Source organism: Ciconia boyciana, chromosome 6 (assembly GCF_034638445.1).
Source record: "Ciconia boyciana chromosome 6, ASM3463844v1, whole genome shotgun sequence".
Lineage (NCBI taxonomy): Eukaryota > Metazoa > Chordata > Aves > Ciconiiformes > Ciconiidae > Ciconia > Ciconia boyciana.
The window spans coordinates 17,090,846-17,297,451 of record NC_132939.1 but is presented as its reverse complement, the minus strand read 5'-3'; the positions used below and the strand labels follow the sequence as shown (position 1 = coordinate 17,297,451).

Genomic DNA, 206,606 nt, shown 5'->3' with positions numbered 1-206,606 from the left:
ATATGCATAGCATTATGGAAGCAACTATTCCACAGGAGTTCATGGGAACACTCACCAGAATAAGGGCATGCGCATACCTTACTGTTTGGGAGGCTGAGACTTACAGCTGGAGCTAGATAAACAGTGTGGGGGCATCCCTTCATATCAATAAGATTTGTGGGAAATAGGTAATTACTTCAGAAAAGTACTTTAAAATTGTTAGGGTGCCTTCAAACAAGGAAATAAACACTATACAAAAACCATTAATAAAACCACCTTTCCTACACCTTCCATTCAGAGCAAAGCACCTGAGAATTTTCTCCAGCTGAAGACTCTTCCTGGTAAACCACACACCTGCCAGAAGTCTCACCAGCTGCAGGGAAGTTATTATGCTGAGATAACTTCTGCAGATCAAACCCTACCATTTGGAAATTATGGCTCTGACTCTCAAAAGAAATTCCTTGTTGCAGCTCCCCATGCCTGGGCAGAGCCCCAGTGGGTCTAAGTTGCCAAACTGCAGATTCTGGCCAGGCCGTGTTTCACTTGCATCTAAAACGCAACCAACTACCTTCATAGTGGCAGATCAGGGTTACACTGCATAGCTGCACTTGAGCAATCATACTTGGTCATCCTTGGCTCCAACTCAGTGAGAACAACATGGCTTTTTTAATTGCATGCCTTTCCAGTACAACAGCCTAGTAACTAATCCAGTTACCCCTGAAATTTAGTGGGAATCTCTCCACTGATTTAAGCAGTAATGGCAGCCAGCCCTGAAGGAGGAAATTAAAAAATGCACTGAGACAACAAGAAGTGGGATTCTGACCTGTTCAAATTTATAAGTATCTTCAAGCTGATGTTGCCATCCCCAGACTCTACATGTCCCTGGACTCTTAAGTTCACTCATTCTTCTTTCCTTAATAGGCCACATAACCCTACTTAGAAGCAAGGGGCACTGTATTTCTTAGCCTATGTTAATTCCTTGCTCCAGAGAGCAACTGGGCTGCTACATCATTATTACAGGAAGCTAAACTTCTTTCACCACACCATGTCTGTCTGGATCTGGTATAGCTGGTGGGGCTTTCACATACAAGCTACATGGAATCTGTGATTAATTACTTTCTCATGTAACACTTGTGGCTGAGTCCTCACAACTACTCATATGTCAAGTACCTGTACCAGGAGGCCTGTGAAGTTCTGGGAGGCAGTTTCATTTCTGGAGCACCTAAAATAGTAGAGGACTGCATTAAATTTGCTTGTAGAGGTATCTAAGCAGAGTATTTCTAGGGCTGTAGAATAAAGTTACCTTAATGCATGTCTTTAATTATAACCATAACTAGTGCCAGTCATCAGTAGGATTTATACATAGTAGGTTAAACGGGCAAAAAGAGAACATAGGAGGTTTGTTACTGTTTTAGGGTGCATCTCTGACTGACTGTTATCAGACTTCAAGGAAGGGACTAACTTCTTTCCAGAGACATTTATTGGGTGTGAGAAGTACGCAATCAGGGACATAGCTCTGTCTGCACTGAAGGAGTGAGCTACCAAGATTCATAGACATTTGAATAGGCTCAGATATGCTGAAGAAGATGGCCACAGAAAGAAAAAAAAACGTGCCAAGAAACACAGGGCACTAAAAAGCATAATTATTTTGTAACATAAAACAGAAGTACAATTTCCATTTGATTAATTAAAAAAACCCAACTGGTAGCAATCCAACTTTTTGTATGTAGATTCTGATGAAATGTTTGTCTCCTCCAGATTGTTTAAAATTCTGGGAGGAATGTTCCAAAAAAGCTTTTCTGATTAGATTTTGAGAGCTCTGTGGAGAAAGAATCACACGTGTACCTGATTGCTTCCTTGGATCAATGCCTCTGCTCTTTATAGCATGCTCTGGTTGACTACTAGCCATGCAGACCTCAGGGAAGAGCTGGATGGCAAAGAGCTGTGATTCATGCCAGAATCAGAGACTTCACATGCTGAAAATGGAAAAGAGAAATTAAAAGTCAAATTTTTTGAAGTCTTACAGGTGTTAATTGTTCAGCAGCAATAACCATCACAACACAATTTCCTAGGAATTAGAAGTTCAAGGTTGCATTTCAGGCCACAGGCTCTTCACAGCTTGTTACTAACCTGCTGGAAATTCCCTGAATTACAACTGCTGTTGCCTAATTGTTTCTATAGGTAAGTTTTGTTTATTCTACAGGCTTTTATTAAAGCTATATGTGTGACAGGATTATAAAACTGGGTAGGTGTTGCTCCTGGGCTAAAGCTTCTACTACACTTTCATCTGAAAGTTAATTTGTGCATCTGAGTCATAAAACCTCTTCAAAAGGAAGCATCAGAAAGACGTGTTTCCACATCCTTATAATCAAGTTTTTGAACAAGAGACCCAAGTTTAAAAGTTGCCTTGGGCTCTTGCACACAAATCCAGGAAGAATGTGCAGGCATATTACTTATGGGTGCTCTAGTTCACACAGTATGGTATACTACTAATGCTCTGGGCAGAGAGAAAGGGGAGACTGCAAAAATATAGTGACCCAAAGCTGTCCAATTTGGAGCAGTTCCCCTGGCTGATAATATTTGTCTTTCACTGAGACTGGCAATTAAATATGGTTTCTAAAAAAAAAAAATAAAATCAGTATGGCTATATTTAACTGCATACCACAGACAGCCTTGATCACAATAGTATATTCTCATTAGTTATTCACAGTTTCATTCATCAGCTCAATGTGCAGTGTCAGCCAAAGAGGCATCAAATTGTTGAGCATCATCAGGAAGGGTGTTGAGAACAATACAGAGAGCATCATTTTTATGCATTTGCCAATGCATAAAACCCAGGTGCACCCACATCCTGACTAATGCATGCCACTGCTCTCAGCATTGCAACAAGGACATAACAGAGTGAGGGAAGGTAGCAAGAAGGGCAGTTAAAATGATGTGGATGATGGTGCAGCTGTCTTACCAGGGGAGACTTAAAAAGCTGTGACTTGTCAATTAAGAGAGGAGAAGGCTACCTGGAAGTAAGATGAATGAAAAATTTGTTCACTAAATCCCACCTAGAACTAGGGATCACTAACACTAATAAGAGATTGAACAGATACAATAAAGTGCTTTCTTACATAGCAGGCAATGAACTTGTGGAATATGTAGTCACAGCAGGTTTTAAAGGCAAACAGTATGAGCAGTTCCAAAAAGGGGGCAGACAAATTCATGGACAACACGTCCATAAACAGGGAAAAGGCAGAGATGAGTCTGTAACATCCCTAATCGATGACTGTGGATGCTGGGAATGGACCTCAGATAGCTGTCAGGTTTGTTTGCTGTTCGTAAACAGAATCTCCTAATGCCACTGCTGGAGACAGAATACTGGGCTGGATGGGTTCATCACTGGTCTGACCAAGTAGGGCATTTCTTAGCTGCTTGCAGTAGCAATGTCCAAAACAGAGCCTCACTGTACAAAGGACTGTATAAGCATATAGCAAGAAACAAGCCTGCTACCATCAGCTTGCTATTTCAGTAAGCAAGACAGGTAATATGGCAAAGAAAGTATATGTTACTATTGTCATTCATTACAGAGGAAGCACTCTGTGTTATGATTTCAGACTGAAGTCCAAAAAGTGCTGTGCTTGCCATTGCAATTCAGACAAGACGGGACCTGTGTGACTCACACAAAATGACGAATGGACATCTGTCCTGTCCATCATTGCTCTGTGCCCTGAAGCTATGTAAGCCCAAAGTGCTCCTTCTGGTTGACACTGCTCTGGATCTTATTTATACCACTTCTTCTGACCCCAAAAGGGTCCTTCAGGCTTCCATGTACCACTGAATTCAGAAATGAGGCTCTTGGGAACAACTCACAAAGCAGGACTACAATTCCCTTGTACATTGCAACAGAGGAATAAAGGGAGAATAAACTAAATTGTACATGAACACAATGTACAGTGTTGTCCCAGGAACAAATGCAGTTCTACTACTTTTAAAATAACCCTGAAATTAAAAAGATTGACTAAAGGTCTTGATAGTAGAAGGCTTTTTTTTTTTTTTTTTTTTTTTTTAACATAGACACAAAAGTAGTAACAAAAGAGAACATAAATTGGTACAAATATATTTTGGTTCATATGTTCTTAGTTCAAATGGAAGATCACAGCATGCAGTTCAGTCTCTTTGCCTGCGCTCATCAAGGACATGATACATACTGGACATTAAATTAGAAATCCTACTTGAGAGCAGAGCAGTCCATGGGAAAGATGTTACACTCATGGAAAGGTTATTGAGATTAATGTCTTCATGAGTGCCGAGGACCTTCCTGGGGTGTCAGTCTGCAGGCAGAAATTGAAGAATTTACAGCAAACACTACACCAGCTTCAGCAGCAGCTTTGGTGAAAAAGCAGAAACTGGCTAAATACTGCATCTGGGGATGGTCCTACCATTAGAAGTGATGCAGAAAGGTCTCAGATATCAGATGTGGCTCTAACCTGGTTTCCACTGGTACAAGCTCTCCACAGCCTGTAGCTGCAGGAGGTACTGGCTGGGGACTGCTGTATAGTATTTTAACTCCTAAACAATACTTTGGTTTTTTATTTTTCTCATGTTCCTCACAAGGAGTTAAAGGTGTGTTGAGCTGCTGGCAAAGCCATCCTTCAGAGCAGACAGGATATTCAAAGACAACATGTCACTTTTTACAACAAGAGGAAAGTTAACTTGAGTTCTGGTTAGGCCAGGTTTGGGATGGTTTTATTTTGACTGAGGGAGAGGAGAAAGACAGTTTTTGTTGTTGTGGTGGGGGCTAGCAAAGAGAACAAACTGAAAACAAGCTTTTGCAGGTTTTTTTACCCAACTTTCAACAAGACTTCAAAGTGCAGTAACTGAAAACAACTTTTGGAGGTGGGTAACACATTCAATCTATTACACCCATTCAGTGGCCAGTTTCCTCTGTGTGGGAAGGCAGGTGGGCGGGAGGATATCTTTTACATAGTAATTGAAGGGAAAATATGCATTAAAACACCACAGGCTAGGACACTCCAAAGCATCTGCAGCACCTGAGCTACTTCCAACACAAAAGAACATTTTTGTAAGTGGCTCAAGTTCAAACAGATACCAGCCTTTTAAACAGGTCATCTTCTACACAGCAACAAATGGACTCCATTTCAGTGGGAGAAGGGAAGAGGTCATGGTCCTATAGCTTGTCTCACAAATGCAAGGTCCCATGTAATCACTAGGCTTCAGCCAGGAGTAATGTCATGGGTTGCAGAGGGCTCTTGCACAATAATACAGAGTTTATTGACACCTGTAGAAAGGGCAGGAGGAAAGCGATGTTCATCATAGGCAGTCTCTGTAGGGGTTACCAAAGGGCACAGCCATAGCACAGCTGCCCCACACAGGAGAGAGAGGTCTGAGGTGGCATATAGAGCAAGAGGAAACAGTGACTGGCAGGATTCTGGGAAATACCAGAAGAAGCTGGCAGCCTGTGTAGCTGGCAGAAAGATTTCCCCTTCTCCACCTGCCAATTTTGTTGTTCTTGTCTCCCTGCTCACTAAAGAAATGCATAGATGTTTTTTAGCATACAAAACTTCAGTGGAATCACTTTCAATTACTATTTAAGTCCCCAAAATGAAACCATATAATCCAAATGGAATAACATCAAGTTAATTTCTAAACTTGTACTACAAAACATTACAATAGCTGAGTCAGCTCTAGTGAATGAGTGAAACCACCTGTCTAGTGTAAACTAGCAGGTGTGTATATGACTGGGGACCTCTGTCAAGGGCAGTAGAAAAGGGAGTGGCTGGACAGCTTATGCTGTCCAGCAGTCCCATCTGCCATGATCTCCTACAACACATCCTGCCACCTCTAAGAACTGAAACCTCAAGAAACTTGTCAGCAAAACCATGGTTCTGTGACACCACTTGCAAAACCACTGATACTTTAACAGCACCAAGATTTCCACACCAGAGGACTGTCATCTCTAGAGTCACAGATGAGTCACAAATCCCAGAGTCACAAATCCCAAAGTGACAGATACCCATTAAAGAAGGAACAAATTAAAAGGTTAAAAATTAAACATGTTGAAATCTTTGACAAAATGACTGAGCCTCCTTTTCCCTGTCTTCTAACATTACAAATTGGGGGGTGGCACAGTTCTAATGCTGGGCTTTTGTAATGTCTTTCGCTTATCCCCCCAAGAAATATAAATAATAATGTGGAGAAATGATGCAAAATTTCAGGTGTCTTCCAAGCATGGTGCATATCAACTATATCAGGAAATGACCATTTATGGACATCCTAGGAGGGTAATTAGAGTCTTCAGGGTAATTTAACTCTTGCTCCATTGCAGAGATTGCCCTTAAAAGTGATGTAGACACATCTTCTTGTACTCATTTCACACATGGTACTGAAGCATGGACTATTTTCATAGCAATCTACATTTGGCAATACTGTAATAAAGTGGGAGAAGCACTTATTTGAGCAATAAAACTACTGGCTGGAGCACAACCGGCCTGTTTCATGTATAACCAGTATTCTCCTGCACAAATACCTGCTTTAAGCTAAACTCCTCTTGCTTTTTACAAAGGTATGCAAAAAATGTCAGGAAGCAAAAGGGCAAAAAGCAAGGAAGAGGTGAGACTGAATCCCTGGAGTGTTGGTATCCAGCACTGAGAGACCGAGATCAGCAAGGTATCCTAAGACTCCTCTTGGTGGATATCAGGTCCTATTTACTGTGCTCAAACCACTGTGGTTGAATTGGGATGGTTTCAAGCATCTTGTCAGTAACACCTAGCAATTGAGCTTGAAAAGCAAGATGGCAAGAAGGCTAGGAAGACATCTGTCTGGGAAGAAAACAAAAGCTGACATCAAAAAATTATCAGTTCTCATCCCAGCTAGCATGGCTGAACTCCCTGGCTCTGAACTTGCATCCCTGCACTTGAAATTCTAATGCCTGATGATGCGCTCTGATCTTTGTTCATTTACTTGTCCTGTCTGACTAGAAATGATGTTTTGGCAACAACCTGCTATTTACTGTGGCACCACAGTCCTAAACATCCTTTAAGACATGCTGAGGCTTAGCTGGCCAAATCCTTATGCTGGCCTTTCAGCTCTCAGTGAGAGCTGAGTGCCTAGGTTGCTTACAGGCTTTTAAAAAATCCCAGGTTCTGTCTTTTGATAACATTTTTTTAAATATCTATTTTTAAAAAGCTCCCTGCTATCTATCACTTGAACAGTCAGTGCTATACAGCTTCCTGATGCTACTGGGAAAAGCTCTTACACTCACTAAACTCTAGTAAGTGAAATAATAAGCTACAAATCAAATAATGCTATTGTTGTTCCCCCATGTTCTAATACTGTGCACTCGCATACAAACAAAAATTATACACCAGCAGATTGCTGTTTGTATTAATAGTTTCCGTGTGTGATGCTTCCACTTGCAATTCCTCAGTTAAACAGGCTGTTCTGAACAGCACTTCTGCTCTCCAAGAAAACAAGGGTCCAAAAGGCAAGGAAGCCACATCAACAACTAACAATAAACCCTGTGGGAGGTATAGATCCTTTTAAAAACTGATGGATTAGATTCAACCTGCTTCTACAGGTACTCACCAGCAATAGTCCAAGTTAATTTTACAGCTGACAGCTTAAAAACGGGTGAATAATCTGTTCTCTTAAAATGGAAAACTTCCATTTTCCTAAAAATCCTGAACTTCCCAAAGTGCATCTACACAGATATATGCTGTTGCAGCAGCTTTGCAGCATATGAAAACAAGCAATCATTTGTTATTTTCTATACTTGTCCTCCTTGCTAATTGCTGCAGAGCAGGGTAACTCCAAAGCAAGGTAGTACAGAAGGGCAATAGCTCTAGTCTATATTCTCTGCCAGAGGGGATGTGGGTTTATTCTCTTTTAGCCCCCGTGAGTGATGGGCTAAGGAGCTGTACCTGTCACCTCTGTAGCTACTTGAGAGATTAAGCACATAACTCCTTTCAAGTATATACTATACATGGTTCTACAGCAGTACAGTTACTCAAATTAACTGTGTCACTGTAAAAACACTCCTTTTTGGCAAGAAATAACTTATCAAACAGATATCAAGGCCATGGCAGAAAATTACTGGCTTACTTCTCCACAAAACTCATACCTCCAGGTGATACCAAAGCAAGGAAATAAAGAAAGATTTGAAGCAGCTGATCAGGAACAAATCAAACTGTCTAGAACCTCAACATGAAAGTAGCAAGTCAAAAGCAGGGAAACACTGAAACTAGTTGCTTTCTTGTTGAAGGAGCATTGCTGCTCCTGCACCATCAGTCTAAGTAGAGGTAGGACTCAATCTGGGGCTGCAAGCACTGCGGAAGTGTCCATAAACACATTGCATGGGTTTTCTGTCAGACTATGCTGTCATCTTGCACAAACCAGACGATGCTGGGGCTTTCTGCTAGGACTAAGCTCTTCACTCTCGCTGGCTTCTTTGCTCTAATGCACTCTAAGAGGGACACTTAACAACAGATACAGGGGAAGAATCATTGTCATGAGAATACTCACCATGCCTATCTACCACAACGATTTGACCAGCCTTGCATGGGTCCCGGGCAGGTGGGTGTCTTGCAGTTTCAAGGTGCTATCTCCTTTTGAGAGATTTTTAATCCCTGCAGCTCAGGAAAGCAGGAGATAATGGAGGATGTGCTTGTGCTTCTTAGTGATTATCAGAGGGAATCATAATGGAGCATTTGCACAATTAATTCATTTCCTATATGCAGCATACTTAATTAATCTAGGGAATAAAACTGATTATGTTTCTCTTCTAGAAAGCATATTCTTTCTGCACCAGAACTCAATCTTGCCTTTACTATTAATATATGGTTTGGTGAGATAAAAACGATCCAATTTTTTTTTATTATTATTTGTCACAGCATCAATCTTACCTAGTCTATTAGCCAGTTCTGATTCTACAGGAAGTACGTATCTCCAAGATGCAGCAATTCTTTGTCTAAAGGTAGAAGACTCAAAATTAAAGTTAAAACCATAAATATGTTAATCTCAGTAACCAAGAGATTCTGATTAACTATCAAAACTTCTATTTGCTGCTCTCCTTCTGAAGAGGTCCTCAGGCTTTGGCTTGTCCAGGTCTTAAGAGACACAAGGATTAATCTTGATTGCTGTCTACATGCTCATTAAAGTTTTGATTTCCTAAACAAGCCTTATAGTTAAGAGAGATCATTTAGATTTTTCTTTACAGGATTTAAGATAGGAAGGTAAATAATCTACTTAGTTTGGTACAGTAATTCCTCCCTTTCTTGTAGGAACAGACCTTTCTGGTGTGTCTTAATGGAGTTTGGGACACTGTGTACAAGTATGGGCTAAGGTAGAAGTTAAGGCATGCATAGGCAAAAGAAAAGCAATAGCTATAGAGAAAGACAGAAGAGGTGGGAAATTTATTTAGCAGTCAGTGGTGGTGCTATTCCTTTCTAGAGGGTAGTTGCCAAGTAGCTTCCCTAATTTCTCTCCCCTTGATCCTCAGCCCTCCTTTTCTGGACAGAGAAGACTGCTGTACATGGCCTATTACTTCTATAACTCATTTATCCACAAATGTGGGCCATATTCCTTCCTGGTATCCCACCAGCTACAGAACATGCTTTAGCCATGCGAGCTTTACTGCCTCATCTAGGCTCTGGCAGAATAAGCTGGAAGACAGCTGTTAGCCAACAGATAACCTTTCTCTCAGGATGCCTTGCCAGTCCCCATTCCCTCCCCAGACAATATCAGGTAGACACAGTGTATTTTCTAAGAGACAGCTATTGACTAGTAAAGCCAGTAAGGAAGTAGAAGCTGCCTAAATGCAATACGAAGTCTGATCTTGCCTCCATCCAACTACAAATAATTGCAGTCATCTCAGTTTCTCTGATTTAATTTCACTTTAACTACAGCACTATCACCTTTAGCAGTTTGACTGCCAGCCTAGTGACAGTGGGTTTTTTTCCTTGCAGAAGGACCTGCATTTGCATCACAAGCAGAAAAGACTCCCAGCTTTTCTTTAAAATGAAATATGACTGAATCTCTCCTGATTGCAGGAGTAAACGTGGAAACATGATCCAAGTTGTCCCTAAAGGATTATAACCCAGAAGACAGTGGGGGGGGGGGGGGGGGGGGCAGAGAATGGGGTCAAGAACACATGATTTTTAAATTCATCTCATGATTTCTGAACATCTGGCAGAGCCAGAATGAAAGTCTGGCTTTTGAGGAGCTTTTGACACTTTAGAGGTCACACACATTCATTCAGTCCTTTGTCATCTTTACCTTGGATTGCAAATGGACATTCAAGATGCATAAGGTAAAGAAGGAGCACCTTGAATTCCTATGTTCCTGCCACTGCTAAAGCCATTCAGCATCTGAATCTCTGACTCTAAAGGCCTGGCTAGACAGTGCTGTTTGGACGAGGAAAGTCTGCCCAGGTGCTTTTAATTATTAGGAAAATAGTTTTCCAGAAATAGCTTGCTGGCTGTTTGCCAGATCTATTTCTTCCAACAGGAAAAGCTAAATGTAAACATCCAGCACTTCATAACAGACCACAGAAGTCTCCCTCCAACTGGAGAAGGACTCTGGAAAGACTGTGCTATCCTCTTGTCTCTTTTACAAAACCCTGGGCTAGCTCATAAGCAGAATTATCCCACGTACCTTAGCAGATTGCTATAGGAAGATTCTGAGAGCTACTTTGTGCTGCAGGAGACATTGCAGTGCTGAAGAATCTCCTGAGTTTTGATACAGAAATGTTCCTTGTTGGCCTGTGAGAGCAGAGCAAACAGGGAGCTGCTGCGCTGCAAACACTTATAAAGCCCTTGGGTACTGCCGAAAGAGACCGGTCCCACCCAGTTGCCTAAGAGTGGCAAAACTGGGCCCATCTGAAAATGATTGAGAAGGAAGCTTGGTGGATATATATATGTCTGCTCTCTTTTATTCCCTTCTTCAGCATTTGTTTCTTCTCAAAACCTACTAATATGGCTACTGTCAGATTTGCCAACTTCAGAACTACTTTTTAGTTACATGGCACTGTGCTTACTGATGACACAAGTATAGAGGTATCTCATGTGTTGTAACCTCTCCTAAGCTCCAAAGACAACTCTTCAGGGAGTATTTCACCTTCCCCTTCCTTGACCTGTACCTGGGGATGTTTTACAGGAGGCAGAACCTCAGGTGCAAATCCAATAGGAAAAAAAGTGTCCCCCTAACAACTCTAAGCATGACACACATGGGGAGGCAAGAAAGTGTGTTTTCTGGGTTCTGCCACCTATGCACGATACTCTGTGAGGAAGAAAAAGAGACAGAGAACATTACAGTGGATAAATAGAATTTCACTCTTTGCAGTAACTGCCAGGCAGCTCATGGCTCCAATTCTCCCTTTGCAGCCTTGTTCCCCACTGGCACGGCATCTGTGCTCAATCTTTCAGCATTGAAGTTTCCCTATTTCTGGAACCTGTAGCCAAACTACATGACAGGAGATACATTCTTATTAGTGCTTTAGTTTCTAGTTTGGCAATTTTTGGAAGACATCCAGAGGACATGTTAAAGGACTGTATGTTGAAATAAGGAAATGTCATGGTTTGATTGTTCAGATATTACTACTTTACTCTTAATTCCATTAATGCCTAGGGATTACCAGAAGCAAAGTTCCTTTGTTGGTAAGTGCTATACAAATCTGTAGGATAACATTTGCAATAAAGAGGTGATGGATAAAATAGGAAACACAGAGAAGGGAAGTTTTTTTACAGATGGCACAGTAAGCGATTAAGTAGCTTGCCCAAGGCTGCAGAAAGAAATTGGGTAAGAGCCAGAAAATGAGACTATGTCTGCTGAGTCATAAAACATGAGTTTACTCATCTGAATTTTTTCCCATTGCATAAATGCCAAGGAGCTCGGCTGTGATATAATACACATAAGTTGCTTAAATGTAACTGAACTCAGTAAACAGAGAGTGGTTTCATTAGTTTAAAGAAAAGAAGACCTTCATCTTACAGAGGGTGGAAAATAAATTACCTGTTTGCAAGAAAGGCAGTGGCCTAGTCTTCTGGGTCACTGCTGGGCAGTGTCACCATTGTGCTTAGTTCCGACAGGGAGATGACTCACTAGCGTTGACACTGTGGCACTGCTGTTGGTCTCTCTTGCACATCTGACTTCCTTGCTTTGGGCAATTTTTACAACTGTACCCATCCTCCACATTTCTTCAGCTCATTCAAAGTTTCCATAGCCAAACTCACAGGTCTGGAGGGAGCTATGTGAAAATATTGCCTATCTGCTATAGGTACAGGTAGATGCCAAGGGAGACTTGCAGCTAAGTGGTGAACTCTTTGCAATTAACAGCAAAGAGAGGAGGGAAGAGGGTGTCAGGAGGGAATTGCATTGCAGAGCACTGCTAATTGAATCGGGAATTTCTCCTCTGGAGACCGGCTGTGAAAAAATAAAGGATCATCTTGCTTCCTCTTCACAGGAGGTCAGGCAAGGCAGAGAGTTGGCGTCAGCCCCAGCCAGCTGAAATTAGCAAGAATTAGCAAGAAATCCAGTGTCCAAAAGTAACCTTTATAAAAAGTAAGACCCTTATATGGCACCAAAATAATGCAAAGGAAAGCTTCCTAGGAGGACTGTGGAAACATCAGCACTGTCCCATTACACAGTCCCATTTCACGTCTGCCTGCAAGGCAAACAAATAGCTAATTCAGTCACTAAAGAGATTTGATGCTTTCCGTGGGGGCTCTGGGAATTGAAGGGGTGCTATGACACAGGATGGTAAAGAAAGAAACAAAGCTGGGGCAGAGGGTCCCACTGTGTAAGAAAAAGGCTCCAGTTGGCAGGTGTTTGACTGTTTGCCCTGACTGTCAGCCTCTAATCTGGCAGAGCACTCACAGCTATTTAACTTGCAGCATTTAAGCAGTTTGTTGAAGGCAATGTGGCTGCATCTGGGCTTGGAGTGTAACACACAAACTAAATGCACTACTACACTGCTGTCTTGAAGTACTTCCCAAAAATGCAAGAATGAGCCTCTCTGGCATTGCCTAGGCTAGATTTTTGCTAAACATTTCCCACCAGTCCACTTCAGCTCTGATGGGGAGATAGCAGCAATGTGGACTCTTGAGCAAAACAGACTTTGAACCTGAATGTTAAAGGTCTGAGTCCATGAGGAAGGATTTTTAGAAGGCCTAAAGGCATTAGGAGCTCAGATAGCATTGATTTTGCACATTCTAGAAAGAAAATCTGTACCTCAGAATCCATATATAAGTTTCTAGAAAAGTTATTTGACTTTCAAATTGGCACCTGTTCTCAGCTCCAATGGGATTTGCACATGTCCAGAACTTATGAAAAAGCAATATATTCCTCCGTAGGAGGCTAAACCTAAACATTTATTAACATAACTTTAGACATTCACATTTTTAAAATGTTGACCTTCCTCTCAAATATTGTTTTACTAACTGATTTTTTCATTATCTAAAAGTTGTACATATAGTGCTGTCTAACTACACCAATAAGTTGGGTGTGAAAATGAAGACTACGTTAAAACAAACCTACAAAAAAAAAATCTTGAAAATTTGGGTCTGTTTGGGTGGTTCCTGCAATTTTTCTTTTCATAAAATGGCCTCTTTTGCCTGGGGAAAAATTTAAATGCTCTTAGTTTTTGAATGTTGTCCAATGAAAATTTCTGAAGGTTATTTTTTTCCATTTGAGAACAGAAACATGTCCACTCCATGCTCCCCTGCCCACAGCTGTTAAAAGATATGTAAAAGCACAGAAAAAAGCCCAACCCAAAACATTTGTTATTAAACTTCCCCCTTCCTCTTATTTTGCAAAACAGTTCAGAAGCATGCACAGTTAACTTTTCATCATGAAAACTATTCTCATCTAAGTTGCTAATACACCCATAGAACTGATAAGCTAAGAATATTTCCTGAACCTTTTTTTTTTAAATTTTCACTTAGTATGTATTTCCATGCCAAGCAGAAGTGTGTTCTCTACCCACTCTGAAATTCATACCCAAAGACACATTGCCTGCAGAAAGGCAGCCTTTGGGAGGCTTTTTTTCTTGTCTATTTTCTCCTATCTAATGCTTTTGCTGTTTATGGAAAGTTGTTCAAGACTGTGATCACTGAGTGCTCTGAAAGAATTTTTATTAGTAACAACCACAGCTAATACGCCAAGGCAGCACATAAACAAGAGGTTTCTTCTTTTAACATTAGGATCCCTAAACAAAGGGATCTATTGATCTTCCAAACTATAATGCAGAGCACTCAGCTTTCTATATTTTGCCTACAAAAGCTGCTCTAACTTCCCGCCAGGAAAATGATGCCAGGCTGACTTCATAAAGCACCCTGAAAAAGGTTTGAGCTCTTATGAAAACTGGAAATTCCATGGCAATTCTTAATACTCTTATAAATATTATTAATATTCTCTGATTAATATTCTGTTAAGAATATTCTGTATTATCTTCCTCTCTGAGTTTTTACTGAAGTAGCATTATACAGATCCTTACTACATAAGCACACTTTGGTAGTGGCAGGAAGAGAATTTTGAGCACCTGAGCACAGACACCCACACCACTTGTCACAGGACCCCCAGAGGACCTCAGCGAGTGGGAGCTCTGTTTCTGCCCAAGGGGCAACTCTGCTGCTCTTCAGTCTCACGAGCATTGCTAGCGTTGGCCTTGCTTGAGTAAACTGTCCACCAGTTGACTCCCTGCATCTAAGCATCAAGGCAGCTAGCCTTGCTAGCCCAGGCACCATGCTGTGCCACCTTGGTGCTGTGTTGCTTGGGATTTGAGAAGTTCAACAGGACTGGCCACGCTGGAACTCAGCCAGGCGAATAGTGACAGCTCTGCTACCATGGCAGGTGCTTGTGTTATGCAGGAAGTGAGACCTGACAGATAATATCAAATCTCCTGTTAGCCCACTATGCTGTAAATGACAGTGGCCAATAGCAGAAGCCTAGGGAATAAAAGGAGAAGAGAATAACAGCATGCTAAGCACATAGTAATGCTTTCCCAGGGTCTCTCTGGCAGGTTTTCTCCAGCATCTAACAATCTGCAGCTCAGGGCTCTGGGATGTAAAGATATAGGAATCTGTAGCACATCTACGTGGTTAGACCCTAACATTGATGCTTTTTGTGGGAAAGGACACAATTCATCAAGAATCAAAATACAGATGTTTCTTTCTTCAGAAGTTAATTCAGACTTACAAATACCTGAACCATTTGATGAAAGCCTGGAGAATTTTATGGAAAAATAAATTAAAAAGCAAGAAAGAGGGAACTTCTCTGCCTGCCCTGGTCTCATATTCCCTTGTCTGCACCCCATCCATTTGACCCTGTTGAGCCAAACTGGTATCGGTGATAATGGTAAACTGCATAACCAGATGAGGTTATGCAGTCAGTCATCCTGTCTTAGCTAAATCATTTTCAGAGGAGCAAGAGGAAGGACGAGGAAGACGTTTGTAATGTGCACAAGTATATCAGTGCTTTTATGGCCTGGTGACTGGAAGCCCTACACATGTTTCAGTTGATAAGGCAATCACAGGGCTTTCATTCTCATCTGAATAAGAACATTTAATCTTTGCAGCATTAAGTCCCATGTGCTAAATTAAATTTCCTGCCAGCTCAGCAAACAGTTTTGATACTTTGAACTGCATTGTACATGCTTTCCTTTCATCACAGGATGCATTTTGTCTCAGCATCAACAGCCAAGAGGAGAAACATCACTTACACCAGGGAGCTACATCTGCTTCAGCACAAGTATCAATATACTGCCGTCAGTGAGCTGTGGTCTTCAGAACTGCCATCAAACAGCAGGCAGCCAGGGTGGGATTCAGATGACCAAGCAGAGGTACCTGCAGTGGGGGCAACTATGTCTGAACTAGTCACTGCAGGCTCCTTTAACTGTCCATGGAGATAAAAGGCTACTTGGTTGGCACAGTGCAGCTCATCTGATGCAAGCAGCTGGGCAGACAGCATCCTAAAAGTGCCTCTTGCTCTGCATTGATTTTTAAGGCTGTGCAGAGAATTAGCTCAGGTGTAGACAGCCACATTGCAAATCTCCGTGGTCAGGAAGGAAGAATCTGACTTTCAGTTCCCTCCCAGTTCTAGGCTAATAAAAGTCTTTGCCACAGTAGGTTTGGGGAGGCTTCTCTATTCGCCCTGCTGCAACTTACTCACCTATGACTGTGTTTCAAAATGCTTCATATTTATAGGCTAAATTTTGCATCTTCATTCAGGAGTCACCTAAAAACTTAAAGCAGAGAAAGCTGTTTATATTTGTCTTTCAAGGGAAGAGAAGGAAGAGGGGGAACAACTGATGGTATTATTGAAAAAGCAGAGGTTTTTTCACATCATAAATTCTCAACCAGTTTGAAACACTGCATCTTGGTAAAGTTCACCAAATACTTGTGCTGATTTTGTAAACAAAGTTTTAACTGTTTTAAATCTTTGTTAAACTTTCCTTATTTACATTTTTACTAAGTAAGAGTGGGTGACAGTTGTGATTAAGAAGATTTTAAAGAAACAAAAGTTCTATGGATGCTACAGTACAAAGCAAAAGGTAGATTGGGGGAACAATAGACAGTGAAAAAAAAAATTGTCAGGGGACAGAAATTCAGTTGTCTTTTGGTCAGCTCTATTCACAGCTCAGTCCCTAGCTTTTCTTGCATCATCTGGAGTTCATAGCATTTTAGAGATTTGCTGGCACAGGTTCAGAAGTATAGGGGGTTTAGCTATTAAAATCAACTCAAAAATACACTTTTCTTTGTTATGCCAGTGAAACATCACAGGAAGATGAGTTTGACCTACAAACCTCAATTTCTCAGTATCCCAAACTCTAGCCTTACTTGATCAGAGTAACTGAACATGCCTGAAGAAGAAAAACTTAATTTGCTATAAGAAGGAATTAAATGTGTATAAACAGAAACTAGGTTTTGGCAAGCTATCCTCTTTCCTAATCCCTCAGTATTTCCCCAATTACTACACAGCCCAATCATTCTACATAAGTTGTTTTTATTAACACTACAAGAGGCCATCTGTCTACAAATACCCAGTCAAATAATAGAAACCAACACAAGAATAATCAAATTCAGCTACTGACAGATATAAAAGATTTGTGTGCAGAATAAATATTTACTTTAAGGCACTTCAATAACATTTTGGGAGTTTTCCAAGCATTTATCATTTCAGGGTGGCAGGGAACTGTAACAATTCTTTCTCCACCCATTTCAAGAATTTTTACTTTCAGTCACCAAAGATGATGTAACATGAGGCCTTTCCAATCTGCATCACCCTGTTATCACACCCCCAAAATACCGTGCATGCTGTGAATGTTACAAGCTTATAGAAAACATAACAGCACATTCTGATCCCAAAAATTCTGCCTCTCTTAGAGGTGTCTCATCTGAAAGATCAGAGTTCCTCTACAGAACTATGGCTGTAGCAATGGGCAGGTCCTCTGGATGGGTCCCCTGAATCAGTTTAGATGGATTTGGTTTAGTAATCTAAACTAAAATACTTGGATTAGTTGAACAGTTTATGTTGAGAACTATTTTAGATTTGTTTTTAAACACACCAATTTGCATAGAAGCTTCCTTTAAAAGCTTCAGTTTGAAATCAGCATTGTTTGTCATATTCAATATTGTTGTTGAAACAGAGGGAGAAGAGGAAGAAAAATGGGGAGGCTGCATAGAACTAACCTGCTGACCAGCACTAGCAAATATAGCAACTTGTATCATATTGTGCCGTTATTTTCTGCTATCCAAAGTTTCCATGGGGACAGAAGAGATTGAAAAGATTAACTATGAGTTGCAATACATCTCTGAGCAATGAACATAACAAAATGCGTGCAAGTGTGGAAGAGGGTGGTTTCCCTTCCTGTTCAACAGTCTAAGAAATTATAGTGATCCGGTAGGGTGTACCTATTTTTCAGCTACTCCTCAGCTTCTACGTTTCACCACTGCTCATCCAGATGCCTGAGAGAGAGGAATACCCACTTACCCTATGAAAGAAATACCCTGGTAGTCACAGTGCCTCCCAGGGGAGGCTGTTGCTGCACTGTACACAGAGAGCAGTACAGCCGTGCACTTCCTGCTTTGCCATATGTAGGCTAGAGCCCCCAGCCTGTTAGTAGAGCAGTTACTTGTGTCTGGCCCTGATGCTGGGAGGTAAAAATTCAGAAATGTTGCAGGCACATATGATCGCTCTGTTACATTGATTTTCACCAACTTGCCTCAGAACTGAATTTGCCTCAGTGGCCATAATGATTCTAACCCCTAATTGTAGGTTTTAAATTAAGCGTCAAAATATATTAAAAGCAGCTGATCACAATGAAAACAAATTTAAATATGATGAAGAAAGATCAAAAGAGTTTTATGGAAATGGACTAATCTTGAATGATTACCTCTGCTTGAATATACAGATACTTTAAATAAAAGCCTGTCTTAGAAAATCTTGCCTTCAAAATATATCCTGGGATTTCTGGTTCTTAAGAGAATGAAATATACAGGAGGGGTACCTTTTCATAACCACCTTATGCTGTAGTTATGATATACTGAGAACAAGGACCACAGTAACTAAAAAGGTACACATACAGCAGATTTGTATAAAAAAATTACATAGATGTTTGCAATATGGTCCGAAGTATTATTACTGCTTAGGGAACTAAAACATTGCACCAGGGATAACTACAACAGTCAAAAATCAACTATTATGTAATAGCTGGGGGGGAAAAAAGAGGGAAAGAGGGAGAGGAAAAAAAAAAACCACTCTGCATCTCCTCATGGTCCCTGGGGTATCTATCCAGACCAGATGTTAGGAGGGAAGGATGTGCTTGTACAGCGTGCTGCACAACAAATGACACAAGGACTATACTTCTTGCAATAGAGTAAGTAAAGAGGTGTCAGAAATGCTGAGGAACTTATGCGCATGGAAGGCAACGGGGAGGAAGAAACTCCTGTGCTTAGTTGTAGGTCTTACATTCAGAAGATAACAGGCCAATTCCTGGCTGTGATGTTTGGTAAATCAACTCATCTCTTTTTGTGCCTCGGCCACCTGTATGATGGCTTAAGCCAAATAGCAATTTTGTATCACTCAGAGCCATGTTAAAAAAAAGGAATCATTAATTTTAAAATCAAATAGTCGTACTAATAGATATTAGTTATTACATGTTGCTATACAATTATATAGTTGTTATAAACTATATTTGTATCTGCTTTGCAGATAAAACAGTGCGTTTGGAAAACAGTTCTTCAACTACGAAAATTACACTAATAAAATGTATCCCCCTTCCTGCATAAGCTACACTGTTATAAGGCACTTACCATCCACGTAACTGTGGCCACGTTCAGTACGAGTTGTTTCTTTTTTTACTAGCTCAGGAGAGTGAACGCAGTATGACTTCAGAGCACAGAGAGAGACCAGCAATAAAAAATGCTCTTTGGCTGTTAAACCCACACACCATTTTGCTGGGCCTGGAAAAGGATGGACAAGTAGCAGGAGAGTTAATGTCAGGAAATAATAATAACACCAATACTTCACTAATTACTCTTTTCCTCTGCACTCGATCAAAAGTGAGATTAGGACTGCAGCTAACCAAAAAATAAACCTCCAAAATTTATGTTAAGAATAAGAGGATACATCTGTTTCCTGCCTTAGCCAGATCTGCTCACTCTTGTCATCAGAATAGCCGCACTGAGACACAAAGTTCTGAAGATTAAAGCTGAGGGTCACTATTTTTACCCAGAAGAGCTCAAGAATATGCGTAAGAGTAGTTCATTATGTCATCTCTGCCTGTGACAATGCAGAAGTATTGCCAAACTCCTAATTGTAAATAGCTCATCTGAGTGAATGCAAGTGAGAGATTAAGGAAATATCTGGCCCAAAAGAGTTCTTAACTCCATTTCTGGAAGTCTAAAAGACAAGCTTACCATGGATTTAACTAAGCACAGCACTGACATTTGGCTTTAGCAGGATTTTGCCCATATGTCCAACGTGTCTCAGTTCCTACAGTGGAAAGTCCTTTCTGTATTTTAGAGCTGGGAAAGAGATATTTTGAAAATGGACTCCTTCATTTAATTGTTCTTTTACATACCTCCAGTTTTGGCCTGTTGGCAGGATTTTTTAAAAGATGAAATTTGCTACAAAAACTATCAGAGTGGGAATACCTAGTCACACTGACAACTTAGTACCATCTGTTCACTGGTTACTCATGAGTGGTTGGAGTCCCCTTTGTGTTAAGCACTGCATGTATGCATAGCAAATGAGAAAGTGCCTGCCCCAAATAGCTCAGAATAGACAGAGCTAAGATTTGCCCAAGACTGCAAGATGTACATGGCAGAGCTGGGAAATGAGCCCAGGTTCTCTCATTTCCAATCCAATTCTGATTCATCTTTCTTTGTGAAATGGATTGGAAACTGTCCGAAGTCTGTAGGGAAAAAAGGTCCATATCACTGACTAATGTGCACAGGGTTTTAGTAGTCTGTGGCTAAACACAGGAGGATATACAGATGCTGTGAATGGAAAGGCTAAATTATTATTTAAGCTGAATGAAGGTGGAGGCTCTGCTACAGCCTGCACTGTTCAGAGTGATAGTAGCAGAAGTAATCACTTTGCTTCACACAGACTTCTCTCCCTGTGAAGCCTCCTGTCCTAGAGGAAATAATGGTTTGGTTTTTGCCATCCTTTTTCCCCCTTCCTTAATATAAACCCCAACTTACTGTCATTCTAGCAACCTTCTATCTTCAACATGCCTGAACCAGGTTTCTACAAATCCAAGATTTACAGAAGAAAAATACCTTTGGAACCCTTTATAGTTGTCTTGTTTGTCTTTTTTTGTCCAATATCTCAGGACCTCGTTGGGCAGTGGGGAGATCTGAGCAGGGAGGGAGAAAGGGAGAAAAGATCTCTGCTGAAATAAACAGCCTGTTCCTGCTCCTCACTGGTCCCTTGCCCAAAAGATCTGCTAATATCACAGAATCTATGTTGTACAAGATTTTCATGACATCTTGAACCATTAACCTACAGAGCCTGGTTTACTGCACTCCTAATTCAGGCATTCAGTTAGATGGAACAAATCCCAGTCCAAGTATATGCCTGGATTACTGGTATATTGGAGCCTCAGAACCAGGGAGGTGCAGAAGGTCCAGAGAAGCAATAGGCAGGAATTGCACATATTGGTGCAGTGATTCCTTCTGTAGCAGGCAAACAGCAAGAGCTGTTGTGTGCCCAAGGAGACAGGTCTGTGTTTGTCCTACTGATCTGCAATCAGGTCTGTTTCTCAAAGTCCCTCCATACAGGAACATAGAGGAGGTCAAAGCTACTACTGCAGGCCAGGAGCTGTGGTGATGACCATGCAGCTGCTCTATGCTATGTCTGCAATAATGTTGTATCACCACCAATTCCTGAGCCCAGGATGTCCTCACACAAAGCTCTTTTACCCTAACTTTGCAAGGAATTAGTTTTTGTACCAAAAGGCACTTAATTTATAATGTAAATGAAGAACTATGGAAGGTGGTGCCTAGGTTTTTGACAGCATGATTCACAGTGGTTACTTTTGTCCTTTCAATGAAAGCAATGTAATTAAGGAAAGAACAGTCAGATTGAGTTTGCCTTGCAGAAGGGGACAGAACTACAGTGACTGAAGCACTTAACAAGAGCGATGGAAAATCAGCACTCCTCTACAGTTCATGCAATGAAGCACTCACAGTGTCAGCTTTGAACTATTCTGCAGTGTATTTTGAATAACACATTACTTACATGCCTGGAATAAAACATAGGAATCTTAACACTACATTGATTTGAGTGGTTAACTTATAAATCCTCTTAGTCAAACAAATGCATCCAGGCTGAAGATTAAGGCTGTTTTTAGGAATTTTTTTAAAAGTCATCACTGCCAAATTTCAACTGTAAGGGAAGGTGTTATATGTGCAGTTTCTAATGTTACTGCTCAGCCTGCAATGAGATTATGGTATTGTTAAACTGAAGGAATTCCTGTTCTGTGGTGTTGTTTTTGGCTGATCCAGTATTGTGGGTTAACTTTATGTGATGTATTTTCTTTAGAACAAATTTCCTTCAATTCATCAGCAGAGGTTCAAGCTGCTCTGCTAAGAGTTTGTGACATTTTTTTGGAAGTGGTTATGAACACGCCAATGAAAAGTTAACAGATTGTCAGGAACACTCCCTTGGGAATGACGTTTCTAATTTTTCTTTATTCTTTATCTTTTGTTTATCTTCTTTTCCCTTTCAAGACTATATCTTTCCAGCCTGGCAAAACTGTTGTGTGGAGCTATCTACTTATGACACAATCCTAGAGAGCTGCAGAAGAACCCAGACCAGGCAAGAACAATCTAATTATCTGCTAGAAAGGAGGCCTTGAGCAACAGAGATTCAAGAGCAAACCCGCAGTTAGTGGTTACTGTAGACTCTATTCCTGGCTTTCTCACAGACTCATTGGATAACCATTGCCGATTGATTACAATCAAGTATTTCAGACCCAGCCATAAAGATAAACATCAACAAATTACCAGCGGTGCAACTGGTGCAGAACAACCAGCAGGTCACCTGTGAAATTGTCTCTAAACAAAAATAGTTGTGTTCCTAGGCTTCACAAAGGACAGAAGCAGCCAACACACACAGTAAAACTGGAATCAGCTCTCTGACAGAGTCATCTGGATCACGACAAGAGTATGCCATTAAGTATTTAATCAGTAGGAAGAGGCATGTGATTGTAGGTAACATAGCTAAGTCATCAGTCTTGGTAATTACAGATAAGAAAACAGTATACTCAGCCAAGCAGTGGAGAAAGATGGATTAAAATAATATGGTGTCAGTCAGAACAGGTAGGGACAAATTCTTTTGCTTTCAAGCAAAAGACTGCTTGCTATTTATTTTCCTCTTAAGTTCTTTATATTCTATAGAAACAGACCATTTTGAAAAATTCTAATTGGCTCACTTAATACAAATGCCTGTATTTGTATCCAATCCATCGAGAGAGGCAGAGAGGACTATTAAGAAGAAAAAACAATGGAAACAGTCAATGAATTACCCTTGTCATATAGCCCTGTTCAAACACACATTTTCCTTAACAAGTGCAGTAAACTGCAGCTTTGAATTGGATTCGGAAAGAAATATCTCCCCAGAAAAGTCAGATTTAGCTCAGCCATGAAAGCTGCTCTCTTTAATGTGGCAACAACAGGAATACAAGAGCTTCACATTCCCCTTTTATATGTTTAACCTTTGACAAAAAGGTTAAACACTTTCCTCACAACTGACTCACATCAGGAAACGCAAGAACCATACTCTCCAGATGAAGCCTGGCTAGCTGCAAAATGCAATGTCAGCACCTGAAGTGCAGTAAAACAAGGATTCCTTGTGCAGTTCCTAGTACTGCTACAGGGGCAGGAAGCGGGTCAGCAAGAGGGTCTTTTCCAGACGGGAGAGAGCTGAAATGGTGACAGGAACAATAAGGAGGTTCAGGGCGGGGGGAGAATTGGCTCCAATTTCAAACATCTCACTGAGATCTATTTTAAATGCATTGATGTATTAAAATCCCCCTAGCAACGTAGCAGGAAAGTTTACAAAATATTAAATGGAATAACTATGAAAGCTTTCCGTGTTTTCCGTTCTTTATCTTACAGATATTTTAGGGCCAGATTCTCATCTGGTGTCAATATGCCTAATTCCCTTTACTTGGCTCATGAATGTAAGCTCAGGTTTGGCTGGATATGCTGGTTTATTCATCGGAAGACTGGTGGCCAAACTCCTGAACTGTAGCAGCTCCAAACAAAGTCAATCAAATCTGCAAGTACTTAGTACCTCTGAAATTCAGGTCTGGGGACCAGATAGTGCCACTGATTCTTACTTAGTGCCCTAACTGGCTAGAGATGTACTCCAGGTTAAACAGAGGCCCTGTGAGGTGGGACAGAGTTGCTGGCAGAGTGCTGAGGAACAAAGGATGCAGGAAATGAGGAAGTGCTGAGCACTGACCTCTACCCAGGATAAAGCATAAAGAAATGATCAGAGGTGAGTCCAAGGGTGACTCCCCTCCTCAGCTTAGTATTTGGAGAGTCCACCTATGCAGGTAAGAACACACCTGCAGGACCCAGCATAGGAAGACCCAGGAGTGCAGTTCCTCTACCTGGAGTATGTTGGGGAATGAGAAGAGAAGAGAAATCACTATGAACATGGCAATCAGCATCTGAAAGTAAGGTCTGCCTGCATCCGTTGATACACCATGGCTGGTACGACAGCCAGGCAACAGAGATCCTGAAAAGGTCTTGGTGGGGGTAGATGGTGCTACTCCCCTTCCCCATGGTATACTCTGGGAGGGAAAGGGGAATGTAGGATGTGAAGAACTAAGCACTGTTTTCAGGAGCAGATCCTCTCTGAGGTGACCCCTGAGCACTGAACTTACTATCTGCCCCAAATTAATCCCTCTGCTCCAGCCCCCACTGCTCTGATCAGTCTTCTTCCTTCTACATTTTGATTTGACTCATTCTTCTCTGGCAGGAGAAAGCCCACTAGAAAAAGTCATAGGGCTCTAGGACTTCTTGCTCTTCCAGGCTTCCCAGTTGCCCCACCTTTCCCTGCTGCTAGCAACCAACCCACCCCATTGCCCTGCTCATCCCTCACATGACATCATATGGCCTCAATGCTACCCATGCTTTTGATGGTGGCAGCAGGAAGCAAGACACAGGGGAACGCTTCTCTTGCCTGAAGCATGCATTTTAGGGTAGAAGGGTGAGCTGGTACCTCTGCTTGGCCCAGGACCCAAAAGCTCTTGAAAACCACAGCACAGTGTAAGGAGCTTAGGCAATGGTTGTGGCCAACTTCCTGGTTCCCTTCTGCACAGTAAGGCAATTGTGAAACTCTCTGTAGCACAGCACAGCATGGGATGGTGTCCGGGTGTTGTCCAAAAGTATTCCCTTCAAGACAATGTGCAGAGAGGATGTTAGGAAGAGGCCGTTCCAGTACTCTCTTGACTCAGAGGGAACAGAGCTGCTTGTCACAGCAGCACAGACCCCTTCAGCCAAGTTGGTGTGGATGCAGGCTTCACAGCATATTAGGGCATGGAAATGGAGTCTTCTCTGTATTGAGCCTACAAGGAGGTGATCCTAAACCATGAAATAAAATTACAGAATAAAATCAGATCTGTAGGTGTGATCTGTCCAGCATATCTAGAGAGTAACAATGCTCTACTACCTGCTGTCCTGAAGGTCTACCTCCTGCTTCCTTCATTATATATGCAGTATAGAAAAGGGTAAATCCTAGCTCTGGAACTTTGTGGGACTTCTCCCACGATCAGGAACAAATTAACTTTAAGGTAAGCCAAAACTGGCTCTTAATTAGTGATTCAATTTCCCTCCAACACCAAAGCAAAATAAACAAAAAGGGACTCTTCTGCATTTGAAGAGTATTCAAAAATCAGGAGTTTTCTTGGACACTGCGATGAAGAGGGTAAAGAGGTACTGCCAATGCCCTGATCTGCAGCACATATTGTACTGCACAGTGCTAACAGGGGATGCAGCCACCACCTCAGTGTCCCCCAGGAGACCCACCACTGCAGTAAACTACAGGGTTATACTGGGTTTACAGATGGCAATGAGGACTGTGGCAACTAGCACATTCCAAAATCATTAGACACCCTGGCTCCAACATTTTGGTATCAACCGTGCCCATCCTGCCCCTCTCACAAGAAACCTTTCAAGCCCAATATTTTACATCAAACCCACAGCATTTGCTACAGAAATTGTCATAGAAACACTGCATTTTCTGCAGCTTGGTATATGATGCTAGCAGGCACCAGGTGGCGATGTAATTACAAGATTAGCAGTGATATCACAAAATCATGTTGTAGCAGAAGTGTTAAAATTATTATCTAGACACTTTCATATATCATTATTGATCCAAAATGAAAATTTTATCAGTCTCTAGCAACTGCCTGATCTGACATGCACTGACTTTCTGATCCTCTGTAACAGGATAGATTTGACCTTTAAAAGACTAAAAGGAAGGTTACCTCAGTGTGGGATAATTGCCAGCTTTCAGCAGGAGTTTTTGAGACAGATTCTGAGTGGGTGTGGTCATGGTTTTGTGTGCGCATGTGCATGTATGTTTCAAAGAGTAGGAATAACTTGTGAATGGGCAGAATGAACTCCTGCCCTGGTCATGGGAATGGCAGACACTGTGCATCACTGTACTTTGCAATGATTCTCCACTGGGGGAGAAGGGGAAAAAAGGAGTGGGTAGAACAGGCATGTAAGGGCTGACTCAGTGAACAAATGTTCACTTAGTGGAACAAACAGAACAAAGTAATAAGACAGTAACGAACATCCCAGCCTGCTGACTGGAAGAGCTGGCACCAAGTGCTCAGACCTGTAGCATTAACTGGCTCTCCAATTCAGGATCAGGAGCAAACAGACCTCAGACCTGTTTCTGCTTTCATCAGGAGTAGCACATTAAAGTCAGCAGAGCTATTCTGACATACATTCCCATATCTGGATGCCAGATGGGAAATAAGTAACACATTTTTAAGAGTGAGAGTGACTAACCATTGGAACAGACTAGGAGGGGAAGCAGCAGATTCTCCGTTTTCTGAGCCCAGACTGGATGCCTGCTTTGTGCAGGCTGTGTTTTTGTGAGACACACAAAGCTCACTGCAAGGACAGCAGTCTGGTCTATGATTAGAGAACATACTATTCAATCTGGCTCTTCATTTTATTAATCTGTAACAGTCAGAGCAAATGAAGGGAGAATTGGGCCCTGCATTATTGTTTCTCAAGTGGGTGCATGAACCAAGCTTCTGGTGTAAATACTTGCAATGCAGGATTCAAAGTTCATTTTTTTCATAGCTCATCTGCTGGTATAATCACATCATTTGAAATTCACATTAGCTCATCTAAACTGGTTATAATACAAGTGAATTAATTTCCTTTTTGGAATTAGTACCTTCACTCTGCATTGTGATTTTGGATAACCAAATCAAGCCTAATTTACAGGCAAAATCTGTGACCTCAACATTTTGGTTTTATTATTGCATTTCTGCTGGTTAATCTCACTTAAGATTCCAGCCAATTTCCAGGAGATGGACACAAATCATTCAGGTAGAATCTGCCTCTCTCTGCAATAAGGTATGACCTTGGAAGTTCAAAATAAATAACAGTCATATCGAAGATTCATTTGAACATAATCTCTTCCAGACGGCAAAGCCTGTGAGCTAGTTTAAAATTATTTTTCATCAAAAAGACATATATTTCTCTCCAAACAACTAATACAGTTTGTAAATCACAGAATCATACAGGTTGGAAAAGACCTTTAAGATCATTGAGTCCAACCGTAAACCTAACACTACCAAGACCACCACTACACCATGTCCATAAGCACCTCATCCAAACGTCTTTGAAATACTTCCAGGGATGGTGACTCAACCACTTCCTCGGGCAGCCTGTTCCAATGCTTGATAACCCTTTCAGTGAAGTAAAATTTCCTAATATCCAGTCTAAACCTCCCCTGGCGCAACTTGAGGCCATTTCCTCTTGTCCTATCACTCGTTACTTGGGAGAAGAGACTGACCCCCACCTCTCTACAACCTCCTTTCAGGTAGTTGTAGAGAGTGATAAGGTCTCCCCTCAGACTCCTTTTCTCCAGGCTAAACAACCCCAGTTCCCTCAGCCGCTCCTCATCAGACTTGTGCTCTAGACCCTTCACCAGCTTCGTTGCCCTTCTCTGGACACGCTCCAGCAACAAAATGTCTCTCTTGTAGTGAGGGGCCCAAAACTGAACACAGTATTCGAGGTGCGGCCTCACCAGTGCTGAGTACAGGGGCACGATCACTTCCCTACTCCTGCTGGCCACACTATTTCTGATACACGCCAGGATGCCATTGGCTTTCTTGGCCACCTGGGCACACTGCTGGCTCATATTCAGGTGGCTGTCAGCCAACACCCCCAGGTCCTTCTCTGCTGGGCAGCTTTCCAGCCACTCTTCCCCAAGCCTGTAGCATTGCATGGGGTTGCTGTGGCCCAAGTGCAGGACCTTGCACTTGGCCTTGTTGAACCCCATACAATTGGCCCCAGCCCATCGATCCAGCCTGTCCAGGTCCCTCTGTAGAGCCTTCCTACCCTCAAGCAGATCAACACTCCCGCACAACTTGGTGTTGTCTGCAAACTTACTGAGGGTGCACTCGATCCCTTTGTCCAGATCATTGATAAAGAAATTAAGCAGGACCTGCCTTTCCTAAACCCATGCTGGCTGGGCTTGATCCCTTGGTTATCCTCTACATGCCGTGTGATGGCACTCAGGATGATCTGCTCCATCCGCTTCCCTGGTACCGAGGTCAGGCTGACAGGCCTGTAGTTCCCCAGGTCCTCCTTCTGGCCCTTCTTGTAGATAGGTGTCACATTTGCTAATCTCCAGTCAGCAGGGACCTCCCCAGTTAGCCAGGACTGCTGGTAAATGATGGAAAGGAGCTTGGTGAGCATTTGTGCCAGTTCCTTCAGTGCTCTCAGGTGGGTCTCATCAGGCCCCACAGACTTGTGAATGTCTAAGTGGTGCAGCAGGTCACTAACCATTTCCCCCTGGATTATGGGGGCTCCATTCTAGTCCCTGTCCCTATCTTCCAAGTCGGGGCGCTGGGTACCCAGGGAACAATTGGCCCTACTATTAAAGACTGAGGCAAAGAAGGCATTAAGTAGCTCAGCCTTTTCCTCATCCTTTGTCACTGTGTTCCCTCCCGTGTCTACTAGGGGCTGAAGATTCTCCTCAGCTCTCCTTTTGCTGCTAATGTATTTAAAGAAGTATTTTTTGTTGTCTTTTATGGCAGTAGCCAGATTGAGCTCTAGCTCAGCTTTCGCCCTTCTAATTTTCTCCCTGCACCACCTCGCTACACCTTTGTAGTCCTCTTGACTTGCCTGCCCCTTCTTCCAGAGGTCATAGACTCTCCTCTTTTTCCTGAGTTCTAGCCAGAGCTCTCTATTCAGCCAGGCCAGTCTTCTTCCCCACCGGCTCGTCTCTCGGCACCTGGGGACAGCCCGGTCTTGTGCCTTTAGGACTTCCTCCTTAAAGAATGTCCAGCCTTCCTGGACTCCTTTGCCCTTTAGGGCTGCCTCCCAGGGGACTCTGTGGACCAGTCTCACAAATGCTTGTCTATGTGTCCTCAGACACATACATTTACCCCTCATGAACTGTGGTACAAGAGTATCCAATGAAGATGGATCTGTGCTGCTGTAACTGGAGATTGGCAAAACTAATTCGGAAAACTTCATCAGCTGAGTTTTGTAACAAGTTCTAGATGAACCAGCTTTTGATGAATGGGCTAGATTGTGCCTATGCTTTCATTCCTTTTAAGCAACAAGGAACATGCCACCAGCCATAAAGTTTTGTACTGGTTCAATTAATTTTGATAGTCTATTACATGGAAGAGCTAAGATACAATATCTCTAAATAGTGACATTTTATTCTTGGTGTTTCATTATTATTCATTCAGTATTCATTGCAATGCATCTCATCTTGATTAATACAGTGGATATTCATGTCGATCTCCCTTTACTTCAATTAAAACTGTGTTATAATTCACGATTGGCATAACTAATTGAAATAATGCTTCCTTTTTCAATCACATAATGTACACGTTATGAAAGTATAACAGTCTTTTTGTCTGCTCATTAGTAAGTTGCATAAAAAGAATAGACCAGAACTCTGTTTCTTGAGATAAAGGAGGTGAAAAGCTTATTTTCTTCTGCCATTTAAATATGTAGATGGCTATGAATAATTTGTGAATTTCCTGTACACATATGGGCCCATCTCCAAGCATCACTGCACATAGAAAAGGAACTATCCTGTTCAGAAAACAGTGGTCCAGAATAGTCCCAAGATACCTCACTGGACTCTATGCAAGAGAACACAGCGAACTAGCTCTTTGTGGCTGTCCATCAACAAACTCCATTTTCAGTCACTGTGCCATTCTGCTCTCTGTGTAAAACCACTGAAACTATTTGGGATCTCTGCTGCCTTCCACCTTCAGAGTTCAGCACAGTTCTTTGCTGCTCCCAGGCAGAATAGCCTGAATCCCAAAAGGACTGACTGCAGCGGAGAAGGCCAAAAAGCTTCCCCCTGCCACCACAGGGCCCGGCCTGTCAGTTCTGGTGTTCAGATGAAGCTGATTCCTTCTAAAACCTCAGCTTTGGGTCCCAAGGTATTAGTGCTTTTCCAAATTTTGAGATCAGACATAAATCTACATAATAGATGTCTTCCAGGGATTAAGTCATATGTCATGGTCAATATGGTGAATGAGCCTATTTTTTTGGTCCCTATTTTACATAATGCTGCAGAAAATGGACTCTTCTTCTGTTCTCGTAATTTCTAATCCTGCCTGCACATTTGCAGTCTCTTGGGTCATTGCCCATTTTCTTGAACAGTGTTTTGTTCTGTATCAAATAATAAACCAAACTAAGCACTTCCTCACAGTACTCTTCTCGTTTTTAATCTCCTTTCCATTGTACAGGATTTTAAAACATCGTTTCAAACCCATTTTTGACACACTCTTGCACCGCACCAAAGTTAAATGGTACATTCCCTGTGGTAGGCAGATGCTTGTTCTCTCTTCAGTTAGCAGTGCACTTTGTAAAGCACAAACAACAGACAGCTATTTCAATAGAGCCAAGCTTAAGCTGTGTTTTCCTGGAAAAATATATTATCAAGCAGTAAGAAACACAGCTGTCTGTTTTTTGTTTAGGGTCAGGCGGTAGGAGATCTGAAATTAATTCAACCTCCAAGATTCAAATCCTGAATGAACATAGATAATATCAAAATCTACCACTTGGGGAATTACAGTATATGTTCATTTTTCACTGCCTCTCTTTTAGGGACAAATTCTACTACCTGTTACATCAACATAAATTCATAGCAATAGCACTGATGTTGGTGGTCTCACACTGAAATATACCCTTGTATATCAAATTAGGGTATGGCCCTCCATCCAAAGGTGAAAGGCATGGTATGAAAAATGCCAATTACTTATTAACAGTGGAGTGCCTGCAGTGTCATTACCAGCTGAGCTAATATATATTTTCAAATTTTTGAGGATCATTTACTAACAAAGCTTATAAATATATTTTAAGATGTGAGTTTAAAAAATGGAAATACTGAAGAAAGCATCCATTGGTTTTTAGTATTTCTCCTCACTACTCTGAGAAATTTGCTCATATTCCAAGAGAAAAGCACTGCCCTGCTCTGTATCCCCCCAGATGCACTACTATGGGCGAGCCAACTGCGTGATCTCATGGACAAACCACTGGCTTGAGGATCCCAGCAGCCAGAACCTTCTGCCCCCCCTGCCATGACCTGCCCCTCTCCTAACCTCAGTCTCTGATCTCTCCATCCTGCTCCCTGTGCCTTATTTAAACTTCAAGCTGGGAAAGTACCACTGTTTGGGGCAGTCTCAAAAAAAAGTCTTGAGTAGGGATCAAACAAAGCCTGTGTCAAAACACTTTCCTGGGACTGATGAATGTACATTTTCTGAGCACAGCCTGTTTAGCCACGGCTTGCCTCCAGGAGCCATGGCCAAGCTCTAGCTATGCTGGCAAAGCCCCTTGCAGATACTTGTCATACAATGACTCAAGGAGTTTCTCTGAAAGCATTGCTACATCGGGGTGCCTTGCTCCCCCCCTCCTCCTCCTCCTCCTCCTCCTCCCCCTGCCTCCAGCTAGCAACTACTCCAGCCAAATACTGTAGTGCAAACCTGACCTCAATCTATCTGCTTCTCCCCATGAACACAACAGCAATCAGTTACAGCTTTTCCCCATTGATGTAACAGAGACCAGCTGTGCTCAGAGCCCTAAGCAGGGGTCTGATTACAGGAGGCAATAGACCCCCAGTACCACAAAGTTGAAGTATGTGTGGTGGGACAGTGGCATAGCCAATGCACAGCCACCCTCTCCAGTGCAGCTGCTCCTCTCAGGACTCAAACATGAAATCTCTGGGGCGTTGCTGTAGAACATCCAAATTGAGTTGTTAATTAAAGAGGCTGCGTTATGCTCCAGAAACCTCACCTCAAAAAGCAAACCCACCTCCTTGTTCTCTGTTCCCCTCCCACCTTGCCCTATCTTCACGCCTTTGGCTTTTTATGTGAAGCACCTAAGTCACGCTCTGTGAGGATGTAAGGGGCTCATTTTCCTTCTGTACTGGCTTTTTTTTTTTCCCCTTTTTGGAACTGCCCTTGCCATTTTGCAGACAAGTTCCTAGCTCCAAGAGAACAGTGCATGCCTGCTGTGGGTGTTATGTGAACGGAAATTATGTGGTTTGGATTTTTACGTGAGAATTCCAGTAGAAGGAGAAATGTTGCAAATAACCTCCATAAATCATTTTAAACAAAGCTCAGGAAATGCCATAATGATTTAGCTGGCAATATCTAAGAAGAAGTTCGCGCTGTTCTCTGACTCCTGGTAAGTAAGTATGTTTGCTTAAGATGTAATTGAAAAAGTACTGTGTTACCACTTACATTTTCCATTTTGTATCTCCTGTCCAGGCACCGCTCACTGCTGGCAGCTCTTAATTTGTACTATGCAGTATTTCATCATCCAAACAACAGTCCCTCTGAGGCTACAAAATAAATGGCTAGAGGGAGATAGGTACCAACCAGAAAACGGCTGGGGAAGGCTGGAGTGAAAGGCTGGTGACATCTATAGAGCAGCAAAGTTACTGCAGTTTCCTTTGCCCTTCACTTTCCTCAGTCATTCAGGCTGAGAAACGACAACCCTTTACTCAGTGTGGGATTCCACACTTAAAACACCAGTCTGGTTACTTGTTGTCCTGTATTGCCTCACACATTTATTTATGTCACTGCAAAATCCTAACCAGATTACTGTTTTTTAAGAAATGCGTTTTGCAGGTGGATAGCCAGACAGGGAAGAACCAGGCTTGTTTAGTCCAAATCAGTGATGAGTATTGGTTGGGAAAGAGATATATTCTCTACTGTAAAATACCAGTTTTAGTAAACAAGTTTAAGGAAACAAAGTTAATATTACCAACCAGAGACGTAGTTTCAGGACAGCAGCAGATGTCTTGTTGCCATCAACCTTGACATCCAAAGTCATGCTAGAATGAGCGATGGAAAGAAAAAGAACAAAATTTGGAGCACAACAGTAAAATCTGGGAGTTTGTGATCATTCCCCTTACTGACCTTCCACTAGGCTTAAAGATAGGATAGTGGATGAGCTGTTTTGAGAGCATAAGCAGTTATAAAATTCTCTCTTGCCTCATTGGTTTTATATGAAGAAACTAGTTGTATACAGTCAAATCTATGTACTTGCTTGTCTCACAGGTAAGTTTTATACTGTTCAATAAAAGCTCACCTGTCTTCATAAACAGATCAGTCTTACTTATTTAATATATAAAATCAATACCAGGACATCCCACATTAATTCCAAGGTGTTAGAAATCACTTATTTACCTACTTACTACTATTTTTACTTCTATTTTTATTGCTTAGCTGCCCCAGGAGGGCTGGGGTTCAAAATACATCTATTTAGTGAGAAATGGCCTCTGATACAAGACAGAGAGAAGGAATATTATCATCCTTTTTTTTTTTTTTACCAGTAGGAACTGAGGCACATAGTGATTTGCTTATACACTCCAAAAGTCTGTGTCAGAGCTAGAATTTTAATTTAGATCTCTTGAGTCTCTGCAGTGCCATTTCTAATGTCTCAGTGAAAGCAGACTTGAATTTCTGTCACATTTCTGAAGACAGCACGCCTCAGACAGGCCTCCTTCAGCTTCCATACATGACTGCAATGCCTCAGAGAGTTGCTGTGAGTGACAGGAAGCACTTTCTTTCCCTGCTGGCAAGATAAGTGTGTTTATTATTTTCTCAACCTGCGTTTTCAAAGGTTACTTATGCAGGCTTAGAAGTTCACGTGTGACTCTTCCGTGCCAGTCCTCCGAGTCATGGTCCCTGCTGCTGAATATTTGCAATGCTCTTTTGATCCACAGCTTTGAAGAGATCTATCAGAGAAGAGGGGGAACTGCCACAGCTGTCTTTTCTATAAGTATTTATTTATGCTTATAAAACCAGATGGGAAAGGTGCCCATCCTGTGCCCTAAGCAGTCTTGATGATTATTTAAAAGCGCAGCATAACAGAAAGACAAAACCAGTAGACACGCACAGCAGCAACCTTTGCTTAGAGCCTACATCAAAAGTGAGAGAGTAATATGAAAGAGGAATAATATCCAGACTTCCGGGGCGGGGGGGGGGGGGAGACACCAAAAACAAAACACCTCACACTAAGAAAGAGCCATGTTTCCAAAAGCCCTAGAATTTGCCTACTCCTAATTTAGGACTGAATCGCAACAGATTGGGGAATTCTGCACAGAGATGGGGTAGAAGTACCCAGGTCAAGCAGTATGACCATCACAGAGCAGGTCCCTGGAACATCCAGAATGTGGTTTATCTATGCAAATAAAAAAAAGTTAACAGTAATTTTTCTTGACTACTGAAGAGCTCCTCAGAAATTCTGACCTGGAAAGCTCAAGCAATTTGCACATGATTGGTCATGAGTATCAACAACTCCATTTAAAAATCCCTCTGTTTCCTCTCTCTTGCTCACGCTCCTAAAGGTATCAAGAATAAAATATAGTAACTTCACAGTCTCTGTTCTGATCCAGTACAACAGCATTCAAACACAGGATGCAACCATTTACTTTAATGACACTCGGGGGGGAAAAAAAAACCCCACAAAAAACTGGACAAGTGTCTTTCGCCCCTCCCTCTCCTCCTGAGGCTTTTCTAATCATTCAGTGCCATTCACCAGAGGCTGTTGTTTTCTCCCAGGAGGTGACAGCTGCCTTGAGAGAGTATTCCTGAAGTACCTTAAGTGGCTTTCAGAGGAAGCTGTGACATTTAGATGCAGGCAGAACAAACCAGGAAGTATAGAACACCCCACTGGTGGGGTAGCTGAGAGCTGGGCATGCACAGAGTGCCTCAGGACACAGATTTACAGCCCTCCTCAGCTAGGAGGCAGGAATTGAGAACCCATTTTCAAATACATCCCAGTGAAATCACCGCCACTCCAGTTGCAGTTCTTTTCCTTCCTGCAGCTGAGTTGGCAGCCAAAGACTACACCTTGTACTGCAAGAAAATACGCTATTATTTTCTTGAAGAATCATATCCTAGTTCATATCCTCCTTAGATGTTCATTTTCTAGGAGGTCCAGATTGGTTTCTGTATGTTCTGTGTATTCTAAGCAAGCTTTTTAAAATGTCTCTGTATTTGACATGTTGGAAAATATTGGGATAGCATAAAGGTTCACGGAATTTACTCTTATTGGACATATATAAACATTTCTCAACTGATGACCAACTTCCCCTTAGGAGGATGGGGACAGTGTGCTAAAGCCATGGATTCAGGTTTTGAACGGCATTCTCCTGGTAAGAATATAGACTAGCTTCAGGCATCATGAACCACTTACGCCATAGGTCTGTACCAGAGCCTGTGACAGAATTGTAGGCTTCTGGAATTTTATGTTAACCATTCTTTCCCTCACAAGGCAAAACCATTTCACCCCATCCAGGTTTCCAAACTCATATTAGCACTGTTCTTTCATAATTTGTGTTCTTACACTTGTTCTGCCACGTGTTCTATTGGATTCCACCCTGACATTGCTAGTGTTTACATGAACATGGTGGACAAAGGGATTGCTTCAGTCTTTTGATGCCACAAGCCCCGGCCTTTGCTCCTTCTCACCAATAAACTTCAGGTTGTTGAGCCAAACTGGAATGGTTCCAAGTCACATCAATGTTAATTTGCACATGTGCCTGCTGCTGTGGTGCCTCATGTGAACTACAGTACAGCTGCCTTGTGCTTCTTTTGCCTTCAGTCCCAGGTATCTGAGATCTCCTGTTGATAATGAATGGGCACAAGGTAGAGCAACTAACACAGTATGCCCTGGGATTCACCTGACCCTTGGCAATTTAGAGAAATCCAGTGGGTTGGCATGACAATCCCAAATTATTTAGGTGACACAGAGAAAAGTCAAACTGAATTCAAATCAAAATGTTCCTTTTCCAATCAGGAAACATAATACAACTAATTCACTTTGGGACTACAGAAATACCTGAGGCCTCTATTTCCTAACCAGCATTTATTGGAACTTTTCAACCCACAGAAAGGAAAACATATCAATATTATCATGTTTGGCCCAATTCCTGATAAAAACAAATTTTCAAATGCCAGAATTTCACATGGGACAAAATGCTTACATTAATTTGCTCTTTTACTGCAGAGAGTGGGAAAGAATCCTAAACATATCAACCTCCAGATTATTTCTGCTTTCAGATGGAAAGATGGAGGCATGAAGAGACTGAACTCTGACTGATCCAAGGACAAAAAAAAACCCAAAACAACCAGTAAATCACCCAAATTACTCTCAGGAGCCAGGAATTCTGACTTTGTCCACTGCTGTAATGATTAAATGATTATGCCAGTCATGATAAAAACCATATAACAGGAGAAGGTGGGCGTTAGAACACCTGAAACTGGCAACAGCTAGGCTAATCATATCTAGTCTGTGTAATCCAAATACTTAAAAAAATACTTTCTCCAACCCACACAGGAAAACTGTATCACTCCATACTCCTACGATGCATTGTACTATATTTCTTCTTGTTAAAACTGTATCAACAGTTTGTGTAACACTCTTACTAACACATTCTTAAGTTAGAAATAGGAAGTGAGTAATAATGCAAGCAAGAGCATCTCTTGTGTTACTTTTGTGTGTGCATGCAATATATTAGTGATATGTGCCACTACTCTGAATCAACAAGAGAGATATTAGATTGCTGGATCCTGCGTGGCATTAAATTGAAACTGAAGGTCACCCTTTTGTTGCTCTCCTGCTCTCAGGGACATTGTGTCAATAAATACAAACAGGACTTCCATGTTGTAAAAGAGTTAGCGTCCAGAGAATTGACATTTAAATGAATGGATTAAAATGCTGTAAATTTAACAAGCAAAATGGATCTCAGATAGAATTTACTTTGAAATATGGATCTAGTCATGTCTCAGTACTGATTTAGGCGAGTCTCTCACCATTACATTGCAATGAAAACTGGGAAGGGAGCTTTCAGTTGATATTGTAGCAAATAAACAAAAACTTGTTCTTAACTCTTGTTTCCCAGTTGTTGAACTCTTCCAACAGCTACCTGAATTCAAACAGCTCTCTTCCAGTCACACGAAGAACATGGAAAGAGAAAAATCAAGCTTTAGGTCTTTTAAGACTTAGACAGAACTTGCATCAGCTTCAGAAAGAATTGCCCTGGCTTATGCCATGGACGAGTGTGACCTTAGAGCATATTTGCTTTATATACTAAGTTAAATATATGCAGGTATGAGCTCAGAATAGCACCTTTGAAGTTAGGGCCTGGGGGCAAGAGGTTAAGGAGGCTGTAAGGCAGGCTTTGTCCACAGCCATACCACCTTAATAAATTACAAAAGTTCAAAGTAAAGTAAGCTCTGAAGAATTAAAGAAAGAAACTCCAGTACTTAATAGTTTTGACCCATCATTTAGGTTTAGAAGGGATTTTCCTATTACTTCAGCTAGGATTGCTGATACATTTGAATCGTCAATTACACTAATGCACAAAATAGTATGGCACTCTCATCACGCAACACCCTATCTTGACCCTCCAGATCAGGAATGAGACAGTGTCCAAGCTGTGAGGACTTTTTCCTCCCTCATATACCATCCACTCCACAGAGAATCGATCTTGCTGGAAGCTAAAATCTCCCCATCCAGGACTTCAGCACAACAATCACATTGGAGCTCCTGCTTCCTTAAACCTTGTGCTTCACCACAGCCCTCCACTCTTCCTTCATTTGTGACACTCTGGCATCCAGAGGTAGCCACTGCCCCAATAGGTATGGAAGCTCTGGAACTTCACTGAGAAGATGGAGGGACATTCCAAGAAAAAGAGCCATTTCCAGTTCCTTCACCACCTTGTTGCTAGAGCTGAGAGTCCAAATGGCTCTCTCGAATAGTCCAGAGCATGACCTAAGCTCTGGGGAGAAGGAATTGTGGAGAGGTGAAAACAAGAGAATACGTAGAGGTTCAGTCAGAGTAGGATCAATCTGGGTCATGCAGAACACAATACAAGGATACTGCAATACTTAAGAAGTACTGTCACCTTGTCCTTTTGGTACTGTTTTAAATCACATACATTTAGATTCAGGATACTGAATTCCCACCATTCACTGTTGATCATGTCATATACCTCCTCCTGCTTCTGCTATTACATCTTACCCAGACTAGAGGATCCATGGGTGAATGCTGCTGTTTGTTACAGCTGTGGAACCCTACTGAAGTTAGCAGGATTGAAAGCATTCAATTCGAAGAAGAGTTAGCCCAACTTATGCTAATATGATGAGAGTTGCATCTGATGATACATTTTTCTGTCCTACTTCAGTTTTTATCTCATATTTCACTGCAGCCAAGCAGTCCAAAACCATGATTATGGCAGAAAAAACCCCACTAAACATTTAAAACCATGAACTGTGGTTCTTTTTGTTCTCCTTCTGGGTTTTGGTCCCTGAAGACTCAGATCAGGAGAAAAATGTGTTTTTACTTTAAAAGTTAAGATTCCCATAATATAGCTATGGTTTAGCCATAACAGCATCAAACGCTGCCAGACCAGCAATAAAATGTTGCAGTTTCTTGACGCTGCCTTTGAACTCTGTCATATGACAAGTATTGACTCGTGGAAATGCCTCTCTCCCAGTCAGTTCCTGTAGGGCAACAACCTCCGCACAAAGATTCCTCTCACATAAACAGTTAATCAATGCAACACTTTTCTGAGGTAAAGCTTCATCACTATTCCATAGATAAAAGAATGATATGCTGATTGATTAAGATTCAAGATCATTCCCCTTCTCCACGCTCCAGATGCAAACTTCGGCAATCTCCCAGCTCCAGGCTGAGTTCTTATCTGGCCAGGTGCTATTTTCACACTGTCTTCTTTACCTGACAACCTGATTTATGTGGAGGAAAAAAATAGGCAGTCAAGCTTGAAGAATGACAGAGGGGTTTCCAGTCAGGTCCCCTGTCTGCTGTCCTCTCTGGTAAAGCTTGAGAGCACACTGAGTCATTAAGCACCCTTTGCTATTTGTCGAAGTCTTCATAGGGATTTGGTGGCACTACGGGGAAGTCAAGCTACATCTCCAGAGACAGAGTCTGCTAGATCTGCAGCTTGTCCCTTTGACAACTCCAGTCAGACAGAGACTTTTCTCAACAAGTAATAGCTAAGAGGGACAGTGCTGAAATGAATCCCTCCCTTTTCTCCTGCAGTACCAAGCTATGAGGTGGGCATTAACAACCCAGGTAAAACCAAAACAGTTTTCAACAGCCCACTTTCAATTAGCTAGGCTCCATTTCTTTGACAAAGTAGCACTTTGCAATAGGCCCTAATGACCACTACTCACAGTTCTCAAGCTTGTTCATTGCTTTGTTCTGATGACATTATTTTATATAGGAAATAGATGGAAAGATTAAATGTAACTATTGCCATTCAGGAACAGAGCAATAGCCCAGTTTGCTCTGAACCCTGCCTCTGTATCTGGCTTACACAGAATGCTTAAAAAGAGGACATGAAATAAAGGAGGGGGGAAAAAAATCCACCTTCTTACCCTCTTCAGTGCCATGGCCTTGGCCACTTTTCTTAGAGAACTCTTTACCTGACTCCACCTGGTAATGAGCTGGTATCATGAAATGTGAAGACCAGTGTCATGGTTTAACCCCAGCTGGCAACTAAGCACCACACAGCTGCTCGCTCACTCCCCCCTGGTGGGATGGGGGAGAGAATTGGAAGACTAAAAGTGAGAAAACTCGTGGGTTGAGATAAAGACAGTTTAATAGGTAAAGCAAAAGCTGTGCACGCAAGCAAAGCAAAACAAGGAATTCATTCACTACTTCCCATCAGCAGGCAGGTGTTCAGCCATCTCCAGGAAAGCAGGGCTCCATCACACGTAATGGTAGCTTGGGAAGACAAAATGCCATCACTCCAAATGTCCCCTACTTCCTTCTTCCCCCCCCAGGTTTATATGCTGAGCATGATGTCATATGGTGTGGAATATCCCTTTGGCCAGTTAGGGTCAGCTGTCCCAGCTGTGTCCCCTCCCAGCTTCTTGTGCACCCCCAGCCTACTCGCTGGTGGGGTGGTGTGAGAAGCAGAAAAGGCCTTGACTCTGTGTAAGCACTGCTCAGCAATAACGAAAACATCCCTGTATTATCAACACCGTTTCCAGCACAAATCCAAAACGTAGCCCCACACTAGCTACTGTGAAGAAAGTTAACTCTATCCCAGCCAAAACCAGCACGACCAGTAACTGTCAGAGCTGTATAGCTTGGAGTAAGTGCACTTGCTTTCTTTAATATTACCTGTTTACTTCTTACCTCCTCCTCTGAAGGCCTGTGACAGTCCATCCCTGCTTCATTTTAAGAAGATACATCAACAGGTAGGGATATAGATATTATATCACTATATATAGTGATATAACAGTTGGCCACAGGTAAGTAATTTTTTTTTCTTAAGATGAAGCTCACCCTCCAGTTTAAGTTTGGATGACCTTTCAGTTTCTCTTGCAGAATTCTATGCTCCAGTGCCATAGGGATTCTACGTCAGTTACTCCTACTGTGAGTATCATACATATCAACTGGTGTGCATCCAAGCACTAAATAATGGAAATTGTTTATTACTTTCTCAAATGGTTATTACAGAAAATTAAAAGTCTACATTTCTTGCAGTATATAAACTTTAACAGTGTTCATATTTTGCACGTAGAGAGGTACTAAATTACATGGCAGATAGTACTGTTAAGCAATAGCAATAAGGCTTTTCAAAGACAGTTACTCCCAACTGGTTAGTTTTAGTAAAGGAGGCTCAAATCAAGTATTCTTGAAATAGTATATTTATACTCTATATATTTTTTTCCAACCAAAAGTAAGCCAGACTATATTATGATTATTTGTGCAGAAACAGTTTGTGTAACAATAAAAACAGGCTAAGAATTAAAGATACATGTATGCATTAAGAAGACTAATGACATTAACAATGGGTTCCTGTGCATACTCTGTAAGTAACATTCTAGAAAAACGATTAGTTTAATCTACTGCAAAAGCAGTATCTACGGAAGAAAAATGCCAAAGTTGCACTAGAAAACTTTCACCGGACAGAGGCTATTGCTATTCAGGTTTTTTTACTGTCATTCTTCATTATTAAAATTTTTCAAATGGGGAAAACTTAATTCATAAGCTCCCGTATATCAGAATTTGGAGTAACTTTTGAGCGCTGCCTGATGAACCAGGCTTTGTCACAACAGGCAGAAAGAAAGGGCGCTGCTGCTGCTGGCAGTTCAGTAATGCTAAGTGACAACGAGACTGGGAACGAATACCAACTAGAAGAATTCAAAGAAAAAGCTTGAAAACAGCTTCAGGTGCCAGACAAAGCAGTCTTGCAGAGCATATGTCAACTTCTGATGACTACATACAATATGCAGGTCCTTGGTTTCTTAATCAAGTTATTTTCAGCAAAGGGATATATATCTTGTCTTTATGTTACCTGCCGTGACATATAAGTTAAAATTCTTAGCTGATTATATGCCCTGAAACCTAATTAAACCAGAGACAAATCTCATCTTTTTCCAATATATTGAAGGCATTTTTTAAGACATGAAGATACTATTAAAACCAAAAAAGTTATTTTCTATGGTGGCGATCTCTTAGAAATACGATACTGAACTTAACTCTGCTCAAGGTATTGATCCTAAGGCCCTAATCAGTTTGACTCCCCTAGTTTAGTATTTTCACTTGCGATATGGTGATCCCTTGAGGCCACCATTATTCATATACATCATATATGTATTCATATACATGTCTCTGTACAGCCATAGTTGCTGGTATATACAGGCAATGAATGAACTTCAGTAGCAAAGATATTTATTTATCCCAGACACATGGAAAGCTCAGGAAGTATGACTGAAATGATTATTTTCTGAATGAGTTATCTGAAATCCCGTGTTTTCAAGTATTTCTGACTTTGATAGGACTATTCCAAGTCAGAAGATACTTCCTAGGAAACATTTTTCTACGGAACTCTTGGACCAAATGTACATGCGGTCTCTTGCTACCGGTGCTTGTATTTCTGTTCCCAAGGATGATTTTTGACATTAATTTTCTTCAATCTGAAGCAAGAAGACTATTAAATCAGACAGATAAACAGGTAAAAATCTTTAGCCATACCCAGCTATATAGACTTCAGCTATCTCAAGTGTCTATCAATTCTGCTTAGCAGCAACACTTGCTGTGAAAAGCTTGTTTACTAATATTTGCAAGACTACAACAGATGCACAAAATCAGCTAGGCTACAGTGAACATTAAGAAAGGGCAGCTGATTGCTTAATCTAGAGAGAAAGAATTTGTTAGAGACGCCACTAGCTGTTTGCTGGCATGGAAATTTTTATAGTCAAGAGGCAATATTCTCTACAATGACAGCCTTTCCTTTCAGATTTGTGCTTTTGCCCCTCTTCATTGCCCCTGAAATCATGGCAGCTGAAGCTAGACTATGGATTTTTACATATAGGGAGATCTGGCTGGTGATTGCCGTTGTTTTTGCCAAAACTTTTGTGATTTGACTATTTGTATGCAAAATATGCAACAGCAAGAATGCAAAAAGCATGCAGAGCCAATGTTTTGAATGCTAGATGTGGACAGAAGGGATCCTGCAGAGGTCAAATTAATCTAGGGATAACTGGGGTACCTTAAAGCTTTGGGAAGCTTGACATGTATTACAGGGCAACATTTTAGAGTCAACAGCATACATCTCATTGATTTCTTTATGGTTAGGTTTCCACAGCAGCCATTAGTCCTTTTTCTTGTTGGCTAATACATCAAATTTTCACGGGCTGTGAGTATATACACGTGACATACTGTACTTCTCAATGGACTGCATTTCTGTTTTCAAAAAAATAAGTCTTTTAGCACCTAAAATCCAGCCTGTGTAGCTTCATGCTTTTGTAAGAGTCTCGCCTGCTTTGTTAGGATTGAGCCCTGTTGAGTTGGTGTAGAAAACTACAATCCCGGCCTCAGGAATTTACTATCCAATTTAGAAAAAGATAATCAATGATAACAAATATCAGGGGGAAATGGAGGAATAACAATACAGATTATAAGATCAAGCAATTACACAGCCTAACGAAATTATTTTGATTTTAGAATTTCCCCATCAAATCTTAATACCTAATATTTCATTAATCTTTTTTTCTACTGTTTCAAAATCAGCCCTGCACCAACTGAGCAATCCTGAACTCACAAGAGTTCCAAAAGTGAATTTGAAATTTTAAATGCGTTGCATTTGTGGATTCTGTCTTGAACCTGATACTGACAATCCAGGATCTGATACTGACAACGCGCAGAATGCCCACCAGTTTCCTTAAGCAGTCTTAAGCTGAGCAGTTGCTAATACCAAAGCTCCCACAAACATGAGCTGCTTTGGAAAATATATGCACTATTTTGTTTTTGTTCCTTCTCATAGTCATACATAAAATGGTCTAAATCTCTTCCACTTCTTATTATCAGACCATTTTCAAAATTGTACATTCTCACAGTATCAGAGCATGTGTTCCCTCCTTCAGCAAAGGTATCTTTCATGCTGTAGCCATAGAGGTCTGCAGGCATGATCCCCTGAAAGCACACTGCCATCAGCACACTTTTTGTCCTCAAACAAGGAATAGCAAGCTGCCATTCTGATTTTCTCTAAGCCATATGCTTTGGCATCTTGAAAGCATCCAAGCCAAGACTTCTCTTCCTTTTCTTGAACATCTAAAGTGAGATAACCTCACAGTCCCAATCTTAAACTTTTGGATTTTTTATTTCTGACTTTTGTGCAAATTGATGTTTTTACCTCAAGCAGAAATTATGCTTCCAAAGTTTTGAATACGACCATGTTAGCCTTCTGCAGTGTGTGTTGATCAAAATAGCTGCTGGTGACAGAAGCTGAGAGAGGGGAAACCCCAAGACATGCACCATATGGTGACAGGGACAGCAGCAGAAACAGCAATTACTAATTAAAACAGTTCTTCATGGTTTCAAAATGGCTTTTCCATGAAGTATTAACAACTTCTGGTTAATCCTTCCTTATGGCTACTTAATTCTGAATAAACACATCTCTTTCTCAACTTCGGGAAAAGTTTTTTTTTCCTCCTTCTGCCTTTTTCAACATTTGAAATAAGGAGTATTACAGTAACCATGGTATCCTGATGACATAATGGTTACCATGAGAACAAAGCTGAAATAGTGTCATCAGAGCCCCTTCTCTCTGCTGTGTGTTGAGTTTTATATTTACTAGAGATGGCCAAACTGCTGCCACCCAGCCTGGCCATTTCTATCCTGCTTCAGTTGCATTTCAAAGCTTGTAAAAGCAAAGCTGCCCTGAGCTGCTGCCTTCCACCTTAGCACAGTTAGTTTTGCTTCAGGGCAGCAGCGCCACCAGCTTATAAGATAAGTCTGCCTAGCAGACAGGTAAGAGGATAACTGTGTTGTAGCAGATTCCCCCAAGACAGTGGCATTTGTCATGTCCCTAGGACATACTGCAGTATAGCCTTTGGCCATGTGTAAAATGGCAGTTCTTGGTCTTTGCTTGCCAGACAAACCAGATTTTAAATCATGTTTATCTAACTGTGCTAAAAGATTTCTTTGCTAGCCTATGCAGGGTCTCTCAATGCATGATTGTCTGTGGTCTAGCCCTGCAATAACCCAGCCCTGCCCAGAGAGTGCTTTGTACCCACAAAGGGATCCACTGGCTTCAGGGAGTACTAGCTAAGTGCAGAGATGCATCACACCCAGCCTGTTATAGGACAAGAGTGCTGAAGCAGGCACCAAGACTCAAGACAACACTGTGACTCAAGCTGCACACGGTTTGTCTTTATGAGTGCTCCTGAGTGCTGGCAATTCAGAAATTAGTTCAGATTCTCTGCTACCATCAGTCTGACTGCTGTGAACACCAAGTGCTACCCTCCCCTGGGGCCAGCACACCCCATTGCTACAGGGCAAACCGGCACTGCCAAAACGCTGTATCCAAAGGGTAGCTCCAGCTTCAGATAAGCAGAAGCTATTCCCAGTTAGTTTCCTCAGAGAAGCTCCTTCCTTTTATTGCAAGAACTGCTGGACATGACTCACTGCATATTGTTTGTTCATTTGGCTATATATATTTCCCAAATGCTATTTTAAGTCACATTTCTCCCTTATGGTCCTACCAAGTTTACTGCACAAAAACAACCCTCTAATTTTAATTTCATATTTAACTAAACAAATGTGGTGTGGCTCTGTTCACTTCAATAAAGCTGTCTTGATTTATATCATGCATACATATATAAGAAAAGTAGTCAGAGGGGAAGACATTGAGGGTACTACAAAACAAAGGGGCCACCTAAGCAGGCAGCATTTTATACAAAGCTCTCTGCATTCTGCCTGTTTAATAAAATGTTTCCACACCAACCCAAGCCAGTTCCTGCAGATGGTTCACATACATTTCCTTCTTCCTCTAACCTGAAACCACTGCATAGGCTCTTCCTAAAGCTTTTGGCCATAAAGTTTTTATTGTAGCCCCTTTTTAGTACCTACTACCTGACTTTTTACCCCACTATTTCACACAGTTCTTCCTGTTTCCTTGCCTTAACCTTACATTCCCTTCTTGGAAAATCAGGATACAGAGTCATTGTCAAAGGCTAACTGCAAGGATTCCTTCTAAAACCATTCAAGTCTCCACATGATCTCTGGAGGTCATCTGGTCCAATTCCTACTAAAAGCAGGACCAACTCAGAAGTTAAATGAGGTTGCTCAGGGCGTTGTCCAGCCAAGTTCTGAGTACTGCCAAGTATGGAGATACCACAATCTCCTTGGGCAGCCTGTGCCAGTTTTTAATCACGCTCACTGTGAAAGAAGTCATCATTTCCTTGTATCTGGTCAGAACGTAGCTTGTGCTACAACTTAAGAGTGCTTGCCTCCTGTTCTTTTGCTATGCAGAATTTGATTCTGTCTTTATTACTTGCTGTTAGGTACGTGAAGACAGCACTATGATCCTCCCTTTGCCTTCTCTTATCCAGGTTTCAGCGCTCTCAACCCTTCTTTCCAGCAGCACACTCCAGCTCCTAACCATCTTAGGGACTCCTCCACTAGACTCCCTCCAGTTTGCTAATCTCTCTCTTGTATAGGGAGACTCAGAACTCCAGATGCAGCCTCACAAGTACCTCACAGAGGGGAGAAATCACTTCCCTCAACTGCTGCCTACCCTTTGGCTAATATAACCTGGTATGCAGTTGGCCTTCATTGCTGCAATGGCACACTGCTGATTCAGGTTCCACTTGTCATACACTGGGGCTCCCACATCCTTTCCTGCAAAGCTGCTCTCTGGCCAGATGGTCCCCAGCTTGTACTGTCACATGGGATTACTCCATCAGTACAAAAAATACAGTACAAAAATACAAGACTTCGCACAAAAGCACAAAACTTTACATCTGCCTCAGAACACCATGAAGTTTCTGTCGGCCCATTCCGCAGCTTCTTGACATCCCTCTGAACAGCAGCCCCAATTTGGTTTCATTTGTGAAACGAGGGTATAGTCTGTCCCCTCATGTAGGTCATTGATGTTAAACAGCCACAGCCCCGGAGGAACATCACTAATCACCAGTCACTATATACATTTTGAATTGTTGACCACTACCCTTCAAGCCCTGGGGCTCAGACAATTTTTCACCCACCTTGCAGCTCACCTATCATTCCATACCTCCCCAATTGTCTACAAGGATGCTATAGGAGACTAAGTCAAAAGCCTTGCTAATGTCAAGGTAAACAACATCTACTGCTTTCGTCTTGTTCCCTGAACTAAACTTTTCATCATACAAGACAATCAGACTGGTCAGGTATGGTTTGCCTTTGGTAAGCGCATTCTTGATGTTCTCAATCACCACCTTCTCCTTCACATGCCTAGAAATTGCTTCCAGGCAAATCTCCTTCTTAACCTCCCCAGAAATGGAGGTGGGACTGACCAGCCTGCAGTAACACAAATCTTCCTCCTTGCCCTTTTTGAAGACGGGCATTGCATTTGCGTCTCTCTAGTCACCAGGGACCTCCCCCAGTTGCCACAACCTTTCAAAGATAGAGAAAGCAGTTTTGTACTGACATAAGCCACTTCCTTAGCACCCTTAGATGCATCTTGTCTGGTCCCATGGGCATTTATTTATAGATATTTTTTATATGAAAGGTAAACTTGTAAAAAATACAACAGACACAGTAGGGCATAGCTCAAAGTCAGAATAAACATAACTGTATATGCAATAGTTCAGGATTTTTGGAATAACCTTTTGTAGAAAAAAAGAACAACTAACCCTCCGTTACTGAAGGACCTGCTCTTGGTAGTCTGAAGATACTTGGACAGAGTAAGCCCATCTCTATCACTTCTTCCTTGCCTTACCTTGGGACAGGAAAGAGATAGGGAGATATGAGCTGACTTTGAGGCCAAATGTAAGCTGGCACTAATACGGTTTGGAGAAGCCTTAAGGAAATGTGGATATGTTCATTTTGTATGACTTCACATACCTGATGCGGAACTACTGACCTGGGCTGGAAACGTTTCTCCCATCAGTGTACAACGGACTTCATCAGATCTCTCTGCCGTCTTCTGGCTCTTTTATTTCACCATCTCTGCATGAGATCTGTCCTGTTTAAAAGAAGACATAGGCTGAAGCAACCAAAAGAGGGACAAGAAATGTAAAAGCCTGACAGGTTCCACTGGACTCTTCCCACTGGAAGCAGGATTAATCCTTTCCTTACACTGCAAAGTGAGGGGGGGGAAGGATGTGGCCCATATGTATCAACGTGGCCAGATAAATGCAGCAGGTTTGGCTAATTTGAAAGAACTGAGCCATTCAGGAGTGAGGCCCAGAGTTGTTGCATTATTTATTAACTGCTACTCTGCTACTTTCCCCCAAGACAATACAAGTCCACTAGGGACAGTGTTATTTTATCTGCTATGTTGCCAATGGGACCCTCCTCTTTTTAAAAGGAACAACTGAGCGGCAACAAGAAGCATGAGAGCTACAGCCGAACAGCTCATTGTTCTTCTGGGGGCATCACCTTGGTGTTTAGAGCATGCTTTCACTGCAAAAAGCTGCTCCTACTCTCTCAGCCACAGATCCTCAAAAAAACCCCACAAAGATTATTCACAATGGTGCCTGTGATTTGACAAGGCTTGCTCTTACGTCTAAGGAGAACTGGGCTGGTGTTAAGTCATGGTTGCTAGTGCAGGTCAGCTGTTTTGCTGCAGATGAAATGCAGGGAAAGGAAGCAACCTCACCAGCACACCCCAGGTACCATTTTGACCTCAGTGTGTTTATCTTGTCATAAAACTAAAACCTTCACTGACTTTTTACCTCCAGAAGGCTGATTTGCATTTATGAACCTGAGGTTTAAATCTCTCCCTCTCTCCCCCCGCTTCCTGTCCCCCCCCGCCCCGCCACCCCCCCCTCCAACAGCCCCAGAGAGCAGTCTCAACCCACATCCCTTGTCCACTAACAGGAATTTCACCAAAAGAAGCATGTTGTAAGGGCCTGACCACACTTTGCTGCAAGCAGTTGGAAGGTCAAAAGGGAAATAAAAAACAAAGTCATTTAGAAACCAGTTGGACTCGATTTTTTAATGACTTCCTGAGCCATGAAATCAAACAGACATATAGCATTAACAAGGACACAAATACAGCAGTGTACCAACTTCAAATGTTACAAATTCTCAGCTACTCCCACCTTAAGGCTTACACAGGATCCTTTACCTGCTCCAACAGCCGCCTCAGACCCAGCTTAGTGTAAGTGCTTCACTCTCAGCAAGATCAAACTTTAATCCAAATTTCAGCTATAGCTTCTGCTCCACAACCATATCAGTGGATGCCCCAAAATTATTTAGGTAGCACCTTCTGAACACTACTTCAAACCTAGCTCATCAGCTGTGCTTCACCCAGAGTTGAACCCTGATCCCAGCTGTAACCCTAAGTCAGCAACCTCTGCCTGCCTAACAGAAAGCTGCTGCCAGAGTCAACACTGAAGTCCCTAGCATAGCTGGCAATAAACCCAGCTGAGTGGTCACTGAATCTCTAACCTTCACCCTCATGTCTTATGTTAACCTCACCCCAATCTCACACTTAAACCCTTCCTAATTGTGGCAGACTAGTGATTTCTGCCTTCCCCAGCAATGATTCCCTCTCACTGCCCTCCACAGACTCAAGCCAAGCCCTAACCCTGCTAGACCCTGCCTGGCAGGGTGACAAACACCAGAACAAACCCTAATGCCAGACTGCAACCAGCCTGAAGTCAAGCTCATCATGCCCTCACAGCTCAGCCATATACCCCACCTTAAATGTTGGCCCCTTTTCTTCTGCCATAATTTTAACAGAGAGTAGCTGGTTGACCGATTCCAGCACGTTCTCTACAGCGAGCAGTTGGCAGAGTACAGGGTACACAAATTTTGCTATTCAAAATCAGCTGGGGTGGATTTGGGCTGTTTTTCAGGAAAAAAAATGCAGAGAACCACATGCAGCAGCACATGTGGTTTTAATGTCACACCTCCTGCACTTTGGCAAGCCCAAGAAGCAAAATGATTTCTCAGACTAAAGCAGAGAAGCCCTGCTGCCTCTCAACTATTTACTGCTGCTGGCCCCATCCCCCCGCAAAGCTACTGTGCACCCCACAGCAATGAGCGGCAGATGGCTGGTACAGCAGCTAGGAGCATTTGGGACCCAGGAGAGCTAACTTCCTGGTCCACTGCAGTATTTCTGAACTCTAAGAGGAGTTCCCATCACAGGCTCATTCCAGGTTTCCATGCCACTGACTTTTGGAAGGGAAGAGGATACTGAGCTAGTCCAGTAGTTACTGATGAGTCCAGTTTTGCCTCTTACATCAAACTCTGACTCACCCTGAGCTGATACCAGCTCACAATTCTGTCTTAATTGGGAAAATCACTAGGATAGTACTCACTGCCAGAATTCTGGGTCATAAAGTCATTCTCTGACTCAGAAGAAGGTTTACAACAGCTGTGGCAGTGATATGTACTGTAGGTGAGTCACGTTGAACTATTAGCACAAACATAAGAACCTTATAAAACAAATACATAAAGAATTGCACCGACCAATCTAAATTATAATCTTACATTTGTTATTCTATAGCAAAGGACTTGACGATGTTTTACTGTACACTCAGTTTTCAGGAATGCAAAATTTAAAAAATAAAGTTACTAAGACACTTCTCATCATATGAATCTCAAGCAGCTTTTTAAATTCAGAGACTAAAATTTTAGCTGATATAAATTTTCTGGCAGGCATTGAATTTGTGGAGGCATACTGATTTAAAACAGCTCAGAACCTGATTCTAGATTCATGGGATGAAACCCCATGTTTATTGATTATGTAACTGCAAATGCAGTTATGTCTCAAGTGCAGCATGAGATGTATCTAACAGGATATAACAAAATATTCCATGCATATTCAGCAGTAGAAAATGCCCTGTTCCATTTAAATGGTAGGAGAGATTTAGACAGATAAATACTATTGGGTTTTCCAATCAAGGATTCCAATAAATAAAATATATAAAATATTACGCAACTTAGAGGAATTACTGACCTTCAGTGAATGGATACTGAGGTAATTTCACTGACTTAGTAGGCACTCATTACCTGAACATTTAATCCTTTGACTCTCCAGTAAGTTAGGCTAGTAAAACTAACATCACAAATCAAACTCAACCATATTCATGCCAAAGCACTGGAAAAACCTCTGGTCTCCAGCCAGAGGTTGTGAAGTATGTGTTTAAGATGTTACAAGCTTTTCAGGGACAACTGATCTGAGGAACAAAAGGATTACAAGGCTACTCCACAATACCAAGTAATCACTAGAAAAACCAAGTGGGCTTAGAGCAATCTTTGAGATCCTTTCCTCCCTCCTATTACTTCTGGACAACAGTCCTAGTTTAGGTATTAGGTGCTGGGTTTTTATCATAAAATGGGTTGCCTTTGGGGGAGCAAAGTAGGTTTATAGAAGATGAGGAATCAGCCATGTTGCCTACATAGAAGGCCACGATCATGGCTCTGGTTTAAGAAGGCATCAACCTTCCACCTTCTGCCCCAAGTTTTTTCACCCAAACTTGAGATGACAAGAGGCACGCTCTTCATCCACTTCAGCACAAAGTCAACCACACTCGCTAAAGCATTTGCACTAAGCCATAGAGATGCACGTGCTCTAGCCACCATTCACATACGGCCCCGGGAATTTGGGGGCTGAATAGCAAGAACAAACCCCTGAGGAGAGGTAGCTGTGCTTAAAATGGCCTCTCGGCCCCCTCTGAAAAGAGAGCCTGGGGGGGAGCCGGCGGCCGCAGACTGCCGGCGGCACCCCCCACCGAGGAACCAGCAGCCCACAGAAGAGGCTGGGGGCACGGACGCCCCACCGCAGAGCTGTCCACGGCACGCCGTCCTACCCACCTGGGCCTACTGGCGGAGCCCCACCGCCCCCTGGGGCCTCACTGCGGCAGCGGCGGCAGCGGCTCTCCCGGGGGCTGGGGCCGGCTTCTCTCCGGCCGCCGCCGGGCGCTCCCGCTCGCTACCTTACTGTTTCATTCATGCTTTCTTCTTCGCCATCTCCCTCTCCGACTGAGGGGAAACGGGAGCGAGCGTGGGCGGCCGCTGGAAGGCTCCCTGTCAGTCAAGCGGCCGAGCTGAAAAGGCGGCGAGCGAGAGAGAAGGAGGGAGAACAGCTTTCCCGGGGGCGGGGATGGCTGTTGTCGCTGCCAGCCTCGCAGCCCTTCCCGGGGGCATCTGCAGAGCCGGGGTGGGGGGAAGGCGGGAGCGGTTTTGCACCATAGACCTTCCCGCCTCGGGGAGAAGCGGCTCCTCTCCTGCCTGCTCATCACCTGTCCGCCCTCCACACACACCCACTCAGCGGCCGCGGGGGGGGCCGGCGGCTGCTCTATCTGGCCAGAGCGCCGAGCGGAGGGGTCCGTGCCTCCAGCGGATTGGAGGCAGGGCGCTGTGGCGGTCTGCGTGTACGTGTCTGCTGGGGGCTGCGGGGGAGGCGCGCCGGCGGAGAGGGACCGCCTGCCCCCGCCGCTCGCCGGAGGGCGAGCCCGGTGTGTGTCAGTGGTGGGGGGGTATGTGGAGTCGCGGGTGCCCCTTAGCTGTCCCCGGGGCTGGGGAACTTCCTGAGGCTGAGGGGCGCTTCGTAGTCCCAGCACCAACCGCACCACTGGGGCGGGGGGGGTGCGAGGGGGTTTTGAGGCGAGGCGTGGGCCAAGTTGTAACGGTCATAACGGTTTTAGGCGGGGGGGGGGGGGGGGGCGGCCGGCGCGCGCGCCCCGCAGCGGGCTGAGGCGGGCAGGGCGCTCGGTAGCGGGGTGGGGAGAGGTGCGGGCGGCTGCCGGCGGCGGGAGCGGGGGCGCCGGTGCAGCGCGCAGCAGGGCTGGGGGCTCGGCGGGGGAGAGGCGCGGCGTGTGAGGGCCCGCTGCCCCGCTTCGCCGCGCCGCAGCGGGCAGCTCTGCCTTTGTGCTCCCTCCGCACCTGAGTGCGAGGCTGGGAGGGACGGCGCAGGTGGGGGCGGGCACGATAGGCAGCGGCGGCGGATCCCCGGAGCCAGGGAGGGGAGGTAAGGCTGTGCCGTGCTGCGGCGGCCGCTCCCGGGGCTGCGGGGGGCGGCTGCACGCCGGGGGCTGCGCCTTCGGCCGGCGGCGGGTAGGGTAGGTCTGTTGCTTGGCTTTTCCTGCAGCCGCTTCCCATCTCGTCCTGCTGCACAGAGGGAGATGCAACAGCAGCAGCGCGGTCCCCCGGGAAGGGACGGTGCTCGGAGGTGGGCAAGCCGCATAAGCCCGGCTGATGCACGTAGGGGCTGCCTGGGGAGGGGGGGAGCAGCCGGCGGTGCGTGCCCGCTCCCGCGGTCTCCACGCAGCTGCCCGTGAAGCTGCGAGGAGTGCTGAGGGCGGCCGGCAGCCCGTCTCCTCCGGCGCCGCTTACAGCCCTGAGGCGCCCGCTCCCTTCCCTGCCCTCCGCCAGCCGGTCGCAGGGTCCGGGGCGTGGTGGCGGCGTGCATAAGGTTGGGAGCTTGCAATATGAATTTTCACTGTTTTCCCCCGCCAGAGAACACGCCACGATAGGCGAAGCAGATGCTGATGTATGGGCTTAGCGGATCTCGCCTGGGAAGGGCTGGGGGCTTTGGGGGAGGCTGCTTTCAAACCGGTATAGTCGGTAGTTAACTACTGGCTGCAGTTAAAATTTTAGCAGCAGCAACAGCTTTGCGATGCTTTCCGGGAATATTGCTGCCTTAGAGCTGATGTGACAGGCAGCCCGTGGTACACTGCCACTTTCTACTAGGTGGCAGTGCTGAGAGCAGGATAGTTGGCGTTGTAGGTAATAAAGTGTTGGGAAGCTGGAGACTTACGTGCAGCTGGATTTTGGTGGAGTTATGGGTGGAACAGAAGAGACGCTTCACATGTGCCCTGTGAGCTTAGTTGCAATTAAGAGGATTTTTTCAAACTTTACATATGGTTATCTTGTTATGCAATTACGTTTTAGTGAGACTGTGATTCTTACATTATATTTGGAAAGGAAAAACAAATTTAGTAGGTTAAGCTTTTGCATTACAGCGTTATTTACAAAGTTTCTGAGGTTTGGATCCAGCTCCACTGGCTGCCACCTGATTGGTGAAGATTTACAGCTGAGGATCAGATTCTGTGCTTGTGTTAGAGCAATAAATTACTGATTCAAAAGAAACGTGGCTGCATTGCCCTCTTTTTATTTTATGAGTGTTGTATATATTGAGGAAGCATTTTTTTTGTTTGATCACAGTGTTTTGTTAGGCAGTTTGAGAACTTCTTTTTTGTATAAATTATACAGTTAAGGGATCAAGTTCAAATCTTGGATAGATCTGGAGCCCACACTGATTTCAGCAGAAGTTGTGTGGTACGTGACAGTGCTCAGTTTTACTGTGTAGAATATCTGAAGTAAAAATTTTCTCTGTGCTTGCCCTACACTTGTTTTCCAATTTGTTCCTTTGGAGTAGCAGAATGTAGAGCTTTTGCCAGTGTTTTCATTGATATATTTGAATTAGGGTTGTATATCTGAAGCCAAGGATTGTTCAGGGGCTCAATATGTGCCCACTGAGAGAAAATTTAGCCTGTTGACTTCAATGTGAATAAAATGGACACCAGAACTCTTAATTTACATTTGCGTATAATGAGTCCCAACTTTTTCAGTAGGTATGTGCAAGAAGGTAAGCACATTGTGTTCACTTGTATAATTCATTTTGTTATAATTGAATAGGCATTATTCTTTCTTGTATTTTGTTATTGTTTGTTTGGGTTGGTTTGTTGGGGTTTGTTTTTGTTGGTTTTTTTTTTTTACTTCTCATTTAGCATTATCGTTGTGGTTTAAGGGCTAAGCTTTAAAATGTTTGCCACTCCACTGCAGAGAGTGTTGCTGACTGGATGTCATGCATGTAAAACTAGAACAAGAGTCTTTAAATAGCAAGACCATCAACTTAGTAACAATTTACTGTGATAAATGATAGAATACACAAGAATGCAAATCTGAATGATTATAACATGCATCTTTTGATATTAATATAGATAAGGTACAAAGCAGAAAAGCAAATAAACACATTCAGCTTTTAAGTACCAGTTTAGGTATGGAATGTAAGAGTACCAGTACTGGTTTGAAATGGAAGAGCTGTTTTCTGTTATGCAGTTTATGCTTAAAAAAAAAAGGGGAGGGGGGAGGGGAGAAAAGTTATTTACAAGCATTTATTTTGATTTCTGGATCTCAAAATTCCATTATGTAGCAGGATGCTTTCCAGTATCTGCTTTCTCAGTATCTGGAAAGGCAGATGTTGCTGCAGCAGGAGCAATTACACTGATTTGCAGCACAGGAGGAAAAAAAAAAAAAATTCTGTTCTGACTTTCTGCCTCTGCCTAAAAAGATCAGCCATTTAGCTCTGGTTTGGGCTTGTCAACAGAAGAGATAAGATAGGGAAATTAAGTTTGTTCAACAAAGGGAGTGAAGTTAATGTACAAATTAGGACATTTTTGTTTCCAGAATAAAATTAGTAAATTTGTCTAAGACTACATTAAAGAATTCCACTTGCTTGGCTTTACCTCACAATTGTCCACAAACAAACCCTAACCAAAAGTCAGGGAGTTTTCCTACGTTTTGTTGGTTGTAACCTGCTTAACCAGATCACTCTGTCCTGTGGGATGTTGAGTCAAAAGGCAGAAGAGGCAGTGGAGACTAGAGCCCTGTAGGCTTTAGTAGAAGCGGCTTTCTGAATTGTAGCTTTTTAAAAGGTGCATGACAGAATCCCACCTTCACTAAAATCACTGAGAGTTTTGCTGTTGCATTTCTCTTTCAGTTCAGTTCTTATCCTGTGTAGACCACAGCAAAGTGTGACTGATGGGACCCAAGATTTAACCTATGATAAGGCATGGTTTAAGCTGTTTAAATGGTTTAAAGAGTTTATTTTTAGTTTTCAGATATAAAGTGTTTCTACTTTAGAGGATATTTGAGACTCCCTGCAAACAAAATATGCAAGTGAAAGAACTCGTGAATATATATGTGTGCTACCGCATAGTGAGTGAGCCATGATATTCAAGAAAGACAAGAGTCTTGAATATCTCTGGAAGGTGACAAGATTTTTTTATCTCACTATGGAGCTCAGGCACAGTAATTATTTTTTTGGCTCTTTTCAGACTCCTTCCTTAATGGTACGGAACCAACTTGACCTGTGATTTTGAGCAACGTTTTAAAGAGCTAGTATGGTAATAATTTGCATGTTAGAAGTCAGATTCAATCTCCTGCGTTGTAAGACTCCTCATTTGTGACCAGCTAGAATTACAGTAAGTGGTTCTGTATGTTCTTGGTTTGTGTCTTTTTTCCTCTTAGCCCTTCCTTGCTTAGTGATCTGCTGCATATAACCTGGCTCCAAACCTGTTTGGGACAGGGGCAGCCTTTCATAACTTGTTTCAGTGGGGCTCAAATCCCTGTTTGCAGCTCTAAGAGACTGGTGTAGTAGAAGGTAAACAGTCTGACTCTGGTTTAAGGTTAAGGGTAGCTGCCCAAAATATTTAGTATTTCTAAGAGGTGGACCTCTAGCATAAAAAAAAAAATGTTTATTGTTTTCTTTGTGATTCTGTATCATAACTAGTTTAATTCTGTGTTTTACTACTGTGCTAAGGGGTATAACAGCTAGATAGTGCGACCTTCTGCATTTTTATAGCAATGCTGACCTGTGGACACACAGAACTGCATGTGTTAACATGAACTCTTGTTTTTGACACAAACTCACTCTTCAGATATAAGCAACTTGCTTAAGTTACAGGGAGATTGTGATCTTCCTTATATAGCATCAGATAAACATTTTCAGACTAGCCTTGTCAATCACTGCAGTATAATAAAGCCATTTAGACCATCTTTTCTAAAAGAATTGAATATGTGATGCTGGGTTCAAATAGCAATGAGTGCTAGAAAGAGCGCCAACTGCATGTAATATCTTTTATGTGCATTAATTTGTTTAGGATGATACCTATCTTCATAATCCTGTGTGTGCAAACTTGGTACTTCTGGATGTGCCAGAGGTTCAGACAGATTTTGAAAGCTTCAATGAGAAGTTACTAATAGCTGCAGTGTGCAGAGCCTGCTCACTAGTTTTGCCTGCTGTCACGCACACAGCTAACATGTCACTATCCAAACTGACATCTGTGTGCATACATCACTTCATCAAACTGCATGAGTTATGACACAGCTAGTCTTAATTACACTGCTTTTTAAAATCATTAAAATGTTGTAATTCACTTATCACTAGAATTGTTCTACCACTGGTTTGTCCACAGATCATGCTTCATTAAAAGTGCTGATGAGCACCCAGGACTCTGAAGACAGCAGTTTTGTGCAAGATAAGAATGTTCCTTAAAGAAGCTGATGGAGGATAGAGCTCCAGAGTTCCTGGCAGACACTGACAGCATAAGATGGCACCGTAGTCTAGTCTGAAATTGTAAGTCTTAAGGAGGACTAGATGTCCTTGACTTTACAAGAAGTTATTGCACTGAAGAAACTTAATAGTGGGCTAGAGTCTGCTTTCAGGACCTGTGTAGATGCGTTTGTTTCTGTTCAGTTACGCTAATATGACCATGGAGCAATTAGGTTTTCTCTACGTGTGTGAATTGAATCCTTCTACATTAGAGGAAGTAATTTGATTTACCCTGGTGAACCTGAGATCTGCACCCATCATTTCTGAACTACTTTGTTTCTAGCACTGCTAGGAAATCTAGGAAGCAAATGTTGTAAGCTTTACAGCGTGACTGGTTCCAAAGGAGTCTCCATTTTGAAAGCTGTGTGTTCCAAAGATGTTAGTTCATTTGCAGAAGGCTGGAACCTGCAGTTGACAATGGTCATGAAATCATTGATGTCATGAAACGTGCAAAATATTTCATATGAATGATGTCCATGCCCTTGCAAAGTCTTTTTTATCACTGAGGCTTTTTGCAGTATAGGGTCCTGTCAGTAGGGAACAGGTTACAGGTCAGGACTATAGGACACTAACACTGCGTATTATGCCTTGAAATATATTGCACAGTTGTAACTCCAATATTAAATACAAAAATAACACTATACTTGGCAGATACAAGATTGATAACTGCTTTTGGGGAGAAAAAAATCAATATTAGTGGATATTTTAGTGGATAAGTCCAGTGGACTTAGATTTTTCCATTTCAAAAAGTGGAAGAATCTTTGGCTTCCCTTTCCTTTCACCTGCATTACACAGTTCTTGTAAGAAACGGTAAATCCAGAAAGCAATCTTGCAAAGTATGTTTCTATTTATAAGTAGGCAGTGATCAAATCCTGTCATTCATTCCTATGTGACCCTGAGAGATGCAGGAGATGGATGTATTTCATTGGGAAGTGGAGGTCTAATTTACATGTGGAAATTTGCTAACATTAGTGTACCAAGCTTATTTTTCACACATGCACACCTCTTACAGAAGCAGACTGTGAACATGGAAATGTATATGCCTAAATATTCAGAATGGCTATTCTGGTAGGTACCCCTCTGTAGACAGACTCTTGGATATAAATTACTATTGCAGAAGTTGGTGAAATCACATCTAAACCTAAAGGAGAATAAAAAACAAAAGGAGTCCAATAACAATGCAAGTTGAAGTGTAACAAAAGCATGAAGATCTTCAAAGTACATCTGCTTTGGTAAAGATCTATATTTTCATCTGTAAACCCAATATGAGAAGTTAAGGTTAAATGTCCTCTTAGATATGTACTCCCTTTGTTCTGTATCTGTATAGTGAACAGAATACTTTCTATTTAGAAGAATACTTTATGTTTACGGTTGTAGCTGTTTATTCAGGTAATGATGCATCTTGTATTACTAGTGCAGCAGAGAAGTGGCTCTGTGACATCTGTTACTTCTTGAAATGCGTGTTTACTGAAATCAGAATTATACGTAGAAATCACAATCTCCCTAGATCCTGTGAGTTCTCTGTGTGTCTGGAGATGTATGCCCTTTACTCAAATGCAAGGGGTACAGGTAAAGATAACTTGTGTTATGTGTCATTAAGAATTAGATGCTGAAACTGTAAGAATAGCACTAGTCTCTAAACTTAAGTCAGTAAAGTATAAAATTGTTTGAAATGGCAAAGGAGCAGACATGGGACAGTGGAGGGCTGTTGATGCATGCAAAGCAACAAACAAGGTGCTTGAAGGAAATTGTCCTTTCAAAAAAAAACCAGGCAAATTATTTGTAGGAATTTGGGTAAAAATCAGTAAGTATTTTAGATTTTCTTTGTAATACCCGAGTTGGAAGTTAAGTTTTTCATGTCAGGTTCCTAAGTACTTGACAGTGGAGTATTTGCACTATGGGACCACATCAGCCTATGAAATCGTTGCAAATGAGAGTCGAAAGAAATATTACAACAAATTCAGTGTTGGCCTGTGAGTTCAAACATATTCTAAAATTGTGATTGAACTTAAATTTAAATTTAAAATCTTTTAGAAAAGAATGTTTTTATTGAGGAGATGTAATTTGGAATGTTTTCATTACCTTCAGTTATTTCATCTATACTTCTGTTCAGGTGGGGTGTTTTTTTTTTGGTGGGGTGTTTTTTTTTGGTGGGTGTTTTCATAACCTATCTATATTGTTTCTGACATTCTTAGATGCAGAAACTTGAAACTTTCACATCCTTAGAGTCAATCAAAGCTTACAGGACCATTTGTATTTACTAATATTAAGTTTGTGCATACCTTGTTTCATTATTAAAAGTACAGCATACTATTTATGTTACCATTTAATGTATAGTTTAATTCTCTATTGATTTCACCTCTTAGCAGGGGGGGCTTAGATGAATTTAGATGATGAATTCATTTGGACGAATGTATACCTCACTTTCAAAATGAGGTAGTATCTAATTTTTTCCCTATTTCCGCACCCCAGAAAGTAGCAATCCTTGTGGTTTCTACCTTGAGAGACAAACATTTCCTTTTTCCCTGCAGATAGTTGGTACTCCCCTTCAGTGGGAGAACATATTCTGTTTGTAACACCGGCAATATCATGAACCTCTAATGGTATCTTAGAGTTTGTTAGGAAATACAAATGCTGGCATTTTGTAAAGATGCAGAGAGCTTTTTCAGATATCATTGAATAACCAAAACTACTGAAAAAAGCTCAGAATTTTGCACGGTGAGGGTATTTGTTCTGAACTGTATGTCTCAGGTGCTATAAATAATAACTATTTTCATAATAGATGACTTGCAGTCTGTAAAAGCAGGTCATTCCAATTACTACCTTCTTTCTCTTCCTGCTGCTTTCATGGCAGGAGATTTTTAGCAACCAACAGCATTGCAGGCTTTTTTTAGGTGGAGGTGAATACCTTATGGATGTGAGGTAAGGGGAGGGCTCCATTGGAGTATAACAAGCTTTTGATCCTTTTGGAAGGCAGGATTCAAAAAGCTGAGGTGGGCTAAACCAACAGTAACTAGCTTTTTTTTTTTTTTTTGTCAGCCAGATACTTACCTAATTTCAGTCCTAAAGAAGGGTTGTTTTTTGTAGCCCCATTCCTGCCTCCCACCAGCTTGCCAAGACCACAGCTTTACTTCATGTGTAGAATGACCATTGTAAGTGAATGCAAAGGGGATGGGGAGAGGAGGAGTTGAGAAGTTTCTTCTTTGGTTGAGAAAAGTATGGAGGAGCAGAAGTCCATTGAATCTGTTCACTGATCCCAGCTGGTCTTTGAAAATGAGGTTGTCACAAGCAGTTCATGGGTTGTAGGTTGACAGTTGTCAAGGGCAGCTATGGTGACAACACACAAGCACCAGAAGCTTTTCTCACAGCCACTCTGGAGACTTATTCTTACAATTCTGCTACTGAGTAGCTACCTACTCAAAAGGCAGGCAGCTGGATCTCCCTGGATGTATTCAATGTGTTTCTCAATCAGTAATGAAATTTTGCATCTCATGGTGGTGTCTTGGACTTGACCAAAATTTGGGCTATTTAAAATACAGGTATGTACTGCCATAAAACTATAAGGAAGGCAAACTATTGCAGGCCTGCTAATGGCAGTGGGAGTCCTTATGGGTTTGAGGTTTCATTTTTCTCCACTCTTGCAAGATTTAGGTCATACTGTTTAGGTCAGGACACTTAGAAGCAAGCTAGGCATCTTGATTCAGCCTCTCTAAGAGAGTACTTGTTTTGCCAGAGATGTTATTTGAAGCATTCCCTTGGGTATATGATGCCACTTCTGAATTTACTGTCAGTTCACTGAATTATACTTGCCTGTTTGGGTTTCGGGGTTTTTTTGTTTGTTTTTTTAATACAGGTAAATAAAATATGCTTAATATTTTTTCCAGCATCATCCAGAGATTCTGAGTAAGGGTATCCATTTTATTCATCAGGTAGTACATGTTTTTTCTGATGGTTCTGCAGAGCCCGTTTTACTTCTAGGTACAGAGGCTTGCTGCTTCCTTCCTGTACCTTGACTTGTTGAGTATGGCTAGATTTGTTTATTTTCTTTTCCAGAACATCTTCCATTTGGTACTCCAACAGCATCTGTTCCTTCATTTTCAGTCTCAGTAACAGTGCATATTACCAGCCTGGGGCTTGGCTGTAGCTGTCTCCTTTCAGAGCAGAGCCTCCCTTGCCAGTACAGATCACTACCACCATTCCATTACACTGACCGAAGCATTTTCTCCTTAAGTTTGAGAATAGCAAGTCAGAGAGGTGGAATAATTTAACTAATTGGCTTGTTTCAGTCCTCTTCTAAACATGGAAATCGGAGCCTGCAAACATTCATAAGATGAAACATTGGCACAGACATGATCATTTCTGTGAAACTGCAGATGTGACTACTTTGTTATGAAACTGCTGGGAGCTTTGTGAATTATTGTAACAAATCCTGTGACTAAAAACCATGTAACGGCTATTTTATTCTGCCAGTGATTGCTTCTGCACTTCAGAGCCTGTTTAGAATGGCCACATAATTAAAATAGTTAACATTTTCTTTTAAATTAGAGGGGGACTTCTCACATACTTACATGATGCCTAACTTGCACTGACATATATAAGGAGTTGAGTGCCCAAACGCTGTATGTATTTTAGCCTGTTATTTATTGTCTTAAACACTGTTTTCAGACCCTTAAGTGCTCTGTTCTTTGTGGTGAATTACTGCAAGCATGTGTAACATTCTCCATGCTATGTACATTTTATAACATCTCTAGTTTATGTATTTTTTTCCCTGAAATAGGCACTACCATTTGTTCTTAACTTTTATCTCTTTTGAGCTTTAAGCATCATGTACAACAGGGTTATGTCCTGAATTTTTTAGGAAAAAACATTGTCTTTGTCCCTCTGAATTTCGTATGCACTCTCTGGCACCTTAACCCCTCAAACTCCTGATTGTAAACACCGTAGATCTTGCTACTGAATATAGTTTTGGCCATTTGCCGCAGTTCTGGATGTTGCCAGTGGGCAGCAGATCACAAATGGAGATTCGGTGCTCTAAAGTTTTATAGCAATGCTAGATAACGAGAGAACCAGCAATTAAGCAACAGTATGTTTTATCTGCAGTGTATTCTGTGCAGCTCAGAACATCAGTTTTCAGTCTGTTATCCTTCAGTGGATTAGATTATATTAGCTTGCATTAGATTGAATTGAGAACTGTTGCTTTGTGTCAGTCCTGGGCATGATTTTAATGTTACATAAAGGTTTTTTAACCAAAAAAATTGTACCAGTGGTAAGATACTGATTCAGGCATGGTGCTGGTTCCTGTGTTTGGACAGAGGAGACCATTACCTGTGTACCCAGGATTTAGAAAAAGATTCTCTTCTGCTTGGCAAGCTTGCTTAAAAGTCAGGTCCTGCTAACAGTCTCTGGCTTTACTGTGTTCTGTCACAGCCTACTGGCATTTATCTGGTGGCCTGGAATTTGTAAAGCTGTGCCTATGGGATTGCTGATTACACTGGGAAGAGAAGGCAGTCCAAAGCTAGCTGGAATAGTGTCTGCTGTCATTTGGGAATTTGCTTTATTAAGGCATCCCACTTACTCCCTTGGCTGTTGATACTGAACAGAAGTAGAAATTGAGAGCCGGTCTCTAAGCTGATTTACTGTCCTTGAAACTGGATGTTTATTCCAGTTTGGAATATAGAGTTTCCTATTTATGTCTACAAGCTTTTCTTCCTTCTTTTTTTCAGACGATACCAATGTCTGCTGCTCTGTGCATGGCTCTCATCCTTGCCATCTGTGTCTGTCACTCTCCAGCCCAAGTGTCATCTCCCCTAGCTATGTATTTCAAGCTCGCTGTCTCACAGAGAGCTGAGTAACCTTTTGCCACAAAGGCTTCAAAGCAAGGAAGTGCAAACTGCCCTCTTTGTCCACTACATCCTCTCAGATTAGCAGCTTCTGTTTGATGTTGTCCAAGTATGAAAGAAGCAGCTTTTCCCTGGAAGCTATAGAATTGCCTACATTCATAATTTCTGAAGTCGCAGCATGCAGCAGGTTGCCTGTAAATCCAGTGAACAGCTTAGCTGGGAGAAGTCTGTTTAGCATAAAATTAGTGGCAACTGAGTGCTTCAGCAGAAACAAGTAGCCAAGGCAAAAAAAAAAAAAAAGTGATAATGAGAAAGAAGTTCCAAACCTCTAGAGAGCTAATTACCTGTGTCAGCTAAAGTAAATCAAAAGGATTCGATATGTGATGACCTGAAGATGAACACACCCCACATAATTAAAGATGATGTATAAGTAGCTAGAACCAAGGAGATTTTATAGAAATTACTGCATGCAGCTGCTTCAAATATTTTTGTACTTTGTTTTTCCTAATATTTGCCAGTGTTGCTTTAACACAGTAGCTGATGTGCCATCTAACATGAATTTGGGGGGAAAAAATTATTCTATTTTTATGGCTTTTGAATTGAGAAAATACTGTGAGGTAGGTTAGGATATGATAATGCAGTTCTGTGTTTTCTTTAGTCCTTTTGTTACAATGTGTTGCGTGTTTGTCCTTAAGCAAGGTGTTCAGTGCATTTGGAAGGGATAAGGATTTCCAGTAAGTTTTGAGAGTTAATGACAATTTTTCACATGTTGATAACGGTCTTCTAGAGCCCTAAATACCAGTAACAGCAGTGGTAACTTGTAGATCTTATTTAGATTTGGACAAAAAACTTTTGAGGGGTGTTTGTGGTTAACTTTGCTTTCATGACATTCAGTATCCTTGGGATCAAGTTTATTACAGACTATTAGCCTAGAATGGTATCAGCTGATAGTAGACTGGCTGTTGAGATTTCCCTGTCAGTAACAGGAGCGGAGACCCACACACATAATGCCTTGTTTGTAAGGGACTTTATCATGGACTGACATGAGCTGGTGGCCACCACTACAGGACACATAAAAGAATCATTTGCTTCTGGTTTTTGTTCCTCTTTTGCAACTGATTGCTATGGACCTCATGCTCTCTGATTCTGAGAACACAGTGGATTATTTGGAAATATCATCTTGAAGCCAGTATTGGTCCTGGAAGATGCCACATTAATCTAGCTGTTTCTGGGCCATTTCCTGAAATATTGAACTTAAGCATTGCATCTGCTTGCTTGTGATTGCCAACTTTCTTCTTTGGTCGCTGCATGATTTTAGGAGCTGATGCTTCATAAGTTACCAGAGCTAGAGATGAGCAGAAATCTGAGATCTCGCTAACAAGTCAGGCTAAATAAAGCCTTGCTTGCTAGTCATAGTGATTTACACGATATTGGTCCTTTGTCCTAGAGAAGCATTTTTTTTGTGTGTTGGTCAAGAACTGATCTCAGACCTTAGATCAGTGTAAATTTTAAAGCTGCTCTGCTGTGCTAATCTCTTATTGCGTCATTTTGGAGCTGTTAATTGATCATAATTTTGAATGTTTAACTCATTTTGTTTGCGGATTTCTAAACCTTTTTCTGGCAGACTATTTCTCAGTGTCACTAGTTGATGTGGGGAGTGGTTTTGGGGAAGCAAAGGGATTGGAAGGCAAAAGAAGCTGTTTCTTTTTTGTGTCTTTTGTGTGCAGTGATGCCGTGAAAAGCAAGGGCTGGAAAGGGTGAGAGTGTGACTGTTCCTGTTCCCCTCTGTACCTGCCAGGCATTCATATTTGAGGAATATGATGCAGAAGCAGAGCCCCATCTGCTTATGTTCCCCCTTGCATGAGATAATTCCTTAAAGAAGGGGCCTTACATAAATAGCTTTGCTGACCTGTGTTTCTGTGTATGTTCCATATCATGTCTGTGGGTGTGTTGTTAACTGCTGCACAGAAAAGGAAAAGCAAGAAATCAAGGTAGTGCTAGAGCTGGAGAAACTAAGCACTCCCTTTAGTTGTATGCAGGTCATTATTTCTAAGCAAGGCTTAGCATCTTCACAAAACTTGGACCAAGATAACTTCAGAAGTTACCCCAAAATGAAGCTTAATTCCTCTTCATGTTGAACTTGATGGCAGAAATCCCCCAGATGGTGGAGGGAACAAGATTGGACTACATGGTGATGGCTTGCAGGCTGTGAAATTTCAAGTCCACACGAGCATAGGTATTTTTTCTGTCCGAAAGGATCCTGATACTCTGCTGGGGGGAAAAAGCTGCTATTCTGTTTTGACTTGAAGTGGTGTCTTGGGAGAGGAAAACAGTATTGGCAGCAGCTTCCTTTGCTTTGAGCATTATGTCTGTATACTCCCTAGAGAACTCATTAATTTTTAAGGCTGTGGCAGCAATAGGCTAAATGGATACAGTAGTGATACACTGATGGTTTGAGGTGCTGCATTCATCCTTTTGGGATAACCAGTTCTGCTCCCTTCAGTGATAAGAGCACCCCAAGATCAATGGGGCAATTTAACCTGAGCAGGCGGCTGTTTAGCAAACAGGAAGATGCTATTTGGTACAATGGTAGAAACAAGAAAACTGTTCTCTTTCTAGAGCATCGTCTGCTCTCTCATTGAATCCTTCTTAAGATCAATTTACCACGCTAATAAACTCAGTCTGTTTGTAGAAAGGGAGGAATTATGCAAGAAGGTCAGGCTCACCATGGTTTATGCTGGGGAGACAACAGTGTGTGAAAGGCAAGGTTCTGAGTTACAGTATGATTTCTAATCAGTAATTGCTAGTCAGGATGAGTGTCTTGATTGTTGACTTACAGGGTCTTAACGTTGTGAATGGATAAACTTTTCAAACCTTGGTACATTAAGGGTGGTCATGTTTCACATACATGAATATATGGCTCTTTAGTAGCTTGTAGAGTCCAAATACTTAATACAATTAAGTAAAATTAAGACAATACTGTCTTAATATGGGAAGTTTTAGACAGGGTAGGCAGCTCCTGAGTCCTGATCTAGGACCTGAGTTGTTATACCCAGCTTATTCTGTAAGAAAAGTCGTAACAGACTGCCGCTGCCTTTTGAGCTACAGCACTGGACTCCGGAAGAAACATACTGTTTTTTCCATGGGTAACCAGTGCTGAGCTGGCAGAGCCCAAGCAGGGGAGGCTGTGGCATGGCCCTGGCGCCCTGGTACCATTTTGCTGTCACCTGGACACACAGCCACAATACATGGGGCGGGATAAAAGGAGGATCCTCCCATGCCCCACTGCCAGTTGGCTGGGGTTCACAAGTGGGACAGACCTGGCTACAGCCAAGGCCTGAGGCACTCTGAAGGCTGTTCTTGGGCACATGTGCACCTCTGTGAAGGTAACAGAAATATTGAAGGATACAGAGTGGGGTATCACAGGGCATTTAGGGGCACCAGTGCCTGGACCTCAGGACAATGAAGGATGGAAGCAGTCAGCAGATAGGCCTTCATTTGGTACTGAAACTACTTACTGCCTTTATTTTGACCTTACCATCCTTACTTTTAACCTTGCTGGCCTTACTTTAGTACTGAGACTACTTACTGCAGACTTGGATGGTCATGAAGTGCCTCTGTCCGCTCCGTCCACGCTCTTAACACTGTCTAATGCTGCTTTCCATCCCCACTACTGCAATCCATTTCCAAGAATTAGAAGTCAGAGGCATGCACTTTGCTCCAGCTGATGAGGTTAGAGCTCCAAATTTGATACTATATGTTTTCTAACCGAAGAAACAATGCCAAGATACTGTGAAAAAAACATCAAGGGGAGAGTAATGCTCCATCTAATGCAAAGTATATTCTGTGTGCAAAGCTCTCATATATTGTATATTTCATCATGTTTGGAAGTTTATAGTGCTTATCTTCCTGACCCTGGACTGTAGATGTTATCAGCCCTGTGATGGAAGCAGGATCAAGCTCTCTATGTGCTTTAATGCCCATTGATATAAATGAGTACTTGGACACTGGTAATCCCTCATTCTTTGGGGGGATGCTAACCACCCATATGTCCCAGTGAGATCAGAGTCAAGGGCATTTACCACCTCCAGGATTCAGCCTTAAACACCTGCCAAAATGTTCTCTGCTTTTGGAACTTGAAATGGTCAAATGGTCCCAAGCTTGCTTTTTATTTTTTTTTTTTTTTGGTATTTTCAGATTAAAACATGAAATTCAATCTCCCCTGATACTAACACTTTCTCCCCACCTCCTTCCCAGAATCTGTCTTCCTGGAATGGAACCCTGTATATCATGTTTCAGTAAGTTTCAGGATTGTTTTACTAACATATAATTACAGATTTATAATGTAAATCCTGACACAACCTTAACTAACCTATTGCAAATGTGACACTATTAATTAAGGACTCTCTAGGGTGCAGTATGCTCCTTGGTGGATTAGCTTCCTGGAAATTTAATGGCAGTTTGCAAATTGGCATCCACTTTTGGTTTTAGTCTATCTCTTGCTACTATACAAAGCATTTTGATTCTGATAATGTGAGAGATTCCATTTTACTTTGTTTTACTTTCATCTCTGTTAAAAAACTCTGTTTCACCCTTCTGCTGTACTTCAGGCAGAAGGATGAGTCAGCTGGGGAGATCCTGGAGAAACGGTACAAAGACACATTGCTTTGTGTCCAGTTAGTCTTCTAGAAATTAAGCAGGATATTCGTGCCCAGCCCTCAGTAATCAGTTGAATTCCTATCCCACCTGTTGGTGAAGCTCAGTTAAGTTCAGAAAAGGCACCTGAGACTTATGTGTAATTTTAGCTTTATTTCTGCCCAGTAATTTTATGGGGGTTGAGATAAGCATTATAGGGTGCTGTGGGATTTACTTTGTTCTTGGAACATCTGGAGGCTAGATTATTTTGCTTTATCTCAGAAAAATGTTGATTTGTTTTTATTTGTGGGATGCTACAATATTCTGTACTACTTACAGTTTATCCATATAACATCACTGTGCAATAACTTCCTAAACAACTTCACGTACAGACGTATTCATTCTGGAATAACTATTCTTAAAATACTCATCCTACTATACTATGACATAACTTGTACCTGTAGACAAGTTAATAAAAGTTTAATAATTTTGGGGAGGTCTAATTTTAAGAACCAAACTGGCCTATATAGAAGAAATTCTTTTGTGTAGAATTGCTTGCCTAAAATGTCGTCTTTTGTAAAGATCAGCATTTATTTAGCTATTATATACTACCTTTAAAAGTGTGCCACTCTAAAAATTACCATTTTGTTTTCAAGTTGTTGGTTGCCAAATACTTTCCAGCCACTTCATTTAAATACTTAAGTCAGAACTAATCTTTCTATCTTTCATGTAAAAACCTGTCTGTTTATCTCTCTCTTTTTTAAATTTTTTTTTTTAAAGAGAGTGGGTCCTTTAAAATGCTTCACTGTAAAAGGACTGTCTCTTTTCAAGCAATTTTATAGATTCAAAATATGCACCCCTCCAATCTAGCATTAACCATGAAAATAGCTTAATTTTTTTAAATTTTAGAATACTACTGAAGACAAAAGCTTACTTAGTGATGACATATATTCTGTGTATTCTACTTGTGGATGTACCTGACTTATGCTTTTTGAACTCTACAAATGCTGGGAACCATGAAAATGTTGGCTACCTTTACTCATGCCATATGCTTTGCTAGTATGATGCTTGCTCATAAGCTGATCAGGCTGTTTTGATGGAGACTCAATGCTGAGAGATCATGAATCCACACTAATATTTAATGGCAAAATGGTCTTCAGAGCGATACTGCATGTGAGAGCAGGAAAAAAAGATTCCAAAATGAAATAGAGCTCTGCAACATCCTTATGAATGCATGAAGGCTGTGCTCTGAGCTTGCTGGATCATCTTGAGTAACCCTATCAATCCCACTTATGGCATGAAACAAAGGAATAACAAGTAGATTCTGGGCTCCTTCAGATAGCCAGTTCCTGCAAAGGATAAAATGAGGTGAGGCAGTTAGGATCTCCAGCGTGAACATAATAATCAGTGGAATGGGGGTAGGAATGTGTCCAGTTCTTTCAAAGTTAGGCTGGTATCGGGAGATTTATAGTTCACTTCAAAAAAAAATCCCCATGTGAATGAGTTTGATGCAAGTTCTTAATGTGAACTTAAACCATCTAGCAAAAGCGGCTCTAAGTATCTCTCCATAATGTCTCCACAAACCGTTTGACAAGCTCTCTGGACATATGTTGAATTCAGAATTACAGCACTTGCATTTATATGTGGCCTGTGATCTGTTTCTGGTCTTGGTTACTCATGACCTGTACTCTGGCTCACCCAGAAGCATACAAACATTTTCTTACCTGAATCAACTTAGAATTTCATGAGCAGTGCTGTGCTACTTGCATTGGGATTCATGTGAGTGGGAAGGGGCATTATATCATTTTAATCCAGCGGTTAGCTTAAGGGGTAAAGGAAGGGGGAAGTGATGGCTGTGCAGAGATGGGAATGCACAGCTGAGTACAGTTGGTAGAAGGGCGAAGGGCTGTGTGGCAGGACAGTAACTCCTTTTTCATATCAAATTTCTTTGACGCAGCTGCGGTGTATATCACATGGGGTAGTGCTAATGGCCAGAAGGTATTTACCCCCTCTTAGAAAGATGACCTTGAAAGCCTTACATGGATTTTGGTAGGGTTGCGAGACTGGACTCAAAACTGTGCACTCTGTGGATCTGGTATTCCTAATACTCATAAGAGTCCTAGGAAGAAGAATGTAGTAATTTTGATGCTTGCTGTTGTGCTTCATGAAATCCAGTGGGAGGGAATTATCCTTACTGCCCGAAGACTGAGAGCTGAGGAGGATATTGTGACCGCTTGTAGTGGCTGGCTCTGTAGCACGGTTTTTGTATGTTATGTGGGAGGCTTAGGTTTCATCAGAGCAGAGAATTTAATTTCCCCGTTTCACTGAGGTTAGATTTTTACAGGAATGTAGCTGTGTACCTTGCAGAATCTCCAGGAGAGCGGAGCTGATTTGTGTTGAGACAGATCTCCCACACGGCTGTGAAAACAAGTGCACAAATTCTGAGTGGCTGGGTGTAAATCTGAAGTAACTGTCATGGAGATTGATGTTCTCTCTAGGAGTTAATCTAGATTTACATCAGGGTAACTGTGACCAGAATCTCTCAGGATTCATCTTAGCTAGACTTTAGTAGCTCACTAAATTAATTGCTAATTAGCTTGAGATGGTTGATTATTGTGGATGCTTCCCACATATTTCTTGTCGCTTACCATCATAGAATTTAAAGACAGAGCTCCACTAGATCAGACCAGATCTTACCTATTCTGAACTTCTACTTCTCAAAAGCTGTTCCATTTGGCTAGAACTAACACACTGAGCGCAGTCAGCAGACATTACACCAAAGCACTGCAGTCCTCAGGAATCCAAACTTGTGTGCTTCTGGGACAAATCCAGCAGAGACATGGCAGCCCGTATTGCCTAAGGCACTTAAAATAAGGAAGGGGTTAGAAGAGGTCCTACAAGGCAGTCCCAGACTGCCCTTGAAGGTTGGCCTTGCCAGTTTCCAGTGGAGTGGGGCAGCATGAGACTTCTCCTTGGCATAAATACAGTAGTCAATGTTAAGTGGGTTCACCACTGCGATATCTAAGAAACAGCGTGAGCTACCTCCCCTCAAAGCACTTCTTCCCATGTGTCAGAAAGCAATTGAATTGGTGCTTTGTTAATTCTATATAAAGCAGGTTGTAACATGAAGTATGTCATGGTAAAATACTAATTTGCAGCATCCAGGGGCATTTGGAGGGGAAATGGCCAGAGTCACTCCTTTAAGGTCGGGCAACATTGAGGCACCTGGAAATTCTGCGTATCTCCCTTCCTCTTCAGATTTCATCCTCAACATTACACTAAAAAGGCACGCCTTGTATGTTTTGTATGGTTTGAATGAAATTGGGATGCCAGAAGGATGGGATCAGTGTGATCCTGCTGCAGTCTGGGCAAGGAGGTCTTATGACAGCCTTACGTGAAAACTAAATTCAGGTTCTGCTCCAACTTTCTCCAGAATGGAGGCAGAGAAGGACAGTTAAAGCAAGCCAACTGAGAACCTCTAATGCCCTTGAAGATAGTAAAAGGATCCATGTTGGGGTTGAAAGCAAAACTAAATTAGGCTTCTATTCAATAAAAGGTCCATATTCTTAAAATAAACATTTTGTTAGGTCCCACCAAAAAATGTGTCTAAGCAGCATGAATCTAAGATATCACCCTTGTCTTTACAGATGTGCTTAACAACCTTCCAGTTCTTGGGCTTCACTTTGAACTGATCTGTCTCCTAACAGCTTGTAGTTTAAATTGGGAAGGCCTGGTCATACTGGCTGATGAACATGCAATGAAGATGTAAAAATACAATAAACTGGTGATCATCTTTCTTGCCTGCATGAGAAAGTAAAGGCATTGTGCCAAGCAAATATGCGCATTAGATGACTAACAGAGCTCCCACACTGTCAGTGTAGGCAGGGAATATGCAACGCAGCCACATATGTGTCTCAGAACCATACTGGGTGCTTTTTATTCCTAATGTTTGGTTTTGTTTTTAAATAAGAGTTCAGATCCTTGAGCAGGATGTTTATCTCTATGCACAGAAAACACTATTGGTCATAGTTTTTAATATACAGTCAAGTTTTTAAAACTACCAGCTGATATATCTATCGTGAGTGACATCAGAATTTCAAGTAATTGCTATAATTGTTCACTAGGATAGCCATGCATATCATGTTTTATTATCTGAGTTTACCTTTTTTAAAAAATGGCTGGAAAAAAACTGTTGTTTTTTCCAGTGGGAATGTTGTTGGAAAGTTTTGTATTTAACTGCCCTGATTGAGGTTTGATCTCTCTTTGATAAAATTGGTGTGAGGTTTTGACAAAATTAGTATGCTGTAACAAAGGAGTGGATTTCTGTTTGATACTTGCTTATCCATAGTTTTAAAATATACGTGCAGATACTACTGAGCTGAACACCCAGGGAAGTTCTGTAAATCCCTGTAAGCAGAGTGCAGTTCAACTTTGCATTTAATCTAGCAGTGAGCTTCCACTGAAGATGATTCCCTTTTCACTCCTCCAATGATGACTAATCCACCCCCCAAATTAATTAGTTTTCCATCAATTCTGCAAGCTGAAGCAGCAGCCTTGTTGCTGCATGGATAGATAAGATAGATGGATATGATGCAATAGAGGAGAGTGAGCAGGATGAAACAAATCCCTCTCTCAGCAGCAGTGGAAGGTTAGATCATCTTAAGTGCAACATGAAGCTAACCTGAGGTGTTGGTTGTTTGGATGGTAGTCTCATTTAAATTCCTCAAGAAATAAGGACTCACGGAGGTAAGAACTCTGCAAACACAGAATGGGAAAGAATCTTGTGAGCTGAATCTTAAAAATGGAGACACTGGAAACCAAAGACAAAATCCCAGACCACCCAGTTACAGTTCTGTGGCCTGACAACCAGATCATCAATTATTCAATGGACAGACCTCAGTTGCTCCCAGAGCTAAAATTTTTCCAAGTTTATCACACTTTTCACTGGCTTATCTCATAAGCATACAGTATTTCAGAAAGCAGACTTCCAGAGTACAGGTAGAGAAAGGCAGAAGTCTTTAGACTCTTTCCAGGACTCTCTTTCATTGACAGTGGCAGAATCTGTCAATATCCTTTTAGCACTGAATAACTTTCTGTCTGATGACAAACTAATTTTTAGGAGTTCAAGAAGCAATGAAGCTGTATTTCCCTTACAGAACTACTTTGTAGCCTGTGTAATATGGATTGGTCTCTTATTTCCTCTATTTTAAACACTTGCTTCTTTTTTCTTAATCTCTGTGAAAGTTGGCATCTAGATCCCTCATCCCAGTTACTGTATCTTTACCAGCAAAAATTGCTATTATGTGGACTAGCAGTTACAAGGGGTTGCATGGGATGACTGGGAAGAGTCCACAGATAGTCTGCATTATATAAACTGTGCCTTCCACTCAGCTGGTTAATTAAACTTGGTTTTCAGATCCCAAGACAGAAACCACTTATGCACACACTTTATTTTAATAACATGTTTCTGTTCCTCTGTCCCAGGAGACTTGGCCCTGTCTTAGGTTTGTCCATTCTTAAGATGGAGAAAAGGGAATATAAGGACAAAAGGTTGGAGAGCGTGTGGCTGTGTGTAGTCCTTTTTCAGGCAAATACTTTTGTCTGATCTGGCGTTGTAGATGGAGTGAGGGAACATCTTACAACACAACATCGCTACAGATTGCCTGAATGATGTGTTCTTTGGAATAGATTCTACGTCCTTCCCAGAACAGGCAAAAAGTGTACAGTGGCAATACACCATTTTATCATTTTGTGTTCTGCCCTCTGGATTTGTGTTCACCATTCTGTGATGATGCTCCTGCACATTAACCTGCTTTGCTGCTCTGTCAATGCCAGAGTATATATCCAGATAATTGTGTGCACAATTTCTGCTTGCATCTGGGCAGACTATGCCAGTGTTTTCAGCAAAAATTAACCTGGTAGCTTAAAAACATGGGTTTTTGCTCATACAGAGTACAAGATAAGGTCACTCTTGCTTCCATGAAGTAGTCTGAATGTGCTGCTGAGTACTTGCTACCAGAAGTTTTGCAATTGCTTATCAGTCCTCTGTGACACATCCTCTAGCAGTTTCACAGAGAGCAAAACAAAGTGCTGAAATCTTCTCTTAACTCGGAGCCTGATTTTGCTGGCACTTACACACATGAGTAAGTGCTTCTGTGACTAGTTTTAGCTGCTCATGTCAGTATTACGAAGGACACACAAGAGTTTTAAAAGCAAGGTTATGCAGTTGTATTGCCTTTATTGTTTAAGGTGACTAGCTTTCTGTAAAACTATTCTGCCTTCAAGGTTTTCCTCATAGTTATGGGCACATGGCAGCATTTTTCTTCTATATCAGTGTAAAGTAGGTGTAAAATGCTACCAAATCTGAGTATTGTTTTCACATCAGTTTTGCGCTGATAATAACTGCAAGATGTAAGATAACTGAGAATAAGGCTGTGTGCATTTTGAGAGACAGGAGTGATTCTTACGTCTCCTTGCTTTAGTGGTATTTTCTTCTGATCGTTCACATGCCATTAGAGAGACAGAAAGATGGAGCATGTTAGGCAACAGATGGGCTTATTTCCTTCAACAGTTTAAAACTACACTTGTCCCTAAGTTACATGGTAGGGGAAACAGGAAGCAGAGGAGGAACACTTGAATTTAGAGGCAGTGTAGAGAAAGGGATTAAGTGTGAAGTCTGGCAAGGCAACTGTACTGAAGGCAGACTACAACAGTTGCATATAGCTTAAGAAGAGGTACCTCTTTCTTTCTAGATGCTACAAGGGCCTAGAGGTACAGGCCTTGTGCCTACAGCTTCAGCATTAATTCTTATTCATTTGACCTCTCTGGAAACGTCATGATACCCAGTTCTTGCACAGCAGTGTGTGTAAAGAAAACTGTTTTACACCAGCATTTAAATATTGTGGTGGACTGCAGGCACTAAGGAAGGTCAAAGAACAGCATTTGGGGCTGCTGTCATTGCAAATAGCTTTATGCTAAAAACGGAGATGTGTGGTCAAGCCACCTTGTGTCAGCTAAACCACAGTAACTGTGTATACACTCTTAGTCTGCTTTTGCAAAAGCGGTAGGCACTTCTTGCTTGAATTTATCAATGTTGTCTTCTGTTTGCATTGGACTGAGTGCATGCAGAGTCAATTACACCTCCATTTAACAGAAGTAATAACTTTATATACTGGGGCAACCTGTTCAGATACTGGAGCCCTTTGTGTCAAGACAAGGTAACTTAAGGACAGCTGTATAGAGAGGCATAGCATCTCTTATTAGACCACCTGGTGTAGTTTGGGCACATAGTTTGGCCTTCAGTACTGAGTCAAGAGGCACCAATTCCTTTTTTCCAGTGGCAATACCTTATGAAATCCATTTACTTCTTGGTTCTGTACCTCACGGACATGCTGCTGGAGTGAAACAAGTCCATTGTGAAGCCTGTTTCTTGGGAACCATTGCCCAGAGCTGGTGATTATGTGATCGCCAGAAGTTTCAGAGGAGCAATGGGGGTGCTGGTGGTGGACTCAGAACTATCCACACCATCTTTTTATGGTGCTTGTTAGTTGTTTTGAATGGCACCTGCTCTGTAAAAGAAGGTTGACTCCCCTTGGGACTTGCCTGCAAGGCATCTTTTCTGTGTTTGAGCTTTGACTTAAGCAAACACATCAGAAAACAAACTTAAAAACATCTAGCTGAAAATAATTGGTTGTCATTTTTTCCTGTGAGGGAGGGAGAGATGTTTCTAAGTGGCTATAAAAGCATAAATACCATCTGTATGCTTCATGCCTGATTTTTCTGGTTTTAAGAATAACTTTTAGATTCTGTTTTGACACACACTGTGTACACAGACAGTATTTCTTATTCTTGGACCTACATAGTTCCTCTTTACTATGTTTGTATTACAAGTGAAAGATACATGTGTATCCAGGCCTCTACAGCAAGTTTCCTCCCTTGACTTAGTAGTCCCTTGTCCTGGGTAGCAGAGGATTGCTTAATACTAAGATGTGCTATGTTGGTTGAGGTGATTTTTTTGAGGAGTGCCTAACACATGACTCTGCTGACTTGCTTTTACCTGGATGCTGTCTTGTTGTATCCTGGTGTCTCCTAAGAATGTGACTTGCTTTTAAATATGTTTTTCTTTAACATGCAGATGTGCTTATCTATATGCAGTGGTCACCTCATGTCCCAGTGTCAGAGGTGAAGTCTGGGTATCTAGGTGGTCTTTGAATTATTAGCACGTTCAAAACTGGAAAGATCGGTTTCTAGTGAAATGAACTCTCTGTGATTTCAACAGGACCTCTGTAGGAGAAGGTACTTTCTGGATTTAGCCCTTTATACTCTTGTTCTTCAGGATACTTCTTGATTGGGTTTGTGATGCAAAGTGTGTTGGCATCAATAGAAAGAGTTGTATTGGTTTCTGTGGGCTTTGGATGAGACTGTGGATGAACTGGCTTGATGTTCAGAGTGCAAGGTGCTTTAGAAGTAGATGACAAATCATACAAGCCTTGGAGGCAGAGTACTGTATCATCTGGACAAAGAATACATCTCTGGCCCCTCCCTTAGCAGAATTTGTAGAGAAAGAAAAAGTCCTTGCAGTTTGTTAGAGCTGAATTTCTTGCTACATGTCTGCATGTTTTTGCTATGCTTTGAGTGGCATGTTGGACACAGTCTCTCAGGCTATGATGGACTGTCTGTTTCCAAGTTATGTATTCAGTTAGCCCCATGGTGTGGTAGGTATGACACATTTAGCAGTCCTTCACAAATAAGTAGTAAGGGTCTCTGTCTTGTACTCACAGACCTTTAAGTACTCTCTGAGATTTTAATGAAATTGGCTGTTATGATTTCAGCTTTTTCCATATGGAGCAGATGGCTCCTAAGGGAGTTTAGCTTATGTATGGCCCCTTTTTCCTTAAATACTAAAAGACTTTATGGTACATACCCTTTGGACACCTGGAAGGCTTCAGGTAGATCCCAGTTCCTACATGCAGGCAATAAGCAAAAGCAAGTGAATCAGTAACAACAAAGGAATATGCTTCATCTCCTTTCCATGCTTTCCCCCACCCCACAGATCAGTGGCTTGATACTTCCTTTCTGGATGAATATCACATCATGGTCTTTTAGAGTTTATTTTCAAGAAAAATTGTGTGTAAAGGCCCTGAATGATTCTTGGACAGCTAATAGTGTTAAAGCTTAGATTTTTCACTTATTTTTTAGGATTCTAGTGCATAAAGGATGTAAATGATAATCCCAGAGGACCATCTGTCCTGGAGCAGACATTAGGACTGAGCTACTATGTGACTGAAAGGACTGAGTGCATGTCAGATGGTAAGTAAGGCAAGGAAGATCAGATGTATCATACTGTCACTTCACTACAGATGAAAAACGGTCATACACTCTTTCAGAACTTGTCCTAATCGTCTTGGAGAATGAAAGTAACAAGGAACAAGGGGAGAAAAAAAAAAAGGAAAAATCATTGCAGATTCTAAATGTTTTGCAAAGCCCAGTTAGCATGGAAGGTACTTTTTGCTAGATCTTTTTGTAATGGACTATATCTTTTAATCTAGCTGTGGTTCTCACATAATGCAAAGAGTCCGTTTTACCTCCATTACCTACTTGATGTCTATAAAGCTCATTTTAACTAGGATTTCTAAGGAAGCCTAAAGCATTGAGCTTTTGTCTCCTAAAAGCTCTTTAGAAAGTCCTTTTAAATTGAGTCCATAGCTGTCTCAAACATGTTTTTTATTTATTTGTGGTAAGAAGTAAGTAAATTAGTTTTGTTTAATCATCAAGGAAGTAGGTGTTTTCAGGTCATTCTGGACTTGGTTCTAAGCATATTCTGTCTCTTACCAGAAAGTGTTTCCTATATGCACAATGAGGAATCTTAGAGCTACTGGACTTTCAATCATGCATCTGGTGTAGATAAACCTTTTTTCTTTTTATTAGTTAGAAAGCTGATCTATTTACCTTCTGGTTACAACCTAAACGTGCCTTTATGATGCACTGGACCAGCCTTTCATACCACCTTGCAGGTATAGATGTCTTGCAGACTATTGCAGTCTGTGGTTGTTTTTACGGTACAGAAGCCAGTTCAGCTGCTGCGGGTGTGCCTTTGGACTCAACTCCATGCTGCGAAGGAGGCCCAGCTTATGGAAAGTGGGTGCTGAAAGAGCCTTTATTAGGGAGCGTTTGGAGTGCAAAAACATGTTCTGTATGCGAACAAGCTGTAAGGTGAATGGGTTCATTCCACCTGCTGTATGCTTTACTTCTGAAAAGCCCTTTATGAGCTGTGACCTTTTATTGCTTATATAAGAATCCTGAGAAACTTCAGGTAGCCTACAAATAGTTCTCCTGGGTGTTCACATTGTCTTTACAGATTAGATATAAGTGGTCAGCTTTGGCCAGGTGATACTCAATGCTTGCCACTGATTTGATGGCGGAAAGGATGCACTTTCCTTTCTATAAGCTCAGAGAGTCATGCTAGTGTTCTTTACAGGCTTTGTGTTATACCGTCTTGTCCAGATCCTTTGAGGCCAGTGTTAAACCTAGGCCATAAAACATCAGTATTATTTACTTTTATATTGAGGTGGTGTGTAGGTGTGCCAAATAATTGGAAGCCTCGTTATGTGAGGACATGTACAAACATGCAGTAAATGGCAAACATGCACTTTTTGCCTCAAAGCACTTAGTCTTGATAGTTTAGCATAAGTAAAAACATATTGTATGTTACCTGATCTTTATAGTCACAAACTATATTAATTTCAAAGCAAGATGTAAATGCAATTCTACTGGTTGTACAAAATAGTGAATTCAGAAATCACTTTGCAGAGTTTATCAGATTTATCCCTGCATTGAAATTTGCAGTAAAACGTAGTTAAAAGTATGGAGTTAAACCATGAGTGAATTTGATCCATCCACCAACATAGAAACCACACACACCACCTATTTTTAGCTGAGTAGTTTAAAAACAAAAACATCTATGTAGTATAAATCTGGTATATGATGCTTACGGATTCTGAGTATATTCAGAAGTCTTTCACATTTCACTTCCTATTTCCTGTCCACCAATATGGCTGCTTTGGGGGGAAATGTGTGAATGGTTCTGGTAGAGTAATGCTTTTTTTTTTCTTTTTTCTTGCCTTTCCCCCCAGTTCATATGGGACTTCACTTCTTCCCCTTTTGTTTTCACTTAGGCTTTGACACTGCCGTAAGAGAAGTGTTCCCCTCTTTATTTGCTTCTCCTCATCTCCATTGAATTCTTCTTGGCCAAAATATCATGTGTTCATGTACATAGTCTGCAGGTTGTTCATCAGAAAGATCTTTAATTCAGCAGTGGTAATGGCTTACTCTTTATATGTGGGCAATACAAAGGCAAGTTTTTGAAACAGTTTTGTTTTTATTGCAGAAAAGCTTAGCCTGGGAAAACCTGATGTGGGAGGGGAGAAAGAAAAGATCGACAATCATTTATCATGTGACATCAAAGTGGAATAGTTCCAACAAAAAAACCTGGTGGTAAAGCTTTCTAGCTGAATGTGAGCTGAAGGTCATGCATTTGCCTTCGTGTTAACATAATAATGTCAGCATGGAAGCATTGGTGAAGTACCATGGAAGAAAGTCTGTTTGTATAGCTGCTTCTGGCAAGCATGCTTGCTGAAAAGGCCTCAGTCTGAGGTGGCTGAACAGACTGGTTTTGGCACAAGAAGCAAAGACAATTAGAATGTATCAATGATAGTAATTTGACTCAGGAAATGGTGTATGAAGTGCAAATCCATGTCTTCAAAGTTGGCGGAAGATGCTCCAATAAATGTTTGAAGTAAAAGTCGTTGTCCAGGCATTGTCATAGGACTGTAGACTGGCCCCTATTTCAAGTTTGGCTAAGAAAAAGGTATCATTCTGTTCAGCTGTCACAAACACACTAATAAAATTCAACATTGCAGAAAATGCTATGTAGAATGTGGCTGAAGGTTTCCAGTGTTTTACTGCCTAAGTTGAGCAATCAATAAAACACATACAAAGAAAATATTGTCATTTTCATTGCAGGGCATGTGAGCTAATGAGACACTTCTAATGCATTGCTTGGTTAGGGTAGGTTGGAGGGCAAATGTTAAACCAGCGTTCACTTTCAAATTCTGAAAAATGTCTTGGGGAAACTGTTAGGATGTGTTTGTGCCAGCCAATGAAAAGGGATGGTGAAACCATAAAATGATGGACTAGATTGAAAAATGGTCATTTTAAGTAACCAGGAGTCTATTTATTTCACAGAACTGCCTCATGTTAGATTTTGTATTTGCTTGCATCCAACATAGCGCATGAAGCAAAAAGTGTGCAGAGTGAAATAAAACTGGATGGTGTTCCTGGAGGCTTGAAAAGTTTTGCTGTAGCTGTGAGACACAGCCATGAGCTGCTGGGGTGCAGGTGGAAAACAGGGTACAGATAAAAGAGGTCACATGAGTCTGTGGGGATGAGCAAAATTAATGTGCTATTTTTGAAGGAGTGTGCACTTGGGTTGACAGTTTGAAGTTGAGGTCTTTCAGTTAAATCTTTGTTAAAGCAAGTTTCTTCTGCAGTGTGTACACAAAACTCAACACTGTAGAAAATTAAACTGTAGAAAATCTCAGTCCATCTCTGAACAGCATCTAAGAATCAGAGAGATTATTAAAATGAGGCAGTTTGCAGTGCCAAGGGGCACTGCATCTACAGGTTTGCATCTACAGGGACCCTGATTTCGACATAGAGTTAAGTTAAAAAACAGTCTGTTCTTTTTGACAAGTATCTGTTTGGTAGATTATCATGTGTCAGTTTTAGTTATATGGTCCTTATTGCTTTAGTACAGTTTCTTTCAGGGTTATATAAGACAATTTGCCTTCAAGGAACTTTACTTTAAGAAAGGTATTGGCTATCTGCAATACATGAGAGAGTAATTGTTGTTTTGTGTGGGCCAGATTGTAATCCCTGTTTCATTTGGTGGTGTTGCACAAATACTCCTGATGACTTCAGGGAGATTTCTTACAAAAAGAAGAGTGAAGTGAATAAGGAAGCGTTAGTCTGGCTCTGTGTGGTTTATACTGCTTCTGTTTGAGAAATAAAATATAGCAATATACTCTCAGTGGAAAGAATACTTTTCTGGGAACATAGCGGAAGGAAGAAGAGATTGTTTTCTTTACTTAACGGTTTGACAAATAAAAGGTGAGAGACCATTCATTTAACATTGAGCTTTCATTACATGGACATTCCATGATTTCACTGTAGTATTTACAAACAGTAGTCAGCATTTCTAATGAATGCTTGATTCAGAAAGAGATTTGTGCTTATGAAATGTTTGTATAGTAACATGAACAGAGTTTGTCTAACCATATGCTTGCATGTGGAATGCAAATAGAACCATGAAAAAAGCCACTCTGACTTTGGCATGAAAAATCCCACCCGTTTTCTTGTAAGGTTGTTTTTCTTCCTGTTCCATTACAAATCATGAAGAAGTGGCATTCACAGCACACTAGGTAAAAGTAGTGAAAATGTCAATTGCAACAACAAGGAGAATCAAAAGAAATGTAACCATGGTTAGAAAGTTTAGCATTTACCAACGGATTAAATAGGTGGGTAACATGCATTTATCATGTGTTTATGGGTAACATGGGTAAATACTGATAGCAAAATTTTGTCTTTGTCAAGATCTTAAAGGAAGAGCAATGACTTGGAAGGTAATGTTTGGAAGATGTGTTTTGTGTTGCATACCTTTATGAAGGGCTGGACAAGTTCTTAGGCATTTTTTTTAAAAATTCTTCTTGTACTTGATCCTTTCTCAAGCTGGACAGGTAGCAAGTGAGTCGACTTGATGCTCTTCCTTCTGTCCTGTGCATAAAACAGTTTTCTTGCCTCGTACCAAGTACGGGGTATAACTCTGGTAAACTGGCATTTGTAACTTAGAGACTTGAACCTGTTGACGCTGTCCCCCAATGTATGCTTGTTCCTCTGCCAGCTCCATTAGCCCAGCATAGCAGTCACAATATCAAGGATATCTTTTTGTTTAATACCAAAGACACTACTCTGTTATTCAGACTGGGATTTTATGAGGCATTTAAGGAAACTGATTATTTGTTTTCTGCTGAAGGTCCAGTGGAAGTTGGAATCCTTTGGTCACCTTTCAGGCATCCTGCATGAAGACACAACAGAATCCATTTTCTGGCACGTCTCTGGGTCTCCGTATCACTAAGTGACTTTCTAGGTCACCGTGGAGAGATTGCAATTGATCACGTCACTGTAACTAGAAAACTGTGAAGCTGGCTGGTCTCTGGCAATGCTGACAGTTTGGTATTGGTGGAGTATGCATTTTCAAATTATGAACGGCTACAAGGGTTTATTTTGAACTTCAAAAGGCCTAGCAGGCCACATCAACTGGATGAGAGCATACAGGTTTCTGCAGACAGCAGTTTGTAGTGGTGTGTTGTGGTGTGTGCTGTCATCTTCAACCTACCAGCCCAAGTAAAAGATATACACAGGCTGATCTAGCACAGTGTTTTGGTGCAAAGCTCCAGCTTGTGATTTGGGTTTCCACAGCAAGGTATTCTAACCACTATGCTGCTGCTTCCCCAGCAGCTGTGAGTTTTTCCTGGATTTCCACAAGGATGTACATCTGTGTTCCTCCAGGTGCATTCCACCCTGCCTCTTTCTTTCCCAGATAAACACTGCATTTCCAGTTGCAGTGGCAGAGTGGTTTGGGTTTTTTTTTTCCAAATTGATAAGATGAAGCTGCCTCTTGTTTGCTTGATAACGCTGTACTGTGCTTGCAATGAAAAAATAACCAAATTAAGTGGAATGCACCTGAGTTTGGGCTCACATATTCATTTGACCACACCAATTATTTGTTTTGGTTTCAGTCTTTGGACTTTAATACAAGAATGTCACTTGAAAAGTTTAAAGATTCATCAAGAATCATGAGCATATCTTGACAGCACATTGAGGCATACTTAATACGGTATGACCCAGGAGTGCTAGCAGAAGTAGGCAGCTGTATTTCAAAGGTGGATCACAGAGTTTGTTTTTTAAGACAGTTTCTGGCACTCCCTAGGAAGACTGGGATCCTAAGTCCAAGGTAAAAGTATATTCTACTATGTCTTTACTAGTATACAGGCAGCAAAATAGTGTCTCTGGGCTGTCACTCTTCTCCAAGTATTATTCAGGACTGTTCTGTCAGTCTTTCTTTCACCATTTATATTAGGATAGTCTTCCCCTCATGTGCTCTTGCCTGTCTGTAGCTCCCACCTTTTAAGCTTGATCTTCAACAGTAGGGACTGTCACAGAAGATACATCTGACCATGTGCTTTATCTGTGTTAGAGTGAGATCTGGGTGGCATCATCCTTCTGTCTTTTTTCCTGGTTTCTGATGAAGGAAATGTGGGCATATGGACCCGAGGAGAGCAACAGCAAACTCCAGTTACAACCCTGCTCTGGATGGTCGTAGGGGGGAAGAATCATGGTTGTAGTTTGTTCCTGCTGTGCAGTTGGATGTAGCTGTGCAGTTAAATGTAGCAGCCTATGCACATGCACCATGACAAAAAAACAGGTGGGACACGGTGGGATATTCCCTGAAATGGCATTTCTTGGCTTGGCATGTCTACCTCTAAGGCCATGTTCCACCCTTGTGGGAGCTGACAGAACTGGGGTTTTATTAGGCCCTGGCTAGTTCTGTAATATTTCCCTACATGGGACTTTCTCAGGTTTTGTGCAGGTGCAAATATCATAAACATTGCTGCGGTTTAAGACCTAGAATGTTGGGCTGTCCTCAGACTTCCCAGTTTGTAGTGCTTGATGTTCTCACAACTGCACCTGTGTTTCCTTAATTGTGAGTGACAAACAGACATGCATTTGTGTGCTGTATTCACAGACGCAGAATTAAAGGAAGCAAAAGCATATGGTAGGCAGCAGTTTGAAAAGCATGCCAGTCTCGGTTTTAAAAGCAACTGTGCAGTATTGTCTCATTGTCTTTCAGTGTGAAATAGATTCCATATTTTTAAGCCACTTTTGAAAATGGAACTAAGGCCCATCCTTTGAAAAACTATTAAAATTGTTTCAGCAGAACTAGGGTTCTATCTGGCTGGATTGGGGATTTTGAAAATTTCCCTAGACCTTTTGAAAATCTGGCCTCTTGATGCCCTAAATCATTTAGGGATGAGGTACCCACCGTCATGTTTCCTACTAGAAAAATGAATCAAAGTCCATGTCTGATTTCTGCAGCTTTGCCTTTGAAAATTTCCATTAAGAGCTGACAGTGGCAATTGGGAAATGACAATCGCAGAAAGGTTTAACTAGATTTTTTCCTGCTTCAGAGTTTAGAGCAAGGTAGAGCGAGCAGAGGAGAGAGAGGGAAGACCCTCTACCCTAACTCTGAGGTTACTTAATCCCCAAGAGGAAGGAAGTTTTCAGTGTACTGCAGTTCTTGCATATGCTGCCTTGTTTGATTTGAGCTGCTGCCAGACGCTGTTTTTAGTCTCCACTCAATCCTTCTGCCAGGCTTTCACACTCCTCCTCCTCCTGTGGGCTTCTCTATTATGGCCTTGTATTTATTTTCCTTCTTTCATCTCTTCTCTCATCAGATATCCTCATTTCCATTATTCTCAAACATACTCACACCTTCTTTTGTCACTTTTGTCACCTTTATTTTATCTTCTCCTTTCTCTGCTTCTTGCTGCTAGTCTAGTTGTCTAGTTTAACTTTCATCTTTCATGTTACCTGATGAGTGTGGTTTTGTAGAACCTGGTTTAATGTCATAGAACAGACATTTTAGAGGTCAAAAGTACCAAAGGACCTGTTTCAGGGATGTGGGATCCAAAATGGTGCAGTGTTTTGAACTGGGCACGTACCAAATTTTGTTCATGCCTCATGGTCACTGTTTGGGTTGGTGGACTAATGGGTTGGTTAATGGACAAACTAATAACATATCTACATGCTGAAATAAGCTGAAAATCAGCCTGGTAAAAATGCTAGTCATTTTTGAGGACAGAACCTTGCTGACATATCTGTTTGCAACAGTCTTATAAACTGGTTTTTTAGCTGAAGTAAACCACCCTTTGGAAGTCTAGTGTCTGTCATCATAGTATCTCAAACCTCTACTGCTTTTGGAAATCATGCTTTCTAGACCTCTGCCTTACCAGTTTGCAGATTGAGGTTTCATGCTTTCCTTATGTCTGGCGGTGACATCTCTGTCACCATGGGAAAATGCAAGAAACCTCAATGAGAAAACTATTTCAATAAAGATAGCATTAAGAAGAGGGTGGGAGGGGAATACCATCCCCAAGAATTAGAGGTTTTAATGATGGAATATTTTCTTCATTGCATCACAGTTCCCTCTCAGAAAAGAAGTCTTGGGAACCTGAGACTTGCTTTATCTTTGTGCATCTTCTTATCTCTTTCCACCTACTCATAATCTCTGATCTTTGTTAATCTGGATCTGCTCTGCATGTTCACAGGGAAAAGTTCTTAAAGGAGAGAGGAGAGACCGCAAGGACTGAGAAGTTAGCAAAGCTGATGGAGAGCAGGGATTGAGTCATGCTCAACCGTAGAAAGGCAGTGAGGAGCAGTCTCCCAGCCCTGCTGCCTGAGAAGAGTTGTCAGAGCAGAGGTGATCATGACATGGTCTCACCTGGTTGTTAGGTTTGCAGCTGCAGTTGTGTTGGACTAGGAAATCTGGGTGAATGCAACCTGGGAGTTCCCCGTGGCCCTTTCACCACAAAATGCGCCTTCCAGTTGAGATCTGGCTATGTTGCAAAAAAGAGCCATATTCAAGCATGTTATTGAGAGAAAGGACAGGAAGGGGAGTCTGTCTGGGTGAACCTTAGGAGCATTCAGAGTGGAACTGAGGAGCTTCAGCTCTCAGATTTAGTGGAGAAAGGAGAGATTCTGGCACTCTGTGAGAAGAACTTTTGGGAGGACAGAAGAGGAGTTGAGTAAATATTCATAGAATCGTAGAATTGTTTAGGTTGGAAAAAACCTTTAGGATCATCAAGTCCAACCGTTAACCTAGCACTGCCAAGTCCACTGCTAAACCATGTCCCTAAGCACCACATCTACACTTTTAAATACCTCCAGGGATGGTGACTCAACCGCTTCCACAGGCAGCCTGTTCCAATGCTTGACAACCCTTTTGGTGAAGAAAGGTATTGACACATTTGACTTTTTTGGGGTCATTTTAGCAACATCCGTCAAGCTTCCTTTAAAAATACCCAGCCAGCTATGGCTTAACTGTGAATATTTTCCATAATTACTTCCCAGCTTAAGGAATTGGCATTTTAATTTCACAAACAAATCGACCAGCTTATTAGATTCGTCCACCCACTCATGGAAATGGAAACCCAATAGATTGAGTTTCTTCTCATGTGCTTTGCCATCATAGCTTTCTGGTTTCATCTAAGCTTTAAATAGTCTATTCGGTTCAGGTTTTATGTTGCACTGTATTCTATATAATTTCATCCCTGAAATTGCACCCACCACTACGATATGTGCTAGCACTGGGTTGTTAGACTGTTCTCACCATGGGATCTGAATGCCTCTTCACTGTAGTCTATTTGGCTTCTTGCGTGCTGCACCTCATGCTGTGGCAGCAAGCTGCCTGGATATTACTATATTGTGGTTCTTTGCACCTACCAAAGAGCATGAACGCTTATCAGGTGTCCTTAATAACATGAATCTGGCATTGCTTTATTTTCAACTCAGCTGTTTAGCTAAAAGAATGTGTTGTTTAAAAGAAAAAAGCAATTTCACCTGAAAGTAAATGGCCAAATGGAATTTTATTTAGTGCTTACAATAGAGGCCATTTGCTGTTGATGATTGCCATCATGGCACGCTTTAAGTGAGAACAAACATACTACCCCCCTCCAATACACACAGGCCTTTTTTCCTAACAGATTTATTCATTAAGCATATGTTCAAAGACTACAGCTATTACCACTTTTAAATAGAACCATTTTTTCATTGCTTTTCATAGATACAATGCCACAGTGTTATGAAAAACCCAGTAACGTTCCAGATTTAATTAACTAACATATTTTATTAAAACTCCTTTCTGCTCCAGCAGTTGTTTGACAATAGGCAGATAAATACTGTAAGTTGGAGACTGACCTTCAAATGACAGCCCAAAGTTGCTGCTTTGCAAAGTCTTTAGCAGTTTGAATGCCTTTGTCTTCCCTATATGTATGTTAAAAAGGTCTCTTAGTTCTTAGCCCAGAAATAGGAGGGGACGTGGTTAGGCTGAAAGGCTTGCTCCCAACTCCCTTGAACAGGCAACATTCCTGCTGTGAAATAGGTAAAAGTTTCATCTGACCAATTTTGCAGGCTTTCAGGAAGAGGGATGGCACTCCTGAAAGACAGTAAATGCCTTCCATTTTGTATGCCTTCTGTGGAAGACAAAGATAAATACAGAAAGCTTTTTCAGAATAGGTAATTTCTCTTTCTGACATGTTCATGCTGGGGGTCTCAAAATGGCCCCTTTTAGCACCCTGTGTGCTCACTGTACTACCATGTGCTCACTGGTACTGACAGGTTCCAAATGTCCTTCACCAGGATACTGAAGAGCCTGTGCTATTTTCCATAGGGGGAAACTCTTGGGCAACAGCTCTTAGGTGAAGCTTCCCTTGTTCTTGAGGTTTTTCTGCATGCTACTGAAGTGCTGTTCCTATTGGATGCACGTATGGATTCGGTGATGCTATGTCTTTTCAGTTGGAAAGACCATTTCAAGATCTGTAGAGGTGAAAGGATGGACTATAATCTTATAATTATCCCCCAAAAGTAGGACTTGATATTTCCTTGATTCGTCTTTTCTGTCTCTGCTCAGCGTATCTGAAATAGATCACAGTGCTTCTGCCTGGGCCATGCATAAAAAGTAGCTCTTGTCCATTCTGCTTATGATCTTCCCAGCTTAATTAATGCTACCTTCAGGAAAAAGGACCAAGAGAGTGTGTTGGACAAAGCTGTCACTGGGAGTTGAGGGGTGCAAGGAAATGTCTTCTAGTAGAATCTGGCCCTTTGGAGGAAGACAGAGGTGGGGTGGGTTTGAAAGTGCTGCTTTGGTCCTTAGAAGCTAAGAACGAGATTTACAAGATTACTCAGTGCAGGTTTAACTTCTGCATATTGAGTCAAGTGTATACCTCGGTGTGGGAAGAGACTTGGTATGAGGCGTTTGGCATCTTCTGTTAATGCAGATGAAATGTTCTGGATGGCATAGCAGGAATATAACTGTGTGGATGAAATCTTGCTTCCCATTGACACATAATGTCACCCACACTTCAGAAGGAACACACTATGGAAGGCAATTGACTACCTGTATTTCAAAATATATTATATGCACAGCAGTGTTTCAACATGGAGACAGAACAGGGGGGCAACTAGGAGTCCGTAAAGATATGTTTGGTGCCTTTGTGGTGACCTGAGTTATAAATGTTATGAAATCAGGAGCTCCTGAAAAGGAAGAAATGCTTTAATCAAGGTCTGAGAAAACAATGTTTTTGAATAGCCCCAATTTGTGTTGCACAGATGAGGTGGTAAAATAACTTGCTGTCTTTTCATCCTCAGAATAGGAGATACCATGAGACCTTTTATACCTGTAGCAATGGAAGGTTTTAAATATACCTCCTTAGCGGCTCTGCCTACCACAAATGCAGCATACCTGCCACCTGCTTCCATGTAACATCAGATCGTATTGAAGTCCTCTCCAGAATGGTCTTGGTTTAAGGTATCGAAGAGCATTTCAGCACTGTTTGCTGGAGTACAGAACAAAAATCCCTGGGCTAGCTGATACCAAGCTGGCCCTGAAGCTAGAAGTAGAAATGCTACGCTGATGCAGGATCCAAAATGATGTCTTCACAGAACTTTGCTTACCACCTTGCGGACCTGCTGATTAATGTCAGCTCTTGCTAAGGTAACTCAGCATGAGGCTGTGTGGCGTGAGGTATAGTCACCACAGATCAAGCAGAGCCTTGGGATGCATGCGTCCACAAGAGGTGTATTTCTTTGGATTGTTTTGTAGAGTGAAGCTCATGACTGCATGCAAGTGGTGCAAAATCCTCCCAGAATAATTGCAAAGCTCATCATCAGTGTGTGCTTTTTTTGTCTCACCTTCTCTGACATAGATCTGTAACAACTTGTGCATGTCTGCTTATCTATCTAGACAAAACATTGCTCTGTGCGTGTTCCCTCACTGGGAAGAGGATGAGAAGGCAAGCTGTTCTACTTTTTTAGTTCACTACTTAAGGCTGTGTATCCATGTTGATGAGCACAGTATAGGAACCCATATAGACTAGACACAAGTAAACGAAGTGGACTGTTACCTTCCTCTACATGCACTGTTCACTTTTTGTGCTGTTACATGGTTAGCTAGGGAGAAGGAGAGATTAATGAGACGGTTATACTTACCACATTTTAATAATCTAAGCATGCCCCTAACATGAAGGGACTGCAGTTACAGAGGTAGCAGAGCACTGAACTGGAAGCAATGATATTTAATTGTGCAGGCTTTGCATTTTGGCCCATAACGGAGTATCCCTGGGTGGAAGTAGCACACTAGTACAGAGATAAAATTGAGTGTGGACATCCTGTTTCTAGATGTCCACACCCTTATCTATACAAGTGCTTGTTCTGGAGCCTAAGTTATAGTATCTGAATGATACCATTACTTTCTGAGGAAGCCAAGCAGTGCAAGCATAGCCTTTTTAAATGCATGAAAGTGAAATGCTTATACTTGGGATAGTACCTTTGAGGCATGTATCAGGTTTGTGGCTGAAGATGATTGTTCAGACTGGTCTTGATATAATTTACTTTGCTCAGGAAAGAGAATTTCTTTGAAATAAATGTTAAATGTGATAGTGGCTTTTCTAAATGTTTTTGCTGAAGGCTCCAGGGCATAAGATTTTAGTCACTTAGTAAAGCAGGCTATACCCAAATGAATTACATCAAAATGTTCACATTTGAACCTGGCAGGAAGCCGGCATATCACCCATCTGCTTCAAGGTGCAAACCCTCTCACTCACCAAAGCCGAAAGCAGTTTCAATACCTACAGGACACCAGGCTAGTAAGTCACTGAAGATAAATTAGAAACACACAATGGTATTAGCATTAGAACTGTAGAAGTTATTCATTTATGAGAAATATGCTTTTTTCCAAGCAATACAAGTGTGCTAACAGCAATTCAGATGATAGTAGTATGACTAGTAAATACTTTAAAAAGTGCTTGAAACCAGAATGTGCTTGTTTCTTTTAATTGTCAGATTCACTCTTGTATCGCAGAGGCCGTTTGACTGGTTTATATTATTGCTGCTATTTTTTTTATTATGCCTTCAGGCACTTTTAAGTATATCCTGTAGTTAAAGGCTAAAGGCACAAAAATTGTAATTTGGGTTTGGGAGGGGAGAGTTGGTTATCCTGTTTCAGAATGAGAAGTACAGGGTTGAATTCTCTATCTGCATTGTTGTTCTGCTATTGACAGTTCTCCCTGGCTATGTTGTCTGTGTAAGGCTGATTCGTGAGCAGTCAAAGTTCTTTAACTGTGGAATTACAGAGCTGCTTTGTGGGTTTCCATTTTCAGCGTTAGGGAGTTTGCAGGCTGGGAATAATTTGGGACAACCAACTCCACTGAAAGTCAACTTGCAGTCTGTTTACAAAAGCTCAAGGCACCTCCAAAATTGTCACCAGGCACTTGAAAACTTTCACTGAAGAAAACAGCATAACAAAGAAATGTATTCTTTATAAAAAAAGAAAAAAAATTGCATCTAATTGTTAAGCAGTAATCAGACACACCTTCTGTAAGGGGTTTAATAGGAAAGGAGGAAAGAGCCTTGCGCAAAAAACAAAAGAAGCTTTGAATAGAGCCCTGATTGAAAGATGGCAAATGCTAATTATGTATGGGTGTGATAGAAGTTAATATTCACTGTCTCTGCCCGCCGAGGGTCTGCATTAACTTTTTAAGAGCTGTAATTTGACACCATACTTAATATTTTAATTGTTTTGAAGCAAAAACTGCTCTAGGGGCCCTAGCTGCCATGAGAAATAGCATATCCTTTAACTTGACATGTTTTGCAGGAGAAAAGGAAAAAGGACAGTGCTTAACAACACATCTTGTATTTAAGACCTGTAAGCGTTAGTAGAGCCATTAAGAATAAACCTCTTGTGTATTTGATTTAATAGTGGGAGTACGATTTATAGGTGGACAAGGGCATAACTAATCTTGCATTGGAAATTAAGAGCAACTCCCCCACTATTAGCAGAGACATAGCAGTTTATAACAAGTATTGGAGGAGAATTGGACCCCAGCAGATGGTACAGTAGCTATCATATACTTCTCATACGGTTGCTTTATCTGACAGTCCCTTACCGCTTCTGATGGCTCCTCGTGGTTCATCTTTGCTGAACTGGGAGGCCTGTCTTTCCAGAGCAGAGAGCCGGATGATTTCATTTTCTTCTTGCTCCCATGTAAGTGAGGCTTAGACCTGATCTAGAGTGCTGTCAGCCAAGTGTATTGTGAGCTGCTTAGTCCTTGCAACTCTGTTCCATATGAATTATTATGGAATGGAGATTCAGTGAGATGATCAATAAGTTACTTTCTCTCTTACTAGATGGGCTAGGTGTATTAAGCAGCCAATAGCACTCTGTAGGACTCCAGGTCTGGGAGGAGTGCTGTCTTGAGCATCTGGTTTCTTCCAGGAAGTAAGAAGTTGATGGCAGCTCAAAGTCTCCCAGTCTCACCCTTCAGTGAAACAAAGTCTCTGGTGGCAGGCTGCATCCTTCCCTCTTGAAGGATGACTTCATAGATCAGAGTCCTGTCCTGTACTTTTGATTATTCAGAACAAAAAAAACCTGTATGGAGACAGGGAACTTTGAGAAGGTTTTGAGTTTTGCTTTTTTCTTTCTCATATTTATTTTCCTCTGCAGTTACCACATTTTTTCATGAACTATTTCTTGAGCAACACGACAATGAGCCACTCTAGGAGGTGGAGAGTGCAAGTTGATATAGAAAGACATGTTAATGCGATGTCATTAAACTCTTCTCAGACTGGGTTTTGTCTTTGCACTTCAGGCCTGTACAGCACAAGCACGTTTTCAAGCGAACAGACTTGCACCAGAAGCATTACTGAGAAGCAAGGCTGAGCATTACCTAAGAACAGACTCTTTCTGACAGGGAAAAACAGGCTTACTTTTTGAATTGCTAATTCTGCTTAATAAAACAAAATCCTTATTTAGTTCCTAACAAGCCCCCAGTTTTTCTACTGAATACTAACAGTAGCAGTAGGTTAAGAATTAGTCTGAAAATTAATCACAGTTGTCCCGGTTTAGTTTGAAAGTCAGTTTCAGAAGTGCTTTTTCAGATCATTGATTTAATAATGTAGGAAGCTTCTGGGCATTTTCTTTTTTCATTACCTATAAACTGTACTGTCCAGAAATCCAATTGTGGAAAAAAATTTACTACCTTGATAATTTATTAAATGTATGTTTCTATATGTACAGCCCAACCTAAGAGCAATCTGGACCCTCTATAACCATGATAAACATGTATCCCTCCACTGATAGCAGAGTCCCTTTCCTACATAAGAATTTAATAGGTAGTAGGAGATGTTGGCTCCTGTTATGCTTGGGTTTTATGGAAGGTGCAAGAAAATGGCTAAGATTTTCTCTTCATCTTCTTGAATGATGAAAGTTGGGGCTGGTGGACATTTCTTCTGCAGCAACTCAGCTGAAGATGCCGTTAGGAACTGCTATCTATCCAGATGGTATTGGCACTTATCATTGTCGTACTTCCCTGTGGCAGCCAGTCAATTACTACACAGTACCTGTTGGACTGTTGAAAAAATCACAGCAGCTTGAAAGCTCTTCTAAATCACAGAAAAGAGGGAAAACCTCAAGGCCTGGTCTGAAGCCTGAAATTTGCAGAACATATCAGCAAGCACATAACATCAGGGACTGATTGGGAGTCAGATGAGGTTTGCAACCTGTTTGCTGGCCAGTCTCCTCTTGTAGAAGAAGAAGGGGAGGCAGTTTGTCTTGCAATCTGATATTTCTCTTCTCTCTCTAGCAGCTTGCAGGCTCGCTTTCATATGTGACCCTACAGTATCATAATAAAGGTCCTGGGTGAACATGAACATTTTTTCTGACTTCACCTCTTTTACTCTCCTCCCACCCATCCCAGATGAAGTGGCAGGTGGACTGAGTGGGAGCAGTGTGAAAATGAATGCAGAGAAAATGTGTGACTCAGCAGTTCAGCAGGGAGCTGCTGAGTGGAAAGGCAACTATTCTCCTTGCACGCTCTGGCATCAGGTTCCTGTTCCCTCAGAGATGAGAATACACCATTTATGGATGGAGCTGTGCAGCCCACCAGCCGGGAGAAGGGGCTGCATATTCTTTTCAGCAGAACTTATTTCAAGTAGAGCGGAAAGTTTCTTCTCCAACTTTGTTAAAAATGTCGCCAGTGAAAGGGTAGAGGCATTGGACTAGAAATACGTAGACCTCAGTTCGCTGCCTGGCTTACTCACAGATTTTCTGCATGACTTTCCTCCTTGCTTTCTTTTTCTCTTGATGCATCTTTCCATTTTGGTAGTCAGAGTTTGGCTTAAGCAGCAGCCAGACTCTACCAGCTGAGCTTGAAAGGTGCAAGTCTCCAGTGCTTTTCCTGGCTAGTAGATGACACCCATTTTCCTCTCTGCACTGTTGTTTCAGGAACTCCATGGAAAATGTTTGCCTCTCTCAGAATGAAGGCTACTGGCTTTAAGCATGCTAGCTGCCATTCATGGACAAGCAAGTGCAAAGGAAAATTATATTTGTAGGTTGTTCTCTGTCACACAAGGGTAAATTAACCTTTCTCACTCAATATTAGGGAGGGGCCATTGCAGTGTCTTTCTAAGCAGTTTTGTAATGATGCAAAAAGTTGTGGTATTTTATCAGTTTCTGTGTTTTTCTTTCAGAAGGGAGGACTGAAGCAGATTTTTCTCTATAGACTAAGCAACAGCAGGTAGACACTTTGTATCAGTGGTCATACTTAATAAAAGCTCAGTTTTAAAGCTGTAGTGTGCATTGTTGTCACCACATTTTCCGGACTTGTGCTGCAGAGTTTGATCTTTCAGATGAACTTTTTCCCTTTCAGCTGATGTAAATAACATGCAAAAAAACCCAACACCACCCCCACCCCCAAAAAAACCAAAAACAAACAAAAAACCCCCAACCAAACCTGCATGGAATGGTGTTCTCTTGAATATTCAGAGAGCCTGAAACAGTGTCACTTAAGAGCTCTTGAGCAGCTGCATTCCTCTTCATGGGTGTATCAACCCAGGAATCAGAGTGAATTAAATACCAATATTCTTGGCTACTTCCAGTGTGATCATTTTAGCAAAAACATCCAGCTTTTCCAAACAGAATCCCTGAATGTTAAAAATTTCAGTTGTTCCCCACACAGCTATGAATACCTGTAGCTTGGCCCAGCTCATTCTTATGGTCCAGGGTAGATACTTAGTGCAAACTGAAAGCATTAGAAATCATAAGCTGAATTTCATCTCAGAATAAGTAACATGGGAGACTGACAACCAGGTTGCTGGTTATGTAGACTGAGTCTTGATGCGTTTTCCATTCCTCTGTAATGTGTCAGAGATGGTAGTTACAGTTGTTTGGAGCTCTTTCTTGGATTAATGGTATGTCAGGCTTATTTCTTCTTCAAGCTGTGTTACACAGAGAGGAGAATGAAGTCTGTAGTTACAGTTTGCAGTCCTACAAAGGACCACTGGATGAATCTAACTGGCTTCCAGTTAGATACCAAAGTGATTTTAGAAGTGCTTTGGTGCCTTGCAGTGTTTAGTGGTAAACTTAGTGGGATATGTGGATCTGTCTGGGTTGTTGCTAGTGTTTGAATTAAGCTGTCTGGTATCTTCTGAAGTAGTTCTCTCTGTGGTTTTGCATTACAAATGCAAGATCTACCAACCACAAGTTCTTGGCAGCTAAAACTTAGGACTTTTTCTGGAGTGGAACTGGAAGTATTGAGGCAATTACATTGTTGTAAATCTCTTCTGTCTCCAGTCAGGCAGTAGTAGGTAGCTGTAGGGTGCATTTGGGGTTGTTTTTCTTGGTAGCTCTTAATCTAGATACTTTTAGGGACAAGATGCTCTCCTCCCAATCAATGTTTTATTCAGCCATTTGGAAAAGGTAAATGTATTGAACTCTTGTAAACAGAGCAGGTCAGGGATCAAGTAGAGTAGAAGTAGTCAGTACCATATCATGACTAGGAAGGTCAAAAAAAAAATTAATAACAGAGGAGCCAGAGAGAGAGAGATGCATTCTTAGGATAACAGCAAGTGTTGGAAATAGCATTCCCAGCTTTCAACATAGTTCATTAGATCTTGAGTGTAATTTTTAACATAACTTGTCAGATAAGTTAGGAGTGCAGAGAGCATCAAGAAAAAACAGACTTTCCTAGGTGGTAAATTGTACCCATCTGTAAACAGTAAAGATCCAGCTTCTGTCATTATGTTTAGCTCCTTAATATCTGAGATTGGCTGGTTATAAAGAAGTTCAGTAAAAGTTTCCGAGTTGACTTGGTGATGATTATTCTGTTTCCAGATGAGAATCACCAAAAGATGATTATTCTGTTTCCATCCTTCTCATACTGCAGTGGGAAGCAAAAAGAGAATGTCTTCTCAGCCAATACCTTTCTCCCAAAGACTCCCAAAGCTCCCAAAGCTTTGGGAGTCAATTGGAAAGGTATTGGAAGCCAATATCTTTCTCCCAAAGCTTTGATTAGATGAGCTGTCTTTTTACCCTCCAGCACAAGCCTCTCATTCATGTGCACTCTGAGGCAGCTCGTTCAGCTTTGATGTGTCTTGCTATCATCTGGACTTGCCTGCAATCAGTGTGTCTTATAACCTGCAGATTTAACAAGGTCTTGACCAGTTATGTGAAGTTCAATGCCAGGGCTATGTTCTGCATATGCAATTTAGGTGCATGTGAAAATAAGCAATTGATTTGCAGACCCGTATCAGTAGTATGCATTCATCTACTGTTCTCTAATCAATAGCAGGTCTCCCTAGCAGTTAGATGGAAATCAGAGACAGTGATTTCAGTAGGCAGTTGTATTTTGATATCTGAAGATGCAGAGGCTATAGGTGGATTTAGGACTTTGGTGTGAAGTGTTGGTAATCTTGATGGATGTGTGAAGTATTGCTGGCATGTTCATACTTTGCAATGCTTCCATGCTGTGGTCCCTTCCTATAGAGTAAATTCTTGCTGTGCACAGCCATTGTGAAGTTATAGACAGATTCAGAGGGATATGGATCTCCGCACATGTAAAACAAATATGGGACAATGCAGCTGAGCTGCTGTGGCGTGTTGACTGCTGCAGCTTGAGAGTTGGCAGAACAGATGAGGCCCGTTTTTTCCCTCCTATCTTGTATGTCTGGCAGGTAGTTCCACAGAGCTTGGGGATTCTACCACGAATGAAGAAGAGGCTACCATTAACAAAATTTGTATTTCCCAGTGAAAAGGCAGTACTACCCAATCCCCCAGAAGCATAATTCCCACAGGCACAGTGTTATGGATGTAAGTAGAAGTCTAATAACTGTATGAGCACTATATTTTCATTGCTGGGGTGCATTTTATTTCTATTATAAAAATCCTTTTGGTAAGGAACAAGTCTTTTTTAATCTCAAAAATACATTGTTAAATTAAGTCTGCCAATGGAGCTGTGTCAATTTCTTGAGTGTTAGCACCCGTGCACAAGAGAGGACACAAGTTCCTTTTAAAGTGCTAACTTCATTAGGAAATATGGCCAGGATACGTGGTCCTGGGGTGTTGTTTTTTGTTCTGTTTTGTTTTTCTCTGAAGGCTCTAAGTATTAATCATTTGAGTTACAGAGCTGCTGATGCCTCGCCCACAGCGACATTCAGTTGGATCATGGTATGTTTGTTACTGCAAGGCATTGTTGACTTACTTACCATTACTACAGTGCCTTTTAGTGTTTCAGTTAAGTCTAGTACTCTAAGCACATGTTTTTCTGAGAGTGTATGTACGTATTCTTGTTTCATTCTTCTGCCCTTTATGTACCCACATAAGAAGTCAGAAAAAGAAAGAGATGTGGAGGCACAAGGGTTTTAAAATGGTCATTGTCTGAGTTATGGAAGCCAGCTGTTACCTTGGGAGTAGACAAAGATGTTTCCCTGTATAGATTATTCCATAGCAAAGTGTTGTGCCTTTTTTTTTTTTGGCAGCTTGTATTGGTGGCTATGTTTAAGGAAAGAATACAGGATAAATGGATCACTCATTTGATCCAGAAAGTTCCTTTCCCTGAACAGCAAGAATGAGGTTAAGTTTTATGGTGCTGTTCTGAAATTTCAAGTTGCTTTAACAAGCCATATGGCTGCTACAGATGTCAGAGACCTTTTAATTCTTCTGCCAAAGGGATTTTTCTAGCAAGCATAGCCCTGCATCAAAGCAGAAGTACTCGTGGAACTTGAATCCCAATCTCCATGATGCAGGAATTCAGGATATCATATGGATGTTAGATTTCACTGTCAGTCAAACCACTACCAGAGGAGAGGCTTAATTCACTCCTCCTGGATGTAGTTGTCATTGTCAGCTGTCTCAAGACCTTTGCACTGACATTGACACAAGAAAACTTCACTGAGGTCTCACTCATTTATTACCTAATCTGTGCACTGAAAGAAACTAGGGCCCATTAGGGCAAATAGTACAGGAATATAGGATTGCAAGATGAAGTGTGAATGGTAATTGAAGTATTGTTTAAAGCTGACATAGTTAAATCAATATAGAACCCTAGGTGGGCATCGTTATGTTTGTTAAAATCTAATCTTCTGTGATTTGGAGTAGTGAATTTTTGAGTGGAGTTTTAATTAATCCAGGGCACTTTCTTTGTATACCCAAGTCATGAATCTTAATCTGTACATTTATACATGAATTCAGACGGTTCTCCATTATTTTAGTTCTTGACCTGGTGCCCCCATTGTCTTTTACTGTATTAATGAAAATACCTGTTGATAACAGCTGAACTGTATCAGTTCAGCAGAGCTGGAATCCTAGGTCCATAGACCAGATCCCTACCGTATGCAGTGAAAATAATTGAAAGTAGAAGAGGCCTATTGTCTTTCATATAGGGCAGTCATAAGAAGGAGAATGTGACTCCTACAATTGTACAGCTGTTGCTAGACAACACTGGAATACCAGGAACTGGGCTCCTGGGCTGTGGAGAGGCATAGATCCCCATGGTTACAGACACAGAGCGGTCCCCTAACTTTGACGTTTTTGTTCCAGAAGGCATGTGGTTAAGTGGCCTTCACATCGTCACATTAGAGTCAGGGTTCTGTTTCCAATGTAGACAGAAGTGACCTTGTAAAATCTCAGGCTGTTACAGATATGAAACAAAGAAATTCTGTTTACCTGCTGCATAAGGCAGGTGAATGAGCTTTTGGTCAATTAAAACAAAGGTCTTCTGAAATATGAAATACTGTAACTTATAGTTGAAAGCTGAGCTTGAAATCTGCATTCCCTGGCTCCTTGTGCTGGTTGTCTTCCCAAAGATGTTTTAGTTCTGCTCTGTGTGTATTTTATCTTGAGCTTTGGGGAGTTGTATCCAAGAAAGGAAGTCAGGATTTGGAAAAACAGTAAATAGGTTCATTAGCCATTCTTAGGAATAGAGGTGCATTATTTAATGCAGATAAAGGAAAAGTAGGACTTAAAACATGCTTAGTGAAAACAGACAGTTGGAGACTTTAGGAGCAAGCCATAATAAACTATATGTGTAAATAGATATTTTTCAAGATTTATATCTCAGACACAGGTGCATGTCTTTTTGCATGGATGGCAAAAATAATTTCTGACATCAAGATTCTGTTCCTGCTAAATTTCAAATTCCTGTTCCAAAACACAGAGCATAAACATCCCACAAAAGTAGCAGAAAAAAATTGGCAAACATTAACAAGGATTTTCCCCTCAGTTCTTGTCCAAATCCAGTGAGACATGAAGCAGTTTGGAAGCTTGAAAATGTTCGACTTTAACTGTTAAGTTTTAGCACACTATAGAAAATGAAAACGAAGGTCAGCATTGAAAGTATTTAGACAGCCTTAACTGTGTCTGCTTAATGTGGCCGCTGTGTTGTCCTCCTGGAGAACTTTGAGTCCAGCTCTATGTAGCATGATATCAGAAGTCAGGTGTTAAGCGTATGGTCAGTGACCCTGGACACCAAGGACTGTGCCTGGGTTCTCTGTGTTTCTTGAGGGGGTTTGTCATGGACTGTAGATTACTGGCTGGAGCCTGGAGGACAGAGAGGTAGAGCTCCTGTGATCTCTTGAGCTATATTCCAGAAACTGAAACTAACTGCTTTTCTTTGAAAAGTGCTATTTTCAAGCAGTTGTCTTCTAGCAGTAAAGACATATAGATGAAAGTGAAGGAAGTTTTACCACTGTGAGAAATACAGGCTGGGATTGTTGATGCTTCTGATTTCACCTTTTTAGTTCCGTATTTTTCCATGTTTTACTGACATGTATTTAGTATGAAATTTTCATAGTATTTATACAAATTACTGTACTGAGTCCTTCCTGGCAAATAGTCCGTTAATTTCAGCATATACCTATGGTATGACATACATGGGTATGTCTGTCTAGATGCACGTCTCTATGCTTACTGAGAAATACCTGTGTAAAGACAATGAAAATAGCTACATATAACCAGTTATACCCAGCATACCCTGCTGAGGCCACTACCCGTCATAAACTGACTGGAGGTATTTGGAAATGAGAAACCAGTAACCTGAGCTCCTGGGGAAGTACCTGGTAGTACCTTGCAGGTGCTCCTTTTTGTGTCTCTGGGTCTCCCCAGTCATTACACAATGATGACTCTTGTTGCTGGGCAGCTATGAGAATGGAGAACCTTGCAGAGGAAGCCATCAGCATTTCCCAAACACCTTGTTCTCTTGTGCAGGGATGGATGTTCTAAGATCCGTTTCAGTGAAGGGAGGGAGAACAATCACAGAATGGGAATAAGCATCTCATATTCCTGTCCACCCTCACATTTTTGTATTTTAGAAATCAGAATGGGATATTTTCATGAATCCTTACTGTACCAACAGCCAGACCCTCAGCTGATACATGGGTCCTATGTTTCATTTGCTTAATTAGAGCTGTGGCTAGTTTATGGATGCTTATGTGACTTAGAGTTACTATTGTGAGACATTTAGAGAAATGTTGGTTGAGAGGAACATTTTGTAGAAACCTGACCTCAAAAAAACCACAGAATGGGCAACAATGTGGCCTTTCCCTGGGGCACAGGTGGCTGGCTTAGGCTTAAGGCTATAGTGTTGTACATAGGGCAGCCTTGGGGCTTTTCTCACGTGGAAAGATGTAAATCAGTAGTACTTACATCAAATGGGTCTGATCTTTCACTCCTTTTAGCTTGTAAATTATTTTATATCTACACAGACTGTGTTCAAAATACTGTTACTGAGGGACTAGCCACTCCAGTGCATATTTCCACTGAATGGAATAGCATTACAACATTATTAAATAGCTCTTGAGTATGAATTCATCCAAGAAGTAGGTTATTAGAATAAAGTCTATTTTATTAGTGCCTTAGGACACTCAGCCAAAATCCAGACCCCTTGAGCACTATTCAGACACATAACGTGAAACAGTCTCTACCTCAGAAATTTATAATCAAATTAGACAAAGCAGACAAATAAGGGGAAATAGAAAAATTGAGGTGGGGAGGGACAAAATGGGTTCTCTGCCACCCTGTAGCCGGGAAGCGTGGAGCTAGGAAATAGCACAGATGGTTCCTTTTAAAAAGTAAAAATGAAAAGGTGCAGCGATGTAAATGAGAATTTATTAACAACAAAGCCCAGAATCTGCACCTCCAGAAAGAAAGGGAAAATAATTTATCCACCCACACTCACTTTTTTTCTGATGAAGGCAGGTGAATACAGCTGCACTAATAGAGTGTGATGCTCGCAATCCTGAGCCGCACTTACTGATGCAGAACTGAGAGGTAACCATCGTCTCTAGGAAAACAATAGCCCTTGCAGGCTCTGCAGCGGCTGCAGGGGTTACATACTATTCATTCCCTGCACATGTCATTTTCATGTGAAGGTCTTTCCAATCCAGCTGTTATGGAGTCAATGCATGAAGCTGAAGGACAGCAAGGACAGCTGAACAGGAAGGAGCAGTCCCTGAAAACCTCCCAGAAAACAGCACTGCTTGGTTGGGCTGCCTGGTGGAATGGATTAATGCCTGGAGACAGCATGTATCTGTTTGTCCTCTCACAGATACTGGTAAGGCAGCTTGTCACCACTTTGAAATGCTGGAACCCTTCTTTTAAGCTTTGTTGGCTTGGGAGGTTTCCTCCTCATTCATTGTAGATGTAGCAATGGACATAGCTACAGTCCGCTCATTTCTGTAGCCACCTCTCACCGCCTTGCTTTGCAAACAGCTCCTGCCTTTTGATGTCCCAGGCTCCCATCCCATTCCCTGCCCCTCTGCAAATGCCTCCTTTGCCAAATGACCCATCTCCCAACAAATCCATCTTCTGTAGCTGATACTTACAGGGGTAGATAAAAAGTTAAAAAGTGGATTGGGAGGTATATCCTTTAAAGTTGCCAGTGTGCCCTTCATGGTTGGGGATGAGGGTATACCTCTCTGTGAGGGTGTTAAATATAGCATCATTGCTTTTGTAGTTTTATGTTAACTGTGGTGCGCGCAGTGGTTCAAATGAAATGTTTCAATGTGTGTGTGTATGTATATCTGTTCATAGGGATACCTGTGTGAACATGGCTATTTGTGAGAGCTTTGTATAGTATGAGATAGGCCTTAATAGTCTTTTAATAACATACAAAGTTAATTGAATTACCAGTTTTGATCTAAAAGTAATAATGCTGAAAGTTCAGAAGTCAGAGGAATCTGTTGATCTTTCGATGTACAGGCTACCATGGGCAGTCCTTTTGCTTGTGTAGATCAGAGTAAGCTTGCTTAACTTACTGATACTCATCTAGTTAACAGTAGCTGAGCATTTTAGCATTCAGTCTTTTTATTCTTTTCAAGCTACGGCCTAGAAAATACCTGACTTCTTAAAGCAAAAATGATGATCAACATGAAATCAATGAGAACTAAATTAGTTAATTATGCAGTCTTGAAATGAAAATGAATGTTTGTATAATGAGAGATGCTCATTATGTATTTTCTGATTGATTACACAGCTTCTCTGCATGATGCTCTGGTACAGCACTTACGGGACCATCCCAGCAGCTCAGAATGCCTTTGACCTGCTGTCTTACTTGCTTACCCCATTTAAACAGTTTTTGTCACATCAAGGGGAGGTAAGTTCCTGTACTCCTCTCTGATTATATAGTTGATGTCAGTAGCCTTGGGTGGTGCTTTTAGTATCTCTTCTGATTAAAAGTATAATACACGTGTACTTCATATAATACAGTGACTGCTGCATTGTGTGTGTGCCCTGAAAATGGTGAATAGAGTTTTCTGAAAAAGAATCCATATTTTATCTTCAAGATACAGGGCTGAATTTTTGGCTGTGACATTAGATCAGCGCAGCAGATTTTTCATAATGTGCAAATGATTACAAATGAAACAAAGCAATAATAAATCGGCCTACTGAGGTTTAGTCCACAGTAAAGGGAAAGCTGGAACTTAATTTATTAGGATGGATAGAAGCTTAAATTCTGGAAGAATGGATCAACCCACACAAAGGGTGCAAATCACAAGATACTCAGTCACAAAATTCTATTTTTGTTGAATATTTAGAGCATATCTATGTGCAGTAAAAGTATTTCAGGTGTACTAGTTGTACAGATTCAATTATATCTACAAAGTTATCCCAGTAAAATTGCTTAGCTTCTCACCATGACATAATGACACATATACCAGTATGATTCATCTGATAAATTACTGGGGTAGTTATACCCAGTGCAGATGTCTCTAGTGTGGACCGAACCTTAATTAATTGGTGAGCAGCTGCTTTCATAAATCAGGCAAAATATATTTGCTATCAGAATGTTTAAATTCATTATACATAATCTTTGTAGCAGAGGCTATGCAGTACAAATAGGAAATCTGACTCAGTGCCTCTTGTGGCTGAAGTACAGTGGAGGCTGTTTTCTGTGTTCACTTAACAATGTTTATGTGCTGCATGTCACCTGCTCTTTTGTTCATTTGAAAGCAGCACTTTCTCTTTGCCCTTTCTTAGTTGGATGTTATGCACAATCAGAGCTCTAACAGAGCATTGCCTGTATCTTATTTGCAGTGGGTCAATCATTAACAAATTGTTCCTTATAGAAAATCCCTGATTTATAGGATTTTGACTTAAAATAAGTGTTCAGTGTGGAGGAAACTGATTCCTAGAATGCACCACAAGAACACCCCAAGTATGACTCTCTGCAGATGTTCATGCATATCTTTGAGGACTGTTTATTATAGCACTATTTACAGTGCAAATTTAGACTTGAAAACAGTAAAGGTAAAGAAATCTGGCTTTACAATAAGCAAATGAAAGCTCTTAACTCTGAATTTCTCTTTAGCTGCACTAGTGGGTCAGAAACAGAGTAAAATTCCTTGCCCACTGAAGCCCATTAGAATTGTATTTTGCACCTGCTACTGAGAATAGGCTGAACTCTAAACTACTTAAATACAACTAAGACATCAGAGTGAATTTCATTGCCAGTGCTGTGAATGAACCTGATGGTATTTCACAGAATGTGTAGAAAATGCAGAAAAGTCCTCTGTGGCTGGGTTTTATGGAAGGACCCACAAACACGGGAACAGGACTAAACTTTCTTCAAAGCCCTTTGCCATAGTATAAAATTACACTGACTCTGGCAATGAAACATGGGTCCAGGCTGCAAAATTGAATTGTGGATCCAGATCTCAATTTTGGCAATTCATGAGGGTAGAAAGCAGATTTCCTGTTTGCCTTTACAGTGAAATCTGGTTTTTAAACCTTCTGAAATGCTGGGACTTAGAGATGGCTTCAATTTCAGTCTTCTCCAAAGCCTGGTATTTTTCTGTTGGTGATGGTGGCTTTTCCATGGACAAGAGTATGGTATAACTAAATCCACATGGGAATCCAAGAATGAATACACAGTTTGCCAAGAACATGCATGCAGACAGTATATGGTGCCCCTAAATACTTTATGAATCATTGTCAATTCTGTTGTTTCACAGGACCTGACTAGAATCGGGAGCATTGTGGTATCATACATCCTGCTGTCTTTAGCTTCTCTAGGACTGTTATTTGTAGGATCTCTGGTAAGTTATGATACTGTGCAAACTATATTCATGCCCTTTTTCAGTGAGGTTTTACAAGATACCTAATTTACCCAAAGCTGTTGATGTTATGCCCAAGTTGATTGTAAAGCAACATCTTTGGGGCTGTTTCTATATAGTTATCTGCTTGCTTTACGTAGAGGAATGATGACTACACTTATCCTTACGCAATTTCTTGGTGAATTGGGGATTACACTGATGGGTTTTGTTCTTTCCATCCACAGATGGGCAAACTATTTTCACTTAAATAGAAGGGATGTGGTCCAGTAAAGGGACCATCTAATATTGCTGCCTTATGAATTACCTGCAGAACATCTATTGACTTAAGTGGCAGAAACAGCTGTTCCAGAACAGCAGTGTACTTGTGAATGTAATGCCCTTGTAGATGTAGGCCAAGGCCCCAGCTGCAGAACAAGATTAGTGGCATGACTACAATTAATCTATCTAGCTCTCAGCTGTTTGGAAGCAGGAGGAGTGTATTGTGTTTCTCCATTGATTGTGTAACTGGCACAAAGGTGTGTGCTAGATGGGAAAGCTAGGGAGAATTCTTTCTTTCTAGGGAGCTCTAATTTAACATGGCTCTTCATACCCTTGTATACTGTTCTGTTAGAGTGGGAATGCAGTTACTGAAAATGCAGTTGCACAGTACAGCAGTGCACCTTCAGGAAGCTCAGGAAGCTGAAGCTGTACGAACTACATGTCATTTGAGTGATGCACAGTATAATGAAGTACATCATAGAATCACGGGGCTGTTGGTGGGAAGGAAGCTCTGGAGGTTGCTAGTCTAACACCCTGCTTGAAGCAGGGCTGTTGCCAATGCTCGGTAAGGTCAGCCATGCATTTTTCCACACAGGTTTTGAAAACCTCCAGGGAAGGAGTTGTATCATCTCTCTGGGTACCTGTGCCACAACTGCATGATGCTCTTGGGGAAGAATTTTTTCCTAATGTCTGATCTGAATTTCCCAAAGCTGAATGTTTCAGCTGAATTTCTGCAGCTTGTGGCCATTGTCCCTTGTGGTATCAGCTGCCACTACCAAGAAGAGTCTGGATGCATCATCTCTGGAGCTGCGCTTCAAGTAGTTGCAGGCTGCTGTTAGATCACCCCAGCCTCCTCTTTGCCAGGCTGAACAAGCCCAATTCACTCCACCTTTTTCAAAGGTCATGTGCTCCAGACCCCCTGACCTCCTTTGTAGCCCTCCACTGGGCCCACTTCAGTGCGTCCTTATCTGTCTTAAACTGGAGGGCCTAAAATTGGACACAGTATTCAAGGTGCTGCTGCATCAGTGCCAAGGAGACAGGAATAATACCTCTGATTTGCTGGCCACACTCCCTGGTAGGAAGTTTGTCATATTACATACCATGGTTAAGTTCACTCAGAGGCAGCACAGTGGCAAAATCTTCTGTTTAATATGTCGGGTGAATGTGCTTTTTAAAACCATTCACAAGGCAAAGTGATTAGTGTTAATGGCTCCATTATTGTGGTCATTGATGTAGGCCAGGAAGTTAGGCAGGCTTATGCGATTTTTCTGCTTTTTTAATGCTGCTGTTCCTTATTCAGATGAATTTTGTCCTATAAATAAACTTCTGGTGATTTTTTTTTTAATTGCAAATATTAAAGAACAAAAATGAGACATCTGAGAATTGTGATGAACTGTGTGAATTCTAGGTAATTTCATAGCAAAACATTCTGAGCTGGAAACCAAAATAGCAGAGGTGTGATTTCTCTGCATATCCAACCTAGTTGTTGCTGGATAGAAATATTTTATTGCTGACCCATTCTTAGTACAGGAAGTAACTTTAAATGAAAGCTCTCTGTGACCAAAAATTCCGATCTCAGATTGAACTGCTTTGCATATGTAGTAACTCCTTGCAAGTGAACACTTACACCAGCATAGGTGAGAGCGGACTTGGCCCATTTTTAAGTGCTGGTTAAAACTTTTGTACAGAAAACAGTTTTATAACAGTTTCCACGCAGTCAAGCTTGCTCTGTTTTGTATTCCTGTGGTCTGTGCTAACAGTCTCCTAGCTAGAGTGGAGGCACAAATGTCTCTGTGTGACAGCCTGTTCTCTGGACAAGTTGCAGAGAACCAGAACATAAAAAATGTCCTGTGAGGTCAGACCAATGGTCCATCTTGCCCAGTATGTTCTCTCTAACAGTGGCATTAGGAAGGAGAGGCTGTTTAGAGAGGGCATATGAGCTTTTTCCCTTCCTACCTGTAGTGGTTTAACCCCAGTTGGCAACCAAGCACCACACAGCTGCTTGTTCACCCTACCCCCAGGTGGGAAGGGGGAGAGAATCGGAAGGGTAAAAGTACAGAAAACTCGTGGGTTGAGATAAGAAGAGTTTAATGATTGAAATAAAATAATAATAATAAATTGTAATGAAAAGGAAAACAACAAAAAAGAGAGAGAGAAACAAAACTCAGGAAAAATAGGTGATGCAGCCTCTCACCACCTACCAACTGATGCCCAGCCAGTCCCCAAGCAGCGATCGCTGTCCCCCAGCCAACTCCCCCTCACTGAGCATGACGTTATATGTTATGGAATATCCCTTTGGCCAGTTTGGGTCAGCCGACCTGGCTATGCTTCCTCCCAGCTTCTTGTGCACCTCCTCGCTGGCAGAGCATGGGAAGCTGAAAAGTCCTTGACTTGTTGCTAAGCAGTGCTTATACTGACTAAAACATCAGTGTGTTATCACATTACTCTCATGCTAAATCCAAAACAGAGCACTATACCAGCTACTATATTAACTCTATCCCAGCTGAAACCAGGACACTACCTGCCTGTTACCTTACACTCTGCCACAGTCATAAAATCATAGAAAGGTTTGGGTTGGAAGGGACCTTTAAAGGTCATCTAGTCCAACCCACCTGCAGTGAGCAGGGACATCTTCAACTAGAGCAGGTTGCTCAGAGCCCCGTCCAACCTGATCTTGAATGTTTCCAGGGGTAGGGCATCTACCATCTCTCTGGGCAATGAGGTCCAGTGTTTCACCAACGTCATTGTAAAACTTTTCTTCCTTATATTTAGTCTGAATCTACCCCCTTTCAGTTTAAAACCATTACCCCTTGTCCTATTGCAACAGGCTCTACTAAAAAGTCTGTCCCCATCTTTCTTAAAAGCCCCCTTTAAATATTGAAAGGCTGCAATAAGGTCTCCCCGGAGCCTTCTCTTCTCCAGGCTCAACAACCCCAGCTCTCTCAGCCTGTCCTCATAGGAGAGGTGTTCCATACCTCTGATCATTTTCGTGGCCCTCCTCTGGACCTGCTCCAACAGCTCCATGTCTTTCCTGTACTGAGGACTCCAGAGCTGGACACAGTACTCCAGGTGGGGTCTCACCAGAGCAGAGTAGAGGGGCAGAATCACCTCCCTCAACCTGCTGGCCATGCTTCTTTTGATGCAGCCCAGGTCATGCTGCTCTGCAATTTGAAAACATCTGCTTCTATCAGTATTTAGGGAATAAGGTGTACATCAGCAGAACATTGAAAATAATGTAGTGATGAAGCTAAGCAGGATTTTTAGAATCCCAGCCTGGTGGACACCAGGTAGTTGCATTAAGACAGTTTTCTTTATTTTCCCTCTTTCTCAGCTAAGTGATACCTCTTTTTTTTTTTTTTTCCTTTCTTTCTTTTTTCTTTTTTTCATGGGTTTTAAGCGATGTGCTGCCTAGAAGGGACCTTGAAGGGGTCTTTTACATTAAGGAGTGCCTTTGTGATGAAATCTTTCTTTCCTAAATGTACCCTTCTGTCTTTATAGATGGACCTGATAGATCAGTCCCACACTGATGTATATACTAGATGGCATACCAATGAAAAGCAGCTTATGCTTTTTTTTTTTTTTATTCAGCAACTGTGGTAACTTACAGTAATGCTTTAGTAGTTCCCTGGGGAAGGGAGAAAATGTGCCTTTTTATACAGGTACTTTGTTGGTTTAACATAGAGCAATAACTGTTGGGCCACCTAACGAAGCTGAGAAATGGTGGTCAAGTGGATTCTCAGAAGTGATACCGAGAGAAGAGAGCCCCTGTCTGTTCTGTGTGCTTGCTAAAGTCCAGCTCATTCCTGTATGGGGGGAATTTGTGACTCTCATACATGTAGAGCAAATTTTTCAGGAGAGCAGACCTCAGCTAAGGTTTGAGGCAGTTTTCTGAGAATACCCAGGTACCAGACTGTGTTGGGAGGTTAGCAATCACAGTGAAAATAAAAGACTGGATTGAGTGCTTGAGGCTTGTATTAGTGATGCTGTCTGTTTTCTGCCTCATATAATGGTGTTTTAAGACCTGGGCAGCTGCAGAGAACCAGCATAGAGCTGTGTAGTCCTCCTGAACAGGTTTCCAGAGCTGACTATTTTTCCATTATTTAGTTTTAACCCCATCACTTTTAAGGATAACTTAATTTCTTCCAGTGTCTCCGGCAGCTCCTTATTTACCACACACTTCTTTCAATCTAGAGAAAAGCTGCTTTGTTTCTAGGGTGAACTTTTTCTTCCTTTGGATTTACAGTATGTTAAATCACCAGTAAAATCAATCCTCTGTCACCATACCAGCTCTAGAATGTGTAATACATAATTGGTACCTAGACCTTCAACTTGGCTCTCAGCACAAGTGTTGATTTTAGTAACAACAGCACTCTCCAGCAGTACAAAGTCGTTGAGCAGATACTTCACACTGTGAACTGCTCAGCTATTACAGTCTTGCAGTAAGAACCATGGCTAGTACTGTGGGACTGCCAAGCTCCAGAAGTCGTCTTGGGGAAAGAAAATGGAAACAGATCTTCAAGCTTCTTGCTTGTCATCCAACAGGCCAAGCGTGTAGGACAGACTCAGTTCAGATTTGGCCCCAGATTTGTGTAAAATAAAACTCTAGTAATCATGTTCCTATGTTTGCTTTTGTAATTACTGTGTACTCTGATTAACTGAAACAAAGAAACATTTTGTGTGAAGTAACTGTCAAATAATACTGCTGCTTTGTGAGAGTCTAACATTCTCTAAAGCTGACTATGGACAGAAATTAAAACTTGCTTCACTTCCTTTCATTCTTTCTCAGAGAAATGAGAGTACATGAAGATACACAGGCACAAGAAAATAGTTGTTTAAAATCCTGCACAAGCTAATGTGCTTTAGTAGCCTAGGAAGAGAAATTTCACCTTTTTTAATGGCACATTTTCTAAATTCAACTGCCCATTTAAAAGCCATATAAGAAAAGGACAGAAGAGGCTTTACTTTGGAAAATACGACCTGTTCTTCTTAGTCTCAGAAGGATGCATGTCAGTGCAATATAGTTTGTATAACATTTAGCCTAGTTCAATGCTAGAGGGATGAAGGATGAAGTTGGCCTAAGATTCCAGATCCTGGAATTCAGAGGTGGACTTGAAATTTTTAACTGAGGCCTGTGTGTAGGATTAAACAGTCTACTGACACAGTCTCCAAATCATCTAGTCTGCCACAGCATCCACGCAAACCAGTATGATACAGTATATTTTTAGATTCATACAATTTCAAACCCTTCATTAGTTTATATTATAAACTTTAATATTACATTTATGTCCTAGAACTTCACAAGATTTATTATTTGATGTCTATACCTTGTTTAAATCAGATAATTAGATTACAAAACATGCTTTGCCACTGGCCAGAAACAGAAATGGCATTCTGAGCCTCAAAACCAGGTGCATCAAAATCAAGGCCTCTTTAAAAAATGTTTGATTTATATATGAATTTGGGGTACAGTGCCAGATTATCAAAGATGTGCAGTTCAGGAAAATTATGTTTACTTTTCTTAACCCACCTATATCTACAGTTTAGATGGAAAACCATTAAGTCAGGAGAGGTATGATTTGTAGAATAGTAATATCTACATTTTAGATGGAAAACCATTAAGTCAGGAGAGGTATGATTTGTAGAGTAGTATAGTAGATTTTTATTTTGTAAACAAGCCTAGGAAGGGTAAGAAACTGAACAAAAGGACAGTGATAACACATTGGCTTGCATATGATGGTCACAAGCACATTCCGCTTCCACTGTATCCCTGAGTTAAGCCTGGCCAGCTCTGTGGAAAGCTCTGTGGAAACCTCTGTGGCTGAAAGCAGGTTTGAATGGGTAGATGTGAATCCTTGTAACATGCACCACAAAGCTACTCCTGCATGGAACATTCCTGTCCTCTTCAATACTCTCCAATGCTAATACGGTATAGTGACCTGGGATGCTGCCCTAAAGACCCACCCTCTAGGCTGTATGGAAGGGCTGGCAACAAGCAGAAAGCTTTTTTAAATGTTTGTTTCCTCCAGTTTTGGCATCTTCTCAGAGCCCATCCAGACCCCCCCTTTCCGGTACAAGAGGACAGACGCCAATCTGTGAGCCGGCAGCCTTCATTCACGTACTCAGAGTGGACAGAGGATAAAAATGAAGATGACTTCCTAGATTTGGATCCCGTACCAGAGACTCCGGTCTTTGACTGCGTAATGGATATTAAAGCGGAGACAGATCCAGCTACTCTAACGGTTAAATCCGTGGGCTTGCAAGAAAGGTAGGGTAGATGTGATTAATAGGGGAAAGTCTGGTCCCAGGTTTTGTGGATTTAGGAGTTCTGTGCCTAGTAGGAAGCTTTATTGCCTTCATGAATGTCACTTTAAAATGTGGTCTTAAAGCCAAGCACCTGCTTTATTTCCTGTCTTGTTTTCAGTCCAGTCATAAATATAAACATATTAGCCAAAAAACATATAGTTTCTAGGTGGCTGTCAACAAGTTATTCAAAAGTGTAATTTCTTTCCTTTGAAATATCCATTTGTATTTGATCAGTCTCTTGCCATTCCCCAAGATGGCAACTGCATAGCATGAAATCCGCTATAGGGTGGTGAAAGCTTTTACCTCTGAAAGAGGTGGATCTTGTTAATTTTTTTTTGTCACTCATGCTGGAGGATTAGTCCTTTCTCCAAAAGCAAACCATAGGACAAATGGTAATCTGCAATAATTCTCATATAAATGGGTTGGTCCAAGAGTAAATGAATTCTATTGGAATTAACCCAGTAATGAAACTTTGGGGTTAGTTGGTGTTCACTCCTTGAACCAGCAGGGCAACAGCTTCTCAGAGAGATTCACAGCTGGGAAAAGGTAGTTTTAAGATAAAAGGAAGATAGGAATGATGCAGTATTGATTTGTGTTGCATTTCTCCATCGTCGGTTATACATCTCGCAGAAGGTCACCTGTAATGGGTGAACTTTGAAAGGCCCAGAGGTGGGTGAATTCCAGAACGTGAGTTGTGAGAGGGGAATGTTCAGCAGAGTTACTGAGTGTTCAGTTGGACTGAACTATCCTTATACTTTCATCCATAAGATTATTTTATTTCACTTCGCCAGTGTGTCTGTGTGTGTGAGTGAAAGGAAGTACAACAGACTAGCATCCTCATCTCTGAGGCTGAGGTTGGTTTAAGGTTCCTGTCCTTTCTTCTCAGGAAGCCTGAGTTTATATTGTTGGCAGCCTGCATATTTTTCTGTTTTGTGTTCTTTTAATTGTCTTAGTGAAAGAGAACAAAGATCTTGAGGATAGAAATCCCATAAAGACATTCTGCAAAGGTGATGATGTTATGAATAAGAATGAGGTTACTGAAGGGCCCAGCATAGTGAAATATCACCTTTCTTTATTTCTAGATTTTCAAGCTTAATTGGAGTTATAACCATAGTTAATTCTCATCTCTAAAACTTAAAGGGCAAAACTTAGATTTTAAAAAGTATGATGCTGAGTTTCCAAAGCACCACATGACACAGTAAAAGGGAATGTTACAGAAGAGGCTTTTAATTTGCACTCTGTGAGCTTAGAATGTTTTTTATCACTTTATTCTTGGTTACAACATTTGTCCTAAAATGTCCTACCTTTTATTGTTATATTCTTCTATTTTAAATATGAGATTGCAGTAACCTCTGGAGCTTGTCCCTGAACCTGCTGCTATCAGTGAGTTTTGCCATTGTTTTTCATTATCGGCAAGATTGGGCTTGAAATGCATCACCATCCCTGATTTAATTCCTTCTCTCTCATTTTAAAGATGCTGACATTTCTTCTCAGGTGACCACTAGCCTGCAGGAAGGATACTCAGTGTTTCAAGAGAATTGGGGAATATCAGTTGATTCAAGTAATGAATTACAATTTAAAAACTGTCCAAGAAGTAGAGATGGGAAAAAGAAAGTAATTGCTTGAAGTGCTCACACTAGGTAGAACATGTACACTTAAGGTGTAAAATAAACTTGTTTTCAACACACACATGTGCTTGAGAAGCCAGACATCATTTCAGGTTTGGGCTGTGCTCTGACAGATTTCATTTACATCAAACATTAGTCACTCATCCTTTGTTTGGTGTTGTGTTGAATTATCTACCTATCCCTCTTTTGCATCTGTTCTGCTTCTCCATCTTACTTCCCTCTCATTCTTTAATCACCTACGCCATTAGAAGGGTCACAAGCTAAGTCCAAACAGCACTGAATGTTACTCTTAAGAAGAAACAATCTCATTTCCTCATGCTGAAGAACTATTAATATATCTATGTATGTAGCCTCTTCTACCTTAAAAGAACCAAAAGTGTTTGTTATCAAATGCATCTCTTTCTGGGTAGGAATGTAGTAGCAATTTAACAGCACACAGGGTAGGGTCAAAATCTTTTGAAAGGTGTCACTAAAGATTCAGTGTCTACCATTAGCGGTCATGTTTCATCCAAGATCATTTCCCCATGACTGTGAATCACAGCAGGAGGCTGGTTGCACATTCTTTTGGAAAAACTCCTGAATCCAGAAAAGGGCTGTGATCCAAGTAACAGCTTCTACTGTCTTCTTTGTGAGCTAGTCATGCCTGCATGTTTGCATGGTTTTTCAATAGCTCCTGCAAACACCTCCCAACTAGATTTTGCCAGTTGAGAGTCATTAAAAATAGGTTTACTGTGTGGATGCATAGAACATTACACCTAGTAATCATCATATTGTATGATTTTATTATTATGTTAAAGGTATTTAAATATAGATTCACTGATGGCATTTGAATCTTACTTTTGTCTGTGATATGCGAGATTGACAGAAACTCAGAAATGCTTTAAAACTGCATTCAATAAACAATGCAGGCATTTTTACTTTTTTGTTCTATTGTGTGGCTCACTTAAATAAAAGCCACTAGAAATTCTACAGTCAACAGCATCTCTGTTTTTAATGTAACTGTTAAAATGTTGGGACCTTCGTTTTACCCTTCTTATGATGTACTGTTGTGGCAAGAAAGTTTTTCAGATAGAAATATTATTCGCTGTAATGGTTTGCATCTCATGTCTTTATTAATGTTGAAGTGTTAATGTTTATCCCAAGATCTTACCCCACTGATGTTGTCCGTGCTATTAATAAATGGTTATTCAGTAGGATCTGGCCTGATGAAAACTAAGACCGATATTTTCACCTGTGGTGTCTAAAATGTCACTTCGTATTCAGGCATCCAAAAATATGGTGTGATTTACACAAGTATGTAAATTTTCCTGCAGTTGCCTGCTTAGCACCTTTGACAAGCAAGTTGCTTCTACTTAGGTGACAAAGTATACAGTTACCTCACTACAGACAACACTTTGAAAGTGTTGGCCTTCATATTCCAGTGTACAAAATCATCTTCTGGTCTTGTCTACACAAGAAGCATCACCCATTTTTAACAGTTAGTGACCATAATGTACACAGCAGAACCAGCTGGGTGCTTTTCTAAAGTTGCTGTTTATCAGTCATTGGGACTGTATCCATTGCTGACAATGATGGGTCAGTCTGTTCTGCTGTAAGCAAACTCCGATCTCTCTGATTTGCAGGAGAGGTTCAAATGTTTCACTCACACTGGATATGTGTACCCCAGGCTGTTCTGAGCAAGGTTTTGGCTATGTCATGTCACCACGGGAACAGTCAGCCCGAGAATACCTCCAGACGGCATCAAACATCCTTACTGAAGAGGAACTGCACAAGAAAGCACTGGACCCTTTCATACTCCAGGCAGAGTTCTTTGTGAGTATCTGACCTCTGTCTTTTAGGAGCATCAGAAAAATGGGATGTTGTCATTATTCTATGAACCTTGCTATTATTTTCTGCAAGTCTAAAATTAGTACATACAAACTCCACTTCCACCAGTGAAGCATTTAACGCAATTCGGAAATTCGTCATCCCTTGAAATGACAATTGTCTGAAAGCTTTCAGTGATATTGTCACTTAAAAAACAGATAATTGGTTCTGGCAACAAAAAAAGAGCTTTTTTTTCACAAGTCTTTTTTTTTCTGTCAGCATGCTACTTTTTAACAAAAAAATCAAACTTTTTCACGAGAGTACAGAAGAAAAGCCAAGTTTGCTATAGGCGTAACTTCTTGAAATATGTCTGGAGTTGCCCTGGGGATGAAATTAGTCCAAGTGCATGCTCTTTGCTGTTGAATGCTTGGAATGGAGCTACTTCGCAAGCCTGAATGCTCTGCAGATAACCAAAGCACAGGATGGCTGTCATTCAACAGGAGCCATAGAAAGTGTCTTACTGGGGTTTTTTCTGCACAAAAATTATGTACTAGTTGTAAGCTGCTCTGTCAGTTGCTTTTAGGATTCTGCAGTATGTTTCCTTGGCTCACTGTATCCACTGTTACTTTGGGAGAAAAAATTCTTTGCCTCATTTTGGGAAAAAATATACATACCCAGATAAAGTAAGCAGTTGAAAATTTGATTTCTAAGTGGTTTAGAATAAAGGCCAGATACATTTTGGTGTGGCTTTTTAGGTCTTTGCATTCTATGAGTCTCCTCCTCAACTGCTTGAGTGTACCTGTGATAGCCATTGTCATGTTTATTATACCTGGCAAAAAAAAAATGCAAAATGCTGCAGTGGCTATGAGTATTATGTCTACTAGGCAGGGTTGTAAATTCCTGCACAAGATGGGAGGTAACCAGGGCACAGTCTTTGCATACTGGGGTATTTCAGAGCACATGATCAAGAGCTACTGAAGTTAACGCTGCCAAGTTAAATATACTCTTAAGCATGGAATCACAGCAGAGCAGGAGGATGATGATGTTTTGCAACATAACAACCCTTTCAGCCTGTCCTCTTTATGACCTGCAAGGGTCTGAAATGGCAGGAGTAACACTTTGAGTATCACTTGCTGTCCTCCCTCCTTGTGCAATTGCGGGGGCTGGGGGGGGTGTCCACTTTACAAGCACATGGGGAGATGAAGTAGTCTGGACTTCTGTTTTAAAACAGACCGCCAGATATCTGTGTATCTGTGGTCCTTAATTCACTTAGTGCTGTACAAATTGAAGAAAAGCAGCTTTTGTGTAGGCAAGCCCTGATTCTTTTAAAGTAAAGCATCTATTGCTGTTCTCGGGAGGAAATGTTCGCTTAGCGAGTGTCTGAATTGACTGCTGAACAAGTCCACATACAGCTTCATCAGTCTCTGAGGTGTACTGTAGCTTTCAAGCAAAGAAAATAATGTTAGAAGTAGGAAAAAATATGCTTCATTTCTGTGAGAGATTTTTGAATTAGTTTTCCTGGTGTTCAGAAAGATCATTCAACAGCCAAACTATCCCAAGTCATTTTCATTCTTTAATGAAAACTGAAAAGGTATAGATAAAGATGCTGTGTAATCAAAATGTAATTTCTGTAACTAAAAATTGTAAACTAGTTATTTTTTTGTGAAACAGTTATCACCAGCTAGTTCTGCATCATGTATTTTGAGTCTGTCCAACCTACTTGGTTTTCAAAGACCAGATCCATGATGAAGCAAGCAGCTGTGTTTCATTTTGGAAGAAAAGTCAGAGGGGATGTCACTTGCAGGGCTAAGTCCTGAAATTCTTACAAGATTTAGAGTTTTTACTCAGGCAGAAGTCCCGTTGATTTCACCAAGAATTTAATTGAGCAGTGAATGACTAAGTCCCAAAGGCAGACCATGGAGCTTGGCTCAAGAAGAGTTTTGGGTGACTAACTATCAAGTAACAATTGAGGAAAACATGAAGGTTTCGTTCCCAGGCAGTTCCTCAAATGGATAGGAAACTACTTCAACAAAATGTTTTTATCATTAATTGCCTCTGGTTAAGCCCAACAGTACACTCAGTGCTGTGTAAGAGACAGAATACAGATAGTCAGTCTTCTAAAGCTCCAGAATTGAACATAGTCCATAGCTCTGCTCATCTTAATTTCTTCCCAGAGTGAGGCTTGTCTTACTCAACCCTGACTCCTGTTACCAGTATGTCCAGTACCGGCCTCTCAAATCCAGTGTGCAGCAGCTGGGATGACCAGCTCTGCTCCCAAGCTCCCATGAGCCCTTTCTCTGCTGAGCCTGGTTGACACATCCCATCTCATCACATGCCTACTGACTCCTGGAAGTTGGTGGAAGGTTCCTGTTTGTTCCTCCCTGACGTTGGCCACTTACTTGCAGGAGATGAGTAGTGGAGAATAAGAACCCCCTCCATCTTTGTGTGTTCTTTGGGTTAGTAGTGTAGAGAGCAGGTAATCCCTGAACACCTGTTTGCTGTCCTTGCCCACGGAACTTTAAAGTGTGGTGAGCAAAAAGAGTGACACTCCCCCAGCTCCATAGACTCAGGTCAGTATGCCAACCTGTCATAATGTAGATCATAATTTGTTGCCAGTGAGAGTCACTAGCAAATTATTTCCTTCCACCCTCAGAGAGGAAGAAGGAGTGTGAGTCAGAAAGGATGGTGTCTGAGGTCCATCGCTTTTGGAGCAGGGTATCTTACGTACCACCTTTTGCTTAGTTCTGTGCCTACACTTGCAATTCAGTTCTAATAATATTAGGAGCTAACATAATGCTGTCGTGCGTATTACTCAATAAGTTAGTCACTATAAGCATTTTCATATTAAGGATTTCAGAAAAGAAAGCCACTGACAGTAAAAGGAAACATCCATCATATTTTGGTGGTAAATTGCTAGAAGTACTGTACCATATGTCTCAGTTGACTTCATCACTTCGCCTCCCTCACAGGCAGGACGTAATGGGCTTGGGTTTTTTATTCCTCTTGTGAATCTAATAATACATCCTACTGTGCTTTGTAGTTTTTTGTTTTGTTTTGTTTTAACAGGAAATTCCAATGAACTTTGTGGATCCAAAGGAATATGATATTCCAGGCTTAGTGCGTAAGAATCGCTACAAAACAATTCTCCCAAGTAAGTTTCCTGCTTTTTAAGTCACTGAGGCAGGGTGGTTTATTCTACATGCTGAAGGGCTTTGCACTTTCCTTTCCAGAATGCATCAAGTGTGCTGTCACTACCATGTATTGTCCAAAGGCCATATTTATGAAGCAGCAACATGGCTTCAAAGCACAAATCAGATTTCAAAAGAGGTACAGAGCATAAGAACCTAAGATTCACTGAACATCAGCAGCACTTAGGTTTTTAAGTAATTAGAATTCAATCTTTTAGTGCTGCTTAAAAATTCTACCCAACAACTTAGTGTGTTTATTCAGATGTTACTTAGAGGTTTCTTTGATTAAACTCTTCAGAAGGACTAAATTCTAGTAATGTTATTTTCACAGCTGATGTTTTTCTCAGAATCATGCCTCAAATGCAAACTGAGAATATAGGGAGCTGGCCTGATGGCATTAAGATGATACAGAAAATCAAAATCTTTTTCTTTTCTATTACACTATTTTTATTTGTAGCCAGGAGTAGGAGTTTTGAGAAACATTTTGGTACAAATTTTTACAAGTATCATCATTTTCCCCTGTGTCATACTTAGTTACTTTGAAAAGTGATATGATTAGATGTCATGCCTCTTTTTTGCTCTAAGCCATTGTTGGAAGATGCCACCACTAGCCACAGTAGCTCTGTTTGCAAAGCCCAAAAGGTTCAGTGTCAGGTTAGCAAAGATAAGTGCAGAGAAGTCAAAAATGTCCTCAGCTATACCTATCATTTTAGTCAATGAACCTGGGGATTGGACATGATTCCAGAAGAGATTTTTTTATGTAGATTTACAACGCCAGCAGCTGCAGCCAATGATCCAGTGTGTGCAACCCTTCTGATGACTTTGTACTCCACCTTAGACCAGAAGTGTAAAAACATTCAGCCACATTTCATAATTTCTGTGCTAATGACTGAGGTGAATCATTCAAGTATTAATTCACTGTTTTTGTTGGAAAGGGAAGATTCAAAAGTAGGTAGTGATTTCAGATGCCCAAACTGCTAGATTTTAAAGTGACCTATATATTCTGAATTTGTTATCGAATGTGTACTTCGAGAACTGGATCCATTTTAAATATCTCATATTGGGTGTTTAAACTGAAACATCAGAATCGCTGCCATTTTGAACACCCTGTTCCAGAGTTGTAAACAGATGCCAGTTGGCCCACTACCATATATTCTTAAGAATGATCACTCAATGGGTTAATTATTTGCTGCAAAGTTAATCTCAGCCATATGGATATCTGCTAGCAGCCATTGTTGTTGCTTTGACCTCTCCAGATAAGATAACTAGTTTCTACCCTACCATGCAGATAACGCCAAGTTGGGTAGGAGTGTTGATCTGCTGGAGGGTAGGAAGGCTCTATAGAGGGATCTGGACAGGCTGGATTGATGGGCCAAGGCCAATTGTATGAGAAACAACCCCATGCAACACTACAGGCCTGGGGAAGAGTGGCTGGAGAGCTGTCTAGCGAAAAAGGACCTGGGGTTGTTGGTCAACAGCCAGCTGAACATGAGCTGGCAATGTGGCCAAGAAGGCCAACAGCATCCTGGCTTGTATCAGAAACAGTGTGGCCAGCAGGACTAGGGAAGCGATCATCCCCCTGTACTCAGCACTGGTGAGGCCACACCTTGAATACGGTGTTCAATTTTGGGCCCCTCACTACTTGGCTGGAGTGTGTCCAAAGAAGAGCAACAAAGCTGGTGAAGGGTCTAGAGAACAAGTCCTGTGAGGAGCGGCTGAGGAAATGGGGGTTGTTTAGTCTGGAGAAAAGAAGGCTGAGGGGAGACCTTATCGCTCTCTACTACTACCTGAAAGGAGGTTGTAGCGAGGTAGGTGTCAGTCTCTTCTCCCAAGTAACGAGTGATAGGACAAGAGAAAATCGCCTCAGATTGCACCGGGGAGGTTTAGATTGGATATTAGGAAAAATTTCTTCACTGAAAGGGTTATCAAGCATTGGAACAGGCTGCCCAGGGAAGTGGTTGCGCCACCATCCGTGGAGGTATTTAGAAGATGTGTAGATGTGGTGCTTAGGGTCATGGTTTAGTGGTGGTCTTGGTAGTGTTAGGTTTACGGTTGGACTCAATGATCTTTTCCAACCTAAATGATTCTCTGATTCTATGCCTCCAAGGATTAACAAGCTTATTCCAAGCTCATTATGATCTTGATATTTTTTCTGAATGAATTACAAAATTACTAACCTGTGTGCAGCTTTGTCCCGGGCTGTGACCAAAGGAAAGAAGAGGGCTGACTCTTCACTTTTATCCAACTACCCCCATTTCGAAGGTCTTGGTGCTGGCAGTAAAGAGGCTAGCAAGGAGAACTAAACATCCCCTTTATGCTTCAAAGCCGAGGATCCCAGTAAACTATCCACACAAAGCAGGAGAGGGAGTTGGAGGCAAGATGAGGGAGGGTCCAGTGCTTTTCAGGCTTTGACCATCCACTGACTTTTTCATTTCTGAGCTGACCAACTGTAGCCTATGCTGCCTTGAGTATCTACCTAGCATTCCTCTAAGATCTAGCTGCAGAATGCAGTAATGGCAGGAACTGCTGAACAGGCTGCAGCAGAGCAGACTCAGACAACCAATTGTCATAGGGAACAGCAAATGCTTAATTACCAAACCAGAGTCAAAACCAAAATCTGAATTTAAAAAGTAACTAAAATTCCCTTACCAGCTGCATCGCCAGAAACAATCTAGGCAGTTATCATTAAAAGGTAAGCAGTCACTTAACATAATTATCAGTTACTTGCAACCCTAGAGTTGATTGTAGTAAGTGAGAGAAAGGATAATAGTCTGTAATTAATCTCATTTATATTTCTTTTGTAGTAAATTCTTTTTGCAGATTCTCCAATTTTGCTATTAGTAGTAAAATGGCTTAGAAAGTGGCTTTTTGATGGCGGAAGGGTGTTTTTGGGAAAATGCCAAGCTAAGGAGGTTGATTTGGATATTTCATAACTATGAATTCGTTTGTTTGCGGACAGTCCTCTTCTGAGGGTGAGTCCTATGGCATTTCCTGAAAAATGATAACTTTTCTTTGAGATGTTTCGAGGCACTTTTTGAATATATAGAAAAGGATGTTCTTGTTATAGAATTCCAGAGATAGCAAGAACTTACTGGAGCACATTGTATATCAATCTTACTGAATTCTTTTCTCAAGAGTAATGTCTAGACAGACTTGTTAAATTTCTACATAGCTCTATTGCTTTTACACCATTTTAAGTTATGCAAAACATTTCAGTTAAGTTTAGCGAGTTCCTCTAAAATGTCAGACATACTATCAACACAAAATGGCCATAAAAGAGACTGTGGAAAATATAGCTGACATATCATTTGGTTTCTTAGAGATACAGATTACTACTGCTTTTTTAAAGGCGTGGTGTCTTCTTGAACCTGGCCTGTGCACTGGTTTTGTCCTGAGAAAAATGTTTTCATTAAGAGTAGGATTTGATTTTGCTTAAATGCCTCTCTATTGAAAATTTCAAATTCATACTGCAAACTCTTATATTAATAAGTCTTGTTATGATTATTTTTTTTAAAGGAGGATTTATTCCTGTTTATATATTTCTAAGAAATGTGATTCAGCTTTGGTTACACTCTCTGCAAAACTGTGCACATTCTTGTATTACCAATGCATTAATAGGCCTCTCTTATATGAAATAAGGTTGAAATTGTTCACTAACATACTACCTTAACAAATGTAAATACTACATTAACAGAAAAATCACAAGCCAAGTATTATAATTTAAAGTAAAAGCATATTCTGAATAATGTTTTCATATTTGTGGATACAGCAATAAAAAAGTCCACAGGGAAGAGTAACTCAAATTCTACTGCAGATGAAGAATACTAAAAGAAGCCCGTGCTTAAACGTCTGTGGCACCTGTTGATAGAGTTCTTCAGATCTGTGTTATTTCTCCCTAAAGACCCACCGTGAGATGGACGACATAGTATTATTGCTATTATTAGTAGGGAAAAATCATGTAATTTTTACGCAAACTTCAGCACACTCCATGGATGACTGCATAAAACCCAGGCAAAGGGACTTCATGCAAGGGGTCTAACTAATCCAGTCCAGTGGCATGTGAATAAACATCTGACAACCAATGTCACCTTTTTAATAGTGACATGTTGCAAGCTATCAGAATTACTGATTAAAAAGCAGATTTTATCTCTTGTCTCACTATCTCCCCAGCACTACAGACATGAGCAAAGCTGAGCAGGAGGGAACTGTATTAGACAGGAACTCACTGGTTTCAGTACTAATGTGCTATAAAACAGTATCTTTGTAAATATCTTTGCTTTGTGGATTGTGATTATATTAGCACATAACAAATAACATGAATCCATTCCGAGGATAGCATTTCACGCTGAGTCTGTGTTTGTAGTACTGTAGAAGGTACTGTGTGCTTAGTCCTTTGTGCTTTACCCAATATCACACTATTTTTGCATTTTTTTAATTTTGTTCTGGTTTCTAAGCAGGCTGGATATTTTTATGAAGAAATCATCTGTGGTTTGTTTTTAATATTCTCCTGGTGATACACAGTGTTGCTGTTTGCTGAGGCCTCTGTCAGGAGGATGTTTCTTGTCAGTGATAACAAACTGTGTAGTACTGGTGAAAGTGGATGAACATGGGCCTATGTCAGCTCTCATTAAAATCAGTGGAACAGCTCCCATTGACTTCAGTGGGAATTGGACTGAACTTCTCAGGTGGAATAATGTTTTCATTTGTCTTATTAAAACAAGAATAATGCTTCATAAACAGCTCCAATGAGGGAGACTCAAGTACTGAAGAGACTTATGCAATGTACAAGAGACTGTTAATATTCTTTAATTTCTCTTTAACCGTTACATTTGTTAATAGCACATCTTGGGGTTTAGTTCACTGCAAGACAAAACAGGGAAAGAGTTATTGTCACCTGGCTTGCCTGTGTGCAAGGAATGTGTGTTTATGGTTTGGGAGAAGAGCCCTTTGCTGTCATTTCACAAAAAATATTCTAATGTCTTACAAGCCAGAATGAGTCTGTTGACCTAAGAAATAGAGAAATAATTTCCTGGACCAGAAAACCACTTTTCCAGAGTCACTCTGTGACACTGACTCTGCAACAGGAACAATTAAGCAGGCTTCAGAGAGTGGGTAAAACTATCAGAAGAAGCCAAATTATCCCAACCACCCTTTCCTTTTTTATGGTAACATGTTAACATGGGAGCTCTCCAAGGCCACCCACATCTGTTGTGATGGCCATGAATGCATGTAAATGTCTCACTGTACAAAATAATCTTGTGTCTCTCTTTCTCTCTGAGCAACTGATAAACTATTACTTAATCTCTTTACACCTTTCAGATCCTCACAGCAGAGTGTGCCTTACCTCAGCTGATCAGGACGACCCCCTTAGCTCTTACATCAATGCTAACTACATCAGGGTAAGAGCTCAATAGTCCAATGTTTCTGCCTCGCCTCTATCAGCCACTGTTAATGTAAACAGAATTGCAACATCTGCTGGCTTTTAAAGGCATCCTAGCTGAACTGATTGCTGTTCTCTCCTGCTTATATTAGCTGAAAACCAAATCTCATAGTGCAACTGTACGGGTTCAGACCAGACAAAAACACACTTCACTTTGTGATGCAAATTGCTTGTCAGCTGGCCTGACCAAAGCACTGGATAATAAGCCTGAATAAGGCTCTTGACCTAGCCAGGGTCACCTCAAGGCTGTTGGACACTCATTGCTGGAATTACGTGAGTCCATGTTGTGCCTTTGCTCCGTGTATACATGTGCAGGAGAGAGATAGAGTCCATACCACTGGTTGGAACGATGCTGTGGAGTCACCATTCCAACCAGTGGTAGCTCTCTGTTTTAAAGACTGAACCTTCAAGGTTGTGGTGGTCATCCCCGTTAAAATTGATCTCTTGTTGTTTTGTTGGCAGGGCTATGGAGGAGAGGAAAAGGTATATATTGCTACTCAGGGACCGATAGTTAATACTGTCAGTGATTTCTGGAGAATGGTGTGGCAGGAGCGTTCTCCCATCATTGTCATGATTACCAATATAGAAGAGATGAATGAGGTAATGGTGTTACATATAGTCTGTATTTTTGTCTGTACTCTAGCAGATATTTTTGGCATAGATGCTAAGCGAGCCAACAGAAGTTGGTTCAGTGGCCTGAGCAATCAGAGCCAGCATTAAATTCTTCAGGCTCAGAACAGATGTGGGCTTCTCTTTCAGTTCAGTTTACTGTAAGTCTTGTTTTGCTCTCTGACTTAGCCTACTGCTGGTTTTGCCATTTTTCCTCTCCCAGATGACCTGAAACCTCTCCAAACCCAGCTCTATTTGCAGACACTCTTTCAAGTTCTCTCTAAAGTAATAAAAAACAATAGTACCCCATAACTACTAAGGCTGAATATCTTTAATCAACAGAGTTGGTGCTGCTTTATCTTGCATTTATTATGACTCAGTATCTATATCCACATTTCATTGAGGCTGTCCCTGACTTACAAAAGATGCTAGTTACAATAATCAACAACTAGAGCTGACTTGGATATGGAGGACCTTTTCCTGAATGTGTCTAGGAAATGCTTTTGAAAATTTGAAATTAAGATGCTGAAATTTTCTATTCACCACCTACTTCCAGAAATTAAACTGTCACAGTGTTTCCGCTAATCCACTTAACCTGATTTTTGTTTGCAGTTTAAAATACTGCTGCCCTCCAGCTGTTCATTACTTACCTGCTGAAATATTTGCCCCATAGCAGACTTGCAAGAACCATGTGCCTGGGCTTCAGTTCACAGACAGGTAGCTGAGCTTAGGTCCGCCTTTATTGCCAGTGTAAGATGTGAGAAAGTGGTCTGGGCATGCATTGGGCTCTGCATCCCCCCTCACCACTAGCAGCAAGGTGTAGTGGAGAGATCCAAATGGTGTTTCTTAAACTGCAGCAGCAGTATTTGTCAAAGCTTGTCCCTGAGAACCCATTAGTAATTTAGATGAGAGAGTTTCCTTTGGAGAAGAGACTTTAGACACTTCGAAGCCCAAGAATATGGGCATACCTCCACCATACACACAGTTATAATGGCTTAACTGCTAGCTGGAAGCTTAGTGCCCATAATTATGCATGTGCACAAACCTTTAGCTTTCCCCAGTTGTGAAGTAAATAAATTTAACCTTGGATTTTAGTGAAACAAGACATGAACAAGACAGACACAGAATTATCATGCTTTGCAAGTTAAAAATGGTCAGTTATTACAGCCGGCTGATTGGACATATACTGGCAAGGCATTGCTGATGCAAAGTACAGTATGTTGCTGATCTAAATGTTTTGTTTGCACTAACCTTTTAAACTCACATCTGCCTCTATCTGAGAGGCAGCACTGAAGTAATAACTTGCTCATTGATCAGAGTTGCCAGTTTATGGCAAATAAGATGTTAAAATGTCATGACATAGTGTACCAGCATCAGTTAAGGACTTTGAGGTTTAAAGAAGATGATGCAGAGGAAATATTGGTCCTGAACGACATATCTAGTGATAAGTTCTTCCACTATAGTTTTCATAGCAAGATTGTATAACAGGAATGTAAACTAATCTTTACATGTGAATTTCCTCTTATCCGCGCTGACCAAGTATTTCACCCATCAGTCTTGGGAAGCAGTGCACTGCAGTGCTGATGCACTATATAACTGGAGCTTGCTACAGCCTATATATCATAACAGAGCTGCTGAGCCTTTTCTGATACCTTTTGTGTCAAAAATTAAACGGTGTCAGGAATCTCAGCCATAAATATAGGGTAAGTCCTTTCATGTAAATGTCTCCTATATTCATTCCCTTCCTTCCATAACACATATATTAATATATGAATAACAGGACTCAGAAGTACATAGATTCAAAACCAAAACCTTTGTTCGGCAATGATGCTAGTAACAGCGGTTTTGTGTTCTTCCTCAGTGCAATGACTTTGCTAATGTGAGTATTAAAAGCTCTGTATCTCAGCCCTATGTCACATCTAATCTGAACTGACAGACAGCCCACAGAAATGAGTGGGCAATCTTACTCCACTCCTTTAAGCAGAGCAATGTCTGTGCTATTGATAGCTGCTAGCGCTCTTGACAATTTTTACAATGGATTCTGCAGTTTAAGAGGAGAGGAAGAAAAAACGCAATCTGCGTAAATAATTTTACAGAGACACAGTGGGCCGCATTCCCAGTGGGTTATTAACTGATGCGCTATGCAGATGGAACAACAGTGATTCTCCCACACAAAAATTTTCACTCAGTAACTTTGCAAGGTACTTTTCTGTTGTTAATCTTTCTTCTGACGTGAAATTATTTTTGGTGGGGGAGAGCAAAGTGATTTAACTTGCTTCCTTCAAGATCGTGTACAGCTATGTAAAAGAGGAAGCTTACAAGCATCATCTTTAACTGGGTTTGTCCAATAGCAGATTCTTATTCTCCTGTGATAACGAGATTGCTTCTTCCGTTATCACAAGGGATCCTTTTTCTCAGACCCTGCCTTGTTCATGTCATTCTTTGTCCATAAACTAGTTCATGCACCATGTTGAAATGCTTGTCTCTTCCTTTGCATATTGATTAGCTTAAAGAGAAACCACATACCAAAAACCACAGTCTTTTTCAGTCCTCCTTCCAGGATAGGAATGCTTACAAATTCTCACCTACTCATGTCTAGTGTATCAGTACCACAGTGTAGATTCGCAAATGGACTATAGTTTCTCCTTCTCTAATTGTCAGGTTGTGCTGGCTGCATCTCTGCCTGTTTTTTGGCAAAATCAAATGTAGTAGTCTAATAGCTCTCACAGCTATTGCTTCCTTTTAGTTTTTTAACTTTGAAGGATTCTCAGTGTCCATTTAAAGTAAATTTTGGTACGTAATCAAATTCCCAAAACATCCCCAGTCATGTTCTTTTGTACAAAGGCCTATGGAAATGATCATCTTATAAAGGGTCAATGCTGTCTGAATATAAAAAATAGAAAAGATGTATTTTGTGTTTCCATATTGGTGTATACATACCACAGAAATATTGGTAACTAATGTATATTATACTAATCATTATTATCTTAAGAAATGGATTAATTTAAAAACACATGCACATGGCCACTGGCCTGTCTAATGAACCTTCAAAATGCATATCAGTTGCATAAAGATAAATAAGGATGTGTGTATTTAAAAGCATTGGTTAGTCATTACTTGATCTGTGCTTTTTTAATCATGCAATCAGGCTATTATGAATGCAGCAAAAATCACCTGAAATGTGGTCCCTGTTTAGAAAGTGAAAACTTGTACTTATTATAGAAACAACATTAATTCATATTCATCTATGCATGTGCTATATCCAATTTCAGAGGAGTAAAAATGAACCTCCCTTGGTATCTGCTTAACTAGATTTATTTTATATTGCACACAGAAATGCACAGAATATTGGCCAGAGGAACAGGTCACCTATGAAGGAATAGAAATCACAGTTAACCAAGTAATACAAGCAGATGATTACCGTTTAAGGCTCATCACCCTAAAGGTAAATCATTCCAATGTACTTACAGTAATTTAGCTGTCTTAACCCTTAAATGGAGATGTTCATGGAGAGTTGTGTAGAAATCTTCTGCACAGTGTACTGCTGTACAAATACCACTTTTCATTACAGAAGTCATGATAGCTTTGCCCAGTTTGCCAACATACAAAAAATACAGTATAATAAGCAGTCAGAGATTTAGACTGCATATGTACAATCTGAAAGCTACCAGGCCAATTGTAGTAGTACAGGGTTCACTCAGTGGAAGAAACCAGTGACCATTCTGTGCCCGTGTCTTCTGTGTTGACTGGTCATTTAGAGTGACATGTTAGCTCATGGATAGCTTCTTACTGGCCTTTGCAAGTCAGACAGACAGCACTTGTGGAATAACTTACTAATCTCTGTGATGATGTTCTGTAAAATTCAAAGGCTTGTTTATTCTTTGGGCCATGGACTTAGGCAAAGGGTTACTGATTACTAACAGGGAACTTTTACCTGCATGGCATCTTACATATTTTGTAGTATGGGAAGACCCCTAAGAAATATTTAAGTTGTGCTTCTTGTCTTTTTATGATCGTTATTAGGATGCTGTCAGACTGCTGGATACCCACCAGCTGTTTATACCTAAGATGACTTGTGCTACTAACAATAAGTAGGGGAGTTGAGAACTAAGCAAAAGGCTTTTTAATTTTGCTTACCTGTTTTCAGTTTTTCTCAGCAGTGGGACTGCTGGTCTGCTTGACACTTGTCAGGGGTGTGGTAGCACCACTTCTGTTCACCAGGGCTGAACCCCTTTTAATAGGTACTATGCTAATTTATTCTTTGAGCAATTTGGCTGACCTGACCTTGAAGATGCTTTAAGGGATCATTCCACTCCAAGACACTAAAACTGTTGATAATCTTTAAAAACACTTTCACCATAGCATTCTCCATGGTTACATTTCTAAACATTAGTATCTTTCCAACGAACTGCATATGTAGTTTTACATACCAGTGGATGGAGAGTTTAAACACAGCTTTAATTTTTTTTAAGTACTTAGATGCTACTTAGTCTAAAGTACCAGAGTCCTATTTTACAACTGTTTTCATTGTTAGGTTCTAGAATCTCAAGCTACGTGTTTTAATAAGAACAGTCTATTTACATAAACTTTATACGTCTTTCATCTACTAGATCTACCCCTGACCTCAGTATAACACCACAATTTCTTTCTCTTTTTATCTAACCAGTTTCAAGTCTCTTCAGCCATATGCTAATTAGGCAGAAAGCCAGCATATGAAATCCCATGTCTGGATTGCGAGCGTGGAAAGTCTGTCACTCATGCTTTTGGCAAAGGCAGCAAGGAGAAAATCACACTCCCTGACAAGTGGGAAGTAAAGAATATGTACAAGTATGTTGCAGACTTGCAGCGGTCTTAAATACAATTTATCCAAAACACTACAGTGCAGCAGCAAGAATAAAATACAGATTAATTCTGCTGGAATGCTGATATCTAACAGAACTGGTCACTTTTTAGTTACGGTGACAAAACAAAATTTCCTCAATAAAAAACTACACTGTCTGCTAGAAGAGTTTTTCATAATTGTTTTAAATTCTTAAATACAGTGTTGTAATATGAGTGAATATTGCCTTTTTTTTTTTTCAGCTTGACATTAACTTTAGAGATTTAGGTTGGAATGTTCTTCCCTGCCTGCCCCCCCAAACAAAAAAAACCACTCTCCCTTTATATTTCTGGAAGGAAATTTTATTCTCTCCCTGGGGAAGGATCATTCAAATTACTCTCAGGAAGGTAATAGCCAGTTCCATTTTCAGATGGGAATTGCAAGGGAGTGGCTTTTAATATTGATACTGCAGTAGCATATCCAAAAAACAATCTCACTTTAACAGGTGTTGCACAAAACAAAGAAACATTCCTGAAGAGCTTATATACAACAATTCAAGCGTAATAACCCACACTCCCATCTCACAGTACCTTTCAAGCTAATACTTACCCCTGCAGAATGTTTTCTTCCAACAGCAACCTCTCAGTGTTTTCCCAAATTCTCTTGTCCCTGCTCAGTTCTTCCTTAGGTGAAGCTCTCTGTTAGAGAAGGAGCTTCAGAATTTAGTGTCAGATATGAATATATCTTTTCTGTATATGTAACTGTGGATCTCACAGGGGAAAAAAAAAGAAAACAACAACCAGCAAACTGAAAGCCAGATTATTTGTCAGGGCTGGCATATCCAGTACGTTCAGGCACCTAGAGAAAGAAAAAAGAATAGCTAGGGTAGCAGAGTACAGCAAAGTCAGAAGGAAAGAAGTATAATACCACACATTTTTCCCAATCATAGCCAAGACAGACAAGTGCTTTTCTATCAGAAATGATACAGAAGCCTTTATTGGACATACATATCTCCAAGCATGTAGTTTCTTCCCTACTCAAATGACTTGATAATTTTGATTATTTTCTTTAAGCTCATCCCAGTTTATTTTTCAGTTAAACAATTTTTTTGTTTTCTGTACTAATGGGGCAGTGTCTCTTTCCTCCCACCCCCAAATGTTAGGAGGTGAACTGCTGAGTTCTAGAGCTGAAATAAAGATTCCATTTGTTTTAGGTTACCATTGCCTAGAGCTGTACATTGGTCATTTAATAGCAATAGTGGAGTATTGGCTCTGGACCATACGTATGTTAAATGACTTGGTAGTGAAAACTAGAGAAGCCATTAATTGAATCCTATTTTCCGTTAAATAGGAGTGGTCAGAAATATATGATACCACCACCAGCAATATATGATTACTGCATGTGTTAAGGGGTGGACTGTAATACTTTTCTCAGAATAGGGGACTGGATTTGGCAAGCTTTAGGAATTTAGGAAGTACTCAGGCAACAGGGTAAGGCTTGTTTTCCTTTCTCAAAGGACCTGCCAGTGTCTAGCCACTGATTCATGATCTCACCCTCACCTACAGCATACATGACGGTAGACTTCAAACCATCAATTAAATCTTGCTTCCTCCTAGGTGTTCCCAAGTCTTCTCAGTCTCAAGGAAGCACCAATAGAGAATATTTTGTAAAAGTCAAAGCAGAAGTGCACAGAACCACAGAGGTCAGGCTTCTCTAAGCAGAAGCATAAAACTGGTAACAGCATAGACAAAGCTAAAGACATCCGGAGTTCATCATTAGAACTTTGGCTCTTTTCTGTTTCCATCAAATGAGTGACTTTATGTAGTGATTCATGTTTTTCTTCAGATGACTTTTATCTTTTACTTTTCTCTCAGTGTTATTGACAACATTTTTATTATAATTTTTCACAACCCACTTAAGAATCCAGTGTTCATAACTTCTGTGGTTCACACATAGTCACACATTCAAAAGCAACTGTGTATGTTCATGTTTCAGAGCAGTGTTGAAATTTGATCAGATTTACTGCAGTGAGCTCAAGTACTATTCATGACAACTAGTTATGCTCTCTTAACCAGAATATCTTCTCGCTAGGGTAAATAACCTAAAGCCAGGCTCTGTGCTACAATAGTAAGACTCTCTTTTTCTAAACTGAGCTAAATGTACCCTTAAGGTTCCTATGGCTGTGCTTCAATGAGCACTTTAAACCCTGTATAAGCTGGAACAGCAACTAAAGGAAGTCCAGCCTCCCTTTGTCCATCTCTCTTGTTCCTACCCTTGTGCCACCTCCCATGTGTCCACACAAGTGTATATGTGACTGTGTGGTAAGCCAAAGGGGGAAACTGATCAATCCATCTGAAAATTTATCAAGCATGAGAAAGAAAAAAGATTTAACTAGATCACTTCCCCCATCTAGTTCACTGTGAAGCTATGCAAAAGCTTTGTCAACCGAAGAGAAGGATGGAAGTGGCACAACCACAGAGCACTTTTAACATGTAGCACCTGACAGTCATAGGGACTTAGGAGTATAGATGGCAGAAACTATTTCCAGATTTTTGTCCCTGGTTCTTTAGAAAGAGAGAATTTTTTTCTCTTTTTCCTCCCCTCTTAAACTCAGCTAGCCATGTGTTTAAGGGAAGGTTGTGGAAGCTAACACTTCTGTTCCTGGACCTTTTGAAGACATTTGCTTAGCCCTATGCCAGCTGGCTTATGTAATGGCTGAAAGGTTCCCTGAGCTCCATGTTACTATTTGGCACCTTTAGAAATCAGGCAGAAGGATGTCACTTTGAACACACAAAATCAGAAGCACTCAGTGCTACTTGGCACTCAGAAAAGGTAACAGCACATTTGCTATATTCATAGCCATGCTGAGACATAGAGAGAACTGTAATGTGTGTCTCACAAAGCCCTGGACTGCAGCTAGATAGAATTCCCACCTTCCATAGTGCCTCTGAATTTCTCACCATGTCTAAGAGAAGAGTAGAATTGACAGGAAACTGATATGAGTCTGTCTGTCAGAAGAGATAGAAAAATAAGCTCCCATATCTCTCCCTCATCTATCTATCTAGCTATCAGAGACAGAGATAGGGCTCCTGGCTCGCTGTCTGTCAAATACATTATGAAAGCAATTATGTCACAAGCACAGCTCTGGCTTCACTGAATGAATCTGTCAAGAGGGAACAGACTGCCTGGAGTGTTTTGCACACAGCTCTTGGCACTAAAAGAGCAGCATACTGGGGTGGGGGGGGATTAATTTTTTTTTTAAGGCAGTTTACTGAAGTGCAGACGTGATATTTGAAATCCAGATTTCTGTGTTGTGTGGCTTGCCATTCGGATCTCCTGTTCCATTTAGCATTGTCTTACTCATCTCATTCTTAAAGGGAAGGCCAGGTTTCAATATCAATTTACAACCAGAAGTTCTTTTAAAACTTTGTGGTATTTGTCTTAACTGGATTGCAGAAAGGAGAAGAAGTCAGAAACCTGAAACATTACTGGTACACGTCTTGGCCAGACCAGAAGACACCAGATCAAGCCCCTCCTCTGTTACAGCTAGTACTGGAAGTGGAAGAGGCAATGCAGAGTGCAGAAGAGAAGAATGCCCCGGTGATTGTTCACTGCAGGTAAATAAATGTTGTATCTGACTTCTGAGGGCTTCTTCGCATACAGTGGCATAATGCAGATAGTGTCATATTGGCCATCAGTCGGACATGGGGGAGATCTTGCCCAACTGCTTCTGAAACATGCTTGGAACTTCTAAAATTTAATGACAATAATTTTCTATTGCCAAGTGTTGCATTTAGATACAGACTGAGCTGAACACAGAAGCTGGTGGTGGCTCAGTTACAAGTAAGAACAGTCTCATTTTATTTGCGTTACCAGTAATATATGCCTTTAATGATCTTAAAAGGGCCAGGTTACCAAAGATTAACATACTGTGAGTGAAATTGAGTAGCAAGACACATGCAAGGAGAAAAATGAGAACATTGAACTTTAAGCCTCAAAACCCTCTGTTTTATAGATTCCTTCTTTGATTTTAAAAAATCCTCATTACGCCAAAGACAATAATTTAAGTGTAATACATAAAACAAATGAAACAGTGGCAAAGCTGATTGCAGCAAGTACTAATCAACAGACAGGAAATGTATGCAATTGACAGTAAAACTGAAATATCCGTGAAAAGCCCCTGGCAAAGACAAAAACTTCTTATATGGAAGAAGCAAAATCTTTACAGCGGTTTGAAGCCTGATGAGAAAATTATAATTATCAATCACATAGCAGAAAATATAGATGAAGATAGATACTTCTCTTCTGTCTTCAGAAAAGAAGTAGGATGATGTACTTATCAGTTGTAGACATGATGAAGTACATTCTTTTGCGCTGCTAACTAGGGAATGTGTTAAGCAACAACTACTAACCATTATTAAATCAGCTATACTGAATGGTTTTTAACCAAGAGTGTTTAAAAAAATTGGTCCACAGGCTCTAAACCATTAAAGTTTAGTATAGCTGAGTTCTAGTTCTTGAAAATTTGAGAAGTTCCAGAGGTCTAAAAGCAAGTCCTGTTTTGCCAGTGTTTAGAAAGGTTAAATGTGATTACTTGAAAACTGTAAGTCAGTGCTCAAAGCAGTTATTCCAGGTAAACAGTGGAAAGCCTGATAAGTGATGCAGTAGTCTTGCCGGGATAATCTTCCATAATTTCAATAAAATGTATTTTGCCAAATTGATCTTTGGGATTTTTGTAAGGAATTTTACCTAGTTTTGCAGAACATTTTCTAGGAAATGGCGGATGGTTGCTATCCAGAAGCCATAGTAAATGGGGTATTATACAATGGGAATGTTTTTTAAGAGACTCTTGGCATGAATGGTTGGTAGCCCAGTGTCATCAAAGATCCACCTATAAGCTAATATGGAGTAATCGCTAGTAAAATGTTCGTATGATGCCACATGTCCAGTTTTTCTGCCTGTGTTTTTGAAACAGATTTTGACAAATTGGGGAGAGTTCAGAGAAAAATAACAAATGGTTTGTAAGAAGGTCCCCTTTGCCCTTGGAAATCTGTGACTCTCTAAGAGCTCCTTGAAGTATTATGGTATTTGCTGCAGGTAAAGATTCTGGTCACCATGTCACTCTTGCTTTGCATACTTGTTTTGTCCTCTTGTATGGTGTCATCCCCATGACACAGTAATAATTTGGGGGGAAATGGGGTATTTTTATTTGAAATAACTACTAAGAGACATGGTGATAGGATTATGAAGTATTTTATGTGATAACTGTGGACCAGAGCCCTTTCAGATTATTTTCAGTTGCAGTCATTTTATCTGAAGAAGGAATTTAATACATTGCCTCTATTTGAGAGTGGTATACGCAGCAAGCCATTAGCCAAGGCCTGTGTTACGCTGAGTACTGTAGCTCCTTTGGCCTTTGTGGGAGATCCTCAGTAGAGCATAATCACTGTGGGTTGGGCCTTCAGTGATGTAAAATAATGCACCTTTAAGAAAAAATAGATACAAACCTAATAATGAAGCTATTAGAATCATAGAATAGTTTGGATTAGAAGGGACCTTTAAAGGTCATCTAGTCCAACCCTCCCCGCAATGAGCAGGGACATCTTCAACTAGATCAGGTTGCTCAGAGCCCCGTCCAGCCTGACCTTGAATGTTTCCAGGGATGGGGCACCTACAGCCTCTCTGGGCAACCTGTTCCAGTGTTTCACCACCTTTATCATAAAACATTTCTTCCTTATATCTAGTCTGCATCTACCCTCTTTTAGTTTAAAACCATTACCCCTTCTCCTATCACAAACCCCACTAAAAATTCTGTCCTCATCTTTCTTGTGAGCCCCCTTTAAGTAATGAAATGCTGCAATAAGGTCTCCCCAGAGCCTTTTCTTCTCCAGGCTGAACAACTCCAACTCTCTCAGCCTTTCCTCATAGGAGAGATGTTCCATCCCTCTGATCATTTTTGTGGCCCTATTCTTAAAAGCAGCTTCATGTTAAAGGCAGGCTAGCAGTCCTGTTAAGGTCCTTTGCATAATGCACCACTCTTGGGGAGTCTTCGAAGGATTATGACTTTGTCTCAGCCACTGAGAGACCTGCAGCTTGTCCTGGGGACAAGTGCTGTCTCAGTGCTGTTTGCTTTGTCTAAAAATGGGTGTTGTTTGCTCCCTTTGCGAAACACTCTGAGGCCTATGGATGTGAAACAGTAGACAAGAGCTGTGTACTGTGGCCTATTTGATTATGGCATAAATTGGAAGACGAAGGGCCGCCTTTTTTTTAACCGTTGATTTACATCCATATGCAGCAAAGAGTCCTGAAACCTTGAAATACTTGAAGTATTGATGAACAAACTAGATATGGTAAAGAAAACAGAAGTCAGGGCATGAGGCACAAAGAGTTTCAGGGACAAAAATTTTAAGTCAGGTAGGTACCTCCATCACAATTATTTGAAGACTGAGATGAGTTCTTAGTGAGTAAAATCATCCCCCAAACTTCCATTGAATTGCCTTGATCATTCTGTAATAGAAGTTAAAACAATTCCAATGTAGCTGTTTCCCTAATAGCATAAATGCCCAGTGAAAAACCTGTCTATACAGTCAAAGAAACAATATTAGGACTTTGCAAGCAGCAGCTAACTGCAAACTCCATTGTTGCTTGTACATTTGTTGCCAGTGTTTTTGTATTATGACTTTAGAGCAATTTAAATGGAAGCAGGTTTTTTTGCAGTTGTGTCAAGTAATTATTCCTGAGGATGCTCACTTAACTATTTAATGCGTAAGAAGGGCTGTCAGCTTTTGCTGCTAGCTTTTTATTAGCTGATAAGAAGAATTCACAGCTTTGATACCACTGTGCCTTTGAGAATAAAATTAATTCTGGTCATTAAGCAAGGACTGAATCAGATACAAAGGTGTTCAGGAAAGACAAATAAATTTCTTTAATAGTGAATTTGTTGTATCCTGCACTAATTCAGAGAATTACTAGATTGCAGATCTGATCAGCAAATGGCATCACACTTACCATATTGCTGTTAGCTCTAATTATTTAAGCAAGGGGTTTGTTGTTTTCTTTACTGTACCTGTGAATGAAAATAGCTTTCAAAGAAGCTATTAGGATTAAGAATCTCAAAGCAAAGGTTGCCTTCAAAGCAAGTCTAAGAAATACTATTTAACTGCTTATTTTCAATGGTTCAATGACATACTGGATCAAACGGTACCCAACAGTCCATTTTTAGCACTGTATGTGCAATGTCCATCCTTTTGCTGCAAGTGGCTCACACTTAATTGTGTTATCCCATTGAAGTTAATATCTTTTCCTAGTTACGGCTTTGTATTTGCAAGCACCCACCTGGTAAAGGTTGGAGGGAGGAAAGGGATAATGGGGTTTGATTGCTGGTTTAATGGCACTCATTTAACGAGAAAGTTCCAAAGCCATTCTAACACATCCACTGCCTCTCTCTGCTTTTCCTTCCCTTAGTGCAGGCATCGGGAGGACTGGCTGCTTTATTGCAACTAGTGTCTGTTGTAAACAGCTGAAGAGCGAGGGCATAGTTGACATATTGCGAACAGCCTGCCAGTTACGGTTAGACAGGTAAGAAAGCCTGTTTCCTTTCCAGAAAAAAAAAAAAGAAAAATGGTAATCTTTCCCTTTACTTAAGGAGAAACAAATGGGAACAGCAGAGGAACAAAGGCAAATGGAGGCCAAGAGAGAACGTTCCTGGAAGAAAGTTGTCCTGTTCTGAGCAGTTCTGACTTGTAATCTTTGCCTATTTTATGAGCAGTAAACCATAATGAACAGCCCTGGAACTGAGCTAGATTCACAACTGGCATCAAAATCTGCACAGCTCAGTGCAGCAAGGAATGACCTTTCACTAGCTCAGGAGTTGGCCCCATGTTCTTACAGAAGCAAAGGCTCAAAGGTCTGCTGTACTTAAGTTCAGAGCCACAGATCAGCATTTTGCTCCCAGGAGAAGAAAAGAAAACTGGCCTTGCACAGTTGGAGCTGTGAGCACTGTTGGAAGGGCATAGCTGCTTGGGACTTTGTGAGGAGAGGGAGAGTATGCAGAGTCTGGAGTGTTTGCAGACATATGAAAGGAGCTGTGAAAATCTTCAGAAAGTCAATGGTTTCCAGTTAAGCATTTCTTAACACACCACCTTGAGTTTGATTATGAAGTAAACAGACTTGAATTTTGCACCAGAGATGTTATTTTTCCTCTCCCACTGGTTTCAAGTGCCATCAAAACATGTCTCAGTGCTCTCTCTAATGATAATGATAAATGTAGTCGAGGGAAGAGATGTCACGAAAAACATACCAAAGATTTTTTCTGAGGAAAAAAAAGAACCTCAACCCCACGCTGAACTTTTTTTCAGAGGAGAAATTATGCTCAGTGGGAGGCAGAAAATGAAATGCTTGCTGCCCTGCTGAGGTTCTGATAGACAGGGATCTGCAGGGGCTTGGAGGTTTGGCTATTTCAATGGATTTCAAGCCAGAGAAGGAAAGGCTTCTTGAGAAAAAGAAAACCAGAATATGAGTAGTGAGTGCTGATTATCCATGGCCCAGTGAAACATCTGGCTGGATCTGAAATATCTTGTCTCTGTGACTAATGTTACACAGGAAAATAGCCATACAAATGAAGGTTGAAGACACCTGCTTACAAATGTGCTTGATACAGAAGGCCAATTAAAAATACTAGCTTTGCAGGAAGAGGGGAACTGGCAGTCATTTGCAGAGGCTGGAGAAGGGAGATCACACTTAAAGGATGCCGTGGAGGAAAAGGAAGCCTGCAGGGACCTTTGTAGCTGCCAGGTACCTCTCAGGGGTGAGATGGGATAGGAAAAGGCCATTTAAATGTCATGGGAGAAAATACTCAAGATGGAAAGCAGTCAAATCATCATCCTTGCTACAGAAAAGCATGATTTCTTCAAGGAGTGAAAAATGGGGCTCATAGTCTCTTGGAAGTCATGCTGCCATCCACTGTTATTGTCACTAAACCCCCGCAAAAGCTCTGTGTGACTTCAAAAGCAGTGTGAGAGGATGAGACAGTGTCCAAGCAGCTATAAGACGGAAGACCCTCTCTGTCTCCTCCTCCTGTCTGGTGGTTACTGGCTAGAGAAAATAGGGTGGATGGGAAGGAGTTACCAGGGACTTAGGGAAGGAGGGTTGGATGCAGGCCAGAGCAGACACGTAAAAGAATGCACCTCACTGCTTCACAGCAGTAGAGGGGTTGACATTAGCCCTGAGAACTGCCTTTGAGGTTGCTGTGGGGGCAAAGGGGACAAATGTTTCTTTCCCTTCATTCCCTTACAGATCCCTTGGAAAAATCCTGTGCACTGGACTTTGCACCAGTGGCCAACAGTCGCTCCTAAAATAACCTAGTATGACTAAGGAGAGGAAGTGATCATTCCTGCATCCTTCCCACAGTGCTGAGAGACATTTGCTGTCCTTTCCCACAATGCAACTCAGATTTGAAAGGTTTCTGTGGCAAATAGGGGTGAAAATATAATTTCTCTATTCTGTGCCAAAGCCTGGACAGCAAGCACATGTCATGGTGTGCATGTGTGTGGGAAAGGGAGGAAGCCACCACATAGCAGGGAACCAGATAAAAAGGAAAATAATTTCCTGCAGTCTGAAACTTGATGGCCACCCTAGTGCTTCTGTTGCTACAACTTCAGGGTGCAACCTCACTGTTAATGGAATTTCATGGGGAGTAATTGCCAGATATGAGTAACGTTCTTTGTGTGTCATGAACTGACATAAATATATTTCAATGCTGTGTGCAGCACAGAAGGACTCAGAAACAGATCAACTGTGAGCCTGTATTAAGCAGAGCAGATGGGGAGGAGAATGCTCAGCTAGGAAATAGTTTATTTAGAAACACAGTGTGTGTTTCCCACCTTTGCTTATTGATGAGAGGTTGAACCATGGGTCCGTGCCCTTCCCTGCTCATTGTTAAGTGTTGTTTCAAACAGCTGCTTAACAAAATAACTGCAAGAGGCTGAAGGAGGAGGTTTTCTTGCCCACTCATCTACCCCTTACTGGTATGGTTACTGGTATGGTTACTGTGTGACCCACAATTGTTAAGCTGGACCCCATAGAGGAGGGCAGTCCCCAAGGAGGGCGCTAGCAGTCTGCTATCTATTTGGCTCAGAGGAAGCAACTTTTCATTAATTTCCTCTGGTGGAGGTTTCTGAGGGAATGCACCACATATGCTCTTCCTCAGACTGAGACAGTCTGGTTGGTGCTGGCCACCCACGGGTTCCCATGCTCCTCAGCTCCGCTTGTTGTTTCAGCCTCCTTTTGGCACTGTGTTCCTGGGATCTGTGCACCAGCACCAGTGCTGGCACAATTCTGCATACACTTTCTGTGAATTTGAGCCACAGGGTTTAATTATTTTCATAATTGATTATCAAGAGATCATATCACTGTTGTTGAGGTACTCTTAGCAGAATTTTAAGTGTTAGTAAAATCTGCATTAAATGGACAACTTTATCCTTGTTCTTTTTGTTTATTTCTGTCTCCCGCTGTAGTAGTCCTATTGATTAATATGCTACTTGCAGAAATACACAGGCTAATGATACATGGAAAACCAAACTATTTCTGCTCCTGCATGCATTTCCTTTCAGGTTTGCAGTTTTAAAGAGAACAGCAAAAGCTGAAATAAAAGCTGAACCAAAACAGATTTCTGTGCTGGGAGTCTTTTACTGATCAAGGTGTGCATGGCAGCCAATTCAGTTACAGATATGAGTTGTCTTTTCTTAAAGTTCCATTGTCTGTTCCAAAATCCTGCTGGCCATCCCCTAGTTCCCTGGTGAACTTGCCAAAAGCACAGCGTGGGATGGCATGGAGGAAAGAACCCTCATTCCAGAATGGGAAAGTTGTGTGCTGCATCAGTTGTCTGGGCTGGCCTGGCCTGGCCCTCTGTAGTCCTGAATTCAGTTCCTAGTGCAGCTGTGAAGTTTTGGATAAGTTACTTGCCCTCTTTATTCCCCCTGCTCCCATCTATCCGTCTAGAGCTTTGGGGTGGGGGTTGCTTTTCCTGGTGTTTAAAATGGTGCTTAGAGTATAGGTGCTACAGTAATATGAATGTAAATGATTATGGTATTGCCTTACTGGATGAGGGCCTCTGCCAAGAAAAATGAAGGTAAAGCCCATTCCTGTTCTGACTACCTTCTGTTCCTTGGTTAGCAGAGACTTTCAAAATGGAGCTTGAGGTCAGACTGCAAGCTGGTTGCAATCAATGGGCACTTTTCACTCATTTCAGGAAGCTTTGGAATAGACCTTTTGTGTGTAACACCAGCTTCATGTTAGCTATGCCATTTCCTCATATGTTACTTGCATGTAATAAGGCTGCTGTTTCCCTCCCCTTTTTTTCTTTCCTTTTCAGGGGAGGAATGATCCAGACTTGTGAACAGTATCAATTTGTCCATCATGTCATGAGCTTGTACGGAAAACAGCTTTCTAGAGCAGCAGAAGAATAAGTGTTCATGATATTCCTAAAGGCTAAAACCAAGAGAACTTTTGACTGTATTCAGATATATTTCAGATCTGATAAGAGACACATGGTAACCTGGCTGTCTTAGCTGGAAAGAAAGATATACTATTTTACTTTGATATTGCTTTTATGCTCTTGTTTGCATTGACATTTAAGAGCTGAGGTACGCCTTGTCTTAAACATATGTGACAGGACATAATCTTCACCAAAAAAGGCTTATTTACACTGTAAATAAGAATAGTAGCTTCATTTGTTACAAAAGCAAGAAAAAAATTCAGAAAAAATTCCACTGTCTTCAGTTTGCTATTTTTAAAAAAATCATTGCTAATATATCCAAATAGATTGTGAAACTCTTTGAATTGTCATGCTGAAATGTGCCGTATGTTGACTAAGCTTGAAAGTAACTTTTTGCCTCTTTCTGATTGTTTTTACATATAAAATTACCGAATACTGTGTATATCGTAAACCTTCTGAGCCTCTGCATTGAAAGATTCAAGTAGATTCACATTGAAATGATGTTTCACACATCATGTTTGCTTGTTTATTTTTTCTAAAGCAGTCCACCACCAGTGTTATCAGAACTAAGGGGAAAAAATATTTCAGTGATGTGAGTCAAATTCTTACCTCCAATTCTTACCAGCAAGGTACCCCAGTATCATGACAGCTGGGTGGATCTGAGGTGAATAGTAGAAGTTAATTGGAACATAAATTCTTTACGCTTTACCTTTTCTTTGTCAATATTTTGGCATCTCAGTCTGCAACCAGATTTGATTTTTGCAAATAGTTTCTCTTTTTACATAGTCAGACCACAATCCAAATACAATTTCCCCTGAAATTTGAGGTTTGAAATCAGGTGAGGAATTTTGTGAGTTGAATTAATCTTTATTTAAAATGTAATAATAAAATCACATGTATTCTATGAATTTAAAATTGTTTCAAAGCTTTGAGGGTGACCAGCATCCAGTGCTCATTAAAATTAACGCAAATCCTATAGGCAGCTTTAAAAAAAATCAGTCTGAACGTGTTGGCTGCTTTTTGATAAATTTGCCCTCAAACCAAATTTAGGCAATCATTATCCCATTCTAATCACTAGTCCGAGCAGCAGTGTTTCCTTTTCAGTAATACAAACTGCTGCCCATGCTTTTCTTTTTAGACCTCAGTCAGGCTGTGAAGACTGTAGTTTGTATTTAATGCTTAGAGGTAAACACATGTTTAAGTACTTCACTGAGCAGAGAAAAATGGAGGTACGCAGGACCCTTAACATGAAAGATAAGTGTTTTGTGAATAGAAGCTATAATGATCTACTAAAAATATTTTTGCTTCTCTTTATTTGTAACAATAACCAAAACCCACCGCTTTTATTAGTGCAGGAGATTCTGAGAATGTACTGCACTTCCTAATCAGGAGAAGGTAAAGCAGCTCTCAGAACAATAAGGGCTGATCCTGCTCCCACTGAGCTTTTGCTATTGATGTCAGTAGGAGCAGGGTGTAGGGCCTGAAATGTTATGCCTACAACTTCATCACTGTGGGGAAAGTTTCCCAGTATTTCAGTACACATCCTTTGTGTTTATTCTGTATCCATGAACCTGTAAAAATCCTGTCAGCAGGGTTTGCATGAATGTGTGGCAAAATGTGTTATCTTTAAACCACTTGATTTTATTGCTGTATTTAAAATATTTCCTTCAGTGAGAAGCTAGCAGGAAGAACTGGCATTCTTTTTAAAAATACTGGTGGTAGTCATTAAATAGAGCAATAAACTTAAGCTTTTGAGCATAACATGACTGTTAGTTTTATGTAAACCTTGCTAGCTCTATTCGTCCCATTGCTACCAATTCTTTCAAAGGGGTAACACTATTCCATCTAAGCACTCCTTAGAAATAACAAAAGCACCACTGATGTTCTGAATAACATTGTAAGTGGAACTCCCTATAAATGATGTTTTCAGCTGTTCAGTGCCCTTCAGTGTCAAAACTGACTCCGTGAATAAAATTACTTGTTCTGTCATCAGCTTCCTGTGCATCTGCTAAAGAATATTTGTTGATGATTGACAGGAGTGTGCATATAGGAGCAAAGTTCAATGTATAAGTTGCCTCCTGTACAAGGAGACTTTGTAGAGGAGAATTGCTTTATGGCAAACAAGGTATAAAGGGCTCTAAGATACTGACTTTGAGGTCCTTGCACAGAACCTCAGCAGGTATTAGTTGGCAGTGCGTCACTGACTTGAGTAGGAGTGAACGATTTATACTGATGAAGGAAAACTAGCCTGCTGTCCACTCCCATTCTACATATGTGGAATGTCCTGAGAGAGTAGTAACTGATAAAATCAGGCTGCTTTGCATCAATTCACTAGTACAAAGCAAATGTCAGCCTAGTTGCACAGTCTGGTTATGAGAGCTGCACTGCTGCCATCTCACACCAGGCAAGAGCATGCCACTTGGTCAGGGTCAAAATATTCAAATGCCTCTTGAAGCATTATTTGTTTAACAGATTTGGAGTTAATCCTCCTATTTCCTCTTTGGCCTTACCATCATTAACATATTTTTCTGTCTCTTTTTTTTTTCTCTCTCCCTCTTTTTCTTTTAAGTAGAATTTAAGGTCTGAAGGACCTTGTATCAGCTGTTCTGATCTCTTCTGATGGCAGAGGTAGTCTTAAGAAGTGCTTAGGATTAGCAGAAAGGAGCTCTGGCCATGCAGAAGCACTTGAGATGAGTGGGGCTTCTGCTTCTGTAATCAGTAGGTTTGAAACTGAGCTGATAATAGGAACTAAGCTAAACTATGTGTCTTACTAGACTTCTCTTTTTACTGGGCACTCTATTAAAAGAAAATTCCTAGCACACTTCATCCACTCTCCAGCTCACCACCCAGGCCTCTTTGTACCAGAGACTACAGACAGCATTAATACCTACAACACAGTTGTTTCCCAGAGGACTGAATTCCTCTCTCCAGGTAGGTTAGCATATAACAAACTTGAGATTATTTTATTTAGAACTGACTGTGATGTCTTCTGTCTCATAAGCTTTTTCACACTTCATGAACAGGGCAGAGCCTAGTTCAATGCCTCGCTTGTTCGCTGGTCATTTGGTTGTTGGCCATCACGCTTAAGCAGTGTTACACTTTTTATGCTTCTGTCATGGTAACAGACTAATTACACACTGTCCTTTTGTAGGTACTCTGAGATCAGCAAATACACAGCGTTATGTAAAAACAAAAACTAAGATGGCACTTGAGAGCAAGAGCTGTCCCCAGATAAAGCACATCTGACCCTCTGAGGGATCAAGCTAAAGATGGCTTAGTCAAATTATTCTGAAACATCAACTACCTAGCAGTCATGTATGGTAGAGTGTCACATTTACTTGCAAGACTTTCAAAAGTAGCTAACAATTCTGGATGTTTCCTCTACAGTTAGTCTACTTCGGAAAAATCTTATCCTTAGCCTATGAATTTGCAGTTGCAAAAGGGCTTGAGACTGAAGAGATCACTAAACAGGACCTTGGTTCCTGTCACTGCCCTGCTGTCTCTGCAGTGGAGGAACCATGCAGCTTGTACACAGGTGGTCTTAGACAGTGTATGTCTGTTGATTGGCGAGTTGGCAGGTTTTAAGAAGCAGACCTGCACTATTATTTTTGATGTATTCTTTCCCTGGAAGCCATTTTAAACAAAGGGAAATGGTAAATTTACAATTTGTTAATTGTAATTGTGTCTCTATTTTTGACATGAAACACGCTTTATACATTTGATAGGGAGAAAAAACAAAATACTTTTTCTGAGATACATTGGGAATAACCTTGTTTATTCTGTCAAGTCTGTAGATGTATATTTGCTGATGTCTGTGAGAGTGACTATCAACTTAGAATAATGTAGGGCAGCTCAGGAGTCCTGCAAGAAAAAAATTACTCCACTCAAATGCACAGAAGAAATATGTGAATGAAAGCAGCATTTGCAGCTTTGTGTGTAAGGGACAGGCAGTCAAAGAACTGCATGCTCTAGACAACACAAGCATTGATTTCTAATGTCTAAAAGCAAATCTCACATATTTACAAAGAGGTGAATTCCTTCTATTACACGCAAGGAAAGAGAAGAGCCCACTCTCCTCTGAGTACTGATACAGATCAGGCTCCAGCACCCAAATACAACAGATGCCACATTCTCATGGCATGGTGTGAAAGTCGCAGGAGGGGTTACGATTAACTTTGGTGCAGAAGACCTGCTCAAGCTTGTGCACCATGTAATCCCCAGCAGGGCAGCAGTGTCAGGTTTATTCAGTTGATAGCAAAACTGAACGCAGAGAAAGGCTAAATTATTTACTCAGAATTAAAAGCTATGTTGGCACCAGAGCTGGCAATATGGCTCACAGCATTTAAGAAGATAAAGCTTAAACAGTCTGGTAAAGGACTCAGGTATTGCAATTCCTGGCCCCTTCTTTCCACTGGACCATGCTACACAACCTCTCTGTTTCCTATTGCTTCTTTATCTCTCACCTGCCTGTTGCTGCTTAGGCTTAAAATAGAGTTAAATAAGTCACTGTATCGCACCAGTTTTAATCCAATATGTTGATAGCCAGTGTTTTCCAGGGATCATATCTTCCCTTGGAGAGAGCCTGTCTTGCCAGACACTCTTCAGAGGGCTCAGCCTCCTCTGCCTATCTTTTGATCTCAATACATCTCAAAATTTGGGGACAGAGAAGTCTGCAGTACTGTGCATCTTACTAGAGGCATTTCTCCTTTGGGAAATGGTAGTGTTTGCCCGAGTCAAAGTTTTCTTATTATGTCTGAGCTTAACTCCCCTAGTCCCAGTAGCAGCTGCAAGGTGTATGCTTTCCTCTGAAAAGGCAAAGGCAACATTTCTCCCCAGGGATCAGAGGGGAGAAAATCCTGCATAGATCCTTTTGCTCTTTCTCCTTCGCATGCTTAGCTTCTTTGCCTCTGAAGTGGACATAAGGAAGACTGTCAGGAATTAAGTCAAAGCTAATAAGGCACAACAGAAACCTCCTCTTGTAAATTACCTTTGACTCCCTTTGTCTCAAAAGAAGGAAAACCAGATGTGATTGGTTTCACTACATCCACTGTTGTCGTCTTGGTCTTCAGGCTGTTGTGAGGAATATGGAGAGCAAACGCTCAAGCATCACAAAGGTCAGGATAACGAAGAGATCAGAGTCACTCCTCCCCTTTTTGAGGCCTATGTCTGGCAGTGTGGCCAGACTAAATGATCCAAACTGAAAGATCTTCTCATTCCCATGCATTGGTTTTCCCCCACAGCAGTGTGTGTGCATACGCCCATGCCCACTCAGCATGCCACAGTAGCTGGTGTAAGAACAGAAGCATGAGGAAGGATTTGTGAGCACTGTGAAATGAACATGGAAAGGGACTGCCTGGTTTTTGAGTCAGTTTGGATAGGTGGGAGGAATTGGATTGGGTTGGCAGTATTTTGGTTTTGTTGGGGAAAATGTGACTTCCAGCCCAGATACCAGGTTTCTCTGTATCTAAGTTGGGCTCTTGCTCCTGAATTAGAATAGTGAAGAGGCAAGTGAAGGTTGGTTCCTTGATAGATTTATTAGACAAGCAATAAATAATACCTTATCCACTTTACAGCATGACCGATCCCATTTCCACGTATTTCTGATTTGATAAATGCATCCGTGTTAATAAGAACACTAACTTCTAGAGAAGGGAGCACAGAGCCTCTGTCTCGCTGGAATCCTTCTTTAGCCTGTGAACTACAGCATGTGTTTATTTTGACTGTCTGTATATGGTAGGTTTTGCTCACTGGAAAAGTTGACAACGTTTCAACCTCTGCGCATTTTTTTCTTGATTTTTGTTAAACTTTTTACCTTCCTCTTTTTTTTCCTAGACTAGCAGAAATAATCTTGAAATCATCAGGAAAGGTGGTATATTCCATGGAGAGTTTGACAGCACTTTTTCCAGAGTTTACCCCTAGAATTATTCCTGTCAGCCTCTGGAAGTTGGCTAGATTTTGATGTTCTTTGGATTTCTAAGTTTCTGTGTTTTCCAAAGCATAACCCAGGTGCCTCCTGCACTAGACTCCCTTTTCATCTGAGTTTAACATAAATACAGAATAGATAACAGCGGTCTGTTCCAAACAGAAATCAAATGTGGTCAGTTAAGAGAAGCAGTTTATGGCCACTAGTTCAGCCTTCATTGCAAACAAGATACATAGTTTGTGTCCTTCAGAATGGATAGACCCGTACACATGTAAAACAGCCTCTTGTACCTGCACTCTTTCAGCACTGCTGCTGTTAACACTAGTAAAGTAAGAGAGAGCTAAATACACAGGCTGAGATCTGTAATTCATTCTCTTCTTAAGAATAGAACCTTACTCATTGGGAATGAAGTCCTTCTCCATATGAAGACGGGTGTCAGAATCTCAGACTTACTAAGTAGAAGAGAACTGATTAAAGAATGACCTCTGTCATCTGAAGTTGTGAACTGATTTTCTAAGCAGCCTAGTCCCTGTTTGAGTAACTGAATGAACTGGTGGACTTGGAAATGGTGGAAACTGCTGCCTGTATAACTTAAAAATAAACAAAGCCAAAGCCTGGCCATTTCAATGAGGTGTGAAAGGTGCACTGGGGACTGACTTAAACACCAAAGCAGGATTTGTTAAATGTTTAACTGTTTGAAACCTGGACCCGCATATTTTGTTTTTAACATGAACAACAAGACTGGTAAATTGTTTAATAGTCTGCCTTTGATCAAAGTTTTGAAATCATGTAACAATCAATCATAAGAAAACCTGGGGTTGGGGAGGTAATGTTTATTTTTAAATAAAAAGATATCCTTTTGGCCTACAGAAGGTTTGCTCCTTTTAGCCTCATACTTGAAGTTTTATCGTCCTGTTATTCCAAGAACGAGAAACTGCTGAAGCCAGTGTAAAGGATGTAACAACATAGCCCACAAGAGGTGAGTACGTATTTAAATTTTGAACTACTCAAAGCCATATTTGTCCAGTGTAAAGGGACCCAGGCATCTTCCTAGGAATGCAACAATCTACAGGACTTAATGTGAGCTGAGGAACACAGAAGGGTCAGTAATGGTCTTGGAAGCTCCTGTCTCTTTAGTAGGAATGATCAGGACCTTAGCAGCTGGAAAAGAAAGGTAAAATATACATAAACGTATATTCTCAAGAATGTCCTAATACTTTGTATTCTGTGGCTGTGGGCAGGCAGGGTGGAAATTGGCTGTGTGAGATCAATAGCTTTAGTCTCATATCTGCTTTGCTTTTCCTTTCGTTCCCTTTCCAAGAAAGAACCTTGTGAAGTGCCAGTCTGAAGTATAACTCATTGAGACACTTAAAACCAGGAGTAAAAGAGCTGCAAAGAGTGTGGTGTAGGGAAGACTCAGTCACCTACAAAAGAATTAGTCAAACTTGTCCAACTCTGTCTTCTGTAACTGAAACTAAAATTACCATTCGCTTGCACCAAGTCTTTGTTATGTATACTTCAGTGGTACTGACAAGTCTTTTTTTGAGATCTGATTTGCCTTGTAAATGTGCGCTGATTCTGTTAATAGCAGCCATAGTAAATACAGTGTGATAGCCACACTGTATGTGATGAGTGAAGTTAATCTCTCTGCAGAGTACCCATGGGTTGATTCATGGTGTATCTGTGTTCTTAAGCACAGAAGGTTGTCTGCATTATCATTTTGTTTTCTTTCTTGCCCACAGTCAAGGTATGGGTAAGTTGAGTCGTGGTGATGAGCAGTAACAGACAATGTCACATCCTTCAAGTGCAACCTTTTGGGCTCTGAAGTTGGTTCCAGTCTCATCAAGAAACAGGAAATCTTGTAATCTGACGAGGCTTCCAAAAGCTCATTGCTTACTATTGAGGGCAATGTTTCTAACAGAGTGCTTGCTCTCCTGACTGAAGGATAACAAAAGGTAATAGCCCAGCAGTTTAGAAAAAATCTGTTTCTTACCAGCCATTTCTGCTTTTTAGCTGGCACAAGCTAAATTTCTGCTTTTTAGCTGGCACAAGCTAAAGCTGGATCTTAACCTGTAGCATTTTCATGTTCAGAAAATCTGTGGCCAAGGATGAAAATTTTGATCAGGTAAAAGAAAATAAGTAAAAGGAATTCCATTTTTAAGGTGAAAGGAGGAACTGTTAAAATGGTGGGTTGGCTTTTAAACTGTGTCACTGTGAGTTTTGTAGGATTTGAAAATCCAAATAAATCCAAAGGTATGCGGAGAGTTGTGCAGTGGAGCAGGTGAGTAAAGCAGCATGCTATATGCCTTCTCATTTTAGCACTTGGTGCTACTGGTGTGGGTTTGCCCCATAATGACTGAGGGCAAAATACACCCTTTCTAGGGTATTTGGGATTATAGAGTAACATCTAGTCTCTTCCTAACCCAAATCATTGTTGTCACCAACACCAATGACCATTGCTATGCAAGAGTAAAAGGGTGAGAACAGAACAGTGAGAGAGGGTGGTAAGGGGTGGGGGGGGGAGGGAACACCTTTGGGCAGACCAGGCAAAAGCAAGAGTGATCTCTCTCTCTTGGCTCCTTGGTTTGTAGGAAAGACTTTAAAAATTGTGTCTCTGTGAGAAAATTTCTTAGCAGAAGTGGAAAGACATAACAGGGTCTAGAGATGCATGATATCCCTGTATAATTTTAGACAGTATATGGAGATACATAGTCTAGGATAGAGACTCTTCACTTGTCTTCTGTGCATACGGAGTCAGAGAACATTTGTCTCTCATACAGGCAGGCTGGAGACAAAGGCCAGCTCAGCAAGGAGACCAGGATATATATATTCTGATAAGAAAAAGGATCTCCTTGGGAGGATGCCCAAAACAGAACACTTTTGACATAGCTATAATTTCTGCTGGCAGCAAAGCAAAGTCTCAAGGTCGTATGGTCTTAACATCGTCTTCCCTGTGGAGTGCATCTTCTAGGTTGCAGTGCATAATTATAGCTTTATCATTTGTGCTCCCAAATCTTGGAAAGGCTTGTGTTTTGGGTTGATTTCCTTCTGCCCCAAGATCCTTCAGCAGCACACAACTGTGTCAGAGACTACCATTCCTTACTGTATCTGTCTTGCCAAGGAACACTTTTTAAAACTAGGGAGCTACAATTTCTAGATGACTAGTACTCGTCCCTCAAGGACTAGAATCAAATAGTCCCTTTTCTCCAAACTGCCTTCCACGCTGGGATCAGTCTTGGCATAGCTATAGGCAGCAGAGTCCCCACTGGAAACAGGCTATATGGTGGCAGAATTTTCTTCCATAGTATGGTAACATGGCCTCCCTAGGTGATGCACACCAAGCTGACAAAAGGTAGGCTGCATCTGTGTGGCGGGGTTTGCCTTCTGCTGAGGGGGAAGTGAGTATTTTTGTTCTTCTCAAAGGCCAGCACATGATCTACCAGCTATTGCAAGACTACAGGTGTTGCCCCTGCATCAGCCATTGCCTTTGATTAGAAACATTTTGTCTTGCTTTGATTATCTTGGCTTAAAGCAACCTCCTTACTGGTTCTGTCTTGACACTGCAGTGAGGACAATGACACAGTTCCCAGACACATCCACTGAGAGCAGGGTGTGCACAGGCCCTTGCAGCATTCACAGATCCCACTGTATGTGATACACTTAAGAGAGCTGGGGAGGTCCTTGATTAAGGAAAAGTGCGATGAAATAGTCTAAATTAATAAGCTGGAATAATCCAAGCTGGTAGTAGAGTTTCTGTTGATTTTCCTGGTGTAAAACTGAGATCTTTTGCTATTAACCACAGAAAAATATCTCTGTTCCAGTGAGGCGTTTGCATGGAGCTGTTAGAAATGAGTATTCAGGGCCAGCTCCTTACTGGTCAGTCTGGCTGGAAAAAAAATACAGTTATACCTGAACTGAAGAACTAGTTCTTATAAAAACAAACTAAATGGGTTCATTCTGATAGAAGAATGCAGGTCTTTGGAGCCTCCTGAAATGAACAGTTTAAAGGAGGAGGATTTGTCTTATACTATGGGCATTTGTCTAAACTTAGGGCATGAGCAGCACTCAGGAGCTTAGTACAGCATGTACAGAACAGAATAAGTCCTAATGGACCTTTTGATACGTCCAGTTTTGATACCTTTCTTGAATGACATCTAACATCAAAGCACCTTGCAGCACCCCTGTGCAGCAAGGCAGCCCAATTTTCCCATTGTGTAGATGACAAGACAGGTACAGAGAGAGCAAATTCCTTGCCCAAAATCCCGCAGAAAGACTGGAAAGAAGCAAGGAATTGATCAGCAGTCTCCTATGGACAGCTAGCAGCTTCCTGCTGCACAAACCTTCCTCTCCCAAGAGTTTTAACTGACTGGGGCAATTCTCTGTGTAACTTCATGTTTCCAGGCTCATTGTTGTATCCACCCTTTCCCACTTCCAGTAAATAAATCCTTCAAACAGTACCTCTCTGCTCTGCTTGATTAATGTATTTTTTCCCAAGCCGAAGAAGTTGTTTCTAGGAAGTCTTCTGCCTTATTGGAGTCTTTTAGCATGGTGACGTGCTCCTTTGAGATACTTGCTGGAGAAAGCATTCCTGAATTTGTGGAAAAACCTTGTCCACTGGCAACACCTGAGGATGAGTAACAACAATTTCTGGTGAAAGAGAGTTCTTTACCTAGTACGTGCCGACGACTGACTGCATTTTCAGGTGCTTTTAGGTATATTCATCCACCTCATGCAAGTAAATACGGTCTGTCATCTTCTACAACTGGAAGAGTGGTAAAAAAAAGCAGGTGCAAACTGCAGTTACCTATGCCCATCCTCACTGGTTTTAGAGATTTGTCATGGATCAGTCAAAATCAGTGGGAAAGCTGCTGTTCATTTTAGCTGCTGGAAACCTGTCCTTAATGATTTAAATACAGCAGTGATTCCTTATGCAAAACTCATGATCAAATGATTTGGCTGGAGCTGGAAGAGTGTGACCTTTAATGCATAAGTAAATAAGTTTTTCCATCATGTATAATCTCTCCCATATGACAGATCTGTGACTGTCTAAAGTGACAGAAAAATCATATGATTCTTTATTATATATCACAAAAAAATCACAAATCATTCCTGTCAGTGTGCAGAGCACTGCTAATGAACAAATTTCATTCCCAGAGTGGTATCTGTAATGGATGTAAAGTTGTAATAAGCACAGTAAGTAGAACCATAGAATCATAGAATGCTTTGGATTGGAAGGGACCTTTACAGGTCATCTAGTCCAACCCCCCTGCAAGAGCAGGGACATCTTTAACTAGAGCAGGTTGCTCAGAGCCCCATCCAACCTGACCTTGAATGTTTCCAGGGATGGGGCCTCCACTACCTCTCTGGGCAACCTGTTCCAGTGCCTCAACACCCTCATTGTAAAAAATGTCTTTCTTAAATCCAGTCTAAATCTGCCCTCCCTTAGTTTAAAACCATTGCTCCTTGTCCTGTCACAACAGGCCTTGCTAAAAAGTCTGTCCCCGTCTTTCCTATAGGCCCCCTTTAAGCACTGGAAGGCTGCTCTAAGGTCTCCCCGGAGCCTTCTCTTCTCCAGGCTCAACAACCCCAACTCTCTCAGCCTGTCCTCATAGGGGAGGTGTTCCATCCCTCTGATCATTTTCGTGGCCCTCCTCTGGACCTGCTCCAACAGCTCCATGTCTTTGCTGTACTGAGGACTCCAGAGCTGGAGGCAGCACTCCAGGTGGGGTCTCACCAGAGCTGGGTAGAGGGGCAGAATCACCTCCCTCGACCTGCTGGCCACACTTATTTTGATGCAGCCCAGGATACGGTTGGCCTTCTGGGCTGCGACTGCACATTGTTGGCTCGTGTCCAGCTTTTTGTAAAGTAAAGTAAAGGGAGGTTAATCTAATCTCCTCCATAAAGCAGACAGGAAAAGAAACTATGCATTTAAAATAAACCCGAACAGAGAAAGTAGCTAACTGGTCCCTGTTCCATTTTACTCATTCATTTATTAATTCCAATGTTTATTCTTGAATTTCAGGAGACAAAGCAATATTCTGAGTTGAAGTTAAAAGTAAACCAAAGCCTAATGCAACATGGAAAAGAGAGAGTGGGTACCAATGGAAGAAGGATCCAGAATGTTTTTGACAGTATTTTTAAGAAGTATGTGCTAAGGTAACATACCTTTTTTTCTTGCCATTAGCTCTTTTTTTTTTTCATTTCCACAGTAAAAACTGTAAAAATTAAAAACTTAAACACTATATTCCTCACAGCAATACAGTATTCCTCAGCAGCAATAAAAATGTCCCCATTTGCAGTCAGCCTACTGCAATACTGCTACTTTCAAATACTGTTGTGTGTTTATAAGGCAGTGTTTCTGATCAACAGGAAAAGAGCATCAGAGCAGGGACCATTATTTTTGTTACTTGGTTTTGTGTTTAATGTAGTGAGACCCTAATGCCTCTTGTGTGCCATTCAGGCAAACCAATGCTAAATCTTAATAATTCATAATATTCAAGACATATGTCCCAGTCCAGCCCTGTTTAATTTGTGATGTCCATTCACAAGCTTCCATTCACCTTCCTCTGGTCTCTGTATTGCTTATGCAGTTCAGGGGTGATATTCACTTTCAGTGCAGAGCACCAGAATAAAAGGATGTCTCTGGGAAGAAATGTGGCTTCATTTTGCTGCCTTAGGCCAAGAATGGACCTGATCCAAAATACATCATTGTCAGTGAGAAGACTTCTGTCTGTTTCTGGGGCTTTGGGAAGGCTGTGAGGGATCTTTAGGGAGGAGGAAGCATTGGATTTGGCCTCAAAATTTCTGCCCTCAGAGATTCTGGATTTTCAACAGGTCAATTCTGTCAATGAGTAAAAAAATACTGATTTAAACACAAATAAAAAGAGGAATTCACTAATACATTTGCTATATCTGCTCCCCACTGCCCCAACCTATGTGGAGCTTTTGCTTACTGCTTTCTCTATGGTTTTTTTCTTTCCAATCTGAATGCTTCTCCTGAGATGATACAGATAACTACAAGTGTGTAGTGTCCAATACCCACACTGGTGCCATCTACACAGTATCCTTGATCATGACTAAAGGTAAGCTCTAGTGGTCTGGATTGATTAGTGGCTAGACCAGTTACTAACAGCTAGGCTTGGAAGAATTTTTAAGTTAGACAAAATGGAGAGTCTTTGCAGGCAGATTTGCTGCAAGTAGGTGAAGCATGAAGCAGGATGAAAGAATCTATCCTCTGCTGACTTTAAACTGAGCACTGTGTGTCTTGCTTTCTGTGTCCACTGCACAAAAATAACATGTTTTCAAAGGTGCAAGCATTGTGCTTATTATGGGGAAGAGCCTTTTTGTTCCCTGTATTCCATGAGAAAAAAAATGCTATGAAGCATATGGGTATGAAATGTATCATGTGCATCACCAATGTGAATGGGAAAGACCTAGGCACCTACGGTCTTCTTGTGGCTGACAAGAAACTCTCTGTTATGCTGAGAGTGATACGTAATCTTTGTTCTTGGATACATGAGGTTCTGTGTACAATGTCAAGATCTGCAGACAAAAATTTGAGGGTCAAAATGGGTAGGCCAAACTGTGACCTACTTTCTTTTCCTATATGTCTTTGCAACATTCATGATTCACTGGTCTTTTTAGGCTCAAACAGAAATCTAACATTGTACGAAGTCATAAACTAACCCACAATTACCAGCGCGCCCATGTGAAAACACCTTTCATGAGATAGCAGATTTCAGTTTGAAGCCTAGTTATTACACGTAATAAGCCAAATTCTCCACTGACGTCAGTGTGGCAGGGGTGTGAGTCACTACTGAATTTGGGCCAGTTTTAGTGGAAAAGATGGGAATGACAAAACGCACCTTGGCACTGTCCTTTCAGTGGAAGTGAACTTTGCTCAAACAATGTTACAGGACTTGGGAGTGAGTGGATGGGCCTGGGCGTAATGACAAAGATCTTTTTTCTTCTGCATATGCTTCCTACAACCAGTCAAATGTGTGCCTGCTGTTTGAAAGAAAAACCACCACATTATATATAGCAAACTTGCTTTAATTCAATGCTAAGTGAAAGTGATGCTGCCCACCTGCCTTACCTTTTATTGCAGTAGGACCCTCTTAAAGATAAGCTTTGCCATAAGTACCATTTTTTAAGTATAACACTTATCTTTTTGATAAAGCCCTTAGCAGGGCTTGGGCACAGGCTATTTGGTAGTGTGGTAGATTACCTTACTTAAGCCAAATAGTGATCCTGTGCCAGGCACTGCAGCACTCTTGACAGATAATGTAGGAAGATGTCAGTCCTCCTTCAGCTTGCCAAATGGTTCCAGGTATGCTTTTAGATGTCGTCTGCAGTTGCCTGAAGCCATTTACTTTACAATGACCTACAGTAAAGGAGAGAAAAAAAAGCAGAGCTAAGACAGAAGAACTGACCAGAAAAGCAGCGTGTCTGTCGGGAATCAGCTTTGTAGGATTACATGCAACTTTTACCGAACATTATGAACTGTAGTTAACTTAATTTCCACCGAAGTTGAAAGAATGAATTGATCTTTCTGCTACCACTCAAGAAAGAAATGAAAATTACTTTGCTGAAGTCTAGCTATTTAGTGTAGGAAATCTGAGATCAGGAACTAAGCATAACAGAAGGAATATTTGTCTTTTTGGTATTTTAACAGGTGAGCCCCTAACTCATGACAGAACTGAAACCACTGGAAGTGACTGAAAGACAGACAGCAGTGTTTGAAATCTGCCTGCCAAAGAAAGTGCAAAACTTCATCTGGAAGTTCAATGGGAAAGAGTTGAAGTGGGATGATAAGTATGAAATCATCACACCTGATGATGGATTGGCCCACACTATGAAAATTAAGGGTGTTCTGTCCAGTGACTTTAAAGAACTGTGTTGAGACTGGAGATCTAGTGCAGAACACTCCACTCTTCTTTGATCATAAATAATGCAAAGTAAACACCTCTGGGCAGTGGGTGGATCAGATGCAAGATAGCAGGGTTTGAGCTGCAAAATCCATAAAGCTAAAACACAAAGCCCCAGAGCTTGCGCTGAAAAAAATTGAAGCCGCAGTCTCATAAAGCTAGTCTGTGGATGGGCAAGCAGAGGAGCATCAAGACCTCATTTTCACACTGGAAGTAAAGTCCCAAGCCTGGAATCTCTCCTGCACAGGAGCCCATGTTATATCGTGCAAAGGCAAAGCTACCTGTTTTTATTTATAAGGTACTCGCTGGTGTGTGCCATTTTTTCTTGCCAACCCCTTCCCCTTTCCCTGGGGTTCCAGTTCAGTTCATCAGCAATCTCAAGAACACCCAAGTGAAAAAGAAGAGAAAAGCCTGCCTGGAGTGTGTGCTGACTTCTGAAGATGTCACCTGAAGGGGATGTAGAATGGACGAGTGATTGAGAGGTCTCCTCAATACATCATGAAGCATGAAGGGAAGAGAGCAGAGCTTATCGTTAATGGTGCTGAGCTGAGTGACTCAGGAGATTGCACAGCGATCGTAGGCTACGCAAGACAGTGACCCTAACAAGCAGTACAGCAGTGCCAGTGTAACTGTGGAAGGTAAGCATGAATAAGTCAAGAGAGGAAGAGGAGGAGGAATTTACAGTGTAAAGAACAGTCTTTACACTGTTCTTCAGTGAACTCTGCAGAGGAGCAGTGCAGTTTTGCTATAACAGCTAGGAAACTGATGTGAGATAACACTGCTCTGCAGCCTATTTATTGTTTAACACGGAATAAGCCGTTAGTCTGTGCCCCTCTTGGTAGCACGCAGATAATCAGTAAGGACTCCCCTTTGCTGTATAAAGTGGTAGAAGCATAAAGCAGTAAATCTTCTATTTAAGTCCTTGCATGTGTCACCTAAACCAGCCTAGTAAAGTGTAGCATGTTTTTTATTTTAATCAGGGCTGTCCTAATGAATTCTTATCCTGATTCTTTAAAGCGACCCATGGGACATTTGGCTGCAGTCTGCTGAGGACCAGCAGCACAACATGAGACTGGTAAATATTTAATATCACATTTGTTTTGTGAATTAATTTTGCAGCAGCATTATTGATGCTGTAAACTTAAGTCTATTATCTTTATAGAAAGACACAAGGCTGTTAAGAGCAGGAAAAAAAGTTGGAAGCTTAGCTTCATGCTCTCAGCATAGGCTGGAGAAGAATTTCAAAGTTAGGGTGTGGATTTTAGTGGCTGTTAGTATTTGAGATGACTTCTGTTAGATGTGGACCAGCTTTGAACTATGCCCAGGTGCCTTCCATGAAAAGTGCAGCATTTTAAGACCATTTTAAAATGAAAAGCATGGAAGGAGTATAACATTATATTAGTGTATCCTTCACAGGTTCAGGAACAACTGAATATTCAGTTGGCAGGATGGTATGAAGGAAACTTCAGGGGCCAAAAGAAGCTCAGCTGTGAGGTCAAGCAGATTTTTTCACATGGAAGATTGATCTGCCCTAGTGCCCATCCCTGACAGATGTCTCCGTGAGGCTGGTCTCTTCCCAATAGTCCTGCATTTTCTGTGTCAAATGATGCCCCGCAAACCCCATCCTGGTGTATGGACTTGGGTGGAGGTCACTCCATTAGTGCATTTTGGCCATGTATCTCTCATTTTGTTTTCCCAAAACAGGCCAGAAGGGAGCGGTTTCCCAATGGCATCCCCAGCCCTGGGCTTTCCAGGTGAGCAGCCTGGCGAGGAGTCTGTGGCCAGGGTTGAGTGTGGCTGGCGGTGGGCAAGGAAGCCCTGGCTCCTGGAGGATGGGTACCAGGGCTGGTATGTGAGTGCCCTCTGTGGGCCATGGCCAGGGTGGCCTGAAGGGACAGTGTGGGGCAGGGGCCTTCTCTGACCACTCCTCTGGGACAGAAACCACTTCTGTGGCACAGGTAACCTGGAAAGCCATGGCTGAGCTGCCTCTGACTTCTGTGCACGCTGGAATTGTAGGCTGGTACCTTAGTTACAGATTCATCTTTCCCTATGCGGAGTTCAGGTTCAGACACAAATATTATGTAGGCAGAGAGGAAGTGTTCGGCTGGTTTGACAGCTCCTCTGGACCAGCTAAGAGTCTGGAGCAGTGCCAAGAAGCTGAGTTCTGCTTCAGCGTTTGGGTTCCTATAGCTACCTTCCTCCAGTGAACACCCATAAAGAAGGGCAGAAACTACTTAGGAACAGCCTTTCTCCATCCCCCTTTCTTCCCATGATGTCCAATTCGCTAACCCACTTTTGTCCTGAGGGCCTATCTATTTTGTTATGAGGTCTTCCTGCTGTTAAATACCTCCTTGGTGTTTGAAGTGCTCGGTCAACAATCATTCTGCACAGTCTTTCCGTTCGCATGCTTCCACCGGGATTTCTTCCAGAGACGTCTGTAACTATGAAGAGTATGTGTGTGACGTTCATGCTCTAATTGGGGACCTGCCGAGCTCTGTGTTGTCCTGAACAACGCGAAGGTGGAAGGAATATGGCTCAATGATGGCAAATAGGTAAAATGCCCATGGTATTGTCAGTATAATGAAAGGCCGCAAAACCCTACTGGGAAGTTTTCTCCAAATCGCTACTGTGGGACTTGGCCTGGTTTTGATAAAGGGCTTTTGACTAAGGACAAACAGATGGACAGATCAGACAAGAACGGATCTAATCTTTCTCAGTCTACTAGAGCCTCAGTCTTACTAAGTTTTGGCTTTGAATCTTGGCTTTTTCAAAATTTTTCTTCCCAGTCTCCTGTAAAGATGCTTTCACATTTGCTAACCCATTTTCTCAGCCTGTAGACTCGCATTCTTTCCCACGAGGTTGGCTTCTCACCACCCACCCTTCTCCCTCTCCCAGTCTCTGATTTTCAGAGTAATCAGTAAATGTATCCTTTGCATGCTAATGCATACCCTTCATTACATGCCATGTAGCTCATCTATGCAGATGCACAGATCACTCTGTCCATGTAACACTGAATTTGTTTTGTCCATAGATCATAGAGCATTTTAGCAGAGTACGAGCTAGAAATCCCGACTGCTTTGTCATCTTAGCGCAGGAAACTCTGATCAGAGGATTCAGGGACAGGGTTGGAGATGGCGTTTGTTGCAATGTGGGTTGTTTCCTGCCTCAATCTTCTTGTCAGATTATGCACATGAAAAGGATCTGGATAGTGAAGCAGGGAGCCATCCACAAACTCATCATTGACAGAATGGGAGAGGAGCGTGAAGGGAGGTGCACGCTCAGAGCCAAGGGGCCAGAGAGTGGAGCAACAGTTGCCATTGGAGGTAGCCACCCCATCTCCTTACTGCTCTTTACCAGGCGTACACAAACACTTGCAGAATCAGTGCTTCACCAGGTCTCCTTACCTGGGCCTGTACCATTTTACAGGCTTATCTATGTGCACAAGCAAAACCTCTTCTTTCTGCTTCTTTGTTCCCCGACGGGAGAAAAGTGAACAGTCGTACTGGTTGATTTTAAGTGACTAAGCATAGGTTTCTGTGTTTATAAATCAGTGATCAAGAATTTTGGCCTGAGCCTTTACTTCAAGCATTGTTGTCATGAGCAACAAGAAAAACACCTTTTCTGAAATTATGTATAGAAATACATAAATATGGTATTACTCAGCTCCTGGCAGGCAGATGGCGCCAGATGGACGTGCAGGCTCCTCTGCAGCAGGGAAATATGCCTTTTTCTGTCCGCTGAATCAAGGCAAGGTGGACAGATACCGCAGCATGGACAGCGGGACAAATGCAGCGGTAAGGATGCTGTGGCTGCAGCACCAAATATTTATCATACCTATGTTGCAGTAACAACCCATCCACAGCAAAGCTTTGGTATAGGGAGGGTCAAATATTTAATATAATATAATTCAAATATAATTCAAATATTTTTGAATGCCTTTTTATGACTTTCAGCAGAAGGTTGTAATTTCTAAACATACACGTTGTGTGGCAAAAATAAAAGGTAAAACACCAAATATGTTTAGGAACCTGATTATTTTTCTTTACTGTGTGCAGGACATCCCTATCATTTTCCCATATTACTCTAAGAAATGAGGGAGCGTTTTCTTTACAAGCAGTACCTAACTTTGATTCTACTCTCTTTATCATGATCATAGAGATCCCAATGTGGCCTTAGGGAAGAACAGCACAAAGGGCTGCTTCTTGTGCCTTGCAAAACTTAGAAACTGCCTGGAATCAAATCTCCAGGCCCTAGGGAAGTGAGGAGCTTTGGGGCTTGCTGTTTCCCAGAGGTCCCTCTTTTTCTGCTGAGCCAAACAACTAAAGGAGGTTAGCCGGCTCCCTGTACAAGAAACAGAACTAAATTAACTGAATCAAAAGACGTTGAAGATTTTGAGTTCCCCAAAGACTTTCACAAAATACAGAATTCTTATATTAAAAACATGAAGGAGTGTGTGAAGGGCCCAGCTTTGGACCACCTTTTCTGGGAACTCACAGACACAGGAAAGATGTCAAGCTGTATTTGCAGCTGCAGCTTTCAGATGTCTTCTATTCTTTCCAGATTCTCTTGTTCTTGAAGAATCTGTCCTCAAGCTTTTTGCTGCACACAGCATTACTGTGAAGACTAAGCATACAGCAAGCATCAAAGTGCCTTTCAAGGCAAAGCCAATGCCTAAAGTCACATGGTTCAAAGATGGTATTCAGGTGGCAGAGGAAGAGAAAGTGGTGATGGAGAAAGCCAGTGACTGCGTTACTCGCAATCAAAACCTGTGTGAGAGAAGACAGTGGAGCCATTATGCTGAATCTGAAAAATGACTGTGGCTCAGCTTCTGACAATCCTTACCTCAGCTTTGTTAGTAGGTCCTAAATTAATCATTTTATAGCAGGACAATCACTGGTAGATATGTTGGGTTACAGACACTGTAATTCAGACTTTCTTTTTAAAAATCTTGCAGTGGGGCAGACTCTGAGTTATCAAATCGAGTGATTCAAGACAGCTTAGTTTTGCTGTAATCTACACTGGTTTACACCGTGACAGGATATGACCCTCTAAATAATAGCTCTCCATGTCACTCTGGTCAGCTGCTCACCCTGCAGACATACTAAAACCCCCACAGGGGAAAGCAGAGATCCTGTAACACATGGGGAAGATGTAAAATGAGATGGAAAGCACCCAAAGGCAATGGAGGAAAGCAGGTGATTCACTTTGTCATCAAGAAGAGGGTGGCTGGAGAAAAAATCATGGATCAAAATAGGAGTGGTGGAGAGCAACTACACCACATTTGCTATGGAGAAGGTGGAGGAAGGGAAAGTCTACTAATTCAGAATACATGCCATCAAGTCTGAGGGCCTCATCGAGCCCCTGGAAACAGAACAAATTTTTGCTGGAGAACCTATCAGCCAGCTGGTTTTAATGTGGTTTCACAGTCCCACTTCCCATCGTTTTTGTCCTCTTCCTCCTTGTCAGTCCCCAAAAGAACACTATCCCCTGTGCTTCAGGGAACAAATTCCACGGACAGAGCTTAGAAGCTGCTTTGTGGTTAGGCTGATAGCCAGGATCAAACAAATACCCAGGTCCTTTCACTGCAAGTGTTTGTGGACTCAGAAACCCCTTGACATGGACTGGCCACAAGAGAGGACTGACTATCACACTGTTCTAGTGTCAGTTATGTAAGCTTAGTGGGATACAGCAGAAATGAAAAGTGGCTTTCTCTGGAAAATGTTGTGGGGGAGGAGGGAAGATAATTTAAAAGGGGATGCTTAAAAACTTTTTGTTTTGCAGCCAAAAAAGAAAATATCTCAGCCAAAAACTAACTGAGTTAGAAAACACTTCTGAAATATCTTCTGGGAGTTATAGTTCGGGTGCCTCTTGTTCCCATTTTTCCTTTATGGACAGGGATCCCCAATGAAAGGGGATTTGCAGTCCCCTTTCCCCAAGACCAGAGTGTAACACAGAAGATACAGTGCAAACAGCGAGTCTGGCCTATTGAAACATTTCGGAAAGAAAACTACCAAATTGAAGTAATATATATCAGTTCTCACCTAAAACTTTGCATTTTTGTCCAAACTTCCTATGGATTAGGGAAGGTATTTCTGAGCCGCTCTGTAATGCATCACAAAAAGAGCTCATTTTCCGAATAAGTGCAAGAATTGAAATGTTTCAACATTTGAAATGACAAAGGGAAGTAGATTGCAAAGAAAGAGTCTTTAGAAAAAGGTTGTGGCCATGAATAAACCTTAACGTACAAGTTACCGTCCTTGACTTCTTGCTGTACATAGATACGTATATATTTATACACACACACATAACACATACACACAATTTGGAGTCAATGAATTCTGATTGTACTGTGCTAATTTGATTTTCTTCTGTGTAGAGCCTCTGAGACAGGTGTGTCAGCCTCAAGTTGTAGATATCAGGAAAGATGTCACCATCACCTGGAACTTCCCAGCCCAGGATGGAGGCTCCCCAGTGCAAGGTTACATCATAGAAAAAAGGAAGAAAGGCAGCAATCTTCGTGGCCCAATCACCAAGGAGCCAGTCCAAGGTCAGACCAAGATTATTGTCTGTTTTATGTAGGCAGAAGAAAAGTTAGATAAGCTTTGAAAGCAAAGCTGAGTATTGATTAATCAAGGAAAATGTCATCATGGCTTCTAGGAAGATACACATTTTGACGTGTGCTGTTCAAAGCAAGATTTTCAGCCTTCAAATAGAAATTACTTGATACCCACAAGCAAGGATGAGAGGGCAAAACACTCAGCACCTCTGAAAGTCACGCCTATGGATTTGGGTGCTTAATTTCACGCATCTGTATTGTACATTTCTCCCTACCTAAATTTGACTGCTTTTCCCTTAGACCAGAACTGAATTAAACAACTGATGGATTTTGTTGTATCCATCAGATAGCAACCATATGATCCATGCTTAGCACAGCTTGTATAACACATGGGAGTGTTCCTATCAGCAGCAGCATCTGACTAACAAGACTTTTGCTTTTCCTTTTCTGTTAATATTTTGGTTCTTTCTTGGATTCTTTCCTCTGTCTCATTCAAAACGTTGGACTTTCATATTAATTAAGTTACACTCAATCACACTATCCAAAAATATCCTCCTTAAAGCACCATTATTACTCATGGTAAATAATGGAAACACTTTTTAAGGCAAATTATTCAATTACTGAAGGTTTTTTCCAAAATTGAATGGAGGTTTAACCTTGCTTGAAGGCTAGATTGTGAAAGATTTGGCCACTCTATTGAGTTCATTACATCATGGGCAATCCCACTGATATCAGTGGAGCAAGACATGAAGATATTTTTCCCCAGCATGTATGACTATACCAGGCTATAGACCATAATCTAGTGGAAAGCAAATTATGCATTTTTCCTTTTATTATGTGCATCAAAATTCCATCTCCTCCTTAGGGAGAGAGATATGAAAATGGAGTAGACCACTGGAGAAGTGAAGGTTAGCCCTACTTAAGGGGCTCCTTGAACCCCTGAAATTTATGTTGCTCTCCAGCAGTCTGTGAGCTGAAATTTCTTCTTGGTTTATCTCAATCCAAAAGCAATTAAAAACAAAAATTAGTGACCACTTGGGAACACTTTCATGGGTGGTTAGAGAGTTGTGTAATTGCAACAGATGTGTCTTAGGTACCAGATTCACAGTGGATGGTTTTCTGGAGGATACAGAATGAGTTCTGTGTCATAGCTGTGAACCATGCAGGCCCTGGACTTCTCGGCATGCCCTCAACCTCTCGTTGCAAAGGATCCCATCAGTATGTTTCTTTCACTGTTTAATGTCTAGTTTTCCTAAACATGTATGTGATGATCAGATCTATGCACTTATGACTGAAGTCTGAGCAAATGTGGCAAATTCCAGCCTGGCTCAATGTAATGGACTGCATTGTGTTTACAGCTTAACTAAAGATTAAGGAAGGCCTTAACACTGTTGACTATAAACATAATTATATTGTAAGTGCCTGAAAGTGTGATATTATTCACTTAAAAATGTGTACCTATTAAGATAAGGACACAGTAAGAGATTCCCACCTGGGGGGGAATTGAGTATATGCAAACAGCAGAGATCAACATGATAAAGTTGCTCTAAGGTGTAGATACCTTTAGTGCTTAATGTTCATGTATAGTTTGACATACATAGGCCAACGGCCCTAATGTATGACAAAGAAAATAATTTCTCATACATGTTACTATGCTCCTTTCATCAGTCCCCCATCAACCCTTATAAAAGAAAACTCTTGCAGAATTCATGGAAGTTGCTAACATTCTTTTATTTTAATACTGGATTTTTAGTAGTAAAGAATCTGTGCCTAATTCTGGACTGATCAAAATCACAGACAAACTCCAAAGGATTACAGTAGCCTCAGAAATGCTAAAATGCGCAGATTTTATTTTGTGCCAGTTACAGAGAATTCTTACTCTATATGACCATGTAACTAAAGCATTTTAAAAACATAAGGCTGTCAGAGGCCATCAATAAATAGCTTAAACTATTAATGGAATCTTGTAATAGATACAGGAGTGGGCCTTAGTAGGTGGACATAATTTAGAAAAAAACCTGGCCAAGTGTGGAAGCTGGTGTAGCTAAAAAATGAGAGAATTCTATGTAGTAGGCGAGAGCCTTGAGGTTAAATAGTTACTCAGATGGGAAAGCATTCAGGTTTCTTTATATCAGAAGACAACACAAAAACAATTTAAAGCCTGAAGCTATGATTCTTCTCCTATTTGAAGACTTGCATTATTTCACATTAGGCCTAGGAGAATATGTACTGTCCATATGCACCATATTCCTTATGACCCTGTGTGTTCATATGAGTGTTCTGTATAAAAGCCATTAGCATCAAGTTTGTCATGGCATGCTGCAGTGGTCGACTTTTTTGGGTTGGGGAGGGCGGGGGGAGGTCATTGCATTTTAGCTGAGACTTTCAGAGCAGAACGTGGATCTGGATACACAACTCCCTCTTCATTTGATTAAAAACATACAGATATTTTTTAATGTCCCATCTTTTGCTCTTACATATTATGGAGATCTAACTAGACTGCTGCAAGGTGGACTAAAGAGCAAAAAGCAAGATCTGTATTTTCAAAAATGACCATTAATTAGGGGTACTGTAATCTTTGGCCAATAAACGTGAAGAACATTAACAGGATCTTGCAAGCCAGTAAGCAAATTCACTAATCCAAGGAGTCCAGATAGCACCTGTCCACTTTACACAGGACTGCAGGAGAGATTTATTAAACAAGAATAGACATCAGGCACTCAAAGCCATACAAGACAGGTTATAGGAAATGTACTGCAGAGCTCACCACTCAGCTAGGAAGAGTCAGAATCAAACCTTTAGACACCTCTTCCAAACACACGTGGAGAATGAGTGGTGGTCAAGTGCTCATAGAAGGTGCCCTTTCCAAGCTGAATTCAGATGGTGCCATGTGAAATGTTGTGAGGATTTTTCTTAAATGGCCAACCTTGGAACAGGGTCTATATGTATGCACCATTTTAGGAATGGCATTGTTTTGTTGGACAGAATTCGCTCTGTGCTTACTAAGGCTCCTTTTACCCTAAAACCTTGCACGTTCAGCATCTTGAAATAGGAACAGCTCTGTATTCACATATGCAAGCACAGGCCTGCAAGTACAGTAGTGTGTCACAGCTCTTCTGCTGTCGCAGAGCCTCCAGGACTGCTGAAGGTGGTGGATTTTTCCAACTCCAGCACTTCCTTAGCCTGGCAGGAGCCAGACCAGGGAGATGTGTTGTCAGGATACATACCAGAGATGTGAGCTGAGGACACCAAGGAATGGACAAAATGCACCAAGACCCCTATCTCTAGTATGACTTACACTGTGGGAGGCTTGCAGGAGAGACAAATACTACTTCTGAACCCGAGGTGTGAATGAAGCTGGTGTGGGAGAAGCAGCGGAGTTACAGGAAGGAATTCTAGCAATGCCACCTTCAGGTAAGGCCTGCAGTATCTGTCCAGCTGGAACTCCCATCTATCAGCTGTTACTTTCTGTCTTTTTAAAATACACCTCATTTTGTAAAGGGTTATCAAATTCATCTTGCAAAAAGGAACATTTAGCATCACAGCTCATCTTCTTTTTGCTGAGTTTTCAGAGGTGCCGAGAGGAGATGGAGAACAGCACAAGCTATGCAGTCCTTGAGCCAAATTAAAATCATTCTGCCATCCTTTTTGCTGAGCTGTCCCCTGAATGAGTATGTCAGGTATAATGGCAGTTGTTTCTTCCACCATCTGACCTCTAACATCACATCTCACATGTGATTACAGAGGTCACTGTTGGAAGATTCTCTGATTCCTATCATGGATACTGTAGTCTGAGTATGGGTTAGGAGTGTAAGTACTACAGCAAATAAACCATCATGTTTGAAATGCCCGTTTGTGGTAAATACGGTGACACTGAGACAGGGTTATAATTCTTTCAGGCACTCGGTTTGAATGGGTTGAACATTCAGGTGCCAGCATGCTAAAGCTGAAATAGTATTATGCTTCAAAGACACTAGAATGAAGAGAATGAAGGTATCATGACCTGCCATGAAATCCCTAGATAGCTTACTATTTGAGGTAGCAAAGTATTTAAATCTTTATTGTTTAGGACTTGTGAATGCTTAATTATCAATTAGGAAATTCAGACTTTTTATGTCTAAGATACTCCCAGGTAACAAAGCATGGTGCTGACTGCCCTCAGTAGCAGTAACGCCAGTAAGAAAAGATGCATGGTTCATGAGTCATGTTATATAGCGCTGATTTCTGTAGAGTAGAAGGACATTCAGGCTTCACTGAGGAAGTCTCAGAAGGCAACATCCAGGTGACCGATACAAAAAAGTGGTTGTTTCTTTTCTCAGTTTCCATTTTGGAACTACACAACCCGTCCATGCAGCACAGCTTTGTTACCACATCTCCCAATAGAGAAACACCAAAAAATGCCAGAGAGACTGCAGGCTCCAGACAAACTTGTCTGGTGTGGAATAGCAACATGCAGTACTGTACTGAAGAATATGCAAAGTCCTATAAGAAACAGATATTATATAAAATTGCTTGTGGCAGAAGGTGGACAGTAAAATCATCTAATGAGGCATTAAAGCTGCCCCTTCTTTTTCTTTGTTCTCATTCACTTCTTACATGAACTATTTTTAAATGTTCCTGTTCCACCTGCCTCACCTGAAATTGTCCTGAATAGGTGCTCATCACTAAGCTGTTGATTGCTGAGGCATTAATGTTTCTTTTCTGGTGGCATAGGTAGTAGGAAAAGAGCTGGGAACATTGCAACCCTTACACTCTCTGCCTTGTGCTGAAACAGTTTGAAGATTTCTTCTCCCAGTCTCCAGGTGTGACTCAACAGACTGAAGAATGGCTTTACTTTTCTGTGCAAGCTCTCACTCTTTTAATTTTTTAATTTATCTCTCTCTGTCTGTCTTTCTTTTATCCCCCCATAGGTTTGATCTGACTGTGAGGCTGAAGAGCCACATGGTGGTTTGTGCTGGGACAGCACCATGCATTCATACATCTTTCCCTGTGAGATTCTGTGTTGTGTCCTGTCACAGGAGAAATCCTGCAATTAGAGTTTTCTTGGGCATCTGGTGAAATACAGGTGCAGGGCTATGGAGGCTGTAGTTGTCCTTTGGCCTTTATCACATGAGCTGTCACTTTGGTTTAAAATAAGTTGACTGTTGGAGAAAACTCACGCAGTGCTTTAAGTTCATGAAGTCCTGCATAAATGCTCACTATTTTTATGACTAGTTTTTTTATAAGCCTCCCTGTGGTGGTAACGGTAGAGGGATTTCTGTGCACGCAAGTTTGTCAGCTGCACAATCCAGCCCTCTGCAGCTGGAGCAACAGTGTTCAGCAAACCATAAAACATTGGGAAGCTCTCTGATTCATCACAAGAAGCAGAATTTTTCAAGCATACAACTACAGTTCATGCTAACTGAAGTGAAATCATTCTTGATTAAACCTTGAGTGACCTAGGGGAGTGATCGGGTTGTAAAGACAATGCTTGAGGTCCCAACACTGTCCTTTCTGAGGTACAATTTCTATTAACATGGATGTTGAGCTCATTTCTGTAGAGGCTAAGGGCAATTTCTGTACTTTGCTGTTTTTTAAGCCTAGACTACTGCACAAGCTGAGGCTCTACAGTACCTTGCAGAATCAGCCCCAGTGTAAGAATGTATCTCTCAGTCTAAATTGTACAAGTTTATCTGTATCACACCAGCTGTTTTCCCTCAGCTTTCAAGATGATCAAACTAATGAACTGCAGCATAAGGTTTATGTGGCATCTCCCAAGCCAAGCCAGCTCTATGCACTTTGCTGAGGACAAAGCCTGCTGTTGCCTTTACAGCTTGAAGAAATCTCTAGGATTGTTGTCCTTGAAACATTTTTCTATCGGGCTGATCATGTACAAGTGGCTCCTGTAGACACAGATATCCCTTTTGTGCTCAAAGATGTGGTTTGTTTCTGTTGCCACCCAAGTCAGGAAGCAGAACGTTATAGCTGCACGTTTGTCTTGGCCAGGGCTCCCCACCACCACCAGTGATGGGCAAAAAGAAGGCATATCAACAAGAGGGAGGACAAGAACCATTCCCAGTCCTTATCCATAGCACCAAGCAATTTGTTTCTGACCTGTCCCAGATTATCCTGAAGAATAGTGATGGAGAAGCCCTTTGCAACATTCAAATGCAAGTTGCAGGTACAGTATCAAGCAAACGTGAGCATCTCGGTCACCTCTGGGTATCGACAGGAGGTATTCCTCTGCTGATGGAAATTTCACACAATTTCTGCATCAATACTAGTGTTGGGAAGGTTGTTTTTTTCTTGAAAAAAACAAATTATCCCAATCATACACACCCCTTATCCAAAATGTTGTTTCCACTCAAGGAGAGAAAGATTCCCTGGTCAGAAGAGATTTTCCTACCTCTTGTCGCTGTGTTTCCCAAGTCCCACCTTCACGCTAGCTCAGAGCCAGAGCCAGTTAGCCGAGCCAAGCAGGGGAGCAGCATGGTTCAGGGCTGAGTGGTAAGAAAGGTACTGCTGGGGCTTGCTCACTCTGTCCTCTGTGGAGGGAAAGGGTGAAGCAGTTACTGCTCCACACATCCCAAACGCTGCCTTGTTTTTCATGCCCTTATTTGATTGGGCAAATGCCCGTAACAGCACTAACACAACAGTGTCTGTCCCCTCAGCAGTCTGGTGACATCATTTCCATTGCAAGTGGATCTACGACAGCCAAGTGGAGGCAGGCTGGCTTGCTCCTTAGAGACTCCTATTACTATAATGATCTGCTGGGGGTTAGGGACCTTTGCAGTGTATTTTGTACTTGTCATCTCTTCAGATAGTGCTTTTTAAAACTAACAGCCTTATTTTTACATCAGAAGGGAATTACACACATGGGGCAAATTCATCCTCAGGTTGCTCAGGGTAGAAGAAATCAAGGAAAGAAGTACTTTCCTAGATACACAGGGACTTTGGAACAGAGGAGCTGAAGTGAAAAATTTCTGCCTCAGAAAAGGACAGAGGGAGGGTCCCAAACAGAAGAAACCAATACTTAAATGCTCTCATTAATTCTTATATTTCCCCTGACCACCCACTAATCTGCAGCTGGTTGAAGAAGTCCCAAACACTGTGACCCTAAATCACAGCTCAGATGTAGAAGACGACTAGCAGACTGATTATGGTGTCCTGAAATGTGATGTCAGTACCACCACATGGTTCACAGCTGCAGAGAAGGTCTACAGCAATAAGTACGCTGTCACAGGCCTGCTCCTAGGGAGGAAATACTTCTTTTGAGTCATTGGCTGCAATGACACTGGGGACACTGACCCTCTGGATTCACAGGAGCAGTGGTACATCTCCAAAGACAGAGGTAAGCATAAAAATTCATGACAGCACTGGAGGAAGATGGGTGCTCTTGTACACAAGACTGTGGACTAAGCTCAGGCTCCCCCTGTGGCCTGGGGTACATCACTAACCTATTCTGCACCTCCGGTCCCCAGCTGGGGAATAGACACAAGAATACCTCCTGTCCTTTCCCATCCATTTGTTGGCAATCTCTTCAGGACCAGGCTTCCTTTTACTACGTGTACCTGTAGCGCATTACATAGTAGTTCATACAGATGCTGTTTAAATTCAAATTCAAGACAGTAGGGGCCATCTGTGTGCAGAGAAGTTGATATTATCCCATCTTGACATAACAGAAGATTGGCGTTATAAATGTCATCTGTCTTGTAGCTTATTTGCAGTCTGACTAGGATTTGTTTCCTAAATGAAAAGCAAAAAAAAAAAAAGTCACATGTAGGAGACTGTGTGACAGTCTTTCTGGGCCGGAAGCTATAAGAAGTCCCTTACGGTTGGACTCGATGATCTTAAAGGTCTTTTCCAACCTGTGCGATTCTGTAAAAGCACATTAAATTAAACACTCAGAGGTTATCCCGTCAGGTAAACGCCTTCTCCTTTGTTCAGTCACTCCCTGCTCAGGCCTAATCAGTAATAAGGATGTCTCATTAGCAGTACTCCCAAACAAAAACTGAACATGTCCCAGCTCATCAAATCAAAGTGGTAAGTGATCCTTGTGTCCAGTCTGGGGCAAAGCAGAATGCAGTTACTCTGAATAGCGAGATCCAAGCCAAAGTTTATCGCTTGGCCTATGCCTGTTGTAATAAACTTAGTAATACAAAACAAACTATATATTAACATATATTACCAGACTATGCATACAGTTCTTCAGAAGCCTATCCACATGCTGCTGAAAGTCTTCTAATCTCATTAAGAGTAATGGGCAATACATTAAAATAACAGAATAAGTAGTACACTAAAATGAGTAATCAGGTGTCAAATTGTGTATTTGTATTGAGCAATCAGCCTTCCTTGATCGATGTAACTAGACCATAGGTATGTTACTTTTGTTACATGTGCAGCTGAGAAAAAGCACTTCCAGTTATGTGGCTGTAGTTGTGTTCTTGTATGGAAGTACTCTAGGCCTGGATCTTACAGAGTCTGAAATAACTTCAGTAACTTCAGTGTATGTAGGCAGGTATAAAAGTAGTAAATGGAGGAAAGCTAGGTAGGTTGTGCCTTCCTTGCAGTGCATTCCCTTGAACATTCCCTTGATAACAGCCTGCCTGTCTTCAGGCAGGATGCAAGCAGACATGAACTGATTTCCTATTCTTCATTATAAGTGCCAGGTCACAAGGTTTATTTGCACAAACCTGAGAGATGGTAGAAAAACTCTGAAGGATAAGGAGAGAAAAGCTGTTTTCTGAGAATGAGGTCTCATAAGAGAATTTTGCCATACAGTGCTACATTTCGGATCCAGGGGATTTACCTGATGGGACCCCATGACAATGCAAAAGGAGATAATAAAGACTTCAAGAAGTGTGTTTAAATACAGGCTGAAAATGGAAGATTTGCAGTTGACACTGGAAATTAAATTGTACATGCCGTTCCCCTTGATTCCCCCAGAGCATTCTGTAGACTATTAATGCCTCAGAGCAACACCAGCAGAGCAATATCCCTTCCTTTACAAGATCACCTGCTTTGGTTTATAATTGGGTGTAATTCAATCATGCATTTCTAAAGTGCCTTGGGAGCTAAATATCCAAAAGCACTTTACAATTTAATGGCATTAGTGAAAGAAGGCATCGATATATCCCCATGGAGCAAAAACCTGACACTTTATTTACAGACCAAGAAACAAAGAAATTAATTGCTTGCTTACAGTTGCATAGCAGATTAACGGGAGAATGAGATTTCCGATTCTTTCCTCTCTTGCTTTTCAGTTTGTATTTGTTTACATGTTAAGATAGGTATGCTGGTCAGATGCTGAGAGTAATGCAGCATATTATTTATTCTTCCTCCTCCCCGGGTTTTCCCTTGTGGGAAAGAAGGTCCAGGTCATGAAATATACCCAAGCTCTTCAGATTTGTACTCATGCAGGAGAAGACTCTGTCTTGATGGTGCTGGCTCTGTGTTTGCATGTGCAACAGACAGCGCAGTGCGAAGCAGACCATAGTGACTCTGTCCTCAGCAGAGTGTTTTGACTTCAAGATGGAGTATCCCAGGAAGGACTGTGCTTCCCACTTCATTGCCCCACTGAAGAACCACAGCATGAGTCATGGCATCAACTGTGCTTTCATCAGCAACCCCCACCCAACAGTGACCCTGTACAAGGGCAATATTAGCATCACATCCAAGTCTAAGTTGTGGTTCAACTCAACAAGTAGCATCTGTCTGCTTATGATCCCTACAACTTGCAGCTGCAAGCTGATCATCTGTGGTAAGTTAGATCTGCAGCCACAGTGATTTGCTGGGGGTGATTCCCTCCAGGTTCAGTAACCATAGATTTCATGTCTCTGAGTATAGTTTACACCCTGCTATTTTCCAGGGCAAGTGCACTTACTGGGACTGGCACTGGGGATCACACTTCTCTGGGCCAGTTTGGCTCCCGACCTTGTCCACAAAGATTGCTCAATCTGTAGGTACTGCAGCTGGAGCTGCAAGGGCCACATTGTAAGAACTTACCGTCATATCCAAAAAGCAGCCTAACTCTGACTTTGTCTTCCTCTGAAGTCACTGAGACTTCTCTTCAGTTTCTTGAAGGCAGTATCGGGTCCCTTAAAATGGCATGTTTTGGCTAGCAGGTCTCATGAATTCCCCAGATAGCTCAAAAGCAAATATGGCCATTTCTCAGTCCCTAACCAGGCTTGCCCTGCACCCGTGGCATACTTAGCACCTCCAAGCAGTCAACTGATGCATTCTGACAACAGTTTTGCACTTTTTTTACAGGTACCACAGACACTGCACTGGGTAAATCTGTTCTCTTACTTTGTGAAATGGCAGGACTTTGCCAACATTGTATGAAAGCTAGTAAAAATTTCCAAGATACAAAAAGGAAGAAAATCAGGTATTTTATATTCCCCTCTCACTTCTCTTGGTTTTTTCCATGCTGGGAGCACCCAGTGAAGTTTTAAATCAGGTTGTAACACACAGACTGGTTCCAGCTGGGTCAAGTTGGTCCTGTGAGACTGAACACTTCCAGGTGCATGGGGTGAGGTTTTACTAACAGTAAACCATGACCCCACACATGGTTTCGCCATGTCACCATGCCCAACTTAAAGCTTGCAGAGTGGTCTTACAATATGTACAGCAGTGCCTTGAAACAGCTGTGTCCTGTGAGTTTCATCAGCTCCTGGTAAGCTCACCCTGCTTATGATTGATTAACTAGGGAGCCTTCAGGGTTAAACATTTGAGAGCAAGAAGTCTCCATCCTTTTGTCTGTCATGACACTGAAGTATGTTTCCCCCATTCTCCCTTTCTAAGAGAAAGGCCCTGGTGCCTCAGGACCTGTTGGTGTTCTCTTAAAGGGAACAGGAGAGAGATGCCACCAGGCACAGCTTGAAATGAAACTGATACAGCACCAATAATGAGGGACTATATTTAGAAAGATCTTTTAAGGTTATTTTTGTCTGTGATCGTTGCTTCTGGACAGCCTGCTGAGTCCCCCCCAGGGTTTGGTTCTCTCTTCTAATGCGGAAGTAGCTCAGTGTGGGTCCATGGAGGGAAAGGATGTGCACACTGGGTTTCCTGCTCTGATTTTCAAGCAAATTCATCTGTCTTTGTGTGTAGGATGCATGCAACACTTCTTTCACTGAAGCCAGCCACTGCCCTCCTAAAAGACTGAAAGCAGTTCTTTACCATTTCTTAAGAAATCCTGGTGTTATTGGGTCTCCCACTTCCAGTGCTCCATGATACACTCCTCTCTGAAGCCATAGTTTCAAGCCACAGCTAGAGGACAGTTTCCTAGTCCCTAAAACCAGTGGGAGCATTCCCTGGCCTGGCATCGCTGCCAGCTAGGCTGATGCAAGAGGAGCCCTGGCAGCACTGCTCACCTATGTTCAGGGAGGGCAGGCATGCCTGAGGGCCACAAGAGCAGCTTTCTGTCCCCTCAGAGATCTGATGCTAGGCAGGACATACCTTCTGCCTTCCCACACAGAGCTTCTTGAGGTGAAGACTGTTATAATAGGAACATACCTCTTCAAAGTTGTTCAGAGCAGCCTGTTTACAAGCAGAGCTGGCTAAGGAATAAGGCTTACCAAAGCACTGTGTGGGTGAGGTGCTAATTTATATTCAGATTCCTTAATGGGAGCCTATTTCTGAGGCTGCCTCAGGCTCCTCCTTGCCTTGACCTGGGCAGTCTCTTGGGAGGGTCTCTGCTGCTAGGGCTACTTGCAGCTGAGTGAGGTGGGAAAGCAGGAATAAGAGACTGTAAAACTGACTTTAGGAGATAAGGAATTCACTTCAAACCGAGCTTAACTGCAGGTTTATTTTAGATCTCGGGAACTATATTCTTGCTGATTTTAGTTCTGGAAGAGGTGTTGTTACTGCCTGGAGTCAGGTGCTGTAGGCTGGAGGACATCGTACCTTGTCTGAAAGCACTCTTTGTTAGGCCGGAGATCCTTCAGACCAGGACTTGGAAACCTTTCTTTAGGGACTTTTTTTTTTTAGAGACTTTCAATGGTCTTTACCTGGTGACAGGCTGTCCTAAGGGAAAGGAGTAAGGAGTGATCTAAGGGATGAGCAAATCTGCTGATTGGAATAGCTCTGCAGGAGTCTCAGTTGCTGATTTCTACGCTGATTCCATGGGAGCTAAACCTCTGTTTTTCAAATATCTGTCTCCACTCCTCTTAATGTATGCTCTTCTGTCTCTCTTCTTTAAGGAAGGACACTTGCATTCTGCTGCTTAGCCATGTTTTCAGTTTTAGCCTTTTTCTGAATATTTGCAAAAGCAAATAGGGCGTTGCTCCACCTCTGTGACACACAGCAGCATCCGTCCTGCTGTTGTAGCTCAGAAGGGGTGAATATCTGAATATCATTTTCCTTAGGCTGGGAGGTGGCAGGTTGCAGAGAACACAAAGCCTGTTAGGCCCAAAGTGAATTATTTGGAACAGTGATGAACTGAACAAGGGGAAATGAGAATGAAAATGAGAACTCCCTAAATTTGGACTGTTCACTTCCTACAAAAACTGTGACCAAACAACTTTTTCCTTTATACAGTGGAAAGCTTTATAAAGCTTTTTAGCCAGAACTTTGTGAGATTTGCCCTCAAAACATAAGGTCGGTTGCAGTAATTATGGCACTTACTCCTTTTTCTTTTTTCTTAAGGAAAAGGTGATAAAAGTCTCCTGACCACAGTGACAGAAAGTTTGCAGGAGTCAAAACACAAGATGTAATTAGTGGAACTAGCTCTGCCTGGTCCAGCATGCAGAACAGCATTGCTGTGTGTCCTGGTTTCAGCTGAGACAGAGTTCATTTTCTTTATAGTGGCTGGTATGGGGCTATGTTTTGGATTTGTGCTGAAAACAGTGTTGATAATACAGAGCCCCATACCAGCCACTATAAAGAAAATGAACTCTGTCTCAGCTGAAACCAGGACACTGTGGCTGTATAGTTCGTCTTTGTTTGTGTGGCTCAAAATGCAACTGCCCTTGGCTTCTGTAATGGCTGGTTAAAGGAGGTGGTAGAGTGGGGCTTCTGCTCAGCAGGGACACTTCTGATTCCCTCTTCTTACCCTCTAAGTGGTTTCGGACAGCAGGGTGCCTGTTAAAGGTGGTATTTCTAATACCATCTGCTAATGTATCTTAATGGTAATAAAAGGAGCCAAAGATTGCCATTTTCTCTTCTATGGACCAGTTTGCTTTTGCACTGGTCAATGAGAATCCTGCTTCTGAGTTCAAGAGGAGACTTGGGTTCTTTCTCCATGTGCCCAGATAGCCCAGCAGGACCTCCACGATGATCTAGGCTTCATTGCATCAGGTTGTATATAAACATAGAGTAAACCATAAACCTGAAGTACTTACATCCTTGCAATACCAAGAAAGTAAATACAGTCTGCAGCTTTGCAAATGAGGGAGTCACTGTGAAAGAGCTGGCTGTAGAAGGTAAATCTTGAGATCCGGAAGGGTCCAGGAACTTCACTGCTGGTGGCCAAGACTAGATAAGGAATTACAGAATATCTGAACCATTGAAGGATCAACAGATTGACAGATCAATATGCATGTATATACATTGGTGCTGGTTCTTCTAATTAGAGTGAATTCTTCCAGGAGCCAGTTGTGCAATAAAAGCAGAGCAGCGGCCAGCCACAGACACGCACTCAGTCTGACAATATTTTGCCACCTTTGTTCCATCTGGAGCTAGGAAGGAGGTATGAGGAAACAGGATGCTCCTCCCAGCAGGCCTCTAAGTTTTTGAAAGGAATTGTAAAAGACCAAATTAAAGAAAGAGGAAAGTAGCACTCACTTTTGCCAGCCGTTAACCCCTTTAGGATGCTTTGAAAAGAATTTGGTAGTATTTCTGCCTGGTACTGTTTCATTCTCACATCAGGAACCACCCCACTTCAGAAAGGGAGTATGAAGGAGTCTCTGTTAAGCCTGCAAGCAGATCCATTTAATGGACTGGGAGCAGTTACACACTCTGTGTTTCTATGCTATAAATCCTTGAAACCTGTCCCACTGGTGACAGATGGCCTGGTTCGGGATTAATGAAACCAAATATCTGTGCCGCTGCATCAAACAGCTGAAGAAACTGGCATCAGATCCCCAACCAGAGACAAATGTCCATACTACCCTACTTTTTCCTCCTGAAAATTTTGCTGGGGCGGGGGGGAAGAGAGACTTGGCCATTTGTGTGGGATTTCTGGGCGGTGAACAGCCTTCCCAGAGCAATCCTTTGCAGCAAGCTGCCTTCTCCCTGGAGGTGTGGACAAACGGCCATTGTATGTGGGATCGGCTGTAGCAGCAAGGGGCGAGCGCGCTTCAGAGCTCCGCATTCCAGGGCACCAGGGACGTGTTGCAACACGAGCTAGGTGCCATCGTCGCGGTGGTGCCCGGTCAGTTTGTGTTGGATGTGCTCTGTGGGGTGCACGTGGATGTGTTTCAGGGTTCCCCAGACAGGAGTACGGTTAGTGTTAGCTTCAGCGGGGCGCTGGGTAGCTCCAGGGCAGAGCCACACGACTGATGGGCATAGCAGTGACACAAAGCTGCCTGCCACAGAGGTTCAGTTGGCTACATACTCCATGCTGAAACTGTCACGGAAACAGAAAATGAGCAAGGGGACATTGTATCTGCACAGTAAAAATACCCAGTAAATTAATATTTTAATTGCTGTTACACACAGAAGAAATGAGAAAAAAAAATACATTCCAAACAAAGAATTAAAATAGTAAAATCAGCATAAAAACGTGTTAAGAAAAGATCCCAGATCAAGTGGCCGTACTGCATGTGGTGACCTTTACAATCACAGTAAAGGAAGTAAGTGCTAGAGACTTTCAGACGTGGCAAAATGCTTGACTCCCTGGGGGAGAGCAGCTGCTTGGGTCACATCTTTCAGTGCACTCTGCCTGGAATGCGTGGGAGAGGGGCTGGAGCGAGAGGCTCGCATGGGTACAAGACATGGTGACTAGTGTTCAGGACAGACCAGCCAGTCTGCGGCCTCAGCCAGGCAGAACTACCGCTTACCCCACGGCATTTTCTTTTTCCTTCCTTGTTTTTTTTTTGTTTTGTTTTGTTTTTTCTCATTTTTGGCGTTTTATTTAACAAAGCGTCGGGTTCTGCTGGCCTGACCCTGCCAGCACCGTAGGCTTGGAGCAAGCCTCCCCCGGTGAACTGGGAGCAAGGCCTGGTCCAGCAGGAGCCTGCACGAGCAAGGTCTAGGTACGTGTGTTTGTACTGATTCAGCACCAACGGGCTGGCTTTGGTTTCTTGCTTTTTATCTGTCAGGAGAAGGTTTCTTTTATTTCCTGATGTGCTCTCTGTCCTTTGACTGATGCAAATTGGCCCAGTCCTGCTCCCACTGCAGTCTCGGTGGCTCAGCCCCTGCATCCCTCTTGTACGAGACTGGCCTTGTGCTTCAGCCTCACTGTTGAGCCGCCACACCACTCCCGTAGCTCATCCTACAGCAGCGTAGTGTCACCACAGAAACAATACAAGCCACAGAAGTTTTGCCATTCCTGCCAACTGGCCACCTTTTTTCATCTGTAGTCTATCTAGAGTTGTATATTTTTATTCTTTACAATAACAGCAAAAATAAAATAACATTAATAAAATTTCCTCCAAACTAAGAAAACTAAAACCCATCAAACATTTTAAAGAAACTGTAAAAATTTGCATTGTATTTGCTTCTGAGTTCATATTAAGATAAGATTTTACTGCAGCTGCTTCAAAATTGTGGTCCGTTTCACATGCACACAGCTCACGCTCCTTGGTGTGCAATTCCTCGCCTTCATTTGTGTTTGTACAGCAGCTAGTGCTACCAGAACTAAGTAGTTTCTAGCTGTGGTCCAGACTTGAAATCAGTGAACAGTGACATTTTTATGCTAGTTGAGAACACGGTGATGGTTTAGAGCTATATTTCTAGATCAACTTTTGTTCTGGGCCCTAGGACTAGTGGTACAAACATTTCCTTCACTACAGAACCTGCTATTTCTTTGATTCAGGTGAAAAGTAAGTAATTCAAGAAGGATGTGCTGACCTTATTGATTCCATCAAGGCCTTCCCTCTCTGCTGATTTTAAAGCCAGTAAAACTTACAATCACAGAAATTAATTCATTAATTTCATTCATCCATGAAACCTAGCTGACCTTCTGCAGAATGAAGGTCAAACAGAATAACTTCATTTTCTGTTCCAGTCTTTTCAACAGCCATAGCAGATTGTGACAGCACTGTGTTTTGGCTGGATTAGATTTATTCTAGCTAACAGTCAGGGATAGGACCAGACTGCAAAATTTGGATGCAAGGTTGACATCTAAAAATTTGGTTGAGGCTTTTAGAAGAACTAAAAACCATATGCAAAACTGAAATTAGAGTTCAGACTTTTAAGCTAAACCCTCCTCAGAGTTCAACTGCAGCTGAGCCCATCCTGTTAACCATTATGAATAAATATTTTGCATTTGCTTTCCATCTGATGCAAAGTGAAAAGGCAGTCACACATTCCATGCTTTAAGAGAAGTCCTGCAGATCCCTAAAAGCATTTTTAACACTAAGGTAGGATAATACTTGGGACTTATATAGCACTTTACATCTTCAAAGCGCTGTATAAGCATTAATCCTCACAGCATCCTTGTGAGGTAGGTAAGTGTTGATACCCCCATTTTAGAAATGGGGCGAGGGCCTGGTCCCCTGCTGTTGTAACTTGGCATAGCACTGGCTCTCATACACTTGTGCCTTTTTACACCACATGAGGACCTGGCCCCAGAAAATTTAAGTGACTTACCCAAGGCCACAAAAGGAGCAAGCATGGATAAAAGGCAGGAGAAGTACCCAGGAAGACTTCTGTCATGAGAAGTCAGCAATTTCCCATCATCTTCCAAGAATGCAGTTATGATGCCTCTGCTTAAAAGAGCCCCTGTCTGTATCCAGAAACCAAGCAAGAGAAAGAGGCACCTGCCACTGAGCTTTACAGTTGCTGTTTGCTTTGATCCACTTCTTCCAGAACAGCTCCCAAAATTACCATGAGAGCAAGCTGACAACATACAGGTGTTAGTGTCAAACTATGGGACTGGAAAACTTTGAAGAGCCACTACAAAATTCTGCAAAGCTTGTCCTGGGAATTTTATATACTTGTGTAAAAATATATCCATTACCTCCACTGATTACAACAGGAAACCTTCAGCAATCTACTTATAAGCCATGTTAGAGTAATTCTTAAACCTATCAGTCTTACAGTTGCCTCAGTATGAAGGAGTAAGAAGCCAGGTATTAAGCACGAATACCATTTTCTTGGTAGAGTAGGAGTAAAGCTGTTAAAATCCTCTGGCTTTGCTCTTCTCAACCTGCCATTTCTACACCAGCTTCACCCTGCTGACATCAGTGTGACTGGCACAGCCCTGAAGCATTACTAGCATTTAAAAACCAGATGCAATTAGCATTGCTTCTTTGACTTCATTGGGAGTTCTATGTGAGGAGGATCTATCTACAGAAAGAAAGGCAAGGGTGAAATAAATGTGCTACATCTTTTATTTGTCCAAATAAGGAGCCAAAGGATCTCCAAGAGGGTGATAACTACAGAAAGGAAAGAGAGCAAAAGTAACTGGACCATGTGTGTAACCTCAAGTGACCATAGATGGGAACTGCAGAGGGGTGTTGGAATACAGCAGTGTGAAAAGGAAGCCTCTGTACTTAGCAAGCAAAGGCGCTGATACTGCTGGGGCTAGGCACACTACACCGCTGGGGTGCTTCATTCCCTCTGTAATGTCCCTGGGCCAAAGACTGGGTGCTTCTCAAAGACTGTACCCTTGAAAAGGAGAAGAACGGATCAAGCCTCACAGTTTTACAGTGCAAAGAAACAAGAGGAAGGTCCACAAAGGCAGTGCCACGGTCACATTGTTCCCACTTCTTGTTTGCTCCCTTTCAAAGTGAAGATTGCCCTTGCTGGGCTTGAGGGAACAGTTTTAATCCCAAGAAAAGGTATTTAGCAGACTGTCAGCAACTGCTTAGTGTTTCTCAGGGTTTATGAAACTCAGTATTGTGTCAAATCAGTGTCCACAGCAGCTGGTCTCTTCCCAGCAGGAAAGACCCTCAAGGAAAATGGTCTCATTCAAGTAATATGGATTAAAAGGAGGAATGCAGAGCAGGAGAGAGATTCTGAAGATTGAGAGACTTCCGCTGGCAAACCTCTGAGCCCGCCAGGACTCTCCCTGACTTCGTATGCTGAGGGCTCTGACTCACGTTCCAGGGAAGGCTGAAGCCATTGCAGCACTGGGACAGAGCCAGCGTGGCTGGCCAGGATGCATCCCAGCCAGCCCGCTCCAGGTGAGGGGACAGCTGGGGAGCAATAGCCCACTTGGGCTGCACATGTTTCTGCTGTCCCAGCGAGAGCCACCCAGAGACCTCTGCCACCAGAAACTGCACCTCTGATGGCCAGCGGAGAGGAGAGGGCAGGCCTCCTAATTACACTTAAAAGATCCTTTTCTGCAAATATCCAGTGGCTGATGGTGGAGCAGGATAACAAAGCAAGCCACGATGAAAAAGCACGCAGAAAAGCAGCTCAGCCATCTTCAGGAAATTGAAGACTACTCATTTCTAGAGGGGAAGAAAGAGAAAATCAAAATTCTAACTTTTAAATAAAGGTTACTTTATCATGCACACACATTTTCCTCAAAGCAAAGGGAAGCTCCGGGTGTGGGGGGCTCCTCTGAAGAACTGCCAGCTAAGGACTGAGTGTTCTGGACTGACCCATGACAAGGAGCTGTAAACCAGACTGAAATGTGCTGTTTGCTGACCTGCTGGGAGGACAGTGGGGTTCACCCCAAATGCTTAGATTTCCTCTTAGCTGGGTCAGTCTGTTGCAGGAAGAGATTTGCAAACAGTCAAGCTGAGTAACAGCAGGTGACATCCGCAGAGAGCTACACTGCAGGGTTCAAGCTGCGGCCAGGAGATAAGCAATGCTGATGAATGAAGATGTTTTATGGCTCTAAATTCCCTTACCAGTTTACTCCAGACAGGCCCTGGTGTGCCAGTGAATGAATACTGACAATATTACACAACAGCATTAAAGGGAAGAGATTACACAGGGCTGTGCTATTTACAATGCTTTCCCTCTCAATAATGTAGCCGACCTTTCTGATCTCTGTCTGAAAAGCAGCAGATGACTCCATGGGGTCAGGATGGTTAACCTAGATTTTTGTAATGCTGGCTGCATTTGCACTAATGCAGAAGCCATGGGGAGGCAATACCTATTGCACACCCCGTCCCACCACGCAAGGCTGGGGAGGAGCACGACACCCACTTAGCACCTCTCAACACCAAGGGAAAAGCTAGCAGGGTTGGTGGGGTTGCCTCAGCTGCCCCCTGACCCTGCCGCACTCCTCGCAAAGAGGAATTCCTTCTCTGCCGACTGTGCCAGGGACTCAGTGCCAGGCTTTTGCCTGGAATGGTCTGGGTATGTTAGGTATGGAGACCGTGGTGATTTTCAGCCCACGAGGCTGGTCTGGAGGGCTGCCCCTCCTGTTCGCTCTGCCCCTGTGAGCATCGGGGCATGCATGCATTGGGCCATGTATGTTGGGGCATGCATGGATTTGAGTCGTGCAGTCTGTTTTGGTTGTCCCTGTTTAACTGCAGGTTTGAAGAGGTGCAGAAACCCCCAGCAAGCTTCCTTTGCACACCTGAGTGCACTCATGTCTTAAAACAAGCCATTGGGGGAGCATCTCAGCCCATGGGAACAGCCCTAGGATGGACAGAAGGAAAAAGCACATTCAAGATCATTTCAAACAGAAACAGAGCTTGCTGTTAGATATCCTAAATAAGAGGAAAAAATACACATATGATCACAAATGAACTTGGATTAAAAATCAGGGTAACATCTTCCTAGATCTTTTTAAGAGAGTCTGAAGTCAGAAGTAATCTCGCTTCAGCAGATTGGCAGACAAACCAACCAAAGAATTTGGATCAGAATTAAACAGGTTTTCCCAGCCCTATGGCTCTCCCATTCTCACTGCGTCCATGTGAGTTCGAGAAGGAAGTGGCAGGCACTTCAAACACACAGGACAGTGCTTTTCAGGAAGCTCTGCTGAAAAGGGGCTTTCCAAAAACAAGTGGTGCAAAGCTGATTGTTTACCACCAGCTGGCAAAAAACAACAATCTACATCCAAAATCAGGGCCTTGACCACAGGAAATGCTCACACAAAGATTTGAGAGATACTGCAAGCAGCAGTACTGTAAAGCTTAATGAGTCTATGGAATATTATTTGTTAGGATACTGGGGAAGAAAGGCATAAAGGTTAGATTCTTGTCTGCCATACTAAGGACAATTAGGACATACATTAGTAAGACACGTGCTCAAAGTCCTGCTGTAAAAATCAAAGTTCCTCATGTGCCCATGACATCTCAGCTGTCACTAGTGGCTGCAGACACCGTGTAACTGCGCACGCATGGCGGGGGAGAATGTACTGGCCTGGCTACCTAGATGTCCCTGAAATCCCATGAAACTCCTAGTTCTGCCACACGCGGCAATGCTGACAGGTACCTGCAGACCTGCCCGGGAGCAGCAATCAGCTGCGATCAAAGCATACAGCACTGCATGTCAGCGCACCTCTTGCTCTGTGCTCTCTGCTTGGTGTTTTTCTTTCATTCTGGTTCTGCTGGGGGCTGCCCCCCATGGTGTCGTTGACTCCACAGCTCAGCCCTCATCTGGATATGCTGTTTTTACTCTACCTCCAGGCTTCCTTTCAGCAAAGGCAATAGCTCCAGTTTGCGTACTGAGTTTGTAATGCACAAAAAGAGACACAAATCAGTTAAATTAATTTTTACCTATGACTTTAGCAGAGATCTGTGCCTGTCTGCCTACTATTGAAAGCAAGTCTTCTAGCACAGTGCATGGCCAAACCTCCTTTCCATCTGCCCTCCTCTTCCCAGACATTCAGCATCAGTTTCAAGACAAATAAGTAAAATGCAGTAGTACACCACTTCCAAGGAGGAAAAGTTGAATGAGTAGCTACTTCAGGGACAGTCTAAGCTTTCTGATGTGGACTCCACACTGAAGTAAGCTGTATTCAGAGAAAGCCATTCAAAAAAAAGCCCCAAAGGTAGTGCTTCAAAGAAGCAAAATCAACATCACCAATGTGCCTAGAGAAATGGAGATCTCTCTCAGGGGTGAATGCAGCTACAGCACCTGAGATATAACCCACATTGTTCACAGACTATTGGCACTCCACCTAGCTCCTCTTTCTGAAGTCCTCTTCATCTCTGCTCTCTACAGCTGACAGTGCAATAAGCATTTGGGCTGCATAGTAAGTAGCCATGATGATGAAGCGCGAGTAGGGCACGGGAAAGCAGAACTTGTTAAGTGCAATGGTCAGATCCGACACCATGAACAGCATCGCACCAATGCAGGCCGAGAGCTTGGTCCATGTCCAGAGGTCATTGCACAGCTGCATGCCGGCGACCGCTCGCCAGCCCATGAAGCCAATCAAGGCAATGTAGACAGCTACCAGGTAGGTGAACGGGCCTGAGAGGTAGGAGTACAGGAAGGCATAACAGGAACTGGAAACAAGGCCCATCAACAAGCCGGCTTTGAGGTCCAAAGGCTTCATGCCGAAGGCTGAAGAGTACAGGATGTGTGTGATGGCAAACATCAGCAGACCTGGAAAGAGGCATTGACATAGCAAGTGTGACCTTTCATCAGTGACTGGCAGTTGGTAGCAGAAGAAAATACGTGGCTATACTGGGTTTTAAATATACCACAACAAGCACAGACTTAGATGTACTTGCAGTGTTACAACCCTTAACACTTTAAGTGGGAACCATACTGGCCACTTGGGACCATTTTAATATAAAAATCTGGGCACAGATCAGCCTTAGCACCAAGCTCCCGCCCTAAGAAAAAGCCCCAGCGCATCTACGACTGCAGCCAAGTACAACTCTGTTGTGATGCAAGCCTTTTTGCTGAGAGGCCAGGTGAACTAAGCTGCTGCAGAAGGAACAAAGCTTGTTTTTCAGGTGGTTCCTTCCCCCCCTGCTTTGGACAGAAGGGTGGGGGCAAGGCAGACCAAAGATCACCCCCTCTAACTATCCGAAGTGTTTTGCTCATAGGTCGCATGGAACAGGAAGGCTGGAATCAGAGCAGTGTAGGAACAAAATGTGAAAAAAGATACCAATCCCTCCGAACCCAGACACAAAGTCTGACTGTATTTAGCCAGAAACCCAAAGGCACTCAGGGACTAAATCTGGCTTCTACTCCATCTCTGCCTATAGCTAGGAGAAACCTAAGCTGGAAGAAAGCAGCTGGCATATTTCAGGGACTGCACCAATGTGATCTGCCAACAATTTTATGGCTATTTGCAAGATTCAGATGAACCTTAGCTGGAATCAATCAGTGAAAACAAAATGCCAGCTTCCCTTTGAAGTGCAACACCCCTGAAAAATGCCAGATGTGGGTGTTAGAAGGTACCACCCATATGTTATTCACTTGCCACTAATCCATTTGACAAAAAGTATCACAATGTGTTGGCACAGCTGCTGACTACTAGTTACGCCAATTGTAGACAATGAGTCCAGCTCCTCTGGTCCTCTTGTTCCCACACCAACACATGGTGCAGCTGCAGGCCGTCCCACTTTATCCTGGCAAGGTTATTACAGTAGCTGGAAGTTTTCATGCATCTCTAAAGCATGAAATGGAGAAAAGGATCTGGGAAGCTGAGTCCTCCAGCAGGACCCTTGTTTACATTTAAAGCATGATGCTGTGGTGTAAAGGGCAGTCACTAAAACCTGCTGCTGGCAGACATTTCTTCATCCTAATACTCTTGTGTTGAGGCAGCTCAAAGAAGGGGAAGTGTCTCCTTGCCTTTGAGGAGGACCAGATCGGACATCCACTGAAAGCTCAGCCATGGTGGGATGAGAGAGGAACCCCGCAGGAGGGAGGGGGCTGGTGGGGATCTGGTCTGCAAGGTGAGGCTGGAGAAAATGGACGGTATGAAGGGGAAGGAAGAGAAGTGCAACGGAGGGCAATGAGAAGTTGATGTGTCACAGAGCTATTACACATCATGGGCACAGCACTGAGGAAACTGAGGAGGGATTTAGGACAAGAGCTGTTTATAGTGTTATAGTGCAGGAAAGGTTAGAGCCCTGGGGGCGGTCAGGAGAAGAAGGTTACTTTGCCCTAGCAGTGAGGAGTGGTTTTTCCTTCAATGGCATTATATGAAGAGTTCTGGGACAGGGAACTGAAGAATGTGTTGTCTTTCATGCAGGCAGCTGGCAATGAGGAGGAGAGGAGGACAGGATATGGCAGCCAAGCAGAAGCCCAGAAAGGCAGGAGGAGTTTTGTGATATGTAGTGAGGCTAGTCACAAACAAGAGAGTCAGCTCCCAGATTTGCTCATTCAACACCCACAAATCAAGCCAGGAACTGGGGAAACCTGTGACGGCTGCACAGGGAGAGGGGTGCATTTCCCTTGCGTTTCTCAGCCTTTGGCTCAGCCCTCCCAACCACATCAGGCAGATTAGCCCTTCTCCTCTCTGTCCGCTTCCTTCCCCCTCCCTGCCCCTGGACTTTCCCCTCAGGCTGGCAATAAGTCCTTTTTGTTAGTCCCTGTCTTCTTCACCAAATGCATAAATTGTTTCTAAGTGCCTGCTATCAAAGGAGGTGGATGTTAACACTGTAAAGTATCTTCTACATGCAGTAAGACACTAGTCAGAAAATAGCATGTTATTAGTGGACTGAAACAGCAAAAATGAAAAAAAGTCAAGTGTGCCAGGAGTAGGTTCCCAGGCTCTCACTTCCCTATAAAGTAATGAACAAATGTCCTTTTATAAACTCATTGTCTCAAAAGCTATTCAAATCAGCCCAGTTCCCAACCCTTTTTTTCAGCCTAAAAGCCATAGAAATTGAACAGAAAGTACATTTTTATCTAGTATTTCCTCTTATTCTCCTGAAATTTCAAATTCCCACAAGTGATGATGTCAAAAGGTTTAATATTGTCAGTTGTCAACAACAGCAGCCTGCTGAGTTTTAAATAGGAGAAAATATGTTTTGCAGGAGAGGTGAAGGATGAAGTGGGGTAATGCACTTCATCTGCTAACAGCTGAAATGCAAATGTTAACACTTCACTACAGAAGATGGTAGCTTGGATTAGCACAGACTGAGGCAGGCAGGAGACAGCCAGGATGAAGGCTGAGATTTTCAAAATGTTCCAAGAGAGCTTTTCTTCTCCTTAAGAAGAAAAATGTGTCTAAACCCACAAAGCAACACTTCTCAGTTGTGAGACAAGGGTCAAAAATCCAACTTATTTGCAGATTAAAACACATTAACCAGATACTGAATTGCCATGACTGGTTGACCTTCCTCTAGCACTAAATTGGAGAGGGGACTCAGAGATATCCCAGCTATGTGGGAATGGAGAAGCTCAGAACAGTCCATGTACGAAAACAGTCATGGTAAGAATCAGGCCTTGAATGTTTTCCAAGCCACAGCTCAAGGAGCAACTCCAGGAGGCAAAAACGAAGCACAAGCAGTCAGGCTGAGGCGAACTGTGCTGAGACGGGTACCCCTGTTAGGAGGAGGCCCATCAGTGGGAATGCCAACACTCAGCACAGAGGGGATGGCACCCCAAGAGAAGGCTGGAGCTCCTCAGCAACATGCCCAAGGTTTAGCCGGATAGATCCAGTCCTCAGGGCCTAATCTAAACCCCACCAAAATCAGTAAAAATTTTTACATGAACTTTTAATGAGATTGGGATAAGCCCTTGGGAAGCAGGATTAAAACCAGATTCAGAGCATTTGGCCTTTCATATCTGGCATTTCACACACTTCCCTCTCATAAAGAAAGAGCTTGTGGGAATCCCAGAATAAAACTAAATACATGAAAGGGGGAAAAAATAAGCCTTTGACTTTCAGAGCCGACAACAGCACAAGTCAGAAAAGTTCCCACATCTCATCACATTTTCCAGTGGGACAGTCACAGCAGCCAGTTAATGGTGGGTGTTACGTGAGAGCCCTGTGCTGGTTAAATTAACTACAGAAACCCCACCAGTCAGTTTAGTGAAGGACTCAACTGCTGCTGATTTCTTGTGACAGTCCAAGGCCAGGGAGAGTGTTGCTGCAGGCAGGTTCAACGTGGCTTTAAATGATTAATCTAAATCATTATGTTCTAGTCTGCAAGCTGGCAAAATAAAACAAGCTTGTTTTGCTCTGAGACATGTGGATTTTTCTGTAGAGAAAACAGGCCATTGTGGTAAGGTTTGTCCTTGCTTCCCCATCATTTACATGTCTTGCAAAACAGACATGTCTTGTACAACAGGCTGCATGATTCATACTGATGAACCTGCAAGTAGGACAAGATTTCTGATGCTTTGGTTTCTAGCATCCACTTAAACACCTCTCCCAGGCTACGGGCTTGTCTATCAAACATAAGGGTACTCTCCAGCTGTTCTCCACTGAGGACCTTTGCACCATGTGTCCTATTTCTGATCCTTGTAGTGAAGGGCTGACAGATCTCCCTGCAGAGAGACAGGAGGTAGATACTTCCCATACCTTCATGGGAGGTGCCGAATGCCATAAGCATTTCCTTCTCTTCCCCAGGGATTCTGCCCATGTCACCTTCCCAGCTCCAGCCAGCTGAGATGCTGTGAGCATGTGCCAGGGAACCAAACCTGCCCCAATTACCTCTCTGACCTCAAGAGAAGCTCAAGAGAAAGATTCATCCATGGTGTGACTCCTCTAACCATGATGGATTTTAGTCAAGGGATGAGTGCTTCCCACTGCCTGGGGCTTAAGCTGTACATGAATAAACAAAACAAGTGGCCCAGCAACTCATTACTAAATAAAGATGGCATCCCTTTATTTAGTGGCCTCCCTTTAGGACTGACACTGCACTCACCATGAATGAAGTAGCCCTGCTCCTGCCAGATGAGGAAGGCATCTCCCACTGCTGAGAATATGAGTCCCGCTAGGATGCGGCTGGCGCTCCGGTGTGACACTAAGAAGTTAATTCCATGAGCCAAAAGGAAAACCCACAGGCAGAAGATGGGCAGACATTTGATGAGGGCACTGAACCAGGAGGGACTGGAAGTTGGCAGCCAGAGGACAAAATAGACACAAGTGGCTTTAAAGAAGGGCACCAGTTTGGGGCCTTCACTCTTCACCTAAGAGAAACAAACATTAAAAAAAGAGAAATTAACAGGATCATCAGAAGCATCAGTGGAATAAATGGCATAACAGAACTGTCTCCTTCCTTTTGAAAGCTGCTCTTTCATGTATACTGTCAGCTAGCAGCATTTTTACCATGAGAAAGGTTGGTTGAACTTGACCATGATCCTCAGCGTAGACCTTTGTGACCCTCTCTGCTGAAAACACTTCTGGGCTGGCAGGATGGGTTTGGGGTGGTGGAGATGGACGAAGTTTTAGATACCTCTTTTTTAAATTTTTTTTATTAAAAACATTTAGGCCATCAGTCAAATTCCTCTGGTGGTCCTTGCCACCTATCTTGTGTTTCGACTAACCCCTTTTATACACTTCCTTTCCTGTAGCTGCGAAAATACTGCACGCCCCAGGAATATCCCAGCAGCAAACAAGCCAATAGAAGTGCAAATCTTCCTCCCATTTTGGCAAATCTTCTTGCTTAGCCAGTTGCAGATCACCCTGAGGATACAACCTCTCTTCTAACCCATTCTCTCTCCTGCCCTGTAACCTCACGCCTGGAGTTTGCTGTTGGCATCACCACATGATTTCAAAACCCATCACATCAGCCTCCCAGGTGAGGATTTCACTTCCTCAGCTGACTAATATCAACATCAATCACGTGTTGTTTTGTTCTAGCATTATTACACTAATAATATACCACCCATATTGCAGGAAACATTTTGACTCAGGGCTCCGTTGTGTAAATCCAGACACAAAAATGCAGCATGAGCACTAGGCTACTCATAACAAAGCCACAGCAGAGGCAGGGTGCATAGCTACACACTCCACAAGCTGGGTCTGCTCTTACCATACACTTAGCTGAGACCACTCGGACAGTGATAAGATACATACTGTGTTCACCTGCCCTCCTGTGATATTTATGCATTTTAGTGCAGGTGCGGAAAACCCCACATCAGAAACAAAGCTACAATTTTCTTGTCTCCTGGAATGCAGCTGAGGGCCAAAACAAGGAGCAAAGGAAGAGACTGTGATTGCCTCATGTTCCTGCACTGTTGATGAGCTATGTCCTGGGGTCTTTTAGGAGGCCTCTTTCCTCCTGCAGCTAAGGCAGGGCAACCTCCAGAGCTCCTCTGCAAGCAGGGGTTCACTCTCAATCTTCTAATCTCTTTGGTCAAGCAAGATTTAGTTGCTTAGTATCACTACGACTTCCCACTGCTCATGGCCAAAGCACTCAGAGGCTTCATGCGCTGGAGGAGGACATGGGGGAAAATTTAGAGGCATCAGAGCTGGGTTCACACTGCAAAGTCCATCAAAATCTGAACATCCATGTGTGACACTCTGGGGTGGCTTATGTCATGCAAGGAGCCCATGCTCCAAGAACCTGCAAAAGAAACATCGGTCTTTTTTTCCAAATCACTTGGCCCTATTTCTGCTTCCTGCATCATGGGACATTGCCATGACACAAAACCAGCATCCATCTTCCCTTGATGTAATGTGCCTTGGTGCAGATACATAGAATGGCTGAAGGCTGCCCAGCAAATATCTCCATGCTTATGGTGCTCATTTAATAAAGCCTAAACTCATCAAAATTCAGGAGCTTTTACAGACAGAAGCAAAGGGAATCAGGTGAAGCTGGAAGACAGAAGCAGAGACGGTGGAGGGCATCTTCACATGCAGTATCTAAAAAGGGAATGCAACCATAAATAAAGGGCATCCCAAGAAGACAGTGCTTTCAAAATTGTTCTCACATCTGATGGAAAGTTCCCCAGCATATCAGCAGTTTTTAGCAGTAAGGTATTTCATTATTCCTGTATACATTATTCATAGGCTAGTGCCAAAACAATTTTTAAACACTCCATTAAACAACCAGGCTACACAATTCACTCACAGAAGGGCATCAGCAAGCCGTTAACTTTCTTGTATTACATGGGGAGCCCATCGTGAGTACTCTACTTAGGTTGTCTAAATTAATCACCATTTACCACCTCTTATCTACATTCCTTGGGAGAATTCTGGCAGCAAATAACAAATGAACTTGAAATAAAACTCATAAAAGCCCACGTAGTCTCACAGCGCTAGGGGTGCCCGGGAACTATCAAGTATCGTAGGGGGAAGAGTGGAGCCAAGCTTCCTCCTCCTTCACACCCAGGACCTTGCCCTTCTGAAGTGACACATCAGGCTCAGACTATCCCCAACCACCTCCAAAGCTGGTGCCCAGCTCCAGCTCTGCCTCCTCCCCTTCTGTGACTCTTTTTTATTAAAAATGTAGTTGATCACATTCATCCTCTCACAGTTGCAGGCAACAGATGACAGCACTTCTGGCAGGGTTTCCTCCTCTCCCCCACCACTTGTGGAGGATCCCCACCATGCCATAATGAGTCCGAGGTCTTCAGCATGGAAAACTAACAACCTCCAGAGCTACAAAGTGCAAAAGAATTTGCAGCATCAGCAGTGCTCCAGGTCCCTGTAACAGTCTCAGCTAAAGTAGATAGATTTGTACCTCTAAAGACAAAAGTTTGTGCTGAAAGATATAGTTCAAGTTCAGTGTTGTTTGCCACACATCACAGAGGCACTGTTAGAAGCATACAGGAGAGTACCTGGGTTAATAAACACAGGAAGTTTCATTTAATACCTCATATTAAAAGAAAAACACCTGCTAGGAGCAGTTACCATTATAATCACAGCTTGCCCTCCCCTGTGTGCATGCATGATGAGACAGGTTTTAATTACACTTGTCATTTTCCCCAGGAACCTTGCCTTACTGAATATAAGATATGCATTTGTGCAGAAAGATTATGTTTGCTTGGTAAACTTAAAATTACCATTTCTCACTATTTCAATGTGAATTTCCCAAGCCCAGCCAGCATTATTTTAAAATAATGGTTTGTATTATTTCCATCCTAAAAACAATTAAGGAATTTTTCAGGCATAAGGGGTCAGATTCCAGTCTCAGTTACTCACCTGTAACCCTGGAATTTACAGTGTTAGGGAGTCCTCATATAAGAATAACCTCGCATATCCAGAAGGGCTACAGGCTTCTCATCATTAACACTTTATTCCTTTACACTTTTTCTACAAGTATACTTCCAATTACTTATTTCCAAACATGCCCTTGCCAGCTACTGAATGCCGCAGCTGAGTGGAGCCCCTGCGCTGGCTCCGACCAAAATGAGTGCCCCACGAGGGACACCACTTGCTGAGACAGAGGTACCCGCGCAGCTGGGGACTGGGCAGCACATCCTGCTGGGATGGTGCGGCACTGGAAATACTTGGGAGAAGTCTCCCAAGAAAAACTGAGGCAACCAGAGGGTGAGGCTGGGGGACTGCCCTCTGTTTGGACATGTGGCTGAGGCTTGGGAAGAGGCGATGGGGCAGCTCGCCACCTGGAGGACACGTCAAGGCTGGTATTGGGAAACCATATACCAACACGAGTTGGAGGCTGTGGCTTGAGGAAAGCCAAGCACATAATCCATGACTGGACTTGCCTATACCTCAGGGAAGGGAACATTATTTCTTGACTGCGTGGATAAATTGCATCAAACCACCCATGTGTCTTTGCACCTGTGTCTCAGAGATGGAATGTGAGATGGGGCTGTGCTGTGGTGTTGGAAAAGGAAGCACTTGATGCACGTGACAAGGTCCTTTTTGCTAATGTATGTGATTGCCACGGCTTTAAGCTGGGTTTTGCCATTTTGTTACAAATTCTATTGCATTTTTCTTCCCACTTCTTTTCTTCTTCCACCGCTAACTTACTCTGGGCTGAAATGCAGTACAGAAAACATCTTGAACACAATGACAAAGCAGTATTTCCAAGTTTTGAATTTCTAAACTGAGCATAATTTAGGGCACTTTCTCAACTGCTATGACTACTAAGTTACTTAGAGTCTTTAAAAATTAGTTTAAATTGCTGTAAAGCCACTATCTCTGTATTTGTGGAATTACAGTGGAAGTATAATTTGTTAAATTATCTGTATCCAACCAAATCCAATGAAACCCTCCAAGACTTAGGCAGACTAGGAAGAAGTTGCGTCCTGGTTCTCACCAAGAGATTTTGGACCACATGATCTCCAGAGGTCCCTTCCAACCTCAACCATTCTGTGATTTTGTGATCTTCAAACAGAACATGGTATTGGCACATGCAGCTCTCTGGAGGCTCAAGGCCTAGATATACACCTCCCTGCTAGAGATTCATAGGTTTACAGTATCCCTTCTTGTTTTGTCTGTTCTCATTCTGCTCCAGTTTGAAATATTGCTCATTTCCTTGTTGCTGTTGTTCAACAGTGACAGATGACGCTATCACACAAGTATTCCAACCATGCTGTGATTTGGTATTGGTGTATGATGTCTTGAGAGGTTAGGCTAGCCAATGAAGAAACACAATTACAGGAGAAGTGGCAGACCTGAAGAAGTAACTCTGGGTAATAAGGACTGACAAAAAGTTCCCAATGTGCAAAATACAAGAGGTAGCACACAAAGATGACCAAAAGCTTCATACAACAGCTCCTAAGCTATATCTGCAAATTAGTTATTGGTGACTCGCCAAGAGCCCAGGGGTCCCTGCTGGATGATCTCTTCTTGCGCCCCCCCCATTATGCAGCACTAGGAGATGCTCATGATTCACATCTGTATAAACCAATATTCACTACAGGGTATGACCTGGGGAACATCTATGCTGCTCCTCAGCAGCACAGACAGCCTGTTCTGAGTGCTGCAGGCACATAACCAAGCCAAAAAATTTACAGCTAGTTCCTCTACCCCAGCATAACTCTGCATCCACAGAGGAACGGCTACATTTGTAAGCCAGTGCCATGATTTTCTTTAACATTTTGGAGCCGGTTGTCTGTGTCTACATCACAACTGGGATGAAGAAAATCCAGCTGCCACATGGAGGGAGACATCTTGCTCCTGAGGTACAGAAGAACGTCAGAAGCTTGTTGCTTTGAAATGCTAAGCTGGACAAAGTTCACTGTTCCTAAGCCTCGCACTGGTCCCAGGAAATAACGTGGAGTATCAAATAATGCTCTTCTCTCCACAAGTCCCCTAAATGACCCGGCACAGAAAATGAGTATACAGCCTCTTCCAGACACCAGCTGTGTTCCAACCTGCTGTGGGGATATGGCTCACGCCCATTGGGCTGTAAAATGCCGCTTTCCAGGAAAAGTTTTTTAAAAATAATACCCCAGCTATTCCACTGAGCAACACTTGAGCACGACTGTGCACACTGGCCAAAAAAAGCTGGGGAGTTGTCCTCCACCCATCCCTCCCAGCGGCCTTGGCTGGCCGAGTACCATTTTGTGTATCTACGGCTGAGCTGTTTCTCCTGGCTTCTGGCATCCTGCATCGTGCATCCTGCCTTGTTTCTGCCCTACTGTGACAATAGCTCTGACCCCCAGTTGTGCGCCAATAAATATTTATGTGGCTTTATTGCCATGTATTTTGCTGCCACTGCAAGCCCATGAATTCTCATTCCCCAGACTATGTGGCTCTTTGCAAGGCACCGATGATCCTCTGTACAGTCAGACTCATAGAGGGAGAGTTGCTTCAGCCTGGGGATGGACCACAGTTAGGACAAAGTATACATATGTGCCACAGGCTCTCATCTACAGAGCAATGGGGAACAAACACAATTCCCCATCAGGCTGAGCCTACAGAAGACCCATCTTTGTGCTTAACCAAAATGAGTAGACCATAAGGAGAAGCCCATGTGTGCGCAGATCGTAGCCAGAGGCAGCCTATTTTCCCCTGAATTCAGTGACCCGTCAGCTTTTGCTGAACCAAGGAGGAACACAGCAGTGCTGGGCAATTCCTGGCCACGAACCCGCATGATCTGACTGCAAAGCCACCATCCTCCTGGGCTTGCTTGCACATTCCCACCTTTGCTCAGATGGTGCAACATCAAGCCTTCTGAGTGTGTACACACTGAAACCGATATAAAAGAGAGAATTTTTAGGCAGGGGCGCAGATGTGTGTGTAATAGGGAGGATTCAGCTGTTCAGTACCCAAATTCACCACTTACATCTTCCCTTTCCTGGGTGGATGCAGGGGCCCTCGCAATGACCAGCCCTGGCGTGGTACCTCACCCGGCCACAAAGCAAAGGCCCCGCTCTGGCTGCTCAGCTCTGCACCCCTCCTGGGCAGCCCGCAGAGGTGAAAGGAGGAGAGGGATGAGATGTAAAGGGGCCAGGCAGCCAGCACTTTTCACTCCACAGGGTTGCTGAAATATTAGGGCTGCCTGGGGCAGCCCTAACTGGTACACTCTGGTGAGTGTAGGTGAATGCAAAGCACTTCACCTCCAACTCTGCTCTCCTGCAGGAGCAAACATGCTCCTGGGGGAGATCCAATTGCCTTTTGTCAAGGAAGGCACTAGCTCATACATGCCTCAAGTTGTTCCTGAATAAAATTCTGAGAAAAAGTGCTTGCTTATGGAGGGTGGTGAAGAGTTACTGAACCAGCCAGTCAACCTGCCTCAAATACTATGGTGGTGCAACATATTAGTGCAAGCAAGGTGCAATAAGGTGGTTTACGTTTGTGTTGGAGGTGCCACAGGCCGAGGTGTCCAAAGCAGATGGCTCCTGAACAGGTTCATGCTGCAGGAAATTCAGGGTGATAGATAAACCTTCCTCCCCTCAAGTGGAGACAAGACCATAGAGGCTCCATCTAAAATGGACTTGTAAAATAACTAATAAATCACCCAGGAGAAGATGACACATGATTTGCCTTTGGGAGAATGTGTGTGCTCATAATCCTCTGTCTCCATCATGCTTATGCCATGCAATGAGTTTTGCCAGGCCTTGTGCTTTATTGGCAGCTACTGGCACTCCCCAGCACAACTCAGGGCCTCCATTTCTCCAACAAGGGTAATGCAGTGAAACTCATCTTGTGCTCGGCTGTCCAGCCAGACCTGTTCGCAAGGGGTCAAAAAATCGTGGTTTTGTCTGACAGGAGAGCCTCTATCGTTCAGCACAAGCCTGAAGTAACAGGGCGCAGCCTGAACGCTTCCCACCTGCAAAAGGACCATCCTCCCAGCTCAGCTACCTATGGCAGGAGCAGTGGGTACATGGCAGCTATTCCACACCCATGGTGTCTTCAACTCCTCCTGCAAAGTAGGGCTGGTTTGTTGGCTTCTCTCATCCCTCCCTCTACCCCAGCAGCCTGAGTACTTTCTTCCTCCCCGTGGCTCACACCCAGTTAAGCAAAGTAAGCTCCAGCCGCGCTTCCCAGCTTTGCTCTACCCTAGACTGACAGAGAGTTGAGAGCTAGAAACTCTTGACTTTTTCTTAAGACCAAGCTATGGCTATCTGCCAGAAAAATACAATTAAAAATTTGGCACAGGCCCTCACAGTCCTTGGGTGGTGAACTCAGATATATTGCTGCACAAGTTCTTGGCATCAGAAAAGTCACCCTGTGGTGAAGGTACAGGGGAGCAGGCAGTGGGTGAGGATTAATCAAACTGGCATCTAAAAAGGGCCCTTGTGCAGGTCTGGCCTGCTCCACACACAGCTGCACGCAGAAATGAGAATTGCAACAAAAAGTCTCATTTCAAAGCCAAAATCCTGCCCAACTTGCAGTCACATCAACATTCAACCTGATCTCTGGATTAACCATGATGGGGTGAAAACCTATCAGCACTGAGGTTAAAATCTTCCAGACGAGGGTCTTCCCCCAGATGCAGAAAGAAGGAAGGAAATTTGGAGCAGCAGTTTCCCTGCAGCCGCCTGGCAGCAGAGGAATGTTTGCCTGCACCAGCTTCTCTCAGGGGAAACCACAGCTCAAGTCCCTCCAGCACAGCAGCATGCCTGGGCACAGCGGGGGCACAGCACGGCCACCCAGCTGAGCGGCAGCAGGCAAGCGTCGAGAACGGGACGTTTTGTACCGAGCCAGCTGGGGAGCACGTGAGCAAGGCTCATCATGTCGTGGGAGTGCCAGCAATGCGAGATTGCAGACACAGCTGTTGCAAGGGTCTCTTTCCTGATGTTTGCTCTCCGAGTGCGATTTCTCTGCCACAGGTTGCTGTCTGTCCCTAGCCATAGACACTGCTCAAAAGAAGTCTGTGCTACCCAATGCTTGACCTTAGCCATGGTGTGATCTACCACCAAACCCCCTATCATCTGTTGTATGGGAGTAAATTTCTGAAGGGGATTGTCTAGGATAGGATAGGTTTTAGGAGAAAACTGCACTGAACACACAATCTATGAAGGATATTTAATTAAATGGCTGGGGAAGGTAAAAGAGAGAAGCATTAGACAAGCTTTGTAGCCTTCTCCAGAGGACAGCAAAATAGCTACAACTGTGAATCCTTGTGCAGTGGTCAGAGAGGGAGACAAGCGGTAACAGGCAAAGGTGGCAGGCAGCCTTCACTTCTGCCCCTTCCCAAGTCAAGGCAGGAGGAGCCAAACTGCCACTCACATAGAAATAGCAAAGCCCATGTTAGCAAAGCTGCAACATGAATACAACAGCAGTCCTGTCTTGTCTTCAGTTGCTTAATGAAGAAATTAAAAAACGCTGGGTGCTGAGCAGTCATACTGACCGCGCTCACGGGGCTGCTGACGAGGCCAGTTTGGCTCAGCAGCCAATGTCACCTGCGAGCTCTTGGACATTGCAGCTCTCTACTGCTATACCCACAAGTTTAAAAAAATGCATCTGCAAACACCTGGGATGTAAAATAGTTTGGGAAAAAGTCACAAATAGGAAACTGGAGTCTTGCCTTCAAAAGACTCCTTGCAGGAGGTCTTAGAAATGTGAGGGAACAGTCCCATAACAGCCTAAAGTAGAGGCAGGTGGTTCTGGAGCCAAGGAGATAATCCCCACCACATCAGGGCACTGCCTGTGCCATGTGTTGCATGCACACGGTACCTGCTTCTTGCCTTTTAAACCATGACATTGCCCAAAGCTACCTTGAGACACTGGACTACGATGTTCCCTCCAGCAATTAAGAAGGTTACAGTATCCATAAAGATATCTCCTGTACTGAATAGAAGGAGAAATCATGTTAGCTTGGCTAACTGTGGTCAACAAGCTATGCAACAGTGTCTCTGGGACCCTTCTCTGCTACACAGGACCTACTGCTATCAGGCAGGCAAAGTGAGATACCGCCACACCAGCCAATACCTTACAAAGTCACTGGGGTATCTGCCCTTGGCTTTCTGGGTCTGCAGGAAAGCCTTCAAGATGGCGAAGCCTTTCTTTAGCAGATGTTAAGTCATAAAAATCAAATTACTGACAAACACATTTCACCCTGAACTGAAGCCTCAGCTTGGATGTGTGTGTTTTTGCTAGGGCTTGTTTTGGTTGGGTTGGTTTTGCTTTTTTCCATTACCAAGCATCATCTCTCCTGTCTACCAGACTGGCACAGGATCACAAGCAGAGCTATTTTAAAAACCTATTCTTAACCTGTGGTAGTAATGATTGACTCCACATCTATAGCAATCCGATAGCTGTCAGCAGTTTTGGAGATTGCCTTCTGAGTACGGTCAGCAATGTACCATTGCCAATGACCAACAGTGTTAAACCAGTCAAGAACTCAAATGTCTCTGCAGGGCTGTAGGAGCTGTCACCGACTAATGCTTCCAGGGTAGTCCACTGGCTCTCAGAAATCAAAGCGAAAAAATAGCATTTGCCTGCCAGCATCTTATCTCAGAGCAAAGACTGCTCTTCCCTCCTGGGATTCCAGATCTTCCTTTTTGTGTAGCAGAAAGCAGGCCTCTCCAAGCATTTCCTTTGCTATAACACTCACAAAAGCACCCCTTGCAGATGTTTAAAAACCTGAACCACAATGGGTCTGACTTTTCATTTTGCTCATCAGAGCAGCAGTGAGGCCACCGCAAGGGCACGCACCCTTCCTCAGCGAGCGAGGTCAGGTGGGGCTGCATCCCCTAGTGCTGCCCAGGACCTCAGGGGGATGCTGTGTAGCCACAGGGAATTTCAGGAGCCAGCCAGCCAGCACCCTGAAATGCACAGTCGGTGGCTGTCCCAGGCAATTCTTCTCAGGATAGGAAGGGGCAGTTATTTGGCTTGTCACGCTAAAATCCAGATAAAAAATTTCTACTGCTTATGGAAAAGTCTCCGCAACTCATCCTGGGGATGGTTTCCAGGCTACGAGCACACGTTCTCAGGAGACTTGTCATTATTTATATCACACTCTTCTGTGAAAAAGAATGCAGATTTCTGTTACCCTGGAAAAAGTAGTGTTAAGTTTTATGTTGCTCTAAGCATTACCTTGGAGGGGCTGGGTAAGCCCAACTGTGGGGCACAGGGCCACAGCAGAAAGCAGCACCCCCTTGCAAGGCTCGTTGCTGCAGACAAGTGCCACACACTGACATCTGCCCCACAAGCTGTGTGGCAAGACTGGGGCCTCTCTCCAGTCTCTCTAAGATGTGTGCAGACCCAAAATAAAATGCCCCAGGGAGAACTGTCAGTTCTTTCCTTGTCAGCACCAAGGGCAGGCTGAGCCTCTAGGTAATAGCAGTGAGGAGTCTGCACACGAGTAATTTGTCCCCAGAGCTGATATCCACCTTTTGCCTTCACTCTCCCATTTCCAGCCTTATCTGCACCCCCCAACCCACCACAACATTTATGTACTTCTTGGAGGGCCCTAGCCACCCTGTTGCTCGAACACAGCGGAGGGGATGTATGGAAGATTGGGCGCTCAGGGGAAACGGGCACTTGGCAAAGCTCTACCCTGCCACGTGCTGCTGTGCCGGTAGGGATTGGTATTTGGGAGGAAAGGGAGGCGCTTCCATCTAAAAGCAACTTCTTCAGCAGAGAAGACCTCATTTTACCTACAATCTATGGGGAATAATGCAGGTCTAAATGAAGAGCATTGCAGGCATTGGTGCAGTCACAGCCCCTTACGATAACAGCTGGAAGAGCCATCAGTGTAGCAGGGAAGGCAGGTGGCACATGCCAGCGCTTCCAGCCATTCCCAAAGACATGCCAAGGGTGAAACTCCCTCTGGCACCCAAAAGGCACTTTTTCAGCTCACCTTTCTGGCTCACACACCAGATTCATGCACACCTGGCAGGTGAAGTTTTTGCAAAAGCAACAGGAAGGTAGAACTGAGAGAGGAGGGGAAGGCGGCTGCCAGTGGCTGGGAAAGCCGGCAGCTCTATGCAAGAGATTTTCGCTGCACAAATCCTCGCAAGGGACTGCAATAAGATCAGCAAAATCTGGCAAAAGCAAGCAGGGCTGTGCTGGGAAACCCAGGAGGGACAGCTCAGCTTGCCTTGTGCCTAATGGAAAGCTGAATGAGATACTCTACCTGCATATCATGTCCTCCAGGCTGAAAGCTTGTGAAACACTGATGTTAAAGAAAATTAGAAGGGAAAATAGCAATGTACCCCAATAAAGATGTGTATTTAGAAATGTGCCACTCTGGTACCTTATAAAAAAGCAGCAGCCCTCCTCATGTTATCATGGGACCAATATGCTTTAAGAGACAGGAGGAGGTAAGGTCAAAGTATGACAGTGGAGTCAGAGATTTTACTTCCAATATCTATTCTTGTGCTGAGATTTTGTGACCTGGGCAAGTCAGTATCAGACACAAATTACACGAAGATAAATTGGACTTTCCCAGCCAATCTCAGATGTGAGGTGGGCAGGTGCAAACACTAACCTGCACAAACACTAACCCATGCACTTCCAGGATTCACAGCAATATATCACAGGTTTCACTTGCAAAAACCCTGCTGTAATCGGGCTGCATATACAAATGCAGACCACACTCACAAATGAGCATGCAGCTGCTTACCAGGGACATTTTCATTACTGCAGTGCTTACACAGAGTCAAGGCCTTTTCTGCTTCTCACACCACACCACCAGCGAGTAGGCTGGGGGTGCACAAGAAGTTGGGAGGGACAGTTGAGCTGACCCCAACTGACCAAAGGGCTATTCCACACCATATGACGTCATGCTCAGTATATGAAGCTGGGGGAAGAAAAAGGAAGGGGGGCACATTCAGAGTGATGGCGTTTGTCTTCCCAAGTAACCGTTACGTTGATGGAGCCCTGCTTTCCTGGAGATGGCTGAACACCTGCCTGCTGATGGGCAGTAGTGAATGAATTCCTTGCTTTGCTTTGCTTGAGTGCGTGGCTTTTGCTTTGCCTGTTGAACTGTCTTTATCTCCACCCACAAGTTTTCTCACTTCTACCCTTCTGATTCTCTCCCCCATCCCACCGTGGGGGAGTGAGAGAGTGGCTGTGTGGTGCTCAGTTGCCAGCTGGGGTTAAACCACAACAGGGTGCAAGTCCACAGTTGCATGGGACATTAGCCAAGTGGAAACTTCACAAACGCCAATTAAGTGATAAACTTGTCATCATGCTCCTTTTATATCAGGGTTGCAGGGAAAAGCCATGCAACTTGCTTAGTTTCTCTTGCAATGGAGCACAAGTCAGCACTGCTATCCAAGCACTGTGACTGGCTCTGATTTATGCTGTTACAAAACCAAAAGGCACAAGCAAATAGGGATAAAGCAGCCAAGCTATGGTCACAGGCTCTCAGCCGGCACAAGCCCAGTTCTGCTGAAGCCATGGGAGACAAAATGACTCGCGTAAGGCTGAGGATCTGCCCCGTGTGTCTAGTATGTGCTGAAAAATGTGCAGCTCGCTTAACTTCAGACTTACCCTCAATCTCAAGCAACGATTCAATCAGAGGCTACTTACCACTAGGATAAATGCACTTGTTTTGATACATACTCGGAAATTTAATGCCTGATGCCAGCTGGCACCATATGTGTCTCCAAAGCTGGTGTCTGGTGAGGGGTAAAAAATGAAACCTCACCATTCAAACTTGACAGAAGTCCCAAGGCCAATTCAATAACATGGCTTGTCTCATCTCCCCTCAGTCTTGGACGGTACATGTTTTGCAGTATTCTATAGAAATTAGGTTGGGGAGAAAACGTAGCCTGCTGGTAGAAACAAGGCATTTCCATAAGCTCAAAGCAAGGTGAATCAAAACAGCCACCGACCTCATTAACAGGCAGATTTGCAACACAAGAGTCAGCCTGCAACATTAAGTTAACAGAAGAACAAACACAAGCTGCACTTACCCAGAGAAAAACTGCGCCCTGTGCAATTCTGGGTCAGAGTCTGCGGTGTGAGCCCCCGGGCTCTCTGCAGGTATGTGAAATTCTTCCCACCCCAGCACACTTGAAATCTTCCAAGAAAGCTCTCGCCCAGGCCACCTACCACCTTGCAGCTCTGGTGGCATGTAATCTTCTCCTAGACACGGTTTTCTGCTCCATGTCAGCTGGATACTTGTTCACGTTCAGCATTACATGGAGGGACGCTCCAGACACTTGTCATACAGAAACCTGCCATTAGCTTAAACACTATTTAGATTATAGCAGTATAAGAAATCAATATAGGAAGGGCACAAGCGAGCTAGAAGAAGCAATAACCATCACCTTCATTTTGGCCATGCTGCAATAAGCAAAACCTACATCTCTATTGTAATTACAAATTTATTGGGCATTATGTGACACGAAGGGCAGTAGGAAAATTAAGTGCTCATATAATAGCCACTTAGGACTCTGGGAGGGAAGAGAGTTATATAACTAATAATCTTTTTGCTGTTCAAGAGTTTCCACATGCTAGCAGAAGACGGGTTCCAGATGCCATCTTTTTCTAAGAGTCTAATTTCACTGGAGTTATTATTTCCTTAGTATTATGCAGTTACCCACAGAGAAAGATAACTTTGGCTCTTCTGTTGCACTCAGTGTATTTTGGATATAGATACTTGAACAGGAAAAGAGAATGGAAGAAATGCATCTCTTGTCCATTCAGAGGAATTATGTCTAAGTACAGGCTTCTGAACTGGACCCATAATCTTAATGCACAAAGGACACTTTCAACAACAGACGCGTGTGACTTGAGTGATATACTTGAGTTAATGAAGCCTTTAATCTACAGGACTGCCAGCAGCAGTGATCGGCACTAACTGCTCAATGCAACCACACTGGGACTGGGAAGAGCGTGAGAGAAGCCCGCACTTTCTAGCCTCCACCTTCAGTTACCCATATCTAAGCCCACCCTCTCATAGCAACAGCTACAGCAAAGAATGTCAATGTCATAGGAAGAATGCGCAAGTTCAGTCTGAAAAAATAAATCATGGCATGTGACACTATGCCTGGGCTCTAGCTGGCATAAATCAGCACAGCTTTTTGCTCACAAGGACCAAAGCTTTTAGGCTTCTCCCAAAAGGTATGACTGGCATAAATGTTACTAAGATCCTGCTAAGCTTACCTAAGGTGATGATTCCCTCCCTTACTTCATTGAGTTCAAATGTTTAGAAATATTTTCTGTAATTCATTTAAATTGGCTTGGTTTTTATACAAGTGCCATATTTCCATAATTGTCTATGTGGTATATAAATGTGCATGTTTACAAGCCTCCTGCATAGTAAAATCCCAATTTATGATGTATTTAAGTAATGGGGAAAATTACAATGAAAACAGCAATGTTGGGTATAAACAAAGAGAACAAGTAAAATTAACCTCTCTACCATAAGAGTTACTTCCAACTTAGATGGTTGCTGACACTTTATTCATTAATGCAGAAATAATACCTCCTCTATTTAAGAAGCAAAGGCTGAAATAGTTCAAAGTGTGATCTGGCTTTCTTGTTTTCAACAGCAGTTTGAGGATTATAGAGCACACTTTCTAATAATAAACCTTTAAAACTATGCTTAGACCTACTACTGCTACAATTGCCCACAGCACAGAGTCTCTAAGCAACATGATTTACATCAGGTTTCTATACTCATCTGGATCAGTGTGGTTTGGCTCCTCCTCAGAAACTCAAATGATACCCACCCAATTCTCCAGCCCTATTCAGTATTTGTTACTCAGGATTACCTTTCCAGATCACACCTTTCAGGTTTTTTGCCCAGTTTTTGTAAGTGACCTTCATATTCCCCCACAGTGACATCCTGCATCTACCCAGAGGGTTGACACGGGCTTGTTCCCAGGAGGGTTGCTGGCTGCTTCCCACCTAGCAGGGAAGGGGCCAAGGGCTCAACTTGCTTGATGCAGCCAAAACGACATATTCTTCCCCAACCCAGCTATCTCTGTTTGAAGATACAAATACATCAGAGGACGAAAGGGAAAGGATGGAGATTGTTAATATATAGCTTCTGGGCAAAAATCTGTCCCAAACAGGGAGTTTCACCTCTCTCCCACACATAGGGCTGTGCTAGGCCAAGTAAAAGTCAGGTACGGAGGAGATCTTGTAGAGATGAGAGCCCATAGTTCATCTTGCTTAAAAAGGCACACCAATACCATCTCTAACTGCTCCCCCAAGAGAGACCTATTCTCAGCCAATTAATGTCTTTATATTTCCCATGCCCTGTTCTCCTCAAGGTGGTGTGAAGCCCTATACTAAGTTTAGCCCTAACTTTAGGGGAAAAATAAGGTCCCTTTGAGCAAGGAGCATTGTGTAAATGCCAGAATGACTGCGTGTCTCCAGGCTCATCTCCTGCACACTTGCACCCCCTGCAATCACGGTGCCTGCTGGGCAGAGAGGTCCTTAAGGCAAGGGCTATCCCCCACAAGCTCACGCTAAAAACTGCTTAACCAATAGTGGGAAAAAAAAAACAGGACAAAAATCATTAATGAGGCAGTCTCAGAAAGGACTTTTATTAAGATGAGACCAGTGATGACTGAACCAGAAGGAAATTAAACCTCACATATCCATGAAACAAACGCGCCATTTATTAATACTGCTCTCCAACTGCAGGCTCTCAGCCCACACGGCTTTATGCAGAAAAAACAGCTCTTAATCAGAGCAGTATCAAGAATAATAATTTTTAAGCAGGATGCCCCTGCTTGCCTAGCAGAGTAAGCAGTGAAAGCTTCCCTCCAAGGTGACTTCCAACCAGAGCGAGCATTGCTCACCAGCTGGAGCAGGACTGGCAGACAAATGCATCTTCTCTGCCACAGCCCAGCGCCATGCAAGTCTAGACTCCGGTATCAGAGGGACCTCAGAGCTTTATCCCAGCTGAGGACCTGGCACAATACATTAAAAGGTATTTTGGTGCCAGACTTGTTTATTTGTGGGCATGCTCCCCCCTCAGCACATCTGAATTGTGCAGCACCAGAGACAACAGCTTGGCTAGCTCTGCACAACGCCGCGGTCTCTCCTTGCACGTGGGGTGGACATGCCAAACCCCCCAGGCCATGATGCACACCTGGCAGCCAGCGAACAAGCAGTCCTAGCCGCGATCTCTCCCTAGCTTCCTCTCCATGGTCCATGCCTCCTTGTGTGATTTCTTCCAGCTATCAGTTGTACAGCAGGCCTGGAGCTCAGGGTTTCTGACTCTTGTTACAAGAATGTCCTAAAGAAGGAAAGAGGGGGAGATGCAGGAGACCAGGTTATGTGTAAGTAGCGAGGGCCAGCTGCTGCAGTTCTGTGCAAAGGCCATTGCTTTGAAAACAGGAAGCAAACCCATGTCACTCTCGGCTGTGCTCTTCTAGTGTCCTCCCCATGGAGGCTGATGCTGCAGTGTACTGCGAGAGGATATACGCTGTAGACAAATCAATTCCTCTGGCTAATTTGATTATGCCTCAGGTGTTGCCACCACAGAGAGCGTCCGCATCACGTGTCCTAGTAGAGATAGCCATGCTGGCTCCAAACACCTGGTCTATCTATGCAGCAAAAGGCAGCGCGGTGCAGAGATAAGGCCTGGGCCCCAAGGGTAGCACCTAGCTGTGGCCAGACCGATTGCCCGCTGCTGTTCCCTTCAGCAAGCAACTCGCCGGAGGGACCCCACTAGCTGTACAGCCACCCTGCTTCTCACCCCCTGCACGGCTCCAGCTGGCAGCTGTGCAGGGGCCGCACCATGCTCCCGGGCAGCGCGCGCTGCTGCACGACACCATTTCAGCCTGCCCTTCGCGGACCACAGCACAGCCGATGCTGGAGCAGCACAGTGCGCTCCTTTGGAGGAAGAGCGATGTGAAAACCCACTGAAGGTAATGTGCAAAGAACTGCTTCTTAGCAGACTGAAGGCTGGCAGCTCTTTTTTTATGAGTTCTTTGGAGGATCAGACGCCCCCCCCCCCCCCCCCGCCTCTACAGCCGTGGTAAACAGCTGCAGCTCTGGTCGCAGCTCCCAGTCTCATCGTCCCTCCAGCTTTCCGCAGCTTCACATCTGCGTTAGTTGCCTTTGGTGAAGCAAAGAGTCGGTATGTCAGGGATGAAGCCAGAGCAGAAACATGTGTTCTTACATGTCAAAAGGACAAGTGAAGAAAGCAGATTTCTTTTTTCACTTTCCCTCCCAAGTTACCTTCCTAAAGTGTAATTTCTGGTGTACGTAAAGCCTTCCGATCTGAACTACATACACCCTTCCCAACACATACTCATGCTTTCATTTAGTCATTTGCCTCCTCGCAAAGCTCAGTTGAAATATACTCCGCAAGACCACCCTGATTCACTAGCCTTAAAAGCCAAGTACTGCTTCCTGTGGATTATGAAACAAATTCTGCCAGTTTTTGAGCCATTCTGGTATTGTCCTAGCATAAGATTTTACTTCTGAGGTACACGTACACAATTCACTGTAACCAAAAGCATTACTTAAGGATGAATTTAGCTTATGGCACAGAAGCACAAAGATACCAAACCTCTTTAGTTATTTTTGAAAAGCATTAAAAAAAAAAGTTTGGCACGACAATGGTATAATTTGCAAGCTACTTCCCTCTGTCTCTAAAGATAAAAATCACCCCCAGGCTGCTGATGAACTTACCAGGTACATGTTAATAACTGGGGGAAAATTCATCTGAAGTATCAGACAATACAAGCTGCTGTGCAGAACCGGCAAAGCAATTTAAAAGTTTTGAACCCTGGCTTTGTGAGTTAAGAACAGGGAAGGGACGGGATTTCTACCTGCAAGAGAGAATGCAATGGACTGGCCATTAACCAAAATATTTCAAAACAGGATGACAATGGATCTGCAGGGAACCAGGATAGCAGCAATAGGTGTTTAGTGCTGCAGTGAAGCACCACGCAACTTTCCCACCAGCTATTCTTACAGCACGCATTAGCCTGCTGGTATATTCAGACAAAACCCTCGCTTTCTAGAAACAGGAACATGCAAAGCACCATGTTTAACAGCGCAGCTTCTCTGCTGTTCCGGCTGAGGCACAGTGTCTGCTTTCAGCATTGAATGACCCCCCTTCACCTGCAGGGCCAGGACCTGGTATTGCTGGCCCAGCCTGGCATGAGCCACAGCTACTTCAGTTACCAGCTTTGCTCCATCAATCCAGCTGTGCTGCTACACACATCACCTACTGACAGGACAGCGGCGAGTCACTACCTTATTGCTGGTTACGTTAATTAAGCATCGTGACTCCCCCGTGAGACAGGCAGGTGACACCATCCCCGCTCAAGTCGTTAGATGGTAGAAGTGCCAGACTGGCTTGTCAGGGGCGACGAGGTGTCGGTGGGAGGTCACCCAGCCCATGGCAAGGTCTGCCTGACCCGGTGGCCGACGCAAGCCTTAGCCCAAGCCGTCAGCTGGACAGCAAAGCCATCTCCAGATGGTAAGGTGGCGGTGCCCGTGAGGGCAGGAAGGCCACGGGGGCAGGAGGATGCTCCCGGGCGCTGCCACGGTGCAAGCGCAGGGCAGCTGGCGCAGAAACGCTCTGAGCAGGTGTATGCTATGTGAAGCAGATGTATTATAGATGCTTTCAAAAATATAAATGACAAGAGGAGGAAGAGATGGAGAGCCACCCAGGCCGGCGCACCGCTGGAGCAACAGCTGCCGGGGGGGGCACGGCGCACGCCGAGGGCCGGGGTGGGCATCAGGGACGCGGGGAGCGGGGTCTCCGCCAACGGTCGCCCGGCGCCAACGGTCGCTGCCTCGCACCCCGGGCGCGCGCGGGGAGCGGCGGCGGGAGCGGGGCGGAGCATCCGCCCCCCTCGGGGGAAGCGCCTCGGGGGCCGGGTAGGGGGCACCGGCGATGGGGGGGGACACCGCCCGGGGGGGACACCGCCCGGGGAGGGCGCCCTACCGGGCGGCAGTGGGAGGGGGCGCGGGTCCCGCTCCCCCCGCCTGCCGCGCGGCCCGCACTCACCACGGTGACGGGGGACACCATGTCGGCGGCGGGGCTTGTCCTGCTCCTGCTGCTGCTGCTGCTGCTGCTGCCGCTGCCGCTGCTGCCGCTGCCGCTGCCGCTGCTGCCGCTGCCGCCACGGCCGCTGCCCTGCCCTGCCCTGCCCTGCCCGCTGCCCTGCCCGCTGCCCTGTCGCCTGCCCGCTGCCCTGCCTGCCTGCCGGGGCGCTCTTTTAGACAGCGGTGACGTCACCGCAGAGGGGGCCCCCGCGGCGAATGCGCTGCGGGGAGAGGGAGGGGGGCGGCCCCGGCCCCGCCCCCGGGGCGGGCGTGGCAGGCAGCGCGGGCAGGGCGGGCAGGCGCACCCCGGGCCCGCGGCTGGGGGGGGTGCGCGCTTCGGTCGGCCCCCGGCGGCGGCGTCAGTGGCGCCGTCCCCCTGCCGGCGAGGCGCCAGCCTGGCAGCCGGCAGCGGCCGGGTCCTGCGCCGCGTCCCGTCCCCGGGGGTGGCCGCAGCGGGGACGCGGCCTGCGGGGTCCCGGGGGGAGGCGGCGGGGCGCGCCGGTCCTTGCGACCCCCGGTTGCAGCCCGTTGCCGGGCCTGGGGGAGGCGCAGGGGCTCCCTCCCGACAAGGGGGCTCCCCGCACCCCGTGCCGGAGCGGGGCGCGTTGCCCTCTCCGCTGCAGCGCTGGCGAGGGCTCGCTTCTCCGGCCGCTGGCTCTTGGCTGAGCAAAG

At 42.4% G+C, this 206,606-nt stretch overlaps 3 protein-coding genes and 1 long non-coding RNA gene across 12 annotated transcripts; 2 read left to right on the top strand and 2 right to left on the bottom strand.

The window, feature by feature from the left end:
* Positions 1-32,993: 32,993 nt before the first annotated feature.
* LOC140652859 (uncharacterized) lies at positions 32,994-51,801 on the bottom strand. Its single transcript, XR_012042963.1, has 3 exons — positions 51,525-51,801; positions 47,620-47,721; positions 32,994-33,060 (listed from the first exon to the last, which is right to left on the bottom strand). It is a non-coding gene; the product is annotated as an uncharacterized lncRNA (long non-coding RNA).
* A 134-nt stretch (positions 51,802-51,935) lies between these two features.
* On the top strand, positions 51,936-141,389 carry PTPN5 (protein tyrosine phosphatase non-receptor type 5). 9 transcript variants are annotated; one of them, XM_072865722.1, is made up of 17 exons: positions 52,852-52,881; positions 53,925-53,990; positions 55,772-55,918; positions 56,912-57,072; positions 76,722-76,832; positions 100,614-100,795; positions 101,717-101,836; positions 103,695-103,778; positions 110,081-110,319; positions 113,608-113,797; positions 116,858-116,942; positions 122,299-122,378; positions 122,882-123,019; positions 126,363-126,473; positions 131,304-131,464; positions 135,312-135,425; positions 139,219-141,389. In XM_072865722.1, exons 5-17 carry the CDS (start codon positions 76,823-76,825, stop codon positions 139,310-139,312), a joined length of 1,608 nt encoding a protein of 535 aa, XP_072721823.1. In that variant the 5' UTR covers positions 52,852-52,881; positions 53,925-53,990; positions 55,772-55,918; positions 56,912-57,072; positions 76,722-76,822; the 3' UTR covers positions 139,313-141,389. The 9 variants fall into 9 exon arrangements, with proteins under 9 accessions (XP_072721824.1, XP_072721825.1, XP_072721823.1 ...); XM_072865721.1 differs by lacking the exon at positions 52,852-52,881 and adding an exon at positions 54,139-54,286 and having other exon boundaries at positions 53,104-53,990; XM_072865723.1 differs by lacking the exons at positions 52,852-52,881; positions 53,925-53,990 and adding an exon at positions 51,936-52,084.
* A 4,984-nt stretch (positions 141,390-146,373) lies between these two features.
* Positions 146,374-173,439, top strand: IGSF22 (immunoglobulin superfamily member 22). Its single transcript, XM_072864147.1, is given in 32 exon segments — positions 146,374-146,438; positions 147,356-147,389; positions 147,491-147,545; positions 149,760-149,892; positions 151,285-151,355; positions 152,266-152,346; positions 153,949-154,159; positions 154,161-154,207; positions 154,542-154,652; positions 154,655-154,770; positions 154,772-154,829; positions 155,608-155,642; positions 156,556-156,670; positions 156,673-156,743; positions 157,373-157,514; positions 158,752-158,935; positions 158,937-159,046; positions 159,288-159,325; positions 159,327-159,422; positions 159,424-159,589; positions 160,568-160,738; positions 161,841-161,880; positions 161,882-161,944; positions 161,946-161,965; positions 163,876-164,068; positions 164,070-164,161; positions 165,067-165,202; positions 165,658-165,736; positions 166,733-166,907; positions 167,784-168,077; positions 170,238-170,486; positions 173,372-173,439. Coding segments are annotated over 32 exon segments (3,519 nt in total).
* Positions 173,440-175,357: 1,918 nt separating this feature from the next.
* Positions 175,358-206,029, bottom strand: TMEM86A (transmembrane protein 86A). The gene is made up of 3 exons (XM_072865522.1): positions 205,897-206,029; positions 186,574-186,838; positions 175,358-182,344 (listed from the first exon to the last, which is right to left on the bottom strand). The coding sequence occupies exons 1-3, from the start codon at positions 205,915-205,917 to the stop codon at positions 181,917-181,919; spliced, it is 714 nt and encodes a 237-aa protein (XP_072721623.1). The 5' UTR covers positions 205,918-206,029; the 3' UTR covers positions 175,358-181,916.
* Positions 206,030-206,606: the final 577 nt, after the last annotated feature.

Excerpts from the sequence above, each read along its gene's own strand:
- PTPN5 (XM_072865723.1), top strand. Across the intron at positions 103,779-110,080 it reads TGTTATTTGTAGGATCTCTG|TTTTGGCATCTTCTCAGAGC; the intron begins GTAAGTTATGAT and ends TGTTTCCTCCAG. Across the intron at positions 126,474-131,303 it reads TAAGGCTCATCACCCTAAAG|AAAGGAGAAGAAGTCAGAAA; the intron begins GTAAATCATTCC and ends ACTGGATTGCAG.
- TMEM86A (XM_072865522.1), bottom strand. The coding sequence starts at position 205,917 with ATGGTGTCCCCCGTCACCGTG. Across the intron at positions 186,839-205,896 it reads TGGTGTCCCCCGTCACCGTG|GTGAAGAGTGAAGGCCCCAA; the intron begins GTGAGTGCGGGC and ends TGTTTCTCTTAG. Across the intron at positions 182,345-186,573 it reads GCAGGGCTACTTCATTCATG|GTCTGCTGATGTTTGCCATC; the intron begins GTGAGTGCAGTG and ends GCCTCTTTCCAG.